Genomic DNA, 250308 nt, shown 5'->3' on the forward strand with positions numbered 1-250308 from the left:
AAGGATGGGGGCAAGAGGGAATCGTTTCGTGAGGATAATGGGTCTGATCGGGTGGAAGATGGGAGATTTGATGGGCAACGTGGCGAGAAGAAAGATAAACAAAATGCATCAAATGGTACATTTGCTTATTTGATGAGTCGGGGTATAGAAATAGGTACGGAAGCCAAGCAATTAAATTATGAGAAGAACCGAAAGGATAATGGACAATTAAGCGGAGAAACTCATAATGGCAAGAATAATCAAGGTATCTTGAATTACGAAAAAGAAGAAGCGATTGAAGCTCAGAATATAGAATATTCGAACAAACGTAGGGATAATTATTTTAGTGGGCAAGGTAGCAATGGCAAGGATAATCGAGGTACATTAAAGGATGGACTTTTACATTCAATGAGTCACGACAAAGAAAAGGGTAGTAAAGAGGAGGAATTGTATAATGGGAGCAGTCCCAAGGATAATGGTGATGAAAGTGAGCTAGGAAACAATGGAATTGATAATCGGGGTATATCAAAGGATGGAGGTGTGTATTTAGTGACTCACAAGGACGAAAAGGAAATAATAACTGAGAAATTAGCTAATGGCAGTAATTATCAGGATAATGGTTTTTTGAGTGAACAAAGTGACAGCGATAAAAATGATCGAAGTGCATCAAATGAAGATATGAAACCTGAGAAATTCAATAATGAGAGCAATCGCAAGGATAATGGTCACTTTAGTAAACAGAGTAATATTAACAAGGATAATCAAGAAATATTGAACGATGCACATTCAATTGTTCATAATAAAGAAAACGATGTTACCTCTAAAAAATTGAATCTTAATAGCAGTCACGAGGGTAAAGAACAACTCATCGCTCAAAATAAGGATAATCAAATCGTATCTGTCGATAGATCTGTATATTCAATAAACCACAACGAAGAAAAACGTGTTAAACCCAACAAACCAGATGATGGGAGCAATCCTACGAACAATGTACAATTAAACAGTCAAACTGACTTTACCAAGGAAAATCAAACTGTATCAAACACCAAACCTCTCCATTCAAATAACCTCACCAAACAAATAGTAACTAAACCTAAAAAATTAAATTACAATGTCACTCACGCCTCCAACACTCAAACAAACAACACCAAACCCGCTCAAATTCCTCCAACCACCGATCCCCTGGATTCGCGAGCCCCCTACAAAGAACCTGTTATCGCAGCAAATAGATTATCCACTAAAGACCCTCCCAGGCCAGATAAATCCGTCGAAGAAGCTCACGTTCACCTGATCGTTTCAAATAATGAAAAATTGATCGGCCGACTAGCCGACGAAGCGGTGGATAATCGCGACACAGCGAAGCCAGGAGCCCCCGGACTGGCAACAAATAATCAAAATAACGATACGGAAGATAAAAGGCGGTCGGAACGGGCGCATCGCGATAGGACCTCGAAAAAAGTTTCCTCGACGACATCGCCGATGAAAGGATCGACGTCGAAGGACATAACAAAGGAGTCTGGGAACGCTTCGACGGATTCCGAGCGTGGCTCGCCGGCGGTTGGACGAAATTCCTCGTATCTGGAGAACGATATGAACACTCCGAACGGGGAAAGAGCGAGCAACGTCGGCGAGAACGGTGGCGAAAGTGCCGGGGATCGATCTGGGATACAGCAAAAGGCAGCGGAAGGACGTTCGAGGAATTCGCGTGAGTCTACAGTCGTCGATTCGAGCACATCAGAGCCGCGATCGCCGAAAAAAGGAGCAAACGTCCGATCGATCTCGTTAGCGCGGAATTTTGACGAGGTCGATGAGCGGACGGGCGTAATTGTATCTGAGGGGTCGCGGGATTCGTTGCATCGCAACAGCGGGAGGGATAACGAACCGGTTGGACTAGGTTCCAATGAGGTTAATGCTCCGGGAGATAGAAGGAAGAGTGCTGGCTTGATGGAAGACCAGCTGCGCCCCCGAAAAGAAAGGAGATCCTCGGTCAGGAACGGTAATCCCGACACGGGGAATTTGCACCCGGGGACAGATTCGAATGGCAACGACGTGGCGTCGAGTGTCATCTCCCTGAAGATCGATTCTGTCGGCAGCGGCGTCCCGGGAACTATCTCGCTGGATCGACCGCTGGAATTTATCGGAGGAGAGGATCGATCGGTTTCGAGCGAGAGTTATGAGTCTGTCGTTTCGTTCAGCGAAGTGTCCTGGACGGATCAGGATCCTGAGGTGACGTCCTTGAACACCGACTACCTGGATTCCACGGTGACTAGTTTAGAGAACGATGACTACAATCGTCTGGACGATGAGCTAACGGGTTCGGAGAACGCCTCGGTGCACGAGCAGGAACATAAGGATCTGTGGCCGGTGAAACACAGCGCGGTTGTCGAGGGCGATCTCGTGTTAGGTGGCTTGATGATGGTTCACGAGAGGGAGGATAGTGTTACATGCGGTCCCGTGATGCCTCAGGGAGGCATCCAAGCGTTGGAAGCCATGTTGTATACGTTGGACTGGTTGAACGAGCAAGAAATCGTTCCCGGCGTCAAGATCGGCGCGCACATTCTTGACGACTGCGACAAGGACACCTACGGGTTGGAGATGGCCGTGGACTTCATCAAAGGTAGGTGGAGCTGTTTGATATTGGTTGCGGGAAGATTGGGGGACGATACCTACCGCCCCAGGATTATGATTGACAGGATATTGGGGTCTATGTGCCGCACGATACGCTAATTCCGGAAACCATGCTGGTACCGCTGATGGGTTTGCCGAGGTCCGAGTGATGAGTTGTCGCAAAGTACCTTGATTTTGAAACCGATACCAAAGGCTGATAGATCTGCTGGAATTGAGATGCAAGAGTACGAATGATGATGCTTAGGCTGTTTTGTTTGTTGTATTTGGTCTTCAAAGATTGCTGTCGTGCATTCTGAGATGCAATATATTGACGGGCACAACCACCGTGTATTGAAAGCAGAACGAATATTCTAATCTGCCACCTTGCTCCTATATTTATGCACATTTATCTCGTATACTTGTATACATTTTGTCCCGAAGGATCATTAACGTACCGCTTTCATTAAAATAGCGCTGTGACCCAAATCTGCTCGATCTTTTTTTTTTTTTAGGTTTAGTTTACTTTTATTTAAAAAGTACAACGATGTGCAGTTTTACCTTAACGACCGTAGAAAAAAGCTTTCTGCCCGGCTGCTTTGTTAGTCGGATAGCCTTGAGACACTTGAAGTAATACCACTAAATATAAAAGTAATTCAGTACATACTGGTTGTACAAAGTTTTGCGACTTTTCACATCGAGAAATATTGTCTGTAACAATTTCGAAAACGCCGACAGTTTTATAATGATTGAACTCGAATGACGGAAGTTATTAACCCTTTGAACTCGAAGCGATTTTAACACGTTAAGCGCCACGCCTGTTTTACGTGCCGTACCGTTCGGGCCGCTCGCCGATAGGCGAGCCTAAGTATAAACAGATGTCGGGTAACGTGGCGCGCGGTGATAACAAGAACGAAAAATCTGCCGCCGGCCCATGCTGACCGACGACGCCTGAATGGAAAGTCTAGCGTCGGTCACTGGGGACCGGTGCACAGTGCGGACAAGTCGGCACATCTCACTACATGTTTATTTGACGATGTATAAAAATTTCCTTCGGCAGAACTGCATATTAGCAGGAAATTCATATTATTATTCATTTAAAAATCATTTAACAATTTTTTTATGCATGAAAATTGTTTTTCTTTTTTTCAATTTATTAATTTTATTGTTAAATTTAATTTTTTGTGACTAATTACCATTATATATGCATTAGTAACCAGATTTAGATTTTTGTAAAAAAATTTGGCCATGGAGGCACTCTCTAAACTGCCAAAAATCGAAAAATATTATATTAACTGTAAATGAGTGTGCAATAATAATTCTGTGTAATGGAAAGTGCTTACCAAGGAATATGCATTCTTTATATATTTAATAAAGTAGATTTATTTTTTGTACAAATTTCCAACGGCGGTTTTATTTGTTAATTGCATATAAAACTTCAAATTAACATAAAACAAAAACGGCAAAATATGTCCTGAGATTTATGCATATTCGGATACATTACTTATTATAGTTTAAGAATTTTATAGTTTTGTCTGCCACTTTTTGCGACTCTCAATTTTATAAACTTTTTAAGAAGTGTCCATACCTTTCCGTTAGGATCTATCGTGGCAAATTTGTTATTTTCTTTTTAAATGTATTAGTTATATTGTTAAATTTCATTTTCTGTGAATAATTAACAATAAGCATACATTTGTAAACAAATTTGGTTGTAAAAAATTTTGCCATTTGTTTGCCACAGTTACAGTGGGGAATTTACTGGGAAAGTTCAATATTCGTGTATATCACGATATGAAATACATTTCTTTTGCAAAACATGCGTATTAGGATGGAAATTGTTAATAATAATCATATAATAACCATTTTTATGCATAATACAATTTTGCAATAATTATATATCAATCATTTTTATGTATTTTTAATTTGTTTTTAATATATGTTTTATAACTATTGAAAAAGTAATAAGAATGTAAGGATAGATCGAAATGTGCAAGATCACGAGAGTCAATCATTTTGAGTCGCAATCAAGGTACTGAGAATGACTCGGATAGCGAAGCAGTTTTTAAAAATAAATTTGTTAATTTTTAATAATAAATTTTTTTTCTAATAATTATTTTTTTGTTAAAATTATTAACTATATTGGTAAATATAATTGTCTGTAAAAAATTTCCTCTATACATACATTAATAACCAAACTACGAGAAGTGCCGAAAACAGGCCTTTTGTCCGCACTGTGCGGCGTGGCGCTTAACGTGTTAACTCCAAAGTGAAACATTTCTTCCAACCTAGAATATTGCCCTTCTATATATTCTTTTTCATGTTATACATACGAAACTGGTGCAACTTACTCGTACTGTTCGCGACGTACTTTCGCGATTGTTGCCCGCCAACTTAATCTTGGGCAACTATTTCAACGGATACGGAAGACTGGATTGGAACAGGAAAGGAATCGCGTTTCGTCCCGAACCTATCGGAGGACTCGTCAGTAAGGCTATTCCGACAGGTCCTGCCTTAGACGCGCGCGGATCCGAGTGATCCGTATTGTGTTCACCTTGCCGTGTGCAAGGCGATTTGACTCTCGGTATAATTGACTGTAAGTGTCACGTGTTCAAGATTTTGTATGGACTCCTTGCAAGCTAGACTTCCAGACTCAACGCGAAGTTGTAAGGTTCGGATGAGACCTGTGGTGTTGCTCGTCCAAAGATCGTATATGAACTGTATTTGAAGCTCGACGACTTTTCAGAATTAACTCGAGGTCATAGGGTCCCCATGGCTGAGAGGTTGGCCTTAGGTGGTTATAGGCTCCTCGTGGCTGAGAGGTTGGCCTTAGGTGTAGGAGAGGTATGTGTCGCTCGTTGCGACGAGAAAGGAAGCTCTCCGGATTGGTTAGGGAAAACTTGCATTTTCCAATCAGCATGCCCTTAATTGTTCAAACTCCCTTCCACAGGCTCAGGCTAAGAGCCTGGTTGGAAGGAAGAGTGGGGCGATGCATAGCTTGGGAAAAACCGAGTGTTTTGGTAATTCGACGCTGTCGAAAGGTCGATTGTCATAGACCCTTGAACCGTGTCATGAATTTATGGCCTGACCGTACTTAGTGGCCGCGAGCGAAGGATATACATCCTTGGGCCGTATCTAATGAACGCGAAGGTTCTGCAGACCCGTCTTGTGTATACAAACATCGTTCGGTCGGTCCGATTGTAAACAGCTTCGAGATTATGAGGGCCAAAGTTGCTATTTGGTTACGTTTCTAAATGACGAATGTTTTGAAATAAAAGGAGATACGAACAAAGACCCTCTGTAAGACCCTTTCGTTTATCGATAGCATGAAGAAACGATTCATGCTTAAGATGACAGTTCTGTTGCGACGGAACACGTACAATACCGAAATGTTTAATAATTTATTAAATACAAACTTTAATAATGTAAAAAGTATTTTGAATAATGATACAGCAATTGTTAGCGGTGCCTTACAGTCACCATTCGAGTGTTAAGGGTTAATATGCAGGGGACTTTTCATGACTACAGATAATTGTTAAACTCTGGTATGATCACTGAAAATGTTTAATATTCAGGGGTACCCGATGACTCAAGAAAAATTTCTAGTATATTAATATTCGTTATTATATCACGATATAAATATAAAATTTTTGTAACCTCTTTTGTATATTTAAAGCTTACAGTCTTGGACTATGTATAAATATTTTATTAAATTCGCATAGATGTTAGACTGATAATTTGCAATCTGAGAAAACAGGACGCAATTGCAAAGTGAATGAAACTGAATGTTGCTAGAAAAATTCTATCTGTGAAATCGTTCTGACGAGGATCGGTCAGGATAGGACTATCGTTTAATTAATACCGCAATTTCTTATTCATGCCGTTAACACAATGGACTTCCAGCAAAGTGTGTCTCCTCGGATGCGACGGGTGCAAACTGAATGCAGCTTCATCTTGTAGAGGCGTTTCCATCCTCTGAGGATTATCCGGCGAAGAGTATTCGGATTACTCTGGTTGTTTGCGGCATTGAAGCCAGTCGCGGCCACGGAAATATTACTTAATTTTTCACGGTGACACTTTTGTGTCGAGTCGCCGTGCACTCGGTGAAAAATGCAGCGCCCGCTGCAAAACCGTACGCAATAAACAAAAGGGAAAACCGTGAGCGAGCCAAGAACACGCGCGCTGTTCGTTTTAATTACACTCTCTCTTTCTCTTCGTCTCTCTCTCTCTCTCTTTCTCTCTCTCTCTCTCTCTCTCTCTCTCTCTCTCCCTCTCTCTCTCTCTCTCTCTCTCTCTCTCTCCCTGTCTTTCTCACTGCTCCTTTCAATATCAAGAGAAAGCGAAACATCCTGTTAATATTAACCGGTCGCGTGGGGTCATTTATTCGAATATTAATACTTTCGCTCGTTGCACCTAATTATCGCGTTCGGTGACAATGAATTCCGGTCTTCGGTGTCCTTCGCCGCTCAACAATTCCTCCAAACGGAATTACCGTCATTTTATGCCAGCTGCATTCACAAAATTACATTCTCCCTCTGCCCGTTGAAAACTTCGACTCGCATGAAGATTCCGCTTAATTAGTACGGCGGCTGCTGCTTATGAATCGTCTGCATGGAAAATTGTTCCCTTCGGCGATCGCGGTGTTGATTTGTGTGTGTTTGCTTCAAGAGCATGAAGCCCGTGAAGTATACTACTCCAAGTTCAATTTCGTATTGTGGAATGGGGAGAAACCTGTATACATGCAGAATATATTTATTCAGGCTTAAAAATCTACGTACAGTAATAACATGTACAACATAGGAAATATTCTGCATACTTTACCCAGGTATTTATCAACTTGTTCATTGAAGACAAACTGGTTCTAAAATCATGGAAATATTGAAAGAAAATTTTGTAAAAAATATTTTTTCTTAAAAATTTCTCACGTCCACAATATGGACGATGGAAGCACTAGAATTTTTAATTCGACTTTTCACATTACTGTGATTAGTTAGGAAACTATATAAGTTACAGGAAAAAGTTAAATGTTAAAAGACATAGGTCGGGATGAAAACACCCTTCCAAAAAATTTTGGCCTTTCTTATTATAATGAATAGTTAGGAAACTATGTAAGACACAGGAAAAATTCAAGATTTTTTGGGAGGGGTGTTTCTATCCCTAGCTTTACTTTTCATCAAGAAGAAAAATGGTTGAGGTCTTAGCATCCCTTGAGCCACATTTATACAAAGTTCCAAATTTTCTTTAATTTTCCAGCTGCTGAGCATTCCTGGTTAAACTCCTAAGTAGTGTAAGTCACTAACAAGTTAAACCAACGTAGTAACGAACGGACGTAACTAGCGGACGAGTTCGACAGTTCGATTGTAATCATTAATTGTGTTCGACACCGTTCAACTCCGGAGTTCAGACATCTGGTTTTTCTAATGTTAGAGGACAAGTTTTGTTCACGTATTCCCTGAGGTAGCCCGGTCGTTACCGTAGCCGAGAACAGTGTGCCACAAATGAACAGGTCCCATCCAGCATTCCCGGCGCGACGCTTCTTCACTGTCGAACTCGTCGCATGAACTTTACGCGTTGTCCCTCCCTTCGAATCCCTATGAAAACTTTAAATGCCAGAAAGAAAGTTCTATTGCGAGCAATACCTCGTCGAAACAACAGCGGGAAATATCTTCGAGACCAATTTTCCATACGGAAAATTTTTCCCGTGAGAAAAATGCCTTTCACACCGAGGGAGCTCTAAACTTTCCGGCCTGATGACCTTCTCCCTTTCCACACGACCACTGCAACCTATTATTCGTCGTGGCTGCCATGGTTTATCAAGTAAATCACTGGGGCGTCAAGTTTTGTTGAGAACTGGCTGGAAATCAACGGGAGAATGTGTGAGTTAATCATGTCTGGACCGTTGTACTGTTTACGAAATAATTCTGTCAGTGACAAATATGAAGAAATCATTCCATAAGCTGATAGTAAATTACATAGTTGTACTATTAGCATTGTGTCATTCCAATTTCTGTAATAGTAAAAGTTTGTATATCATTTGTCCCACCAATAATGTACGTATACTACTGAGAGAATTAATAACAACTATTCTTAACATTTACACCTCCAATATGAATATCCAATATTTAATCTTGTAAAAGAAACCGAAAAGAAATAAAAAAATCGAAGAACCCCTCTATGCCTGACTAGTAACGTACTTAAACTACTGTAATAATTAATAATAAATTATATTAACGTTTAAGAGAAACGAAGATGGGTTAGCAGTTATAGTGTGATCCATATAACATAGACTAAACTTAATATTCAGTCTGTCTGACTAGTGGCCTGTCTATACTACTGGTAGAATTAATAACATATCACATATTTTTTCCAAGCTAGACAATATTTAACTTGATAAACTGAACGAAAGAGAATTAAAAAGTTAAAAAAATAGTACACATAACATGGCCTATGATCATATTTATGTAGCATGTAGCATGAATAAACTGGAGGCAAACAAATATCAGTCATTCTGGCAATCGAACTATCAACCCGTTGCGAATTCTCGCTACGCTTCAATGATTAAAATTCTGCAGAAATATTTATAGTGTCGCCGGGAACGCTACCCTCTGTCTCCCTCTGTCTCTCTCTTTCTCTTTGTCTCTCTATCTCTCTCGTGCTCACTCCCGACGCAGTTTCAAGTATTGGACATTTAATCACACTTCCTGCACCCAAATAAAACATGCACACGCAGAACTTTCGTATCCACGTGCGTGCGAATGTCACTCGTGGTTGAACTAAACCATTTAACAAATTACTACCACATTTTAATTAACACGCGACCGGAGTTTTTGTTATAATAGCAGGGAGTTCTTCAGTACCACGTTTCAACCGTGGTACAGATTAAATGAGAATACCCTTCGAGCTGGTTTAGCTATCATTTCAACGACGGAAAAAAATCCGTGAAACGTGAAACGTGATAGAAGAACAAAATGCGACGAATGCCCCCTGTAAGATGAGAGGACAGATTTTTAATTAAACGCATTGTACACAGAAACTGTAGGGGAGTACAAACTGCGAAAGATTACTTGCCTGTGCAATATTACCGCTTCAAGTTGAGAGAACAGTTATGCGAATTAAAGCATGGATATATTTACCTTCCATAAAAATTTTCTCTCCGAACAAATTATGCGATATCTCGTCTTCATATTCACGTCCGAAGAGAAACGTAAAACTGAATCTCTCTCTTTCACAACAAGAAAGTTGCACATATTTTGTACACTCAGGAGAAAACATAAAATAACGATCATCCGTGTTTATATCATTCTGGTAGAATATAATTCTTGTGGAAATATTCTATACGTGTTTTAATATTATAATAGTAATTTTTTATAATTTAATGTACAAACGTGTACACTGATAGACACTAACGCGTTACAGTTAACAGAAATGACAATTCCTGAATGTATTAAATTAAATTCAGTTTTTAACCTACACTGTAACCTACACAATTTCAAATGTACAACGAGTTTGCAGCTCGAGCATTTTCCGTATCGCGTCCAATATTTTCCTACGAATTACTTTCAAAGTTGTAGAAAAATCGACGGATGTCACATCACCAAGCTCTTTTGTACGTTTCATATCCGACCGAATTGATTCTGAAGAAGTAAAAAATACACAATTCTTGTATATCGACTGCGTATCGTGCGCCGTATATTGAAAGTAGGATATTGACACAGTCTTCTGGTCAAACATGTGATAACATCAATGAGAAAGGGATAATGTCAGTGCTTGCAACAAGTAGAAATATCGAGTACTGATCAGCCATCGAGCCAAAGTGTACTCAGTCAGTGTAGTCAGTCCGCGTAGGCCTCAATGTATTCACATTGATCATCGAGGTAATAGAGCCCCGTATGGAAATCTGTGTTTGCCTACTGTTTCATGCTACCATCAGATACTTGATTGTCTATTTTGCATACATTTTTACAGAGCAGAATTAGTTGCTGCGATCATGAACAACCGCCAATGTGGTATTTTACCACTGAAGTTAAGAGTTCTGTAAATTCTCCTCTCCTTTTCATTCGCACATTTTATTTTCGTCTGTACTTGCTTCATTTGACACTGACAACAAATTATACAACAAATTACTCAAGTACATAATTAGTCACTTAGGAACACTGCTGTTAGACCAATTATTGATCTGCTCCGTTTGTCCGATTAATTACTGATACACACTACTTGATAGAATAAGCTCGGACACAGACAAATTATTTTATGTAACCAATTACTGAGCCACAGTAATTGGCGTGCTAATCGCTTGCCTGTGTTACCTGTTTACATAATTACTGACCATGTTTACATGATTTGACTGACTAATCAATGACATGACTACCTGATGATTCAAACACAAAAACAAATCTATTCTCGTGTCTAACTAATTTGATCATTCAGTATAGTATATATAGTAAATTAATTGTTACCGATCTGTACTACTTTTATTATGCAAGATTGACCTAACCTACTTCTCAAAGCAATTTTTAATGTATATTGGCGAATCATTCGTCCATTTATACTCCTCGACTGTCTGGTCACCAACAAATTTAGTATGACAACGTAAACACTTACATGTACATTCTCGTTTGCCTAATCGTTGACTTATACCACTAGTGTAAGTAATTATTGATCTCTCGTAAAAAGTACAAGTGTGTCTCACGAGCTCTGTCCACTTGAATATCTTGGTTATTTCAAACAATACGAGAAAATGTTACTTACAGAAGTTGTAGGGTTTAGAAACTAGATAATATGATATAAATGATAATCTTGCAAGTGGATGCGTTAAGAAGATATAGAAGCCACCTTTGTTGTTTTACATGGAATGTCCAATTTTTTATGTTCGATTTCGATAGATTGGCGTACTCTGAGTATAAAAGTACTACAGTGTATTTGTCCTAAAACTTACCGTTGCTGAAATATTTGACTGTTTTCATGAAGAATGTTCGCAATGTCGGCCATCTGCAGCGATGCAATGTTGTAGTTTTTGAACTGTTGCGTCTTTTACACGTCTTATTGTTGGAGCGTCTATTGTAGCACATGCTGCGATAATGCTGTGATTCGTTGCTTCATATCTGCCGGAGTTGTTGGTGCATCTCGATACACAATATTTTTCCCCACAAGAAAAAATCTAGGGATGTTAAATTTGGACTTGGTGCTGTCCAGCAAATAATGCCACCGTATCCTATCCATCGATTTGGGAATATTTCATTAAGTGTACTTCTCACCCTTCGAGCGTAGTGTGTTGGAAATCCATTGTTCTGATACGACATTGTCTATCAAACGCTTAACGACACGTTTTCTAATAAATTTGGCAATGTCTTTCTAGAGAACGTATCATATTTTTGACAAGTAAAAGTGCCGTCAATGAAATAAGCCCCAATTATTTGTTGCCCTGTGATTCCACACCACACATTAATGGACCAGCGTCTTTAATGATCAATTTCTCGTAGCCAGTGAGGATTTTGTACTTACCAATGATGTGTGTTATGTAAATTAACACGCCCAGTGCAGGTAAAAGTAGCCTCACAATAACTTACATTTTCTCGTATTGTTTGAAATAACCAAGATATTTAAGTGGACAGAGCTCGTGGGACACACTGTATATAAACGTGCAGTCAATTGTAGAGTAAAAACCATATTTTCTGCCCATGTGATTGATAATGTTTCTTATAGTGTTACTAAATGTGTATTTGCAGTTTTAGAACACCAATTCTTCATAAAAAAATAGCAACAATTTTGTGTAGCTAAATTTTAATTTTAAAATGATTTTCTTAATGTAAACTGATCACTTCAGACAAGTGACTGTAATTATTTTGTGGTAAAGGTCTATTTCAATATACACGGATATTTGTTGTATGGATTTTATTCTGAACGGAAAACTGGCAGAGTGACGTCTAGACCTGTAACTGATGACTTACTGCTCTAGGTTTCCATCGCCCTGTCTACTTATACTTTTCTCTGCCCTTTGTGGCAGGGAAAAATCTCTTCCAAATAGTGCTGGTGTCCTCCAGACCTTACGCACGTGGGGCTCTTCCGGTCGCGGACGACCGCTGCCCTTTTGTCGAAGGTCCTTCGGTACTCCACAATTTATGGTACCCGTGTGCAGCTATTGAGACTGTGACTAACTCGAACTAAAATCATGCTAGGGTCTGAAACTAAACAGTTCTCTCAAAAATAGCATTGTCTAGTCACGTATACCATAAATCGTGTTCAGCAGTTTTCCAACTTTCTCTAGTCCCTACAATTTTATCACCTACTGTAGATTACTTGTCTGACGAAACTCTGACCTCATCACTGTCCTCTAATGGTCGCCTACGTTTGAAGTCAGTCTTGAACTGTCGCATCCCAATTAGAGTGCACTTCTATTATCAGACGGTGTTTCCAATTCCGCAGGAGATCGCTATTGTATCGCTAAATTCTCCACGGAGACTTGAACGATAAGCTCTTTAGAATTCAATTTGCTCGAGAAGGATATCGTAAACGCAGCGCCATCGCGTTGCGAGTTTACTGTGATACGGTTTGCATTCGTGATAGACATACATTAGACGGGATCCGGCTCACCGTCGAGGAGTAATTACGGTTTCGTATTTTCTGGAATGTTTGCGATTGTCCCTTCCGTTTGAAACGCGATCGTTAAACGGAGCGTGTTTCAATCAAATTTTTCCCGTACTACAATCTTAATGAGAGTATCACTTATCCAGACGTATTGCATTTTCCGTGGCTCTTGTAATGCGAGGAGCAGTTCCAATGATTCGTTTTTACTTTCAAATTAATGTTCAGGTGCCTGGTGTAATTTTTATGGTGGCACGCACACGTATAAAGGCATTTTTTAATTCCTTGTGAAGCTACATTCGTCGTTCAAGCAATTATGGAACAAAAAATTTGCAATGATTTATTTCGATTTCCTTGGCGGTTGTAATGACAAAAAATAGTAATTATTACTTGTAGAATTCGTATCGAAAAATAAAGACTGTCGGTTACGCCGAACAATTACAAATCGATACATTGTTTCCAATAATTAGTTTCCGATAATTGTTTCTTAGCAATTGTTTTAATAACAGGACTAATCCTCCAATAATTGCAAAAGTACCACGCAGTATAAGTAACTTATTTAATGAAACGAAATCTAAGTTAAGATGTACCATAGTAGTCACTGCTATTTTGATTTGTTTCCATTTCATACTACTTAATCGAATTTAATATATTTAATATACCAGCACAAATGTTTATTTTTAAATGTAGACAAATTATTGTAAGCCTCATATACGATTAAATGTATTAATTAATTGAGCCTTAGTTATCGTTTTCCTATTATATTTGGCTAATCAAACGTTGTTCTATACTACTTTCCATAACGAATTAAACTGAAATTTCTTAAACCACTATTCGTGTTTCACAATGTTTTTTCTGAACGCAGTTAGAACATCTCCTTAAATCCCACTTACAAGTCACTCATAGCGATTTAAGTTACATCTATTCTCCAAGATGAATAAAAACGACGTCGTCTTTTAAAAGTGGTAAGAAACATTAACCAACAATTGTGTTAAAACAACCAAGCACAATTCTTTAGCCAACGCAAAGCATGAAAACATGGACAGTGTCACGATAAGATAATAACAAACACATGTCCCCTCGTTTATTGTTCTTATTTATCCCAGCAAAGAACACGTTTTCTCATTGCTGCTCGCGTTATGTGGGCCGGAGGTGCTCCTTCGCGACAGAAGTTGTGCTTTCAACTTCATCATAAATGAATCCCTTTGTCCCTTTGATAACAACAATTTTCTACCTGGGAGTTCGAAGAACAAGATAATCATCCCGTGGATACGTCAAAGCGGAGAAATTATTCACACTTTCTCAGCGAGCCGCGTCGCGATTTCGCGGCGGTAGACGTGCTACCATATAATCGTACACACGATGACTTCGATACAGATTTCCACGACTTTTGCGCGACGCGAATACAAAATCAGCAACTAGTACGTGCCCGCGACTGCGTTTTCGATTTTAGAACTTTCACAGAGAAAGAACGAGCCCTTTTCTGACCATGTTTTGCCGCAAGAGGAATACTAATGCCGGAACGGGGAGCCCTTTTTGTTCTCGAAACTTCGACGAAAGCTCTGTGCGTCTTGAATCGAATTACCCAAGTCTACGAAGACTATTTTAATTCGCTGCTACGATAAGAACGTCTTCAGGATTCACGTCAAGGAAAAATAATTAAACTGAGCGTTCTTTTGGTACGTTTCTTTCAGTGTAAAGAGAAGATAGTCCGAGACAGAATTTTTATTGATTTTTATAGCGATGTAAATGTTAAATCATGTTTAAATTAAGCAGAATTAATTTGAATAAGTAGAGTGAGGGCGTATTTGGGCAGGAGATGCAATCAAAAGTTCTTTCTGGATTCTTGACAATTAATTTTTGTATTTACAAGTGACAGTAAAGTATATTCGGTCAGACAGACAGTCAAAATTCCTTAATAGATTCTAAGCAATTGTTTTTATATCTCTAAATGGAAAGGGAGTGTATTTGGTTGGACAAATATTCAAAAGACTTAATCGGGTTCACGACGATCAATTTTTATATCTGTAAGTGGAATAGGAGGGTATTTGATCAGGCAGACGGTCAAAATTCGTTGTTGTGAGCTAGACGATGAATTTTTATATCTGCAAGTGGAACAAGAGTATATTTATCCAGACAGACAGTCTGAATTCGTTAACACTGTACCAAAAATTTTGATAGCTATCCAAACTATTTTGTTGAATCCAACTTTTCTAAAACAATACAAAAATTATGGTATCGAATGTGAAATTTATGTTTACTATCAGACGAACACTTTTCACATGTGTCAAATTTTGTGTGGTGCAATATTTACCCTTGGAAAGTAAGCGGGCATAGTAGATAAGGGAGGATCGATACAGTATCGGTACACCGTGGATACAGAGTTTCCACAAGCTTCCTGTTATATCGCGGAAGCTCGATATCACCTGTCGGTAAAGCTGTAGTGTTCCGTAAGCTCGAGTCGATAAGTTTTCCTCGTGATCCACCACCGACCGTCAGACGAACGTGGAGGAAGAAAATCCCATGGATAAGTGCATGGTGTACCGATAACTGCAACCCCTTCTATATCAAGATCTAATAAACTTTACAACAATACATGTACCCAACAATCCGTAACATTAAATAACACGTATGCACTACTTCTATGACAACTAATTAATTTTTATTACAAACTCCTTGTATTGAAAATTTCTGCAACCCCTAAAAATATTTGAATTCGTTTTCTGTAAATATACACTGATTAGAACTTAGATATTATTTTATCTAATGATCATTACTTGATTCTACTATGTTTATTGAAACATAAAGCATTTTTTACAAACAGTATTATTATCTAAATTAATTTTACGACAGAAACTTCGTGTATTCAACAGAAATACTTTTTCGAGGAACATCAACTAGATTTCATACTTTTCATAACTTCCTGGGTCTCCCTTTCAAAGTTCTTTTGTCTCCCCTATTTTTCACGAAACAGTTTTCTACCAGTTCTTGTATCAAAATCATATTATTTCACCGAGAAAAGAACGCTAATTGCTATGAAAAGTAGGAGCCAAAAATTCCAACCGATAAAGAACAGTAAAAACTCCCCGGGAAATGGAAGCGGTAATGCCAGAAATTTATAGCAGCTACTTGAAAATTGCGGATCTCCAGCAACGTACGAAAAATTTAATAAACCGTACAAGTGGAACGCTGTATTATTCAACAGCCGTCCACCGTCTGAGCAGTACCATATCTCTCTGCTGCAAGTAATTAATAATTCAAGCCTCGTATTTAACACGTTGACCCGTAAATCAACAACCATAAAAATTTCGTAAAACTGGGGTGGTTGAGTATATTAAAAATTAAAAAGTTAAGGTTCATCACGGTGATGTTTACCCTACAGATTTTATCCACTCGTAGCAAACTCTTATAACCGCTTTACAAACTTTCATTCGAGTAGGGACCAAATAAAATCCAAAACACCAATTAATTTTAATTACTAATATCCATGAATCGTCCAAAATCTTTTTCGTTTAAAATAATTTATAGAATATTTTTAACGACTTGTTCCGAGGCTTTTTATTACGAAATGTTTATAATATATTGGTTTGTTTTGAAAGGTAAAGTAAATTAATGGAAACCCATTGAAGTTTTGTTTAAATGTTTAAAATGGATTGAATGATCTTCCATCGACATAGCTAATAAAATATATTTATTTATTGGTTTCGTTTGTGCTGCCAATTCTGGTTTTTCCCTGCCAATTATTCTCGAACATTGTCGATTCTGGAGATCGACTTTCGCAGCCAGACAAGCGTCGAATTCCCATTCTCCAATATCGCGTTGAAAAATTGCAAATTGATCTCAAAGAACTCCGCCATTGAAGCTAATTACGAGCCCTTGTCAATCCTATGCGTCCGAGGGTGCAAAATTAAAAGTGCCATTGAGGCGTGTGTCAATCGCGAACACTTTCCCTGTTGGCTTCCAGCAGAGTCGGCCATTTTACGGTGAAAATGCCGTATCGTCGAAACCGCCATATCAATGTTGTTCCAAGGTTTTATGGCTTCCATTTGTTGGCTGGTACGAGCACTTTCCGCGGCAACGTTCGCGATCTGATATTACCGGCGCGGATACAGGCCGGCATACGAATTGCTGAAATTTTCACGCCACAGAAATTATGCGTGGACAATGCCGCCAAACGAGCAGTGCCCCTACGGCGCCATGAGTGCACCCCCTTGAAAAAATAAATGCACGTGAGTGCCGTTGCAACAACAACGGGCCGTCGTGTAACGAGCACAATGACGGCGTGGCGGCTCGCGCGCGTTTTAAGCACCGCTCGTAAAAGTATTAATAAAACTCGTTACCGTCTTGAATGCCAACAGCGTCACGTCAGCGAGATTGCCCACGGTTAAACGCAAATTTTGTTACGTGCATTCGTCACCGACGCATTAACACATTTCTTGCCAACCACGAATTTTGTCTGTACAAGAATTCGTGTTGTATCCAACGTATTTTCATTTAACATTATTTTTCATTTTTAGTATAACAATAAATTGACCGAGCTGAAAACGTTAGGTACATCATAGAATCAGTTATTAATTTTTATATCCATTTCGAATTTAGTTACATTCATTTTAAGTGTGATGAACCAGAAGAAGTGAAATGAGAGTGTATTGAGTCAGAACAATTCCCACAAAATAATTATGTCTTTTATAACTGATTAAATGTTTCACACTATACTTTTATTTATGAGACTGGCATACAATTCCTACAAATTTATGCAAAATGGTGGATGCTGTCTCAATCGTAATAACAGTGTCTATTTACTGAACAAGAAAAAGGGCAGGAAAAGGGAAAAGAGTTTTTTGTGTGAATTATAGTAGCTCACTCACCAAATTGTATTCATAGGAAAATTATTCAACTAAACACTGTTTTATAGAATTATTTTTAGCATAACAATAAATTAGATTACCTTGGAAACATTAGGTTCATCATAAATTCAGTTATTGATTTTCAAGTTTTTATTTAGTTTATTTCGTAATAAACTAGAGCCAGTAGAGGACGAATGTGTTTAGTCAGACCATTGCTCGTAAAATGAGCGAAATCGCTGTTTCCATTTAATGTTTAAATCTAACCATATGTCCATACAGTTTTATGACTGACGGCACAATAAATATTCTACAAAGATATTTAATTACTTCTGCAGCATTTCTCACGAAATACCAATAAATATAAATTGGAATAAAGACAAATTCCTCTACTCTCTATAAACCCAATATTTTCGTGTTTTATCTTAAACGAGTGTAAATACGGTTGGTTTTCCCTGTGAAAGCCAACCGAACGACAGTTAAAACATTTCTTCCGAGTTTGTACTTCGGGGATAGCAGTTTGGCTGTTTCACCCCATAAACTTGAGTTACTACAGCTAAAAAAATTAATGCCCTCTATTGTGGCAGCCGCACAGGGCTGTAAAGTTGCATCCCGCTGGCCGGTGGACCGTCGACGACCCTTCGTTATCGGTGGAAACGAGTTTTCCGGCGAGATGCGAATTTTTCCACAGAGGGCATTATCACGAGCGTTGAACGCGACGATTTGTCACGACTCTCTTCCGGACAGACGATCTGAAAACATCATTTTTCATAGCGGGAAGCCATGAAGGGTGGGCGATAATGGTAAAATCGAATGGCAACTAGTTCGCGAACGGTACGCGGAACAGACAAAGCAACGATTCCTGATAGGAACAGTGTGATCTCCTTTCTATTTTTGTCGCAGGAACGGAAAGTTCCCGGAATCATCAGTCACCGTGAATCATAATTTCAGAGGCTCCTCTGCGGCCGACAACCGTAAATAATCGTTGGACGATGTGACTGCCGGGCGCGTCCCGAGTCTATTCTTCAGGGAAGTTTTAATTAAAACCTTAAAGGAGCAATTAAGTGAAGGATACTCGCAATTCTTGTTGCAGTTATGGATCTACGTTTAGAATCGCGGCGACTCGAAAAGAATTCAAACTTCAAGCCGCGTGAACTTGTGCGAACGAGGAAACTTTCGTCGTACGAAATCGAGAAATCTTCCACGGTTGCTCCGTGATAATAAGAAAAATAATTGAGCAATTAGGAGCACGGAGGTGATCGCCAGGCAGACCACTCCATCTGATAACAAAAGTTCGCGTTATTACCGCGACGGTTTCTATTTCAGCCGCAATTTTGTCATCGTCGTGAGTAACCTTCTACAATTTCCACGGGAGAAATATCTCGAAACTGATTTATTGGCGACGTGATTCTTTGAACAACGTCTAATTGAATAGCTCTTTGTTATTTTATCTTTGTTTTGTATATTTATTTTATATTTTTTACTTCACGTTTTAAGGTATACAGACATGTCGGAAATGGTAATATTGTTCAATTTATTTGTTTATTTGAATACATAATAACGTATTAGAATATTATTATTGTTTAATTATATTTTTAGTCTTCGCTGTGAAAGTCATACATTATTTTTCACAGTAGAGAAAATTTTATTGGTACTATAATACAAAAGATTTTAATCATTGTTTGGTTCAGGACAGTTCGAAGTAGATTAATACCATTCATAGTCAAAAAATCGAATATTCTATTCTGGCACCTGAAAAGCATAATTTTAAAATGATAACTAGTCTATGATAAATACACTATTACACTAATACACTATTTATGAATAATAAAACTTATATCAAGAAAGTGAAATTGATCAATGTATAGCCAGACGAACTGTGAAAATGGTTTAATCTTACTTCTGCAAAAATAATCATTATACCTTTAGAGTATAGTACACAGTATTTACAAACATTTCTAAACTTAAAATTTCTAGACAATTTACGATAAAATTTGTAATTCTTTAAGAAAAGTTAAGTAGAAATGTAGACGTATGTGTGTCAGGAATTGCCGAGGAAATTCGCAGAAAATATATTGATACCGTTTGAAATTTCTGCAAAATGACTTTCAACAACACACGTCACTTGACCGGAGCACAGGGAAAGCTATCACAGAGCCATAAATGAAAACGTTGTGAATTTCCTGTTTGGATACTGATTATCCCGGGAGAAAACCGCTTCAAATATCTCATAAATGCAGGAATAACCGTTCCCTAGAATCTCCTGTGCTCGTGGGACGATTCCAGCCGAATGGTCGACGGTGGATACAGACCTAATTTCGTACAGTCGATACAGTCGTGTAAGAGACATGAGCTGTGGTCACGTGCAGTTTGTATTTATGAAGGGAAAAATAAAATTGCCAATCTTCTCGATATTCTTCGAGTATAATCCACAGGGAATTCAATTGGAACAAATAATTAAAAAGAAACGAGGAAAGTGTAGTGTACGTGTAACGAGTAGAATGAGTCTGAATATGATCAGACAGCTGGAAATGAATTTTAGAAAAATAAGTAGAATGAATATATCAAATGGTAAAAATTAGATCAATTGGTTCGAAACATTAGGTTTATAGTATAAACAGGTACATAAGTTCTTCAATGTATAGTTAGTCAAAAATTATTAAAGGGCCAATTCCTATTTACAAGTAAAGGAAATGGCACAGTTCAGGAGTACATCATACCAGAGAAAATAAACGTCTAATGGAAATGGACGTATGTACTGCCTAAGGAAACGTAAGCTGAGGTAATATTTGTTCCTAGCACACGAACCGAGATTTGATAAACAACGTGGCAAGAACTGGAGCTATTTCCAGCCAGGTTAATATGTGCGCTGAAAAGGAATGGGAATGGAGATGCATTCTCAGTGGGAAACAATTATAGTGTCATTGTAGAAACAAAATCACCAGTTGATACACTAAATCGATAAATTATCTATCAAATTGACTGTTCCGTCGCAAGGAACAATTCAAGTGGTGCTTGCCTTCGGACAATTGTTTATGATACGCTCGTAACTAAGTGATCACTTTCAACGATTAGGCACGGCGCAACAGTGACGACCATCCAGGCTCGCATCACAGCCTGCCTTTCGTTTGTGGTCACTTCCTATGGTTGCGGGACGTCATAAATTAAGTCCTACGAAGGACCACCCAAAACAAAAATGTACTGTTCAAAAGTGTCGAGGGTCAGTCTTGTCGAGAGACCGGCATCAGCTTACGCTCTCCAGGGCAAGGCCCATTCAGCTCACCCAAACAGGGTGACAATCAGTCAATGATGCTCTGATTGGGTAACGCAACATTCAGCAGAAACAATCAGTGTACTTCCTCTTCCATGAGGACTGCCCTCTCAATACATAGAGGAGCCTCACGAGACGGAAGAACTAAAAATCAAACGCTCTCACGAGTTTGATTCAGACTTGAAACATTCAGTTCCAAATCTTTTTCAAACATTCAGTTCCAAGTCTTCAAACATGAAACATTCAGTTTTGTTAAGACGGGGTTCCGTCGTCGCGCTATGCGAGCCTGGCGAGCGATCAGCTTTTGTCCGAAACGATTCTCGTGAGGACGATCCGTTTTTGTCAAAAACGTCTCTCGAGAGGACCGCTCGATCTGGGCTCTCTTCTGTTCGTGATCGCGTTGCGATAACATCGTGCGTCGCGCGTATATCCAGAGTTCGATATAGTTAAACAAGCTTCAACGTGAAACATTCACTTTCAAACGTGAACATTCAATTTCAAGTCTATTCAAAAAGACGGATCTCCAACAACCAAGATCCGACGCGAAACGCTCTCGCGATCGAAAACAACGACCAAACACGAGACGAACCGACGCGTCTAAGGCAGGGCCTGCTAGATTAGCCTTACCGACGAGTCCTCTAGCAGGTCTGGGACGAAACGCGCTTCCAATTAAATTTAATCGATCAAATATTGAAATGGCTGTCCAAAATTAATTTGGCGGACAGTATTCCTCGGCGGTATCGGGAGTGACGCGTCCGCGATCCAACCGGGCCCAAGATTTACGACCTTGGGCGGAACAACCGTCCGCGTTTCACTTCCAAAATCCGCAACCGAACATTGACGAATAATAGAAATTTGTGCATAATAAAAATTGGTATAAAAATACACCAAAACTCGGTTAAAGTAGAATTCTCAGTCATAAGTCCCACAAAAGAGAAAAAATTACATAAACGTATCTAGTAACGCCAATTATTAATCCGACACGCATACTACACGTATTACAATTTTTACATCAGCAACATTTTTTCTAATATACTGTGAATTTTGTTAAACGCAGATGGAAATAAAACGGAAGTACGTAAACGTGCACGAAATAACCAAAATCCGATATCAACCTTTTGGTAGACTTGATATATTCAATTTTTATAACCAGTACTCGCGAATTTATCGTATCAGGTTGACCACCCACATTGCATTAAACGGTCAAACGTTTCGTAGCCAGCAGAACCGCACATCAAACGCAAGGTCTTTCAGCGAGTACAAAATCGACCATCGCGCACAGTGAACACTCGTCGAAATATAAAGTGATATTAGTACAAGATTTTCTTTTTTTTTTAGTTTCCTACCTCTGCATGCTTCTAATTAGATTAATTAGGTTTCCAATTATCTCCGGCAGCGATGGGCTTTCTACAATTTAAGCAATTAGTTCGGTGCTCGACCACGAACGCAATGGTTCTCATAGTTGGTATAGTTTAGCTCTCTTCTGTGTCGATGACAATTTTCATACTTTGATTAAATTATAATGCATCATTTTCATGAAAATTTGTAAATATTTTTAACAACCACTCTCTTGACCATTTTGTCAACTCATTTTTTAGTAAAAATAACTAATAGAATTCGAGATACAGAATTGCTTTTAAATCATGTCCATTCGCACGCATTAATTTATCGAACACAATTCACTGGTAAGTTGATTATTTTTAGCTGGTTAATGTTTATAAAAATTCCACAACCAGATTGTTAACATTAATAAAAATGGTTGAGTGCCATAATTATCTCGATAACAGTATAATATAAAATCCAAGGTTCTTAAACAATTAGTAACTGGTATCAGCAGCATTAATCTACGCGATAAATAAAATAAGTCTCACTTATGATACAGGTATGAAATTCGCATGTCACTGAATGCATTGAGGCACGAAACGCAATTAACATAAATTTTTCTGCAGAATTATACGAACATCGTGAAGTAACATTCGAGTGTGCTGAAAGTCTACGAAACGTGGAAAACTACTTGCAGCATGCACTTAGATTTAACGGTTGCAATAACAGTCGAGCGTTCTGCAACTTTAGGCTGCACACCTAAGGCGCACGACAGCGTCTCATATTCTCAATTGCGCTGAAATTGCGCCACGCGTTTTCCATGCCTCGCCGTCTCATGAATAATGGAATTTCTGCTATCGCATACCATGGCCCGCAACAAAATCACTTTTTCAACGCTCGAACGCCACGATAACAACCCGAAATTAATGTCCAACACGAAAGATCGGATACCTGGCAACGTCGGCAGCGTCGAAACTTTGTTCTACGCTGACATAATCGTACCACAGAAACGCACAGACTCTGTTATTAATGCACGCGGGAAACGCTATACGAAAATCAGACGCGAAATCAATCCCTTCACAACGCTAATAAAAATTTTTACCACAACTGCTATAATAATTCAACGGCTGCTTTGTAGTCGCGTCCTTCGAACAACCTTACATTGGTTCTTCTCGATAAATTAAAATCCACTCCAACCTTATTAAATAGATTAGAAACTATTTAATATTGTCGTAACAATTTATGTTAATATTTACATGAGAAGTTTCTCTCCAACTGTATTTGTGTACGATTTCAATTGTACCAAATAGTAACAATGATGTAAAAGAAAAATTTAAACGCAACCCATAATGAAAATGCGTTGCGTAGACACGTTTTAATTCTACTTTGAGAATTTTTAAAGTACTCGTAAGTTCAAGAAATAAAGGTTTTAAACCTCTGTAACTATTTCAAGATCGAATGGTGGTCTTTAACGATTTAAAAAAAATTTTGGTAGCTCGGTTTCGTCGAACAAGAGCGTTGCATTTTCGATCTTATTTTTAAAGGTTCCCCGGTCGGTTCATGGACAGGCAGGGGGGGGGGGAGATAAAGAAGGAAAGACGAAACGTGCAATTACACGCGAGCTCGCGGCCCGATCCCGGGGAAAATTGCCTCGTAAACCAACCTTATCGCTCAAATATAGCGTTCGCTGCGTAAAGGATAATATTCACTTAGGCTATCGCGCAGGTAAAAATTGAACACTTTCGTTGGCCAGGTCCACGGCGACGGGTCCTCGAACCGTTCTCGAGTTTCTCGTTACTTGGCACGCGGGGTGCACACGCTCGTTTTCTTCCATGCAAGCTCCCTTCCACCCTTCCCCTGTCACAGAGCTCACTCATTACTGCCACTTAACTTCCCTCATAATTTTTATCGTTGCGCCAAGTATACCAAAAGAAAGGCTCCATTACCCGACGGTAACGACCTAACAATAATGTAGCCGTAAAATGATACTGTGCTTAGAACGACAAACACGGCAACTGCATGCGGCACGAGCGCATAAACCACTATTCCCTTATGATCGCGCGGATAACTGGTCGAAATGTTCGACACGATCAAACTCTACCAATTTGCCAGAATCGAAGTTGAAGGAACCGTGTCAAAATGTCAATGTAAAACTCATTTACATATTTTTTAAAGTACACTGTGACAATTTAAAATCGTTCTTATGGGTGAAACTTTACCTCAGGAAACCAGAAATTTGTAACTTTTCTTCTATGTAATCAGGTAGATTTTGGCGAGAAAGTACCGAAAATCCAAGTTTCAATCCTAGGAGATTACTAGCTCAAAAGTTGTGCACGTGTAAAGATGTGTGATTTTCAGCGTTTTTGACAGGGCACCGTCATGTTGGTATGTAGTAACCGCCTCTTGCCTTTTAACGAGCGGAGCCGCTAGATGGCACCGCAAGCACGGTAATGTTGATAACCTAGAACACCGATTTTTGAGGAGAAATATGTATCTTTTGCACACATAGGAATAAAAAAAGTTGGAATATAACTTGCAATACTTAATCGCTTGCGTGGCCAAAAAACATAACATGAATCAACACAATATTTTGTACCTGAATTATTAGGAGGACCCATAAGTAATCAATTATTTTGAAATCTAAAACGAACTTTGTAGTAAATTCAAGGTTTTATTTCTTAATTTAATATTTATAATCTCCATCATTATCAAGGACAGTTTGCCATCTTTCCTGCAAATTTTCAATCCCACTCTTATAGAAATCCAGGGTTCGCGAAGCAAAATATGACTCAAGGTGCCTCCTTACATCTTCTACAGAAGTGAATGTTTTATTTCTTAAATAATGCTCCACAGATCTGAAAAGATGACAGTCAGAGGGAGCAATATCCGGTGAGTACGGTGGGTGCGGTAAAACTTCTCGTTGCAATTCTTTGATTTTTTCAAAGAATTCAATTTGCAGTATTACACCTTTTTTAACTAAAGATGCCCTCTTTTTCAATAGTTCTGAATACAGCCGTTGTAATTGCTGACAATGCAACTCAGCAGTAACTGTTTCTCCAGGTTTCCACAACTCAAAGTGAATTATGCCACGACAGTCCCACCAAATGCACAGTAACAACTTTCTAAGTGATAAGCTAGGTTTAGGGGTTGATATTGCGGTTTGATTTGCAGAAAGCCATTGCTTGGAACGCTTTATGTTATCATAAAGAATCCATTTTTCATCTCCGGTAACGATTCTGCTAAGAAATGGATCTCTACGAAATCTGGATAGCAATGAAGTGCTAATTGATCGACGAATATTCTTGTTGGTCTCAGATAATTGATGCGGTACCCATATTCCTTGCCTATATGCCTTTCCCATTTCGTGTAGGTACCTTTGTATAGTGTCCCATGTGGACCCAAGGCTTCTCGATAATTCTTGTATACTGAATTTTGGATCAGCTTCCACTAGAGATTTTAGGGTGTCATTATGAAATTCAACTGGTCTTCGAGGCCTGTCAGAGAGTCAGAGACAACGTTGACACTTGTTGACCTTCAATACATTTTCATAAACATCGCAAATTTTCTTTGTTGTTACCGTTGCATTAAATCCCGCATAAAAATGAAAAAGTATGCAATGACGAATATGATCCTCGGAGGGTACGGACGTCGCCATTTTATTACAGGGTTGTAAAAAAGATTATACTTTTTCGAATATTTTGAGCACAGGCTGCTTTATCGAAAGCTGTAAAAGAATATGTGTTTCCTCTTCAACGATCCGTACAGAACGAAAGGCAAAACAAATTATTTGCAAATAATTGATTACTTATGGGTACCGCTAATATAATTGGATTTCCAGATGCCGAAATCCTCTCTAATTTGAGCTTATCCCATTGAATCTTGGTGAAACGATCGACAATCATCTCACGGCAATAGTGGCACAACGCCGCAATAGTTGCTGTCGTGCATTGGTACACGGTATCTAACAGCTCCGTTCGTTAAACGATGCGCAGCGGTCACTACATATCAACATGGCAGCGCCCTTACCTGTCAAAAACGCTGAAAATCGCATATCTTCACACACGTATAACTTTTGGCCTTTGATCTCCTATGATTAAAACTTAGATTTTCGGCAATTTCTCGCAAAAAATCTACCGGACTACATAAAAAAATGTCTGGTTTCCTGAGGTAAAGTTTAGCCGTTCTGATTTATTCAGTATTTTAGGACAATTTAAAATATCTTTACATTTTTATGAGGTTTTTATAAACTTACATAATTTAGAAACAAAAGAGGATCTCCATTTTTCTTATTTCTGGTCTCACATTTTGCATTCTGCTGATCTGACCAGATAGAATTTTATTTCACTGGCTGTAAAAGGAATATGCACCAGTCTGCACATTGAATTGTATATAATTCATAGGTTACTTACAAGATTAGATGCGCGTGTCATTCTATTTGACTAACAGTGTACACATCTCATCTCACGCCCTCTTGACAGTATAATGTATTGTGTGCTACTTGGTTCACCTCCTGAACAAATCAATCTACTTGTCAGGTGTGTCACTACATGTGTCCAGATTAGCGGAGGATACGCAGAATACGTAGCATGTGCGACCCATTCTTCTTACCTGAAAACATATCGGATCAATCCACTTACTAATGTATAATACGTCAGTGTCTTACTGTACCTATTTCTTTAATGTCAATTCGACCACTGTGCCACTTGATCCAGCTGCGCATTTACAAATTATGGGTCGTAAAATTTGAGTTACAAGTGCTTAAGTCTCGAAGACGAATTGTTGGCAGAGACAAATTATAAGACAGTGGGGTTGTTAGATAGCTGCACAAACTGTAGCAATTGTGTTTTAATGTTTGCTGCAAATTTTACTTTTTGATTTATTTTAATAACTGCGTCATCTTTATGGAGGATATTAAATTGTGACAGAGAGGTGCAGTTGATTTAAATTAAAACATATTTGATTTCCCTATCAAATGGATATGCATACAGCCAATCAAAAGTTTACATATTGACATGTGACAATTTGACAAAATTATCGAACATTTCAAGCATTCAAATTGAAAATGAAATTCTGAAAAAGATAACAACGATTGGATATATTTATGTCAAAGGACATAAACAAAACTAGCAGAAAAACAAATAAAAATGAATTAACAATTACTGTATGCACATTAATGCTTCACCTAGCGTGGCTTCGAGTAAGCAAACTTCAAAACCATCATGTTTTTCAGACTGTATCCAACTTTAAAAAATTTATTGGACATCCATGAAGAATTGTGTCTTTTCCACAGCCAACACTGCATCCCTGCTGCCGCTTTAATCTCTCTAAATATTTCTCCGGGATTATCTCCATTTAAAAAAGTAAACGACAGAGAAAGAGGTAACATAGGATCGATAATACACGAGAAATCCATAGCATTTTGGAGCAGTATTCCAACCGAAGCGAATACCGTTGTCAAGCTGTCGAAGTTCCTATCATAAGTGATAGTGGCCTGAGTCCCTGGATAGATCTTTATCCCTGTGACTTTTCTTCGGCCGGGGGTAGATAGTATCTTTGATAACCTTCCAGGGAAACTATTCCCGCGTCACCTTCGGCAGTCGTGCGCTTTTATTCGGGCGGATTCGCGCATGCAAATGTCGGGTGGCAAATCGGGGGATATTGGATGGGACCTTGATAGCGACGGCGACGGTCAAAATCCTCGCGGGCGATGAAATTAGGTTTTCAAATTTTAAAGCGGATATCCCAGTGCCCTCGTTCCGCCGCGGGTCTTACATAAACTCGGGCGCGATATCGACGGAAAAAACCTTTCAAGGGAACTCCCGGATACTGTGCACGAAAATACAGGGATATATCAAAGGATATATTGAAACGGGGCAAGAGTCTGGGTCCTTGTCCCGATCGAGGTCAGACCGGTGTTCCCAAGTTCCGAAACAAGCTGCTTTTTACTCGTTACCCGGCCAATCAGATATCACGATCGAATTTGCCACGATACCATAAATTCCAGGCAGTCGATTCGCGTTCACGGTTTTGCCGCAGCTCCGTAGAATTTTTGCGTCGCTCCCTTGGCTGCTGACGGCGACGTTCTACTTAACTGAGAAAATATTATTCATTCATCCCGGTCGCACGATCTCGTTTGAATTGATGCTCGAAATTCTGACTATTGATTCGCCTAGAAATTGTATGAAACGATGAGTAGAATTTTAATGACCCACGTCTGCTTTGTGGCAGGTCCATTCTACTTGGAAGGAAAGATATTTTACTTTCGCAATCGAGCACGAGACTTTTCAATGCAAATATATGCCACGTAATGCAAGATAGAAATATTTACGAGGCTTTCATATTCCTTGTGTGACTGCTGACAGTATCGTTTAATTTAAATTGAAAAATATTCTTTTGTACATATATTCCATGAAGTGGAGGATAGAAATATTTACAATTCTTTTTTGATTCCTTGTCTGGTTCCTGAAAATCTCATTCTACTTAAATGGGAAGATATTCTGTTGTGGTCGAGCACGAAATTCTTTAATGTGAGTATGTGGAATAGCATACGTGATAGAAATACGTATAGCACTGTGTATACTTCTTGTTCTTCTTCTAGCCATTATCACTTTCTTTCTACTTAAATGAAAAGATGGTCTACTGTGAAATAGTACAGCACTCTTCACCACAAATAAATGCAACAACGTGGGAGAATATTTAAAATACACATTCCTTGTCTGACTACTTACAGTTGCATTCTACTTAAGAATAAAGGACATCTTTTTGCGAAGTAAATAATTAAGTAAATAAAGTAAGTAATTCGAACAGATTGAGTGAATTGGAAATTGTAAAACAGTATTTCTTTAGGCATTTCTCAAGTTGTCACAGTAGAAAACATATTTGAACTTCAATTCATTTTCTCGAATAGAGTCGCCACTTTTCTGCCAGCAGTACTTGTCAAACAAGCTCGGTATTCAGACGAGTAGCGATCGATGTTTCGTCATCGTCAACAAATCCACGGACCGAGTGGTAAAAACCACGATAGCACCGCGAATTGGCGCAAAAGGATGTGTTGCAATTGCGAGAGTCCAATAAAATTGTGTTTCCAAGAGAACCTCAAAGTTCACTTCTGAAAACCAATAATAAAACTGATGGTCGTGGAACACCACTTTGTACAAATTTGAGGTTCAACAGTTTGTTATTCCGTTCACGGACGTAAAAATTTATTGTGGATCTATCGTCGTATTTATACAACTCGTAAAAAACTAATTAACTAAATCCATTAAAAATCTAAGACAATTATTTTGCAAACACCAGAAAAATAAAAAAATTGACAGACTGTTTCTCATTATTGTACAGCGGATTCTGTGTATTTATTATACAAAATGAGATGTAATTTGAAACTGTTTGTGTAATTTAAAAATACTGTTATATTATTTTTAATCGACTAAACATATTAAAAAAGAAAATAATTTTCTATTTATGTCCAGTTTGTTACAATTCAGGTAAACAATTTTTATTTTGCATACAGATGCGCTGTCTACTCATTACAATTACGTATAAAATAAGGTTCAAGGTACTGTCTGTTCATTTAAATGTTTTCTTGTGCATTATGGGACGTTAAAATTTCAATAAAACACGCGAAGAAAAATGTGTAGTGGGTATATCAGTTCTCGGGGGAAAAAGGATAAGCAAAGCTGAGGCTACAATCAAGCATGGGTTTAGGGTAACAGCGAACAAAAGGTGTGCATGGCACGCGAGCGTGCCGGTAGATGACAAGCATTGCCATTGGTCAGGTGTGGCCGGGTGTATCTGCCTCAGAAAATACGATAAAAATCGGCGTGCATTCCCGCCGGTGGCCGCGAGTCCGGAAAATAGATTAGGCGTGTTTTTACGTAGTTACTTACGAGAGGCCCGCGGCGGCCAAGCTGTGGCGGCTTCGGGAACTCGTGCCGGAAGCCCTGCGCTTTGCCGATAAATTTTCGCCATAGAGGCTGGAAGATAAGGCACTGTTAACCGGCTGAACGGCACCGTGTAATCGCGCGTGATTCCTCGAGAAAACGTAGACCTTTTTTCTCCGGGAATCCCTCTCCCCCCGAATAATCGTCTTTGATATATCTGGCCAACCACAAACTCGGCGTCGATTTTTTTCTCCTTTTCTCTGTCCCCGCAGGTAAAACGCCGGAAACGAGACGTCTGTGCATAATATGTAGGCCACACCTCTGCAATTTTAATACTCGGATCGCAGCAATTTTAAAAATATAACACCTCAAAATCGACGATGTCGCAAAATTAATTTTTCTGATATTTACGACTGTCTTGCGATTAATTTTCGGCTTATCATGCTAATCAACCGATACTGATGGTTTGTACAATCTTTTAGTAATGCATCAACATTGGCTTTGCTACCGAAGATCAATTGTCACATTCGCGGTGATCAATAATTTGAAACGTGAACCTTGTATGTTTACCTGTGTGCTTGATGTTATGATTTGGTCAATCGCAATTTAATCTTTGATTATAATTAATTTGAACTGGGGCAATATTACTCTGTCAGCTTCAGGATACGGAGTATTAATTGTGGAATTTTGGCGGTTCTCGCCATTGTGCAACGACGTAGAGCTGTCTGACGTTAATTACCGTGTCGTTTCGTGTCTTATGAAGGTTTCCAGGATATCAGATAAGTCTAATTAAACCTGACATTACGAACGCGAACCAGTTCCCTTTACGCGTCCCTTAAACGTAATCGCCTCTTTGTTATCGCACGTTTATTATGCGGAGAGCATCGTAAAGAATGGTGGGGGAACCATGATTCTACTAAACAGAAAATAGGTGAAGCATTTTGTCATCGAAGATTCGACGATCCATTCACTAAATTGTTTTTATAACCCGTTCTTTCAAATTCAACAATCCCACCGAATTCCTATAAAATTCCTACAGATGCTGTCGACCTTCACTTCAAAATGTCTAAAGAATATCCAGCAAGTTAATGGGCACAAAATAATAAATAGTATAATAGTTTTGAGGCTCCCCGAATTAAAAAACGGAATTTCAAACAGGAAGAATCGTAAAATGTGGCTGTATTTTTTCAAATTTTTTAACATTTGAACCGATGGTACAATTTGCAAAACAAAGATATTAGTAATATTTTTGCATTAAGAAATCACATTCGAATATAAAGTGATAAATTATTTAAAAAGAACAGTCTTTTGCGATGATGATTAAAAAAAGAAAATGTTTTTATCTTTAATAATAACTGTGGTATAAAATGTGTTGTGTAGGCAGCTTTCGTAAAACTCATCCAAAATAGCAAACTTTGATGGTCCGTATCCTTTAAACAATTTCGAAGATTACAAAATAATGGCTCAATCTTTCAGTTTCATCCAAATTCGAAACATGGTCCCAAAAAAATGATTTAATTCGCATGGAATGATCCCCTTCCTAATTTGGATATTTCCTTAAACAAATTGTGTAATTTACGTATAACATAAGGATGTGTGATGCTGTGTCACCAAGCGACAGGGACGATTCCTATCCCCATGATGTTGTAGAGGAGAGATATCGATACTTTACCTAAGGAGCTAAAAATATTTTTTTTGTGCCATGCACAGCAGGGAACGTGTTAACGTGCTCGCGAAAGGCCATCTGAATGTTCAAAGTTATGGCCCCAACGACGCCGAGAAAGATTTCGAGCACGAAGACCATTCCTCGACCGGCAAATTTCTAACCCGTGTCCTTGAATCTGACCGTCGAAACAACTTCGGCATCTTGCCTGTCTTGTTTGGGGTGACCTTTACACGTCTTATCAATTTCGACTGCTTTTACTGAGAATGCAAACTATTCCAGACATTTTCAACTCTCTAACGATCTTGCCAGATTCACGTCGTAATTTTTACAGAATTTAAACAATTTGAGGATGCCGATATCTGTCATCACCGCCAGAGATATTCAATAATAGTCAGATGCTAAATGGTCTCTTGATATATGCACAGGAGAGAGATTCTTAAATCACTTCGAAAACGAAATTGCTTTCCAAGAAAACGTCAATCTAGATTTTCTTCTTGGTTGTTCCTCCCGTTGTAAGACACTCTGAGTAATGGTTCAACTTAGGACATATTAATCACATTAGATTTCTCCGTTCCCAAAATGGTTATGAAGAGGGAAGATAAGTTCATTGATGACTGGGCATACTCAGGAAGATTAATTCATTTGAGGTGACTTTCCAATATCTGGAAAATTATCTGTCTCTTCTGTGGCCCAGTTACTTACTACACTAGCACAGGCGTTCTCAAAAAGGATCAGAATCCGTGAGAAATGGGATCCCGATGTCCCCGTGCAGTGGATGATTTTCTTACATTCTAATGTAATGACGCTTTCTCATTTCTCCGAGTTCCACATTCCTGGCTGCAATGCTTTCACTTTCGAATGGGTATCGGAAACGTTTTAGAATAAGTCTTCACTTCGTTATCCATTTTCGATTTAATCAATTTAAACAGTTCCCACCGGACAAAATTATTTCTAGAGTGTGGACATTCACATAAATATAAATTTAATGAGTGATAACAATTTTTAGAAAGAATATTGTGTATTAGGATTAAGTTATTTTCGTGGATGTCGGTCAGACACATCTCGAAATCCAAACGAGAGGCTTCTCCGCAACGGACTCGCGTGTTTGTTCGTACGATTTCTCTAACATATCTCGTATGCCTGGGCTACCGGCAGATAGCCTTAGTTGTCGAGGCTGTCAACCCCGAACAGCCAGTAATCGAGTTCCATTCCATTTGCTTCCTGACGGTTTTCGACGCCTTCCCCCCATGGCTCTGCCAGTGATTATCCTTCGTTCTGAGAACGACGTGACCAACTGTGCCATCGAAATTAAATGTCGCCGGTTGCGTCCGACAAATAATATTTTTCTCCTCCTCTCTGTCGACGTTGAAGTTCGCCGAGAGAACCCTGCCAAAAAATTTTTTTATACCATCCGCGACAAGTGCTTGCGATTGATTCGATTCATAACCGAGGAATCGTGTCAGAAACTCAAGTTTTGCTAGACAACTCTTCCCCGAATTTTTATGAATCTTTTATCGATTCGATATTTGTAAAGGTAATAAAAAGAAATTGGTGTGAATCAATGAGATTTTTATTTTGCACAATCATTATTACAGCAATCAATTTGTTTAAATATTCAATTCTTTTCACGTATTCTTTGTCTTTTGAATAATTATAAATTTATAAATTTCCGCCAGAATTTGCTGAATACGTATGTTATTACTTTCCATTGAACCGAAGTAAAATTCTACATTGTCGTTCTCGATATGTAGCCATTAGAGAATACATACGCATAGGATAAATATAAATTTTCTTTTTTTTCTAGAAGATTGTAATGGTCAAATTAGTTTCAATCACGGCGTAAAATAAAATCATAGTGCAGGATGTTAAGTACCCTACTTTTTAAAGAATGTCTGACCACTGCTCGGAGGAATTTCTCTCCACTCGAGTGGTGCAAGTAAACGCATAACACGACGGTGGTAATTCCCGCGGCATGCGTCGATTTCCAATTGTTCCTCGGGCCATTAGCAAATCATCGGGGAAGCGGTGTCGATTCCCGGACAGAAACTTGGACGGTGAAGGGCCCGTCAGGAGACGTCCATGGATTTAGTTGGCAAAGCTGGAGCAGCCATCGAATATCGATACGACGGCGATTAATTCCCATTAGGAAGTTGCCCCTTGCAGACGTCGCCGGGATTTCTTGGAAGTTTCCCACAAACCGGCGGATGAGAGATCCGTTTGTCGCCGGTGGCTGGCACGAACTACCTGAAGCTATCATCACCTCCAATATACTTAGTTATCACCGAGAACCGATCCCCGTGAGCAAACTGTCGTTTCCCGGCGAAACAAAAGGGGGAGGCCCGTCGAATCGAGGCACGAGGGGAGACAATGTTCCTTAATGTCGATGGTTTGCGAGCCACTCGCAGAAAATAATGCTGGCCGGCTTTTACTCTTCCGGACCATCGCCGCTTACGATCTTGCCAGCCGTTGTTACGCACTATTTATTGCGTTCGGTTTTATTAGCCTGTAAATCGTGTCGATATTGCCTCCGCCCACGATCGTCCGGTTCGTTTCCTATTTGCCAGACTGCGACGTGCTAGCCGAGAAGCCACGATAAACTTTGCTAAATCAAGACCCTAATCACTCAAGTGATTTCGGTTCCCGTATATCTGCTTTGCCGCAAATTGGTCGTTAGCTCCTCGGAATTGCGGCCGAAGTTTTTCGGCTCGCAAATTGGAATAACCCTTAAGACCACGACGGTGTCCCATTAACTGCTCCGTGGTCCGGCGGACGATGGGAATTGCAGCTGAAGTGTCGTTCGATTGGTCCTGGCGAACTGAAACATTTCTTGAGCAGATATTCATTTTTATTGAGCGCTCCGTGGGTCGTTACTCTGATGAAACTCTTAGCAGATTCTTGGTTCGAGTGTGTCCCTTAAATTAGCCTTTGACTCACTGTTAGTATTTTATTAATTGTTCTCACGGATCGTAAGTGTTTGCGACAGGTTAGCGACTAAATCAAAATTTATGAGTTTGTAATCGTTTCACGGTCTTACAAACAGAGACAAATTATTTTAACTCTCTGGGTTCTTCGTTAATTTGATTACTAATTATACGTATGCTAGAGTTTCCAAATCAGTGGACCGCGGATCATTATGTAAAATGAGAATTTTCTGTATTAACTGCTTAGCAGTGTCTTTCTGTTTCTAATAATTTCAGAAGATCGTAAGTATATATATATATATATATATATCGATATTCTTAAATTCTTTCAATCGTTTCCCTGTTTCATACTGCAGCTACCCATTTCGGTCCTAAATGAACAAAATCCGCAGTGTACTAATTGTCATGAATTATCATAATCGCTGCAGAAATTCTCCAAGATGAAAATACAGAGAGAATCCCATTCTTCAAAATAAGAATATAAAGGAAGGGACCATTAAAGGCTGAATAATTCACGCTAAATTAAGGTAGCGCGGTATTCCGGAACGCGAGGACGTGACGGCCGGATTTTGAAATACAACTTCCATGACATTTAACACCCACTTCCGTGCTGCTCATCTTGACTTAAGAGCGCTCTCCGGTAGCTTAAAAATAAGGGCGGTCCGAGTTATCGCTTGGCAGGAAGCCAATCTGGCAATTAATTTGGGGACGGACAAGGGGTAATTCCCTCGAACGCGCGACATCTGTTTCGCCTGAAATTATGTTCAGCAACTTGGCCCAAAACTTTCCGCGCCCGGGTACGATGCAATTGTATGGCCGCACGTGTTCAGGCACGCGTGTAAGTTAATCTCGCGCACCGTGATATGTGTCGGTCATCTATCGATCCGCCTCCGCTACTGAGCCCTCGCGATGGGGTCATCATTGGCGGTTTGCTGTAATAGCATTGTAAGATATAGATCGATCTAATTACAATGCGCGTTAGCCACAGCACAATTTTCGATATGATGTAATACGTTCCGGAACGCACGATATTGTTGACGTCGATGCAAGCCAATTAGCGTCTCACCAATCACTGCGTATTCTACTTACTTTTATATTCAATGAAATTCGTGGTGTCTGGCCAAATATAACACAGTCAATTTAAAATCGAATTTATTGGAGCATTCTTTGTTCATGGCTAGACTGTGTATTTTATGCGTTTATAACAAAAATGAATGCAATTCAAAACAGTAAAAGATTAAGAGATTTCATGAATTTCGATATACTATTTTCAACATATTCAAACCATTAATGAGGACTATACATGTTTACTTTTGGCTCCTGTAGCTTGCAATTGCAGCATACCATTTCGCATAAAAATCAGCAGTCTATTTATCACTGTCTAGCCACATTAAGAACGATCTATTGACAATAAAATTATTATTATTTGTCCTTTTTTTATCCTCGTGATAACAGTAACATTATTACGAATTTTTGTCAGTAACAAACTGTACCTCTGACCATAATGGTACAATATCACTTAGTTTCAGATTAGTTGTAATATGTTACATATTATTTTCTGGATCACATACTGCATAGACGTCAAACCGATGCGAGAATATGTCCCAGAATTCAATATTACATTTCCCCAAAAATCGTTCAACCGTGATACGCCAAGTTTTATGAAACCTGATGCGAAGGAAGAGCATATGGAAATATTCATCATATACTTTTCCAGACCCCCCGCCCCCCACCTACTAGCATTATAGAGATGCAAATGACAGTAGAAACTCGAGGTATGCTAGATCTGCTCGCCAGTATAAGTGTAGAACTAACAGCAATACGCTTCTTGGATGGACATAAGTTCCTTGGATCCACTCTAAATGAACGAGAAACGGAAATAGTTTTCCCTGATCGCGTTCGCGAGCCGATCGAGCCATGTACCGCCCGAATTGAATGGTTAATATTTAGGAACAGGTGCATTCAGCCAAAAGTTTGAAGTTCACCAGGCGGTTAGGAACGAGGAAATCTTGCGATGATCGAAAGAAAGTACAGCGGTAAAGCGAGTCAATTTTTTCCTAAAGGAATTTCCTCTCTGGCGGGAGATTTAATATGCGGAAGGGCTATTTCGCGTCGTTGCGAATCGATACCACGGGTGGCGATATAATACTCGTGCAACACCGTCGCGCGGGTATTTTTCTGCCGTGTTGGTCACCGAGCACCCAGCCGGGACAGACCGGGGAACAAATTACCGATAGCACTTAAACCTTTCAAGCGCGATTAACCGTGCCGGGAAGAATCACAGCGCGCCGGGAAGAAAGGGCCGTGAAACGAACAAAGTATATTTCGAATTTGTGCTCCGCGGGTTGCAGCATTTCGAGGTTAATCGTCGGACTAGAAAATGTTAATTCGAGCAACGACGCGAACTGCATTCTACCTTTAATAGTCGCAGTTTTGCGACTGTGATGCTGTGCGTTGGGTATCTAATTTTGAAATGGGCGTATTGGAATGTTTCTTCGAAGGAGTAATTATCTTTAACGATCCCAAGTACACATTACTAAAATTGGAGCAACTATTACGCAATTATGCTTTCTACCGGCTGGTTATGAGGAGACTGTTCCAACGAAAACGATGAAACGTGTAATTTACGTCTAAGTAACTAGCTGCAACGCAAAATATGCCACTTAATTTAATTTTGAGGTCCTGCATGTATATCCCCTTCTTCATCTGACCACTCGAAGAACATTTCACGTCAGAGTTGAATAGTTAACCTGTTGCCATCCTTAGACGTCGGATAAGATTGAACTATTTCACCGAAGAGGACATTGACATGTTTTCTGCGATCATTGTCTGACCACTACAAGTACATTCTACTTCAGAGCAGAATGGTATTGCTATAGGTAATTATTATTGGGCAAGGTGAATATATACTACCTAACTTATTTCTGAGAAGATCTAAATGTGTTTTCGTAATCATGGCCAGACTACAGCACGTCTATTCTACTGGAAACTCAAGCCTTTCTCCGCTAATGTCTATAGTAACTATAATAGAGTTACTACAACTTGGTTAATTTGATTCTGAATGTACGTAAACAATTTTCTAATACCCTGCCTGATTCGAACACGAACGTTCTACTGAAGAAGAAAATATATCTGCCACTATCCTTAGCAACTAAGTGAAATATAAACATTCCAATAAATTGAGTCCTGAAAGTTTCCAAATCTGGGTTTCAAAAACTGTGGCTACTGCAGAAATAATCTACTTGAAGGCGGGATATATCCTCTGTTACTATAGTTAGTATTTAAATGAAAAATAATTGCCTGACTGTGACACGAACATTCTAATTGAGATGAAAATGTGCATCTTGCCAGTTAAAACAATACTACAAAATTAAATAGTGAATTGATCTAAATCAATTTCCATACTATTGTCTGGCCGCAGCAAGATTATTCTACTGAATGAATTTTACAGTTTAGGTAGAATAAGTCAGGTAGAATAAAATAATGCATTCCGTTCGAGGAAGTAGTCAAATCGTAATTTATCATTCTTCTTCAACTGCGTCTACAGAAACGCGGTGAGACGTCTGTCAAAACATTCGCGGCACCCGACGTGCACGAGCATTTTGCCGTAGAATTCCTTGACGTCTGCAACTGAGTATTTCCATTTTCCCCGGGAGAAATGAATTGACGGCCGGAATACGTGTCGATTAACGGAGAATCGATACCGAATCCTCCCTGTCGGGTGCAAAGTACGGGGCACTCCAGATGCTAAAGGAAAATGGGAGTTTCCTCTCGATGCATACCGACGACGACGCGGCGGCAAGGCAGGCGTTTCGAAAAATATTTTCGACGACGAAATCGAGGGAAGGAACGTAGCGTGGCTGAGGCAATAAAGGCGCGGGAGTAAATTAGGCTCTAATCCGAGCGAACAGGGGATCGTCTGAGGAAGAAGTTTCATTAGATAAATCGGAAACTCGACTCGGAACGGTTAGAGGCAATCCCCGACGCTCTACCGTATAGTTTCGCTCTTAGATTTCGCAGCAATTCTACGAGGCTGCACGATCCGGTGCTATAATTGGATACCTAGCGGCTGTTAGCGCATCCGGTTCCATCTGTTCCTAGAGTTTCGCGGGGACTCTCTCCTGCTCTCTGTCTCTCTGGTGTCTCAAATGAAATAAGTGGGGATCGTTTGACAACGGAACGGCAGCAGCAATTATTAGTATTTCGTGCTGGCCTTCTAATTATCCAATTTCTCACCGGCTCTAAATTACGGCTCCGGCAATTTCTCAGGCTCCCTTTCAAGTATCTTCATTCTCCTTTCTCTTGTTTCAATCCAGCAACTTCTTAAACATTTCGCTATGCAACACCAACGCTAGATAGAGATACCAATTATTTGATGCAGAACAAAAAATTTATTTTGCTGTATTTTTGCTAATCGTTTCAAATACACTTTACTAACTATTACTTCCTAAATCTAATTTTACTGTTTTTCTAATTTTAATATTATATACTCACGTTAAATGTAAATTTACGATGGAACTTCTTTTCAGATAACTCGGATAAATTATTAACGATAAAATATCTAACTTCGAAATTATTCTGAAGCAACTCGTAAAGTATTACGACTACGACTACGTACTTTTCGAATGATAGTTGCTATTAAATCCATCAGCTCCTACTTGAAAGAACGTCTACTGCTATTCTTCTTTAAATATATTTTGTACGCCAAAATAGTGATGTCATAAAACTGTAGGATTAAATTTTGAATCGGTTGGGAACTAAAATAATTTATTTGAACTAATAGTACACGCGTTAAAATAATAAAGTAAAACAGTTACAACTTCTGCTCGTAACGACACGCTTCGCTCGCTTCGACGTCAACTCTATAACTCTGGGCATCATCGCATTTTCCGATGAGTCCTTCCGCCCCTACCGACCTTTCCCGAACACCCCCGACTTTCGCCAAATGTCCCAAACGCTTTCACTTTTATGACCCTTTCAGGCCCCACGCTCGATCCCTAAAAATACGTGCTCAGGTAAAGCACTAAAACTGCACTAAAACTACCCTAACCTATAAATCTACGCCTGGCAAGGTTAGCATGAATAACTGCGATACTACAAAACTTATAATTTGTTTACTGGATTAGTTGATTTTCTTCAAAATTATTCCGTAACATCTTGCTCAGCATTGTTCAACGGTAGAGATGATAAAGTTCGGTTGACTATAATTTTAAGTCCCATTCGCCAAAGTAATAATATTTTACGGTTCTCCAGCGACAATCGAAACTTGCGGAACCGTCTTCGGAATGGCACTGCTCTGCCAACAGTGAAGTGGCTGCCAATTATATTTTCCGCGACCGCTACATAATCGAAAAAGTTAACTACGGTTTCTACGACGAGACTGATGAATTTATGGGAAGGGGCCATTACCATTCTGACGTTTTCGTTCCTCGCCTCGCGGCCATCGCAATTGCTCTTTTATCGCTTTTGAAAGAGTTACCGGAGAGCGAGTCTCGAGAGCGCGTGGTGTGCCATTTTTATTCGCAGCGCGTTCTCGGACAAAAAGACAAAAACGACAATCAAATAGTCCGCGAGATATTCATGCGAGAGCCGGCTTTTGGGAGAGGCGAACGGGAATTAAGAAATTGTAAAAAACAACGAGAGCCAGAAAGAAAGACAGATCGAGAGCCAGACAGAGAGAGACGAATTCAATGAAAGAGAATGTAATGAAGAGTCGAGGACGTTCACACGGGAGACCGAACGTTATCTCTCGAACAAAATTAACGTTTACGGTTCTGGGAACACTAGTTCTTCAACTCCGATTTAAAAAATCTTTTTAGACGTCTTTGATATCGTCAGAGGATCTGAGGTGTAATTAATAAACTGAATAAATGATCACGGTTGAAATATCTGCGAAAGTACGCCTCCATTCTGCGCGCGGTACTACTTGTTTTTGAAAAACAAATATTTGCACTGGTGTCGTAAAACAGTATCCCGCGTCTTTTAATATCGAAAAGCAAACGTTGTCTGACCATTGCAGGATATTTTCACTGGGCGGATTATTCCAATTCATTCCAAGATATTGGGTCCCCTGTTGTAAGTGCACACCAGAAAACATCATATTGTACTCGGATCAATATTATGTTCTCTAGCGTCTGAATATTGTGGGAACACACTACTAGACGTAATAACGCTCGTATCACAGTTCTATGTTTAGAGTGTGACACTTGGAGCAATAGTCTCCCGAATGGCCCGTTGCGTTTATTACAAGGTTAGGCTCACTGTTGGCTGACTAGTGCCTGGAATATTGTACTGAACGTAATATATTCTAGCACTATGGATTAAACTGTCAATTTAAGTATTCGTCATACAATAGTCGGAGTGATAATCCAATCTGCAAGAGAGGTAGACTACAAACTCATGTAATTTGAGTTCATAGCGATGACAGTATAATATTTGATAATAGTGAAATTAGAAATGTAGAACATTACGTTATACCACCATGTCACAATTGACAATTATAGATTCTACCATTACAGAATGTTATAATGACGTCTCATTGATTTGTACAGCACTGAAAGGAAATGTCGATGTTGGGATAACAGTATCGGTAGTAAGAATAATTACACTATGTCATTACACAATTTCTTTTTGTAGATCTAGGGTATTGTAACGAATTTCATTGAGTTGTGCAATTATGACGGAATAGGTACATAATACATTATTCAAGCTATGGAATATTAAATTGAAGCACCACAGGACTCCATTCTACTTACATTATTTTATCCAAACACCCATTACTTCTTGATTGGTTCAGTAAATACATTGACTGCAAATACGAGCCCTGCACAATCACATAGAATCAAAATTACGTAATTAATGAAACCGAAGCTGGGAGGTAAAACTTTGTGCACCCTAAATATCGTAATAAAATCAATCTCATTTGAATATATCACTACTAAAACAAGCTAAAGAAGAGTATCACCCAGATGCGACAAACGTGACAGTCGACGAGTTAACCAAGATTCTACTGTGCTGTGCACAGACGGGGCTCGCGAAGGGATAACATGAAACTCGAAAGAAATGGATAGAAAAATTTATAGAAACAGAAACTACACGTAATACAGGCTCGAGTTTAAACTACAGTATCGCACACCTCTCCTCCAACAATTCCAGCGCAACTCCTTACGACACCACAATTCCAAACACCATAAAATCCAGCAAAAAGTGCTTCAGGATCGCATAACAGTCGCGCTCACGACGCTCGCACCAACTAGCCTACTTTCCGCGTCCACGTGGCCGTCGCGCGTCGCAAGATAAGCGGACAGGTGGGATCATTAATCAGAGTATCTCCTGGCGGATCGAGGATCGTGATCCTGGCCGACTTTCCGCGGCGAGAAACGATCAAGGAAATCCTTCCGGGGTCTGTCCGCGAGGCTCGTCGCGTCCCGCTTGTGGAATTATGATCGACGATCTAAACCGTCGGCGGCGGAAACGAACGCTGTGTGACACTCGGAATTGCATGGACGGAGAAGGGAAAGGGCGACGAAGGAAAGGGACAGGAGGCGCGAAACAGCGGGGGTGGACGAAAGTATAGGAATGGTAGGGTAGTAGGGAATAAAGGGGCGGGAGACGTCGAAGTGGCAGTGCGGTGGGAGGGGGGCGGTTGATACGTTTCAGGAGGGTAGTGTTGATGCAGTCGCAGAGCCAGTCAGTGGCTGCCACGGCACAGAGGCGGGCGCGTGCTCCCGTTCGTCCGGTTCGCGAACACGATGACCGGAAACCGCGTAACCATGACAGAAAAGTATCTGCGATCGCGACAAAATTAAATCGACGTATACTCTAACTATTCCTCTACACAACCTGCGCGGCGCTCTTCGATATCTTTTCAACTACTTCTTAAAAAAAAAAAGGATCGAAACTCTACTAAGTCTACTCTATTCGTGAACAGTAAACTTGTAAAATGGATAAAATGTGATCGACTGCCAGTTTGCTCGGTGTTCCTGATGGTTTAGCGAGGCGAGTCTCACCTCGAAACTCGAGTTTCGGTCGCGTGTCTCGACTAACTGCGCCGGAAGAAATGTATAAGAAGAATCAAACAGGTGGACGGAAAATCAAAAGGGTTTCACGTTCCCCGAACGTATACCTCTGCGTCTCGTTGGACATCGTTTGAGAGCAGTCGAAGTGGAGTAAGCATCGATCATCGTTGTTGAGTATGTGCGTGATCGTTCGACCCACGAGTGTCTGGCTCGAGTATCACGTGCACCCCTCGGGATAAATGTCTGGAATTGGAACAGACAGCGGCATAATTTCGCGCGAGATTACGTTCGGCAGGTGACACTACGTGAAACCACTTTGTAAGATTGCTCGTGGAATGCGACGTCTCAGACTTGACGGGCGAAATGCTTCACAAAAATATCGGTGGACGTTACACGAGGACCGCACGGCGTTCTCGGAATTCGCGTCATTGACATTCCACGGTTAATTTTTTCGGTGGTCGTCCCACAGTCCTGACGAGAGATTGAAGCCGAGCGGCGATTTTAAGATAATGCCTCGCCGAGAATTGTGATCACGCTAAACGGAACCGCCCCGGAGATGAAAGCGATAATCTATGGAAAGCTGTTAATTTCGGCGGGGCAACGTTACTCAAGGCGCGCCGGAATTCGCGAGAGAAATTTGTTAATTAAAAATTTTAATCGGCTTATAAACGCGAAGAAAACAGCCACGGTGCCGATATCACCACTCGTAATTAACATTTCCGGTGGAGCTTTTAGAAAAATCGACCGCCCGTAACGTGTGACATCACGAGAGCCGGAACGCTTGGCAACACGGCTCATTAAGAGCTTGAGCTGCTCGTGGAAAATCTATTTGATGTCGAACCGCGGTTTTTATCGTGTAATTGGTGCACGCGAAATTCGACCAACTACTTCTCTCGGGAAAGTGCAGGAGAATATGGGCTGATTTTTCATGATCATTCCATCGCGTTTGACTGTGTTTTATTAAAAATACCGTACGCTACTTGTGAGATACGATTGAACCAACGCGTAATAAAAGATTGAAATTGGCCAAATACACGAATTTATGGTAAATATCTCAACTAAAGAACAAATACGATAATATATAAAATCTTGGCAGCTCGAGTTGAGTAGTTGTCCATTTATACTTCGTATGTAATTTTCTACATCAGTCCTTCTGCATTTTTAAAACTGTGAAACGGAACATTAAATAATGATAAATGTGTCGCTGATTGATAAATATTTTAAATACACTTAAAATTTCATTTGAGCCCACGTAACATTACCGATAAAATAATATTGAATCTGGTCTGACAGAAGCAGGAGTATACTACTTGGAACTATGAGCTACAACCAACTTACCCACTTCTACTACTTTCAATTACATGGTGTAGGACTAACAATAAGATTATATCCAACACACATTGTAGAAATATTGACATATATCTGAAACCGAGATAAGTATTTTTTAGGAATTTTAATAGATAGCTTAATTATAAACTCATTTTCAATCAAGTTTGACGACCAATTTAACTGGATATTAATTTCTAATTTACGATTTTTGTAAAACATTGAGATCTACTTAAATTTCTGTACATTATTTAATCCGCAATATACTGAATCATTTTTCACAATTTCTTATCGCAACCTATACTGTGTCTGATTAAGACAGGGACGTTCTACTTAGATATTTCACAACCAGACTAGATCTATTAGGCTTTAACATAACGACAGTGTTGCGTTGCCGACTACAGGCCACTGAGCAACAGCTGGGACTGCCTGTCCAGTGCAAATCTACCGCCAGTGCATTCTACTTAATTATCGCGTATAATCAATCCCAGGAGGTCAGGATCTGGTTACTATATGGGCATTCTACGCCACACCTAGGATCCATTGCTGATTTCGAGGACACCTTACTGAACGCTCACGTATGATCAATCAAACAGCAGCACTCCTGCCTCTACGCCGTGAACCTAAGTCCATACATCGTTTAAACGTAAATCTAATTAATTCAACCCCAAAATTTAATTTCAATTATTTCCTCGTACTGATCTGTTCTTTAAAGCTGGCGTTCAAGCATTTTTTATTTTACAAATATATAAAAATCAGATTTTGTGTTAAGGGTTTTAAAAATGAAAAAATTCCAGTAGAGAAAGAGAATTTACAGATAAAAGTGATCGTTTTATTCAGAAATTGGCTATCGCCAGACGTGATAGATGTGTAAAGGCATTCGACGCGAAATTCTGAATTCACTGGGATACCGGATTGAAAAGTACTTTGTGACAGTAAGTGAATAACACCAATGGCCGCTGGTCACACACGAAGCTCTCTGCACAGTTCGCTTTCATAGTGTTCAATCATTTTTGAATGTCGATTACATACATCTCCATTCATTTAACTAAATGAATTCTGAATTATCAAACGCTGTCTTTCAATAGCTCTTCTGTAAAACAAAATTAAAAGGGATCGAATCTCGATATCTATGATTGAGAGATAAGCTTCATGGAATTGCAAAAATTTCATTCAAATTGGCCTAACGCCATAGTCAATTTATATTTGTTAAATATATAATATTGTATTCATAACGTACCATATAAAAGAGGTTTCAAATGTTGGCATTATTACGAATATTGCATTGATATTTCCATGAGAAAAGCACCTCATATTCGTAGACAATGATACATTTCTTGTGAATCGATTCGATAACACAAATGTCCACTTCCTTTGGACAGTCTGACCTATTTCAAACTATACCATTGAATCATAAAAGTTCAAATAACGAAATAAAAGAAACCAAGCAATTAATTTCAAGCCTACTGTGTGAATAGTACTGACACTGTCTGATTAATGCAACCACTTTCTACTTAATTACTACTCCATTAAGGAAAATCGATATAGTCTCGTTTCTACACCGAATGAATTGGAAATTCGAACACCCTTCGGAGCAGTTAAACTGGAAATGTCTTCCCTATTCTAGACACTGGCTGAATCAAGAATATTCCACTTAATGAGTTTTCCAGTAGTGGTAGAAACCTGTGCATTGATCTTCAGTTACCTTAGTCAATTGAAAGTCCCAACTTATTAATCAAACGAAACAAAAGATTGAAATTTGAGACGCTTGTATAGCCAAGGCATGATTAATCCACTTACGAACAACTTACAATGTAGAAGCTTAGGCATGCAACTGCTGGAACTTTTCGTGGATTAAAAATATTCACATACGTTGTGTAAAAGATTCTGCTCTTAATCTCGTCTGAGAAATACACACATTTTCGAAAACTCCTAAATATCGATTTTTCAAAATTGACACTGCGTACGCAGCAATAAATCTAACCTACAAGGTACAACCAGTGACCAGGTTGTGTTTCCACAGTGTCTGGCCATACAAGCTGATTCTACTTAGTGAACTACTCTCATCAAAAGTGTCATTAACTGCTTCGTATCATCTAGAATTTAAATCATACAATCCCACAATGCGATAACATTAAATAACACGAAGTACACATTAACAAAATGTCCGACCAAAGAGACTAATTCTACTGCACTCGGTGAACCACAAAATCACAGCTGGCAAATACTGAACACTAATAAACGATATTTACTTACAACTTGTTAATAACATAGCACCACAAAGTCCCATAACACCGAATGTACGTTCCAACATCGTCTGGCCATATAGTCCAATTCTACTTACTGACCAACTCAATTGAAAAATCTCTCTCAACAACCACAGCCTTCTATCGTTTTCTACCGGCAAAACTTCCATCATACCGCGCCAAGCTCATGCATAATTCCCGCATAGAATTGCGCATAGTAATCACGTCGAAGCGATCGAACCGGGTTAGTTCGAACATCAGTTGAATCGTCGATTCTCCAGATGACGAAGCGCAACAGGTAACACGGAGCACAGAAATCGCCGGGGTGTTGGTCATGTTGTCACGGTTGTCGGATTCGGAAAAAAATGCGTTTCGCTATCCAAAAATTCGCGAACAATTCGGCGTGGACGCGACATCGCAACAGCGTGAAGGGTCTCGCGAGAGGAGACGTGCGAATAGAGAAAGAGGAAGAGAAGAAGATGAGGAGAGAGGAAGAGAGTGTGTAAGAGAGAGATGAAGAGAGTGTGTGTGAGAGAGAGAGAGAGAGAGAGAAGTTCTCGGAGCGCAACAGGTTATAGCACGTAACAAATCGCCGCGGTGCGCAACGAGCAACGAAACACACCGACGAACACCGTGTTTCTGGCGAGATTCCGCGGCAAAGACACGGATACACGGAGGACGCCTCCAAGTTTTTAATTAGCACGCGGCCGGCCGTTATCGATGCGACCCGCGACACGCTGAATCACAAGCAATTTAAACTTCCCGACAAGGCCCCGGTACCAGCTGCCCAAGTTTCGCCGGGGGCACCCCGAGATTATCCAATCACAGAATTCCGATAGCTTCGCGCCGCTTCCGCGTGCCCATTGTAATCGACGCGCTTTGACCTCCGCCACCCAACCGATAAAGGGATCGCGAGATTGCTCCGCGTGCAACGCGTTATCGTCGTCCGAATACGTAGTCGAGCTTTCACACTAGATTCAAGGAGCATTAAAAGTGGCTATTCAATTTATAAAACTAACAAAAATCTATCTATCCAAATTTCTAGCCATTTTTTTATAATATACAATTTGTCCCACGAACTCTGTCCACTTGAATATCTTGGTTATTCCAAACATTATGAGAAAATGTTACTTACAGAAGTTGTAAAAAACTACATAATATGATATAAATGATATTCTTGCAAGCGGAGGCGTAGAGAAGATATAGAGGTCACATTTGTTTTTTTTTTTAATGGAGCGTCCAATTTTTTATGCTCGATTTCGATAGATTGGCGTACTCTGAGTATAAAAGTACTAATTGACTTAGTATTAATGACGTAAACACACACATTGTGGCAAACGGACATGATACACTGCGAATTTCCACGCCAAGTAGAAACAGATAACCGTTGTCAGACAGAGCATTTATTTTTATAAAAGCGGTTTCGTGGCTGTCAGACTGTCCAATTTATTGCTTATAAAAGCTTTGCGTTATGAAGCACCATTTTATGTACACTACTCTTTACGATGTGAAAGTTAGCAATTCGTAAGCCAATATTTTATCGGTGCATCCATCTACTTCGAGGTAAACAAACTTTGAGTGAAAAAAGACTGAAACGTTAACGGAAGCTTTAATCCTAAAGTATTTTAAATTACTCCTTTTTAATTGCAGATAATGTTCAAATAATGTTTCATGTTTTCAAATAATGTTGCTGCCATTATATTATTAAAATAGTAAGAAACTTATTGATTTACTAGATATGTAAAGTGATATACAGTGTGTCCCACGAGCTCTGTTCACTTGAATATCTTGGTTATTTCAAACAATACGAGAAAATGTTACTTACAGAAGTTGTAGGATTTAAGAAACTACGTAACATGGTATAAATGATATTCTTGCAAGTGGAGGCGTAGAGGAGATATAGAGGTCACCTTTGTTTTTTTAAATGGAATGTCCAATTTTTTATGCTCGATTCCGATAGACTGGCGTATTCTGAGTATAAAAGTACTAAAGTGTATTTGTCCTAAAACTTACCGTTGCTGAGATATTTGACTGTCTTCATGACGAATGTTCGAAATGTCGATCATCTGCAGCGATGCAACGTTCTAGTCTTTGAACTGATGCGTCTCTTATACGTCTTATTGTTGGAGCGTCTATTGTAGCACACGTATGTATGCGATAACTCGTTGCTTCATATCTTCCGGAGTTACTGGTACATCTCAATACACAATATTTTTCAATGTTCCCCACAAAGTAACATTTTGTAACATTTTCTCGTATTGTTTGAACATCCAAGAGATTCAAATGGGCAGAGCTCGTGGGACACACTGCACACATATTCAAGGAAATAAATTTGTTGAATAATTCCTGATAGGTGCAGCTTTAGTACCTCAATAATCGTAAATTAAAAATGTTAGAACCCATTATTTTGACGGGTCCCATAAACCCGTGCCTGATGAAAATTGCTATGACGTTAATTACCTTGGTTGAATAGTTGCGGAGTCCAAGCGAATGTAAACATGATCTCCCGCGGCGGCAATTTTTAACAAACTCCCAGGACAATAGTCCACGATCACGGAAACCGTCAAGTGTCAAACAACAAACGTATAGTGTACCGCACGGTATTTGCGATTCAGTTAATCAGCCAAATTTTTCGCAGCGAAAACGGCTGGTTGGTGAATTTCGATTGTCAACCGGAGCTCCGCGTTGAAGAGCGCATTGAATGGCGTTGATTACACAGCACGACTGAACCACCGGAAATTCGTGGTATCGGTTTTGCGATAGTCGTCGGAGCATCGAATGACTTTCCGGCTTCCGTTGATTTTCCCGTTATTTTACCGCCAATTTTGCAACTTCGTAGCCTCCCCGACCTCTGACATTAATCGAGTACTTATTAATTATTACTTGAACGCCTGCTTTATTTCTGTAATTCTCCGGTGACCCGCATATTTATTCACAGAAGCAAGAGATTGCAAATTTGGCATTCCAGTTGAATATCACGATGGAATTTCAACGTGAAAAATAATCGAAGTAAATATATACTTATGGAATAATTATTGCAGTTCGTTCTTGTCTGGAACATGTGCGGACGAATGTGCGAGTTACTGTTGGGCAGTAATTTAAATCATCCGTAATGTTTAATTAGTTTGATGTTTCCATACTCGAAACATTCAGAACACATTTTATCGCTGCGAATATAAAGAAGTGTGCAATTATCCGAACAATGAGAAAGCAAAACGGTTTTGCAATTTTGTTAGAGGAAAGTGTATACCCAGTAATTTATGTAAAAGTTAATTGAGAGTTGTTTACTAGTTAGGTATCCAACTACAACAGAATTATGAAAACAATGTGAACCATCAAATAGTGATAATTATTCTGAAGTAAAGGAAAATATGATATTACATAATTCCCTCTGCTTTTAAAGTGGAAAATTTTCTTAGAAAGAGCTCAATTTTTTTCAAACAAAAATAATTGGTTCAATTAAGAAAATAATCGATCCATAATTCAGAATCAGAGTATTATATCAAAGTTGTACTTGAAGTTTTGTTTCACTTTAAACCGGATTAAATCAAGTCTTATTTAAAAATAGGCCAAGACCTACTTAATTCAGGCTTAACTGGGATGCAATACAGTTTCCAGTTCAATGCATATCGAAATTTCATGAAAGTCCATACAGTACAAAGTGAATAAGCCTGACCTTATCAACTTTGAATATATTAAGCAGGCAGAGACGAAAACGTGGAAGAGGTACACACGATAATTAAGGTCAAAATTTGCTTAGTCTTGAAAACGATGAATGGACGCAATATTGAGATACAATTCCCGCTGAAATAGTTCCTGCACTGTAACAAATAATAAAAGAAATTATGCGATGAAGAGCGTATAATTAAAAACCAGAGAAAATATAAATTGTAGTGTGACATGACGATCGTATCGTGCATCTATAAATATGCAAATTCATCAACATATTAATCCAAAAAACAGTCCCGAGAAAATGATGGTAATTCTTCTGTGCATGCATTACTATAATTTCGCCGTGCACCAAAATTTCGAAAAATCGTCACAAAGTTGACTCGATAGTTTCATCAAATTAAATTGGAAAAAAAGATTCACCTCTCTCTCTCTCTCTCTCTCTCTCTCTCTCTCTCTCTCTCTCTCTCTTCGCCGAGGAAACATCAAAATATCCACGGAAGAATATTCATGACTGCAAACCTTCATTCTCTCCTCAGCGCTGATTGCATGGATCGAGCCCTATAACGACCGCTATCAGCAGTAAAAGCGGATCGGGTACCGCATCGACCATTCCCTAAAGCGGGGTCGATTCCTCGTGGATCGAACGATCGCGCGAACCGAGCCATCAAACCGCCATCAATCGGTAATCGCCATATTCAGTCCGCAGAAAGCTGGGGTGCTAGTCCAAGGGTCGCAAACAGGAGAGAAATCCAGACAGCCCTTGTGTAGAGAAAGGGGCAGTCATCGAAAATCCGTTGTGGACGCGAGCGTGTCGCGTTGTCAGCCTGCAATGCGACGGGCCGAGGTCCGGACCCGTCGAGAATCGTGCCGCGAAATCTGTGTCCATCGCGACACCGTTGACCTAACGTCGTTAACGTGGGTGGTGTAACGATATTTGCACGAGGCGGCCGGGTAACCGCAGCGTAAACGGCTCCAACGATGAAGTCATGAAGCTTCTGCTGCTGTTGCTGCTCGGCGTGGTGTGCTCGGCCGATTACGAGCCCCGGGACAAGTGGCAGTCGATCCTGTCCCGATCCAGGGACGATCCAGATCTAGAGGATGCCCTCGAATTCGAGCAATCGTCCCACCTTACGAGATCTCCGAGGAACTTCTACCCCTACCTGGACGAAATGGTAGAGAATGGTCATCTGCGATCTCGTATGAGCCTCTTCCGGTTCGAGAACCCGGAAACCCATCATCTCATTCGCCATGGACGACGCCAGTTCCGATCCATGGATCAGAACTCTCACTCGCCTGTCGTCTGGCCTGTGAAGAAGGAAGCTGTCGTTGAAGGAGATCTCGTGCTTGGCGGACTCATGATGGTCCACGAGAGGGAGGACTCGGTTACCTGCGGACCCGTGATGCCTCAAGGTGGTGTTCAAGCCCTCGAGGCCATGCTTTACACCCTGGATAAGCTGAACGAGGGTGAGGGCATTGTGCCAGGTGTCAAGATTGGCGCGCACATTCTCGACGACTGCGATAAGGACACCTACGGACTGGAGATGGCCGTGGATTTCATAAAGGGTGAGTACCGGATCAGCTTGCCCCAAAGCTTGCTTTGTGCGAAGGGTGGTGTTGGGTGAGTTGTTCGGGGTGGAATGAAAAAGAGGAGCACGAGGGAGAAGGATGGGCGACGTCAATGTTGGATGGTTGTGATTGCGGGGTGGATGGGACAGGTGGGTGATGGGAGATGAGGGTGTTTCAGGGATATGATGGGGAACTTTAGAAATCGTTGGTTGAATAGGGACTTTGTAGGATTTGTGGCATAATTGTGTGTAGGATTCAGGTTTCGTTGGATGCTTTGGGGAAGTTAGTTGCTAAATTGTAGCTTCAATACTCTGCGTCTATTGTGTACTGAACTTGTAAAAAATTCATGTCTTTTACTTCTTTTGGAAATTGTTACTCTGAACAATTTGTTATGCCTGATAATAGAGATTTGCTGTATAATCTAGATTTCTTGTCTTCAAATTACACAAATTTTTCACATTCATAACAAATTCATTTTAACTATTATAGCTTTGTGAAAAAAATCCATTACCCCAATATGAACAAATTGTATTTTCGATTCTTAACCCCTCGACGTATAAAGGCGTCTCAGGCTCGTCATGTGTTTCTTATGACATTGCACGCGTTGAATTAAAACATTGCTTAACATTAACATGTCTATTGTCATCCCCGGAACACTTTGAATTTCTATAGAACTTCATTGTTAAACTTATCTAAATAATAAATTAAAAAACGAATAGTATCTTTGGTAACATCGAATTTTATTCGCTTCACGTCCCAAGGGATTAAATAATTTAATTACGGCTTTGTAAACAAAATTCATAACCTGGTATAAACGAATCCTATTTTCAGTATTTAAATGATTTAGCTTTGTAAACAGTAAACTGCGGATCTTCATACAAAATAAAAATTGTCCACAACAAATGCAAGAGGCAGTAAACGTATAGAAGATTCCTTCTGTCTGTAATACTCTTAAGAAGTTCAAAATAATATATTGAGATTCTCTCTGAGATCCTTTTAATCTTTGTAGAATTTTAAATTGCACTGGATCATTTTTGTCACAAATGCATGAAATCCGCAGCCTGGTACGAATGAATTCTATTTTCTGTATTGAAGTTATTATTTCCATGGTAAATGGAACCTTCAGTGTATATCACCATTTAAATACCTCATTCGTTTTGGCGAAAATGCAACGAATGTCCGCCATCAACCGCGACAATATCACGTGACAGGCAAAATTGGGGCGTCGGTCCCTTGCACCGTGATAGGGGAAGATGCGGCGGCGGAGTTGCAACATTAAGGAGCGTAACGATTTTCTTGAATCGTTAGCTCGGTTACTTCTTGCCGCGACGGCGACAATAAAGAATGAACAAGTTGAGGAGGAGGTATATACGGTACCAGCGCGAGTACAGCGCTTTCACCCGGCTGAAACCCGTCCCGATAATTATCACGGCTATTAGTGATCCGCAGGTGGAATCGTGCACCCCCGACGAACACGCCCTTTTGTGGAGAAATCGAAATAGAGGGAGGGCGAAGGTGAAAAAGCTTCGGTGTAATATTTCACTCGGTCCTCCACCTCACCCCCTTTCCCCGTTCCTTTTCTTTCAAGAGAAAAGCGAACACTATGTTGACAAAACGACCAAGCATGGAAAAAGCGATTGAAAATTCCTACTGAAATTGTTCCGTCGCTATACAGCAGAAATTCTTACACAATAATTAAATAAAATTTTATATACACACACAAGGCATGCAATTAACGCTCTTTGTACTTTTATGCATGCGCAAATTTCCATAAACTAGTTTATGCAAGCACAAACTCAATAAAAGTTTATCTCTACTGTTTACTACTCTTCAATTTAGTTAAATTATTTAGGTCAATGCGTTCTACGTAGAGACTTTTATTTTATTTAAAAATGCTAGTGCAATATCAGTAGAAAAATCAAGGTGTTGAACCTATAATGAATCAACAAATTAAACCAACAATTTTGGAATGTTTCCAAATGAGAAACGTCTACTAAAGTAAAAGCGGTTCTGCCTTAAAAATTGCGAGCACATACAGGACAATAAATATTTCATTAGCACCGTACATGACAGGAATAACATATTTTTAATATTTTGTAAGTCCTGTGGATGTTCCCCTTCGTTCTGGATCCAAATAGAGAAATATTATTTCTCCCCCGATATTTTGATTAGCGGGCTCATGGTGGTCGGACTTCTACAGAGCCATTCTACTTAACCCCATAGTAACATCGTGGCAATGAGTAGACAATATTTTCTCTACTCCTGATATTAATATATCTCGCGGACTACTGTTTTCATTTCCCGCATTTCTGTGGGGTTGTCCGACTTGTACGAGGATATACTACTTAATTTGGAGAATATATTACCGCGCTGTGTACGAAGTACAGTCCTTCCATTTGTAACATTGTGTGATGTATAAGTCTGCTTACGTACCCGATGTCTGCAATGTTGTCTCTCGAACAATTGTATGCTAGTTGCCACGGAAGAAGTATTACCGCTTTAATTTACAGTACGTCTTCGTTTACCGCTGCTTCATTTATATTCATTGTGTAGTCTGATTTATTCCAAGATACTCCACTTTGTTGCATATAGAACCAGAATTCGCTACGTTAAGTTGTTGATAATTAAGAGACTGTAAATGTTTCTGCAACGATACAGTATCAGAAGTTGGTGTATAAAAATTAGAGCTAAGTAGAAGTTCGTTCATTTCTCTAAAAATACTATTAAGCTTTGAACAATGTGACAGTACAGTGGATTTGGGATGTATTCTATTAATGCTAAAAATTTACAGTTCAATAATCAAACACAATGGACAGAATAATATATTATTAAACCGACGATCATTAGCCTGTATAGTACGCACTCAATGTTCATTGTATTCTAAATGAATTGAATTAAATTTACCGAAAGATATCATGAACTTGAAAAATGTTATCATCATACTGAAGGCATAGTGGGCATAGTGGGTTCTTGTTAACTTAGGGTAATTAGCAATTCAATATCTTAATATTTCGAATAATATTTTACATCTTCTATTACAAATTTACAACGTATTATACAAGTTTCCGAATTAAATTTTTCAAAAATAGTTTGTAAGAAGTTAATGACATTCAGCTTGCACAGGGAATTTTCCAAGCTTGCAAATGTAAATGCAACGATTTTACATGAAATACTAAGTCGAAAATATGCAATGAAATGTTTCCACACGAGCCTTCGTTTCCGAGATAATCGACTTTGAAAGTTTGCCTGGCTAGCCTGCGGTAATATTTCCAAGAAGTAGAAACAGTTGTTCATGGGCAGACACGTTAGCCGATTCCTATTCAATGGCACGCGTGCTCGACAACTGTTTGAACTCGACTATGGTGCAAACGAAATGTCGCATCGATGCCATATATTTTCTTCTTCCATTTCACTTTATTTTACAATCGTGACATATTATTCCATCTTGATTGCACATTGTCATTTACACTGCGCAGAAAAATAATATACATGAAATGTTTATCTTCACTCATTCATTTACAAAGTGCATTAATTAAAAGTTTTCTCGTGCTTAAACGAAAGCTTAATTAACGTAAAATTTTACCGAAGACTGTTTTAGCTAGATTAATTTAAGTATACAATTATTTTATGAAATTGGTAATTCTAAAATAGATCAAACATTGAAAAAGAAACGAAACTGTTTGTGCATCATTTACAATCACTCGCAGATTGCTTCGCTCAAAACAGTCTCATTTGTTTGTTCAAATTACATACAAAATTTTAAGCTTTATCTTAGAATTAACATAAATGCATTACAGAAGGATCTTGAAATAAAACGTGAGCATAACAAGTTTTACACTAAACGGTCATTTAGGACACACGCACACGGCTAGGTGTGTGATTCACGGTATTGATTAAAGCAGCCCGAACTTCTTTAGTTAATCAATAATTATTTCCCTATAATTAGTGTGACTGAATTTCGCGGGAAAGTGTGTCCAGCGGTGAATTGTTGCAAATAAATCAATGTATCGGTCGGTCTATAAATAATTGGCCATTTTCGCTGGTCAGTTCGGCACCGTTATTACAGCTCATCAACCCCCGGCGATAATGGCAACGCGTCGTCGTCGGGAACTCGCGAAAGTCTGCAAATAATTTATGCTGCGACAGGCTGACACGCGAGCTCGATTGTGTGTCGGTATAAGCAATTTTCATGTCACTGTCGTTGCCGGCCCCTTTGTATGCATTAATCGAATTTCCGGTGTCCGTTCAGCGCCGCTTTTAATCGCGTCGCGGTCGTAATTGCCAAATTGCAGTTGCCTGGTTTTCTTCGGAGCCTAGTTCGACAACCTTCGGAACAAAACCGGCCACTTTTTTCCTCCCATAGAGACGTTCTACCATTAACGAGGTCACCCATAATTCTTCGCGGATTTTAATTCATTAAATGCCTCGATTTTTCGCTCGTTTCTCGACGCCGCGAATTCGCTACATCGGTAGTTTGTAGGTTAAGCGCTTATCGATCCACGGTGTCCCTCGCATCCTGTTTTTCTACATCCCTGCGTGAGTCTTATTCTCCACGATCCTAAATGTTATTCTCATTTTCTGATCAATTTTTCCGATCATCCCGTAAGTATCGTGAATTTTTTTTCGTTTATTAGAAGATAACTATCTCATAGCTTTGTTTGAATTTGTGAGTGAACTTCATTATTGAAGCACATATTGCAAATTATAATCTAGATATTATTACGAAGCAATATACATCAGTTAAGTTAAAAAACAAAAGAAAACGTATGGGACGCTAATAGTTGCAATTATGTTGTTACGTTTTATAATTTTCTTTGTAAACGTGGAATCTAATAATAAACAGAAGAATGAAATAATTTACATTTCCTACGGGATTACACAGTATTTTGTTTGCTGTGTCTTACCTCTATTTTTGTTGAATTGTGTATACTGTTGCAAGGGATTGTACGGAATAGGGTGAGTAAGAAAACGAAAGGGTAAAGTGCTGCACAGGGATGTTTTCTTCTTGACTTCTCTCTGTTTCGATTTGTTGCCGAAAACACGAGAGGATTACGTAGACCAAGTAGAACATTGGATTAAGTAAAATATACTGATATAGGTCAGACAACAATTAGACATTCTTACAGCTGTTTTCGTCTGGAGGAATATCTCATTCGATTTTATCATGTTGCCAATTTTATCATATTCGTCATGTTGCCAAATCAATGTGTCCAATAGATTTTCATAGGATCTAAATATTAATGGTCACCTATTTCAGGAAATTTGCATAATCTCAAAGCCCGCTGCTGTTGAATAACTCTAATTTAAATATGAATTTACCAATTAAGAGGACATGGCTACACAAAAACAATAGGAGGAGCCATAAATCGAAAAGTCAGGAGTAAATTTTCATGAAAATTAAAATAACAAATATTGAGAAAACGCATTTCATGGCATAATATAACAATATATTAATTTCTTTGAATACAGTTGATCATATCATAGAAAAGGCTAACGAGAACGTCAGAAAGATTTGTATAAAATTCAGTAGCCAGAAACAGACTTCGCTCAGAGAAAATTGACTGTCTTGTGACAGGAATTGAAAGGTCCGATATGTCCCAACAATAAAATTACGGCTCCCTTTCTCGAGTATCGTACAAATGGACGTGGCTCGTCATATGAATATTCCGCTTGGCTGTAACGTTGCTCTTGGCGTACTCGCCAAATTACTTCACCGCAGATGTTGAATATTTACGCAGAGCTTTGTGCCGGCGGTTGCACAATTTCTTTAAAATTCCTTCGCGTGCTGGAATTTAAATAAAAATTTAACGTCCTCCTTTCATCGCCTTTTCGGATCTAGAATTTTTACATGCATTCATAACTCTTGAGCGCTTCTTGAAAAATTAAACCAATCTGTCGGGCTTCTGACGAATCGTGACCATCCGCACAAAACTTTTCACCGGAAGCGAACACGACTCCAACAATTCACACGCAGAAAAACAGATTTGATGTTTTCATGTTGCCCATGTTGAAACGAACACGCTACAAAATTTTTTAGCCATCCAACTCCCCAACTTTCGTTGCAGAAACATTTTTGTCTATTTAAATGAAGCTTGAACAAGATTATTCAATAAAAATTTGTTTCTTTTATTACCTCTCTGAAACTTTTTAAACATTTGGACTGAACGAAGAATCAATAAGCTGTGACAAACTTTTAACGTATAAGCAAGCAACACAATAATAGTGATAAATGCCAAGAATAAAGATTAAAATTTTAAGTTTGCTTTTATAAAATGCATAAAATGGACAATAGCAAAAAAAAAAAATAAATTAGAATGAATTTAAATCCATTAGAGTTTGAATCCATTTCCTATAAGCTTTGTCGTATCTTTGAATTATATGATAATGTAGTTTATATAGAGGAAAAGATACAATAATTTACGTACGAAATATATAATACAAAATATTTGAATCTCTTATGAACTCGTAAGAATCGTGAAAATGTTGAGTAATGGAAACGATAAAAGCATTTTAATCCATTCAAATCTCCGACTCTTATTTTTATTGCTCCTACACCCGTAAGACGAATAACCGTTGTTATTATTTCAGCGACGCGGATCAATCTCTCACTCGGATCTCCTCAAACAATAACAAAATTCCCGGTTTAATACCGTTATTCGGCCAAATAAACACGAACGGGAGAAACAGTGCGTGTTTTGCTTCTATACCTTGATACTCGGGAGCAGATATTGGGTTTCGTGATTTCAAAAATACCGTCTCCGAAATTCATCGGCCGATTTTCGCTCCGGCAGAACAACTGTTAGGAAATTATTAAACGACCGAAAAATGAAGGGAGTCTTCGAAAGATATTGGGGAAGCTAAAGCCAGGAAATTAATATAACAATACGAAGTTCAAACTTTAAAAGTTTCAGGTTGAACGACTTAAATATGTCAGTGTATCTGTTCATGTTTATATTATACTTAAAGAACAGTAGTATGTAGAAGAAGTGGTTACGTTTCCCGAAGAAAAATCCGCTTTCCTTCATGGCAAAAACGAGGAAGAGTATTTAAAAAAGACTCCGTTAAAAGACACGAGATCTTATTAAACACACGTATGTAAATTCGAATGTTATATAGCGAAGCCGCGAGAAGGAGATCAGATTCAAGAAAAACCATTTAAGGATGAAAATGTGTGACCGTCGTCAGTTTTCCGAATGTTCATGTCGAACGTGTTCAGTTAAACTTTTGAAACGACAGTCTATTAAAATATGTAACAACCCTATTTTACACAATTTTCAAATACTTCGCCCTTTTAATTACAGCCGCGGGAGCAATTAACATTCGAAAAGCGGTGAAGGAAACGAGGAAGAGAAAGCTTCTGCGGGAGAGCTTGATACTTCTTATTTCTGCGTCGCGTTCAATACTGGAGCCAAGGTATTTCCGCGGCGAGCGTAATACTGCGAGACACCTCGTCGTTCTTTTTTCACTTCCGTTGCATATCGAAGACGTTGATACAGCCTTTAACGGGAATATCAGTTACCAGCTCGAAAAGTTTCCTGAGCCAAGGCATGATAAGGTTTCTATGGAATTTGCTATTGAGGCAAGTAGAGCCGAGGATACTCGCGAGGCGACTGTGTCGTCACGGGAACGTATAAATTAGGGAGGTATTACTATTCCACGGTTTAATGCCCGTCAACGGCAAACAATTTCGTATAATCCTCTTCCGCAAACAGTGGCAAAACGATTTTACTTTTCGTCTACAAGGCTTCAAGTTTCTTTGAGGTCACGTGATTATAAGCATCTTCTATTTTCGATCTCGAGATGTCGATCTAAGTCCACCGCGTTATTCCACTTTCAGCAATTTTTTATACATTCGTTCGATATCGTTGATCTATTTCGAACAGCTGTCTTTTTACACTATATTTTTATACCTACCCGGAAATTTTTAAATGGTATTTCAACATGCTTCGTTTACTTTTTACAACAGGGTATAGTAAACGAAATATTATGCGGTGAAAACGAATAAAATGTACATTATATACTCCTAAATAGAAGAAACTATATTTTTATTCATTCTATATTACATTATTATCCGATATTATTCGATATTACATTCTATATTTCATTCTATATTAAAAAATATAAGTTGTGCTAAAGACCGGTCATTTGACCGGTCGCGGTAGGAATAGGTATACGTGAAGTGTCGGTAGGAATAGTGTTAACAAAGTGTCAAGTACTTCTAAATCACCATGTACATCTTTTTGCCCTCGCAACGAGAACATGAACATATATACGAAATCAGCCAGACAATAGACAATGCACCGCCTGCTTTGATGCACAAAGAAAGGATAATACGATTGCCGAGACTTCTCTCTCTCTCTCTCTCTCTCTCTCTCTGAATCGTCAAGAAATTCTCTGCAGCAAAAGTAAAAATTTCCTCGCAGAGAGGAAATTGTATACCAACCGAGAGAAAACAGCTGCGAGAACATAAAAGCCTGTGAGGCAGAAATCTAGCCAGCAGGCAGAATTTCTTTCTCTGGGAAACAAAATTCTGCGCATTGGCTGTTGGCCCGGGTATTCCTGACAATGTTTACTTACGGTGAAATAATGGGAAACGGGTCGCCGCATTACATTGCAACCCGATGTCTGGCAAAAATGATTATGAAAAATAAATTCAATAGAATTGCAATTAACACAATGGCTGGCATTATGACGTGATTACCAATATTCCGTATCTGCGGTTTTCACGATACTTATTTGGTATTGCCTCTTTTGTAGAAGAGTAACTACATTCCGCATGCGCCATTAAAGCAACTAATGGTGCATTGATGATGCTAACATGTTGTTGCCCATTCTACTTTCTATTACAATTGTGAATAAATATTGATTGCCAGGGAAACGAAATTTCTCATCGAAACGGTCGATTGCCAGTGGATAAACTTCCTGGTAAGATTCAAAAGGAGTGGCAACACTGTTTACCGTGGACGAGGTCCGCCAAACGTTTGTCATGGACAATGCGCCACCGTCCAATGAGAACCGCAAGAGCGTCGGGAGTTATGGTGCCTCCGTTGGACAAGGGAAACCAGGTCCGTTGGACCAGGGCACCATTGTTTTAACACAGAATCCATTACGAATGTACATAAGACTGCTGAAGGGCCACTGCTAAAAGGACGCATTATATTATATATTATATTTCGGACCAAGGGCGACGCAATAATCCCTTAGATTAATAGGAACTCTTACTACTGTCTGACGCTTGCTGGAACACTTCACCAGCACTTCACCATTAAATTCCAAAACTGCGTAGAGACCCGCCCTTTGATTTGCGAAAGCATGAACTCGAGATATTTGTGCGAATCTCTGTATTTAACACGTCAAATTAAATTCATATCTTTATGCTACAATACGTAAATTTTTAAATAAATTTTAATTTTTGTGTGTATATTTCTGTATACGAAGGATGAAGAAAGTTCTGACCAATGTAGGAGAGTTCTACTTATTCTGTTTTGTACCACAACACGAATGACATACAGTTTCTTAAAATTCAATCGAAAAATCAATGATCGAGAACGATTCGAAATCGATCATGTGATATTACACGACCGAATATTTTATTAAAAATGTACCACAATTTTTCTGTCGTTAGGTTACTGAAACCGGACGCAGTGGGTCGATTTAAAACGCTGTGCGTCGCCCGTAAAAACTGGAAAACCGTCGCGGTCGGGCCGCGAATCACTGAGGCTGACAGCGGCGGTAACTCGTGCGTGAAACTGTCGTCAGAAGTTTGGCAGTTTCGCATTCGATTACGTTAGCGTACGAACCGAACCACCGCACCGCTCGGAAGAGTAACTCGCTGCGAAGTTTTCCTCCCGAGATACCGCCTCGCTATAAATAGACAGGGCTGATCGCAGCTGTTGATAGCAGCCGGCCGAAAGAACTGGAATTATCCTTTCGCGCGAGCAATTACCGGCAACTATCGATAACCGGTCGACATTAGCCGCGCGGTCTCCGACGTTTATAAATTCCCGGGATAGCTACATGCTTCCATAGTATTTCATTGTCTCCGTGGCTTGTTATCGGGACGCCGTAAACCCGAGCGCCGCGACGCCCGCCCCGTAACCGGTCGGTGAAACGCGAACCCCGCGGGAAGACGTGCGAAAGCATTTTCGGAATTATGCCCAGTCTTGATTTGGCAAGTTTACGGCGTCGGCATCGGAACGGTTACACCCACTTTTACTGGCTATTACGGCTACGATCGAGAGTTGTAGCATTATTTTATGGGGTCTGTTTGTCGGCGAGACGAGATCAAGTGGATTCGGACTACGTTGGTCAGATGGCGAATATTTATGCGGTGTCTGCGAGAGAGTTTGCCGCACTGCTTGGAAATGTTACGCAATTTCTAACTCAAACTTTACACTGCTAATGTTTACCGGAGTACTACGTTTAATTTGATGACTTTCTACTGTATGAAACGTTCAGAGCCGCGATTTGGGTGGTCAGTTTGAATGGCAGTGTAAATTGCTATTAAATACTGTGATAAATAGACTACGGTTCTTTATGAGAAATAAAACTTTGAACGAAAACGTAACTTAAGTTACTGTTCGCTATTAGTCAGACAGTATTAGAAATTTTATACGGTCTACAATAGATTAGGTTGTCTATAAAATGTAACACGTTGCTGAAACATATTTCAAGCTCCTACAAAAAATTGATTTCGTTAAACATAAGACGAAGCTCAAGAGATGCTTCAAGCTTGAAAAAATTTTATTGTATTAAATATAAACACGAAGCCATGTTTAAAGTAGTTGTTTATAATAAATATAAGACAACAATTTCTTCAAGAGATAGAATTATATTAAAGGTGAAGACTTGTTTGACAATATCGACTATAAGACGGAGTTACATTAAGGTCTGTTGAAGTTCTATAGCTTAACCATATGTTATGCCGGAGTCATTCGTGACCCATCGCGGTAAGAATAAGCTCGAGCGACCGTTAATATGTACAATTTTATTCCTATACAATGACGATGCCTTTTATTTCGAAATAAGAAAATCGCTATCCCCTCTTCTTCTTCTTCATCTTAAATATGACGAAAGACGGTCCCGAGCTATCGCCTTATATCGAAAGGAAAACTGTAGTGAAATATCGGCGTAGGTCAGAAATGACTCCGGCATAGCCCTAGAACTCGCAGGTGTCCAAGGGTTAACAGAATCTGGTATAGAACTGTAACATTCGTTTTTAGAGCGTCATATGTAGGAGGTTGAACAAAATTCCAGGATTTATTGAGTCGTAAAAACTACATTGTCAATGGTAGTCTCTTCCAATAAAACACCGAGTGTATACCGACTATATTGATCTCGACTGTGGCTCGTAAACCTCAGAGATTCGAGTCCCAGTCGGCGTCGATAGCCGCAAAAATTATTGGCACAGGTAATTGGTAAGCTGGTGGTGCAACCGTTTTTAAACACGGTTCGTCCATATGTCACATTCTCGATACTCGGTGTAAATTGGAATTTCTTTGGGCATGGGCACGCATATCCCGTTGAACGCGAGGCCGGTTGTCATAGAATCGAATAAAATCGAATCGATTCCACGCATCCGCAAAAATACTGCAGATCAATAAGCTGCTGATTTATCTGCAAAATCTCTCATCTTTTATGAACCTCTATTGACACCCACTTTACGTACACCTAACTTCATACAAGCTTATTTATTGTTGTTGTCACTCTCATCCTATAGAATGATATTCGATATGCAATCGGATCGAATTAACATAGTAATTTCACATTTTTATTTATTTCCAACCAGAGCTAATTTATCGTCCCCAATGACACTCACGCGTTAATCCAACGGCCACCGCACTGTAAATTAAATAACAATTAGATTCGTCGAGGAATTAATCGTTTCGCTGTATTATCAGTTAATTTTCGTTACAATTAGATCAAATCACAATATGACGTAATTAATGGTAGGAAAATCGCTTCGTTAACTCTTCGTGAATACATTTTTGGTTTTTGGGTCATGTTCCAATTTACAATTCACTTTTTTTAATATAATTCCACCACGCTCAAATTTTTTATTTGAGACAATTCTTGATTTTAGAATAAAAATTAAAATGCATCCGCCAGATCGATAGATCTTAATAGATCACTTGTGAACGAAATAAATCAATTTTATATTTCACAAAAGAGATCTAAATATTCGTTTCGCTTTTCAATAGTTTAAAGTGGAGTGGAGCACAGGGTCGAATGGAACCATGAAATATTAATCAATATCTCGAAGAAGCCAGTTTGCTGAGAGAGTTAGGTTCGTGATTGTGAGAAGACTAACCAGGAAAATCAGCCAAGAACAGGAAAAACGGTCAAGGATCCTGGTGTTCCTTTATTGAGACGTTGATTGCAGCAATTCCTCCTGCAGCGGATATTTGATCGCATACATTTCGTGACCCACATTGAACTTCGTGAAAGGGATGAATATTGGCAAAGGTAGAGATCGGGAATGACAAACGACTCGCTGAACACCGTAGCAGTTCCATTGCCGTGGAAAACTTTCCTAACACCTCTTTCAGCCGATCGTTCACACAATTTAGCAACACGAGAGAGACAAACATTCCACGGGAAAGCTCTTTGCATTTAATGAAAAATTCAGGATCCAACCCTCAATCATAGAACTATACAAAATTCAATGCGCAATGAAATTTTTCAACAGATCTAATAGCTTCGCCGCTTTTTCGATTCATATTACAGTATGTGTAACTGTGTTTTCATTTATTGATGCTGTTTGCATAGGGAATTATGTTAAATATTTGTTAACCGTTTGTATACTATTAGTTTCTATAAATTTATTGTATACGCCATTTAATATTCTGATAAACCACGGAAAGTTTATTTTTAATTTTTATTTGGAATTATTTTCTTCAAATTTATTCATGAATTATTCTGGTTCAAGTTGAATCCAATTTTTCAACGATCTCACCATTTATACAAAACACAAATGAATTCAGGAAACAGATTAATGTCAAAAATGATTTCATAACATTTAACATGTATCAGAGCATATCGGGAACACGGGAAATTATCTTCGATAATTTCCAAGAAGAGAAGTTAAGGAATTTGAAAGTTTATAATATCTTTAGAAGTTGAAGAACTTTTAATTTCTGAATGCCTTTAAAAAGCAGACAATTTCACTTGTTAGAAGACCAGCCATAGTTCATCAACGTTGCTAAAAATGCCGAAATTGTCAACATAATGGACGTCCGAGGCTTCGACAAAATTCTCCACGAATTAATAGAATTTCCCAGCGTCCCTTTCAAAAAGAAAGATTTCTTTATCGCGACGGACGAGTTAATTGGTCCAAGAAGTGAAACTGTCTGGTCAGTAGAATCTCTTCCCACTGTAACATAAAGATTTCGGCCAAGTACACGTACCCAACCGAGTCGCAAAATTACTCAAAACTTGTACCTAGCCTGCACTGGTTCCGCCATAGCAGTAACGACGGTTAAACAAAGTAAGCATCCCACCAGCAAGCGTACCAACCTTGCAAAAAGCCCTCGTCAGGTTGACCTCATGGTTTCTAACGTTCGCTGCGGAAATGCAAGAAAATTCAGTCTGAAGACAGGCAAAATCGTCCCCTTTTTTTCTCTTTTTGGTTGAAGTGAGAAACGATTCTTCTTACAACCCTTTCTTTCCTGTGTAATTTATACACGGTAATTTATTATCGCTGACAAGCTTAGCTTCCACTGAAGTTGGCGTTTTCAGTTGGTATTCAAAGAACTCATTTCACTTGTTAATTCTTTCGTGAACTATTGTTCTAGTGATGGACGATTACGAATTTACAGAAACTGTGACCATTTAGACTTTTATTGTGCCAGATTCCCAGAAAACAAACAGGATCTAGGTGAGAGACTGCTTAATTAGAATGAATTTGGGATTTTCGTGAGCTTGTTAAATACAAGAAATCATGTTTGGTATCGAAAAGTGGAGAGAACTGCTGACCATTTCTAATGAAGGTTTCAAAGCAATCTTTTCACTATTTCTATTTGATTTAAACAAAAATATTCGGTGAAACATTAATATTTATTTTTCAAAAGTATTTTTCAACTATTTTAAACAGTACAATCTGTTTATGAAATAATGTTTTGAGACTCTTCCCCGCGAAGCCTGATCATTCCTCAGCTTTTCTACTTAGAATGCAAATGCAATCCTTTTATTCTTCTCAAACCTTGAGAATTATTATCGAATTATTTTGAAGGGCGTAATTCTCTTGAAGATTAAAGTCCAGACAACGAGTCATTCAAGTTGTAGCAGTATTTAGTAATGGTTTTTAATTTCACGCGTAACGTCGAATAAGTATAAACAACATCGGAATTTCCTGGTTGCAAAGAATTCGTAGAATCGATAGGAGTGCAAAGATATACGGTTTCGGCGCATTCCGACGTAGACTCGTACGAGTTTGAGGATCGCGTGAGCTCGTAGGAGGAATTCTACCGACGGCGAATAAAAATATCACGATCCACGAGGACGGCGAAGATCAGGATTCCAGTCGGGCGAGGCGAAAGTTCGCAAAATCGTGAGCGAGAGGGAGAGAGAGAGAGAAAGAGAGAGAGAGAAAGATGCCGCAGAGACGAGCCGAGTGTTATTTGGCCCTTTTTAAAACGGCCGACAGAAAGTAGAATCCCGCCGTTCCTCCGAGATTTCGTTCGCGGGCGTTATAACACGGTGAAAGGGGATCGCGCTCGCTGCGTCAATGTATTTCACGCGCGATCCATTATCACGTGACCGCTTGAATGGATCCCATGTATCTGGCTCGGCAAAATTTTCAGAACGATATCGTCAAAGCGACGCCGGAACTTCTCCCGAGACCGCTATAAAATATTTAATAAGATTCCATCGGCGTGAAACCCGATTCCCTTGTGACGCGCTGGTGTACTCGAATGAATCGAACCACCTTTTTTCCCAAAGAAATCAGGTGTTCGAGAAACTCTCTGCTCCGGAATAAGAGTTATAAATATTATCGATGCTCGCTGAGCCACCAACGTGACACCAAGACCTTTGAAATCAGAATTAAAAATGTGGTAACACGTATAATTAATTATTTCTTTATGGCAAAGAAAGGAACAGACTTAAGGGGGCCGGCATGGTTTGAAATCCATATACGTATGCAAGGGTCAAAATCTAGACAAACTGTCGCTTCAATATTGCAATGGGCAGTTTAGAAGTGGTCAATTGTGTTTCCTAAAAGTCCAATCTACGTCTTTATGGAGCCCAAATTGCGAATTTCCAGCTCATCGTGGAGTAATTTGTAATATTCGGCAGAAAATTCGAATTCTGAAGCAAGTATGACGTCACAAGATGGCTGCCGCTGAAAGACTCTCTTAATTTCGAGAGATTTAGTGTTCGTATCGAAAAAAAGGTTCTATATAGACATAGCAAAGACATGTACAAACACGGTGGTATGCATTTTTAATTGACTACTTACTTATTTAAGACGTAAAATGTCTAGAAAAAAGGCGCAGCGTAACATAGCGTGACAGTCAAGGCCAAATGCCTGCCGGCCCCCTTAAGTGTATAATAGTTACGCGATTAAAACTACCTGTTAACGTAATCGACTAAACTACACGACGACTATACAACTATGACCCTCAACTTCTTACAAATTGTTATTACGACTTTCGGACAACGACCACGACTGACTCCTCCAACTCATCCCTTGTCTAGCAAAACTCGGTTCATCCCCACGCTCGCCCCTTCCGAAGTTTTCACCATGCCCAAATATGGGCATGAACATCGTCAATGGGCCGAAGGAACATCGTCGCTCGCGACCCAACGCTGGTCAATGCCGCTTTCCCTTTCTATGGCCTTTTCCGGCCTGCGCTGCATGTCTGTCCTAAAGTGTCCCTGAAGTCTACCTAAAGTCTATATCGTGAAACTATATACCGGGTGCCCGGATATTCCCGATACCACAAAAATGTTTTATGAGACTGCAGACTGTTTTTTCCTTTCAAATAAAAGGTTATTACTGGTGAGATATTTTAGAGGACATTATGAAACCGATGTCTGTCTTCGCTAAAATAATTTGTTTTTAGAAAACACTCAATTTTAGTGTAGTAAACGAATTCTTCTTACCTTGCATATAAAATTATTCATAAATCTTTAGTTCATTAAAAATCTTTTAAGAACACATTCACTTAGTTTTCTCTTTCCTACTGTTTCAATTTTATTAGTAGCCTTCTAATTTGTAATATTTATAATAAAAATGATAAATTTTCTAATATAGAATATTAATATTCTCAAAAGAATTTAAGGATATTGTTATATTATTTTCATCATTAAACTCTTATTTCGTTGAATTGATGGAAACAATTTTTAATTCGTGTAATGATCCACAGTCTGTTTATGCGTAAAATATATATTTATGAATTAAGAACGATACTTATGAGTTAAGATTCTAAATGTTTTATTTTTGGGTTAGAAGGTTGCGTTTTAAGGAAGACAGTAGGAAACGTTAACACCGTTTCGAATTTATAAAATTATAGAAATGAACGTGCAAAATGGAACCTCGTTGCAAAGTTCGCGGCAAGTGAAGATGCTTTCAAGATACGACGTGCATCTTCGCTTTTTTTAAATGGAATAATATGCTTCCTCCTTTACGGTGTGATAAAAACTCCAGAGACGTTGTACAAGGATGTGGTATCATAAAACTCCATCAGACCGTAAAGAGGAAACGCATTATTTCGTTTAAAAAGGCAAGGGCGGCCCGGAGTAACAACGCCTATAAACGAATCTTACCTACTCTACTGGCCAAAAGTATGCTATCGCGGTGGGATCACGTCAGATATTAGCCTTTCACTACAATAATGTTATTGATAAAAATTATTTGTAACACTATAATACTACAGTGCAACACTATTTTCGATCAAATTCCGTATTTCTTGCAGAATATTCTCAGCAAAAATATAACATATACAGTGTGTCCCTCGAGCTCTGTCCACTTGAATATGTTGGTTATTTCAAACAATACGAGAAAATGATACTTACAGAAGTTGTAGGGTTTAAAAAACCACACAATATGGTATAAATTATATTCTTGCAAGTGGAGGCGTAGAAAAGATATAGAGGTCACTTTTGTTTTTTTAAATGGAATGTCCAATTTTTTATGCTCGATTTCGATAGATTGGCGTATTCTGAGTATAAAAGTACTAAAGTGTATTTGTCCTAAAACTTACCGTTGCTGAGATATTTGACTGTTTTCATTCGTCATACGTCAAATGTGCACATTGGTCGGCTTTCGACGTCCCTCAGTGACAGTCAGTTTCTCAGTTAGTGAACATAAGATAGTCAATATGAAATTTTCATTCGAAGAACAATTAGAGATGCTCCTAATTTATGGAGGAAGTAAGAGATACGCAATTATGACTCGAAATTTGTACGGTGAAAGATATCCAAACCGCATGGGCCCTTCACACAAGATTTTTGAAAGATTGTGTAAAGAATGAAAAGAAACTGAAAGTATCGCTGTTCGTAAGATGAATCGTGAAAATCCCACCTTTTTTCTCTTTAATACTATTAACCGATGAGGCTACTTTTACCAGCCCTGGGCGTATTAATTTACATAACACGCGGTATTGGTCAGTACAAAATCCTCACTGGCTATGAGAAATTGATCATCAAAGACGCTGGTCCATTAATGTGTGGTGTGGAATCATAGGGCAACACATAATTGGGCCTTATTTCGGCACTTTTACTGGTCAGAAATATGATACGTTCTTAAGAAATACATTGCCAAATTGATTAAAAAACGTGCCATTAAGCGTTCGTCAGACAATGTGGCATCAGCACGATGGATGTCCAACACACTACGCACGAAGGGTGAGAAGTACACTTAATGAAATATTCCCAAATCGATGGATAAGACGCGGTGGCACTATTTGTTGGTCAGCACGAAGTCCAGGTTTAACACCCCTAGATTTTTTCTTGTGGGGAACATTGAAAAATATTGTGTATCGAGATGTACCAACAACTCCGGAAGATATGAAGCAACGAGTTATCGTAGCGTGTGCTACAATAGACGCTCCAACAATAAGACGTATAAGAGACGCAACAGTTCAAAGAATAGAACGTTGCATCGCTGCAGATGATCGACATTTCGAACATTCGTCACGAAAACAGTCAAATATCTCAGCAACGGTAGGTTTTAGAATAAATACACTTTAGTATTTTTATACTCAGAATACGCCAATCTATCGAAATCGAGCATAAAAAATTGGACATTCCATTTTAAAAAACAGAGACCTTCACTTGCAAGAATATAATTTATATCATGTTACGTAGTTTCTTAAAACCTACAACTTCTGTAAGTAACATTTTCTCGTATTGTTTGAAATAACCAAGATATTCAAGTGAACAGAGCTCGTGGGACACACTGTATATCACTTTACATATCTAGTAAATCAATAAGTTTCTTACTATTTTAATAATTAAATGGCAGCAACATTATTTGAAAACATGAAACATTATTTGAACATTATCTGCAATTAAAAAGGAGTAATTTAAAATACTTTAGGATTAAAGCTTCCGTTAACGTTTCAGTCTTTTTTCACTCAAAGTTTGTTTACCTCGAAGTAGATGGATGCACCGATAAAATATTGGCTTACGAATTGCTAACTTTCACATCGTAAAGAGTAGTGTACATAAAATGGTACTTCATAACGCAAAGATTTTATAAGCAATAAATTAGACAGTCTGACAGCCACGAAACCGCTTTTATAAAAATAAATGCTCTGTCTGACAACGGTTATCTGTTTCCACTTGGCATGGAAATTCGCAGTGTATCATAGCGTTTGCTACCCATTTACCACAGACCCGTCCGTTTGCCACAATGTGTGTGTTTACGTCATTAATACTAAGTCAATTTAGAATATCTCGCAGTTGCCCCAAATTATCGCGCAAAACAAACAATGCAACAGTGACTTCAATATTTAATTACATACATATAAACAGAAATAACTATTTACAAAACGACACGATTAACTCGATCACATACGTTGCTTTTAGCGAGATACCTGAAAACCTAGCAGCCCAATTTGAATGTAGCACAATGCATTTTGCTAAAATCATGAAAATCGAGCAGTAAATCTGATTTCTTTAGAGAAATATTTTTTAGATAAATTTTTATTTCAGATGTAATTGCTCCTTTATCGAATTGCCATACTTTGATTGACAATCCGGAAGAACCTTTCTAAGTGTAAAAATGTTATTCCTTTTCATTCAATTTATTTTTGAGTTCATTGAAAATCTTAAATAAATCATACAACTACGCAATTCTATAGTCTTTTCTAGTAAAAGAAAAATATACGTAAATTATTGATATTCAGTTCCATAGAAAACGAATACGTCTCTGAAACACCTCAAAGTTTATTGTAAGCACTGAAACTATACTGTGCATGCTGTTAAAATAAGATTCCCTAAAATCAACTATTTTCGCTGGCTCGGGATCCGAGTATTCCCTCAACAGAAAAATCCGTTGGCTGCAACGGAACGATCCAGGATCCGAGGAAATCGAATGCGCCTAGATCGCGCGGAAGATCTGACCCAGTAGCATGCTCATTGAACAGAACCGTTTTCTTCGTGGAGAGCTAAAGAGGTCCCCAGGTCCTTTGGTCGTCAACAGCTCCTGAAATACGCTCCAGGCCGCCGAAGGACACTCAAAACCGATATACCGACGGGAGCCTTTGGACCATTTACACGATCCTAACCCCGGGGCTGTGGCTAAGAAGTAGTAACAACCCTCTGTTATTCCAGCCGAGGAAAAACGTGATTAACAAAACCCTGCGAACGATTTCACAGACCGCGACATAACAGAGCAGAGCTTATTGAGACATAACACAGTCAGAGCATTAATATATCTGAAGGATATCATAATACTGTCCTTTCAACTTATTGAACTGATTAGGTGTCGAAAGACATATATTCAACTCCTCTTTCTTGAAATCGGTGCACAACATTTTTAAATTGCATAAGGTCCACTGTCTATTTATAAAAACCTGACAAATAAATCAGGGGTTGACTACAAAAACGAAGTTTAAAAAATTGACAAATAATAAGTGGTTCTGAACATCATCAATTGTATTGTTATAAGTAGACTGTAGATTTTATCCATTTATGACAAAAATGAGTATGTATAATTTTAAAACAGTAACAATAATATAAGAATTTAAAGACACTGTTAAATTATTTTCAATATATTAAATATAATTAAAAAGAAATATATAAAATGTTAAGTTAAATTTAAAATAAAAATAAAATTTTTAAATCGTCCAAGTTTGTTACAATTCAAATAGAAAGTTTTTTTTGCATAAAGATACGCAGTGTAGTTGTAAGAATGTTTCGCCGCCCAATGATTGATCTATTCACTGTCTTAAATCGCACTTACTTGTTTCAATGGTGAACGAATAAAATTCGCACTCTACAAAGTAGTTTTATATAACGTTTTCATTTTGTCCAACTTCTAAAGTGGGCGATCTATAAAAATCTTCCGCGAATGGCGATAAATTTGCACAGCTGACGTTCTAAAACTAAAATAGTGTTTCATATTTGACCAGTCTCGTCTATTATTTACGAGGGAAAAGCCACGAACGGATTCGGGAAAGAAATTGGCTCGATAACGTGCTCGTCGGCAGTTCGATTCGTATCAGACTCGGTCCTGCGATTTGTCGCGGCTGATCGATCGTGTTCGAATGATTTAAAAGCGCCGGGACCACGAGCTTGCGACTTTGTCCAACCGCGAATAGGATGATTCAGGAATTTTTTAATTTTCAGTGGAGCCTGTACAGGCGTACGACCAAGACGAAGAATGTTGAGAATTTTATTGTAGTTTCCCGGAGTGGCGGCAGCCTGCTGGAAAAGGACAAAGGATCTGTGTATAAGGCATCTCCGCAATGTGGTTCTTAATAGAACTAACTGAACTAAAGCACACAGCAATGAATTTGGGTCCTTTAAATGCAGTCGTCTTACAGAGGTCCTGTTTGCTATTTTCTGTCTTGAAAGCAACGGGTACAGGATTTATTTGTTTTTTTTTTTTTTAATAGAAGACTCAATTAAAAAGTTCTTATTGTGGTTTTAATGTATAAAGTTTGCGGAGTTCGCAGATACTTTTCTTGTTCCTTTTGTTTAACAAAATGGCGGCGGTATGGCCGACATTATCAGTTGAAAGTTTTGGGCGAACCTCTCTAAGTGACTTTCATACTTTTCTTCCACCTGACTCGAAATTTTTAAAGGATAGTTTTTTTTTATTTAATGTAAAGAAGTACCTGAGATACTTTCCAATATATTGAGTCCCGGCGAAATGGCGGGCATATTTGATTATACCTTAATTTTTTCAAATGTTTATTTTTTCAACTGAAATTTCATTGGAAAAAAGAGCGGTTTATCCTCTCAAAAACTAACCAACGCAAATCAAAGTTATGTACAAACTTTGTGAGCTTTTGAAATCTGTTAACTTATTCTTGGACTTCATGAAATTTCTTGAATTGGGTATTCAGTAGTATTAGCTTCAAATACACAGACATCCGCAGTCTATTTACTTTTATTAATACATTATTTGTATTCGCATACAGTATAGTAATTTGCTTATTGCGTTAAGTTATTACAACCTTATATTTTAATCCATTTAATCCAGCTGTTCAATTAATAATTAAATTTAATCCTGATATTTGATTAATAATTAGATTTAATCGTATTACGTAAATTATTATTGGAAAATTTATAAATACTTTGCTACGAAGTATAGATATTTAAAAAGAATTAAATAACCATCGACGGAGAAATTCTTAAATAATTACAGGTTTAAACCGTGTCTCTAATGATCTAATTCAGTAAGATGGATGTTTGTCAACAATGTCATGCAAACAGGGGCAACAAAAACTATTTCCAGCCGGATGGTTTACAAGCAATAGATTCTCGTCAAGCAAAAGATCCCCTTTAAAATATTCTAACTCAGAAAAATGTTGGAAGCCCGACGTAATATATTGTTATCCGTTTTCCAAATAGATGGCAGTAGCGCGCGCGTTGTACATTTCCATCGTTATCCTTCAGCATCCAATACATTCAACTGCAGTTCCTGGCGTCCACGATAATCGAACGTCGTAAACTCGGTAAAACGACGTGTCGAGAAAGTATAGCGATTTAGTCGGTTTTGGATAACATTTCATTAACCGAGAAACGAATTACCGCCGATAGGAAATTTAAATTCGTGGCTGGTGTGCACGAACGCACGTGTAATATCAAGGCCAAATAATACTGCTGCTTCTGCCGAGATAATTAATCCGACTTGATTGCATGGATTCTTGGTAATAGACCGACGACACACGTAATATTCCCCTTCGAACTTGATGAACTAGTTAATTAACTTAACAGAAATTCTGTTTCTCCATTAACTAAGGAATTATTATCTTGTTTTCAATACTAACAATATGCGTATACTAACATTATCACAATTACACACTGCTAGCAATTGTGTGGCAGTGATTTAACACAATAGAAGAATCACAAGACAGTGATAACAGACAAGATTAATATTGTGAACATCAAGTAGAGTAGCCATGTATCTGTTAGACACGCAAGCTCTGCAGTCACAAAGATTTGGGTGGCACGCGCTATAGTAATCAGTAGACAATAGTTAAGAAACGAAGACAAGAAAAATTTTGTTTCCTTGACTTGACAATTTTTAACGTTAAAAATAATATAAAAACCCATTTAATTTTTATACAAAATTAAGTTTACAAAAAGTTTTTGTACATCTATAGATGCCATAAATACATAAAGATTTGTAATCCCGTAATTAGATTTGTCAGAACTTGCGGCGATAGGAGATTCAGTGGAATATCCCATTCCTAGTCAGACCTAATATATAGCTAATTGCAAGACCCGAGTAGAATGGACCTGTACTAGTCAGTTGAATAAGCCCGGAGCTCATAAGACGTTCAATAGAATACTCCTACAATACGGGAACATGTTAGAAGATAGAGTATGAAAATAAGTAGAATAGCCCTGCTTTGCTCAGCCACACAATGCATGGATTTGTAAGGGGCTATAAGCGAGATCTATCGGTAATAGTCTAACTAGTCAAAACTCTAAATGATTAGTGTGAAATTCAGTAGAATATTCTGACATTGATCGGACATAGGACAATCTTGACTCAAAAGAATTTCTGTAAGATGACTATACAATAATATTAAGCTTGTATGTGTTATTAAAAATTCAAGAAAAATATCAACAATAGCCAGACTATATAGAAAATATTTGCATAATAGCATAAATTAGTTTACATCCCCGTTACTCTGTTGTCCAGAACATTTTCTTCTTATCTTTCCTTTACTTCACATCATTTCCCATTCTTTATTTTTATTTCTTCATTCCTTTCACAACATTTCACTTTATTTTCGTTCCATTTCGTAGTGCCTGTTCGCAGATACACTGTCGTATCTTACCTTCTAGATTTACAGAGCGATTTTCATGAGAACTCATAAATCACACGAAGATGCGATTTCTTTAGGTAATTCAATTAAATTTCCATTTAACTGTGAGGTTTTATTCTATTGCAACTTTTTAATGTCTTTCATTCGTAATATTTCGTTGTTAACAAAATCTTTTTAACAGAAGCTAGTAAAATTCTTGTAAAGGGTATAGATATAAAAGATTTCCAACAATACAGATCAGATATAATTTTACTGTTTTCGCTTATTGGTTTAAGTGAGTGACAAGCACAAAAAAATTATATTTTAAGTATTTTTAAAAATCTTCGTCCGCAAAGTGTTGGTATACAAAAAAAAAGACCCGTTTGTTTAAGCTCACAGTAGAAAATTGAACATTATCTCTGAAACCACGTAACACCTCATCATCCAAAATACCAAGCGAGATCGATACCCGACGTTTCCAATATTCCACCGGCGGAAATCCGTCGAAACGATGGGAACACAAGGATTGAATTCATCCTGGGTAAGATTTGGCTGGCTGGCAGCATGAATTATCATTAAAAAGAAATTTACATTCGCGGTCTGGGATATCGTATCTGCACGTGCTTCGGCGCGACCGCGAAACGCCGAAGGATCGCGTTTGTCCGTATTTCGTCCGATTGCATCGCAAATATCATATGTCCGCCGGCTCGCACCGGTTCACGAATTTATTTAATAGTAACGGCTCGTACGTCACGTTGTCATCTTTCTGTATCTCGGAAGCCGCTGGCACGCATTCATCGTCGGTCAAGCGCCGGCCAGTCGTAAATACCGGATACAAATGCACGGAAATTGCCATGGTTTCGCCGTCACGTATGAATAACCGGCATTTGTCAGCGGTTCGCGCACATTTCAGCTGTTTCCCTGGTTCGTCCGGTTAGGATTACACGGTCCGAGGTGAGACTACGCTGCGCAACTTCATTGCGATTAATCACTGACTATCGTCTACGAGTCCTATGTCGACAACAAAAACTTTCCGCGACGTTTGTTGCTATCGTTACACTAGTTCCAGCGTTTAATTCTGTGCATCAGATGCAAATCAACCATTCGCACTCGACTGCCCCCTCTGAGGCACCACTGAAAATGATTGTACCACAATTCAACACTTTGTTCATCATTCTCAAAAGTTCTGTAAAATTCAAGCAATTTACTAAATGAAATATAGGTCAACAAGTCGAAGGATAGATCTAATAATACTCTTTTAGACCATTCCAGCATTCTGCAGATCCGAACCACTGAACAAATTTTATTCGTCAACAAAAGAATGTACGATCTTCTAAAGACAAATTGAAGGGAGGTTCTTAAAGATTGACATAAGGGCTATGTTCGAGATTGCGACAGAATCGACAGAAATACCAACTGGTTGATCGTTTGTCAAACCGGACGATCGTATCGGCAACGTCGCAGAAATGTATGTACTTAGCGAGCTTATAGATTGTCAATGTCACGGTTTCGGATCTGACACGCAGTCCAACTGCACGTGATTTATATCGAGCAAAAATTGGCTGGTTAGATGTTTTTCTAGCTGATCTGTCCGCGTAATGACGTTGGGTAACGGTCACGCGACGCGATGGCTCGCAATTCGGATCTTGATGAAACGTTGCGGCTGTCTGGGATTGTTTATGCAAGATTTTTAATGTGCATACGTAATACACGGATGAATGAAAAATTTGCAAAAGCATTTATATTTGTGTGAATATTGTGTAGAAAGTGAGATTAAAAGTAATTCTATATTCCTTGTTAATTGCTTCAGGATTACGTATATTTAACGAAGACGTTCGGAGTCTACGCTATTTTTGCACAACCAACGAAACAGCGAAAAATGTTGCAAAGATTTAACAGTGGCTAAAAAGAAGCCTTCGTTACAAAGGATTAAATAGAATGCTGCCGTGCTAGTCAGGCGCGGCTTGGTTTAAAAAATCCAGTCAAGAATTTTGCGGAAAAGCCTCTGCAGTTCCACAACAAGAGCCTTCGTTACGAAGGATTAAGTAGTATAATGTACGACTAGACACACATTACCACACATTCTTCATTTTGCGTTACCAGATCAGCAATTTCAAACCATAAAACTATTAACGATCAAAACGACACGATCCCACGGTAAATGTCTAGAAGTCTTGCAGAAAATAAACCATATCTAATTATAAATAAATGTCGACAGTGAAATGACTAAGTAGGACATACTATAACTACATTTGCACATTTCCTGCGGAAAGTTCAGCGTACGGAGATAATTCTCTGCCAACAGCTTTCGTTAAGACGGATTAAGTGAAATATCCTTCCACTAGTCAGACCCAGTTACTTATTCATACGAATATGCTGGCTCCGAGATTATAAATAATAATTTACGGGAACCAGACAACTCGCGAAGGAAGATATGGATCAGAACTTACAGCAATCAGAAAATTAAGACTACAAAAGATTACATGAAGTAGTACGACCACGCATTAATCAGCCACACATTATTATCCAACAATTTCTTTAAAAACTTTCTAAACTTTCTTTACCAAACATTTTAATTACCCTGCCAGTTTAAAATACCTTGAAATTTCGTTGATTTCAGTAGATTCAGTTTGAATAGAACTTAAGTAGAGCAAGACGCTGGAAGGCAGACCACAAAGCGGAAAAGTTCGCCGATCAATATACGTCCCCCTAAATTAGCATCGTGACTTTCACTCGTTACTCTACCGAGAAATATTTAATGACACTATCAGACTTCATTATTAAAGACAGCGGGTGTACAAGCTGCGTAGCTCGACATTACGGCGGAGCCAACAAAAGCAACAAGTACCCGGGGCTTTCATAAATTCCTGCTCTGACAAAAAAGCCCGCTCGATAACAAAGGGAGAAGCTTAGCCGAGCCATTTGGGAAATCAGGATCAAATTTCTCGCCGGAGTATCGACCGAATTTTTCACCGACCACAGTTTTCGTTATCGTGACAATCCCTACCCGGGCAAATACTTCTTGTTTCACCGAAAAAACGAAGCCGCGCGATAAATTCCGCTCCATGCGGAACTATTCTACTGAAAAATGGAAGAAACCATCTGACGGGGAAAAAGAACCTTCGAAAAAACGTGTTCCGCAAGCTCAAAATTAAAAGCCGCTGTTTTTAATCCGCACCGGTGCTGTATAATAAGTACAGTCACAGTTTTCGCATTATCTATTTCCGTAAATATTCCCCGAATTAGTATACTGCCATATTCTGACTTCTATTTATCGTCTCCAAATATTTCCATAATTTCTTGTCCGACTGTCCTACTCTAATCTATTTTCACGTTTTACTACTCTATTATCATTATTATGCAAATATAGTCCGCGGAAATGTTTGGAAGTCAAATTGCAATATTCGATAATGCTTATTTAATATTATTGACCGATTTAAAATAATTGTGCTATATTGTACAAAGTATTACTATTATCCATGTATAGTATAGTGCACATTTTAAATAATTTAGTTACTGTTTACAATAGATAATGTGTTGATTTGAAGAGTGCAGACCTGAAGTTAGCGTTGAAATAAATAAAGTTGATGAATGAACTCTTCTACATTTCAATATTAGATTTTGTATTCGACGGGACTGTATTGAATTATGCAGTCCATGAACTTTTATGTCATGATTCTGTAAAAGAGCAGACCCGTATAATTGTATGTTTTATTACAACTCCGCTGAATCCTTTAAGTAATTGAAAAGTGTCTGGGAACGGGGGTGCCATTCTCCGAATGCAAATTAAACCATAACTTCACGGTGCGGCATTCTCCCAGGTAACATTGTTGTTTAGAAAAAGACGCACCTCAACAGAAGGCAATAATTCTCCCCAAAAGCTACCTCGCCGAATACGTTCTCCTTTTTGATTTCTTTTATGTCATCGTGTCCCCTCCTCCCCATCTGTGCTATCCTTAATAAAATATTCCAGTTTGTTTCACATTCAAGCCAGCATACCATTGTGCCTCGTGTGTGCGCAATATTTATACGATTCCCTTTGTACAGTTCGCAACATTTTTCGGTGGAATTCACAGCGAAACCACTTGGCGAAAGAAATGCATGTTTATTCTTCGTTTCTACGCGCTGCCTGTTTATTCGAACGTAAAGCACGTTCAAGAAACCACGGTTCACTATAGCCCTCCACCTGATAGAAATATAAACCCGGTTGGAAGAATGTTATTCAATGACCACCAACCCGCTATTTTGTGGCAAATAAATTGTTGCTGTAACGCCAATTCCTCAGAATACTAATGCATCCTAACAGCAGAGAAGCTGTTACAAGTTAAAGCAGTGGCAACGTTAATGTAAATAAAACGTACGAGAGCTTTCGCAAACTTTTTGGAATAAATGGTTCATACTGTCTAGAATTGTCTAGACATCGTGTCTGGGTCTGCGCTGCGATCGAGTGGAACACTGTAATTTTTTAGTTCTTTATTGGTATGCTTGACCCTAAGATTTTATTACGGACTTGGATACGGCTGAAAGTTAAGTGTCTCGTATCAATGACAATAGACGCATCGCAGGCCCACACTCAGCGGAAAGGCGACACCAGTTTCGAGGAAAGATCCTTGAAACAAGGAATCTTTGTGCAGCATCCTCCGAGACTCCGTGAGAAAATGAAACCACGGAGTCAGTAGGCGTTACACAGTTTTTGGATTACACCCCAAACTGGTGATTCGTCCCCTGGTTATCCCTACGAACTAAAACCTTTGTAACCTTTGCCTAGAACTTGGCATTGAACTTGTACGTTCTCAGTTGTTTTTATTAAATTTATTTTTACGCACTTTTAGAACGTTTTTCATACAAACCAGCGCCATTAGTTAACGTTCGAAAAACATACTCTGTAAATGTTTAAACATTTGACAAATTTTTAAAATACAAAAACGCATCTATATTAATAAGTATTAAAAGCGGCCACATTTCACTGTACTGTGATTGATGGAATTATTAAAATCACTTCGATAAATTCACAATGTTGTATTCAAATAATCATTTTTTAAACGAAAGTTTTCGCATACTGAATCTTTATTATTCTTTTATGAAGTATTGAAGCCTATTGAATTGCAATTTGATAATTAGCAACACCGCAGGCAACATTATTCCTTGCATAGAAAACAAATGTATTTTTTGTACTGTGATTCTGGTTTTTATCACAAGTATGTGATCTATTAGGTCATATTTCTGAACACAACAAAGGCTACTTATTAGCCACTTATTTCAAATTTTATTATGTCATTTACAATTTCTAAAGCATGAAGAAGTAGAAGGTATTCTGTGACTTCAGTAGAATAACCGAACATTAGTCAAACGAGGTAAATCAAATTTCTTTCTGCACTACTAAATGAATGCATTTTAATAATTATCATAACAATACTCAATTCTTCGTTCTTCTCTTATATATTAATGGGAAGTGTGATTAAAAATGCATGATTGGAATTTTTATTTCATCTCAGCCTTGCGTTGGAAAGATCAACAATCGAAAATCGCTGAAACACTAGTAACTTTAAAAATATTTCTGAGCATAATAAATGGAAGAATTGTTATCAAAAAGTACAAAAACATACTCCAGCCTCTATTTAAGTAAACGAAAATACTTTTTTACCAAAAATTGATAAATTGGATAGTTAAGAAAACGTTTCAATTGAAATTACAAACACAGAAGAATGCTGGGTAAACTTCTGAAGATCCATCAACGTCACTGGCTATAAATACGTTAATGAGAGTATAAATCATATTAGCAGGAACTTTTCACCCATATGTTTCAATCAGCTTCGTCTTATCAAAGTCTCTGAAAGATGTTAGCGTCGACGCACGAGTTTCCACAAAGCAATTCGTTTTTAATCCACTCAGGAACTGATTGAAAACAAGCCTGGATTGCACGGGCTCAAAGGTGAGTAACTTTCGAGGTGGAAACTGTTCGAAGAGAGTCTGAAGAATCCGCGGTCCTGGTCGGTGAAAGTATGAAACCGTAGGCACTCAGCGTCTCGCAAGTATCATCGGCTCGCGATCTCCAGAGACTTCGTTCGGAAACTACGTGCCGGCGCACAAGCGCGTTGATAACGAGGAAACTGCCCCCGGTTAGGTGAAATAACAGACACGGTGCCCTGGTGTAATAAAGAACAGTGATTCTCCTGGCAGACATTAAAACTCGCACGCGATCGTTCGTAGATCACGAAACTGTATTGTTCGGAACTACGCGGAAATTGATTCACCGATATTACGTTCTTCGCCGAGTATTCGGGCAGGGATCACGAAAAATAAGCCATGTCCGGATGGAATCGTTACCGGGAAATGAGAGCTTAATCGCCCGATACTCCCGGATTCGACTGGGTTATGAGACCACAGGATTTTAAGTGTAAAATAAGGACTTTATGGTGTTTAATTATCTTTGGAGAACGCACAGTATCTTTAGATAATAAATTCTCGGGTTTCCTGAGTTTACAGTGAATGTAAGAAGTATTCGTACGCCTCTTATAGTCTTAGAAAACCATATATTTCTTTATATAATTGTACATTTCTTTATAAAACAAAAACACAATTACGGTTATTATATCTTTCAACTACAAAATGTGACATAAATAAATTAACGAAAAGTTAATGTTAATGAGATATATTAAAAACAGTTTGAAGTCTCTCAAAATTAGCACGCAAAAAGTATTCGTACACGTAACAAATTTAGCAATAAACGTGTTATAATTTGCGAAAATAAATTAAATTAATATTTCGTTGGATAGCCTTTCGACTGTATAATTGCGTCCAGTCTTCTTGGCATGGAATCCAGTAAATTGGATGTGATTTCGTGTGTAATATTGCACCATTCCTCTTGAGGAGAAAGTTTTAATTGTTCTTTACTTGAAATATGCTGGGTTCGGATTTTTTTATGAAGCAGATCCCAATTTTCGATCGCATTAACATCCGGTGATTGCGGAGGTGTTTTCAAATATTGTGTCTCTTGTGTTGCGTGCTGTATGTTTGAGGTCATTGTCTTGAGTGACGATAAAGTTGTCTTTTATATCCATTTTTTCTGCGCTACTTACAATATGGATTTTTAATATGTTTAGGTATATTTTGTGGTCCATGATTCCCTCGATGAAGTGTAATGACCCCACACCAGCAGCACTCATACAACCCCAAACCATAAGCCGAACCTAGTCTGTATTTTTCTTCCTCCAGACCGTACACTTGCCATCAGAGCCAAAAACATTAAATTCACTTTCGTCAGTAAATATGACTCTTCGCCAAAACTCGATAGGCTTATTAATATTATCTTTCGCGAAATCAAGTCTCTTCTTTCTATTTGCGGCATTTACGAAATACTTCTTGCGAGCAACTCGGCCGTGGTATTCATTATTTCGTAAACAATTACGAATAGTGCTGGCACATACACTTACTCCAGCGTTGTTTGCAAGCTCAGCAGCGATCTTAGGGGCACTAATTTTAGGATTTGTTTTTGTTTTACGCATTATAACACGTTCATCGCGTGAACGAAGTTTTCGAGGGCGACCAGATTTCGCTTTATTTTTATTGGTTTTTCGTTCACCACATCGATCTTTAATTCCTTGTATAGTGCTATATGGCCTATTAATCGTGTATACGAAGGCCTCGAATAGTTTGGTCGTTGCCTTCTTCTCAATATTTGAATCAATATTGAGCACCTTTAAGGATGGTGAAGTAAAATACTTCTCGTGGTTCGCGATTTAACAAGTATATTTATTCGCGTTATAGATGTGGGAGTTCGCCTGTCCCTTTTTCGTTTTCGATTTTTTGGTTTCTGTCTGACTGTCTCGTCGTGTGCGTCCGTCGTTATCTCGGTTTTTTGGTGATTGGTGGAGGATGAGTTAGGTGGGGGAACTGTTGCCCTTTTGCAATTGGACATGGGTGTGTTTTACGGATCTTAGGTTGAGGAGTGGGAAATGTCTTCGGTCGTCAGTGGTATGATTTATTGGGACAGGTCTGGGTTCGGTCGTTTTAGGGAATCGGAATTGTCGGATTGCAGTAGGCGTAAAGTAATATAAACGGTCAGTTCGCAGCCGCTCCGCATGCGCTTTTTACATTTGAAACATCCTTTCCAGGTATATCGGCTGGAAGGAACGGAAGAGCGGTGGGGTTTGTTGGATTTCTTTGTTGCTCTCGCAACAAATCGTTTTTGCTATTTCTCGCAATGATTTGCACTGATTATGCAGTTGTATAATAAGTTTTCTTTCAGTCTCACTTTTTTCCTTACCTTTACGACCCATTTTACCGAATGGTACAAAAATTGAATGGTTTTGCAGAAGGGTGCCACTAGACTGTGCATCAAAGACCCTGTCCGATTATTTGTCGGGTCCCGCTAAACCATAATACAAACAATCGGACGCCTTTCAAGTACATTCTAGTACCTGTAGGAATACTTTTTGCGCGCCAATTTAGAAACACTTCTAATACCTTCTTATTTTTCTCGTTAACGTTAAACTTTTTCAAGTATACTTATATGACAGTATGTAGTTAAAATATATAACAATTACAATTATGTTTCGTTTTATAAACATGTGTGCAATTACATAGAGAAATACATGGTGTTTTAAGAGGTGTACGAATACTTTTTACACTCACTGTATTTGACGAATTACAGCTCGTAGAACCCAAATGAAATGGCACAGACGACTTATCTGCTGTGTCTGGCTAGTGCCGGACTTACGCTGCTTGCGGTTTTCTTTTCCTGCAATTTTTTTTTCCAACAGTACTTCCATCTCTGGTGTTCCAGCAAGTACAGTCTGAGATTAATGTATAGAATCAGTTCAACATTCTGCGGGTTGTGTGACGAGCACGAGACTATTCTACTTACTACATAATTTAAATTATAGATGCAGTTATAAAGATATGTCTGGAACAATGATCTGGTTATCCATTATTTTTGTCACTTCAATTGCAGAAAGCAGAGCTCCTAAAAATATAATTAGCGTAGTAGGACGAATTTTTGGGTCATGTACAAATGCACTACTTCACTTTTCTCCGGTAAGAGTGAAACGATTACTGACAATTTCATTCCGGCATAAACAAAGATTTAAACGGTGTGCAAGTTTAAATAGTGGAAGAGGGAATCGCCTGTCTGATGTCTGACTTGCGCAGGAACTTTCCACTTAGCGGTTGTTCTTAGCGGCATAAGTTCCTGCTCCAACAATTACTCGAAAGTTCGAAACATTCCTGTCGCTTAAGAACCTGATTTTCCAAATAGTATCACTAATACATCATGAGTCGGGTACGTGATTAATGCCTGATCTCCTCGAGGACTTTCTACTTGAGAAACTGTATTCTCATTTAGGAGACACCTCATTAAATAATTACCCAGGACGACCGCATTAATTATTTCTGTTGAATTCAATAAGTAAGTCACCAAGAAAGATGTATGGTTTGCACAGTATAAGACGCTATTTTTGAGAAAACGTCTTTAACGATTTTGGCCACTTGGCGGACAGATAAGTCCTTGTAGTTCCTAGCGACGAACTCAATAGCGCAAGTGGACGCCATAAATTTTGGGAAGTCGAAGGGTATCCAGCTTAGAGTGTCCCAGCGACGCGTGCCGCACTTAGCACTGGGCCCGGAAGACACCCCGCTGCATCACCAAAATTAGATTTTAACAAAACGACGCTTATGCTAAATTCACTTATTGGTGGAAGTTCCTCGAAAGGACTTCCACCAATCAGTCGACAAGCGTTTTTCGAATATAAGGCAGCAGACTAACGACGCGAGGTGTCTAGTCACAGTCGAGTTAGAGTTCAGCTACAGTTCAGTCAGAGTCAGCTAGAGTCCAGTCACAGTTTAACCACAGTTGAGTAGTTCAGTTAGAGTAGAGTCACAAGCTAGGTAATAGAACTACCCCGGACGCTGTCGCGACATCACTGTTTAATAAAATAAACGACTCAGTCATTGAAAATCAGATTTGGAACATTATTCAAAGGCATTCGCCTACCGCAAGCCAGTTCCTTCAACAACTTATTCAACGTTATAATGAGACCGTAATGTTTCAATGTGATATATAATTTTGGAAGTGAATTGTAAATAAAAGAATTTTAAGTGACACTTTCTTAGAGACTGCTCTTGATAACGTTCTAAGGAAGAAAGAAAAATTATAATTACTGCAATAATTATATATAATAATGTATTAGAGCTAAATATTGAGAACAGTAAAGCTGTACTTCTTTTTTACTTACTGAATGAATAATGATGTTTAAAATACAAAATGACGATTTTCATGGACCTACCATTTCTAGACATCATCGATGGAAGAGAAAATAAATTGATAAAATTCCACGCTCTTTTATATTATGTTTAGCCGATAAAAATAAAGTTCAATTTTCAGACGCTTCGTCGCCGAGACCTAAATTTGTAAGGACACTCCCAACAATAATAAAGGGTGTTAAACGCGAACACAGTGCTTCGAGCAAGCCGTATTATTGCGTCCTACTACGACGACGGTATAAAGTCGGGGGAATAACGAATTCAGGCCGATAAAAGAAGGGGGTTCGAAGTCGGATTCGAAAGGGAGAACCGTATCGCGACCATTAGTTCCATTCGGCTGTCTGCGATCGTCGAAAAGTGGCTCCTTTAGTCGCCTAAGAAACGACGTGTCCCGTATATCGCCCGGAGAAAGCTACGCCGCCATCCCCGCCAATGTCGGCTTTCTTTTACGAGCTTGAAGAATATCGAAACCCCGAACGAATCCCGCCTCCCCATCGTCGAAGGGAAATGTGACCCGTAAAGCCCACTCGATGAAACTTCATTCTCCTAGCCATGAAATTTCCATCAGGGTCAACATCACGCACGTACGCATTCCGAACAGGGGAAATTTATCTTGAGCACGCACTCTGAATAACTGCGAGTATATAGAACTGTTCCCAGGGCCGAGGGACAGCTTTCCCTTCTTCCTGCGCTTCTAAAAAATTTTACGAGCCTCGCTTTTCCCTGGAAGTCCTCCGCACGAGAATAATGTAGTCGGCAATAAAATACAGAGCATGGTTGTGATATTGAAGTATTGCGTTGCGTTGGGCTGTGTATTTATTTGGGGCCACTCGAAATTTATAGAGTACAGGAAAACGTTCAAGATGTATCTTTAAAAAGATCGGCGATTGAGAGATTTATTTTTAGATTTGTTTAGTAACTGTTGCAATTTTGTTCGTTGTCAAACAAATTATTTTAAGGTTGATAATCATAGCAGAATGTTGACTATTGTTTTGTTATTATTCAAATAAATTCTGGCATTTTGCAGACAATTCTGAGAGACAGAGAAATGAATGAGAAACAGTTGAAGATTACAGATGATGAATAAAAACAGATGATTTATATCGTTTTGCCTGGTTAAAAGTTAATGAGTTTCTCGGGGAGGTGTCATGAAGATCGCATTTGACTCTTATTGCCGCCAGAGAAAATGTTTGCTCTTGGGTATCTTTGAGCTAAAAGGATATTGAGAAACCCATTAGCAGGGTAGTGTCTGATGTCTGCCATAGCCGGGGATATTCTACTGAAATGTTATATCCAGCCGGGGTAATTCTCAAGGGGATCCTTTCGTCTAAATGCACATTTTTAAAATGATTCTTGAAATTTTATGTAAATTCGTATTCAAGAGCCAAAAATATTATGCTGCATGATGCATGAAGTTATGTATTGTAGCAACACATACTGATCAGTTACCTCATATCAAAGAATATTTTGACTTCTCCATTTATGAATAAAATCAGTTGTTACGATTACTGTTACATCTTCCTGACTATCTTTTCGAAAACTCTGCTATATTAAAAAAGAAAAACAATCTTCTTTTGCATAACAACTTCAAGAAATGTTACTGAATTACGCTACTTAAGACGATCTATTGGTTCAGGAATAAAATTTCTGAAGCCACTGAACAATTTATGAAAACAGTCTCGATTATCAATTCTTAATTTTCAAAGAATATATAAATAATATTGGCAGTGAATAAAGTCTTCAGAAAAGAAATAAGGCAATTTTCGAGGTAGCAAGAAAAGTGGCTTTATAAATCACTTGTACGCACTGTAAGGTAGCCAGAGTAATAAAAATTTACCTCGGGTAAAGCGGTAATGTTCCTGATTGTGGGTGTCGGGTTCGTTTTCCGCGGAAATTACTTGAGGAACGTGACGCATCCGACAGGAAACGCGACGGTGAAGTCTCCCGCTTCAGCATCGCTCCGTTTAATTGGGGGCGAGAGATTCGACAGTTGCATAACATTAATACACGGGGACCGTAATATTGCTTTGGACTTGACGCGCAGAGAGAACATCGACGCGAGATTCAAGATGTATTCGACGAACTTCGGGCGAGCCAGAACGCCATTTAAAAGCCTTTATATATCGCTGCGCACACATATCCTCTTACTTCCGCCGGCTTAAAGCTCCGTATTAAAGCCCCCGGTGTTGCTTTCAACAAGTTCGAAGGCATCGCGCAGTACTGATCCACGCATCGCTGGACTCTTTGACGAATGCCGTGCGCATACTTAAGACCATCTTTATGGACCCAGCCGGAAGATATTGCGTCCTACAAAATCGCGTAGCAGTAATTAGGTCGGCAAATACGTCTCGCGATCGCGACTATAACTCGACGATTCGCGAAAACGACTCATGTATAGCGAAGGAATTTCAAGCATTTGTTAACGAATCATCATTAAATTAATTCATTTTAGTGAATAGAACAAGAATAACCAGAACACGCTCCAGTGAATTATATTAATAAACACTTCTCGGGTATGCCTGGCTAATGCCAGAGTATACTACTTCTACGCTTTTCTCAAAGGAGAACAAAGCAATTCTTATAATAATGAACAGTTCTACTTAGAACAATACGTTCTACTTCACCGAACATGAAAATTGGAAAGTAACATTCAAGAAATAGTTTTCAGGTATGTCTGACCAATGATAGATTTTACTACTGTCTCGTGGTTCTTTGCTGAAGCAACTTCAAAAATCATAGTTAGCTATTTAAAAATAGCTAAAACATTCTAACCGACGTCTGATACGGGAGAGGACATTTCATTGTCATACTAATAGATCCCTCTTAATCAAATTTGTTGCCAATTATTTTTGACTGAAATGTAAAAGATAATGCTTCCAAATACCTGTATACTAAAGTCTAATAATTTCAAACTATTTGGACACCTAGTGTGTAGAATATTATTTCATTGTTTTCCTTGGTTTAAGTACTGATATAATTTTCGCGCACCTCGTATAACTTAATAAACAACGAAATATAAATCTCACACTTTGAATTATGGAGCAATTGAATAAACTATGCAAAGAAGGGGTGAGAATTAAATCCGATTATAGACCGGCGCAACGGACAACGCCATAAAGTCAACAGATTGCAATATCGCGTTGCCATAAGGTCCCGGTAAATGCTCCATTTTCGAAGATAATTGGACGTCGGGGTTTTACTGGAAGTTACTCGGTCAGCTTAATGGGCCAGTTAAGCTGTTAATGACTGTCTCGCCGCAGCGATGTAAATCCATCTCATTACGATATGCGAGTCGTAGTCACCGACGTTGCAGACGTACATATCCGTCATGGCGACGCGTTCGTAATCGAATCAACGCTCTGGACATCGACCGGCGAGGCGATGCACACGGGCGCAGTCCCGACGTCTATTAGTGGCTGATCAATTTAAAGATGCGAGATCAGCCGTGCGATTTTCGGTGATAAATCAACCAGGCCACGCCTGAACTCTGTCCGCCGGGAAACCTACAGGTATTCCGTGCCCGGCATAATGAATCATCTAACAAATATCCTGTGCGGCTTCTGTTCGAGACTGTTGTGCCACGTCAATACTACACTCTCGTGAACGGGACGAATGTGTGCCCGTCGACTTTGTACCCTAGGTGTAGTTTCGCAACGCTGTTTCGAATTTAATTCGCATTCAACACGCGAGTGTAATTCGTACGTGTTTAATTAACGAATGGCCAGCCGTACAGCAAATTAAGGAACTTCCAGAGACTAACATTTTCGAATTATCTTGCCCGTAGTTTCGAGACTGTTTTTTATTCCGAAGCGTACACAATTTGGTTAAAAAATTGGCAAATCCGACAAACCAGCTCTGTCAGAAATAAATTGGATTATCCTGCTCTAGATATTAAAATTATTTCGTGCATGGATGTAAAATGATTCTCAATTTGAAAACTGTATGGTTTTCGTGTATGGAAGTATGTCTGTGTAAATAAACATAAATAAATATAAATATAATTGTTAATAATTCAACTTAAAGATTACTGTGACTGTAAATATAAATTAAGACTATCAGTGTAACGTAACTTTATTCATCATCTTCTTTAATAAATCATATGTTATGCATTTATATAACAAACAATTTAACAATTGTAATTTTATTTCTACCGTTCAGACTCAAATTTTCCATCGCTCAATTTTGCGTCGTCCTGTAGAATGTTTGATATACAACCGGTAAAAGTATGGTTGTGTGGTCTAAAGATAAGCCATCACACCGGCGGAAATTACGAAATAATTCGTCGCCGTGTGTCGTGTAACCATGCGACAACAGAGTGGCACCTTGTCCAGGGAACTCAAGTTCGCGACTCACTCGACATAATTTCTGAGCAACGATCCCCTCGGCAGCCACGTGGTGAAGCTGTTGCATATTCAGTTTCCGGTTTCGCGGATTACACGCCCGTTATACGATATCCACTCGGCTCAGCAAACGGCTCATGGAACGACGCTGGCAATTAACTTAATGTCGACTTGTGGGTATCAACTTGGTCGCTTCGATACGGTCGTTCGTAACCTTAACTTCATTAGCTTGGTGGCGGCTAAGGACATTACTCCGCTTGTCGAGGTCCGTGCTAATGCCAGTTACACCTTGTCAAATGAGCGACACTCGGATAGCGGGTCACGATTAATCACGCGGCGTAGTATTACGTTGATGGTAACGACAACTTTGATTGCCGTAATTCGGCACGCTTTTGTTCATTTCTAAATTGTAAATCGACCGCGTCTGGCGTAATTGGTTATCGTTAGATAAATCGTACGCCTGATACTGTTGACGTACTATTACGTGATCTAATATAAGCTAAAATTATCCAAAGTAATATTAAATCGTATAATGAAAGATTAATCGTAATGATGTAATATTAGGTCGGTTGATGGATCATGGACTGACACCGCTGACAGAATATTACGTCATTCGATAAATCATAAGTTCGCAGCGTTAACATAATATTACATTGTTCGTAAACCCTAATTCGACAATGCAACGGTGTAATATCGTGGTGATTGATACCTTGTCGACGAAATATTACGTCATTTAATAAGTCTTCAGTTCATTGCTGATGCTACAACTGAAGTTTCATTACGTGAAAAATTTTATAAATTAGAGGTTGAATTGCATAAACATTCATACGATCTACAACATTTTTTTTTTAATTTGTATAATTTTTCTTGGTACAGAATAATTTAGTTTTCCCGGGAAACGTATACGAATGAATAAAGCATAATATTCCGACGAATATTACAGTATTTATACAATTAAATGTATTATTTACAAGCAAAAATAGTGGTAGAGATATATCTTCCAAAGACTGTGAAAGGAAACGTAACACTTTCATGTGCAAATAATAAATATTCAAAATCACGACGACGCTGTCGCCAAAGGTACTCAATCAAGCGGATCAACATGATCGCTGCAAGCATTATTTGCATACACGTTCAAAATGGAAAATATCGAATGTGTATTAACAGTCCGACGGTGGAACTGGGTCGCTGGGAGTATTAATACTTTGCGTGCGAAACAAATGATTAAAATATGAAATTTTAGAGATCGAACTGCAATACCGTGAAATAAATTAGATTCATTCAATCAATCAAGTTTTGTCAGCCATAGAAATACCAATCAAACAATAATTTGGGGTGCCTTCTTTCAATAAGAAAAAATCAAACAAAATGAATGAATAATCTGATAGTACTATTGTGTGCAACTATCATGATCCTAGTCAACCAAACAGAATAAAATGGTCGCCAATAATTGACCAATCATTGAATGACGAATGGCATCGTGTTTTGAATAATATTATCGACGAGCGAGGATTTGCTAATCCGGATAATTTGTCGGAGCGTCGCCAATTAATCATCGAATTTTACGAACCTTTGGAGATTCGCGCGTTGTCTCGTGGCAAATTCATGATTTCAAATTACGCAGACGTCACGATGAACGCTAAATGGAATCTACGATCGGAATGGAGCCGAGTTTATGGTACAGACGTGACTCGCCGTATTCGTTTTCGAATAGTAGGTGCGCAGACCGAGGAAATTGACTTGTCAAGGTCGCATCCCCCACCACAGTGCCCGTACACAGGATCTTGACAGTCGAGATTACCCTCGGTGTATCGAGAGACGCGGATACGAAACCCCCAAGTGGAACTTTCGCGTGTTCGATGGCTTTGCTCGGTCTCAAAACCGAAAGGAACTTCGTTGACGCTCGAAACAAGGCACTGTCAACCTCGGTAGACTTGTCTACGACTAATTATCCTAGCTACGAGCGGATGCCAACTCGCTTCAGTCGCTATTGCCGGTATGCAATTAGCGCTATTAACCTTGTTGTGGCACGGAGCAGCATTTCAGTGAAGCTTTGGTAAAATTTGGTGGGAAACACTCGCTAACTAAATTTGAAAACATCAACGAATGGTGAAAAATTTGAATAAAGCTCCTTAGTAGGTCTGGATGAGGTTTATTCTAACTGAGTATGTTTTGTTTATTCCTATTCGTGACGAGGAAGATAAAGCAAAAAATGTAAAGAGTTAATTGATGGACTGATAAACCATGTGTGAATAATGCGAGGATGTTCTACTGAAACTATATTTTACTGGTTAAATTGTGAATATTATAAGTACACTAATATAGTTTTTACTAACAAGTATTTTCAGGTTTGTTCGACTAATGGGACGATATACTACTGATTTCAGTTTCAATTAATAAATTATTGAAGCAAGCTTAATCAAAACTGATGATGAAACTGATGACTATGCTGATTTTTAAATATCACGAAATAATTATGAATTGTTTTTATCCATATTGCATTTAAATTTGATGTTTTTAAATTACAGCGTTAATTGCACATTCGTGAATTTTCATGAAATTTTCAGCACGTTCTAGACACAGTAAAATTATTTTAAGAAATGCAGAAGCGGCTAAATATTGATGGACAACTGTAAATAGGAAAAGTTCACTACAGCCGGCGACTGTATCGCAGATATTAATTAGATATTAACTAGACTGAAATATCTCCACGAGAATCCACTAAATCCAATAATACGCGTGAAATCTCTGGCCATTACAGAGAACCAATAATTAAATCCGGGCAATATAGAAATAATGATTTAATCCGATTTGCCGATCAAAATCAAGAAAATTTAACAAGTTATCGACAAATCTGTTTAATTTAAAATTCCTCTTATTATCCGTTGTTACATCTGCTGTATGTTGTTGCTGTGTTATTAGTATGTTTGTGGAAAATGGCATAATGTGATAGACTTTTTGTCAAATTAATACAATCGGCTCTAGTCCGTGTACAATACGTTTAAAGAAAACCCATTACGTTCTATACATTTGATAGAATTGTAAAACAAGTTTATTATCCCGTCCGTATAAAAGTCCGCAGTTTTACGGGTTCTTGTTTCGATTGAAAAAGTTTATTCGCTGCTCTGTTACATAAAGTCCAAGTTTTACAATAGGAAACTCCAATACATTTTTGAGCTTTGCTTCTTTACCATTTAATTACGGCAATAGTGCTGCACGTGTAGGTAAAAAAAATTTATAAATACATTCTTTGGGCATTCTTAGTGACAGAAATAATCATACATTTTCATCTTTTTCGGAAGATAAAAATACGACACATAAATTTACAAAAATAATACATGTAAAAATAACGATTATGATCATAATTTTTGGAATGAAAATTCGAGCGCTTTTAGTGCTGTATAGAACTCTTCAATGAACCTCTTGTCCATTTTATTGCTTAAATATAAAAAGTGGTTTCTCATCATGTTTGTGTATAAAATATTCCGTAGAACATTAGACAGTATTGTACATCGCCAAATTTCACTTGTAAAAATTTTTATATAGACCATAGATTTCAAGAGACACGAAAAAATTATAAATCATATTTATTTTTTAGAAATAATTCAATGCGAAGGATCAAAGTCTAGTAAAGAAACTCTCTCCCTCTCCCTCCCTCCCTCTCTCTCTGCTCTGAACCATAAAATGAAAACTTTATTGACAAACTTGGAGCACTCTAACTCATGAAATGCGCAGAACATAAAGCAGAACGTTTCAATAAACCGAACTGCAAATCAGCCCGATAAAGTGGGATAACTTAGTCCGATTGCGAAATAAACCATAATCCCGTTTACAGGTTCTCACAATTCCCCGGCCAGCTAATATTCAATATCTTACGGCAGGAAGTAGTAACAGGTGTTACGAGGATTTCACCGGAGGCTAGCCACTCTCCGCGAAATCCTGCAGCGTATCCATTGGCGGTTATGCAGATATCCCGCGATTTTATTGGCAAGTGGTACGTGTGCAGGTATACATACGCTTTGTGCGAGGTATTGAACGTCGGATACGAGATTCGCGGATTGTAGCACGGCTGGTACGGGCGCTACGACCACCCGTCGATTTGCATCGATTCGATTCGATCCGGGCCCCCGATCCGATTTAAAGTCTCGTCACAATAGCGCGGGGCCGAGAGGGGAAGGAGAAACCGATGTTCTTAAATGGTTACGAGCGGCGTTCCACCGATAGGGAGATTTAATTTAGTTTCGCGGGCTCGTTTGAAGGTGCGGGGGCGTGAAAATAAATGTTGCCTGGCTAGGGAAGTTTTTCAATAAAAGTTTCTGTCGGCTCAAGTTCCGCGACCCCGAACCCGTTCCAAGCTGGATTTACGGGCCCTGAATTCACCCGACGACCGAATATTCTTTGTATCGTGAATCGATCTTGTATTGACTTCGACAGAGACATTATGATTTTTCGAGGGAAACTGTTGTTGCGATCCTCGAACTCTCATGATCTATGTTTTTGGTCGTAGAAACTAGTTATTGAATATTTGGGATTCGCCTGCGATCGCTGTGGTCTGTTAATACTCATAGTTTTTTTTTTTTAAATTATTGGTATATTCTGTATACGTAAACAGGAGAGTATTTTGTGAATATTATCCTCCTTTTATCTCATCATGAATTAAGGTTGTTCGTATGTCTGATTATTACTGACTCTTACTACTTGAGGATAATTTAAAATCCTATCGAAAGGTACGCAATATTTGTTCAAGTAAATTGAACTTACATCTTATAATCATGTTGTTTCGTATGTCTGATCGTTACTAGCCTATACTACTCGAAAACAATTCAAAATTTTATAAATAAGAAAGCAGTAATATTTATCTAATTCTGTAAGAATGATGTCTGTCAATGATCCACATTTTCATTTACCTCGTCAAGAATTACTGCTCGTTCTGTGTCTGATTAATACTAATTCGTACTTCTTCTTCTTCTTCTTCCACAATCCTAATAAAATTCCACATTCCAGTCACGAGTGATAAAAACACAGAAAAAACCTTTCAACAAAAAAAAAAAACAATGGCAACGGAAAAATGTCAAACGCTCAAGTCAAAACCACCGTGCCATAAGTATGATTTCGTAGAGCCGACAGGGGAGAGTGGTATAATTACAGTTCGATTCTGTGATTCAGGCGAATATCAACGAAACCATCCATTGGAGCAAGCTCTCCGAATTCAACGAAATAATATCGCCGCTTTTGTCTCCCCGGGGAAAGAACTCGAATAAGAATAAAAACGATTAGGATAGAGAATAACCGTGCTCGAGATGATAGAATGGAGCCCGGTCCCTTACTTCTGTAATAGGATCCTCTCTCTCTCTCGAGGTAATCGTCTTTGTTCTCTGACCCCGAGCTGGACAAAAAGCTTTGCCTCTGTCGTGGAATGTTCATTCCCTACCTCCCTAAATCCCCAGCCCCTCTCTCTTGTTTCTTCGCTTGGACGTGCTCGAAGGTCTATTCTTTGCCCTAAGTAAGTCGAAGGTCCAGCACGAGACAGTATTGCGAGAGACTCTCTGGACAGTGGCATGGATCGACGGCCAGCATGACCGAGTCCCGAAAAAAAAATTTGAATAGCTCTCGATCCGAGGAGCAGAGCTTTGAGACTAAAATCAAACACGAGAGCGGACGAGTAGTAACTTACGCCGCGCCGGATTAATTTTTCACGAGGACGCCATTGAAAGGTTTCGAAAGCTCCGAAGGGCCCCTCGAAATGTCATGGCCTGTTGAACGTGTTAATTTACTGTTGGTTTACTGTGCTGATGGTCATTATGCAGTTATTACTACCAATCCGTTCGATGCTTTGTGAACAAATTTTAGAAGCGTCTGCTATGGTCAATTTTCTTTTTCGTTATTTGTAGAATAAATGACTTAAATTTACCTCAGGAAACCAAAAATTTTTAACTTCTGTTTATGTAATCCTGTTAATTTTGACGAGAAAATGCCGAAAATCCAAGTTTTAATCCTAGGGCATCACTAGTTCGAAGGTCATACATGTGTAAAGATATGAAATTTTCTGAATAGATATTTCCTTTCAAACATCGAAAATATAGAAATAAATTCTATATTTTAAATTCACCGAGTCCACTCAACAGTCTGCGCGCCCTCTTTTTATTCTATTCTATTCTTTTTGTACACTCTATGACTTTTTATTCTCTTCTATATCTCGAAACACGACACGTGTGCACGTTACAATAAATAAAGCTGTGCAATATTAGTTAACAAGACTGTGATTGTTTAAATAAGTCTGATCCCGGCTGTATATCCTAAACCAGTAACATTCTTCTTTGACTGGACTTCTTTCGCTCGACTGGTAACAAGAAAACAACTTCGACTAGTCTTTATTTGCTGTTCGGTTGTGGATTTTGGAAGCGATACGCGGACGATTGTTCCACCCAAGGTTGTAAATCTTAGGCCCAATTGGATCGCGGACGCGTCATTCCCGATACCGCCGATGTTTACTGTCCGCCAAATTAATCTTGAACAGCCGTTTCAATATTTGAATTAATGGATTGAGTCGGAAAAGCGTTTCATCATAGACCTGCTAGAGGATTCGTCAGTAAGGCTGATCTAGCATGCCCTGCCTTAGACGCGTCTTTCGTGATTCGTTGTGTGCGATTGCGAGAGCGTTTCGCGTCGGATCTTGACTGTCTGAGATCCGTTTTCGACTAGCGTTGGATATCGGCCGATGCGATCCGTGTGACTAGTATTGGATATCGGCCGATGCGATCCGTTTGCGACTAGACTAAGAACTGAATGTATAACAGTTTGAGTAAAACTCGAGAATGATGTCGATTTTCAGTTCTTCCGTCTCGTGAGGCTCCTCTATGTATTGAGAGAGCGGTCCTCATGGAAGAGGAAGTGCACTGATTGGTTCTGCTGAATGCTGCATTACCCAATCAGCGCATCCTTGAATGATTGTCACGCTGATTAAGTGAGCTAAGTGGGCCTTGCCCTGGAGAGCGTAAGCTGATGCCGGTCTCTTAACAAGGCTGACCCTCGACACTTCATAACAGTGCCTTTTAGTTTGGGTGATCCTTCGTAAGGACTTAATTTATGACGTCTCGTAACCATAGCAAGTGAAAAGAAACGAAAGGCAGGCTGTGACTTGAATTGTCGCCACATGTTGCACCGTACCTAATCGTTGAAGGTGATCACTTAGTCACGAGCGTATCATAAATAATCGTCCGGAGGCAAACCCTGCTTGTACCATTCCTTCCGACGGAACATTTGCACTTTCCATACAATCCACCGCTGATTCAATTTTACAAGCGGAGCCCATTGTTTCGTCCTTCATTGTGAAGTTACGAATCGCGGTTATTTAAACAGTATTGTCTACTGAAAGGTTTTATTTCGTTATACGTTGTACAATGAAGCAGAAAGTACACAATAATATTCTTTATACGTTGGAAATTAAATCTCTAATGTATGAAACAGTGGAAGCTTCAAAAGAACTTAATCATTGTACATTTAATTTTGCAGTGATTAAAATTCCTGCGGGAATAAAATATGTTTCCAAGTGACTAAAAACAATTTAGAAAAATTTAGAAAAATCATTACTTTTAATCCCACTAACGGAAAAATTGCAAAAATTGTGAAAATTAAAAAAACTAAAAATTTGAGCACTGATAGGGAAATAATTCTGAAAGAAATTTTAGATTAACGGTTTGCTATCTGTTGAGGATCTAGCCGTGGTGGATGAGGCCCGGAGTGTCTCAGCAACAGGAGATAGAGAAGAAAGAGAAGTGTATGAGGTTGGTAAGATTTATGTGAGGAAAAGATGAGATGTGGAACGATTGAAGGTGAGAATATAACAGAACTCAAAATATATTATACTGAACGGAATAAAGGTCAATGCATACCTCACAGTCCGGCAAGCCTGGTGGTTTTTCCCAGTTTATACGAATTTTGGGGTCCGGGACAGCCACTTAAGAGGGTTCGAGATGCTCGGAACAAAGGCACAGCGTGTCCTCTGCTACCAGAACCCCAAGGGTTCTCGACGAGAATGTTTTCCGCGAGCCTCGCAGGCTCCTGGCGTGGTGGCATGATGGCAGAATGAACATGCTGTATTTATTTAAAAAGCTATCAACCAGAACTTTCCAGAGTTCGTCGTGGTAATAGATGGGGAATACGTTGTTAAGGAATTTAAACGTTATAACAAACAAAATAACAATTTATTACTACGCTAACAAAAAAAAAAAAGAATACCATCTGACAATCTGTGCGGTGAAACAATTCGTCATTATTTATTTAAAAAGGTGTTAACAAGAACATTTCAGAGTTTCTCGTGGTAATAGGTGGAGAATACGTTGTTAAGGAATTTAAACGTTATAACAAACAAAATAACAATTTATTACTATCCTAAGAAACCTATCCCCACCTCAGGCGCGCCTGTAGGCCCAATGTTTTGACGTCGAACGTCACACGCTACATAGTATGTGTGACCGTTGTAGCCAATATTTCGAATACAACCGAAAATGCATGTGAAACGAGGCTGCCTCTTCCACTCTGAACCAATCGGCCGCGCATTCGTATCAATACAATGTCACCACTTCGAACCCATACGAAATGGCGTCTTGCCAACCCCTACAATCGCGTAGTAGTGGAACAGTTTAATATCTTAGCCCACTGCTATAACCCACAGCTTATTTCGAATATCATGGAATTAATCACACGGGAATTTCTTGGTAAAAATAGTATCTATTGTTATGTTTTCCGAGTAGGAGGGGCGATATTATGATTTAGTATGAAGAAGTCACTTCCAGCACGTGTTGTCCATGTTTTCCTTCGTGTTTTCGTCGGACGGTGGTCATAAAGTAATTAAAGCTCGTCGTAGAAACTAATTTTTACTCTAGCCTCATTTTTAGAGTTGACCAACATCTGACCTTGCCCGTCATAAAGTTGATGGGCTTGGGCTAACCGGACGGTACAACACCTTCTACCTGCATTATCGCCGTGCGTACCATACCTAAGCAGGTAATTTTGCTTGTAAATCAAAAACACATGTTGCTATTGAGTCATTGGGAATCAAGAATGGACAGGTTACCTGAAAGGTGAGAACAAGTTCTTACAAATAATGGAAATTGTATCATTGAATAATATTAAACATATATTTTTATAAATTGATTCAAATGTTTTCTTTAAAATACGATAGAACTTTCCCTTCTACCTAATATATTTTTATAACAGTTCAAAGTACCCAATATTAGCAATTTTTGAATACATTTTTTTTACACTTTAACCGGTGGTAAAATTTGCAGAGCAAAGATGTTTCTAATATGTCTTCATTGAGAAATTATATTTGCGTATAACATGATAAATTATTTAACAAGTAAAATACATATAAGGATGTGTGATGCTGTTTCACAAAGTGCCAGGAACGTTTCCTATTTCCATGGTGTTGTAAAGGAGAGATACGGATAGTTGGAACTGGAAGTCCCAGTCCCAGTCCAGGAACTGTGGAGTCCCTAAAAACATTTTTTAGCCATGCACAGCAGGGAACTGTCAACGCGCTCTTGAAAGGCCATCTGGAAAAGACCCGACAGGCCAGAAAAGAAATTCGGTTTCAAAGCCTGACACGCTTGCAGGCTCGTAAACGCTTCGGTCAAAACCAGGGTTGTAATTTTGAGCAGAGATGAACAGAAAGCAGAGATAAATATGTACTGTGACGATTGAAGACTGAACAATGTGACGACGTGTCGATATATAGTGATTGCAATAGCAGCAAAGCCCGCGATAAAGACAAGAATTAATGCGATCAGTCGATCGTATATGCTTGAAAAAGACGCCCGTTTCGGGCACGCAGGTCTATTTATACTTTGTTGGGCTGTTGGTTTCTGGCAGGAGGAAGAGTGGAATTTTCGAAATAGTTAAGGACGAGGCAGAGCCAACCGTTTGTTAGCGCTTCCTAGCGACGTCCCAACGGCCAGCGCGACACACGCAGCGTATTCGATCGAGGAATCGGCGTCGCGACGTTTACATGTTCGGTCGTTCACCCTGATGTGTTGTCGCGCGACAATGACTGAGTTTACCGGCGAGGTGCAAAAACTCCAGTGCGCGGTCGTTCTTACACGTCGCCGGTGCCTTGCGCAAAAACAGTCGGATTATCGGGTTATTGCCCGAAATAGATTTGCCGCGATGCGACAACGGAATTTTCGTCGTTCTCGGATTTTTGAACACTATTTATTATTATTTATTGAACACAAAAGGAGATACAATTGTTAATTCCGACAACGTCTAAGCGATGATGATCCCCGATGACCTGCGAACATACAGAACTCGCATAGAGCTTCCAGACTGCTCACCGCACGCCGCAATCTTCCGATTACGTTGGGCATTAACCCGACACGCGATCAGCTAATGTGAAAATGGACTATAAGGTATCGATTCGAATGCCGCTAGCCAGCCATTACGTGACTCCTAGATGAGTTTCGTGTTAAATCTATAATACCGCGTACGAAATTAGCAGTAATGAACTTGTAATTTGCCATGCGATAAAGTTCAATAAATCCGGGGACAGGAAAGTCTCCCGTTAACGAGGTTTCTTTCTGTCCAAATACGGAATACTCCGTTAAGAGTTACGATCACAGACTTATTACCTTAACCCTATCGACAGGATTCACTGCACTTTCACCATTGCTTTTATCATCTTTATCAACTGTAGAAAATATTTATTCTGTATTATATTGCGCATCAATTAGTACTTTTATTAGTTTTATAGAAACAGAAACAAAATACACTTACAGAAACAGAATACCCATATGAATTTTTTAATTTTACGACAAGTTATTTAAATACGATAGTTATACGATAATCAGTGAAAATCTAAAATTGAATGTCTTAAAATTGAAGCTCCTGTAGGATGTTATGGTTCGCCATGATTGAATTTCATTTAAGTTTCAATTTTCGAGGAACAAATATAAAAATAAACGTACTGAAGGGCGAGAATAATGATCAAATATAGTAGACAAGCAGAAGAAAGTATAATCGAATACTCTGCAACGTCGTCGAACTTACTTGAAAATTGCCGGAAGACTTTTCGGCCAATCCAATACATCAGGCCACGTGTCGAAACTTCGGTTTCGCTGACGCTAATCGAATCAGCGTAATTCGTCAAGTAGTTTCGCCCCGTCCGCGAAGTAAAAAGCTCTGCAACAATGTTTCTCGGGTGGCCGGGTGCACTGGTGGCGTTCATCGATTTTAATCATCCTCACAATTCATCCTCGAGGCAAACGTAAATTTCAATAACCGGAATTCGGGCGTTAAATCATCCGGGAACAAAGGGTGTGTCACTGTACGAATCGGCTACACAAGGCAGTCGGCCAAGAGTGGCCAACAGTGTAGCAATAAAATTCAAATGGAGAACATTTTCGAGCCCGAAGATGAATGCTTTCTATAAATCTCCGGCTGCATTACGACGACATTGCTATTCGATGCTTACCGGTCGAATTAGACAAAAGAGACGCCGTTCTTTTCGATTATCGTCGCAAGTAGCGGTCCGCAAAAATTGCATGTCGGTGATTCGATTTGTACCGAGTGAGAGCGAGCGATACGGAAAAAGGATCTATAGAAGGTCTTCCATGACGAAAATGATGAATTGGAAGAAGTAACTTCAAGGAAACAAGTGAAAAATGCACAGAACATGTTGAAAAAATAGAGGAAGAAAAAGTAAAGAGCTGAGAGAAAAAAGTTTAACAGAATTATGAAAGGAAAAGGAGGAGGAAAAAATTAGGAAGATAAAAGGAAGAAGAATTGAGAGAAGAAAAGTGAGAAGCAAAGAGAGAAAATATGAGATAATTTGGAGAAAGAAAAAGGGAGACTAAGGGAATAAGAAAGAAAAGAGGAAAAAGAATTGGGGGAGGAGAATTCAGAGAGAAAAAGGTGAAAGAAATTAATGGAAGAAAAAGGGAGAGAGAGGACCACAGTTAGAGGGAAATTGAAAGAGAAGGAGCAAACCAGAAGAGAGAGAGAGAGAGAGAGAGAGAGAGAGAGAGAGAGAGAGAGAGAGAGAGGGGAAGCGTAACTGAAAGCGACAATTCTACGCGGTAGCACCGCTACAGTCCGGATTGCAGCTGCAACTGCAACCATGACAATTCTCCGTGCCAACATAATTATACGGGATGCACAAGTTGCACAAGTTATTCAATAAGTCATCCGCAAACAGCAAAATCTCTCTGCACGCGTTTGCACTCGAGTTGGAACAACGGATAACCGTTAACCCGAAGATATATTAAGGTTACAATGCTACTATGACATCGGTTAGCGGTTCCTTGTAATTATATCTTGCTATCAGAAGTGATAAACATAAATTTTTCCTGGGTAATTCGTTATTTAACGGGCGACGGGCTGACAAAGTATATTTTGCGAAAATGGTGGGATAAAAGCCAATTTAATCATGAAGGAACTGAAAGTCTTCGCTCATTTTGTTGTAATGGATCGAGTTTCGTCCCACGAGATCTCACGTTAACGTAAAAGCACTGGTATTATAAAGAAGAACTCGAAAATTAATGTTTGTTAGCAGTGTCCGCCTTGTACGAGGTTGTACTACTTGCTTGGTGCTTGAGGTGCAAAATACTCGTGAAACAATTATTTAATAATTCTCATTGGTTCACAAGTGTTGCAACATGTTATCGGTCAATCACTGTCTGGTCTTTACAGGAACATTCTACTAATCCACTTACACTTTAAAAGAATGTACAAGCTTCGTGTTCAATCGATTATACAGACAAATAAATTGTAATGAAATGCCAAAAATAGGGGAATCGTATGTATTTTTGTTTATAATAATATCTCGAGAAACATCATACCAATTCCCAAGTATACCACAGCCTCACCAATACAGAGACATTTTACTGAAAATCCACCTTCTCTCAGAAAAAGTATATAAACTACATTTTCGAGTTATAAGGACAGGAAATTGCGGAGAACTAACACAAGTAAATGCACGAAATGCTTTCCAACAATGTATCACCGTGCACAATAAGGCATCCCCGCATTTTACTAGACGAGAGCCTCGGCAATCACACACGAAAATGGTTGGTACTCGAATATTTTCCTCGTACATGCGGTTCATCGCGACGGCACACAATGGCATTAAAACGCCGAATAAAAGGTGATCTAACCAAGCTTGTCGCGCACAAAGCCCACTGTATCGCAAATTAAATCTGCTAGAATGCATTTCACGGGTGAATTCATTTATTCGTGGGGTGGGGGGGGGGGGGGGGGGGGAGACGAACAGCGTGGAATTGAACCTGAGCGCGAATACTAGACCGACCTCTTCACTTTTCATTTCTTTCTGCTCCACTATTTTCTTCCCCTAACCACTCCCTCTACCTCTCTCTTTTCCTGTGACCGATCATATCCAGAGACGAAAATTGGGTTCCTGCAGCAAGCTCCACGCCCTTCTACCTACGCATCCCTGCCGACGTCGAAATTGCACTTCCCACACCCCGAATTTGTTTGTGCTCAGTGAACTCTGCGATCATTCTAACCCATCTACCCCGACGTTTTTCCGCACAGAGCATAACGATCGGAAAGCTTTCACGGATCATCCCCATTTTCCACTTTCCCAATCCACCGTTGATGCAACGGCTACAACATCGATAGCCGTTCGTAATCTCTTATTGTTAACCCCCCCCCCCTACAATTCCGCTGTACGCTACCGATTCAACGGGCCGACACTACTGTTGCGATCCTCTCTTTTCGCCGGATTCCGCTTAGCCAAAGTACAGACGGAAGTTATTGCGTTTCATCGGCCCGCGCGGCTCTGCTTCGATTTAACTTTTCGACTTAACTTTCGTTCGCGGAGAGTTTTCGAACTTGCCGCGCTCGGAATTCCTGGCCACGATTCTGTCCCAGCCGGCTGCATCTGCTTCGCTGCACGCCAGTTGTAGACGAGAGATCGAACCTCGAAGATCTCCAACATTTTTTTTTGTGTTTCATCAACTCACGCCGACTACATCTCAAAGAAATTATATTGTATAGTGCAAATAATAGAAAATATGTGTGCAAGGTTCCAATACAGTATTATCGACTGATTTCTTGACAAAAATTTCCGAACAGGGCCTACAAGATGATTTAGATCAGATGATTTAGAACAAGAGCTGCAGCCGAATAAATGAAACAATGCAGTGGAAGAATGAGGGTACAATTTTCTTAGGCCAGAAATTATCGCGCGACGATTGGGCGGGAGTTTAGAGGAAAGCGTCCATTAATGGAGCCGTGTACGGTGACTGGTGGGGTGAGGGCTGAAACAGTTGCGCACACGGAGTTACACAGATACGCTGGTAATAGGATTCCCTGAGAAAAAGAGGGACACGAACTGGCGTAATCGGCTTTGGATTTTCAGGGACGAGCGCGCGTCGGGAGCTGTGTGCGGTGCATTAATCTGGCCAGTGTCTTCGAGAAACGTAACGCGTCGGGTTACGCAGTGTTCTCCTCTTTCTCCTTTCGAGAAACTGAATATCGAATCATGGTCCCCTCTCCATCCTCGCTCATTCTACCTTCTGCTAAAACCGATTTCCCTTGTGCCCATCACTTCGCGAAAGACGGTTCGATTTACATCTGTTACGCACCCTGCGGGATGAATTCCGTCTTACGTCCTCCTTCGGTAGATTCATTCGCCGGTGCATACAACCGGTGCATTGGCGCTGCGTTGAAAGCTAGCAAGCCGATTTTGTGTTGCGCTCTTACGATTTCCATTGTGCGAGTCGACTCGGGATTACCGAACCTGTTAATGTCTCCGAAACATGAACGAGAGAAGCTGGAATGTCAACTCGTTCGAAAAAACTAATCCAAAAAATAAAATACCGAGCGCGATCGAACTATTATGAGTACTTTGGAATTATTCGTTTAATGTTTGATCAAGGATGAAAGTAAAAATGTGTTTATGCTAATGATGGTTTTCTTTTGTTACTGAATATATTGATGTGGGTTTCTTGAGGTATGACGACGATCTTTCAGAATTTTTTAAAAAATTAATAAATTTTTTTCTTAATTATTTAAACTACATCATTTCGAGCTCTTGGGAGATCTATATCATGAACACTTCAAGATCATGACATTAAAATTATGAAAATTGTTTAACGAAGAATAGACTGTTATATAGTGCTCGATGCATTTAATCGTTACTCTGGACATTTTTATAATCCTCTGATGTACTTTGGAAAAATTTTATGATTTTACTGACATGTTTGTAAGCCCTTGCTATACTGTTAAATACGTCAGCTTAACGTGCATGTATGATGTGCGAAATGTGCCAACGTGGGCGTTCGAATATTGTGAGCTATTGTGCCCAGAGAGTTATACGCGAGATAATTGAGTAAAAGATTATTATACGCGCGGGAATAAATGGCTAAGGTGTAATAAAGTTTTGTGTCGAGGATGTTCCCGCGCTGCGGTGCCATTAAGTCTTGATTAATGCGTTCGAATGGTAATCCGTTTTCGAGGCAATTGTATCTGATTACTCGTGGAGTGCGTGTGCTTTATGATAGTGGTTGTTTAGCATGTATGAACACGATTCGCTTATTCTACTTGTTAAAAGCCTACAGGCGTGGCGCGATGCTAAATCTGATAGTGTACGAATACACGTTCAATGAACGCCAGTGGCCATACATATTCGGTCATTTATGTTTTCGTGGTACTAGTGAATTTTTAATATGATTGTATCAATCAATTATGGAAGGACTGTATCTAACACTTGTGATTACACTTGTAAGATCGATCTTAAAGTAGTCCACTTAGTATTTGGATTAGTTGCTTTCATCCAATTTGAATCGTTCATAGAATTAAAATACGTCCAATAAATTTTTATCCATTTCTGCCTTTCTTCTTTTAATTGTTATTGTATTTAAATACGTACATTATTGATTTTTCAAATTTTCCTGTTTGGAAAAATTGGCTCAATCTCAATAATAATAATCACTATTATAAACGGCTGTACCATTTATTTAAATTTATTCTTGCAAATAAAATTAATTATTGCATTTATTATATGGACTTATTGCTTTCGTTGTATTTATGCTTGTTGTACTTTACACGTCGTTCGTTCATACGACATTTAAATAATGAAATAAGAGACAAATATTTATATGTATGTCTGATCATGTGCGAGTTATTCTACTTACTAATAAAATACGACATGCATGAATAAATCAAGAATGATCTAAGTTATCATTCATCAGTGATAATAGTTCATTTGCAAAAGATGTCTAACTATATTTGGTTTATTCTACTTGTTACTAGCACTCAAGACGTTTACTTGTTAATCGACGAGTAAAATAAATAATAAACGACGAGTAAAATAAATAATTCAATGGAATGGTCTGTCTTTTCATTGTTGGCTACTTCTACTTACAAAAATCGAACTTAATGTACACATGTGCTGTCTAGAGATCTGAAAGATTATGCACATGAGAATGCAGTCCAGATATCGTGTGGCATGAAATATTAAAATATATGAATCAATATTTACAATTAAATTAGTAATTGTAACACAATGAATTTGACAGCTTGATAACTGATCTGTTCCTCTAAAATTCATCTTTCTCCTCACTCTGATTCATCCTAAATAAATTTCTAAAAATGTATATTTGTCACAAAGATCCTCAGCCTAACGATTTGAACAACCAACGACATTATTGCAACTAATTCATATGTGTAAATCAAGAAGCAGAAAAGTGCAGCGCCTAGCATCGCTCTGGCACTCGCAAATAAATAAACGTTTCATTCAATTATTTCGAACGCCTCTGTGTCCGTTCGAACGGGCAGGGAATGGAAGAGTTATCGATGTACATAAAATATCATTATATGATGCTCGAAACCATGTTCCAACGGGCGGTACATATTGCGACATAATTCTGCGAATCCAGTTGCATAACGGTGTACCGTTCGCCGACCGTAGGGAAGGGAAACTTTTATATTCCAACGGGCTGCGTTGAAAGACAAGTGATTCCCGACGAGTGAATGCAGCGAATAGAAACGTTCGAGTTGTCTCGATAAAGCGGTCCATTAAACTCGTTGCGATCTGACGTAACGAAACCTCGTAGGAACACGTGGTTACTTCGCCGCGCGGTTCATCAGGCTGCATTATATTCCGATGCAATTGCGCGCCGCTCGCTAAGCAAGCGGCAGCTCCTCGTTGCCGAGGAATCGTTCGATATTATATAGTTTAACGCGACATAACGAGGAAAATGCACGTTATGTGTGTGCATATTACACGCAACTGCAAATTATTAAAACATTTATTATATTGCTAATAATTAGACCGTGGATCTTTATACGTTCACAGTATGGTAAGATTTGTAATATAGAAAGAAACTTATAAACTGTTGAGTTGTACGCTCTGTGATTGGCTCACACGCACGCCAAGTAGTAGCAACACCATTGTATAGATGACGCCCACAATGGACCCCCGAGTCATCTACGTCTAATACGTATACGTGGTTGATGGCTGTTACAACAAACCGTTACCGTTGTCGTTTTGTCTTCCGCCCTACCAAGCACGTGTCAACTATTGTAATACTTGTACCTTTTTTCTTTGTACTAAATATTAGATACCGTATATTCTGTGATTGGTCATTACCACAGCTACACCACTGCACCCACGATTCACGTCCCAACATAAACCAACAAGAACCAATAGCATTTTCATTTTGTTTTTTCTACTGACATTGTTTTCTTTGAGTAACTATTCATTATTATAAAACATACACCCTTATAGAATCCACATTATATAATTATAAAATGTTGTTCCACCCTATACGTCTGACTATAGCCCACAGTTTCTACTTGTACTATACACTGATAGCATTCGACATTATACATTTTCTGCAACGCTCATTGTCATATACATACACTTAATTATCGCAATGGTGAGACACCCAATTATGAACAATCCTACTCTAATGATGTGTAACTGTGATCGTAAGTAGAACGTGCCCGCTATGGTCAGACGTAACTCTTTTTAAATGTACAAAATAAATGGCCACTTATATTCACAATATTCTTGACTAATTCGTATGAAAAACATATGGTATTTGCACTTCGACTATTTATCTTAACTGTCCATTATCCTAAGGAGAAAATGTCACTTATAATCAGACACACACATTTCAAATATTTCAAATATTCCAACAAATGAAGCCATTTAAAAAACTTTCTACTCCACAATATTGATTCGACTTTCTATACACAAAATTCCCATAATACACAAGCTTTGACAAAATAAAATGACTCCGAATAAATAGGTAATGCCTGCAAGCCGGTACGGTCTGCCATTGTCTTCAAAGGCGAATGACATAAGCACGCAAAGTAGATGAACCAATTTCGGAAACACTCTGCATAATTTAGCGTTATAGCCGCTACTCGGCGGCGTCCCAAAGGAGACATAATAATCTTTAGGCGACCAGGTATCCTTTTCACGTATTAACGTGCAAGCACATAATGAGGCTATCATGTTCGAGGGCCTCGCACACATGACGCCAAAGTTGTGGCATCTTATCGCATTGAAATTAATACTAATGTCTTTATCGAAAACAACCGAGGTGAAACTTTAACTAACCGCGGATGAAATGAGGCGAAAATCGCAATACAAAATTTCTATCTTCTCTATTCCAGGTTTATTTTCGAAAGATTAGTTTTCAAATACTGTACAGGCTACGCGTCAAACGGACGAGGTGGAAATTCCCCGATTATTCGCTCTTGTTTTATAATCCGTTTTCCCGAATAGTTAATCTCCGAAAATACGAGCGAATCCCGATGCAAAAAACCGTTTCTCGTTTCATCGGTATTTAGTTTGCCGTAAATTAAAACACTCCGTGGAAAACCAATGAAAAACGTTGGCCGCACAGCCGTTGGTAAACTGCGGAGGTTTTAATTTAATTTTTTAAATGAGTACTTTGTGCAGGGATATTCTACTTAATCGCATTGTTCATTGGGGAACTTCTAATGGAGTTCCCGGAAACTTCAGGGTCTTCTTGTAAGGGATAGGTAAATTCACCTTGTCAATGTCTGATCAGTGCAGTTCATACTACTTAACCCCTGAACTGAATGGAAGACTTCAGTAATGAGAAGATAATTTTGGAAACTGATATCTGGATGATATAATTTCGTGATCTGCTCAGTAAATTTCGAGCATCAGTTATTGAATACGAATAATACAATATGTACAATAATAAATTTTGTTGTACGTAGCTGCTTTTTTATTTTGAATATTTTCTGCTTACATTCAGATTTTATACGTATAAATCGAAATACCTTCTTTACGATGAAAAAAACAATAACCATTAAAAATTTATTGAAAATTATGATAATCTAAGGATACGAATTATATAAAATTACTGGATGAAAGATGTCTAGAACCTAAAGAATTTTAATATCAAAAATTTAGATGGCCCCTTTGTAGTCAACGCAGTGGCCACACAAAGTAACAAATAGCACCGTAAAAGCCGCAGAAAAGAAAAGAAAAATGTGCTCCAGAGTGCTAAAATTTCCTTTCACCCTTTACAGTCACCATCAATATCACCCTCCCTTATCAACGACTGAAAACGTCGCCGCTGAAAAACGAATCCACCATCTGGACGTTGGTCAGAGCTTTTGACTGGTCGACGAAGCTCGCTACGTTTACGGAATTGCAAATATAAGTGTAAAGAAGATTTACCGTTGTAATTCCGGTTGAAATAAATACCGGTAAACGCCGTTGAAATTTTTCACTGTCTCGAAATCCGCAAAATATATTCCCGGTAGTGTGACGTCCAAGAATGAAAAGATTTATGGCAAGAGGAAACAAGGTAGAAGGCGAAGTCTAAACATCTGATAGAACTTTAAAATAGAAGCCCCATGCGTTTTCCATGAAAAAGATTTCCAAGTTACGACCCGAGTACAGGGCCGATAAAACTTTGAACAAAAATTTGAAGTTCCATGATATTATAAATTAATGACATCTTCCTTGAAACATCTAATGAACTTAATAAGCCTAACTAGTAGAACGGGCTGAGAATAAGGCAATCTTGAGGAATGTTTTTTAGGGAAACTGCAAGTTGTATCTTTTCGATACTTTTTGAATACGTTTCTAGGTTTCTTTGAAAGTTGAAAACGCCTTTTTAATTAAAACATACTTATCGAAATATAAACACAGACCTAGCCCAGACCAATTTGTGTAACGGGCTGAAGTGAGGGCAATTTTTATCGTGCGAGTTTGAATAAAAAAATTGATGAAACAAAAATCGAAGCATTAAAATATGAATAATTTCATGTTATGGGGGTTCGAAGTCTCCCAATTCCTGATGAATTCACCGTTCCAAATTCCCGGAGCTCCCGTACTTTTGCTAGGAGTTTTTCGCGCTATCGAGCTCGGCAACTTCGAAACATTGAATTCTTTCGGATTGTTTAATTCCGGTTTAATTTCGGTCATAGATACGGCCGACAGTGACTGCTGGCCCGGAACATTTATGGTTCGCCGCGTCGTCCTCGCGGAAGGAAAAGCGTTTTCTCCCTCGGACACTTGCATTTTCCCGGGATATTTTCCGAGCACGGTGTCGCAGGGAAATCAATCTGCATACGCTGCATCCTCAGTCTTCTACATACAAACGGTTCTGATCCTCGTGGCAAACGCGAACCTATCCCCGGGCACGTTCTTCTCCTTTAAATCTTCGTTCCTTTTCTTGGCCGAAGTCTCTCGCCGCGAGGAATAATTTAAAAGGAGTCCCCCGGAGTGCTGGCAAGTGTTCTGACGAAGAATCGTGAGACTAATACGGTTCATTACTCAACTACGCGGGGAGGCTCATCAACGGTAGAGCTTCCCCTCGGCGGAGATTGGTACTTACCTAGGGTGTTAATTCTAGGGTGAATTAATGCACGAAAAATGTAAAATGGGAGTAAGGTGTGCGGTGAATCGCTAAACAGAATGGGGAACACCGCTGGATAGTATTTAATTGCGGCGGGAGAGCGATTCATTCTTGGCGCTAGTCAATTAGAAGACGGGTTTTGATCAATCTGTGCCAGACTGTTATTATTAATCCACTACGGATTTTGTGCATTTATAAGAAGAATGAATACGTCAGACACACCTGAAGAAAAACCTGTGAAGTATTTAAGAATGTTATATTATTTTCGACTTATTCAAATTATTAAAAATACATTTTTATTCAACTTCTGTTTCCTGCAATGAAAGTGGAAAGTTTTTGTTTGGCATGAAGATCCGCGGTTTAATTTAGTGGACTCTTTATTAGACTGTGTATCTTTATGTAAAACAAAAATTGTGGACGGCAATTGTAAGCAACTTTTGTAAATTGGAAAAGCATGTCGGCGTTTCTGATCTCTCTAAATATTTTCCCCATTTAAAATATAAAATCTATAGTCCGCGGACAAGTTGTTATTGACAAATAAACTGCAAATCCTTATGGAAATACAAATTTTCTTCGTTGATTTCAAAGGGATCCAGATTCAGATTTCATTATTTCTCTAATGATTTCAAGCAAGTCACAAAATGATATATCGATATTTCTAAATTATTTTAATCGTTCTACTTGATAGTTGTTCAGGCGAGGCAGACATGAAGTTGAAACTAAATTCTCTAAAATCTCTGGAAAATTCCCACTAACCAAACAGTTAGAAATCAAATAAACCGAAATATGGTAAGAATGCAAATTACAATCTGCGACTGCCGGTGTACTTAAACTGAAAACTCCGCTAGGTTAAGCGTTCCCAAATTATGGCAACTGGAAATATAAATTTGGTTTAGAGTAACTCGTCAGTCTTGCTTAGCTTGCAACGACGTGCCAGATGTTCTCAACACTAAACTTCTTCAAGCCCCTTCGCTCTCCCAATTAATCTTCGAAGTCAAAGTAGCAAAATCTGTACAATCCCCCACCGAATCCATCGGCGTGCATGTACCGACGGTTTCTTCTGGCCACGAATCGATACGCAGCTCCATATTAATGGACCCGTGGACGCACAACGTCATACTCCCGATCTCAAATGAGATTCAATATTCAATAACAGCACAATGATATACAAATTCGGTCCCCGGTTAATCATCGTTTATCCGTCGGTTGCATAAACGCGAGCGCGTTCCGTCTCGTTCATTAATAAAGAGCCGCCGCTAATAAAGGGTCCCGCGCGTGCCAATATTTATCGTTGAGCGTGTCAATGCCACGTGACAATGATTAATGAGATTCAACGCAATGTTTCGAACCGTTCTACGAACGAAACCCGTGCCATTATTACGGGACCAGTTTTCACGCACGCACGCACGCACACGCACACACGCACTCGCACACACACTCACACACACAGTGTGTGTTCCAGCTTAAAGGATCATTCAATGAAACGATAGTATTTGCACGAGGTCAGCGTTAAAACGCGGCGGGCACGGATCCCGCCGGCCACTTCTAGGCTCCATCCAAGGACCGCTGAATATTCATAAAACGCCAGCGTCACGACGCATATATAATTAAAGAGTAATCGCTGCGAGCCGGCAGTCGGGCACAGTTATTAAATTTAGCTTATTACCGTGTTCGCCTCACCCGTCGGCAAACAGCTGACACTGTCGCATAAACTCTCATCGAAAGTTTCCTAGGCCTTCGGCCTGTTTTTGTTATTTTTTTTCAGTTCGACGCGAGGTTAATTCAGAAGTTTTTATTAACTTCAGCGGGTAATGTCGACGGCACAACATTTAATAGATAACTAAACTATCGCACGCGGAAATAGCGGGGCGCCAATTAGAAACGCGAATATATGTAAATGGACGTTTATACTTGCAAGGAATTTAAAAAATTATGAAACTTTGGGTATATGTAAGTATGTACTTTTCAAATTTTTTTCCTGATTATAGAAACAGTTGATGAATGTTTTACAAGACAATAGTCTTATAGTTTGCTAGTTATAACGCAAAATCGAAAAATAGTCGAATTTTCTAAGATCGATTTCATTCCCTTAAAATAAATTTGGACAGCTGCAAAAATCGCGTAAAACATATGTACTCACATACGTACCTACGTATGCACTATATATCCCCGAAGTTTCATATTTTTCGGAATTTCCGAATTCGATATCATTCCTTGTTAGCAAAAAAAAAATACTGTATCTTCTACAAAAAAAAAGAATAACGAAATGAAAAAGTTATATTTGGTATTGAATTCACTATATAGAAATAAAAGTGTGAAATAAAAACAGTGTCGCATTTCTTCATCAAATATTTATAACGCACATCCTTTGTATCAAATATTTTCAAAATCTAATGCCCGTTTATACAATTTTGTATAATCAATTATTTTATACGACGGAAATAGTTAAAAATTTTATTGCCAACCGCATTAATCGACACAGTACGTAATGGACAATAGAAATATAGCTAACCAGATTCATACGGTTCCAGTTAGGAGAGCTTGCAATGCCTCTCGCAGCGTGGAAAATTTGCGATAACAATAAACTATCACAAGCCTCTGTTGTCGCCGATACTATTCCACCTGAAATCAAAAAGCGAAAACGCAATTAAAACGTTCTATATATGCCCCTTCGCATTTCTACAGAAACCATTCAAACCGGTTGCTATTTTGTGACGAACAACTTTCATGCGGAAAAAAAGCGAAACAGTTCAATATAAAATCAATTGCTCGTTCTGAAAAATGTTTTCTACTTTCACGGCAGATACAGTCGAAATGGTACTTGCGGAACCAGAAAATTTTACGCGGTGTAATTGCAGACACGGTAGATAAAGTTTGCGACGCCATTTTGTGGGCGGGAACGCGACGATGTGAAACCGGTTGGAAGTTGCATGCCGGTCCCGTTTGTTGCGGTAATCGAAGTAAAAGATATTCGAAGAACGGTGGGAAGTGTCGTTAAAATTGCACCCGGCGGTCCACTTGGACGCGTTTTCGCACATTGTTGAGAACAAGAACATTTATTGAGAATAGATAAATCTTCCGGAAGAACGGGACCATTGGGTGCACGCCTCATCGACCAACTCGGAAATTCATTGTCTTTGGTTGGATGCAATAATGTTTGAAGCAGCCGAGTATGAGATAAAAGGGACTGGGAACACCCAACATAAAATATCTGGGCGCTGTCGAGCAAGAGAACACAACTGAACATTTCTTAAACTGTGGGAGACATTATAGTGTGACTTAAAGCTGTGTCCACACTGAAGCTACATCGCGGAACATTTTCTCGCCTTTTGTTGCTTTCTTCTTCTCTTGCCCGACCCGTTTTATGTTTACATTCCTCGGCGACCGAGGCTTCTCGAGCTGCATGGCCCCCCACGGGGTGTACCTCTCGGTCATGGGGATTGTTCTGGGACAACTATAGGCTAGATATTTGAGACATTTATCGAGTAGAGACTGTATTTGCAAATCGTTATTTAAGTTGCTGAGTGCATTCCAGAACATAATTCCAGCAATACTTGATGAAAATAACTAGTATTCACGATCTGGCAGGATTAAACGAAAAATGGGCCAACTGACCAATAAATAAATGTCAATTTCTTATGAATTAACAAAGGCATCCCATTGAATAATAATTGCACATTTTGTTTCACAATGCTTTCTCTTGTCTTTCAATAAAAAAAATTAACTCTTTCCTCGTGCAATGGGCACAGGACAGTTTTATTTTGTATAAAGATTCGCAGTGTAATTATAACAAGATTTAATCATTTTTTGAAAGAAATTGCATCAAATTAAATTCTTAAGAAATTCGTTCAAAGAAAATTTTTCAAAGGAATTCTTAAGAAACTCTTCTGAAGAATTTAGTAGGTCAGCATTTTTTCGTTTGCCCTATTCAATAAATATGAATGATATCTCTCATTTTAAAATGACACCAAAAGAATCCTTTGACTCTTAGTTACAATCTTTGTAAGCAAAAAATTTTCAAAATACATTACTGTATTTTTTTTTTTTAATGAGACGTGAATTATTTGTATTTATGACAAAGGACACATACAAAATTCGTGCAGATTTAAATATTCATAGTCAAACTTCTGTTTGGTAAAATCTTTTTTACAAAATTCAAGAAAACTCGTAAAAATTCGTGGCAACGCGAAACGTATCAATGTATAATATAAAAACATACGAATTTATGTGCACTGGCAGAAAAATGTATGCATCAAAAGATGTCACATTTCAACAGATAAAAGTCTGGACTTTGGGATCGCAATTTTAAAAAATACGCCACAGAATAACATCAGAAATATAGATAACGGAAACAATAAAATTGAATACAAATATTTGTACACTTAATTGACACAAAGTAAATACACGAACGATTCTGTATAATTTCTGCAATACTTTTCGCGAATTACGCACATAAAAAATAGATTAAAGAAAAATGTCAGGAATAAAAATGATCAACCAGAAATTGGACAAAAATATTTGCACACTAAATTCACATATAAAGAATACCTAAATGATTTTACATAATTTGTGCAATAATTATCGCGAATTACGCGCGTGTAAAAATTATTCAAACTCATAAATTGTCGTCATTATAACGAGAGACGTTATATTAAACAAAAACTTGGAGCACGTATAGCAAAAATGAAACATCTGGCTCGTCGGTAAAATTTATGGGGCCAACTTATAACGGGATGCGGTGAACAGTATGAAAACGAATGGTGAATTTCGAGCAGGGAGCGAATGAGTTTCATCCCACCAGAGCATTCAATGCGCTCTTTTCATTATTGGACCATCTCAGCGGGTTAAATTTTAGGGACTCCGACGATTTTCGAGCAACAAGTAACTACGAAAATATTTTCTGCGTGCGAATAAATTCCGTCAAATATTTGCTCGGTTTTAATGCCGTGACGTAATCAAAAGTAGTGAATGAAACATTTTGGCGACGCGGGAGGGGTGATAAATATTGAAAAAATTGAAAGCAAACGAGCAACAGTCGAGGAATCAAAACTTTCACAGTTCTCACGTGAAACTCGTGCCAGTAGAAAAGTTGAAGGACAATCGAGGAAACATTTAATCGTGTTGGTGTTAGTTAAACACAGTTGCCATAGTTGGACCAGATAGTACCTTCAACCGTTCGTACGAATTGTTAGACTCTGAATTTTTACATGGAAAAATGAATAGCTAAAATATAAAGCTGAGGAAGAACTTAGCGAATTTAAAAGCGTCAATATATTATTTTCTGTTCATTAAAATTATTAATAGCAGAAATAAATTGTTATTTGGTTCCAAGACTTAACTTCACCTTGGAAACCTAGACATTTTTAACATTTTACTATAAAATCCTGTACATCTTGGCGAGAAAATTCCAAAAATCAACGTTTTAAGGCGAGGAATTCACTGGTTCAAAAATTATGCGTGTTTAAAGTTGAGCGATTACTATGTTCTGGGACAAGCTGGCATCGAACAATAATGGAAATATAGAGAATCATATACGGGATCTCAAAGAGAAGGTATAATCCAAGTTGGTTGGAATTAGGTCGTTGGAAGGGTAGAGTCCCAGGGGACTGACATTAAACTTTCCGACACTAGGCTTTTCGATTAGGCGACGCGTCGGCCAACTCCGAGAGGTGACTTCTGTTTAAATAAAAACTTGCAGTTACTTGCAGCGTGAACGGAAAGTCCATACATACGATTATAATCACAATTGTTACAATCGCTCAACTTTAAACACGCATAACTTTTCAACTAGTAAATTCCTCGCCTTAAAACTTCGATTTTTGGCATTTTCTCGTCCAGATGTACAGGATTATATAGTAAAAAATTAAAAATTTCAAGGTCGCCAAAGTAAAGTTCCACAGTCTAGCGATCGTTAATATACTACAATATATTACAATATGGTACCTATAATTTCAGTGTAGACATTTTCAGTCCTAACAAAGATTTGTAGGATAAAAAATACACAACAAAGTACTGAAAAATGCATCGTGCACGAGTGCACACATTTTATATGTCGATGTATAAAAAACCGAGGGCGAAATGAAATATATTCTTTTATTAAACAAAGTATTGTGAACCTTTGTTGGTTTATCTCATTCTTTATTACAAACGAACTGCTAGCTTGTATAGTCATTGTAAGTTCTATTTATTTCATCTACTCATTTCAATGTTCATACAGTTCGGATTAGGCAACAATGCAACCAACCTAATCCCCGTTTTTTACACCACGTTTTTCACTCATAAATATGCATGCCAGGATACATTATTAAATAGTATTATGACCCCATTTTTCTTGTCAGACGGTGTACACTACTAATCAAAATTATTTGATCGCTTTGTGGATTTAGTATAGCCGGTGTATCATTACTGGTTAATTGCATGTGTTCTCACCTTGATGTATGCAAGTGTAAGAAGTTATTTTTTTTTTAATGGTGGCGACCTCATTTGCCGTATCGGTGTGTGTAACATGCTAATCGAAATTATCTGATCATTACTTATTTACATAAAAATAGGGAAACTCATTTTTTTAATACGTTATGTATTCACGAATTTACGGGAAAGAATCTATTTTAGTACATTTTTTCGACAATTTTAGATGGGAAATTCTTTGTGTTGCAATGTAGTACTTCAGGTAATTAATTATTTTTCATAATTTCCCTTATTTACAGTCTTCCTTTGACTCCTCAATAATAATAATAATAAAACTATTTGAATATTATTCTCCCTTTGAATAATGCTAAAACAATATTTTCTATATCAAGACAAAAATAATACAAGAACTATAAAATGACACACAGAATAAACTCATGAAAGCAGCAATCTGGTTAGCCAACGCAGCAGAATGAAAAAGAAATGATTATAAACGATTGAATTGAATCAATTAAAAATCCCATCACGCCAAACGCGGTTGGTTTTATCATCGTAAATATATAAATTAATAAAACGATCTCGTTCGAGCGAGAAAGGCTGAATCATTTCGTCCTGTCGACAAGAAATCACCGACGCAGATACAATTGGGGTTCATTAAACATACCGCGTGAACGAGGGGGCGACGATAATCGACGAAATCCGGACGAATTATTGAATAAACGACAAAACGGTTTGCGCGCACGAGAAAATCAACGGCATTTGTGCTCAACGGCTTGCAGCGATTATTTTGCATGCATGATTCTTCCATTTTATTTTGTTCCTTTTTTTTTCTTTCGGTTGGCAATGAAAGTCTTATGAGGCGGTCCATGAATTTTACGGATCGTGTAAATTACCGTTCCTCACTGGGGAATTTGTCCGCGAATGCTCTCTAATTTTCGACACGTTTTAAACGTTTCCCGGGAGGTTCGCATAAATAGAGACACGTCGCACCGTGCACAGGTGTGCGAGCTATTGCACTGGAAACAAGCTTTTCACGCTATCCCTGTAGAATCGCGGTTTTACTGAAGTTCGAGACGAATCTGAGCGAAAGAACCATTCAAAATGTCTGTCACCTAGTCTTACAAACCACACAAATTGTCAAATTGATTCCTGATAATTCTTAAGGAAAATTATGTGTAAAATCTATTCTAGTGTTCTTTTAAAAAATGCAAAAATTTTATTAAAAATATTTTAATCGAAGGAACCTTCAGAAAATGATCGACCAGAGGGAAAAGAAGAATCAATATAGTGAAAATGAAGGAAATAGAAATAATAGAAGAAATAAAAATTTTAATCTAGCATAATACCTTCGATTAAAATTTATTTTGTTGTTGACTCGTTAGTCTGAAGTTTATTTTAAACTAGTATACATATGTAGGTACAGAAAATGTCTTTTCTGTAAAATTTGTACAGGTGTTTGTATTATCTTCTTTCTCATTAAACTTTCCAATGCGAAATATTTTTTGATAATTTACTCAGGTAAAGCAAGGCAGATTCAAGAACAAGAAGTAATTTAGTTTTAAACTCGGCGAATAATGAATAGAATGTTTGTTGAACTTGCACGAGGCAGCGATTTTTCGAGTGCGGGACAAGAGGAATTGCACACGTTCTTGTTTGGCATACTTGCTGCAATCAAGCCTCGTGAGTATAGCGTTCGTCGTAACTTTGATAAACTTTCTATTTACTCTTATATGCACCACTTGTATTTCTCTTTTCATTTCTATATACAGTCGTCATACTCGTTTTGATTCGGCAACAGAATTTTTGAAAATATATCTTCGTTGCAGTAGGTCGAGTAAATCAACATTTTCACCATGATTCATCATTTTCACTATTCGTTTTCCTCATTAACACAAATTGTGCATATAGTACATTTTTTTTAATAGTACATCTTTGAAATTTGTTAGAGAAAAATTTAAACAAAGCCATTTCAACCACTATCCACTTGCTGTGATAAATTTTTGCAATTTATTAGAGAAAAATTTAATCGACGCCATTTCGATCACTGTCTACTTCCGGTAATAAGTATAATTAAATTTTCCTCGAATATCACTATTGCCAAGATTAGAAACATTATCTAAAATTTAATCTGGGGCAAAATATTGTCCAAAAAAATTGCAATCAACCCTTTCTAACATAATCACCAGCTCTATGCACCTAATTGCTGAATTTGCGAACAACTGATTTAATTACGTACCTGCATTACAAAAATTTGGTACCTAACTTTAATTTTTCCTAGAATTGAAGACTTCGATACATGATCCAGTTCCTAAAAAAAATATTCCAAATGTTTTTAAAAATCTAGTGTACAATAAACTTGTTGATAGTTGTATAGTCGAATGTTGTTTTGTTTTTAATTGTGTGTCTTGGTGGGGCTATCTCAGTTATTCGCTCGATGACAGAAAGAGCACTGAAAAATTATATTTAGTCGCAACAGGAGGACTGGGTGAATATTGATCTGCCTGTTGCGAGGCGTTAATTGCCGCGGCTATAATTAGGGATTACCATTTACCTTGCTGCGTGCAATTAGAAACTTCTGGTTGAGATTAATAATTAATGTTAGCTCGGAGTGGCAATGTTGTTTCGCGGCCGGAAATATCGTGCGGAGCCGTTGACCCTTCTGCCAGCTCGGTTGAGTCCTGCAGCAAATATGCAGATGTTTTGTAACTGAACCCGTGACGAATATCGTAACTACGAGCTATGTTTACTAAACACAAATTCGCTGCGCCAGATACGCGTGGATACGGACCAGAGAAGAAGATCGCGCGAAACACAAATTAATTATACGCGACGTACTCTGCCATACACGCATCCTACACGCTTCGAAAAATGAACGTGAACTATACGCACCAACAGCATCAGAGACGTTGCATCAAACGATTGATCTACGGACCGTGACCTTTGCTGCAAATTTGATATTTTGGTTAAACTTCACTTTGGCAAGCCAGAAATTTTTAACCTTTTACTATATAATCCTATGCATCTAGACGAGAAAATGCCAAAAATCAAGATTTTAAGGCGAGGAAGTCACTGGTTCAAACGTAGTATCCCAAGAAAAAGCCGCCTCCTTCTATCCCCTAACCGTTTCTTAAGCGTCTGGAGTATCCTGATCCCACGTTCAATCACTCTGCAACACTATTCACCCTCGAGCGTCCAAGGAACCTCGTCTCACTCTTTCGAAGACAGTAATACAACTGTTGTCCCTCTCGAGCAGTCTCCTCGGGTCGTGCACCCTTTCTCCCACCCTCTGTTACCTACGAATTACACAGCACTCGTTGTTTTCGTCAACATCCCTTTGAATGGGGTACCCCCTCTTTCCCAGCTGAGCCCCCATTTTGTAGGATCGTAGCAAAAAAGGGACCAGATTCGTCAGACCTTCGGTCGCCTAAGCCGCGACCTCATTACAATTTTAGCGTACGTGTCCTGTGGGTCCTTTGACATTTTATTTCTCAGTGAGTATGCATTAGAAATATTATATTTTTATCCACATATTTTTAAAAATTTCTTAACCACCAAATATGTTAAAATAATACACTCCAGGCATTTCCTATTTTACTTTGATCTTTCTTATTGGAGAGTCATAAAATAAATTGATTTGTTCGTGTATATACCAGAAGAAAAATTATGGAATATTTCAGTCAACGCATTATTATAATTCCGGTCATTTGAAAAAATTTTATATATGATACATATTTATTTTTTACATTAAAAATCAGCAATTTTTTATAGTTGACATTTCTACTTTTGAAATCTGATTATGATTTAAAAAAATTTCTTATTTATCGCACGAATAGCAATGAAATTGTAATAGTGTCAACAAGATTTAATACTCGATACTTCTAGTGTTACGATCTCAAATGGGTACATAAAAATGTTTCTAAATTGATGTATCTTTAATATACACGAGACAAATTTTTATATGTATGAATTATAAAGCGTATGCACGTATTATATTAGGATTTATCTATGCGTTTTACATCGATTGTATAAAAGAAATAAATTTTCACACTTACTCAAATAAAGAAGGGAATAATTTCTTTCCAAACGTATTGAAAATTGCATTAGAGCGTATAATTATTTCAACTTTGGCGCCGATAGATGAAGGTCGACATTCCTTCTAAGGTCGCAAACGATTGTTCCGTATTGATTACTCATTTGACAAGGAGCCCCCGGCGGTCTTCTGTCGACCGAATTTGTAATTAAGCAACGTATTACACGGGAAATCGCGATCGAAGACCAACAACAGTTCGAATAATTATTCCCAGAGCACAATGAAGTTGGTAATTGTTTGAGATAATACCGTCTTCCCAGTCCAAAGTGCACTGTCAAAGTCTCGGAAATCCCTTAAGGGGATAAATGAAATCTGTCGCATAGCGGTCGAAACCTTGATCGAGGTAAACCCAACCCCCACAACCACAAACCTCAACTTCTTGTACGCGACGAGCTTTAGCAGGGACACGCTTGAACCAGAGTTCATCCCCTAACAGCATGATCCAAGAGCTTAGAACACTCTAGAAGTCGAAACTGATGTACAGAAATATTAATTTAAACGTTAAGTAGGAAATCTTTTTATGGAAACTATTTCACGCTATCAAAGTACATCAATGTCCAATTTCTTCAAAAATTAAAGTGGAACGATTCGAGTACAAAATTTTATGCATTTATACAGCGTACAGAAAGTTGCAATTCGTAAAATAGAACTTCATTTTTAATTTACTGAAACCGTTTATAGGCAAGAAAAATCTCATTTAATTGCAAATTCCTTTATATTTTTCTATTAAATTGCGAATTATTAATAATACGTCCGTTTGTTTTAATAATCAATGCAAATTTAACCTATACAAATTTTTATGACTCCACAAATTGGACTAATACCATTTTTAGACTGTGGCTCTTATAGATTTCATGCAGTATGGCAAACATTAAAATATAAAATATGAAGCTGTCAAGACATCGGAAGATTCTAAAAACATTGCTACATTATTTTCGGCTTACTAAATTTTTTAAAAGAAGAAATGCGTTTTCAATTAACTTCCGTTTCATGCAGTCAACTTGGACAATTTTTATTTATATTATTATATCAAACAAACGACAGATAACATTTCTAAATACGTCTATTCTCCCGTGATTTTTGAGTTGCTTTTAGTCTGTTAATTTTGTTCTATATGTCCTTTCAAGTCAATTGTCTCGTTCGGTTTAATTTATAGAGATCACTATGACTCCGAAGGCAGTCCTCACACTTTAAAGCATGACCTATTCCTTTAGGGGCAGTACATCAATTTGTCTCTCTGTAAATATTTATGTTACACCTGTACTAGCTAAAATTGGACGTTAACATGTTAACTGCCACATTAGTATTCATGAGATCATCACAGGACGGAAACACCTCTTTTACGTTCTAAGGGACTATTACACCTTTCACGATGTGAGGACTCATGAATCATAACGAAATTTATCTAACGATAACGATTAATCTTCAACTCTAACTTTATGGTGTCGGCGTTACACAGCTTTTAAGAGGGTAATCCGATTTTATAAAAGTTAATAATTAAACTCGTACCGTTTCCTCAATGTTGGGTATCAACGGACAAAACGTACTCGTCGATGGCTGAATTCTCCGAGCTACTAAAGATTCTTTCCAGAAACTATTTATGAATAAATGAACCGCCATTTCTTTTACTGATCACAGAGCTTAGCCCTTAAGTGGACATTCAAAATGAAAACTTTAAAAATGCAATGTTCCAATTGAATTGTATTTAATATTCCACTCTGTCGAAACGGTAAACATAAACGTAGCAAAATAGTAATATTTCATCTAAATCCACAAATATCATTAATAGTTACGCATTAAATAATTATTAGCATAAATTTGACCCTTCAGGGTTATATTTTCAAGCTCAAATTTTACACTGTCTTAAAAATATCTTTAATTAAATACGTTCTCCAGTTCTTCAGAAATTGATTCAACAAAAATGAGAGAACACGACCAATAAAAATAGAGAAGAGGAGTGTAATGGTTGCAGAATGTATTCATCGACGGCTAAACTCTCGGTGCCACTAAAAATTCGTCCTGGAATCAGAGAGAGACGATTCCAGGAATATCTGGAATTTGGCGGGCCTAGAACGGGAAGCCAATAGGAATTAAGAATTTCACCGGATATCCATTGTCTATGGGCGAAGGTCCTTTCGGGTTTCGACTTCCCACCGCATCTCCTTTGTACGGACGCGTTGCAATCCACTCCGTTCCCCATCGCGATCGTGCCTTCGGTATCCTGCCAAGAAGGTGCATGGAATTCGGCCAAAGGCATCCCGAGCCACAGAAACAGCCATATCTGGCAGATGCGACACGACGATCTGAAAGTGCAATGCAGCCGTCAATTTCACAGTAGCGAGACTCGAACGACCGTATAAGTTACGAAAGATTTGGAGGAGCAGCTGCGCGCAGCTTTGAATCCTCGAAACTTAACAGGGCAGACCACCTTGACCATCTACAAATGTGCTGTGCTTTCGAGAATTTTTTAAATTATAATGAAAAATTCCGGTTTTTCAGAACGATATCAACACAACTCTTAACATTCATTTCTGCATTTTTTTTCACAACAAAATATTGCAAAATGACCGAGTTATGAGAAGCTATATCATTTGATGTAGCTCTCGGTTACGGTGACGTAATACTTCGTCTTCGGCAGGTTTTCATTGTGTGTCGATGACGGTCTATTGTGTTTCTCTTTGTAACCTGTTGCTACCGGTGACGTACCATTGTGCTTTTCTAGGATACGTTCGACTCTGCTTGGTGATGTAATATTACAATCTGTTTGGAGTCTGTCACCACTTGCTGGTGGAAGAATATTATAAATGAATTGTAGATTTTTCTTTATGTTAGATGTTAATGAATTTAATAGTTTTCGTAATTGAACGGTAAGTTGTTATAATGATTAGAATAAGAGAGATAAGATTAGATTTGATTTAGATTTAGATTTTTACGCAAAATGAAAATTGCATGCATAAATGGCAAGACACAGAATTTACAGACATTTATTTCTTTTCTGAATAATTGTAGTCAGATGAAAGAGAATGAAAAAAATAAGTGCACATAATCCGAAGTCTAATTACTAACATGGAATGTGAATTATTATTTAAATTTAATTTTTAGAAATTATTTTTGACAAAGTAGGAAAATAGAGTGAATACGAGATACAGAAATAAATAAAAATTAAAGTAAAATTGATAGGACTAAATTTCCATAGAAATGTGTGGCTTAATTATTAGATACAAGATACGAGATACGAGCTAAGCATTGTAATGCAGTGAAGGTAATCTACAAGTGGCAATTTACAATTTATGAGATACAATATACAAGCTAGAAATTACAACCTGCAAGCTAAAGAGATTTACGGTACAAGATACAAGATATAATATAGAAGATAAAGGCCACTTTTAGATAAAAGCTAACTATAAACTGCAAGATATAGAATATAATTTGTAAGAAATGATTCATAACTTATAAGCTACAAGCTACAATTTACAAGTTATGCATCTAAAAACTGAACAGTACTTATTCAATACAAAACTGTGGCAATATTAGAAAAATTGAAAAATTTTGTTTTATTATTTATTAAGGAATACATTTTGGTTTAATTTTCATTTTCTACGATTGACTTGGACAATTCTTATTTTACAGAAAAATCCATAGTCACTGTAACTTCATTAATACTATGAATATTTACAATTCCCTAATTCAGGATATTCTAGAAACTCCAAGGATTAAAAATAAATAAAAGCACTATAATAAATGGATCAAACAGTGTAAACGGTGAGCTCTAAATAAGAAGACCAAAAATAAATAAAAGTTCAATTTTTGTGTGTAAAACTAATTGATTAAAGAAAGAATAGATACGAGATGTATGTTTTTCTACATTTCCACATGAAGTGGAATATCCAAGTGTTAAGCAAAATCGAAATTTTTGAATGAAGGCGCCTTCCGCGCCTAATAATTTTGTTGGATGGATCTCGAGAAATTCACCGCGAAAATCCGTAGAAAATGTCATGATCCTGACCTCGTTTGGGAGGAACATTCTATCGCACCTGTGCCGAAGATATAGCACAATTGCCGAACCATTGGATCAATCGCGATCCATTTGTCATCCGACGGTAACCCCCGAGATTATTGATTCGTCAGCAAATTTCGCGAGCCGGCAGCACGATTACCAAAGCTTTCTCTCTCTTTGTTTCTCCCCCCCCCTCTCTCTCTCTCTCTCTCGACTTTTCGCCCGATACGGTTTGCACAGTAAGCTGCTCCAGGCAAGCTTTTTACGAGTTCCAGAAATCGCGTGATGAAAACTAGAAGGGATTCCCGGAAAACCGTGTTTATTAATTAGGTAGCGAATCAAATCGGTATGCGTGCATGTAGGTCGAGCACCCTTCAACAAAAGTAGAAGGAATAAGCGATTATTCCGACGGTCTAACCGCCTTTGTTACTCGATCCACTCGATAACTCTGACCAACAAAAACGATTGCAATAAAAATTTTTCCTCGTCGGAAAAAAGCATCTGCACCGTTTCACTCTAGCATTTAATCATACGGATCAGTTAACAGGTTTATTTGTCAAATTACAACCAGCAGAGCATCCAACAAAATCAAAGTAATCTAGTAAACGAAACTAACATTGGAAGGATAAAAATTATCACAGAGTTCTTTGATCCTTCTGCAGTCTCCAGTTCTAATGAAAATTAATTGTTGACAACGCGTTACAGTGAAAATACAGTTCTTTATTTTAATTTTTAAGTGTATGAACGCGTTTCATAATTATTTTTCTATGAATATTTGCACAAACGTATTTACAAGAATATTTATAAGAATCTTGTACTCTGAATTGAATTAAGAAGATCCTGAATACAAAAAATAAATTCCCTTTAAAATTATTATTTAATATACACAATTTTCAGTTCATTGAATTCAGTTCATTTTCTTCGTAGCTCTTTCGGAGCAGCTTGAATTGAATTAGTCGACAGATGAAGAAAACAAAATAGTAATTCGTAAAATCTACAGCTTCATACATTCATAACACGCAAACAAATATTCAAAAAATAATGAAATGAAAAATTCTATACAGTTGAACACAGCTTCATTCTATTAGCACTTTACTGAAACTGTTCCTGAAAGAAATAAAATTCAATTACACCCCAGTCCCATCGAATTTGCATACAAATATGTGAATTTGCATAAAGTTCCGCAGTCCGTAGTCTATTAACAAGTTAAGAGAATCAAATGAAGATTTCATTAAATCTTGATAGGTCTTCTTTTTCGCTGACAGATCTTACATATTGTAATGAGTCCTAAAATTAAAGCTTGAGATCGTAATCATCGAATGACACTTATAATTCCTTTCTATAAAGGTTAGCCAAAAATATGAAATAGATGTGTCAGTATCAACTACCTCAAAACCTTCAGGATTAAATCCTTTATATCTGAATAGCTTTTATAATTACTGGGGTACATCTAGAAGGAGCTTAATAATTTTCTTCTGGGCAACAAGAAAAATTAAGTTCTATCTAAAAATATTAGACAAAAATACAAAATGAATGTTCCAGCGTCTACCTTCTCAAAACCTTATGTATTCCAAATTTGCCTATTAACCCTTCTTATGCTATGCCGGAATCATTCGTGACCCGTCGCGGTGGGGATAAGCTCGAGCGACCGTCAATGTGTACAATTTTATCCCGATGTAAGACGACGCTCTTTATTTCGAAATAAGAAAATCTCTCTCCCCTCTTCTTATTTCTCATCCGAAATACGACGAAAGCCAGTCCCGAGCGATCGCCTTAAATCGAAAAGAAAACTGTAGTGAAATATCGGTGTGGCTCAGAAACGACTCCGGCATAGGCCTAGAACTTGCAGGAGTCCGAGAGTTAATAGGATTTTTAATGACTGTGCTACACACCCATAAGGAGCTTAATAATGTTCTCATAAGCCACAAAAGAAATTAAAAAGAGACCACTAAAAATTACTGTGTAAAAGAAATTACAACACAATATAAACTATTTTCATATTTAAAAAATCCTACTAGTGTATCAATGAATTTCTAAAAGCCATTGAACATTCAGTAAGCAACAGAGAAACGAATTCTCCGGTTTCATGGCGAAATAGAGATGTCACGCAAAATAATTACAGGACCGTGACCCACCGCACTCCGCATGAACAACGATTCATTCGCAAGCCCTCTTTCACTGTATGGAATAATTGGAAAACAAAATGCAGAATGGAAAATTCACGACGCCGAGTAACAATCCGAAATTTACGATGGTGTCTCGCGGCGGCACCGTGAAATTAGCATTTACCAATATTCAGCCCGATGATTGTCTTCCTGCGGACAAAAGAATTTTCACGGTCCGATATACAGGGTGTCACCTAACGTTTGCACCTCAAATATCTTTGTTGTTTCCAAAGATACGTAAAATATGCTAAGGACAAAGTTGAATGGTACAATGGGGCTGACACGATCCCAAGAAAAATTTTGTTTTTATGTCATTTTTTTAGAGATATCAAGGTGACCTTTACTTTTTTAAATGGAACCACCCTTTTTTAAACACCTACAATGATAGTCCCTTTCATTGGGAATTCAGTGACAATAATTATTCCAAGGTCATTCAAGGTCACAGACAGAGAAAACGTATAAGATTTAGAATATGAAAGCAGAATACGTTTATCACGGTTGAGACTTGTAGTAAATAGTAAACATAGTATGGTCGTAGTTAAAGTAAACATACTAAGGTCCTTCAATGTTATTGTTATTCAGCATTCTTATTTACTATCAGTATGTTTCCAAATGCGATTCCGTCTTATTCAATGACTGAAAAGTGTGATATGATCACGATTTACTGTGAATGTAGACAAAATGCAGTGCAGGCCCGATTAGTTTATGAAGAAAGATACCTCGAGCGAAACACTCCTTCTACTGGAAGTACTGGAAGTGTACGTGCAAGACAGCACAAACGGAAGAATCCTACGACTAATGAAGACAATGAAATTAATATTTTAGCAGCTATAGTTGTCGATCCTCACGTGAGTACGAGAAACATTTCCCGGAAAGCAGGCATAAGTCAAAGTAGCGTAATACGAATTCTGGCCCGACATAAATTTCATCCGTTCCACATATCGCTCCATCAAGAATTGCACGAGAATGATTTTCAAAATAGAATTAACTTTTGTCAATGGAGATTGCCTCAAAATCATTCATTTTTTTCTAATGTCTTGTTTACGGACGAAGCAACATTCACTAATCATGGCCCAATTATACATTTATAAAATACTCTTATTCTGCTTCCATATTTTAGTTTCATACGCTTTTTCTGTCCTTGATCTTGAATGACCTTGGAATAATATAGTCACTGCATTCCTAATGAAAGGGACTATCATTGTAGGTGTTTAAAAAAGGGCGATTCCATTTAAAAAAGTCAAGGTGGCCTTGATATCTCTAAAAAAATGACATAAAAACAAAATTTTTTCATGGCATCGTGTCAGCCCCATTGTACCATTCAACTTTGTCCTTACCATATTTTACGTATCTTTAGAAACAACAAAGATGTTTGAGGTGCAAACGTTAGGTGACTCACCCTGTATATGTATATCCCTCCGCGATTCTCCCGGTACGTTTTCGCCATTTATTAAATCGCGTTACCCTCGACATTGCAGCAGTCAACGGGACGACAGAAACGATTCGAGCCGTTGGCAGAAGAAAAACGATCGTTCAATTTAAGTGTAACGAAGCGGAAGACGAGGCTGAAAACGCGTGCGTACACCGGGCTCTGATAAAAAATAATTTGAGGAACGATCGACCTCTCCCGCAACATGTTCGCCGTATCTCCGCTCCACTCGCACCGTCAAACAACGTATTGTTCGGTGTCAGATCGACGATACAGGCTCCAGCGATCGAACTATCCGAACTTTCGCAAACCGTATTCCATTTTCTGCAGTCGGCGGATCGATGCGATCTTTGTTCCACTGCCGAGCGTCAGAGATACGGTTCCGTTGTTCCCTGAAACATCGGCACGAGAACCACGATTTATTATCCGTTATGGATCCTTGCTAGACGTACGCGACGGAATGATATACGTATTTTTCCCAATCCACCAAGCCATTTCTTCTTTTTCTCGACGCCCCTTTGTCCCGCTATACCAAGAGAAAATGAGAAGACATGGTGGGGCTTGGACACTTACGGGCTGCCTTTGTCCACTTTGTTCCAACAAGAATCTGCTGTGTCGCAGAATTTTTCTGGTACCCCGTACTTTCGTCTATGAGACGCAGAAAATTATTGATTTTTTGTCAAACGTAAAGACGAAACTGGCTTAACTTTACCTCAGGAAACCAGAAATTTTTAACTTTTTTTTATGTAATCCTGTAGATTTTGGCGAGAAAATGCCGAAAATCCAAGTTTCAATCCTAGGAGATCACCAGTTCAAAAGTTATGTGTGTGAAAAGATGTGAGATTTTCAGCATTTTTAACAGGTAAGGGTGCCGACATGTTGGCATGTGATGACCGTCGCGCGTCGCTGACGAAACAGATGGATCTTCCACTGTAATACTCTAGAGACTCCGCTCGTTAAGGGGGCCGGCAGGCATTTGGCCTTGACTGTCACGCTATGTTACGCTGTGCCTAGACATTTTACGTCTTGAATAAGTAAGTAATCAATTAAACATGCATACCACCGTGTTTGTACATGTCTTTGCTACGTCTGTCCAGAGCCTTTTTTCGATACGGACACTAAATCTCACGAAATTAAGAGAATCTCTCTGCGGCAGCCATCTTGTGACGTCATACTTGCTTCAGAAAGCGAGTTTTCTGCCGAATATCACAAATTACTCCACGATGAGGTGGAAATTCGCAATTTGGGCTCTGGACAGACGTAGATTGGACTTTTAGAAAACACAAGTGACCACTTTTAAACTATTCATTACAATATTGAATCGTCGCAAGCCTTGCAAGTTCATATAGATAGTTCATAGATTCTCTTAATTTCGAGAGATTTAGTGTTCGTATCGAAAAAAATGCTCTGGACAGACGTAGCAAAGACATGTACAAACACGGTGGTATACATTTTTAATTGATTACTTACTTATTTAAGACGTAAAATGTCTAGAAAAAATGGCACAGCGTAACATAGCGTGACAGTCAAGGCCAAATGCCTGCCGGCCCCCTTAAACGACGCGCGACGGTCACCACATACCAACATGGCAGCGTCCTTACCTGTCAACAACGCTGAAAGTCTAACATCTTTACACACACATAACTTTTGAACTAATCATCCCCTAGGATTGAAACTTGGATTTTCGATACTTTCTCACCAAAATTTACAGGATTACATACGAAAAGTCAAAAATTTCTGGTTTCCTGAGGTAAAGTTTAACGATTGCATATATTGTTGTTGTACTTTTATTGCATTATTCGATTTTTTCATTTATCATTTATGATTTTTCATTTACGATTGTAAAAATACAATTGTAATTACTCGCCTAATGTTCAGGCGATTTTCAAACTTACACACAGCGGATTAATGATTCTCGATATTTAAACTTTGATAATTTCATTTTAAAAATTTGGACAAGCATAATCCTGAACTCATTTTAAAGCTTCTACTTTTTCAATCCAAGGCCCATTTATGTCCAGGATTTTGCGTGATATAGTAGGTCTGAAGACACATTTTTTCTTAAAAATGCAACGAGTTAAATCGTCTGTTAAAACAGTGAAAAATGTTGTGAATGAATCTACCATAGGTTTAAAGGTTGAAATTTTCTCTTTACAACAACCTCTTAACACTAGAACTACCGAGCAATGAATGCGACTGACGTATATTGCTTTGTAACAGTGACAAGACTGTGTCCATTCAGATTTCATACAACTTTTATTGTAATATGTTCTTCAATGAAGAGGTTCATTAAAAAATTTCCGATGAAAACATTTTTACAATTTCAGTAATTGTAAAAGAAAAAATTAGGAATCAGTACGATCAGTACTTGTACGATTTTTTTTTGCTGTTTTATGGAGCAAAATGGGGAACAAAATCTTTTTTATCTTATATTATTGCAATGTTGGCAGTACACCTACCATTCAAAGCTCAATAAATCGACTAAAAAAAAATCGCACATCAAGTTTTAGGGGATCGTTGTAAAGGAGAAGCTTCAATCTTAAAATGTGAATTCAGTCGTGACAAAAATTTTCCAATATATTTACAGACGATTCGATATGCAGTATTTTCGAGACAACGCGTTTTGGTTTTCTAAATAACGTGTTGAAAATCGACAAGCAATTTCAAACATAGGGAGGACACGATACTCATGATTTTACCTGGAAAATTGACAACAATGTTAAACCCAGAGGTGGGATCGTACCAATGATTCTACCTAGAAAATGGGCCACCATCTAAATAAGGATAGTACTGTGGTTTCAGGAACGTTCAATGGTTCGCAGCTTGTTGTGTCAGGATAGTGTTAGTGGAATCTTTCTAGGGCAGATTTTTCTCGAGCGGTGACAAGCTCTGATTTTTACCGAAACGGAAGTGCTTGTTACGAATTTTCCACTGTATTAGTATAGATTCGCCATTTCATTGAAGTTTCCTTATTTGCGAGAATTGCTGCAAACTATTCGAATTCTCCATGGAGGCGAACTCTTAAGGTACGTTACACAGAAACTTTTTTAACTTCCGGGAGAATTCCTATACCAAGAAATGTTCGCATGTTCTCCAATTATTAGTAGAAATGGTCATAATGTTTCAAATTTTTATGTTTGGTAGTTTTGTTTAAAAAAATGCGCAAATCTCACCTTATACTGTAATTGTCGAATAAACTAGAGCTTCAACCAATTATTTTTTCTTAATATTCGAAAGCAAATTTATGTTCAAATAATAAAAATTTACGGTCGGCGAACCTCATTTCATCCTTATTTTACCGAGGATCAACCAGGTCGTATAAATCACGTTTTTATTCGCGAAATAAAAACATCCAACGTTACGAAACATTTTTTCTAATCCCCCTAACGATGCAAACGAGTTAAGTATTACGGTCAACAGCAGCTTTCAGCGATTTTTATTTCGAGAATCTCGACTATTGGATAATTGCGAGTACAAGTTGAAAACCAACCAGCGTCGACGGAAAAACAAGATTCAAAGCGGAAAAAGTATACTCGGCACGTATTTCCTGTCGATGTAAGGATGGAACGTTACGCGGTCAGGAAATTACAATTTTTTCCCACGCAATTGAAGCTCGCTCTGCTCGCTTTCAGAAAACAATTTACAACTCGGTCCCACAGACGGAATATCTAACGAGGCAGAAATTGCTGGTTTACGCGCGCGTTTTCCCAATGACAAAAACAAATAAAAGACACAAAAATTCGAATAAACGGCAAAATCGAGCATCTGGGGGAATTTACTCGGGAATGTAAATAGAGTGCCAAATGCGAGAACGAGTAACAGTGTTTGAGATATAATATCATCGACAAGGAAATAGTGTTTGCAATGTAATATGCGCGCCGCAGACTGTCATATTAACGGACACTGCCAATTTAGCAGTGGCTAAACCACTCAACCAAGGCTCTGCGTACTATTTAGAGACGTTCTGCTGAGATCTCCGAGAAAGCTGAGAGCAACAACAGTATTACATTAACGTTCAAACGTCTAAAATCGCGCGGAAATGGATTGCTTCTTCGAGACAATTTCAGACGGTCGAAACTGAACGGTGTTCAACAATTTTTTATAGCGATGTCAACAAACTTATCAATTGAAAATTTTGTGGATACGTTTATCAATCGTTAGGAAATGTGCACACATTGTTTTTGTGGGCAAGGTAGTTTGAAAAGTCGAATTTTCTATTTTTATGTTTAATTAGTGGCGTTTGCGTAGAGAGTGCAGTTCTGAAGAACTTTAGATTGACGAATTTTGAAGTTGGAAACGGAATTTTGAGTTTAAAATAAATACTATATATTCTTGAAATAACAGTTAATAAGTGTGCAAAGTTTGGATTTGGTAGGAGCGACAGTTCTCGTTTAAAAAATTCCAAAAGATGGACTGTCTGAGTTAGATGATACAGTCCTAAAGGATTTCGTGTTGACGAATTTGGTAGTTGGCAATTGGATTTTGAGTTTACAAAAATACTATATATCTTGAAACAACTGTTAATAAGTGTGCAAAGTTTGGATTTGGTAGGTACAACAGTTTTCCTTTAAAAATTTCCAGAAGACACACTGTGTTTGGGTTACAATTCTATAGAAACGTGTGTGGTAAAAGATGTAAAAAATTTATAACAATCTAAATAAATCTAACAAGGTTTCTGAGAGTGTTTAAAATGAAAAGATTTATCTATCAAAATTGGTTCGACTGACTAGAACGTGGCCCCAAACTTCGGACTACTGTTTATTCATCGTTTCTAGGAGGCAGTGTAAATTCGATGCGTTTTGATCCCATTAGAGGGAATTCATAATGTATCGAATTAACTGAGCTTCATATATTCACGGACAGAGGTACAATCTATCCATTCGAATATCAAGTGCATCAGAAGTGCGTTAATGATCATCAACGATAGAGCCGGTAAATCCATATTAAATCGAGATCGGCGATTCATAGCAGAAACTAGAAAATCAATCCTTCTGTATCCTATTCCGACAGTCTCACGATACTTATTAATACCGACCTGATTGATAATACGATAGTCCATTGAGTGGTTAACTGTAGTAATTAACTGAATAGTTTCCAACATTATGATGAGAATAATTTTTAAAAAAAATTCATAAAATATGCAACGGTCAGAGTTTCTAAATTAATATCTAATCTTCTAAAGTACTCTAACCGCAGGATAACGCATCGGGAAAAGATCAGAATAAATTTCATATTCCAGCCGAAGTCCAGAAAACATGCGACAAAGGGTTCTACATAAATGTAGATCAATTACTGTAGAACAACTTAAAAATGTACAGCAAGAACTTAATTACCGTCTCCAAAAATGTATCCAGGTTCATGCTAAACATTTTGAACACCTTCTAAAATAAAGATTTAACTTAAGACTGTTTCAATGAAATTGAAATTCTTTCATTTACCGTCCCCGAACGCGTACTGAAGTTACTGACAAACATTTCATAATTTTCTCGCTAAAGGTCGCGTGAAGGTCAACATATTGCACCTCGTTGGATTCGTTTTTTTTATAAGGTATAAGACTGTTGTAGTGAAAATATGCAGTCCCATTTAAAATAAAATACGATGACCTTGAAATCTCGAAAAAAATGACCTTGAGAAAAAAATTCGGCCCATCACCGTATTGGCGCCTTCGAACAGAATATTTTCTCCCCCTGACATTTTTTCTATCATACAAAATAAGCGATATATTTAACGTGGTCAAGTTAGGTGAAATACCCGGTATAATAATCTCAAATTCTTCATACAAAATGTGAATCGATTGAAAATTATACACACAATTAAAAGACACTTGTAATTTTGAACCCAAAATGGAATAAAAACATTCGATCGAAAAAATTAAAAATATTTTTAAATCATTAGTATGAAGCGTGTGACGATACCTCAACGTGAATTAAACATAAAACTCACTTCAATCACTTGCAATGTGGTACAGGAAAGTGCCTTCAGGATACGAGTTAATATTGTTTTACCCAAAGTATTACTGTTATCCTCCACCTCCTCCGCCAGTGTAATATTTCCACGCAGACGTTTGCTTGTTCGTTTCCGGATAAACTAGGTGACCAAGCTGAATTAGCAAGAGTTACCCGTGACCAGATATCGGCCGATGCCTCTAAATTAATTTGTACCAAGATATATGTGTACTCGAAAAGGGTTGGTCCTGTGTCGTTGGTTGTAATGCCTCCTCGTAGCTTCATCTGTCTTGCAACGACGTGCATGTATCTCGGAGGCTGGTATTACGCTGAGGATCTTGTACATTGGTACACGACAAGAGTCTATGATCTTCTAGCCAAACACGATCGTATTTTATACACTTAAATAGAAAACGGTAAGAGTAGAAAATTGGAACACAAAAATCAAGTAGAAACGTTAGAAAAAAGATTCCTTCGGTGCTTGGGTCCAGAAGCTAGAGCTTTAAGTAGGAGCTTTAAGTACCAGCTACGAGTAGAAATTTTAAATAGAAGCTCCAAATAGAATTTCTAAGTAGAAGCATTAAGTACAAACTTTAAGTACAAGCTTTATGTAGAAGCTTTAAGTAGGGACTTTAGTTAGGGGATTTAAATAGAAGTCATTAAATGAAGTCCTCAAATAGAAGTTATTAAACGAAGTGGTTCAATAGAAGCGTTAAATATAAAATTTGGAGCTTCAATTAATAGTTTCGGATACCGCATTGGTTAGAAACATGCAACTGTAAATGTAAGTAGAAGAATCAATAGCTCTAATTGGATACTCTCAATCCAATCATTTGGTACAAGCTTGAAATGGAAACTGTAAGTAATATCGAATTCTAGAGTATAAACTAAACGATTTAAAAACCAGGTTCCATAGAAACTATGACTACATGGATTCAGTGAAAATTGAACAATTTGATGAGAACATAAACTGAAAGCTTTAAATGATTACAAAACTACGAAATCACGTATTTCAGAAGGAGCTTAAAATACATGCCTGATCAATAACAGCTCGAAACAAACGCTGTAAATGGGACCATAAAATGGAAAATTAAAATACAGAACAAGTAACAAAAAAAAATTTTTTTTTTAAAATACAGAACACAAAAAAATTAAAATACAGCACAAGTAAGCTATATTAAACTGCTCCGATGTTACGAGCACCTATAACAGTAACTTTAATCTTTCTGGAAACGTTAGTCACCTTTCTAGATAAATGGTGTTAGACCAAGAGTAGTAATGTATAACACTGACAATTGCACCATCAGAGAGTCATACGCTCGTAAGTTTGCCCTTGAGTTTGTTCCGAAGCGTATGGTCATCACTGACCAAAATTGCTGCTGGAAAATTTCCCAGGAGCCTTCGCAAAAAAAGCGACACTTGAATTTTCAATTATCAATATCTCAGAACCAATGTTCCGTTCTGACCTTTAAACTGCTCTGCCGGAGGCTTCACTTACAAATCGTATGACACAGAATTTACGATCTGTATTTGCATGAGCTATGCCCAGCAAGCTCTCGAAAACATTTTATCGCCCAGAGCGTTTAGAGCGGATGGGAAAATTGCTCCGTGCAACACGACGCTCTATTTCCTGCTAAATAGATGTTATATATTCGACGTGACACGTGTACTTATGCCTGGTATTACAACCCCCACTTCCACGAACGCGATATGACACGGGAGAAAAATTTAAAATGTTATCCTAATTTCTTGATACATTTTTTCATATTTTTTTGCGTTTTATGTCACGTTGTAAATTCGTTGCGACACGTGTACTTTTGCCGGAAATATGCACATTATTTATTAGCATTCATTAGAAACAGAAACATAAATTCAAAAAAAAAAATATAAAATATGTAAATTGTTACCTAGTTAGTGTAAACGTGCACCACGATAGATAAATTTTAACGAGCAGCACGCAAATTAATGTCTTACTGCAACCTCCGACAAATGGTTGACCTATTCTACTTAGAAAAGTAGAATAAAGCGCACAAAAGTGTATATAGTATATAAAGAACCTCGAGAATCGACGAATTACAATGGAAATTATATGAATGGATGCTGTAGTAGTGAGTCTGACTAATGACAGGCCTATTCATTATTTACAATACGGTATAAAAAATTTTATTTGAAATTGTACTATCTTTAAAATATTAGCCATTAAATTTTGAAGTACTTTATATATTTAAGGCGTTTTACACGAAGTACAAAAGAATAAAATTTATTATACGAAGATTAAAAATCGAATAATTAATATAATAAAATCAATAAATTCGATTTAATATAATCGAATAATTTACAATAGAGGTTGTATATGAAGATTTGTACACGTAGCAGCTTTTTAGAGCATGCAGTAGTATTGAATCGAAACGACAGCGACAAATTTCGTCTAAATAGAGCTGTTTAACCGTGCCAATATATATAAATCACCGCAATGTCGTGTTTGTCACTACCACGACCCTCTAATTACAGTCATCATGGGATCGCTATTAGGTTCCGCTCTAGGACCCGGCTCTATTCGCATTCCGGGTTTATGAATCATGCATTCCTGTCGGAGGCACCGCGATGGCCACGCTAGAGCGCATTCACATAATGATGATTCATGTCACGATAGAGCGCCGGGGGCGTCTTTGAAGGTATGTGAGAGGTTGGTGTTGTTGGCTTACATCGTTTTTCGAATAATTCACGATTGTCGGGACGCGGGATCAGGATGAAAGGACACTCGGGTTTACCGGGCGCTAATTGTCAACCCGAAAGTGCCGCATGATCTGATCACATAACGAGACCGCCCCCTTCACGCCTCCGGGAGATTACGCTACCCTGTACGGAGCGAGATCTCTGCCACAGAATTCCGCGAAGATTAAAATTCCTTTTTAGCTGAGAGATATCCCGGATTCTCTTGTCGGAGATAAATTGCTCGCAGTATTGTAGCGTTATTAAATTCATTTTGGGGCGGTTGGGCGAGGGACTGTTGCGAATGCAATAAAAAATCGTTATAATAAAACTAGACAGAATTGATTTAAAAATGTATAAATTATCGTCTAGTTTTGTGTATACGTGCACCAGGCTTAATGAATTAGAACGGAAGACACGTAATTTAATTTTTTACTGAAGTTTCTGATCAATGGTTTACTTATTCTACCTGAAAAAATTACATTATATTCACATTTTCGAAGATTCATGAACTACAATGAAGATTTTGTAGATTCATGCTTTAGTAGCCTGACTGAGCTACGACAGACATGTTCTCCTTACGTAAATTTAGAAAGCATAAGAAAATTACACCTCTCTGCAATTTATACAGGGTGGTTGGTAACTGATGGTACAAGCGGAAAGGGGGTGATTCTACGCGAAAAAAGAAGTCGAAAATATACAATAAAAATTTTTCGTTTGAGGTTTTGTTTTCAAGAAAATCGAATTTATAGATCCGTCGGGTTCGCGTGCTTTAGTATGCGCAGGAAGTAGAATTGGTAGGTCATGATCAGACGCAGCAGACAATTCCTATCGAATAACACGCGCATTGGCTGCATTTTCAAACTCAATGTTCTCGAAAACGAAGCTTCGGATGAAAACATTTTATTCTATATTTTCGACTTCTTTTTTCGCGTAGAATCACCCCCTTTCCGCTTGTACCACCAGTTACCAACCACCCTGTATACGTATTTGCTCATTGTCTCCTTAATAAGAACCGTGTTTTTAGTTATCAGTATGTTTAATCGCCGACCTAATCTACTAATACTCAACTTTCTTTCCTCAGAAAAATTTGCAATATTAAATTTGAACATAATTGTAGTACATATCTACGCGTCAACCATTAAATTGAGACCAAAAGTTGCGCAAATTTAACTTCCAGTGATTTGTCTGACCAATTACAGATCAGGTCCACTAACTATTGCACTAATGATTTGAGAATGTGGTGAAAATATTGAATTAGTAATTTGTTAATAACAGCTTTGAATGAAAGTGGCGTGAATCGATGTTTTTAGCGATACGTCTAATTAATGGTGCAGCTATTCTACTTAGACAAGTTATGGGCAATAGTTTGAAACTCCCGCGAATTTACTTTTTCTACGGGTTATTGCTAGACCCGCACAAATGCAGAGAATATTGTAAGCTCCTCTAAATAACAACTACTGGAGTTGACAAAAGCGTGGTAACTATAGCAACAATGTAACATTGTAAATTGCGTTCAGGAAAGTTCAAGCAGTTAAGGGTAACGTCGCGCACATTCCGCTTACCTCCGAGCCATCCTGGCAATACTAATTGTCTGTAGAAGAAACTTCAACAGTTACGGAACAAACATTGAAGGTAGGATGCAATGTGTATCAACAGTAACGATGCTTTCAACATTTTTGGATCTTGAGTTCTCACATCGTCAGAGTGTTTCAAGAGGTCTTGAACTCCTGGAGCAACTGCCGTCTCGTTTCTCGAACCAATATTCCCCTTCTGATTATCCTCTGGTGACGTAATTAAGACTGAGAGATACTGACTCATGTTACCATCTTCATTATTTGATCAGAAAGTATAGTTAAATTTTTTCGAAATTTATATTAAATATAAAATTCGTATCTTTATAGACAAAATAGATAAATTTATGGACAAACGGTAAAATAGAATTTTACTTTCTGCAATAATGGTTTAAATTAACTATTTTATATATTTTTTAAAATCTATAAATTTCGAAGATACTAATTATTATACTACAAGAATAGAACGTTCATCACAGAAACTCTTCCAATCTAAAAATTTACAAATGAAGAAAATATAAAAGAATAAAAATCCTAGCAACAATTAACGACCATTCTATTGATGAATGAAGAATTAAAAAAGAACTTTATTTCCTTCCTCTCCTTCAGTATCTGTCCGGATCCGAAAGGACAGCATTTGGCAAGATATTAATGTAACTCGTTTCGAGCTTTAACTTGGCCAGAAGACACTTCGCACGAGCTTTCTCACTTCGCTCATTAATTCGCGAATCAGAAAGGTGTTTCAGTCGTTCCTATTGAAAAGCGAATGCCGCGTTCCAAGAAACCACTCCGGGAGGTTTTCGTGAAAACGTCCGTGCAGCTCTCGACTTCGCGTAAACGCGTCTTGTCTTCAGGACCTAGTTTTTCGCCAAGGACATGAATAGCACAGGTAAGAGATTGCGTGAATGCCGCGTGTTACATATAGGGATCACGGTCGCGAAACTTATCGAAACCAGAAATTATGAAATATTCTGGAGATGGGGCGCAATCCCCGCGGAATCGTGAAAAATCTGCTGCAATCTCACACGGGAACCGGGATCTTCTGTGCAGGAGAATTATTCCGTGTCGCTCCCTACATGTTGCACATTCTGTTCGCGCAGAAAATGTATTACGTGATAATGTGAGTATTATGTATACGCGCAATGCTGCGTGAAAAGGCTGCACCATAGACAACGAAAACACATTGCAATGGGAATATATTTGTACCTTGCATCAGGCTCAGAAAATCGTGAAGATGTGTTGTAGATTGTGTTTCACCTAACTCGAGCATCTATAATATCTAACTTATTTTTTATGATAGAAAAATATGTCAGAGGAAAACATTAGTTGGTTCAGAGGGGCAAATATTATGATAGGCAAAAAATTTGTTCAAGGTTATATTTTTTGAGATTTCAAGGTCATCGAAGTTTTTTTAAATGGAATGATATATTTTTATTATCGCTATATGATAGTTGAGGTCAAGACGAATCCAACGACCTGTAATATTATGACCTTCACGTGACTGAGTATGAAAAATTCATAAAAGTAGGGCACTATCATAATATTTTCCCCTCTGAACCAACTAATGTTTTTTTCTGACATTTTTTTCTATCATAAAAAATAAGTGAGATATTATAGATGCTCGAGTTAGGCGAAACACCTTGCACACGATGTTGTCAGGTTCATAAACTGTGTTCTATTTGCGATTTACAATTTTTAATGAATACTTAAGTTTGGGACTGTATAATTAGTTCTAGTATTGTATACACCTAGATTTACCTAGATTCATTTAAAATTTGTCTACAAATCAATTTTCAACTCCTGAAACGTTCAATCAAAGTTTCGAGCCGGCGGATTTAGTACATTTGAAAAATTCTTACAGGTGGACTATATGTTTATCCTCGTATTAAATAGTCTCATTTATAGTGAAATTGAGATAGGTGCAATATGTTTTTACACATGTAATAGAAAAGCATTCACAAATCAATGAGAAACTCATTAAATTACCTGGAACGATTTGATTAAAAAATTATTCAAACTATATTTATCTCTAAAATATATAAAACCTTTTTTTTGAAAATGGTGCCTCATATCGTGTGAATAGTTATTCATTTCCTCATTTAATTATGTTTGAAACGAACCATTTCATCTATTTACCAATATGAAAAGTTTAAACAGGACGATTCGTTCACAAATATTCAGAAATTTTAATTGAACACTAGAATTTGATAATCTGCAATAGTAAAAAAATTAAAAAGCTGTTTAAAAGCTGTTTCAAAGTTGTTGTACTTGAATAGACGCGTATAATGTTGCTAGAAATGTTTCTCTTTTTTCATTTATATTAATTTCACTCAGGCCCGAGTAATATACAACTGTTTTGGCAATAAACGTTTAATTACCAGGCACGAAGAGTGAAGAAGTGAATATATTTGTCTCTGAAAAATCTTCATAAAAAATATCTGGCTGGCTAATATAAATATTTCGTAATTGTTTCGATACGAACTGTACGTAACTGTTATTATATTGGAACGTAAATGAAAATTTTAATCAATTTAACCGACACATTCGGTTATGAAAACTTTTTGTCTCGTTCTGTTGGCTTGATTGAATTTTTTTTAATCAATTGAACCTTAAAAATACAACAGATATTATTACATATTTGAACGAAGAAGCCTTTTTTGGAACGTATTGTTCATCATTTACACATCATCTTATGTGTATTAAATCGAGCATTTATAAAAGGAGAATACAATTTACGTAACAAAATTAATTGTGCCTGCAAAATGCACATAAAAAAGACAAATTAATTTCTCACTGACACGTCTGAATAAGGGGCACTTATTATGCTTAGAGAATTTACGATACTACATTTGTCTTTTACTAAAGCATGTCAAGGATTGATAAAATAAAATGAAAATTGTATGGTTTAAAAGTTTAGTAGCTTGTCTGGCCCATAACAGGTCTATTCTCCTCTGAAAAAAATTTACAACGGTTGAAAATATTACACTTGTATTCAATTATTGTGCATATTTATTCAATAAACCCTAAAATAAAAACAAAAATTAGAGCAACTGGTTTTTTAGTGATCTGCCTGACTAGTTATCGACCTAGTCTACTAACAACATATTTTTCTAACCTCGAAAAATTTCAGAAAATCTTCAAATTTTAAATTTGTAGGTAATTAAAGTATATATCCATTTACTGATCCCATAATGTGAACGAAAGATTAAGAGATTTATACTCTATCTATTTATTCGACCAATTACTGACCTGTTCTACTGTCCATTCTACTAGCAGTTTCGGAAAGGTTCAAGATATAGTATTTTATGATGACTTCAAATGAAAACATAAACTAACAATTTCATTAAAATTTCTTAACCTAAACGTTCTTTGCATTTTTAGAATAAAAATCGTTGAAATCAATTTACAAGCATGTAATTCATGAACGAAATTCATGAATGCAACGCATGAGAGTCAACAGTCTGTTAACGATCTCCTCGTAGTCGTTGCTTAAAAAAGTAATGAGAATAGTTCGAGGCTACTCGAAGAAGGCATTCTAAACGTTGTTGTTCTCCAATGTGGAAAAATAAATTTTCATGCAAATCTATGGTGTCCCGTCTCTCGCCTCGGCTGCCACGCTCACAATGTAATTTCAAGTTGGAAGCCTCTCGAACTATCTACCTGTATTATATGGCCCTTATATATCTCAATGTCTTCTTTGGTTTCGCAGGTATTCCCGTGAGAAGAGATTTCCAAGTAGTTACCTCGTAAGACGGCTGAAAAGTAGATTATGTTAATCCCGCCCCGTCCGGAAACTCGATTACCTCTCGCTACGCCCTGAAACCCGACGCTTTGAGCTCCGATGTTATTATTATCTGCGGTGCGATTACCGTGAGCGATAGGGTTGGATTGCGTAACGATGTCAGTTGCGTAACTCCGTCGGTGTAGATCGCATAATCGACAAGAACGACTCCTGCGAGACGACTATAGAAGCCTCTGATTCAGGATCAAATCGAGCACCGATTCGTTTCACTTGAAATGTAATTTTAGCTCTTTTGGAATTTCGTTAACAGATAGGACACACTTTCTGTGAGTGCGCCAAGACAAATCGCCTAAACAATTCTTATCCTGGGATTTTTTATTTGTTCAAGAATTATTTAGCTTACAAGACTTATTAATTGAATGTACAATAATTAAACAAATTTTTTCTCATTTAAATCTTAACAGCAAAATAATTTTTACAGCCCCTGTATTTTGTGATGCAATATTTGTGATGTAATATTTGTGATAGAGATGAAAAGTAAAAATTCAATGTGAATATCTGGATAGTTTGATGAGTTTAAAAAATTTTGATTTTCTTAAAAAGTATTGAAATCGATAGGAATGAAATCCTGTCGTGAATGTTCACAGCAAGTAGAAACAGTAAGCAATGGTCAGACATACATCCTACCCTACAATACAAGTAATCAATTGATCGCGAACATCAAAAACAAAGTAGTATGTAAGGAAAAAACATATTCGGAACTTTCAATGTATTCCGTCACACATAGTCGGTCATGCCATGACTTATGATTGATAAATGATTACCAGAAAATTTAATATTTTACGGAACTGCTGCATATATGTGTGACGATAATGTATTTGTAGGAAGAGTTTGGCCACGGATATACGGAACTGTAACTGTAAGGAGAACATTAAGACCATTCCGAGAACGGTAAACCAAGCAAACGAGCTGCAACTGAATCGATCCAAAAATTCACTCGTCGGCGAAATAAAATGCTAATCAGATCCGGCCCCCGGGGGAGAAAAGAGTTTTAATGACGTTATGCGATACCTATGGAAATGCAATTTACGAGAGGATGTTCGAGATTCGTGCCGGACGCTATAAAACACTTGAATTTATTAGCTTTTTGTCCTGCGCATTCGTTGCAGATTGAAATCTCGATGGTTTGCATCACATTCGTTTATACTTAGTAATTCTACGCGATATTATGTTTATTCGCTGCGTCTGGAAAGTCGATTTTATGCCTCGTTCAACTTTTCGATGTATTAAATCGTTACTTCTAAAGGGAAGTTTTCATGGCTTCTCTTCTCTTCTCGAAATTGTGAATTTTAAGGCTGAACGACCATGTTTGAACAGCAACGTATACGGTCGAATAAAACAACGAAAGCTCTACCTCAAAAGTTTTCATTCGGCAAGAATTTTGCCAACTGTGAATAAGTCAAAATAAATAAAGACGGTTGCAGAATATTTTCCCAGAGATCATGGTATAATATACATAAGGGAATGTTCAAACTTCTCAAAAAAGTTTTCATGTGTTTCTATACAGCTATATAGTAACACTAAATTTTATTTAATTGAATGAGAAATTCAAAGATCATGTACATTAATTTCTGGATTCATGTCTGCCAAAATACATGCCTATTCTACTCAGAAAAGACTAAAATGTTAAATTTCTGCTTAATTGATGTACTTATTTGCTGATTCACTGATAAATGAAAGTGAAGATCATAAGGATTGGATTTTAACGATGTGTCAAAATAATAACAGGACTATTTTACGTAGAGAGGCTAAGAAATTGTCAAAAATATTCTTTTAGCATACAATGATGGCATGTATGCACTCATCAATCGATAAATTAGAACAAGAAATGTATAAAGTGATTTGTAGTGCCACGTCTGGCCAATGATAGAGCTATTCCACTTAGAAAGTATTGTTTTAAGACTCTCCCAAGCTCTCACGTGTTTAATTTCGATTTGAAATATTATAATACATCCTCACGGTCTATTGTTCTAAAAGATTGTCAAAATAACACCCACCGAAGTTAACAAAAGCTTCCTAACTATATCAACAATATAGCAATTCAAAAGCAAAAGTAGTTCCTACGAAATTTCGAATAAATAAATGCTCGTTCTCCGAGATATTTGGCAACTAGTTGAACTAATCTATCGACAGCTGATTCATCGTCGTTCACAGCATGCTCAGCGTCGTGAGAATAATGCAAATGTCACACCGTTGTTTTAATGACGAATGCAACTTTATGCTAGGCAAATGGTATTCTCGAAATGTGAACAATTGTACCAACTCCGCTTAAAGTGTTCTCAAGGAATCTGAAGGGTTTCTATATCGGTTAAGTAGTGTTATTTCAAAACCTACAGGGTGTCCTAAACCTCACCATGAATATCCTAAAAATGAAATTGTATTCTACGAATAAGATTCAGAATTATAAATACTTTCCTAAAAGAATTAGACGTTTCGTGTTGAATAAACATTTTCACTGAAAACAGAATCCTGCATATCCTCAATAACACGCGTCAACAAAGTTACAAACTTTCAGTGCAATATTGTCAAGAGCGTTCCTTTGAAAAAGTTGTCTGACCTTTCCCAGCCACGTGACGAAGTGCGCTCGAAATCCTCGCATCGGGACGGAAATAAATTAAATTATAACAGTTACAGTAAACGCTTCAATTTCTGTGATTCAATGATTCAACGGCGGCGTAAAGACTTGGTGGATAAAAATAGACGGCGGAAAACTGGGACAATCGCTTCGCCTTTCGCCGAGCGAGTAATTTCGTTTCGCGTTAACAAGTGACGGCGTAAAAAAGGCAGCAAAGAGCGCCACTAAAAGGATTATTTAAAGTTCAGCCCGGGCAACTTCGATAGTCCCGAACTTCATAATCGCTCGTTAAAGGAATTTAATCCGCGTCTCCTCGCTTCGGATACATTTTTCCTGGCAAATTTCCCGCAGCGACGACGGTGTTTAAAGCGTTTCCACGCAGATACGTATCAACGCTAAACGGGAGGAAGATCGTGGATAACAGCGTATAAATAACTTACCGTTGGAGCAAGCTCATTACTGGGCCTAGAGCTAATTAACGCGTAAAGTTCCGTATAATTATCGTGCCGCGATTTCGTGGAAAAGAGTTCCCGAATACAGTCCAGGCGAAACGTGCTGATACCGTTGCAGAGAAGTTCGACTTTCGCGCGCGGTAATCAGTGGTTTTTCGCGATAAAGGGAATTGAATGCGCTGGTTTTGGGAGACAAATGTCCAAAAGGGTCCCTTTTAACAGCAAAAGAAAAAGGCTGACGGGGCCAAAAAAGACGTCAATGCGCACTAACGATGAAACTCGAGCGCGTTTAATTAAAGCCGCTTTATAAACTCGAAGCTGATACTAGCATAATACGACACAATATCTCCTATCCTTCGCAATTTCCCCGACCGAAAACTCACTCATTTTCTGCCCTAGATGCTGTATAATTTGTTGTCTCTCCGTTGCTGTGCTACAATTTGATGTATTTGTTTAATTGCATTCGCAGTCTCGCGTTTTAAAGTCTGAAACAAAAATGGATGAATACTAACACACAAAACTTGTACAACTTTTTCTGAAGAGTGTATAACAGTTTGTTCGTTTACGTGCGGTCATATTTGAGTAAAATAAACCATCTCGTTGTTTAACAATCAATTTTTGTTGGAATATATTCCTCCTCAAAATTGTGCCTGTGCTCGAACAACATTGTGCCTGTGCTCGTTTTGAAAAGTGATCTCTCTACTTTCAATCCCTTGAACTTTGTGCAAAGCTCCTGTTTAGTTACAAAGCAGAGTGAGAAATTGATATCGGTTTTTTCTCTTTTGAAGTTTGACACACTAAACTGACTCTACACAGTATGAAAAATTTGTTCTACATTCGTTTCAATTTGGCCTTGTAAAAGAAGCTCTCTCCTTTACAACGAGCTCTCGTAAGATGATCTGCGACTTTCTGTCTCAGATTTATGGTAATTTAACCCTCGGCTAATTGACTGATGTAGTGCTAGAAAGAAATCCTTTGAGCAAACACAGAATGAAAACGTGAGAGGAAATTGTTCTATAAGAAGTTTGGTTATTCCGAAACGGATGTAAAATTAAATTGAACGAAAACAAAGTGTCGGCGAAGGGGTTCGTGCCTGGCACCTGCGTCTCAACCACTTTTATATCGCATTTCCTGTTCCAATTCCAAAATCATGCACTTTAAATAGAGACTGTATATGAATGTGTATGTATATATATCGAGGTAGAGCAGACCCGGAACAAAATGATAATGGAACCTGCTATAGAGAGTGTTTCGTAAATTTCCGTATGTTCAGGACATTTATGTCATTTTAACCAGAGAAATTGATCTCTCGCGACTGGTTCATTACTTTTTACCGCCTCGTTTCTACCGATTTATTTCATTTCGCTTGATGTTTCTCTTTTATTTGCGCTTATCGCCCATCAGCCATTTCCAATTAGTTACCTCGATTAAATATCGATCGCACTACAAAAGACCGTTAAACATTCCGAAATTCGATCATTAAAATTTAACCTGAATTTTAGTAAATAGAGCAAGCAATTTGCTCAACGGAACTTAATGGAAAACGAATTATCTAGAGACTAATGAGAATTAATGACACGTTAATTAATAGAGCACACACCAACTTGCGACAGTATCTGATCAATTGTTCGTAGAATAATTTTCATTTAATAATCGCCGGCAAACTACGAACCGGAGATCACTGTTCTCGTCCAGTCTTGCTTTTCGGAGTAAAGTTCATTGCTATAAACTGTTCACTATCTTTTAGCTTTAAGAATCGAAGTTTTAAAAATTTTTTCAAATCATAATTTTTAATTTGCTCGACAACATTTACAATAGATAGATGGTGGCTTAATTATTTTAATAGCTTTTTGCAATTGTTTTTCTGGCAAAAGTAAAAAAATAATTTGAGATATAAAATTAATAATACCATTCTACTATATCATCAATACTGTCAAAATTACATCTGACAGTAGCCAGATAGCAGCTATCTATTCGCAAATAAAATATTAATAGAAATATGAATATAAAATTAATAGATTTCTTTCCTTACAGAACGAGGACAAAATAAGAACCTCCTTCTTTCTTCTTGTTCTTCTTCTATTTCTACTTCTTCTTCTTCTTCTCCTTCTTCTTCTTCTTCTTCTTCGTCTTCTTCTACTTCCCCTTCTCAAGGCACTGAATAACTTTTTAAGAATTCCATAAGATGGTGACCAGCAAATTTCATATTTCTCCCAAACTTTCACGTTTTTAATAAGCATATATAATGCAATTTATTATATATTACAAAAAATTTCTTCGCCAGCCACGTTCAAACCCTTTCGTGCCCGAGGCAACGGCAACTCCATTTTCTCAGGCATTAAAAAATCCCCGAACAGTTTTCCGGAACAAAAAACAACAAAACCGACATGACCTCACAAATTTTCCGTGCGCGCAAGCGCATAATCACAGCTTCCGAAACGGGAGATCGCGGTCGAAAGAAACGGCAAGCGAGATAGCAGATAATAACTGCAGCTGACGTCTCATCTCGGTAGAATCGAGAATTTTGAATTATCCGGAAGGGACTTATCGCCACGGCGAGAACCGTTCTCAATTTACTCCCGCTGCGGATGTAGAAGCATTTCTAGAAGCATTTTTTAGAAAATCGGAAATTAAGCAATGGACCGATACCAATAAAATCCAGAGACGACGATCCTCCGGTCGATATTGATCTTGATACCTGCGATGATCGATAATCCTGTCCGTCATCGTTCCACGGTGCCCCAAAATTCCAAGAATATAGAATAAATTCATTGATTTTATGTATTCGCGCTATTTCAACTTAAATTGCATATATTCATATTTATATACGGTCATGTCATGTTCATTAAATGTGCGTTAATAGACTGCGAATTTTTAACGGATTTGCGGAGAGAATGAAATGATGCAGTTTAGAACGGTGAGAAGATTGAATGAATTTAAGGATATTGCTACACCATTTCCAATTTTTTAAAATAATAAAAAATGGTAACAAGTCCTGTCTTCGTACAACCATATTATCTTCCTAACAATACAATAATTTGCCAAACAAATCCAAAAAGGAAAAGCTTATTATAGAACAAATGTATAAATTGTGTCTACTTGGTGTCAATTGATATCACGACGGATCAATTGGAACGAAAAGCACACGAATTAATTTTTTACTGAAACTTCTGATCATTGGTTGACTTATTCTACTTAGAAAAGTTACGATATTATATTTGCATTCTATTAATATACGTACAGCCTCGAGAATTGACGAATTACAATGCAAACGATTGAATCTCTTGTCGCGTGTCTGCCCTATGACATATTTATTCCCCTTATAAATAGTTGGAAAAGATAAAATATTGCACCTGTATGCAAAAATAAAAAAAAACCATGTCTTTAGTGTTCCGCCTATGTAATTATCGACCTATTCTACTAATACATAACTTTCTTTACTTAGAAGAATTTAGAAGACTTTAAAATATTCAATTTTCAATTACAGTACATATCACCAACCTTTAAGCGAGAACGAAAGTTGCAGAAATTTCATTTCTATTGCACTAGTGGTTTGGGAAAAGGTGAAAATATTAAATTAGTATTTCATTACTTAAGAAGAAAGTGACGATTTTATGAAACCCAAAAATCCAGCATCAAATCCGACGCATCATAAATCGTTAAAAAAAAAACAAAAACTCTGCCTAGTATGGCTCTATATAAATCAATCTGGATTTCCAAGTCGCAGAATAAAGCGGGACCGTAAATACTCTCTCACTGATGGATCGCGCCGTTTCCGTGATTTAATTAGATCCACAATCGCCTTGATTCGGTGTCGTTCGCGTAACCGGAGCTCTCTACTCTAAATTCCGAAAAAACTAATCAAGATCCTTTCACGAGTCGTTGGCGTGCCGATGGCTCGGTGTGTGGCCGTCGAGCTCATTTACAGAGCACCGTTGCGAATGGATATTGTGTGTCCGGCGATAGGTGTGACCGGCGGAACAATAGAAACAAACCAGGGGCCAGCTTCCGAGAGATAGATCGGTCTGCATTCGATCAGGGACCAGTCGACCAGTTAGGTTCAATCTCGCGTGTCCCGGCCGCTCGACGCTCGACTTTATTTTCACGGATCCTCGAGCACGGTAAAATTAGTTCCTTATGGCTGCGAGGAACCGGTCACGGTTCGCCGGTCACCGAGTTGTGGCGGCATGATGCTTTGGAATCGAGAACGAAAGAAACAGACCGCTCGAAGGAGATAACCGACGTGCAAGTTGCCGAGAATGATCGAGAGACTGTTCACTGTGGTACGAATCGAAGAATTCACGGTAGTTTCAGTCTGATTTTTTAACTATGCCGGTGTGCAAAATTAACAAAGCAGTACATTTTTACCAGTGACCATTGAATTGCTTAACACATCCTTTCGTTGCCAACCAACATTGTTAAAATGTTTTATTAACGAAGTGTAGAATTCATGACTAGACTGCGGATCTTCGTACAAAATAAAAATGGTTTGCATTAATTTCAAGACATAGAAACCACATATGAATTTATTTCTCTCTGCAGTGATTTCGTTAAGTATTAAATGTGTTTTGGTACTCTTCAATTCTTTTAATCCTTTTATTGTTTGAAATTGCACCTACTCATTGTTGCCACAAATCCATAAAGTCTGCAGTCTATTCACAACTATACTATGTGTTATATATACTTATTGTATAAGAAAGTCAGTTTTTCACGACAGAGAAATTGTAAAAAAATTAATACTGCTGCATCTGCTTGCCTTACACACTGCCACAATTCTGCCGTGTCGTATATCCGCGAAATTGCTCTAAGAAATCGCTATGCACCTGCTCTATTATAACTCACTGCGCCAATTACGTGCTCGAGTGTTCCGTGGCTGTAACTGTGGCTATCAACACAGCAATTATTTTGAGTAACAACATTGCCACTCTTTTATTAACACTTCCGGTTATTTCCGAGTATTTTGAAATATTCCATGCATTAACTGTGACCGAGTCGAGCCTCCACAACGTTTGATTTTAGCGGGTGAAAAAAAAGAAGTGTTACGCTCTCGACATGCAAATGTCCCTCCGGAAATGACTGCAAATTGACACGCCTGGTAACGAGTCGTTTTCCGAACACGACGCTTTTGGAATATCCAATTTTGAAACGTTCAACTAACGACTGCTTTTGCGCGTTATACTTGGCAGACCGTGAAAATACTGTTCATGACCACTTATTTAGTTTTGCAATTATTCAATTAAACTATGCGCATTAATCGCCAAACGATGCCGAGAGAATGGTTAAACATTTGTTAAGTCTAACAATAACACAAACTGTGAATTCAGTGACTCTTAATTATTAAATGTTCTCCACCGATATAGGTTTGCAAAATAGTAACAAAAATCATTTTATAGTTCCACCTAATAGTTCCATATGATGTCCGGCATAGTCTTTTACAGGATCATCAATGTTGCGAAGGTTTAACGACGTTAAGAGGCCGTGAGGAGTGGTCTGACAGCAGACGGTCCGTTTTTACTTAGGGGTCGAGGAAACAAATACTAAAACTTTAGAGAGATGAGCCAAATCTGATGATAAAATAATTCTGTGTAAATACACTTTATCCTCCGCCGTACTCAGTAACGAAGTTTACGTGTCAATATTTTCAGAAGTGTTAGAAAATCCACGGTTCTGATCTTCAACTGCTGACGTGTTATCAAAGGCATAGACAGCAAGATAAATTGAATTAGATTGAATTAAATTGAAAATGGAAAATCCGTGCGTATTTAGAACGTAAATGCAATTTAATTAAGGCAGTATTTTCCTGTGGATCGTACAGGGTGGTTAGTATGTGAAGCCTACCCATTAAGTTATTCAGTAATTAATTATAGTGTGGAATGAGAAATTTACAGGGGAAAGCCATAATGGTTATAACTTCATAATTAATTATTATTTGTTTCCTGTATTAGCGTATGTCCAACTAAACTCTGATATATTCTCCTTAATATCGTGATAACAGCAGCTGTCTAACAGTAGCTACCGTACTTTATGTTTTCAAATTAAACCACCTGGATGAAAATGTTGAAATGGAGCAAAATATATCTATTGCAAAAATAGATGACTCGCTGATGTCAGTATGAATAATTTTAATACTCGTGTTGTGATAGAAATTGTGCTTTTTGCATAACGTTGAGAACGATACAATTAATATTTCCACTACAATAGTTAAACTAGAAGTTTGTCGTACGGTAACAGTATCCTAATCGTGTGTGATTGGACTCCCTTTGCTCATACCTTCGATGTGGTTAAGGGATCCCGAAACTTTCGTACTTGTATACCATTTCTTGTTCGATTACAAACGATCCCCTCGCTCGCGGAAATCCTAGTGGTGGTCTGGCCATACGGGATCCATTTCCCTTTACTTTCTTCCCGTGAACATTGAGTTCGTCGCAGTCGACCACATCTGCCATGCTGTTCCTTATACTACTCTCCCCTTGCACATATATGGTTACCCTCTTTCCACAACACTTTTCTGTCTATGACCATTTTCACTTTTTGTGTCAACAGTGTCAGATGAATTATGCATACGTTCTCTTCGTTTTTATGGATACCAGTGTAAATCTGGTTCAAGGCTCATTTTTCACTGAAAATTTGAATTTTCTGTACGAAAAATTTCCATTAAATTTACATTTCATTTGTGTTAACAAACTATATGTTACCCAAAATTCCCAAGTTTCTTTCTGGCTACTATAGTAGTACATTCTGTTATATTCTAGTATATTCAAGCATATTCAAATATATTTTAGTATATTCGAGTATATTCTAGTATATTCTGGTATATTATGGTATATTTTGGTATATTCTAGTATATTCTACTATATTCTGGTGTATTCGGGTATACTATGTGGCTCTCTGAAGGTAAAATTCTTCCTCTACCATTGTCAACTAAATACACCACAAACTCGAACACACAATCGCCACAAAGACAAAATCCTCTTGCAACACCATGAGCACAAATTGCGCACCGAAGGTCGTAATTCATCGGCGCGTTATTCTGTCCGCCCTTAAATGAAAGCGGACGCGTATCGGCGTCCCGCCGCTCGTAGTTCATAAAGCGAAAAGAGATCCCCAAAGGCCCGGCAGCTACAAAGCTTCCCTCTCGCCGCGCTTTCTCGAAGCCCCGTTCGCCTCGGCGCGGTGCCTCTTCCACGAGCTGCTGGGCGGTCCGGGAACGAATTACCAGGATGGGAAAAATGAGCGAAACGAGAGGGCAAGGAAGAACAAGAGAGAACGTGAGAGAGTGAGGAAAAGAAAAGGAAAGAAGAGAGGTGCGGCAGGGTGGTACCTGCAGGTTCGCAGCGCGCGTCGTACATCAAGCCCCGGTGTGCAGAGACGAATTACGCGATCTCTCATCGAGAGAAAGCAGCCCGCCGGGAAATATCGTTCGGCTTTTTTTTCTGCTATATGTAATATATAGAGCCGCGAGAAACCTCCGACGAAGAAAAAGCAGCCGGTAGGGCCGCCGGGAAGTGCCACGGAATGCGAGCCCCGACGGAGATTCATGGTCCCAAGCGGAAACCGTCTTACCGACCCGCATGCTAAGCCTTTCTCAAACATTTGCACGGTCTGTGTGGAGAGGCGACAGCTAGTTTCTTCTACAAATATCTCGAGGATCCACAGGCCTCGCGTGTTCGACGCGTCTCGACGAAACCGGAGTCGAAATGACTGCGAGAAAGAAGAGAGAGAAAGAGAAAACGGTTTGGATTTCGATGTCCGATAGAAAGGTTGCGCGATCAGCTAATTTTCTTTTTAGACGGATAGCCCGGGGAATAGGGACCAGTATCCGTAGCACCGGGAACTTGATAAGATGCTCCGTGAATAAATCTAGAGCGATATCGATCTATACGCGGCGTCATAGTTCGCGAAAGACCCGGGAATCCTCGGGATACGGAGGATGCGCGAATGGTGGAGTTATTGGCGAAATTAGTTTGCGGAATTGGTGAGTCTTTGGTCTGGACTCGGAGATTTTCATATTACGATGGGAACACTCTTTTTGAAATACGAAGGTTCTTATAACGTTCTTCAATGTGAAGATGTTTTCACTCTTTCTCTGTTTCTAGTCATTGTGGCGTGCTTAAATGCGTATTTAACAACGTGGCCTGAGATTTTACTTTGTTTTAAAGCCTTGTAAATTTATTACAGTATTATTCTGTATGCATTCTCAGGTATTCTACAACTTTGTCAACTCCTTAAGCGATCAATTCGCGACAATCGCGTGCAGGGAAATTTTTATTTACCTAAAAATGTTATAAAAAACGTAATAGATGATACTGATATATTTTGTGCGCCATTTACTTGTTTTCTTACATTTTTCAAATAGAAAGATTTGCCAATAATATCGACTCTTTTGGACCACCTTCTTGATTCCCGCGGATCGCTTATGTGGTTAATATGTGTTACACAAATATATTTTCTCAGTCGCCATAATATCTTATATTTAAACTTTGTGAAAAAGTCGTTACATTGCCACAAGGGACGAATCAGTGTCAATGCACATTGGGAACAGTTTCTTTTAAAATTGTTGCAGCGTATGGAAACGTAATTCCTCCGACATGTGTCCCGACTAAATCCTCGCAGAATCTCGCTCGGAACTTCATCTCATTAATCAGAAATGTGGAAAGTGTCTGCAACAGTCTAAGAAGTTTATCAAAAAATAGTGTGCGGCCCGTGACGAGAATATATTGCCCGGTCGGAAGTCGCGTTTCACCTTCCGGAGAAACTTACGACTGTGTGTAGATGTCCAACTTGTTCCTTTCCCTCTAACTCACAGGGGGTTGAGGGGAAGGAGAGGACGAGGGGGGCAAGTCGGTGAGTGACAGGCTGCAGAATTTCAAAGAACTTTCGCGAAAGTTTCACGTTATCCGTGCACCGGTCGTGCTCGTCATGTTCCACATTCTTTAACTGTGCAGACAAAGGTTAGCGGTCAGCTTGAGTCGTGTGCGTTCCCGTATTAACGAGCCTCGCGGGGGGATTAAGGCTGGATGAAAGTTTTCAACGTTCCCTCTAATAATCCAACCTCTCCCCTCAACGGACTCGGAATTAATTCATCGCCGTGAACGACTCTGACCTTCGTCGCTGTACGCAGCCTAAAGGTTTCCCTTTCCTTCGTGTTCCCAGATAATCCCCGGCAAATCGCCTGGCTCAAAACTCGAGCCGAACCCGCCGCCGGAACTCCCGGCGAATTGTCGATTAATTTTTACTGCGATCTTTCGTGTTCCTTATTGACCTCACTGAATCCCACTTAACCCAGATCCAGGTCCTAAAACTCCGTCGTAACACTGATCTAATACCAGAAGACGCAACGCGAGTCCAACCAACCGGTTAAATATTTTAGACACGATCTCATCTTAGATCTGACTGGATATCCTAGGAACTTTTCTTGGAGGACAATATATTAAGGGTACCCATGAGTAATCAATTATTTGTAAAGAATTTGTTTTGCATTTAGTTCTGTACCGATCATTGAAGAGGAAACACGTATTTTTTTACAGTTTTCGGTAAAGCAGCCTGTGTTCAAAATATTCTAAAAATTATAATTTTTTTTACAACCCTGTAATTTTAAGACGTAATAAAATGACGATATAATGCAACGGTAACAACAAAGAAAATTTGCGATGGTTATGGAGATGTATTGAAGGTCAACAAGTGTCGACGTTGGTTCAGAAGGTTTCCTGCTGGTGATTATGATCTCTCTGACAGGCCTCGAAGTGGACAACCAGATGAATTTGATAATGACACCCTAAAATCTCTAGTGGAAGCTGATCCAAAATTAAGTATACAAGAATTATCGAGAAGCCTTGGGTCCACGTTGTCAACTATACAAAGGCACCTACACGAAAGGGGAAAGGCATATAGGCAAGGAATATGGGTACCGCATCAATTATCTGAGACCAACAAGAATATTCGTCGATCAATTTGCACTTCATTGCTATCCAGGTTTCGTAGAGATCCATTTCTTAGCAGAATCGTTACCGGAGATGAAAAATGGATTCTTTATGATAACATAAAGGGTTCCAAGTAATGACTTTCTGCAAATCAAACCGCAATATTAACCACTGAACCTAGCTTATGACTTAGAAAGGTGTTACTGTGCATTTGGTGGGACTGTCGTGGTCATCATAACATAATAATGATTGAAAGAGAATAAAGGAGTTTAGCGAAATCGGTGTCAGACCGTTCCACCCGATATGTCGGTCCTAAGACGTAGGAGTTTCATTAAAATATTCCTACATATATTCGTAAAGGTATGCTACGAAGTACAGTGGATCCAAGATGTATTGGAATACTAAATACACGACAAATTGCAAGTCTCGCCTGTTTCATTCGTATAAACGATCAGAGTTATTAATAATTGTTATGAGTTACTTGACAATGAAGTTCGCTCGGTACACAATAATTTAGGTTATTTCAGAACGAATAAATTGAAAATGTGTTTAAATACTTTCTGAATATACTGTATATCAAAATACTTTTAAGAAGCTGCCAAATATATTTAGATATATTCCCAGACCTAGAATATACATTAAAATACACTTACAATGTTGCAAGTGCGTGGAAATTAATTCAGAAAGCTAAATAAATTAACTTACATTCCCAAGGCAATAAAATAATTAAAATATATTTAGGAAGCGGCAATATAAATTGAAGTATAGCCACAAAATTGAAAAGTATAATAAAATGTATTCACAATGTTGCAAGACCTATACCCATATTTTAAGTGGTTGCAAAATACACTCCTCAAACAAATTTAAGGATCGCCTCTACGAACCCGAGAAATTGGGTCCATATAAAGTGATCATAACTCCGGCAAAAATTGTTGCATTTATAATTGTTAAGAAATCGCTTGAAAGCTTGAAGTCTCTATTTTCAGATGCTTTTCTCAAATTTTCAGCTACGTTGCTTTTCAACACAGACTAGACTTTGACAGTTAGAAAAAATTTTCTTCAACTTCCAGACATCACATAGGGATAGATAAATTTTTTTGATCAATCGCGTTACCATCATTTGGAAGTGCCTGCTTTCCTGTGCAAAAAACGTGGTTGTTGAATATAGTGCGATTTTTTTATTTTGTTCGAGTTATGCAACATTAAAGCAAAAATGGTCTTTTAAATTTAACTGGCTCTAGAAGGCGAAAAAATCATCGTAGAATATTGTACAAAAAAGTAATGGAAAGAGCATTTCTTTCTCTTGGAGGTACTTGTTTTGTTTCTCTCAATGTAATTAACATTTCGACATACCAGATCTTTCTGAAAATATGCTTAAAATTAGCATAATTTCCGTTTTTCATTCAACTCACTATATATCAGCGAGAAATAATCGCAATACCCACATCTTATGTTCAGATTGAAGTTGAGATTTCGCCGATTTTTCACCTATGGCAAATGTGTTTGAAGTTACCGGTTCGCATAACAGGAGGCTAATAGCGCTAGTTCGTCACGTTGGCGTTCGGCTCAAGCATGCTCTCTTATTCTACCTACCGTTGCACCACTTACCGACGCAACTGACGAAAACGCCCGAAGACAACCGAGTTACGACGATTGCTGCCTATCATAAGGTACGGTTTGTCGTAAGCTTTCAAATGAGTTCTTAATAATATCGATACAACAATTTTTGCCGGAATCATGATCACTTGAAGTTGACCCAATTTCTCCCAATTTCAATTTTTTAAGGAGTGTATATTGATATATATTCTCAGACCTAGGATATACACTGAAATAGAGTGTTGCAAGTTCGTGAAAATGAATTCAGAACAGTGGCAAAACCGAGTGCATTGTAACGCATGCACAACCCACCAAAAATCCTGCGGGTGCCACTAATTCTCGGGTGAAGAAACCTTCCACAGCGGCCATCAGTTTTCGACGCCACGAACCTGTTACACATAATTCGCGCGTTGTTAACAGCAACGCAGCAGAATTGCAACAGCCTCATGTGTGTAGATTGTATCCATGGGCGAAATTTCACGGGTAGCTAACACGGCCGCGTAATTTCCCCGGTCGAATGGACACGGTAAACGAATCACGCTGCAGCCGGTGCGAACGCGCGAAACTTCAGCATAACGTCATAAATTACGAAGGAGGTTTAACGTTCTTCCATCCGCGATTTGCTTCCGCATCATCGTGTGGATAGCTGCTGCGAATATATAAGCTGACGGGGGTCCGATTCAACAGGTGCTACTGTAACATGCTAAACTATGAAGACTCGAGTGCGAGGCGGTGGTGTTGTGTGTGTGTGCGTGGACGTGCATGCGTCGAATAAAGCGGCGAAAAAGATCCATGTTAATATCGGATAAAACGGGATTAAATTGATGAAAGGCTTCGACAGGAATTCGCTCGTGTTCTAAAAAATTCCCCTTGGGCACAAAGACCGCCTTGTTATCGAACGCTGTGAAAATTATTGTTCGACCTTTCTCTGGACTCTTTACTCAGCTGTAACTGAGCGGAAAATTAAACTGAGCTTGTGATTTTTGAAGCGTTCTTTGAAGAGAGTTTGGGGTAAGGATAATTGAATGATTTCGTTTTGAATTGTGACCCAGCAGTGCTTGTGTTTGGGATTGTTCTAACCAATGATTATTATTTGTAAATATCCAATGGTATCATTTATTACTGTTAGACATACACGAGATTGTTTGTTCAGACTTAAAAATAAATTTTTGTGCTGATATATTGCCAGTGTACTTGATTTGATTCAGATGTGCAAATTGTAAGATTGGAAGGATGCTCCGTACCATAATTTTAACATTTACATTTTTATTTCCTGAAGTATATTGTTGTGATTTATGGAATTTTTAAAGCTGCTGAATTCGCAATCATTAGCAGCATTTAAACGTTAATTAGAACGTCTCGAAGTTAGAATACAGATAAAATTTAATGCAATAATTGATCTATTTCTATCTGTTAAATAAGAAATAAATGTAAAAAATTTGACTAAAACTAAATATAAATAAGATTCTTTTACACTTAAAGCTAGGGTTAAACTTCACCTTGGCAACCCAGAAATGTTTAACTGTTTACTACATAATCATGTACATCTTGACGAGAAAATGCCAAAAATCACAGTTTGGAGGCGAAGAATTCATTGGTTCAAAAGTTATGCCAGTTAATAGTTGAGCGATTACACCTCGTTCTGGGACAAGCTGTCGTCGAACAGTAATTAAAATATAGTCAAATCAGTAGGCTAATCTCAGTAGCCACGATCCACCTTTCAGCCCTCACCCCTCTCATTAATCTTCCTTCCGTATTCCGTGGCTCGTTCGTGGCAGTAATCTCGTGACGTTCGTCGATTAAATATAAACAAGTGCCCGTCGGATGTCAAAGCGGATGAAGAGCTTCGAAATAAAATCGTCGGCTATGGGAATCAATTAACTCGGACGTCGCTGATGAAATGTTTGCACGCCGTTGCCGATACTTGCTGATACTCGGTTTGAAACAGAGAGAGACAGAGAGAGAGAGAGAGAGAGAGAGAGAGAGAGAGAGAGAGGGAGAGAGAGAGAGAGAGAGAGAGGATGGCGGAGAGAAGAGGGGCTCTCGTTTCGCTGAAACAGCGTCGACATTACCATAAACTGATTAATCGATCCGAAATAACGGACGCAATAACGAAACAATTTGCACCGGCCATAAATCAAACTCATTACCATATTAATTTGAGGCGTGCAACGAAACCGTACCCGGCATCGATAGAACACGTCGAACGCCGGACGAGACTGGCTTTATTACTCCCGAGCGCAACACTCTGAATTTTTGATGCGCCCAACTAATTAATTTCCTCCTCCTCCTCCTCCTCCTTCCTCCTCCTATTCCTCCTGCCACTGAAAACCCTTTCGACGGTTAACGGATAATGGCTCCGATAAAAACCTTTCGGTATTCCATGCGAGAACGACATCGCAGTGCCATACGTGGAATGCAGTGTCACAAGAGCAAAAATTGTTCATTAACCATATTACTTTGCCCGCGGGTCTCGCGAATCTTTCTCCCCGGAAAACTACAATTGCGATAACAGTGATTAACGTTGTGCCCGCCGATGGACGCAGATGAGTGACGCCACTGTATGGTCCCGATAAGAAATTAATTTTTTTGCTGATACTCTCAGAACGGGCAAGAATTTTAGTGATTAAAATTTCGCTTTGGTAGTGCGGTTTTTTTTATTTACGTTTTTATTTCGAGTGAATTTGTCTTGAATAATATTTGCGTAAAGTCTGTATTGGGTATAGAACTTTTGATACAGTTAAAATACGTTTTTTTTAAATGTAAATTTCAATCTTTAAGAGTGATATATTGCTTCGACTTATTTTTCCATATTTCTATTACTTAAGAAATGAACAATAATTCTAGACGCCACGGAATAACAATTTATTTTCTTCTAATATTAATGCATGAAGATTGAAGTACAAATAATATTAAAGTACAGTTTAGATTAAAACTATTTCTCGCCTTCGTACTTAATGCAAATATATAAACATCTGCAGTCTACTAATAATTTCTTGGCGCCGTTCCACGAGCAATTCAAGTGACCTCGTAAATTGAAGATAAATAATGGAACTGGTAACAAGAAGTGTACTGCGTTTCGTAACACGTCGGCTTAATTTCGGAGACATACTACTGCCACACAAAATTATCCAAATGAAATTAACTGCAGCATAAGTACAAATAACAAACATTGAATTCCAACAACCAATGGTCAATTAAACAAACAAAAAGACGTAAATAAAACTTTTGCATATTTGCAAAACAAAAATATTACTAAAAAATACACTCGGTGAATATTGAAATACGACGAAACGGAAATTCGTTTATAATAGAATAAACATGATGTATAAATAACGAAGATATATATTTAAAATAAACAAAACATAGTAGATAAATATTACCTTCACACTTTCGGTACAATTTTTCATAAATGTTTTTAAACCTACGTTTACGTAACTTTTCATTTCGAAAGATCGTTTTATATTCGAGCAACATTTTTATAAAACACTTTGCTGAAATTCGTTTCGGCTATCCCCTTTGATTATGAATTATAATTAAATCATTTTTGAAGGAGAAATATTTCTAAAATTCTGAATGAAGAGTCTCTCATTTAATGCTGCCATGTATAAAGTATCAACCTATATATTTTGGGCAAGTACCGAGGCGAAATTATAAAGGCGAAGAAATGCGATATTCCAGAAGGAAAGCATATCCCCTTCTCAATCTTTTGTTAAATTTCTTTGAACGGACAGGCTCCAATTAAATTACACCGTGAAAAGCCGGTCATCTTGCTCGTTCTCCCTCATTATGAAAATTCCCAGCGTTATGCAGATTGGTTCATTACAGTCCCAAATCAGGTAATACATTAAACATTTTTCAAGCTTCGCAAATCCCACCAGCGTTCGCGTACTGAACCGAGGGGATGCGAAAAAACTTGCTACAAAACGAAACAAAATTATTCGTGCTTGTTCAAGAAATTCAATTTCAGGAAATATTAATTTAATTACTCAACACGTTTAATTTATTAATAACATGCTTGCGAAACTTTAATCGAAAAGTTACGTTCGATGTATGCATGAAAGTGTAAGTAATTTACATCTACCGGCGCGGCGTTCATTTGATTTTTAATGTCCTTTATTAAAATTCTATGATGCTCATCGAAGGACATTTTAATAAATTTTTTAATAACCACAACAGTTTTAATTAGTTATTCAATAAATCGTCCCGGATAATGTAATCTCGTAATTTAAAATGAGATCACTACTTAAAAGCAGATTTCTGTACTCTCTCTCTCTCTCTCTTATTAAAATATATTAAAAATGTAATAGATTATAAATTCGTGGGCGTGTATGATAGTTGAAAATTTATAGAGTACCAAAAGACTCGTAACTCGATTTCAAACTTTATGCATTTTTAACTGAAACGAAAAATACATTTTATTAAAAGTAATAATGCCAGAAATTTTCTCTGTAATTTCATGTTGTATTAAAATGATTGAGAGTTCAAATTAATTTCTATTTAACTTCATACTGTGATAAAACTAATAAGAGTACAAATAAAATTGAACTCCATACTGTATTATAATTATTAAGGGCATAAATAAATTTTCATGTATCGCCTGCTTCTCGCAGTCGGAAGAATTTTATTTTGCATGACTATTGCGACTATTTCGTGCGACACGACTATTTAAAGAAATGTCTGCTTTATTATTGGCACGGGGAAGCAATCGGTCGAAACAATTTTTTGCCGTGCTCCGATTTTTATGAACTAATGTACATTGAGGCAACGAAGTGGGCACTGGCACGTAAAATATGAAGTCACGTTTCGTAGTCCGGCGAAGCACAAACGAAGCGTAAAATTGTAACCCGAACCCGTCGAAAAATTACCGACGAAGGAGTCATCGAAAATTCCGTCACGCGATGCAGAACCGATACGGCCCACATTCTCATTTCCGATCGCCCCGGAAAGATACACGAAACCCTGGAATTGAGTTTCCCGATTCGGCGAACTTCTTGGCGAAACCGGTGACCGAAACTTCCATCAATATTTGTAAAATACACGGAGAGATTATATTCAAATGTTCGTCCAAATGAGACCAGGAAATAAAGAGTTCCTTTGGACTGAAGATTAGTTTTCTCTTCGTCCGATATTGCGGTCTTCATTTCACTTTTTCGTAGAATCAAAACTTGTACTTCTAAGATTTCTTATCATTTTTAGCTGCCGGAGACTTAATAGACTTTTTAATGACTGTGCCGTATCAAAAAGGAATCCATTAATGTTTCTTTTAAATATTAAATCTGAAAACATTATTGCGTTGCTTTATTTCAGTTAACTTGTTGACCCACGAATCAAATTTTGATGGGTATACAAATTAAGAAATTGATTAAGAAATCCTCAGCCATTAATGATCCATTGTTTATTGACGGTTATATAACTACTGAGAAATTAAATGTTAATTGCGAATTTTGATAGATTCTGAATTTATACAAGCTTTCGCAAAAAGATAAAGAACAATGAACAATAGAATTAATTCAAGTTTAATTTTTGTTGTAAAGAAATGTTATTGCAAGCAGTAAAATTGTATTTTTGATAAATTTGTCTAGAAAAATACCAAATTGTACATAGAATTGTAGATTCTCCGAGGTATTTTAGCAATTGTATTGGATGGAGAGGCAACGTTTACGCTGTAGTTGTTTTGTTAAATTTGTAATGATCGTCTAACCACAGGCAGGCCACTCACGCTTTAATATCTTATGTGTTTTCGGCTTTTGTACGTGCCTGGCTACGCAATCCCATTAAATTTTGCATACTGAACCTGTTGCATTAGCTTTGTACATTTGTCTGACCATGTACGAACTTCATCCCTTACTTTCATACATTTCATTTATTACCGCGATATCCGGAGAACATTTCCTGCAGTTTCATGTTTTACGTTTACCCTTTCGATATATGTAATGTCTGGCTGCAAAAAGGTCATTTCCACTTATTATATTTTACAAAATGTTAAATTAAACAGTTAAATAGTTTGTAGGTTTATGAGACCTTCCGAGAAATGGACAAATTCTCAAAAATACGTGTGACAAGTAAAAAGAAAAGTGGAAGTCCTGAGAAAATGTACATACTCTCCAAAATTAATCTTTTTAACGAAAAACACAAAAATTTGTTCCATAATTTTATAAATATCTTTAGTACGTCTGATTATAATCAACTTACTTCACTGTACGATGTTATTGATTTTAAAATACGCATTCACATGAAACATGCAAAAACTTTTTAAATAAATATGGCTACCAAAGTTAATGTTTTTGATTAAAAAGACAAAAATTTGTATCACAATTTTAGAAACCAGCCTGTGCATGTCTGATTAAGGACAACTTACTTCACTGTGTGATGAAATTCGTTTTAAAATACATATTTGCCCAAAGTATAAAAATTTGTAACTCTATGAAGCGTCAAACGTTTTGCATTGCTTTTCAATATGAACGAAACTAACATCAACACGTTTACGTTTATGTTCCAGGTTCAATAAGCAATATTGACGGCGCCGAGTATCACTGCAATAAAACTGCAGTACGAAAGGTCATCAGCGGAGTCGTCGGTGCTGCCAGCTCCGTCACATCCATCCAAGTAGCGAACCTTCTGCGACTTTTCCGAATACCTCAGGTACGTGCTGCGAATGTCGTATACCTTCCACGGCGTTTCTCGATTCGTCTACTTTCCAATCTTACACACGGTGATTCGGAAATCGCGTCAACACATTTTCGAACACGGCGCGCGACGTCCGGATTTCGAAATAAAAAGAATTCTTGAGTAATATAATTCTTAAGTTGTTTAAAGGCTAAATCGAGTTTCAATACTTTTTACAAATTTCTACCTATCTTTTAAAAATACTCCTTATACTGTGTTTTAAACAAATGGCTATGGTTCTAAACATGACTGTGTTTATAACTAATAGGAAAAATATAGCTTCATTCGATTTATATATGTAGAACCGCGAGTCACGAAGTATCGGACTTGTTTGTAATGCTTATTCCTGACGTCGTTAAAGTTTATGGGACCTATGATATGCAACGATTGTTAATATTGTATTTAAAAAATATTTTTTTATTGCTGAAGGTACGTAGAAACATGCCTAAAAATTTTAAATACGTACATACTTTCGCTTAATAGTTCCAAAGAAATTCCAAAGATCGCTCTGTAAATGCACTTTACTACGTACTGCATGATATATGGTTGACCTGTACTACTGAAATCAAACTATAAAATATCTAAGTGGCTGAAACAGGTATCGTGGCATAATAATTGTGACTGTAAGTGATTGTACTTTCACCATTGATCATTATAAATAAAATTTATTGTAGTATCTCTCAAAAAAGTAAGGTACAATATGCAGTACAATTTTTTAATTTAACGTAGATTCGCTCCATACAATTTTGAGTTATTTATTTTGCAATATAATCTGCAGAACGCAGCCAAGAATCTTTCAATCTAATGCAGAGAAGTAGCAAATACAATTTCCAGTATCATATGGTATATTGTCTTTGCAAATATAAAATATAGGACGCGGTAGAAAATGTTTTCATTTAATTTAGATGAACCACATACAATTTCGAGTATCATATGAATACTCATATTTCATCTCTCAGTCTAGACTATAGAGCACAAGAGAAATTCTTCTTATTTTTCGGTATCTTAATTGAAGATCAAGCTTATCTCTGCCAGCGATCCTAGTCAATTTACCAGCACGAAGATGCTTCTGACGATAAATCGTTCTCGATTCACGAGTCACCGGAGCCCGGTAGAGGGGCTAATAATCCAGGTAATACGTACCGGTGGTTTCGCGAGAGATTCATCATTTCGCGTGATCATGTCCGCCCGTCCAGGGGGCTTCGATTTAATCAAAAAGTTTCATATAAAGCTGCGCAACCGCCTCTCTCATCCTCGAAAGGATCCGTTCCCGACACCAAAAGTCGCGTTTCCCGAAAGAATGGGAATACTAAGCAGCGAACTGTGAACACTTCCCGTTCCTGCGGAAACCTCGGCCTCGAATCGTTCGACTGCGAAATCGTCTTCCTTGGCTGGGGCGATTCTTATCCCCTCGGCCTCTCGATTTAATATATCGAGAACGCGAGATGATGGAATTTTTAATTTCGTCCACCGACCGACGTCCCGGCCGAGCCGGCATTAAGGGCTCCAAGCTCGATAGAACAATAGAATTGTTGCTCTTGTTCGGGAAGTGGGCCCGATCGATACAGTTATCGACAAATGTGCCAGCCGTCCCGCTAATTGCGGCGACTATGAGAAAACCGAAACGTGACCGGAGCGGAGATTCGAAGACGCACCGCTCGCACGTAATCTCGGATAAATGGACGTTTAATGACCGGTCTGGGCTGAAAGACGCGCTACGACGACGTTGGGGCGTGATAGCTTGTAATTGGGAGCTCCACCGTGATTATAGTTGATGTTTTCTATTTTATTTTGCTTGGTAGATTTTTTGTTGAATAGGTAGAAACGACGTCTGACTAAAATTTTACTTGTTTCACTAGTTCACAAACTGGTTCAATGTAATGAATAGGCTGTATTCAGAGCTCTGTACTGATTGGAATTACCATTTTCTATTTTTTGTTGCTCGAGAGATTTCCTATTGAATGTATACAAGCAATGTCTGACTAAAGTTGTATTTACATCACTAGCTGGCAGACTAGTTCAATGTAATAGGACATATATTGAAAAAGAAATGATTTCAACCTCGTACATGAACACTTTGGTGAGACACGTTTTGGCAAAGACATCATACCGTCACTATAAAATTTCTGCGGTTTTTCATTAAAATACTTTTCAATGGTGAATAATATAAACATATCCACGACACGAACTTATGGGACGACCTAATAGACTAACAGCATCAAAAGTAATTGCTACCGTTTTCATTAAATTGTCGCGAATATTACACGAAATTGTTAGGAAGGTAAGAATATTTACAGTTGCTAATTGTGTTCATAATGTACTCATTGCACAGTCAGAGGTTTCCGTTACTTGGTTAATTGACTCTTTGAGTGCTCGCACACGGGCCTTTGAATATTTTTAATGTAATTTCGTAGTGTATGAAAGCCGTGGATACATTGTCTGTAGGGCGAGTTTGAAGGTGATGAAGTAAATTTTCGACAGACAAAGGGAATTTCATCGAGTATAGCACTGCTTGAAAATTGCTAGTCAAAGGAGGTCTGCTTTGTATGTAGTCTGACATTCGTTAGGAATCGCACGATGCGAGTGGAATATTAGATGAAAACAGGAAATAAGATTTTATGTAGTCACGTAGACAGTGGATTTGTATGAACTGGGTAGAATGGCAGACTGAAAAGAGGAAAGCGAGAGAAACAAATGAAGTGTTTCAGAGAAAAGAGGAAACGTCTGCTTACGGTAAGACTACAAAGAAACGTGAACAAGAAGTTGAAAGGAAGCATAGAATTAGCTGAGAAGAGAAAGAGGATTGTGCACAGTCAGACAACATAGAATATTCTTAGAATTCGCACGCACACACACACACACACACACACACATTGCAAATGCATTAAATCGTCACAAACTGGCGGACTTGAATCTAGTTACGAGTAACGGAAAAAACAATTATCAAAATAATTTCTAAAATTTTTATAACATGAAATCTTCTACCAAGTTGCATCCGGTTCAATTTCAAGAGGTTCACCGAGTAATTAGTGGAATTAAATTACTGGGAACGTCGAGTTAGACGGATCGTTGCGGCGATACTTTCGTGTCGACCATTCATATGCATTCTTTGATGCATATTAATGCGCCAAGGCCACTTGGACGCTGAGTCTGAATAAAAAATGGTGACCGGGCGCCCGTAGATTCGCAAGCAGATTGCACGGCACGCGGTAATTCTACATCAAACGAGTACTCGGCAGATAGAATCCCCAAGTGGGGCATTGCGGGGATGACAGAGCGTGAGAGAATGGTGGGGACGGGGATAACAAAGACGGGCGCGAAGCGTTCGCGAGATGACTTCTTACGCCGCCGCGAATTTTCATTTTACGGTGGGGGAGTCAAAGAATTGACTCGCCGCGACTCGTCGCAAATAAATATTCGCTCCAGTTCACTTATCCGCTGATGGAGAGCAGCCGGGGAGACAGACGATAAGCAGCACCGACGCTGTTCTTCATCTTGATGCCATTCGGTTTGTAGTTATACACAGAGGCTCGTTACTCGTGCTGTGACGTCGCTTGAAGGAAACATGAGAAGAAGGGAAAGTGAAGATAGCTTTTCAGACGTTCGGTCGTGATAATGGCATTCTGCGGACGTCTGGATTAATTGCACTAGAAAGGGAACCTAATGAACATTCATGTGTCTCCAGGTTCGTGCCTGAGGTTCTATAAAGTACTCGAACATTGAATTAAAAAAATTGGCTTCTGCGTTCTACACGTTACTTTGACAAAGGTATTAAAGTGAATATTACTTTAAATGATTTGTTACTAATATATAATGATCTCCAAGTACAATTATTAGACTAAACTACTTATTTCAGGTGTTTGAATATTTTTTAATTGATTCGCAGTAGTACAGGTCAACTATATATCAACAGAGGGAGTGATCTTTGGAATTTTTTATTGAAAAACTGAACGAGTGTACATGCTTGAAATTTTTATCGGTTTTACATTTAAACCGATGATTAGCCCCGAAGAGAATAAAAAATATGGTAACAACCAAAAATAAATTTTAATCACACTACCAATATTTGTTATTACTTGAACTAACACGGCTTTACACTTTTAGGAAGCTATAGTACTGTTAAAAGACAAATGTCTCAGCAAGTCCTCAGTTTAAAAACACAAATGAGAAATCTACCTCAAGATTAGTTCGCGTTACGTATAGAGCAAAGTGATTTACAGAGCTATGGAGTCTTCCTATAAACAGTTGAACGAACGAACATACTTGAAATTTTTGCACATATTCGTACATATCTTTTCCAATACAAAAGTACCTCTAAACTTTTCGTATTCAAATCAACTTGTAGTTGAACAAAATTAAAGAACAAAATTAAAAATCGACTAGTTTCGAACCACCAAACACAAGCCACCATTCGTAGATCCTAAAACTAAATCTTAAGCGCATTATCAATACTCTGTACTATCCAAGCTACCATAGACTCACGTTCTCCCGAAGTTACTGGACTGTTAAAAGATAGTTTTCGCAGCAAGCTTGCAACGTTGAAACGTCGCCGTCTGCATTCGTGTCGAGGAACTAGTAGCACAAGCGTTTTCACGGACGAGATACCCGCGGGGTATCGCGTAATATAATGTTATCAGGAAGACTCATCCCTTTGTTGCCCATAACGCAAACAACTGATCATACTGTACACACATGTGCCCGGCACGGTATTTTTAGTGTTTGATTTCTGCTTTGTTCCCGGCAAAAGAACGCGGTAGCAGGTTTTAGGCTTGCGCGACCTGATTCGTTCTTTTTGTTATGTACGTGATCTCCCGCTAGCCGGTAGCGAACGGATAAAAAGAGTGGCTAAACAAAAGGAGGCATCGCAAACGGGGCCGCACAAGTTGCGCGCGTGAGCGCCTGCTGCTCTTGCATTGTGCACCGGTTGACGATAGAAAAAAAACCTTAACCAGGAGGCTGTCATTCTCTTCAAATGGGGGGAGTTAATAAGAAATTATACCAACCGCGGTATGTTACTTCACGGTTCCTTTCTTTTTTCACATTGCAATTGACTTGTTAAAATTATCACGACAGGAAGTAGATTTTCATTTAATTTCTGTTTCTTACAATTACCGTATTACTTTAGCCGAACTTCACTTTCTGGGACTTAAAATTGCTCAACTTTAAACACGTATAACTTTTGAACCAGTAAATTCCTCGCGTAAAACTTGGATTTTTACAATTTTCTCGTCAAGATCTACAGGATTATATAAAAAATAGTTGAAATTTTTTTATCCCAAAAGGTGAAGTTTAACGTAGACTTTTCGTTTGCATAAAGATCCGCAGTCTAGTCATTAGCTTGCAGAACGCCACCCGTTCCCATAAAGTGCATATAAATGAAGGGGAAGCAAAATTTTGCCATTCGGGATGGCAAGCAAAAACAGCGAACGACTCGGTAGCGAAATTCAAAATTTCACCTAGATGGAAGTGCTTAGTACAATGAAGTAGCGATTTTCTAACTAGAGAGATATCGAGCACGTTGGCAAGCGCGTAATGTACCGCTTAGTAAACGTATAAGAATCGCCGCTCTACAAACGGAACTGTTGCCGGAAAAGGAAACAGCCGGACGTTTCCGAGCTGATTCCACCGGTGGAATCTTAAAATTACGCATCGTCGACGCCGGGAAAACCAGAGAGAATCCTCGTGTCTGGGATTAAGTGGGACGGAAATAACTAGGGGCCTCATCAGTCCGTCGCTACATCCTCGCTAAGAATCTTTGCTACTTCCGTCCTTGTAGATTGGTCCTTAACTTCATCTACTTTTATATCTTACTTCTATCTATTTCCGACTCTCGGTATTATCTACCTTCGGTTTTCACTTCTATCCATTTTCAGTTTTAATTTCGGCCGCCTTTAGTTCTAATGTCGTCCTACTTTCTGCCCCGATCTTGATCTACCCTCGTCTACAGTCGCAGTCTACTAACAATTTCGATTTCGGGATACCTTCGATTCTAATTTTAGGGTGATCGCAATTAAGGTCACTGCGAGATCTACTTTCGATTTCGGATCCAATTGGCTTATCGCCTCGGAAGATCAGCTGCGCATTAAGACTCATTTCCTTTTACTTACTTTCGTATGGTTCAGATTTCTGTGATCTACGTTCAATTCTTACTTTCAAGTACATTTCAGTTCAAAGTACAATTTTAGAGTATTCAGATATGATTCGACACAGATTCTTCTCGTTATTTTTCCAGATTTTAGGGTCCCACTTCTGTTTCCATTTTCGTCTACTTTTAACTCTGAATTAGATCTACTTTAGAATATTAGCTTATTAAAATAAATGAAAATAAAATAAATGAAGGTGGTCATCCAACATAAATAAAATTAAGTAGAAAAATCAGTCTAAATTCAGACTGTATTTGAACGAAACTGAAAATAGATTACAGTGAGGACCTAAAACAAATCAAAATAATAAGCAATCCTATTTTATTTTCATTTATTTTCAGTTCCAATTGCAATCTATTCTCGGTTTTCCCTTCAATATATTTTCAGTTTCAATTTCGACCTAATTGGATTAATACGGTTAATATTTCGACCTATAAGCAAAATCGTTTTCGATACATGCTTTATTAGAATGCAAAATAAATTTGTTTGATTGCAATTATACGTATGTTCTAATTCTGACGATTTAGTTGTGACTTATTGTAAATGTAGAAATTGCAGTTAAGCGTAATTAAATAAAAACGACTGTATAGTGTACGATTTTATAATTGATTCATTGATTCTGTACATTGTTAATAAATGAAAAGAAGAAATTGAATTCTGTTATTGGAACATTGAAATTTTTACTTTTTACTTACAGTAGAAATATAAGCTGATCTAAACACCTGAAAGTAGAAGGCAAGAGAGATGAAAAACGAGAAATCCGAGAAATGGCTTTGTACTCTTTGTTCTCCCAACTATTTCGACGTCTGATACATTGCACGTACCGAACCATGATACATGACATTTTCGAAAACTTCTCAATCTATACTTTTATCAGTTCGGGTATAGGGGCTTAGGTCCGTTTTATCGGATGTTGTGTCGCAGATGTAATATCGTGTCAATATTTTCACCTGGCAGACAATGTTTCCGGGAAATAAGCTCGAAGATAAGCGAGTGTTTTATTGGATATCGCGAACCAATAATTCGACGGTATCGATAGGAAATTGCATTCGAATCCTGACAAGATACTACGGTGATTTTTTTATTCGAATTAAATGCTTGTCGGTGTATCGCGAAACGAGATTTTCGCGTCCAATTTTTATGAAACGATGAATTAACAATCTGTCTTACTTACATTACAGTTTACAATTCATTACAGTACTTTGATAACAAAGTTTGCTTTTGCATACTAAAAATTAGAGGTCTGCATAAAAAATACATCGCTAAATGAATTTTGAAATATTATCTAATTAATTCTCTCCGAGTTTCTGTAACTTCAATATATATTATAATTAAATTACTCATTATTACTGTAATAATCATAGTTCGTGTTTCTTTATTACACTGATCGATACATTCTTGTTGTTTTACTTATTGACTTTACTTACCCAATCATATTTCCATTTCTTTAATACTATTGTAATTGTATAATTTTTTTCTTCAGCTACGTTCATATTTCTTTACAGATGATTGTGTTTTTCAGAAAGATATAAAAACATTTTTTTTATTAGAAACAGCAACGTTAATTAAAAAACTAATTAGCTCAGTTGTACAAGCGTAAAAGCAACCTCGCAAAAATTCTGTAAACAATGTTGATTTCAACTTGTGCTGTCTAGTAGAATGCAGTGAAGCAAGGGTAATGGCTCAGCCTGTAGTTAGACACACGCAAAAGTTGAGTTAAGCCGGGTGTCCCGTAATTAAACAGACCTCTGCTTCCTCTGATAAGGATTTCAGTATATCAGGGGGAAAGTTAAACCTTTGTCACTCGTTAAACAAGCCCCCAAAGCCCCAGTTCAAATTAAACAAAATTTCTATCGTGTTCTTAACTTTGTAAAATCCTGTGCCGTGCAAATTAAACGAAATCGCCGTGTTGTCGACTTTCTGAAATCCCTTGGAGGAAAAAACAGATTTCCATCATCCAAATTAAACAATCTTGTTCTTAGCTTCGTAAAATCCTACTCTAGAACCACCAAAAGCCTCGAAATCAGTGAAAATTGCTATACCGTATCAAACTCCACAAAGTCCCTCAGTGGAAAAAAAAGCTGTCTCTCATCGATGTTTCAATGGTGGAAGGTCAACAAAGTTCCTATCGTCGAGCTCAAACGAAATCTCCGTCGTGTTTCGAGCTCGGCGAAATCCCTCAGCGAGAGAGCACGAATCTCAACGTTTCCCTCGTCAACAGAATGATCGCGAGTTCGTGGGGGGTGGAGGGGGGGGGGGGGGAAGGGCAACGGCGTGAAAGCCGTCGGAGTCCGGTAATTTGTAGCGAAGCACTTCGAAGATTGAGGATTCGTTGTCTGACAAAAAAGTTGCACGGCGAGGCAGTGAAGTGACTTTAATTTCCTGCGAACGAAGCCACCGGTTCTACCGATGAAGAAGCAGACGTGCGCGCGAACATTCGCATTGTATCCGTGGGATTGGTCCATGGAAAGTCACTCACAGAATCAATTTGAAGATTCGTCGAACCATTCGATCAAGTGGGTTTTGTGGTGGACGCGTGGCCCGCGAAGCGTCGCGTTACAATCGATGGGACAGCCACGTTAGCGAGACCCCACCGGTGCACCGAAAAACAGTGGGGCCACCTGTCATCGTCTAAAGTAACCGGAAATTACGGGAAACCCGCCGACGTTCTCGAGAAACGAGCTCGAAGTCCACTTCTCTACGGGGTGTCCCGTCTACCACGAAACAACGAAATGTCTCCGTTTATTTCTCGCATTTCCTCTGCTCCATCAGTAGTCGACCTTGATCATTCGACCGCGTATTTTAAGAGCAGACGCTTAACACGTTGAATCGTCCCACAAAAATCCCGCAAAATCAAATTAATTTGATCATTCTCGTAAGTTTTGCCACATTTAATTATTTATAGTTCGTAACAACCTTAATCGATTTTGGTGAAACTGTCTGATAAAATTAGTGTTACCAGTTGCAACTTGGAATTGTTAATATAGAATACGGATTAGTATTTGATTTATAATGGTCTGTAAATCTTAAATAAGCAGACAGTGGTTTGTGAGAAATATTTCAAGTTGGACGACTCAAGGAGGAGTATGGTAAATAGACAATGCCTTTATGAATATTGTTTTCGAATTGTGTGCGGAGTTTATATATTGTAAAAGAGAGTGAATAAAATAGAGTATGAATATAATTGCAATTATTCGAAGATTTACAAAATATTGTTCTAAGTAAAGACATTTTTTGTTGAAGTGTTATAAGATATAGACACTTCTAATTCGCTTTCAAAATGGTATTCGCCAAGATTCGAAAAAGATAATCCTAAAAGAAAATGTTTTATTTCAGTAACTGTTCTTTAGACGTTCAGCGTTGGACTAGACACCCAGTATATTCATGCACTAGGCCAGTTCACCTTTAATGCTCAGACCTTAAAGAGAAAACACGAATTAAATGTTTGACCTGCATAATTGCTATTTATTTCTGAGTGATCTCGCTAACCGTAATGTAATTAGTAACCTCTCGCGTAATTTAAATAATTTATTTAATCTTGCACAGCTTGAATGCTGGTATTTTCTGCGCATGGAATATTAAATTGCCCGATGATGCTCAGGGATCGTAACCAAATTTAAATTCTCATTCTCTCGTTCGATTTTCAAATCTCTATCGATCACTAGACTGCAATTTTATGCACTTGTGATAAAAATCAGTAAAAGAACCACCAAATAGCAGAAAAGTGAGAAGAATTTACAAAACATTGCTATATTATTTTACAGTTTACTATAATTGAAGTAAACAATTTGAACTATACAGATCCATAGTCTATGGATAACATATCGATTTCTTCTTATTGCCACTTTGAAAACCCGTTTGAAAATTATAAAGAAAGAAATTGTTTCAATAATTTGGTCATCTCAACCTATACAAGTTCGACGTGTTGCATTAATGTATGACATCCCTTTGTGCAAATACATGGCAATAACTTTAGAAATTTTATATTACAATTGCAACGTGGACTCTTTCTTGTTGTAGAAAATTTTAAAAATTTCTCAATCATTTCTTTGACACGTTTTTTACCACTGTTTAAGCTCGAAAACGTTTGCGACACCTGAAGTTCCAAACCTTCGTAATTTTACTTCGTACACGAATATGAATTCGCTGTCGAATTGCGAAAATGAAATACAAACGAAGTATCAGGTACAGAGTTCAGTAAAAATTCAGCACAAAGTTCATCCCAAACTAGGGACCAAGTTCAGCCCAAATTAATCTTCGCTAACAGATCCACTAACCCAATATTGCACACGGTCTGCGTGATACAATCGACTCAAAAAAATAAATTACTATCGTGAGTCTGGACACCTACTGCCAGGCATCTAAACTGCTTTGATTCCGTAGATACTGCGAGAGCTCTAGAACCTCGAAAATCGGAAATTCATGGACGCTTGTCGCGAGAGCGGTCTCCAGACCCGCTAATATTTCAGGTTTCACGACAACGAAAAGACGAATGCTCTCGAAAGTATTACGGCTCGGTCACAGAGCTGTTACCTCGCATTGGGATAGCCTGGCTGGCTTTGGGTTCATCGAGTTACCAGGATATTGGCGGTTCCGATGAATCGATACGCGAGCCGAACGTCTGCCGCGCGAAATTTACGAGACTTTTCGAAGTGGCGAACGTCGGAAGATGTATGATCGGGAATGGCGAACGGTTAGGTTGTTAGCATATTCCGTGCATCGAACCCGCTTCCAGGAACCAGCCCAGCCGACAGACATCGCCTTTTCTTTCCCCGGGAGGACGGGATTTCTTTTATCCCGGCTGATTTGATGTATTTGTCGAGCGTGACTACCGGCTTCGAAAATTCTCGCGGAATTGTCACCGCCCCGGGCTACTTTCTTTCACGCCAATGTGCGCGAATTATCGACCGTGCACTCGCGATTTCAGTCCAAAATTTCTCTTGAAAGACAATAACCGTCACCGCCTCGTAATTCGCTCATTTTCTCAGAGAGTTTGAGTAGAAAAATTTTGTGGAGGTTCGACTTTCCAGTGGAAAAATTTTTTCTTTTGCCTCAAATTTCGGTTTTTTGTCTCTGTATTTGTATAAACAAGTTGTCGGTCCTTTGATTCTGCCGTAGAAATATTATACCGGGTTAAGGAACACATTTCCGGGAATAAATCGCAATTTTTTCGGTTGTTCATCAATATTTTTGACAACTTCTTTTTACGTACAATATAAACATCGACTTTCAGTTATAAAATAGCGTTTGAATTATTATATTTCATGCATTCATTTCGAAGTTATGATCGTTCAACGTCAACGATCTCCCAATATTTCCCCAGATGCACGTCCCAGTTCGTCTGTTTTTTTTTTCATAACTCTCCCATCACGTATCGGCTAAATTATTGTACTATTATTGCTCCTTCGGGTCCACAGATCAACATCGCGTTGATACTTGATAACAGAGTCTCGGCGATGGCCAGAATTAGTATTTTCTACCGATCAGTTTTATATTCGACCTTTCTATGAAATTGCATAAAAATCCGTTCGTGCTGTTTTAAATCACGGTGCAGTGCCAGCGGATGATCCCGAATCGATTGATAAGGGCCAACATCCTGATAACCTGACGAGCCCAACGGAAACCGGAAGGATCTCGATGAACGCATCTCCGTGGGACATGCGCGTCGATACCGAAGGTCTTGCAATATTTTTCAAGGTCTGCTTTCTCCCCGTATGAAGGATCGAGATCGAGCGAGCATTCGCATGTATCACCCGCGGCGTAACTCGTAACAAACGACCGCGATATACATCGGCTCCTGGATTCCGTAAATCCAGCCCTGGGGATGCTTCGCGTTTTCGCCGGCAAAAATATGGAACCGATGCGCGCTCGGTCGAGAAATGGTGAAAAATCGTCGGAAAATTTTCTGTAATTCTATGCATTCTCGCCGCTCGATACGCTTTATCGGCCACGTTTTTTTTTTTGCGTATTGGACATGCAAATTTCGTCGACGAATTAATATGGACGCGCAAAAAGCGCCGAGCCGGTAGCGTGTTTGTCCTTAATCCTCGGAAATCTTTGTTTTTCCAAGTAGTGCAAATCAATCATTTGATTGAATTTCAGATGTCTTTGTTTCGCGTATGAAATTTTACGAATAAAAGTCGAATTTCATTGGGTTAATGTGTGGAGTAAAAATTGATGTAATCGTAATATTTTTCGCTTTATATCCATTCATCGATACCGTACAAATTGCATAGAAAATACCATTTATATCGGTCACAGGTGAAAGAAATATTTAGGTGGTCCACCCCGTAAGTATATGCCTCTTAAAATAACAAAATTAACGACGAAAAGAATCTAACCAACAAATCGCCATTCGGCCAGGCCACTCAGATATAACGTTTGCAGAAAATGTGATCGGTCATCGAGATTCACTTCGGCAATTCGTTTGTTGTCAAGGGAAAATCCGAGGGATCCAGGCGCAGCTGATGGATCTCGTTAAAGGGGACACGTACGATTCGGGTCGTAAAATTTCAATAGCTCGGGAGAGACACCTTGATAAAGAGGGAGAGAGAGAAAGAACACCCGTGAGAAGAGAGAAGGGCCTCTGATTCGGTACGAAGCGTGATTGGGAATCTCGTTGTAAAATGAGTTCGTTCGGATTAACTGTACCACGCGAAGCGTGACACACAAGTGCACGAACACGAGCGTTTCAATTAAGATGCAAAACGGCCGAGTTTTTGCGGAATTCCGCGGAGATAAGCGGCGGATTCCGCAGCGGCACGCACGCGGCGCAAAAACCGCAAGCGCGCCCCGGCATTCCGCCATTTTTCCAGGATCGTGTTTGCGGTACAAAAGGAGAAGGTTGTGCGACAGCAAAGACGAAGAAAAAGTCGCCGCAGCCAAGTGCACACACGTAGAACGGTGCAACAGAGCCAGCTGAGATGAGAGTTTCCGTCTCATCAATCACCGGCGTAAGACGATGTCGGTGGATTTCGCGGTTCCCAGTCCTCGGCATTGTTCTCTTTATCATCCACCGGGCTTTCCAGACTCGCATGAGAATCATATTAATCAATCTCGCCGGCTACTCCTGATTTACGTGACCGACCCTTGTGGGCTTTTTGCGAACCGCGGGAATGCATTCTAGTCTCCTGGCAAGGGCTCCTGTCGCTTTCGCCCTGACACGTGCCCTATGCAACGGATACACACGATTTCGGATTAATCGCGAATTAATCAAGCGCAAATTCTGGGTTCTGCGTCGTCTATTAAATTACAAATATTGTTATAACATATTTACATCCATGCCGAGTGGACGATCCGCCGCGAGTGTATTATTGCAAGTTCGAACAGAATTAATTGGAAATGAAAGGCAACTGGTCCGTTGAATAATAATACGGCCAAGTCAGCAGCAGAAGAGGAAAATTACAAAGAGAGGGGAAAAGTGAAATATCGGGGACGGAGCTGTTCGAGGATCCAGTTACACCGTTCGGCCCTCGAGACATAAAAAGCGAATCGAAATCGAAATTCCGAGTCTTTTATCACTTTCCCCGTAGTTACAGAGCTCTCGCGATCCAATTCGAGCTTCTGGAAAATCTAGCTGAGCTCCGACGACGCTGATATTTCACGATGTAACTGCGACATTTTCTCCGGTTCCAGCGGGTTACGTCGCGTACCAGCAAGTTCATTTTCCGGCTCGTTGTTCGTAACGCTAAAATACTTCCGACTATGCTAATGGCTTGATTGCATCGACGAGCTACACGGCCTTGCGTGCGAATCTCGTTCCTACATTTTTTTCGCGCGTTTCGTTTCAGCAACGCGTCGAAAACGTCTGGAATAATTGGAAGAAAAAAAAAATAAAAAAGAGGCTGCTCTGTGCACGCGAATTAACAAACAATTCTTTTTGCTTTCAACTTCTCCCTGAACAGCACTAGTCATCGATGCTTTTGACAACTTTCGTCCTTTTGCTGATATTTAACCCTTTGCACTCGAAGCTATTTTAACTCCAAAACGAAACATTTCTTCCGACCTAGAATATTTCCCCTCTATACAGGGTGTTCACGCTATTACCAGCCAGCGTTTTTCTTGTAAATAGTAAATATTAGAAAAAATGAAAGAGGAAAAAGTATTATTGTTTTTTATTCGCAACACAATGGCGTATATCATTTTTTTTTGTGGTTGTACAATTCTGTTCGATATGAAGGTGACCTTCAATTTTTTAAATGGAATGCTGTATATTTTTTATGTCACATGAAAGCGTGTGTCTAGACAAATTCACCCGTATACTGCACAGTGACCTTCGAGGTCATGCAAGGTCAGAAACGGAAGAAACATTTTGATTATTTCATACCAATGAGTTTACAAGTATTCTCTACTGGTGAGGTTACAGTAAATGTTCAATATGACTTCCTTGTGCATGAACTAACAATTCGGCTCTTTTAATTACATTTTTGGTGGCTTCCTCTAATGTAGTAAGAGATAATAATGCATCGCAAACGAATTCTTTAATAGCACCCCATAAAAAAGTGCAGGGGTGATAAATCTGGAGATCTTGCTAACCACTTGACAGGTCCGTATGTTCCAATAAATCGGCCTTGAAACATGTTGTTGAGATAATTTCTTACGATTCTGTTGTTATGTGGATATCTTGCGTAATAGACAGTGGCAGATCTTCCCAATAGTCTCTAAATTGCGTATTTAAAAACTTTTAAGATCCTAATAACACATTGTTAATTATACCATACACCATACATTTAGGCGAAATTGCACTTGAAAATTTGTTTCCCTTCTCACTCTTGGGTTTTCAGTGCACTATACGTGAGCATTATGAGTGTTGGTCATCATATTGTTATCGAAGCTTGATTCGTCTGTCCAAAGAATTTTTTTATAAAAATTACAGTGGTTTGTGTTCTTCATAAGTAACCAATCGCAAAATTCAGTACGCCGCGGTATATCAGTTTCTTGTATCCCTTGTAGTTTATGGTATTTCTTGTGGCGTCACCAACGTCGTAAAAATTGTGATAATTACGATGTGACGCGTGCTCGCACAATCTTTTGGAGGTATGCGAGCTGGTTGTAGGGTTCTTGCGATATCTTATCACGGCAATGGTCACAACACTGTTTAATAACAATATATATGTATTTAACAAAAACGGATAGTTATTGTACAGCGACGTGATTACAAAGAAGCGATGTTACAGAGGCGAGAGTTCGATGGTATCTGAAGAAAATGGAAAAGAATCTGAAAAACCTTGACTAGGCAGATTCCCTCCGCGGATAGGGTTCGAATAGTGGGGAACCAATAATTGCATTTAGGGGCGGTTTTCGGCATTATGCAACGCCCACGAGCTGGTATATTGTTCTGTGTAGACACTTAGCGGAGTCCGTCGAAGGAAGACGACACCAAGTTCCGCGCGTCTGGAAACCGTCCCATACATTACGGGCCCCCTGGCGCTACAAGTGGGTCCACGCTACGTCACGTGTCATCGAGAGCGGTACGGTCGAGCGGATTTTGCCCATGAAAATCCGCTGACATTTACCAGTCGTACCCTGGTCGTAAAGAAATAAATTTGTTAAGGATGCAATAGGGGACTTTCTCAAGAGTGACGTAGCGTAAACCCAGACTGAAATTGGGGCTGGCGACGCAACAGTATTTAATGGGTTTGTAATTATGTAATTTTAAGATGTTGTGAGTTGACCCACTGAAACACCACACGCGGAAGCTACTTTTCGTTCCGAAGTTGTCGGATTTACACTTATTTTGGAAAGACCCTGTTTCCTTCAAACAGTTGTCGCTCTGTCCGGATATTCTTCTAGGTATTTCAATTGGCATTGAACTGGTAATAAATGCGTACCTTATCCGCCTTCTCGTCCACCGAATAACGATACATTACTATACGATATTACTAATCGGTTTCGGAAGTAACTCTGAAATTGTCTCGTCATAGTAGAAACTAAGAGTAAACATTCTGAATATGAATAACAACATTATCTGTTTCGCATGAATAAGGAATACTTGTACACACATTGGTATGAAATATTCAAAATGTTTCTTCCATTTCTGACCTTGCATGACCTTGAAGGTCACTATGCAGTATACGGATGAATTCGTCTAAACTCACGCTTTCATGTAATATAAAAAATGTACAGCATTCAGTATAAACACAAAAAAATTACATACGCCATTGTGTTGCGAATAAAAAACGGTACTACTTTCTCCTCTCTCATTTTTGTTTTCTAATATTCACTATTTACAAGAAAAACGCTGGCTAGTAATAGCGTGAACACCCTGTATATTTTTGTTCATGTTATACATATGAAAATGGTGCAATTTACTCGTACAATACTGAAATGTTTAGTAATTTATTAAATACAAACAAATCTAGTAATGTAAAAAATAGTTTGAATAATGGTACAGCAATTTTTAGTGACGCCTTACAGGCGCCATTTGAGTGCTAAGAGTTAATGCCAAAGTGGCAGTCGTTTCACGAATCGCTGTCAGAATAATAATAACAATATTGTAACGTGACTCGCTGTATCATTATTTCAGGAGGAAATTGCTGTGATCACAGCGAATGTGGACGCAGAAATAAACTGTAGCCTTGATAAGACCCTCGAGGAATTTTGTTATCGTAGAAAAGTCGCTTCTTTTCCGATACCGAACACTCGACAGTTCCAGATCGTGGAAACACGAAAGTACTAAGCTTGTAAAAGACTCCTCAAGGATTTGCGAAGGAGAAAGTTGGCTCAGATGAAATATAAATCTGAAGTGGAGACGGCGCGGATTTAATTTCGGATCGTTATTTCCGACAGCTCGAAGACTCTGTTCGTTTCGGCGGACGCGGGAGAGTTCATAAACCAACGGAACGCAAGCTTCCAACTTGAAAGTTGCCCAAGTGCCGTTTATCAGCTCGTAGAGTTTGTGGAACGAGAGACGATTGTCGTCGGTAAGCGAATTATTATTCGGCGACGCGCAACGTAATTAATTTCAAAATGTTTCCCATCGTCCTTCTTAGAACGCCAAAAAATTCTCAAATCTCTCGAGCATCTAAAGAACAATTTCGAGAAAGTCACGCTTTCTCCAAATAGACACGAACTTTTGGCTCTTCGATTCATGGAAGAATTACTAGCAGATTGTTGGACGAACAACATAAAAATCTATATGACGAGGGTTCGATTTGATCGGTATTCTTTCAAAACTTTTTATAAATGGGTCATAAACCATCGATAAAATTCATACTTAAAATATTTCCCAACCATGGAAGCAGTTTCACAAGATTGATCACACCCGTGGAAGAAAACGATTATTCCATTATTGGAGCTAGAAAGAAACCATCAAATTACGTATTCGTATAAAAAGATAATATTTTAGTTGCGAGGAAAGAGGATGTCAAAATTGTGGTAACACTTAAACAGACAAAAAAAATATTTCGGACATGTATGATTAATCAAATTTTGCACAATTTCTATTTTAATGCGTGCACTAGTAAATTAAGTGATTTGATAGTTTTATTCGTTCCAATTTTGTGGAAGCATACTTTTTACAACTTTTTTGTCCCACTCTGTAATAAAAACTTTACAGAATACGTTTTATAGATTCATGTTTTTTTTTGTATATGCTTAAAGTTCCAGTGAAATCAGTTAACGTTTCTACATGCTGCAAACGATTAAAAACCCTAAAAATCCCAGATATAGCACGAAAATCATGAAAAACAGAGCCACTATTTTTAATCGTTTGTAGTACATAAAAACATTGATCGATTGCAGTGAAATTTCAGCATGTAGGAAACAAACATGAATCTGAAAAACGAATTTTTTAAATTGTCTTTTCAAGTCATAATAAAAAAGTTGTTAATACACTGGTACACTAATTCTTCTAGATTCTTAAAAAAACACACACACACACACAAGTCATGTGGTTTAATATTAATACAGTTATTATTCTGACTTGATATGACTGACTGTATGTTTCGTTGTCAGTGAAGAATGATGTCGGATTTTCCTTCGAGATAAAGCGTCGGACTATAGATCCCAGTGTCATAAAGCAACGCGAACTGAAATTTTATGCGGGATAAAGCGTCGAACAATGGATCTTGGAGTCGCGAAGAAACTGCCGGTTTAGAAGACAAAAAGAAGGAACGCACGATGTAGCCGTTCACGCTTCACCTTTTGCCGGAGACTTAAGGAAATCCGTGCGCTGCCAAGAATTTATCGGCTGCCCTGTTCCGCCGCCCTCCACGTTATGTGAGAAAGAGGTCAGCCCATGGATGACGCAAACTTCCGCCTTTGGTGGATTTAAGTTTCTTATTAAACTCACGCGCGTTTGACCTGCCGCCGCCGTTGAACTTCCCGAATAAACTTAGCCTACTGTGTACAGGAGAACTCCCGCCCGCGCGCATCACCGTTTACGACGAGGATTACCTTGGAAGGTAACTGCTTAAAAACTTCCGTCTGCTTATTCCCCAAACTTCGAATTGAATCGTTTTAATTAGGGTGGCGTAGAAGAACCGCCCTTGCTCGGTAGACCAGGCTAATGAATGCTAAACGGGGCCTCTGTGCCGGCTATCAGTCTAAAGTAGAATGTTCCAGTCACTGGCCAGACGTCGGAAGCTCCGTCACAACGATAAAAAAATTCATTTTTCAAATTTATATCGGTACAAAACATTTAAGAAATAGCATTTATCGTACACCTATCTTCTAGATTATTTTATTATCAATAATTGTTGAGCTAACAATTTAAACTCATTCGATTATTTTGCAAGACATAATAGTATTTTGTATTCTGTATTTCTCAATGAAAACGATTCACAAGACGGTCGATTACTGACTAGAAAATAGAAATAAGTAGAATGTATCCATTCTTGGTCAGACATTAGGATGTGGGACAAATTATGGATTACATTTTCAATGAATCTTCAAGCACAAGCTAGTCAGCAACTCCAATCGTTTTGGGATATAAGAAGAGGAAACTGTGATTAAGTAGAACAGACTTGCTATGGTCAGACACGATCCTCAAACCAATTGAATTTATGCCTCTCTGTGTAGCAGTGAAGACCACAGTCTAATTCGACATAATTGTTCTCAGTATTGCTGTCAGTTTATACTCATTCAATTATTGTTTAATTATTGTCCAAATTCTATAGTCAAAGATATTTATGAGTTGACTCAATGAACAAAACAATAAAATAAAACGGAACGAAACTATAAAACAATGAAATTTCAACTCGAAACATTTGATTCTAAGATTAGATTCGTAAGACTGTCGATTGTCGAACATACGATGAAATTAAGTAGAATAAATCCTCCTCTGATCAGACATTATGAGGACACTGTCGACTACATTTCCAATGTAGCTTGGAAGACAATAAGCCAATTAGTAATTCTAGCCGTGATGGAATATACGAAGAGGAAACATTGATTAAGTAGAATGGCTTTGCTATAGCCAGATAGGATCCTCAAACAAATTGAATTCATGTCTCTCCGTGTAGCAGTGGAGACTATAATCTTATTGGGAGAGCCATATTTGAATTCTCAGCAGTTACGTAGAATTTCGCTGGAATTTACTCGGCATGCATCGAATAGGCGTATCTCTGTAGTATGTATTTTCTTTAAGTAGAATACTGCAGATCCTGATCAGAACTTGATCCGTGAACAGGAATCAAACTTGTACGAGTTTCATGGAGCCAATGCAACCTCCAAGAATGTAATAGCCGACTGTAACGTAACACCCGAGGGGAGACTTGGAATTAAGTAGAATGTATCAGTGTTTGGTCAGACGGTGGAATCCGAGCCCAACTATCGATTAAATCTGCATGGAATCTTGGAAGACAATACACGAATCTGCAGTTGTAGTGCTTCTGAGATGTACGAACAGGAAACTATGCTTAAGTAAAATGCCCTTGCCTTTGGTCGCACGTGGTTCATAAACGAGTCGAGTTTGTTTCGCGGATGGAAAAATTTTGTTAACACTCACATAGAAAGAAACAATTAAAATGTACTAAAATCGAACTGAACTTGAATACTTGAATATATTACATAAATTGTCATATAGATGTGGATAGTGATGTGAACTGCAAAATCATGCCAGAGCCGTGTTACGAAATTACAATAGGAGCAACCACTGATCGTATTAAACAACGAATGTCTTCGAAGCAGCATCACGAAATATAATTCGAATTATTTGATCTGCCGTGTATCGAGAACGTTGGTACAATGATCATTTCATTTAACTAATGATGCTTACCCGTGTAATGAAATTATTCTGTATTTGGCAACGTGTACTACGGATAACATAACCGCAGATACATACATCCCGTGAGAATAACAAATGCCGCAAACTATGCTTTACAAGCTCCTGTTTCGAAATTCAACAAGCTTTCATGATAATCAAATACTAGCTCATCACGGTAGCCAAATTTCGATACTGCCAAACACGATTAATCGAAACATGAAATTTGATAAGATACTTACTTGCACAGCGTCCACTATATAATATTATAATTAGAATGATTAAATAGATGCAAACTTGAAGATTTGTGGACTCAGTCAAATGGTAAACTGATCCGTCAAACAATGTTAAAAAATGTGTTAATGTAAATGTTAAAAATGTTGGCTTAGAAAATTTGGCGAAATTTGGGAAGCAATCCATTTTGCATTTGAGAAAACTACGGAAAGTAATCCTCCTTTTTTAACTATACCAACACTTTTCTAGTCGTACTTTTTGTTCGTCTTTACCTCGTGAATACGTGCTCATTGAGATAAATGTAAAACCATACATCGACTGACTATGGAAGAACAATTTTACTCGTGCTCTCCCACCTTCGTCGAAACCTTAACTCACTACAATCAAGGATGCAAAACTGCTTCGTAATTAAAGCGCTTACTTATTTAAGACGTAAAATGTCTAGAAAAAAAGGCGCAGCGTAACATAGCGTGACAGTCAAGGCCAAATGCCTGCCGGCTACCTTAAGTGCATCGAAAGTTCAACTAAATTCAATCGAATTTCGTCTATTTTAGAGATAAATAGAATTGATGTAATAAAAGAGAAGTGATTTATGACTGGACCATATCCATGGATCAAACGGATTCAGCTTCCAATAAGATCCACGACGCGAACGTATCATAAATTCAGCCTAATCCGGAAAAGATGAATTCAAATTCTCAACGACCTACAATTTTCTGCGCCCGGGCTCTCTGTTTTCACCACTTTAAAGTTTCAATATCGAAAAGTAAAAGCAATTTTCCTGAGTTAAAACATTCAGCCACCACGACTCGAGAGATCTTATCTCTGCGAGGTCCAATTTATAGTCCGACTTCAGCGTTTCCCATTCAAACCAGATAAGGGAACAAGCTGATTGCGTTAATGATGTCGCCATTACAGTTTTACGGTTCTTCTTATCCCCGCTCGCCGCGTAGAAACCACTTACTGTAATTGGTCCACCGCTCTTTCTCCCAGGATCAAAAACTTCTGGGGGGAGAAACTATAAACTACCGTGACGACGTACAACCACTTATTGCTATTGCGCCCGGCTAATCTGTACTGTTGCACAACCGGTGTCCTGGATCCTTCTATCTTCTCCTTCTTCTCTTTAACACTCCTTAACCGCGACTCTTTTGTCTTTTTAAAACTATCAACGTCGAAGTGAACTAATGGAAAGACGGCTTTTTGTGATATCCGTATCTTTCTCTTTTTGTTTCGCGATTTTCGTGATTTTTCTGAGCACTGCACTGCTCAGACAAATCTACTCCATTTCATTTGCGACTGGACTGCGGATTTGCTGCATTTATGTTAAAAATGAGTAGATGCAAATTAAAGCAGGATTAAAAGAATTTAAGAGCTTCATTGTCTTAGTCCCAGCTTATCAAAATTATTAAAAGAACAAAGAAAATTCTGTTTAACTAAAGTCCTTTATTCTCTTTCGACAACTCGATACTCAATACTTCGTTAACGTACTCGCGACACTCGGTCTTCTGACTCTCGCTCTACTGACACAGCATCCCTCGCATTCGCCACACTTTGGCCCAAACAGATTCCCTTTCACGCCGGACCCAAACACGTTGGCGCCACGATGTCGCCTCCACAGTCACTCTAAACAATCTGTTCCGTCGCAAGGAACAGTTCGAGTGGGATTTGCCTCCGGACGATTATTTATGATACGCTCGTGACTAAGTGATCACCTTCAACGATCATTCAAGTCACAGCCTGCCTTTCGTTTGTTTTCACTTCCTATGGTTACGAGACGTCATAAATCAAGTCCTTACGAAGGATCACCCAAACCAAAAGGCACTGTTCTAAAGTGTCGAGGATCAGCCTTTTTGAGAAACCGGCATCAGCTTACGCTCTCCAGGGCAAGGCCCACTTAGCTCACCTAAACAGGGTGACAACCAATCAAGGATGCGCAGCAGAACCAATCAGTGCACTTCCTCTTCCATGAGGACCGCTCTCTCAATACATAGAGGAGCCTCACGAGACGGAAGAACGGAAAAATCGACACCACTGTCGAGTTTTACTCAACCCGTAATACATTCAATTCTGAGTCTACTCGCAAACGGATCTCAGTCAGTCAAGATCCGATGCGAAACCATTCAGTTCTGAGTCCAGTCGCAAACGGGTCTCAGTCAGTCAAGATCCGACGTGAAAAACCATTCAGTTCTGAGTCTAGTCGCAAACGGATCTCAGTCAGTCAAGATCCGATGCGAAACCATTCAGTTCTGAGTCTAGTCGCAAACGGGTCTCAGTCAGTCAAGATCCGACGCGAAACGCTCTCACAATCATACAAACACAACAAATCAGACGAGACGAGAACCGACGCGTCTAAGGCAGGGCCTGCTAGATCAGCCTTACTGACGAATCCTCTAGCAGGTCTGGGATGAAACGCGCTTCCTAATCAATCCAATCATTCGAATGTTGAAAAGGCTGTTCAATATTAATTTGGCAGACAGTAAATATCGCCGGTATCGGGAGTGACGCGTCCGCGATCCAACCGGGCCCAAGATTTACAACTTTGAGTGGAAAAATCGTCCGCGTATCGCTTCTGAAATCCGCAACCGAACACAATCACTCTAACATAGTGTCACATTCAAAACCCTACATTATTGTTTTGCATAAAAATCCGCAATCTACTTGTGACAATTTAGAAAGTAAAATGTGACCAAGACGAATAACATATCTATAATTTCTATGTAGATAGAAAATTTCAGGGAAGTCTCTCGTCATTTTCTGGTACAATGATTATATTAAAAACCAAGGTATCTAATAAAACAATGTGATATTACTCTTTCCGTTTTATTACTGTAGCATTTTTCAAACTGAAACTGATTTCGACTTCAAGGTCACTTCAAGTTCATGGCGTGTAAGTCATTGAACTCATTTTGACGTCGACTACCACGTCGCGTTATACAAAATACATGTTAATATGCAAAAAAATGCGATGAGAAACCATTAAAATGACCTTCACAGAACTTTTTTATCTGCATCAGATGCGCGTCTTAAAACCGTGTACATCCTATTTTTTCTTTCTTTCAATAGTAGCGGAAATAATTTAGATGCCCGAGTTAAAATTGGCGCCCTGTATATGGCCATTGTTACCATATATGACTACTGCACTCGAGTAATCTGTATCGGTGCCCAACCAGTTTCTCGTAACACCTCAAGACAAGTCTACCCAATTTTCTTTATGACAACATCTTCTGGTTCCTTCAGGTAAATTATTTTCACGAAAGTCTCTCGCTAGTTTCTCGTTCAATATTTCCGTACTGTATTCATTTTACCAGAGATACACATCGCTTCGTTCTTATTATGCATATCAGATATACCGATCCGTCTGTTTAACAATATATCGAAACATCGGAATAACAAAGTAACAAGCGCGTATCACTGGAACATCGGATCGAGCTTAATAATATTCGTGATTACACCAAATTAAAACAATTTTCACAATCTGGGTTACAAGAAGCGAAGTCAAAGGGAGGGAAGCTTGTTTGCGAAAGGCTGTATCGGACTCAAAGCTGAAACTAAAAAGCTCATTAAACTTTATGAAACATGTTACGGTAGTAAATTTTAAATAGCCGGGCGTGTTATAAATCCGGTGAAATTCGCAGTGTAATCAGGAGTTTGCGGAGCGGATATTAGCCGAGACAATAGCAGCCGGGAATTTGGCAAACAATTTAATGTACAAATTTAATAAGGGAAGGATAAACACATCAACTCGCGAGGTGTTCGATTAAATATTTCGGACCGCGTTCTCCGTGTTAAAGCCGAGTTTTCTCTCGGTCCGGGCTTTATTAAATTTTTGCTCCCAATAAGACGCGTTTATTTACCCGTAAATTTCAGAATAACCGCAATACCACGTATTGCAAGCTGTTTTTTAATACAATTATATTTAAAAAGGTGAATTTACGGAACTGAGAAATAATTTGATTACAGTGCATGGAATGATATGAAATCACTCTTGTACAGAATGTTCCACAATTAATAGACATCACAATGTGTACTTCAAGATTATTTTAATACCTTTCTTATAAATTGTATTTCATTCTTAAAACGTATTTTCATGAAGCAAAATGTGTTGTTAGCTTCTACAACCGAATTTATAGTATTAAATTCAATCGTTTCCCACAATTCTAATTAATTTTCCAAATTGTCGAAAAGGATCGAATTGAAAATATTTTCATTTCATATATTACATTCTTACGAATGAAATAATAAAAAATATTAAAATAAATAATAAATGAAATAATAAAAATATTTAAATAATCTTGAAGTACACATTGTGCTGTCTATTAATTTTGGGACATTTCGCACAAAGATCAGCGATTGCTATTACGAATACTAGAGGTGTTGACTACAAGTTTATCTGCTTCGATCAACGTTCACATCGGAACATTCAATGACACCGGTGGCTGCAGAGTAGGATATGTTGTAGGTGTAACTTGGCATAATTCAGTAGATCGATGGTACTATGGCTGTGAAATGCTATTATTGTTCGATGAATTGCTGACTTGATGAGACTGTCCGGCCGCAGACTGCATGTTATCACGTCTCGAATGCCCGCTGCAAATAACACGTACCTCGAGCAATATAGGGATCATAATTGCTTCAACGATAACGTGTTCTAACTTCTCCTAATAGATCAACGCAGTACAAATAGCGACACAACACCCATTGAGTTCGGTCTAAGTAGAAATAGTGGTGGTCAGACATATTAGCCAGACCATTGGAAATTCCGTTCCATTAGTTTCTAATACTCATTTTCTCATGAACAAACCTTCAAGCAGAACAATATTTCCACACTCTTCCATTTAATTTTTGCTTGTAAACGCATTAAGTAGAAATGTCGAGTTACAATCAGACATTTCAGCAAGCTGCACTGAACTCGATATGCTTTCAAATCTTATTCTCTGAACCGTCGTTTAATAAAATATTTCTAGACCCTCATTCTTGCGTGTAAAATATTAAGTAGAAATGGTCGATCGTGGTCAGACACATTAATCAGTCTTATTAAAAATCACGTGTACTTGATAAGTTTGTAAAAAATATCTTAGCAAGAAAAAAAGATCGTAAAAGGTATGAAGTAGAATCAGTAAATAGTAGTCAGACAAGCTACGCATCTGAATAATTGCGCTGCGCTTTCAAATCGTATTTTCTTAACAACAAATCTTCGTTTGTGTTTAGTTTACGCTTGCTCATTTACCCTTTACAGAAAGTATAACTTAAACGGTACACTTAAAAAACCGCACGAACGCTTGGAATATATTACTCAGACTAAACTCGATCCCCGCATAAAAAGGATTAAATACATGCGGGGATTGCGAGCACAGTAACGCGGTAAAGTTGGCCGACTTTAAATCGGCCATTAGTTTTCTGGGAACTTAATCCTAATCGACGAACAGCAACCTGGCGATTATCTCGTACAAGGGAGGTTCAAATTTTTCTAACGTCACGTGGCATCGTGAGCTTGGCGCGTCTCGCGAAACTGTTTACCCTTTTCAGAGTGTCAGGGCTCCGCAGAACGTTCCATTGATCACCGCACTTTTTTTTCAATTGAAACCCTGGAATCGATTTTGCTTTCTCCCGTGGTACGCAACAAAATGGAAGTAAAATTACCCACCGTGAACACGAATTCATGTCGCACCGATACACACCGCATCGGATCAATTTCGCGGTACCCTTCACCCTTGTGCGGGGATTGACAGACAAAACGATATCCGGCTTCCAATGCAAATATTAACAATTTGCGGTGTTTCACAGGAACGAAAACGGAATGGTATTTCGCCCCTGCCTCACGGCGCCGCGCGCCGCTCTTTTATATTTTTCATTGCTAATTGTAGACGGGTCGAAACTTTCGAATACTCCGGCTGAATTTCGATGGTAGTATATCATGCAACGTACAGAGAATCCAAAGTATTTTCATACTATGTACGAAACACACTTGCACGAAGGATTGCAGAAAATGTCTGCTATTAACCACTCGCTTTTTAATATCGAGTCTGATAATGGAGAATTCGCAATAAAACCAAGTGAAGATGAGTATTACTCGTCTCATTCGATTCGCAATGAAGTGCTGTTCGTCTTCTATAAAATGTAGATATACAAAAAGATACGTACTGATATATAATAAATTCTTACAGTGGAAAATTAAGCTGTCTAATAACTGATTAAACATAATTGATCATGTCTTTTATAATCTCTTATTTGATTTCGCATTTTTATTGTACTTGTCTTTCATATTCATTAACAATCTCGGTTAAACGATTCAGTTAAACTTCACCTCTGGAATCCAGAAATGTTTAACTTCTTTTTATGTAATCCTGTAGATTTTAGTGAGAAAGTGCGAAAATCCAAGTTTCAATCCAAGGGGATCACTAGTTCAAAAATTATGCGTGTCGAAAGATGTGCGATTTTCAGTTGCTTAACGAGTGGAGCCGCTAAATGGCACTGCCGATAACGTAGAGCATCGATCTTTGAGAGGAAATATCTTTTCGGAAAATCGCACATCTTCACAAACGTAAAACCTTTGAACTAGTGATCTCCTAGGATTGAAACTTGGATCTTCGGCATTTTCTCGCCAAAATCTACAGGATTTCATAAGAAAAAATTTTAAAATTTCTGGTTTCCTGAGGTAAAGTTAATCCCACGATTGTGTTGCTCTGGGTAAGTCTGTTTGTTTCACGATAGAAGTTCGTCTTTCTGGAAATTAGAGGATGAAACTCGAGTATCAGGTAATAATGTAGATTTGTGCATCTCTATGAAGTCTACTGGTTCGTGTTATTTCTCTGAAAAATGAGTACATGTGCGCTAAGATACATTTTAGAATGTTCTAATATGAAGAAAATATACGACAGCGCGTTAATGGAGATACTATGCAAATTAACTGCCTCTTGGGAAAACTATATTTTATCTGGATACGTGATATAACTGTTCACTAGTCACCAAAATAAATAATATAATTCTCAAAGTCTTCAGATACAGTACACCCTGTTCTCATGCTCAGTTAACCCTTTGCACTCGTAGCCATTTTAACTCTAAAATGAAACATTTCTTCTTACCTAGAATATTTCCCTTCTATATATATAGAAAAAAAAAATGAAAAATATATGAAAAATATATTTTTTCATGCTATACATACGAAAATGGTGCAATTTACTCGTACAGTACTGAAATGTTTAGTAATTTATTAAATACAAACAAATTTAATAATGTAAAAAATATTTTGAATAATGATACAGGAATCTTTAGTGGCGCCTTACAGTCGCCATTCGAGTGCTAAATGTTAATACTATTCTAAGCCTATTGACATAAATTTTACTCTCCAAAGTAAATAATACAATCTTCAGCCTATTAATAAATCTCAGATACATATTCTACATGAAAAAGAAATAATATAATCTCATCACTATTAAATACATTCTATTTTCATAAATGAACAATATCAGAATGAACAATTAAAATCTTCTCTCAAAAAATAAATAATATAACTCTCAAGAAACAATAAGAAGTATTTGAAGAATAAGTGACAGTATATTCTCAGTGAATTACCATGCACTGCTCATTGAAGGCCACTCAGTAAATGATATTCGACGACGAGCAAAACTCTCAGAAGTCCATTCGCAAGTAAAAGCAGGCGTCAAAGCTATCTTTTCGGGCGGGCACGAAACATTAGTTTCTAAAAACTATCGTTTCGTGATCGCTCGAGAGAATGATGGCGCCGTGTGGCTCGCCTATTTCGCTTTTATCGAGGTATCCGGGGCGAGCCTGCAATTTCGCGCGGTTTGGACGCAGCCGGTCCGTTTCAATTAACGATAACGTCGTTCCGTCTCCTCACAAAGAGATTCGCAATTTCGCAGCGACCTCGGGATGCGTCGTGTCGGTCGGTAAAAATGCAAACGTCCCGACACTGGAACACGTCTTGTCCGCGCGACACTCTCGCGATTAGTTTCGAACATGTTCCAACGTCGATGGGAAAGTATACAGATTATGAACTCGCGTCAAAAAATTCCCGGAAAATCCGGCAGACATTGAAACGCTCCATTTGGCAACAGCTTGAATATCGCCCAAAGAAAAATGAAATGAACTGTAACACGTGTGCCGTATCACACCAGCAGTGAAATTGGTTAATTGCATCCTGAACTTTTTACAAGAAGATTGTAGTACTTCCCGCATTTTTAATGCATAAAAGTCTTCGACAAAAATGTTAAGGTGCAGGGTTCAACCCTTTTATTATATCCTAGTCTCTTGCGACTATAGACAAATTTTCTGTACACTGATTTCTACTATGGTATCGCAGAATAATCGTAAATATAGAATGTCTGTCTTTCTGTTCTTTAGAAGGAATTTTAGTTAATATTTGATTTCGGCAGTTTTAGAAACATCAGACTCTGATATTTTTTATTCTGCAAGAATAGAGAGCTCCTGCAAACTTAATACAATTTATTGCCGATTGAATCATAATAAAATTGACAATTTAAAATCATTTGGTTTTCAATGTATTGTAAGTATTAATACAGAAAACAAAATATCTTTTAATGTCAGTTTCATTGGATTAAAAAGTTTAATAGAATCGATGAAACAAAGGATAATTTAAATGAAGTGCATCTAGGGTGATACACCCCTATTGCATTAATTTTTTTTTATTTTCTTTGTGTGCATTTATGTATCCATTTGATTTTGTTCCTTTCGCTGTGTGATCGAGGCGTTTTATTATTCTAACTGCCATTACCGTTGAACAAAGGCTCTGCTCGCGTAACCATAATGAAGAGACGAGGGTAGGTTCTTAGGTTTCATGGTGGCTTATATGTTGCGCGGAGTACGAGAGGGTAACTTCACAAAGTTTGATCCATATCGGTCATAGGGTTTCCGAGCTAATAGGGAAAACATATACATAGGCGTTGTACTTATTAAACTACCACAAAGTGTCAGGGGAGTGAACCTAAGAGAAGGGTCTTACGCTTTCAAAGGGCTGTTTCGCGGAATTTAGTCTAAATGAACAAACGCTCACTATACTTAACTGTAGTCACCATCAGTATAAAACATTTCGTCAATTATTTAATGACAATAAACTTACATTAACAAAATGCGATCACGTACTTTAAACGATTATTTTTTATTATTGTCGTTCGCCCATTCATTTTTAAAAGAACCCTCACAATACTCTATGAAATAACAGTAGCCTGCTCTTTCATTTGTCCTTTTCGTTAAAATTGTCAATATTGTAACTATAGAGAATTATTTCTTGTCATTATCAATTCATCCATTTATTTCTATAAAAATCCTCATAATATTTTATGAAATAACAGTAGCCTACTCTTTCATTTGTCCTGTTTGTTTAAATTTTCAATATTGTAATGAACGAAATATGTTTTATTGGAGTTGTATATAACTACTGCATCATTGTTTCACCAACTTTTATAACGAATATCTACAATTACATACGAAATACCATTTATCTCTTCTTTTTATCTAAACTATCACTATTAAAACTAATTCTTAGAATATAGTGTAATGTGTGAATTGAAGGAGATTGTTTTCGTCATTTTGCGAACTTTATAACCGAACCTTCACTTTCTCATGGAGGATTTGCCACGATCGAACGATTCGCCTGCTCGCACAATGTTTTTCGCGAGCAGTAATGAAGAGAAGCGTTCGAGCGAGCCAAATTTGTCAGCCTGTTTGTTGGAGGAAGACCTTTGGTTCATCGGTGGTATTCTTGCGGGTCCACGAGCAGTGTCCGTAGGAGATGAGTTTATGTAGCGAGAAACGAGTCCACGTTATCTTCAGCCGCGGTGCGAGCCAGGCTCTGGCTTCTCCACGGGACATTGCACGCCATTTTATCCATCGTGCTTTATGTTTTACCAACTGGCAAATACCCCGGGAACGAGGAATATGTTTATCAAACTTCCTCAGACCTAACCGTGTCCTTAATCATCGGTCACTTCTCTCCCTTCAAATTTTAGCAAATCCTCTCTTATTTCAAAATGAGACTTTGAACATTTAATTCTGGTTCACCGTGCTAATAATGACAACTGAGCTTAAAGATTCAATTTTCCCAATAATTCGCAAACGACTTCATTTCCCAATCGGTTGCCAAAGGCTTCATCTTCCAATATTTTACTTTTACTTACCAATGCAACCGTTACCAAGATAAAATATTTAAATTCATCATATTTTATTATTCTATTCATCTTTACCGGTTGCATGATGTGTTATTTTTATTTGATGAAAAATCATAAGGTAATAAAATAATTAGTAAAAATAATACCGTATATTAAACAATTAAATATAATAAACCAGTACTGGAGTCACTAAACACAATAGAAGAGTGCGGACTATTTTAAAATATTTCTGGACTTGTTAAAAATTTTTGTAAAAATTTATTATGTAATCCTGTAAATTTTGGCGAGAAAGTGCCGAAAATGCAAGTTTCAATCCTAGGAGATCACTAGTTCAAAAATGATACATGTGTAAATTACACACAATACTCGTTAAACGACGCGCGACGGTCACTACATCCCAACATGGTGACAAAAACGCTGAAAATCGCACATCTTTGCGCACGAATAAGTTTTGAACTAGTGATCTCCTCGGATTGAAATGTGGATCTTCTGCATTTTCTCGCCAAAATCTAGAGGATTACATTTAAAAAAGTTAAAAGTTTCTGGTTTCTTGAGGGAAAGTTTAACCGTAGACTTCTTTTGTTATATATTTTACACAAGACCTAAAAATGCATATTAAATTGTAACAAACTGGAAATACATGAATGCAACTTGTTGCTTGTCAGTAATGGTCAAATAATATTTTAAACTACAATATTTGTACGATCGACATTATCGTACCACAATACTGGTCCATTTCACAGTTCAATGATCTATCGATGAATAAGCTTTTAATTAAAACAAAGGTGGATACAATCAATTTCATACAAAGCTGTTACAGTTAATTGAAAAGGGACTGGTGAAGCCATAATTGCAACGGTATATTGACTCGGTCACAGATGTAATCTTCAAAATGACACCGCCACATGCTCACACAAGAGCACAGTCTGTGATTAATCAAAGTTGTCCAATCGAACTAGAGGAATTCCATATTTGTGACACGAGCTGGCATTTCATCGATGAACGATGGTCCGGTTTATTGATCACAGAAAGAACATTCTCGCTATCCATGAAGCATCCTGATCTCTGTGTTACTAATGGTCGTGAATTGATCCTGCAATCGAGGACCATTTTCATTCTTTGCCATCCCGTTTATTTCGTCGACTGTGGCGCAAGGAGAGGTTAGAATAATCAAAGCTCGGTAATGAATTCACGGACGAGGGCAGGGAGTGATCCTGAATTCGTGGGATTTTCAGTATTAATGGTATTGCTATATTAATGTCTCTGCGGAGGATAACGGTGTGACGTCCTGCGTAAATGATCCTTTCGCACCGGGACAATTAATCAGCCACTCCATCTCGGCCCTTAAATAAGACGCATTCTAAATCCTGGATATATAGCAAATCGAGAATGAATTATGCCCCCACGAAATTGCAAAACATTAATTTACGTTAACAAAATTCTTCACTGAATTTTTGCAATCTTTGTAGGCTTTTCAATCAATCTAATGAAATCACTTATGTCGCATTTTTTTCTAATTGATATTATAATCAGAGATTTGAGACTTTCACGGCCCGTGATCAGTATCAGTTTGACACCAGTATCAGTGTGTCTTCTGACCCCCTGATGAAGCTAGCTGCAATGCTTGCGAGACGATGAGAAATTTCTTCCTTTAGGACACGGCTTACACCCAAAAGCCTCAATAGACAAAACTGTATGATATTATAATGTAATACACAATTATTTTGTACCATGTAGCCATTTTTGGGGATTATTTTATTCAGTCCAATAATAAATCCATCAAGCGAGCTTCTCGGAAGCATAAATCAAGAAAGAAGGGAGGCTCATTAAAAAGCCTCAATATTGAATTTCTATAAGACTTAAATCCACACCCTCGACCGTGCACTAAAAACTTCCCGAGCAGCTTAATCTTCCGGAGGGAGCCCACTTAAGCCCGAAACAACGCAAGATGAATTTGATTAGGGCGAAATAATTTTTAACTTAATCGTGTTCCCCATTCGTATTTGCATTTCGTGCAAATTCAGAAGGGTGGAAAGAACTGTATCATGTAATTGGAGGATTCAACCGGCATGGGGAAATTTCTGGCGATCCCATAACGAGAAACTGGTTCGAAGTAGATCGGTAAACTAGTCCACGGTGATATTTGAACTTAATCCATGCAAGTAGTTCCGCCAAGCAGATAAGACAACCGGGCGAGAAAGTAGTCGAGGGTCTACGATAATTGAAAGTGCGCGATAAGGGCAAGGTTTATCTACAATTTTCTACGGTGATAACTTTCCGAAGATAGTCGCGGACACCTTCCAACTATCACTATATCAGCCACGCTGATTAAAAAATCTTATTACCATCTTAAATTTCCCTGTAGAACCGTTGCCCGACCTTTTCTACTGCGCAAAATTGGAGAGGCTGGCCTTCGGCATGACGTAAAACTTTCTGCTTAATCAGTTTCGCGATTTATGATATAGTTGCGGACCGTATAGTTTCCACCGGAATTAAGTATTAGAACTTTTACTGAATTTTTAGTGATTTTTTTTTATAATGAATCTGTTGAAAATTCAATAAATAGAACAAAGAAATATTCCAATGAATATTTTCACATAAAATTTAATATAAATTGACACATTAACATCCATTATTATTTATGATAACCATTTTCTTTTGTCACTTCTATTAACTATCCCTACTAACAACCAAATATTCACTTTTCATTTAATGTAAAGCTATACAATAGTAAATTCAACAACACTGTACCCTAACCAGTTATATACAATAGATAAATACTTAGCAAGTTTGCAAGTTCTAGAATTATTTATATAGTAAACGAGTGTAGAAAAGATTTGTGAACGTTGTATACTTATTAAAAAGTTTTTCGTCCACTTAATGTTGATTACATAAGAATTATGAATTGATAAGTGTTGTTAACTTTGATTTCAGGTGTCATTCTTCTCGACGAGCCCGGAGCTGTCGAACAAGCAACGGTTCGAGTTTTTTTCGCGCACTATACCGAGCGATCACTATCAAGTGAAAGCGATGGTGGACATCGTGAAGAAAATGAACTGGAGTTACGTATCAATCATATACGAGGAAAGCAATTACGGAATAAAGGTGAGCGTTTAGGGTTACTTCCATAAATAGGACGCGATTCATTACACGAGAACGTCACTTGGCACGTTTTCGCGGATTCTCCACGAAAATCTGACCATTTTTGTCATTCGGAGGATACTGGGCATTTCATAGGATACTGGAAAATATTCAGTATTGTTGCTACAACCACACGAGGTGCCTAGAACATAAAAATTCCAAAGGAATTCGCATGAGAATAACTGAGATTCGCAAAATCGTAAAATCAGTCGAGACGTTCCATGCGATATGCGGAAGATCCCAATAAATTAATTGTAGCATCAGAACGTGCTCGGGATAATTTTATAATGTTTTTAATCATTCACACAATCGTTTCACGCCTACTATTCGGGAACATAACATCGTATGAACACTGATGCTTATTAAAATTTTTTAATTGTTTCTACAACCACACACAATATAAAAAGTGCGAAGAAGTTCGCGTGGGAATGAAAATGCACATATAACGTGGAATATTAATTTATTTATGAAACATTCAAAAAGTCAGGTCAACGTGTTGAGCAAATGTAAAACAAAGAAATTAATAATTCAAATACCTGGCGATTCGGAATAAATTAATTGAAGCGTCAGCCCGTTCTCTCTGGAGAATTTGATGATTTTGTCAATCATTCATATGATTGTTCCTCGTCTGTTATTGAGGCAAATAATACTGAACGATCCCTAATTAACTATAATATACGTACACTGAACGAGCAAACGTACACGATCAACGCGGCATCATTAACAGTTCGTTAAATATTACAATGGCCAAAAATATGAAACGATTCTTTGCAACACACATTATTGGAGGACCGTGTGCGTAGTACTCGACCAACTGGGACAAACACTTCAAATGTAGAAGGACCACGCAATGTAACTAACCCAGCAGCTTCGACAGCTTGTTAAATACGATACCGGTGAAATATTTGTAACAAAAACTAATTAAAACGAATATCAAGAGCTGGATAAAAATCACACGTGCACTTCGACAATGGTGAACATTCGACAACGAACAACGAAAATAGCAAGCATTCTGATCAACCCGATATTTATGACTGTGCTGCAGATTTTATGCATTTATGGCGGAAACGTGTAGACCGAAGGTAGGACAGTAAAAATATTTAAAGAATCTGAAAATCCTGTTGCACTATTTTCAACCGATTAAAATGATTTTAAAAAAGATATTGATATGTAGCTTCTTTACCTCGCAATAAGTGCAGCACAATTTTTATTTCGCATAGAAATCAGGGTTAAACTTCACCTTGGCAACCCAGAAATTTTTAACTTTTTAATATACAATACTGTTCATTTTGACGAGAAAATTACAAAAATCGAAGTTTTAAGGCGAGGAATTCATTCGTTCAAAAGTTACGTCCCTATTTTATCCCTTTTTAAATTTATACATTGGACGCGAACATTCGCTATAGAAAAATCCTGTGAATAAAATATGTGTGTTTCACAAACGTCCTTAAAACATTATTAGTACTGTACGTACGCAATTGAGATTGTTTTAGTTATGGATAATACAATCTTTATTGAACATAAAGTATATCAATATTTTCAATTTTGACTTGTAGCAACTTTAAGAACGGTCTTACGTTGATAAAACCAATGCAACTATACTATCAGAACATAAACTGTCAGTAGATTAATATGAAAAGTCGAAAATAAATCGCGATACTGAAAAATTCGCAGAAAGATTCACTCGACGAATTCATTTACTTTAAACTGCAATAACTTCGAAACGACTATGAAACGGGTCTCTTTACGGGTGTTCTATAAATCAGAAACAATAATAGACCGAGGGGATTCATGCATTCTTGGCAAGGATTTCGTCGTTTTCCGGCGGGCAGAAGCAAATCCGAGATTTTGATGTAAATTGTTGATCTACCGATAAGCGTATAATGATCACTCGATATATATTCGTGATTATCGAGTAGAAAAGGGCGGCGAATTACCCGCATGCGTTAATAGGTCGATATACATATAAAAACGCGGTCTGGCTCTCGTGAATTTTGCTACGGACGATCGATCCTGCCGCACGAGAGCCCTCAAACAATGCATTTCGCCGCACAATGCCGATGGACAGCACAGCCAGTAACGTCCGGAAAATTCGCAGGCTACCAACAGATTTTATCGGGCCCCCGTGACATTAATTTGCTTTTAAATAAATAGACATACCGCGCTTCGGTACTTTTATTTGCAGAACGCGCCCGACACTTTCTCTCTGCAGTCGACAGGAGTTTCGATACCAATTTTTTTTTGACATTAAAAATGATTGTCGGACTACAGCGAAAAATCGAATTACGTTCGCACACTGTTCGGACCAAAATTCGCACACTGTTCGGACCAAAATTCGCACATTTTCTGCTCTCACATAATGTAAAACTCTTCTTATGTGGTTCTTTTTAAATATGAATAGCCTGCCGATTTCATGCAATTAGTACAAAGAGTAGTAGATGTAACGTAAAACTTCTCTTTTTTATTATGCATTTTATTAATAATAAAATTATGGATTTTATGCATTCATGACACAAATGAGCAGGAGAAATCTAAAACAGTAAAAAGAATAAAAGTATTTAAGGATATTAATATATTATTTTCAGCATACTCAAATAATTAATGGGAGAAGTAATTTCTTATTTATCTCCTGTTACCATGACCTCATTAAAATTATGAAAGGAAAAAATAAATTTTTATTTTTATTCATCCAGTGTCTTGTGACTGATGCAGAAAATTTTTATTTTACCTGAAAATACAGTCTAATCATAAGGTGCGTCATTTGCAGTATTCATTACATTGTACTATATGAAGAATACCAAAAATGCAATATAAAATACTACTTGTTAAAAAAATTTGTCTCGACCGAGAATTTGATATCATACAAAAATCTAGCTCTCCGATTGAGGACCTCTGCATAATAAAATAATGATCTAACACGTTTCTAAATAATCGCTCGATAAAAGAGATAAAATAAATACAGATAAAAATACACGTTGATCAACTCAAAATAAAGACGTCCATAATATACAGGGTGAGTCACCTAACGTTTGCACCTCAAATATCTTTGTTGTTTCTAAAGATACGTAAAATATGGTAAGAACAAAGTTGAATGGTACAATGGGGCTGACACGATGCCATAAAAAAATTTTGTTTTTATGAGATATTTTAGAGATATCAATTTTTTAGAGATATCAACGTCACCTTGACTTTTTTAAATGGAACCACCCTTTTTTAAACACCTACAATGATAGTCCCTTTCATTAGGAATTCAGTGACTATATTATTCCAAGGTCATTCAAGGTTAAGGACAGAAAAAATGTATAAAACTAAAATATGGAAGCAGAGTACCTGTCTTTTATAAATGTTCAAAATGATGGCCATCTACGTCGATGCATTGACGTAAACGAGCTTTGAAGGAATGTTGAACTCTGATAAGTACATCCGAGGTGATATTCGTACATACTGTGATGATACGCTGACGCATATCTTCAACTGTTGTTGGAGCATCCATGTACACGGTCTCTTTTAGCAGACCCCATAAAAAGAAATCCAGTGGATTTAAATCAGGCGAACGTGCTGGCCATGAAACAGTTCCGCCTCGTCCAATCCATCGGTTTGGAAATTGAGAATCCAACGTTTCTCTTGCTACTCGTGCATAATGAGCAAGACAACCGTCATGTTGGTACCACATATCATAGCGATTTTGTAAAGGAACATCTTCTAACAAAATTGACAGATCTTCTTGCAAAAATTGAGCGTATTTCTGTCCCGTCATAATTCCGCTAACGAAATATGGTCCAATAGTAATTGGACGAATGGACGTATTTTGAATTGTCGTTCAAAATACCGCACCACACGTTTACGCTCCATTGTCTTTCATGGTCAATTTCTCGCAGCCAGTGCGGATTATCCACAGACCAATAATGGGCGTTCCGTAGATTAATTGAACCATGATTAGTGAATGTTGCTTCGTCCGTAAACAAGACATTAGAAAAAAATGAATGATTTTGAAGCAATCCCCATTGACAAAAGTTAATTCTATTTTGAAAATCATTCCCATGCAATTCTTGATGGAGCGATATGTGGAACGGATGAAATTTATTTCGTGCCAGAATTCGTATTACGCTACTTTGACTTATGCCTGCTTCCCGGGAAATTTTTCTCGTACTCACGTGAGGATTGACAGCTATAGCTGCTAAAATATTAATTTCATTGTCTTCATTAACCGTGGGATTCTTCCGTTTGTGCTGTCTTGCATGTACACTTCCAGTACTTCGAAACAACCTGTACGTATTAATGAAAGTCTGTCTAGAAGGAATGTTTCGCTCGGGGTACCTTTCTTCATAAAGTAATCGGGCCTGCACTGCATTTTGTCTACATTCACAGTAAACCGTGAAACATACTTATAGTAAATAAGAATGCTTGTGGATAGGGTCTATTTATCGTGAACTCCACTTAGCTGGCGAACTTACTTTATTGTCTATATGTACACGTATCGTTCGCGACTGTACAATTTTATGCGAAGTGTATCTCGCGACGACTTCTGACTGACTCTTCGAAAGTCCTGTACAACTTAATTCTAACGCCTTCGTTTGCCCTGGTAAAAATCCTAAACAACCCTGATTGGCTAACCCACGCTTTGGGTCCTTCCAATCAGAGCTGTTCTTTCTTCGTCTCACCCCCGTTCCTTCCGCCCTTGGCGTGTTTGTTTTCGGAACGGCGAGGTGATCGGAGAAGATGATGGGACTTTCCTCCGGGCCACTCATGCTTGACCCAAGTGTCGATAGACCGTTGGGTCCGCTTCAAGTGCCCTTCGGTTCGTCTCTTAATTTATGACGGTCTCAGTTTGCTATTGAGGACTTTGGGACAAAACTCTAATAAACATACTTCGACTAGGTCTGGAAAATGTCCACTCAAAAATAGCTTCGTCGAACGAGAGTCGTAAATTGCGTTGGCCGTTTGCACGAAAGAAAGACTCTTTTGTGTGCGTGCGACCGGACGCTACATGCTGAATAACAATAACATTGAAGGACCTTAGTATGTTTACTTTAACTACGACCATAGTATGTTTACTATTTACTACAAGTCTCAACCGTGATAAACGTAATCTGCCTTCATATTCTAAATCTTATACGTTTTTTCTGTCCTTGACCTTGAATGACCTTGGAATAATATAGTCACCGAATTCCTAATGAAAGGGACTATCATTGTAGGTGTTTAAAAAAGGGTGGTTCCATTTAAAAAAAGTCAAGGTGACTTTGATATCTCTAAAAAAACTAACATAAAAACAAAATTTTTTGTTGCATCGTGTCAGCCCCATTGTACCATTCAACTTTGTCCTCGCCATATTTTACGTATCTTTAGAGACAACAAAGATATTTAAGGTGCAAACGTTAGGTGACTCACCCTGTATAATGTTTAAAATGCTTTAAGATTATACTCGGATTTTTCGAATTCACGAGCATACTAAGAATTATAGTTGGCCCCGAACTATAGCGTCTCGAGCGGAAGGGAAATCGTCGAAGTTGAGTCGAAAGCTCCGACCGACTTGAATCCGATAACAAACTCTCTCGGAACTCGGAAAAATGTGATCGTAATAGTGTTTGAACAAGATCCAGCGGTTCCATGAATAGGACCATTGATCTCTATAGAAAGGTCCAAAGCTCGAAGAGGACCGAAATCAATGCCGAGTGCGTGTACTTGGTGCTGATGGAAAGGCCATAGAATGCCGGAATCAAAGACCGCTCTAGGACTTCTAGTACTATTACGAAACGCCCTTGTATCATGCAGAATCTAGCGCGTACAGTTCGTCGAACATATAAAATCTCTGGTTTAAAAACGAATGAGAGGATCTGAATGTAAAAACCTAGCACAACCTCGAGAAATTGAAACCTGAACGGTCCGAAGGAAAACTACAGCCGCAAAATAACTACAACGAAGCCTTACATGATCGATAAGAATGAAATGTTACCGTGACCGCTACTAATGTGATTACGTCCACGACTTTTAGTCGATCGCGTTTTTCTTGAAACACGGTCTTGTAACTTTTTGGCTATAGACTTGGCGTGCAAACGTTTCAGGAGTTTCTTTCTGCTCTGTGATTTTTTTTTTTTTTTGGTAAATTAGATACCCTCCGTATGCTATGCCGGAGTCATTCGTAACCCATAGCGGTGGGGATAAGCTCAAGTGACCGTCAATATGCGCAATTTTATTCCGATATAAGACGATGCTTCTTATTTCGAAATAAGAAAATCGCTAACCCCTCTTATTCTTTTTCATCCTAAATACGACGAAAGCTGGTCTCGAACCATCGTCTTATATCGGAACAAAACATAAAATAAAATATTCGAGTATATTCTAGTATGTTTTAGTATACTCCAATGTATTCTAGAAAGAGAGAAAAATTACACAGAAAACAGGGAGGGCAAAATAATCAAATATTTAAATTCCAGCCCAATTCTCTTTAGCGTTCCCGTTGCAAAGCTATGTTCCGATATAAGGAACGAACCTGTACGCAACACCTAATTCCCTTTTATAGTCAGCCCCAAATACCACCTCGCAAGCGCGATGCTTCTCTGCATAAACCTGTGGGCCGAAAATGCGAGAATTTTTCATCAAACGCGAACATTTGCATTCGTTTACATTCAAATACACGCACCGCGTACAACGCGACAGTTGCTCGTCCGCAATTTATAAAATACCTCGACACCGACAGCCACAACGTCGCTCATTCGACCAGCGCTTCACATAATCAAATAACTCCGGAACCACGCAACTCATTAGGTTCTTTCTCTACCTGACCGCAAGCATGAGCGCCGGAGGACCGCACTCGTTTGCAACTTCTTGTTGCCAGCGAACCTAACTTTCACTCTTCGCATCGACTAACTGCTCCACCAGCATGCTAATCGCTGATAATTAAAGCCGCTGCCGTATTTTCGAGAATTTATGCCTGCGCGCCCGGTGCGCGCAAGAAATTGTGAGATGAAGAAATTGAAGCTACTAAGTGACGATACTAATTAACCCTGGTATCGTGAGGTTACGAGTGGTTTTAGTAGATCTTTGTGTAGGCTGATTTTTGAATAATTAAAAAAAAAATTATTATCATTACCAGTCTGGTGATAGATGCTATATATTTCAGGAATGATTTTCCGGACGAAATGTTGTCGAATTCTACTAATATGCCGGAGTCAGTCCTGACCCACGCCGATATTTCACTACAGTTATCTTTCGATATAAGACGATGACTCGGGACCGGCTTTCGTCGTATTTCGGACGAAGAAGAAGAAGAGGGGTTAGCAATTTTCTTATTTCAAAATAAAAAGCGTCATCTCATATCGGAATACAATTGTACATATTGAATTGTACATTTTGATGGGTCAAAAATACCTCCGGCACAGAATACGGGGAGTTAAACAAAATTAATGGTGCGCGTTCAGTGTCACATTAATTCGTTAATATTGAAATCAGGATAGTGGATTCGTTTCAGCCGGTAATGTGTACGGACACGCGAAACGCAGCATCGTTCATTTACACGTTCGTCCAAGATAGCAACTACATCGCACATGCATGTTAATGCTTACCGCCGGTCGCGGTCTAATGAAATGTGTATTCCAATTTATTTCGCTGGCGTCACTCGGCTTCGGCACAACGTGATCGCGTTGCCGATTTGTCGAGGACTTCTTCGATTCGGTTTACGGTCGAATTAGCGGCTTTTCGGTCGTTCCATTGTTATTTCGCCGGCTTGGAACGGTCACGTGTAATTCTCGACGCGAACTGTTTCCAGTGAACGTTCGGTTTAATTAGAGAAGTGGGAAGAAGAACCGCTCACTTTGCAAATTACAGGCTACCGGCCTCCTGGAATGCACAATGATCACAACCCGAATGGAGATTACCGTACACGCAAGTGGTCACTAAAAAAATGTTAGACTTTCATTGTAATTGTTTCTTCTAATTATGATAAACCTTAAGAGTCTGATATTTGTTTCGGAAGAATTTTATCGATGCGATTCTGTAGATGAACTTTCAGACCATAACAAGTGCTCAAGTTCTATTTAACCTGTTACGTCCCAGGTGGGACGGATTCTGATTTTTAGGGGATAGGACGCAGTTTGAAACCTACTTGCATTCACCGGCCACTGTTCGAGAAATTGAGGATTGTTTAAATAAGTTTGTGACCGTATTTTTGAAACAACAACAAAAATTACTGATTTATTCAAAATTAGGTTCTGAATCAGATATTTAAAGTTTTGGTTTTACAAATAGGGTTGGTATAGCGCATATACTAGAAAGCTTACACTCACTTCGCGGGACTTACGGACGGAAACTGAGTTAACGAACTGGATTTTTACGGGAAAATTACTGTGACTAACGACGCGACGTGTTTAATATATGAACTTTCTACTGACTGAACTGATTTTGAGGAGTTGGTTCCCTGGTTGTTTGTGTATGAACGTGGACATTAATCCTTGTCATTTAGTAATAAGTCTGGTTGAGTTGAGTTCGTTGACTATCTTGTGTAATCCACAAGAATCCACGATATTGTTACATCATTTGGTTAAACTTTACCTCAAGAAACCAGAAGTTTTTAACTTTTTTTATGTAATCCTGTAGATTTTGGCGAGAAAATACCGAAAATCCAAGTTTCAATCTTAGGGGATCATAGTTCGAAAGTTATTCGTGTCTAAAAATGTGCGATTTTCAGCGTTTTTGACAGGTAAGGGCGCCGCCATATTTTACTACTCTTTGTGGATATACTAACCCCTTGCCTTATTATATCGAGTTAGACTGGTGGCGAGGATTTCTTTTAACCGAAAGTGAAGTTTTATTGTTTGTTATTGTGATTTAGTCATTAGAAAAAATATAGATATGCAGTAGATATCAATTTTGTTTCTTTTATAGGATATGGCGAATGATAAAGGAGTTCTGACCACTGTAGCTGTAAAATAAATCATAAGGCAAGATGTTAAACACATCAATTTGTCACTTTGCAATACCAAGCATCCTTTCATCCCTCAAGAATCGAAACCACGCGCTCCTCCATCGCCAATTAATAATAATCACCAATTAATCTTCGCTCGTTTACAATCTCTCCACCAATACAACAGTCGGAATGGATTATCCCGACGTCGTAATTCTTTTCTGACGTGGGTCGCGAAGTAATCCGTTGTTCTCGCCAGGAATCGCCGAACGAAAGGGAAAATAATGAAGAAAATCCCGTAAAGGATTACGGCAAACAAGAAATAATATCACTATCCTGATGGTCGGGTAACGAGATAATTATGGAAGAAGTAAGAATAATGTCATCCATAAACACTGCTGCTCTCCGAGTTCTGATTAATTGCTGTGACGCGCTCCAACTTTCCGGATGAGAACAAACGATACGTAGCTGTCCTGGAAACACAGCCGGACGTCTCTTTTCGATGTGAGGATGGTCACACCGGAAGCTACATTTTCATGCGATCGGTGCAAATGCGTGAGAGGTACGCGACTTTTCCGGGAAATAGGTTCGGACGCGTGTCGTATTGGTAAAACGCGGAAACCGAGCCATCCGTTATTGTTTCCCCCAGCACGCGGAGGCGGTATTTTATATGAAATTTGATCTTTTGTTGGTAGCAGATCGTTATCCCTGAGCAATTTGCTTCGTTATTCGCGGAATTAAACGACAAGAGAGAGGGAGAGAGAGAGAGAGAGATATTATTGCGCCGATGTTGCATTCGATTATTACTCGTTGTTCTATTAATACCGGCGCGTGCATATCTCGCGAGCGGGAACATTATTGCGAACGTTGCGTCGCGGTTTCGCTCGATTTTTTTTTTCTTCAATAATCCGCGCGCAATTTTCAATACTCGATGTGGTGTTGCATTCACCCGGTCAGCTGCGACCTAAATTTGCTGAATTCAACCGCGGACTGCGCGATAATATTTATTTTATTCGGTGTATCACGGAACCTTTTTTGCGTGGACATACTACTTTTGCGGGTTGTCACGCGTCGACGGTGGATAGAAATTCAAAGGGGTTATAGTGTAATCACGGTTCTTCTTTGCACGGTTTCGAGCGCGAGTCCTGTGTACTGCGGTTTTTAATTTGTGGAAAGACGAGTCTGAATATCGAGATACTTTCTTTATTTCTTTGCTCCTCTCGTTAGATTCGAGCCGTGATTTAAACTGTTCGACACGAAGAAGAGTAGGTATCTGAAACAAACTGAGAATTTGTTATTAACACTAGGTTTACGGGACCCGTCAAAATGACGGGTTCCAATATTTTTAATTTACGATCATTGAGAGTTTCGAAGATCCATCTACGTGGAACTATTCAACACATTTATTCCTTTAGGTACACATTAATTAAAAAATGGCTAAAAACTTGTATAGACACATTCTTCTTATTTTTATAAAGTAATGTAAAATACTCACTTTTAGTGCTCCGTAAACCTAATGTTAAAGAGTAATTAAAATAGTCTCCTTTGTGCGGGTGAAATGTTAGTATAGACATTGATACTGTCGTACTTCTTTTTTGAGAAATGTCTCCAACAATTTTTGCTCTCGTTGAACATTGAACATTGCCGCACTTTGCTTTGTAGAAGATTCCTATACTTTGTTTTACAGTGTTCATAGATTTTTATGCTGGTAATACTATCTCTGGTTGTCATAGACTTCTCTATTCTAATTTTTTAATGAAAATGTATTATACTATTTTTGTTATACTTTCTAATACTAGAAACATTAATGGCCAACATATTCGGGTGCATAGTTGATTATTGATGTTCGTTTAAAAACAATATTTATTTTTAAAACAATTTGTGAGTAGAAATCTTTAAATTTATTTAATATTTTAGTTTTTCTAGAGACAATAAATATCATTTCAGTAGCTCCTAAAATGTTCTACCAAAAATATGTATTTCATTTCACCAATACGTTCAGGGTTGATTCCACCCTTACAATAGAATCAATAATACATAAAACAAATACACATGAAATATTTTTATAAGAGATCTATATCGTTCTAGTTCTTATTAAAACCTACATTAGGTGTTGCATCCACCCCATCAATATAAATAATAACAAATGAAAGGAATACCTACATATAAAATATTTTTGTGAGAGGTACTTTTCATTAAAGCCAGCATTGAGGATTGCATTTACCCCTTCGACTCAAACGATAACCAATAAAATAGTATAAAATGTCATTACAAGACTTCCAGCCCATTGAAGTAACATTTTCTAATATTCTTAGACATTAGTACAATAATTTCTGAAACCATATACTTTCTAAAATGTTGTTTCTAAATATGCTTCTTACGCTCAACAGCGGTGTTCCACCTCTTCAATACAAGTAGTGATCAATAAAGCCAGTACATGTAAAATATGTTTATAAAGTTTAAACCCTATTAAAACAATACTTTCTATAATTAACGCGTATTAAACGCTTTTTAATATATTGGATCAAATACATTTCTCACGCCAAACGTTCATAATCATTCTCATACGCCAATCTATCGAAATCGAGCATAAAAAATTGGACATTCCATTTACAAAAACAAAGGTGACCTCTACATCTTCTCTACGCCTCCACTTGCAAGAATATCATTTATACCATATTATGTAGTTTCTTAAACCTTACAACTTCTGTAAATAACATTTTCTCGTATTGTTTGAGATAACTAATATATTCAAGTGGACAGAGTCCCTGGCACACACTGTGTAAACAAAGAGAAAATAGAATGTTTGCAAGAAATACTTTTGCGAGAGCTGCATCCTGTTGAAACAGCACGAGCCAATGTCGCTTCGGTATGTTTGTAGTTTGTAGCCGAATTCCATCCAGTGACGTGTGAATAGACACGCTCGATCCGTACCGTTAACGAGCCGCTGAAATTTCATTGGGGGTTGTCAAACAGTTTTCAGTTGCGGACACGTTAAATCGCGTGCACGTAGACGGTTTCATGACATTTTGCGTTCGGTCGGATGATGAAGAGAACGGAGAATGCACGAGAGTGCAAGCAACCGGACAGAGGAACAGGAGGAAGCGAGACAGAGGGGCGGCGAGAAGGATGGAGAAAACGGGCGTACACCTAATTAGCTTCTTCTCGAAATACGCGGCTACATAACGACCGACCTTGCATGGCCCATATTACCGTCACGCCAGCTGCAGGACGGATGCCGTTTTCTATGTATGCGAGATTCCTTGAAATAGATGATAACTCTGCGCCACTTTCTCACGTGAGCGTGAATGTTAATACATCGAGAGGTATTCTTAACGGCGGGAATACCGATCTTTTCATTTAATTAGCTGGCGAGAACCGTTGCATCAGCGGCTCTGTTGATTCTAATGAAACCGACGTATAGGGCCGGGAAAGATATTCGATATTTTTTAGCGATCGTCGTTTGTATGTAGAAGGTCAAACCAGTTCTCAAAGTACTGTGCACGTAGCTTTCTGCGTAATGCAGTAATGCATTTTTGAAACATCTAGATGCCATCGAAGTTCTAAGTGATAGACTCAATGCATCGAAACAATAAATCTATTATGAAATCTAGATTCTAAATTAAATTAGAAAAATTTTCAGGAAAATTACTTACATGACAATAAGAGGCATATTTTTGGCAGAAATCAATGTTTGGGTGTTTCATGTTTGCACAGTAGTTAATCTGTTCGAATTTGAGAACATTTGAGAAAATTGAGTGACTACAGTGGTTACGGTGCTGGGTTACAGAGGATACTTACAAAGGCAAAATTTCTGTGCAAACTTGTGATGTAGGAATCTTTATATTGGAAGATCTAGAGATAGTACTTACAGACAACGTTGCTGGTCCTTCGCAGGAGTATATCTCCATCAGTTTCCATCAGCCGGTGAATAAAAGAAGAAGCGAACTTTATGTGGAATATCTGAAATGCCTGATATACCGGGAGAAAAGGTGAAAATGTTCAACACGTGGTACCATCTGTTACACTATTCTTTTCTTGTGAATTTTTCATCGTAACGTTGCAATTAAAGGTTCCTTTGTACAGTGACTTGCTACGAGTATATTTTCATAGTTTCGTTCAAACAACTTTTTCTTCCGACAAAAGATACCGAATGTGTAGAAAACTTTCAGCTAAAAAAATAAAATAGAAGAAATTGCTGGAAGACATTTTGGTTAAACCAGCTCATGAATTTTTGTTTTAATCACTTTCTGCATACGTATATCAGTATACGAAGAACTGTTTAACCCCTTTTAGACACAAAGAGCAAATAAGTCCTCTTCTAAAACGAACTGATAAATAAGCATCAGAAAAGATAGCACGTTTTAAGCATTCAGTCTTGTCTCTTTTTATAAATGAAAAGATTAGACGTTAGAACGAAACTTTCCCTTGAAATTCCATCCAACACGGCCCGAGAAATTTCTGTTAATGGCCTGCCAAGATTTACCAGGTAACACCGAACTCAAACACGGCGGTAGACGAACAGTTTGAGCAAAGCCGACAACTTCAATTGAAGGATGCGTACCATGTAACGCGGGAGACGTCCATCTCCCGCAACAATGACTGGTTGCGGCTGAAAGACGAAAGACTCTTGGATGGTAATAAATATTCAACAGGCCTGGGTTCGCTGCTCTCGTTCTCCTGCTACGCTTCCCTCGGCCTGCCATTTTCCTTCCGATATTCCGTGGAAAGTCTTGGGGAGCGCAAGACCAACCTTGGCAGTGTCAACAGGAATGTATAAATGCATCTTGCAAAAGTGGAATCGCCCCGATGTCGTCGCTCCATCGAGTATCATTCTGCTTCTTGCGAACCTCGTGATGCCTGCGTCATCGATACCGTCGATAGAAACAGATTCATAAATGAGGAATTAGTAGGAATCAAACCAGTGATCATTGAAATTTCATAAAAGCAATGACAGTGTTACTGGTTCACGAAACGCCATGTGAAATTATAAAAGTTCATTTGGTTAAATAGTTTATCAAATTTACATAATCGATTTCGTCAATACCAATTTAAACATCAAAGAATAAACAAAGGAAACTCGTGACCTGTCCAAAAATTAATATCGAAGAATAAAGAAAAAAGCCAAGGTCAGAATCACCAGAACACAAGGGTGCCATTCATTCTGGTGCCATTCAGAATCTTGACAAATTTATTACATCAGTTTAATCGTGACTGAACTGTGGATCTTTATGCAAAATAACAATATTCTGCATCATTTACGAGGTTCTGTAGTCAAAGAAAAATTTATTTCCACCTTTAATAGTTGTAACAATTCATGTTCCATCTACGCATTCTTAAATATTCAATCGATTTTTCAAAACAATCAAAAGGAGATCTTAGCTCGTTCAAAAATCAGAATCTAAGAGCGACTTATTAAAGTCACTCTAAATCAACTAAATTAAATTGAATAATTAAAATGCCAATGAGAATCTTGCAAAACTTACAAAATCAATTTCACCCCGACCGATCCAAATTTTAAATAATAAAATACAGAAGGAGATCCTGGCTTATTTAAAAATCCGACAATCCAAAAGGGAACAAGGAAAAGTCATAGCCCGTTGAATAATTGAAATGCCAATGAGAATCTTGTAAAACTTACAAAATCAACTTCACCCTGACCGATCGAAATTTCAAAACGAACAAAAAACTCCAAACAAATCCAAAAATAACGATCTGAGAACAAACAAGAAAATCGAGATCCGTCTACGAATAGAAATAAAAGACCGACGAATAAAGTGGCCAACAAAACAACCAATTAAACACGAATAAAATGAAAGAACAGTGAAAGGTATAACGCAATCATAAAAATAAAGCTAAAACAGATCGCGGTGTAGAATGCAATCGATAAAAAGGAACAATATGACCAACAATAAAGAAGATGCGCCGAACGTACAATCACTGACTTGTTTCCCGGTGGTTGCAATGCACGGGGGAGGGGGAGGGGGCAGAGAGAGAGAGAGAGAGAGAGAGAGAGAGAAAGAGTGAAAATACAGTGCAATACTAAAGGTTCCCGTGGCTGATAAATATTCAGAAAAATGAGTCGCGGGCGAGGTTTGCTTCCTGGTCTCGGCCAGCAGTTTCTTAGACAATTTTATATTTCGCCACCCCACCCTCGCTGTAATGGACGCTTGTAATGGGACGAAATTGGCGTTCACACATAAATTGAATTTTAACACGACCCGTAAAAGTGGCCCGTCGCAGTTCTGGCCGCTCGAGAATGAAAACGACGACGACGACGAGGCTGCGAACACGGCGAATATTCAAGTTCGGAGGCCAAGGTACGCGCGACTTGTAATTTATCGCGACTCGTCACGTGCGCTCCGTTCGCGGAACAATGGACAGGTGTACGGGCACCTAGCGCCATTGACCCAGATTCTGGTTAACACGTTCCTCCAGGTAAACGAGGACACGTTTTTATATTTCTCACTTCGGTTCCGTTTGAACTTTAAACCCTCTCGTTCTTTGACGAAACGAAATAAGAAAATTGCTATCCCCTCTTCTTCTACTTCATCCGAAATACGACGAAAGCCGATCGTGAGCCATCGCCTTATATCGAATGAAAACTGTAGTGAAATATTGGCGTGGGTCAGAACTGACTCCGGCATAGGCCTAGAAGTCGCAGCAGTTCGAGGGTTAAGTAATTAAGAGTTTATGAATTAACACTTTGATCGCCAAACTAGAAACCCCAAAAATTCCATAAAATCAAAGTAAGTTATTTAATGAAATAAAAATTGCAAAAAATTAAATGAATGATACCGAGTAATCCTCCAACTTTCTTGCATGTTACAGATCCTAATCAAGTTTAGTACAATGAATATATCAACGTAAAAATTCATTTTGAAACCTGCACAAATAATTCCGTCACCCACATATGGGTGACGTGGCATTCATCGTGTTAAGTGAATATCTATTTTCTCTTTCACTTAAAAAAGTTGGAGATAAAATATAAAAATATTTTTACCTCGGTCATTTTTATTTGTATCGTACGTGCATGAAATCCGCAGTCTGGTTATTATAGTTATACCAAGGTTAATCAAGTTGCTTTGATGTTGAGTGACTTTTATGGGCATTTATTATAGTACGCTGATTACTGCACCCCATATTGCAATTTTTATAAATTGACCCGTGGGCTGACTTATGCAAACGCCACGCAATGGAGCACACTATTCCACCGTTTGATCTCGCCCGTGTTTCCCTGCGGTCTTCACGGAATTTTTCGCATTGTATTTCTTCGCAGACAACAATGAGGATAGGAGATTGCTTTCCGGGACCTGATTTATGCGCGTCAACCCGTTGTTCCTTCGACCCCATCCGAGGGAAGACGTGTTGAACGTATGGCTAGAAGTCGTGCAATTTCTCGATAGCAATCAAAGGAAAATATTGGGTCGTTCGATCGCGATGTCTTTATTACCATCTCGATCGGAGAAATAAATAACACGCCCGACGAAATATAAATAACGCTGCCCACGCGACAGTCGCGCAGCGAATTTATCTGTTTGTGTAACGAGCACAGAGGGGAAACGTGTACCAGCAACTCCTTCTGTGGACAAACTCAAACAACCTACATACATGGTTCGGTAAATTTTCTATTGTTAAATCTAATGTGGGAGTCCATTGAAAAATTTAGAAAGTCCACTAAAACAATACCGATGTATTATTTTCATCGTGTTGAAATTATTCCTGTTTCTCACAATTCGTGCAGAATTGTAGGCCATTTTTATTTTGAAATGTGTAGCACAGTAAGAAGCACTTAATTGTCAGGTTGCAAAATTTCCAGCATTCTCAATTATTCATGATTTTCTCAAATTTAGAAAACACTTTTGCCATCAACCAGAAAAGGAAGAAGGAACTCAGAGCGCCAAAATGATGCGTTCGTAATCATTTCTACAAGGAGTTAGAGTGACTCGATCAGTGTTCAGCGGCTCGGACGTAGAATGTCCTCGGCGAAGCTAACTTCTTAATTCCAGTATCGCGCCTAGAACGACGCAATTAGGGTGCCATCATTTTCATCCGACTAGCAAGCCGACGACGGGGACGGTACCATAATTTTCCGACGTTGGATGCGGCAGACCGCTCGCCGCGCCGCGCCGGAGGGTTTAATGAAAAGAGCTGAAAGTTCGCGGCAATTGGTATAACGAAGTCAGTGGAAAAACAGGGGAGGGGGAAGTTGTAAGGAGAAGAGGAAAATGAAAATTAGATGCAAATTGAAAACTATAGACCGCGATTCTACCTTTGAAAACGGCCCGGTGAGTTTCCATCGCGGCGTATTCAATGGAAAGAAAAGAAGAGCGCAGCGGGTGAAGAGAAGAAAAGAAAGGAACGGTACTTATTGCCGGTTCCAAGGACGCGCGATTCGTCTGGCGCGGATGCATTAACGCGTAATGACACCATGATTCGCAGTGTTGAAGTTCAGAAAGAAATAACTTCCATCCGTGCGTTTAAGTGCTCGTACAACGCCGTCGAAGATGAAAGCCATTAGGGCCGCAGCGAAAAGAGGCTGTCGGATGTAACGTAAGAAATTTCACGTGCTTGTACTCACTGCAGCCGCATCTGCTCACTGCAATGAAATACTTGCATTGCACGCCGCCGCCGAGACTTAAACATCGTCGTCCCTAATTTTCTACGTGCTCGCAGATCTGCTACGGTTCCACTCTGTGTTCCAGGCAAATTAAGTAGTTCTTCTTCGGCGAATTATTGTTGCAGGACGCCTGTACATTTCGCCCTACGAGATTAAAACGTGCGGGACTGAAGTGTCTTGCAATTCTGGAATTCGTTAGTAACATCGCGATTCTTGCCCCGCGTTGTTATTGACATAACGTTTCAACTTTCGGGGGAAGTATGCTTTTTTGAAAGTATGGCTACTCTTAGAGGCGCGTTGCAGAGATGACGTGAGTTTGTAAGAATGTATGATAAAAATGTGTAGATTAAATAGAAAATAGAGAAAACATAAAAATAAATCGATGACAATTTTTGTTTGGCAAAAAATCCGCAATCTATTCATTAAAAACAAGATGAAGGGTTGATTGATGCTGTTTCAGGTCTTTAATGACACAATATTATCGTATCCCTAGGGTAAAGGACCCAATTACTGTGGGGATGCCAATTACTGTGCCTATATTAATTACACTTATTTATAAAGCATAGTGAATATTTAAACAAGAGATATATAACCTATATATACAGGGTGTCCATTTTAAAACTTTCCAGCTGAATATCTCGAAAAGTATGAAAGATATTAAAGAAGTGTAAAACACGTGTCCAAGGATTTCGAGGGGGAAAGAGGGGGCGGTATCAGTTTTTTATTTGGGTGGCGTTTTCAAGGTCATTTGAAGTTCAACTTTGTTTTTACAAATCCAACGAAGGAAGAAAATTATTTCGATAATATCTCGTTAACTATTAGATTTAGAACATATGAAGGTCAACGCTTTTATACTCAGACTTTGATACTCTATCGATCTATGGTATAACAAATGGGACATTTCATTAAAAAAAAACAAAGTTGAACTTCAAATGACCTTGAAAACGCCACCCAAATAAAAAACTGATACCGCCCCCTCTTTCCCCCTCGAAATCCTTGGACACGTGTTTTACGCTTTTTTAATATCTTTTATACTTTTCGAGATATTCGCCTGAAAAGTTTTCAAATGAACACCCTGTATATAGGTTATATATCTCTTTTTTTAATATTCACTATGCTTTATAAATAAGTGTAATTAATATAGGCACTGTAATTGGCACCCCCACAGTAATTGGGTCCCTTTCAGTTGAAACCAAGAAAAATAAAATCTACAAACCTAGTAATAATCAGTACCGTATTAACTAACTCCAGAAATAAGATAATAACGACAACAGCTGGATAATTTCCGTCGTCGGGACCTCGCCGAGCCTCCCAAGCACACAATGCCTGGAGCAGCAGAAGTGTTCAAATTTGCAAATTCACGGAGGTGTGTCCCGCGAAGTTCCACAGGACCGTGCCAAATTTTCCGAGCGCTTGACCGCTCGCAGCGGCCGCAAGGAATTCCATTTAAGCGTAATTGACGTTCTCGGGGGAACTGCGTCCATTAAGAATGCAACGTTTGCTAATATGTTTGCAGAAACAGTTTCACGCGTCCCCGCACTCTCCCTGGAACGGCAATAGTAGCAATCGGGCAACGGGCAAGAGCTATTGTGCAGGGTAGAGCCACTACAGTTCTGCTGTGGCAACATTAAGACGTCAAACGCCGATTTCCTCGGCCGAAAAAACATCCGCGGCGAGTCACGTTCCCACAATAATGCGCCGCACCAGCTATGTAGTTCTCATTAATCTTTCCTGTGGCCGTTTTTTCGAGGCTGAACTTTTTGTCAAAACGCCGCCGGCTAAAAACGAAATCGCGGAAACCATTCCGCGCGGCGAACTGCAAACATTTGATGGGGGAAAATGAGAAAATCGTTGCGCATCAAAGAGGAGACGCTTTGCCGAGGCTTTTTTTAACCTTGGAAAACTTGAGAGAGCTTCAATTTAGAGCAATGGGACATTAACCCTAGGACTCCAGCACACCGATATGTCATTGTAACCACACTTTTCTTTCGATATAAGGCGGTGGCTCGGGACTGGCTTCCGTCGTATTTCAGATGAAGAGAAAGAAGAGCGATTTTCTTACTTCGAAATAAAAAAGCATCATTTTATATGGGCATAAAATTGTACATATTGACGATCGCTCGAACTTATCCCCACCGATACGGGTCACCAATGACTCCGGCATAATATACGGAGGGTTAAATCTGATTCTTTTATAGTCTTCTTTAACCTTGGAGAATTAGAATTGGAAGCTTCAATTTGCTTTTTAGTCTTGTGGGATCAAGGATATTCGTGTAGCAGAGAGTCTAGGAGAATGGGAGACAAGAGATTCTCGGGAATTCCGCGTGCGAGGATTCGAGCAGGCACACAAGGCTACTGGCACTCGAGGGTCGTCAAAGTCCTGGACAGTCGCGGTGCTCTGGATCGAATAGTTTAGGGAGATTTTGTTTGGGAGTAAAATTTTTCATATTGGTGTACAGGGTGTATACAGGGTGTATACAGGGTGTATACAGGGTGTTCACGCTGTTACTAGCCAGCATTTTTCTTGTAAATAGTAAATATTAGAAAAAAATGAAAGAGGAAGAAGTAAGTAAGTTGTGTTTTTTATACGCAACACAATGGCGTATGTAATTTTTTTGTGTTTATACTATTTTGTTAGATATGAAGGTGACCTTCAATTTTTTAAATGGACTTGTCTAGTTAGAATCTAGTTACGTGATAAATATTTTATTAACCCTCTCGCTGCCACGCGAATTTTTGAACTTGCACTAGTGGGCCACAATACAAATTTCATATTAAAAATTTTATAATGGCAAAGAACTGCGATATATATTAAAATAACGGTTCAATTTTGCCAATAGCACATTTTTCTTAGTGGTGGTCACCCGTGACCACCATGGACCAAATGAAAAGACAAGCGCCGCGGTCCCATGGGACCACCGTGACAGCGAAAGGGTTAACCTGGTAAGGACGAGCAGAATAGGATCCGCTTTAGTCGAACAAGTGGAACAGAGGATGGTGTATGGTCAAACAAGTAGAACAAGCACTGGTATTCCAGGCATCTAGAATAAGGACAGGCCTGCGATCAGACAAGTAGAATAAATGCGATCTACAATCAGACGTGTAGTATAATCCCATTTATGGTAAATCAGTACTCACAATTGGGAACTCTGAAATGATTGAAAGTTTCTCTTCTAAAAAAATCTGAAACGTTGAATAAATAATGTTCCCGTTTTGTTTTTCATTTCTCGGTGAACCTAATGAAAGAACTGAAGCAATCGTTAATATCTGTCCTAGTTCGGCGGCGTGAATAATTTGTAATTCTACACGAAGGTGTAAAATTTGCTAGGAAGTGTACTCTAACCTTGATAGAACATACTCGAACCGGTTATGAGTAGTTCGACGTAGACCTTCGACCTTGAATCCCTTTCGTGATCACATGCTCTGAGAATGATGCATGCGAATAAGCTCTTTTATGTACGGCATGCTTTAATATAATGCTTATCTCGCATCGCCAGCGAGCGTGTGCATTATCGTAGTCGGAAACTGATTTAACTTCTATATATGTACATATGCGAATACATAGGGTGGACCACGTGAATCATATTAACTGACCATGTTCTAAACCCATTTTCAATCCCTGTATTCACCTTAATCTCTTTGACGTGATCTACACTATAATATCCTGATCATATATTGTACAATTACAAATAATTTACTACGTTCTATAATGTTTTGATGTGCACCTGAATGTCTGAGATATTCATTTCTTACCTTGTACGTATTATATTTTGTGCAATTACGTAATTATATACATTATAAAGCAAGCAAACAATTTACAACATTATATATTTTTCAACATACATTTCAATGCCTGGGATATTTATTTAATAGCTTGGAATTACTATATTTTGTACAATTAGGTAATCATACATATTATAAAGTAAACCAACAATTTACTATACTTTTTCAGTAAGCTTAGAGGCCTAAGACGTTTAATAGCTTGCGATTACTGTATTTTGTAGAATTACATAATTGTACACACCATAAAGTAAAGAAACCATTTATCAGATTTTACAATTTTTTAACATACAACTATACGCCCGAGATATTTTATACCTTGTTCATAATATAATGAACATGATGAAAATACACATAAATACCGAAGGCACTTGTGCGATTTTATTTATTCGACTCACCCTGTACATCCGGGAAAAAGATGGATCGTTAGAGATACGTTTCGCGCGTGTGTTTTCTACACGCTTGTAATAAATAATGACTGAAGTTCAGTATCGCATTGGCATGATGCATGGTGCATGCCGTTGTATAATGACTTTTGTTTATTTGATTAAAGGGCCCCTGCTGTTCTCGTGGAATTTATGCAGTCGAAGGTAGAGTTCGAGACTGTTTCAGTAAATTTTGGTACGCTTTCCAAATTTCGAATTCTTCAAAATGCAATTACCGAAATTGTACTAACAAATTCCTGCGAAATTATTCAACAATTTCTTTAGACGCAGATTATAAAAATTGCTTAAAAATCTGAATGAACACTGCTCTGTTACTTTCAACGAATAATATGAGACAGTCAATCTTTCAATGCTCTGCAGTTCTACTGTCAAAGAACACTGCCAACAATCACAGAACATTTATCACAGATCACATTTTCAGTAAAGCTTCTCATCCCATTTTATGCGAAAGAATTTCGGACAAATTATTCAATAATTTCTCTAGACATAAATATTACTACGATAGTCGTTCAAAATGCGATTAAATACAGTTTCGTTCCTTTCACAAAATGATACGAAACAGTCAGTGTTTCGATGTTATGCAGTTCTGCTGTTAAAAAGTACCATCCGCCAGCAACGTGCCATTTATCAGAGATTGCATTTTCAGTAAAGCTTCTCGTTCCGTTTTACTCGACAGAATAATTTCGAAACGATGATTCGCATGAACTTGACCAACGAACGTGCTTTTCGCCCGATCCCGGTGCACCTAACTTTTATAAAACGGATTCAACTTTTATGACTGCCGTCGTCGGGAGAGCCGTATAACTGGGGATCGGTCATAAAAAAAAATTAAATGCGAAAGAATTACAACTCATTTCGGATTATGTCTTTCTCTCTCCTCCTCTCCCCCCTCCCCCTTCCTTCGTAATAAGAGGGAATGGCGACCCGGGAATCGGGGATTGTTCCTCGACGGCGAAATTAATTTCTCGAGACCGGGAACTGGTGCGTCCGACGTCTGGAAAAAGACGTTAACCGATATCTAGGAAGCGTAAGTTATTTCCATGGTATCGGGGTGATCAACGCGCGGCGATCTATCAAGGAATCAAGATCAGACGCATATAATTAACAATAAACGCGGCCGCCGAAGGCCGACGCACGTATTGCGGGCACTTGGCATAAACGGAAATCGATAACACGTCTGTGTGTGGTTTCGCATAAATTAAATACCGTCGGCATTGTAAAATATTAAATCAAGTGTCGATCAAAGAAGTGCTGGACTTTTATTCGATCACTCTTTTCATCCTCCATTTCTGCAACTTAAATTTTTACCAGTGAACATGCTGCACGGATTGTTAATTAATGAATTATTAATAATGATAACAATAATAATAAATATGTAAAAAAAATAAAAAAATAAATATGAATATAAATATTTGTTATAAATATTTAATATGTATAGATATATATGATATATATATTATTATTTATTATTTTTATTATTATTATTAACACGTTAAGTGCCCAGCCCGATTTTACTTGCCGTTCCGTTCAGGCCATAGTTAGGTCCGTAAGGATCGGCGGGGCCTGAACGAAAAGTCTAGCGCCGGTCAGTAGGGACCGGCGCGGCGTGGCGTTTAACGTGTTAATGAATTATTTATTTAGGTAGCTTGTATCATTGCTTTAGATCCAAAAATGTCACTGAGTAGCTCCTAATATTAATTTATTTATTGATTTAAAAAAGAACGAAGACGATTTATTTGTATTTCTTGTGAACGTAATTAAATATGTACCTAAATGTTTGACTTGACTTTTCGTCAGGACATCCTGTCAGAGCATAAATAGAGGCAACTGAAAATTCGTATTTTAAAAAGCGTTTGAAAGCGTATGAAGAGGAATCGGCTCAGAAAATTCTTTGTCCCTTGCACACGATTGGAGTCCCCCGGAAAGGATTCTCCCTCGAGGTCATGTTTAACCGCGTATTTTTCCATTAAGGACCTCCGGCTCGCCCACTCCGATTCGCATTGTGTTCTTTAAGGCACGAGCTCATCTTCTCAGGTCGAAGTTATTTTAAAACAACCGTGATACGGATCGATACGGAACGAGAGGGAGAGCGGAGAAGGGGGGAGGGGGATCGAAACACGAGTAGACGTACTTTTTTGGTTATCCTTTTGGTTGCAGGCGTTTGAGGTGCTGGAGGATCTGCTGGGAGAGAACGACATATGTATCGCCATCAAGGAGAAGTTGGTGAAAGACTCCGGTGTCGCGGAGGAGACGGCTTACGACAATATCGTTTTGAAACTGCTGACGAAACCGAGGGCCAAGGGTGAGTGGAGAAGAGTGACAGTCGTAAGAACAGTCCTTCGCGTCCATTCAGCATAAATTTCTTTTTGCTATCGGGAAAGTGCCGCCCGAATGCCGGTCGAAAACTATTTCAGTCACGAATCTTCGAGATGGATGAAAGAAATTTAGCAATGGACAGGGAAAGGATCGCAATTTATAGATTGTGAATTTTTGATGCATTCCTGCTACTCGCGGATTCGTAAAATACAAAAAGACGTCTGTGTCAACCCCAAGTTTGAAAACATTTTTACTTGGTTTTTATAGAAAAGGATGTTTCAGTTAATGAAAATTGGAAAAGATAAAGATGCGTAAAAGAGCACGCAAAGATTGCATAAAGATTTACAGTGAAGGACATTTTTTGTGGGAGTTCAGAAATGTGCACGAAGTGTGAAACATACATGATACTAGTGATATAGGATAGCCTTTGGACAGCCAAATAAGATAGAGGGGCCATTCGAAGGCCGCAAGTAGATTAGACATAACATATCCTTAGATAACTAGAATAAACACGACCTGTAGTCAGACATCCGCATGAAATAAGGTCAAATACGTAGAATAACAGCGTTTATGGTCGAACAAGTTGTAGATGCATAATCTGTAGTCAAAAAAGTGGAATACAGCCTCATTCTTAGTTAAAAACATAGAATAGGAGCTGTCCTATGGTCGGACAAGTAGAGTAAGAATTGGTTTATGGTCTCACACACACTTGTGTTATTATACTTATAAAAGTTCAACTCACAGCTGAGGACGTATGAAATGATTAGAGTTTTCGGTAAGATTGAATAGTGATAGAAAATTGAACAGTTAAATTTTCCACTTCACAATTTACGCCTACAATTTTCCCATAGTTTTCGTGCTCGAAACGATTGGAAGGGAGTAGAATATTCAAAGGTTCTCCCAATCGAGGTTCTGTCCGCACGAATCTGGAACTTGAGAAAGTCGATGAAATTTCCGAGCTTCAGGTTTTATCTGACAAACTGTCGGTTCGAGCGAGTTCCACCGACTTCGATAATGCCGACGACTGAAACAGCAAATATACTGAGTGTTTCCGAAATCGCACTCGCAACTAGAAGAGAGTTGCTCGTTTGTCTTGGTTCGCGAGAAAATCGAATACAAACGATGGACTAGACAAGAACGTGTCTGTTCGATGCGCACCGTTTCTACTTACTGCGAGGAGAACTGTACGCCACATCAATTATTTCGTAAAAGGATTGTTGCGGAAAGAGACTATAGATTTATTTATTCACAAAGGATTGTTACGCTGTTGGCTGCGACACTAACGACAAATTGTCTTAAAGGTTTCCTCGGTTCTCTCAATTCTGTTTAAAGAGAATGCGGATTTTTCTACTGCAGGTTTGTTGTCAAGGAAACCAAGACTAAATGGAGCGTCATTAGCTGTGCCAGACGCAAACGTCTACGTTCTACGCCTTTTCCTGATGCCACTGCTTGTTAGCGATACTCGCAGTCTGCGGATGTTTAAGTTTCGTAGACAAATCCCGAGAATAAGGGTCGAGGTTACTTTTTGGTGGATTTATTTTCGTAGAACAGGTCGCTCGAAAATATTTTAAATAATTTCGAGACATGCCAAATTGATTTTACAATCAAGTTAAATCTTTAGTCAAACAAAAATTCAGCAAGGGAAACTAACAATTGCTTGAGAAATTATTACTAATCTTTGTTTGGGTAAATACTTGTTTCTATCCTTAAAAATTTTATTGACAATGAGTTGAATACAATACGACTATTTTGTAGTTTTCACTAAAATTTTTTAGGAAAGAAACACGCGTCTACACAGCTCTTGTATACTGCAATTAATGCAGACAATTTTTTATTATGCATAAAAATCAACAATCCCGTCATGACAATCATTTTGATGAATTTAACAATTCGGGAAAGCATTTTGAAAGTTCTATACTTTAAGAAATATTAATTTTTGAACAGTCAGACGAGAATCCCACCAATTAATATAATCACGAATAGAGATAAGAATAAACGCAGAGAGATCGACAGTCGATCGAAGCCGTAACGCATCCGAACCGTTTCAGCATCGCTATACTTTATCGCCGCCGGTGAACGACGGCAGTATAAAATGTCTGCTCGGCTCCACCTGTGGACAAGGCAGATTCAGAGCCACGGACACGTTTAAATGGCTCGATAAAGCGGATTGTTTCACAGTTTCCCGGTTTCTATTTACGGCGGACGGATAACGATTCCTCGGGGAGCGTGTCGGTTCCAATCGATCGAACGATCCTCCGGCGACCGCGATTTGTCATGTAAATACAGTGACAAACCGCGCGACGGCGAGTCGTCGGTCCCGGGCGTTTGGGATTTATGTGTGAAAATTTTCGGCGACTCGAAAAATCTTCTCTTTAAAAGGAGCCGCTCCCGTTGAAAAATGTCCTATCGGCTGGCACGTCATCCCGGGGCTCCCGAAACGATTTATCCATCGATGGGTAACGACTGCTCACGGATACGCGCTCACTGTTTTTCACGTCGTCCTGACAACTGTCTATTAAATCTAGCTTTAGACTTCCTATACGTCAGTGTCATCCCCAATTTCCGCGAGCGAGCGATACCGACCGGAATCATTCCGCGATCATATCTTTTCGGCACGCGTAACCTTCCCAACCGCTGCAGCTGACGGACGCGGGACTCCCATAATTAATAGAGGGAGCCTGTTGGATTGTTTGGATTCCGTCAACCTCGCGAACGATTTATACCGCTCGCAGGCGATTTGTCACTCGCTTCTTCTCTTTGCTTTACTTCTTAGCCCCGCGAAATTTACAATGTTCCACTCGACGAGTGCGCGGATTTGCGATAATTCTGCGCGATCCCCTAAGCTGGTGCGAGTCGGCAGGGCACTTTATGCTGAAGATTGTTCAAAGAACAGGGACAGATTGTTTAAATACGCCTTACTGAATTTTCTCACACTTTCATTTGCTATCGTGATAGTTACACTGTAAATGTATTTATTTGATAGTAATATGATAGGAAAATGTTTTTCTATTAACTCTTGAAATTAAAGCCATTTTTAAAATACTAAACATGTTCTGTTTAGCAGAAAATTATTCAATTTCTTTTTGATATAGAACAGTCTTTGAAAGATATCTATTAATAAGTTTTCGGTAAGCAAAACGATAAAATGTCTTCACTTTGATTAACAAAGAAAACAGAATTTTATGATTTACAATATTAATTTGTATGACTCGATGCCTACAAGTCATGATTAGACAGTAAAATTTTATAATATCAGTGTATGAAGGTTTTTGGACAGTTTTAATAGACATTCACTTTATTTTTAATTTATATAATCTATTCATGAGGAAATTAAATTATACTTAATAATATACTTCTTTATAGAAATGAATGTTTTTAATATGCATTTAACGTTAAATTTCTTTATCCAAAATGTGTATGTCAATTATATTAAATGTCAATTTTCTATACAAAAATGTGCCTATACGCTGTATCTATATCACAATATGGTCTACGTTAAACGTCTTTATGAAAATGAATTTTTTAAATATACATTGAGCGTCTCTCTTCATAAGAATGTATATTTACAATATATTCAATGTCAAATGTGTTTATAAAAATGTTTTCCACAAACTTTTGCAAATCATCAATACCTTAATAACTCAATAACGACAAAAAATATTTTACTTCACTATTATTCTGAGTTTGTCCTCGTCTGTAACGAACACGTATTTCCAAGTATAAGTAGTGGTACGGAAGAATGTCGAAGATGATTGTTATGGTCATTGCAGTCCCCTCAGGGTGGAAGACATCGATGTGGCGTAAAATCTATAAAGTTGCCGGTGTTCATGCATACAAAGTTGGAATTATAATAACAGGAAAGGATGACACCAGTTAGGATTTAGCGTCGAGTATTCTGTTCGACGTGGTTGGCGTTCTGCTAAGGGGTACCCTTAGCGATCGTTGGACCCTCTCTAACTTTTAAACTGTATAGTTTCCTCCGCCCCTATCGGTGTCCATCGTTGCTCCTTCCTAATGTTCTGTTCTCCCCTAGTCCCCTTAAGTTCTGCCAGCAGTGAACTGTAATAACACTCTACCCCAAGATATTCATTGTACCGGATGTTCCTAAGCTGTTCTTAAATTTTATTTCAAGGAACTCTAGATTGTCTAATCAACTCTAAGCGTTTGGCTCACTTGATCCTATATTGGACGAATAACTTGTTTTTAATAGAAGCTCAAATCTCTAAGTGTACTTGGAACTTACACAATTATAGAGAAATTATGATTGGATAAAAATACTTATTCTTTTATCAATCATTTGATCAATATTGGATAAAATTGTATGAAATTCGATTGGCATGATTTGTTACAGTTTGCACACTTTCCCAGAGCAACAACTATTAAACTGACAGAATAAATCTTGCGGCAACAGTTCCTAAAAATATGTCCCACCGTTGCAATATAAAACAGAAAGGTCTCTGTCAATCTTTCTTGCAAAAAATCTGTCCAGCTTTTGTAGTCCCTATAAACTAGAAAGAACAGTATTTTATAGTACATTTTCGCATCGTCAGAATGACGGACTGCGCAGAGCAGTACCAGATAAAAATTGACGCTGCAACCGAATGAAAAATGGAAGCTCTATCGGCCAATAAAAGAATCACAATTAATAACGTACTAGAGAACTTTATTCTTGGCCAACTCCGGATAAAATATCCCTGTATTCACGGCAGGGGATCAGCCTTTTGTTCCGGCGTATATCAAATCCCGTGCCGGGACGTATTTCAGCGGATATTAAATATTTCCCAGTCGATTATACTGTGTCTCTCGCACGTAGAATCGACCGTAACCAGCGTATGCTATTCTACAACGAAATATCTCGGGTTATAAATCCCTGCCAAACAATATGAAAAACGGAAGTTTCCACTTCCGCTTCGCGTGACTTAAGCGGATTTTCAAGTGACCTGAGGATCTATTTTCTCCTTTTTTTTCAAGGAAACGAACGACTGAACCGAAAACTTCTCACCGGTGCTTCATTGTGCAAACATCAGAGCCTGCATAAAAATATTTTCTTTTATTCTCTACTTTACAAAATGGAAGTTCTAGACATATTCAATAATAGGGTAACGGACCCAATTGCTGTGAGGGTGCCAATTACTGTGCCTGCATTAATTATACTTATTTATAAAGTATAATGCATATTTAAAAAAGAGACATATAACCTATACATATACAGGGTGTTCATTTGAAAACTTTCCAGCTGAATATCTCGAAAAGTATGACAGATATTAAAAAAGTGTAAAACACGTGTCCAAGGATTTCGAGGGGCAAAGAGGGGGGCAGTATCAGTTTTTTATTTGGGTGGCGTTTTCAAGGTCATTTCAAGGTAAACTTTGTTTTTTCGAATGAAAACCTATATTTTTTATTGTGGGATCTTATTGTACGTAAAAATACCAGCAAATTTTCGTATGATACTTTCTTTTATCTGCGCATTAATTTCGGAGATATTTAAAGAGAAGTAGGGCGGGTCATATTATTGTGTAAAATTCTTTGACGCAAATAGTTGATGTTTTCCAGTTTAGCACGTACCGTTTGAATACAAAATTGTCCTCTATTGATCTCTTGTTAATGTTGTCTGTCTTTCAATATAAGATTGTACTATTTAGTCAAGTGTGAATTATCGTAGTAAGAGATACTATATCGCAGGACAATAAATTGTATAAAATGGTGTATTCTTTAGAAGAACGAGTAGAAATCATTTTTATTTATGTAGCTGATGAGTGTGCTCATCGAACCGCTGCTACGTTTAATGTGAGACATCCTGATAAACATGTTTCTCATACGTACGCGTTACAATTAGTTGCAAAGTTTAAGGAAACAGGATTGGTGAGAAATTGAAAACGAAACCAGCCAAAATTCATAAAAGAAGCAGATCAAATCGAAATTATAGGACAGTTTACTATGAATCCTACTAATTCAATTCGACAAGTTCCAATGGTAACTGGTGTATGAGTGGGATCTGTGCACAAATTACTTAAACATAACAAGCTTCGTCCTTATAAAATGCAGTTGCATCAAAAGTTATTGAAAGATGACTTTGACAGGCGAATTGAGTTTTGTGAGGAATTAACAAATATGATCAACGTCACTCCTAATCTGATTAAAACCATTTCTTTTAGTGACAAATGCACTGTTTTCTTAAACGATGCTGTAAATCTATTATTAATGAAAGTAATACTCAATGGCTGGAAAAAATAAATGTTTGAGCAGGCATTTTAGGAAATGCTATTATAGATCCTCTGGTTTTCCAAGAGAATTTGAACGGCAATCAGTATTTAAATTTACTGGACGACATCATTCATCCACTTATAACAGAAAGTCTTGAAAACCAAAGAGATGAGAACGGCAATTTTTTGTTAAATGATGAACTTTTGTACTTCCAACATGATGGTGCTCCCCTGCATTACACGTTACCACTTCGCCAGTGGTTAAACAATCGATTCCCATTAAGATGGATCGGTAGACGAAGTGTTATTCAGTGGCCACCAAGATCACCAGATCTAACTCCAGTCGACTTCTTTTTGTAGGCACACTTAAAGTCTTATAGTCTGTTTATAAAACACAACCAGAAAGCGTCAACGATTTGCGTCGCAGAATTGTACAGGAATGTAGAGCTATTCCCACAGATACCTTAAAAAATGTTCGTTCAGAATTTGAGAATCGATTATTGTTAGAAAACAACGGAGAACATTTTGAAAATTTGTTATGGTTATAAAGAAATTACAGACTTTCTCGCAGTATAAGTATGCCTCGCTCTACTTCTCTTTAAATATCTCCGAAACTAGTGTGCGGATAAAAAAAAGTATCGTACGAAAATTGCTAGTCTTTTTACGTTCAATAAGATCCCATAACAAAAAATATAGGTTTCCATTTGAAAAACAAAGTTGTTATTGCAACAAACAAAGTTGATACTGTCCCCCTCTTTCCCCCTCGAAATCCTTGAACACATGTTTTACACTTTTAATATCCTATAATATATTATGATATTTAATATCTTTCATACTTTTCGAGATATTCGGCTGGAAAGTTTTCAAATGAACACCCTGAATATTAACTGATTTTAATGAAAAAAATTTAATATCTCTTTTTTAATATTCACTATGCTTTAAAAATAAGTATAATTTATATAGGCACAGTAATTGGATCCCTTACCCTATCTAAGTTTTAGATCGTGTTGAATGAATTTGACATTTTGAATGTAATTTTACTTGTAATTATTAAATACCAAAAAAAAGGTAATGTAAGAAATGTTTGATTCAGTCTTCTATATTCATAAAAAAAAATCATCGAAACGTGAACATCGTTTTTGAAGTCTATAATAATCGAGATAATTGGAACGGTCATGTTAGACGGTTCATCCTGTAGATGACAGAATGATCGTGTTGTTCGGACGTTTCTGCGAAGTTCCCGTAGTTTTCGAACCGTTAATTATTATCGAAGACGATCCACAGAGACTAGAAGTAACTAGGAGGAGTCGCAGTGAATAGGTCTCGGCTCGCTATTCGACGGAGTCTAGTGTTACTTCAGAAGTGATCAGGTCAATTTACGTCTACTATCCGCGATGACTTGGTGCCGTCAGCGATTGACACAGGGATCCGCCATTACTCCTCGCATCGGTATATCGCTTCTATTCTCATCGGTTCATCGACTGCTTTCAACAATGCTGGGGATCCGTCTATTTTACCAGAGGAGGTCGGGCAGGAACGAAGGAGAATAATCATTCTTTGAATAATCTTCTCGTATTGCTGGGACAATAACGAAATGTACTTTTTATTGGACGGTACGACTCGGGAGGACTTCCGGCCCTTCGTCATCAATCTAGAAAAGCGATAGAGCTTCATTGAAAGCCGGCTATAAAACGGCTGGCTGTACTTCTCGCGGGGTTAATCCTACGGGAATCTAGATTACACGGGACTTTATCAAGAGACGGCGCACCGGTTACAATGGAACCCAAGGCTGTCCTATACACACTGGCGTTTTTAAGATTAATTGTTACTTCTGCAACAATGGCGTGAATTAACTGCTATACAGGTGATCTAAAGCTCGATGCAGTGGAAATTTTAATGAAACTCTTCGTACTTTAAACACCTTCCACTCGATGCTGTTTTAATCCTCCACTGCACCAATCAGACGTGTCCATTTTTTTTTATTGTTGCTACATTATGTTACATGTGCACGCTATTGTTGCCATACCGCATAGAACTATCCCCAAGAAAACAGGAATTCATCGAGGAATTCCAAAATAATTCAAAAAGAATGATAACCAATTCAATTCATGGATCTCACAGACGCAATCCGTGCACTGGAGAGTGAGAAAATATTAATTCAGTGACAACATTTTTTTATGAAACTGTTACCAACAGATCCGTGACATTTTTCTGGTTGAAACGAGCCCAAACATGACACTTTTGGATCGCATGTATCTATTCAATCCACGACGCAGTAGAACCTCGATTATCCAAACTAATCAGTGGAACGAGTTTTTGAATAATAGAACAGTTACCTGGCTGCACTGATAGATTAAATCTTCGCTGATTTGTGCAACGAATCGTGTTGTACGTGGATCGTTTTACACTGAACGTAGATCATATCGGATAATGGAAAATTCAGATATCGGTTCGGATATCGGACGTTGTACAGGATCGTGGATTCAACAAGGTAAATACGATCCAAATTGTATCGTGTTTGAGCTCTTTTTAACCAGAATATCCTGGCGAACATGCTGGTAAAAGTACCATAAAAATCTAATAGCAAATAAAAGTGTTCGAGTTCGTAGGCCCTTTAAGGAATTGGAGGTACCAATTTTTCGCAAATGCGCGCGTCTCTTTCACAAATGTCGAGGCGTAACTATACATCTGATGACACGTGAACGAACAATTAATTCCGTGGATCTTATTGCTTACAGGCTGCATCATATTCGGATCGGATCAAGAAGTTGCCGGAGTTATGAGAGCCGTTAGACGTTGCAATGCAACCGGAACTTTCTCGTGGATCGGCAGCGACGGCTGGAGCGCCAGGGGTTTAGTCAGTAATGGTAACGAGCCGGAAGTCGAAGGTACCCTATCGGTTCAACCTCAGGCCAATCCTGTCAGGGGTTTCGAGGAGTACTTCCTGAATCTGACCGTCGAGAACAACCGAAGGAATCCGTGGTTTGTCGGTGAGCGAATGACTGAAACACGCGAGCTTCATTAAACTTTAGATAGCTCGGAACTTAGGAAGCGCGCGGTCGCGCGTCTAACGGCCGACATGTCGCTAAACTTAACACCCACTTTATCGCGAGTTTCCTCCAGTCAAATATTACTTTGTAAACGCGATGCCACCTTCGCCACCTTTCAGTAGTATTTCTAAGATCATACTCCTCGGCGGCATATAATTCCGAAAATCTTGATAGCTTCTTATCAAGGTTTCATTAATCCTGCAGAGGTAGAGCGAAGAGAGTAAGCTGCTTATCTGTAAACCATTTATTTCTGATACTTTTTGAAGGAAATGGTACCTTCAGTAAAGTGAAAATAATGTTCCTCAATCTTGACAGTGAAAGAGTTATTTCTTTAGCATTTCTGGAACTATTTATTTCTGCTACTGCTTATGAAAAATTATATTTTTATCAGAGTAACAGTGATGTTCTACTAGCAATCTTAATGATGCGGAATTTAAACATTCTTTGGTGATATTTTAGAATAGAGAACTAGTTACTTTCGATTTTTTAAATGAAATGAAAATGTTTAAAAATTATGTTCTATGGACAACTTTAATTTTTTAGTAATATTCTAGACAAAAGTAACATATTTTATACATTTTAAACCCATAAGTGGACTATTAGGGTATCCACAGGACTACACTAGTCATTATTCAATATATGTATACCGATATTGTATAATAACTACATTTGAAGATTTAGATAAACTTTCATTACCTGACTACGTTTTTACGGAGTCAAATTGATTTCCATTTACCAATACGATACAAAAGTGAAAATTCAATGTATGAATTAAGATTTTGCATTCTGAAAGTCCACATATGGATTAAAATTTTCTGAAAATCTCCTCCTTTCAAGTTAATGTATTATGAATTATCCTAATCTGATTTTTGCAGAAGCCTTGATAAGATTTTCCTTAAATTAAAATTCAGTGCTAAGATATGACTATTGTAGATCAGTTTAAAATTCTAAAAACGTCATGCACAATGTCAATAGCTAACCGAATCTTACAAAGTTTTCAGAGGGATTTCATTAAGATAAAATGAAAGACAGCTGCATCCAAAATAATTGCGTGAAACAACCAACTTTACAATTAAATAAATAATTTTAGAATTCTGGGAAGACCATTTCAAATGCCGATATCCAAACGCATCCAGAACACCGCACAATCAGAAATACACAGAACCCTGCACGACGAAGGAGCGTTTAACAAAACAGAATACTGCATTCGAGGACCAACTGCAGTTCGTCTCCGATGCTGTTATGGCGTTCGCCTATGCATTCAAGTAACAAGTTAAACTCTAAAAATCTATATGTCTTCAACTATTTGCTTCTACCAGCACAAATAAACATAAGAATATTTTGCTTTGCTGTGTATAAATAAAAATAATGAAAACAGGGGAGCATGGTAAGCACACTTCTTTTCGCTTTCAGAGACATGCACAAGGATCTGTGCCAGGGGAAGCCAGGATTATGCGAAGCCATGAAGCCCACCAAAGGAACCGAACTGCTGAAATATCTCCAAAAAGTGGATTTCGAAGGTGATGCATTCTGAGCTGCTTCTCCTGAAAAAGAAAAATATTTTCGATGTAGTCCTAGTCCCCGAACTAATATTACACAACAATCAAGATAATTGATTTTGAATTTTCATAATGGCATACATTTGAATAATGAAATAGTAATACAGTAAAGTCTTGATCTAAGTAAGCCAAACGGAGCTACACGATCTTAGTCAATTCGCCTATTCCCTCCACTGGGGGGTATAGTCGCCGAGCAGTGTAAAGTGTAAACACGCCGCGTAATCCGATACCGGGTGGGGTATATTGGTGTGAACCAATCCAATTACAAAATTTCTGATTAAATTGACACTTAACACGATATAATTTGAACTATATTTAGTGGTTTAATTGACAGTATTGTAGTGCGCCGTCGGCCGCGCGGTCCATGTTTACACGCGCTGTCCTTTTCTACGTTCGGCGAGATCGACGCGGTCACAATAAAATAGTAGCCCTACACGATCTATGTCATAGCACAGACCCGAAAGTTGGGATTAGATCAAGACTTTACTGTAATGAGAGTAATGAATTTATTTAATATTTCGAACAGAATCTACTAAATAAGAATGGTATCCATTTCTCGTGAATTGAAATATAATTTCATTTTTCTGTTATCAATATTAAAGCAGTTGAGCAACCTCTTTTCCTACTGTGAAATCATTAAGGACAAAGAAATCCTGAATGATTAAACTGTGGCCCTTTATACATTTATAAAACACGTGGATCTACAAAATCAAGTGAAATAATTGCTTTAAATAGAATTGAATAAAATTCAGGCCACTATAAATTTGGGAAATATCTTCATTCGAGAAATCAACAATTTTCCTATATATATGGACGTTCTTAAATTCTTTTAAAGTTTCTATTCTTCTAAGTCCCACTCGTTTTTGTCATAAATGCATAAAATCCGCAGTCTACTAAATACGATCTACAAGAGCTTGATCGCGTGATCGCGAGGGTCTCATACCCTCCGATCGACCATGAAAAAGTTGCGGATCTTCTGACAATCCAATACCTACTTCATTTATTCTTGGACACTTTCCAATTTAATCTGAGCCGGTTCGGAACTGGTCTCTGGAAACAAAGAAGACCGCGAAGGGCTAAAAATGACAGAAGCGCGCGCGTGTTCCCGTGTGCATTTCAAGCTCTGCTTCAAGGTCTGAGCGGGGACAAGTTCAAATTCGACAAGAACGGGGACGGGCCCGCCCGATACAACATCATCCACTTCAAGCAGACCGAACCGGGAAGATACAAATGGGTCCGTGTCGGCGAATACGTCGAGGGCGAGTTACGGCTGAACCGTTCCGGTGAGCGTTGGCTAGCCATCATCTGTCCTGTCCTGTCTCCTTCTTTTTTTTTTCTCGTTCTTTCTTCGTCCAGCCTCGTTCGCCCGGCCGGAATCGAATTCGCAGTCCCTGTTTGCTAGCTACTTGAATATTCCTTGCAGAAATCCAATTTAAACTTGGACACCCTCTGCCACCCGAAAGCGTGTGCTCGCTACCCTGCGAAGTCGGCCAGGCAAAGAAGTACGTGGAGGGCGAGAGATGCTGCTGGCACTGCTTCAACTGTACCCAATATCAGGTTCGTGATCGTTCCACTTAACTTACCCGAAATATTTCTCACCCGGCCATCGAGCGACCGTGAAAAATCATTCGGACGTCACTCGAGAGACAGAGAGGGGTGGGACTGTTATGATGAATCGAGTCCGGATAATAGACGAGATGTGTCAACGGGAAGGAGAACACAAAAGTATCCCTCGCACGTTCGGTGATATGGGAAACGGGGGTGAAGTTGCATTATGCGAAAAAGTTTGGTGATAGGAACCGTCGAAGCCTTGGGTGAAGAATTTTTAATGTTCAACCTGCTCTGACCTAACTGTGACCAACCTTCTCGCGGCTCTGCTCATTGGACGATGTATCAGTACATACCAATATGACAGAGCCCCTACCTGTCGGAAACACTTAAAATCGCTAAACATTACACACGTATAACTTTTGAACCAGTGAATTCCTAACATTAAAACTTGGATTTTTCGCATTTTCTCGTCAAAATCAGGACAAATTATATTAAAAAAAGGTAAAAATTTCTGGGTTGCCAAGGTGAAGTTAAGCCTTGCTTATATTCAATGCGTTGTAATTTCGTGAGAAAAAATCGAATAGCGATGCACCTGAGCTTATTTTAAATTTTTTTTAAGGGTGAAGCATTTACTTTTACTTCCCCAAATTGTTTCTTTTTTTCATAACTCAGATTATCTTAGATAACTCACCTAGAAAAAGGTCCAGTAATTATAAAATAAAATTCGATGTATTGTATCAACTATCAAGACCACAGTGAATATTATAATTAGAAAAACGGAGAACAGATTAATCAAGAATAATATAATAAATCGGCGTGAGCTATCGGAAATTTCAGCGAGATACCTGAAGTGTTCTCTTCTCCTATCTCCCGCTGTGCATCCTTTCAAGAAAACTGATTCGCAGGACGCAGAAAGATCGCAAGGAAAAGGCAATTTTCGTTTCATCTTTCGATATCCATACACCCGTGCTTTCCAAGCATCCTTTGTTCTCTTTTTTATCCTTTCTGACTGATACCTGCAACCGAGAACGTCTTGTCCGAGGGAACGGAAGTGGCTTTGATCCGTAACGGGAGATTTCCGAAACAAATTTCCTCTTTGAATGTTTTTGCCCTGCGGGACGAGCAAAGTGCGGTATACCGGTCGAGGTACCGATCAAATTTGATTGTTCGTTAAACAGATACGAGACCCCAAGGACGAGACCCAGTGCATCCCGTGTCGTCAAGGCACTGTGCCCGACGAGACGCATTCCACTTGCCGGGACATCCCTGAGGAGTTCCTGAGACCCGAGAGCGGATGGGCGATTGGCGCAATGTCCTTCTCTGCCTCTGGGATTCTGGTAAATACACGATGCTTCTACGGATACTAAGGATAAGTACTGTAACAGATGTCAATTTTAAATGCACTCCAAAGAAGCAACCACCCATTTGATTTAATGTTTAACACTAAAACTACTGAACCATGTGCAAAGTGTTGTAACTTCATGAAAAAACGGCGTAGAATATTCATTTCGAACTCATATTAAAGCTTGTACCTTCTACTTTCGAAGTCCATTGTTAGTTTCCTTCAAAAATGTTTTTTACACTATGCAACGGGTGAGACAGCGAACCTTTTTGTTTCGAAAATTTTGTAAATCCAAACGTTCGCACAGACGTTAAAAAATTTCTATCAAAAATGAAACCAACGTAGATTTGTAGATCGGTGTCTCACACCTTTAGAACGACCCATCGATGGTCGCTCTGCGACTTTTTTTTTTGCTGAGTTATTGACCATTGAATGAAAAGTGTCAATTCCTTTTTATATTCTTTTATCGTGCTAAAGGCCGAAAATATTTAAATAATCAAAATTTAGAATTCCTTTTGGCCCAGACCGTAACTACGTTCATACTGATTAATAAAGAACTTGTTTTTGTTTTCGATTAGTAGAAAGATCGAAATCATGGCATGACCCATATTTTTCAAAACGTGCTCTATAAAAAAATATATAACTCAGGTATGTAATTTTGATTATTTATACTTCAAAAAATCACGTATGTACTTCGGATGTCAATAAATATGTGTGCAAAATCCCAATGCAGAAGGTTCAATAGTGTTTCTAAAAAAATTGCCAAGAATTCGAGCGGCCTCGAAAACTAGAACACTCTTCTTTAAATTGAAGAAATCTTGAATTTGACATGCTGCAAAATAATAAAAAATGTATTAACACTCCTCCACCAGATAACATTCTGCGTCTGTGGCGTGTTCCTGAAGCACAACGACACTCCAGTGGTTCGAGCATCGGGTCGCGAACTATCCTACGTCCTCTTATGCGGCATCCTGCTCTGCTATCTCGTTACGTTCGCGCTGGTTCTGAGACCGACGGACATCGTTTGCGGTATCCAAAGGTAAGAATGTTAAAGGTCACGCGGTGTCCAGTTTCCAGGGCGATTTTTCTTTGGCAGAGAATCGGTCCCCGGATAGTTTGAAAAATCCAATTCTCTCGCGGGAACGAAACGCGCCCCGGTGCCGAGGGACATTAGCTCGGAATGCAATACATGATCGATCGAGGTAAAGCTGATAAAGTCGAGAGACGAAATTTCATCGGGAAGTGAATTACGAGAGATTCAATTACGGGAAATCAGAACAAGAATATAAAGTGGAGCACGGAATCCATTAGGAGTGAAGTTGCACCTGTCCTCCGGTCTCTTAAAACGTCCCTGGGCTACGGTGCCACGAAGGATACAGTCAGGAGGGGAATTATTATTAACATATTCACAATCGGAACTTTTTTCCCGACTCCCCGAGGCTGCCTCGATAATATTCAATCCATTGACTGACACCGCGGGATTCATTGGAACGAGGCTTGTCGGTTGAGTTTCAGCCAATCTTCACCGTTCTGAATCGGAATACAAAGGAAATTTGCAATGAGGAATCATTAGAATCATGCTTTGGGTACTGGAAGTGTCACAGATTTTTCTTCTGTTATTCATTTTGATTCTGTATTCTGTACACTTTCTACATGTGCTTCAATCATTTAAAGTTTCTCGATTTTAAAACATATTTACCCGAGCTAGTATGTGAAATTGTTTATCCTAATTATTACATTGTTGTCATTAGACTGGGACCTTTAAACCCTTGTCAAACACGTGGATTTTTGAAATAGAATACAGTAGTATTGCGAATTCCGCTGTTTCTCTTCTACTACAAATTTTACTGTTGAGTTTTAGGCTAAACTTTACTTCAGGAAACCAGAAAGTTTTAACGTGTTTTATGTAATCCAGTAGATTTTGGCGAGAAAATGTTGAAAATCCAAGTTTCGATCCTAGGAGATCAGAAGTTCAAAAGTTATACATGTGTAAAGATGTGCGATTTTCAACGTTTTTGACAGGTGAGGACGCCGCCATGCTGGTCACCGTCTGTTTGTGCTGCCATCTAGCGGCTCCACTCGTTAGACGACGCGCGACGCTGAAGACATACCAACATGACAGCGGTCTTACCTACCAAAAACGCTTAAAATCGCTCAAATTTAAACACGCATAACTTTTGTACCACTGAATTCCTAATCTTAAAACTTGGATTTTTGGCAAAAAAAGGTAAAAATTCTGGTTTCCTGAGGTAAAGTTTAACCGAATTTCACATAAACTCCAATTATTGTCGATTATTTTGTAATAACAGAAACGAGACAAAATTCTTTTTGTTGACTGAAAGATGGCTAATGGAAACATACATTTCTGCATAGCATAAGCTTATACAATTCATGTTTTACCCAATGGGTTCTCTGAGAATTTCGAAAGCATTTAAAAAGAGATGCCTTATGGCAGAGTTCATGTTTTTGCTAAGAGTGTTCTAAATATTTCACTAAGAAAGTTACACGAACGTTTTCACGTAAAGATCCTCTTCTTTCATTGTAATATGACGTTACTTGGCATTCTTTAGATTTAATGGACCCTAGCCGAACTTCCGTGCCTCCCACCATAAAGATTCCTTTTTATCAGTAATAAAAACTTGTGGCAGATTTATCGTCTACCAGGGATCCAGATCGGATGATTCTCGGGGTTTCGATAAATCTTAATATTTCACAAAAAATCTTACCGTTTCCCCTAAGGCGGACCCTTGTCCCCTAGACCACTCATCACGTTATTCGACAGATTCGCCGCCGGTTTCTGTTTCACCGTGGTGTACGCCGCCCTACTAACGAAGACAAATCGAATATCGAGGATCTTCAACGCGAGCAAACATAGCGCCAAGAGGCCATCGTTCATATCACCGCGATCGCAGCTGATCATCTGCTCCGGTTTGGTCTTCGTGCAGATCTTAATTAATGGAGTTTGGATTATAATCGACCCGGCGAGGGCGATGCATCATTACCCAACCAGGGAAGACAACCTACTCGTCTGCAACAGTTACGTGGATGCCAGCTACATGATCGCGTTTGCTTATCCCATCATGCTGATCGTCGTCTGCACGGTGTACGCAGTTTTAACTAGGAAGATACCGGAGGCTTTCAATGAGAGCAAACATATCGGTGAGCGTGACAATCTATTGTTCTTTCATCAAAGTTCACTCTTGGTAAATGTTCCCTGCTTTTGTTCTGAACTATTCAGGCTCCTCAATTACTCTTTCCTAAAATTGTGAACAATTTCATTCGTAATTGAACAATTGTGAACCATTATTACTTGTTTACTCAATTATTTATTCAAGCTATTCCTCAGGCACCTCAAGCTTCAAACTTCATGGACATTGTATACCCTTGAGAATTTCTTTTCTTACCATCGTGAACATACTAAATTAATTCAATAATTTACTTAATTTTTTACTGCTTCGAAAATGATACATGTTTATAATGTGTTTTAAAGCTCGCCATTAGTTCTTCTGGCCAACTACTACTATTACCAGCATCTTTTAAACAAGAATATATAAAAGACTTCTGCTAATCCTCCATAATTTTGTATCGTTAGTACCACAAGATGACCCCTGTTTCTCTCATCTCTGTTCATTTTACAATTTACACTTTACATTACTACCATATCTCTCTAAGAAGAACATAATTTATGCAAAGCCTTTGAAAAAATAATCAAAAGCAAAATCCTCTTGACGGGAATACTCGCCCATCTTCTTTCTCGATGTGATCCCTTTCTCGTCCTGTCCTGAATTCCATCAATTCCATTTTCTTTCTTCATTCTTCCGTAATTTCGTCTTCCTTCTCATTTCCGTTCTAATTTTTCCCTTTTGCTGAGTCTTCAAACGTTTTTCATATTCTTCTTCCTCCCCACGTGTCATACCGAGAGTGATCAATACACTACGGACCTTTCTGCAAAATAAAAATGTTGACAAATGAGGCAATCAAAAATTTCTTCCTTTAGTTTGCACGGTAAGTGTCTCGTCGATCATATATGAGTGACAGTAATTTTTGGCTCAGAAATTAATTTTTATTGTGATATGTTCGAACAGACCGAATTATATTGAAATTTTCACAATACTAAAGGCTTGAAGTTAATAATAACCATCCACTATGATAAATTTCAACGTTCTAGTATTGGTTCCATTTGAGAAATTACTTTGACTTTGTGAGTATTTTTGCTGTTGGTACACGGTAGATCTAAAGTGTTAACAATTCTAATAAATTCAAAATAATCTATTCATGGAGAATGAATTATTCGTCAAGATTTAAAAATGATTTTTGGTACTAAAACATGCAGTGTGCCAATGTTTCGCAAAAATCTGCTCAGTATCATGCACCTCAACTTTTCAATTGTTATTTAATTAAATAAATTAGTTTCACTTTATGAAATTTTTAAGACTTGGCAATGTGTAAAATTGTATCTATTCAATTTTGCCATGCGCAGAGTCTGTAATCGAGCGATGACAACTGCTATTTTCGATCATTTTCCGTTTAGGTTTCACAATGTATACCACCTGCGTGATATGGTTGGCGTTCGTGCCCCTGTATTTCGGCACCGGCAGCAACGTCGCTCTCAGGATCACCTCGATGTCGGTGACTATCAGCCTGTCAGCGTCTGTAACTATAGCGTGTTTGTTCAGTCCGAAGGTAATTTCGCTAGGATTCAATACCTTAGGTGGCTGGAACCTTCTGTAAAACGAGATCGTCTTTTTTTCTTTTTGTTCGAACAGTTGTACATCATCCTGATCCGACCGGAGAGGAATGTTCGTCAGAGCATGATGCCGACGAGATACAGCACGACCAAAAGCTCGGCAGTGACGGCGACAAATGTCTCAAGCATGATAGCGCCGGTGACGCTGACAGGTGCCTCGTGCGATCAGAATAAAGCTGTCAAGAAGCACATTATCAGCACCACTGACTGCTGGACGCAGAGCGAATGTGAGTGACTATCGGCTGACTCTGGAAAATTGTCTCTGATACGACTGCATTATTGTCTGTCAATGTCCAATTCAAACCAAGGATTTCGTTTCATTTGTTTTCTGCATCACCGTGCATTCGTGGCTTCTATTATAGTGAGCGGTGGAACATTCAATTTTTGAATGAAAGCCCAGCTATACTGAATTTTTATGGTTGCTAGATGGATCTCATCGGTCAATCAATAATTTTGTACTGCAGCACTGTAGACAACTCGCATGATTGAAAAATAATATTTTTCATACCTCAAGCCAACTTGAATCTCCATAAATGTATTTTTGTAATTTTTATAATCAAATGAATCCCCTCAGTAATGATTAAAAGAACTTGAGAATGTTGATACATTATCTTGAATTTATTCAAATGACTGAAAAAACCAATCATTTACCTAACTTCTGCTTCTTCTAGTTGATATAGGCCATTTTTATTTTGCATAAAAGTTAACAAATTGTTCTTAATCTTGGCTATTAAACCATAAAAATATGCACTTCCATTTAGAACAATTTTTAAACACCAAGCGAGCTTAGCATTATTATTAGCATTATTTTTTCGATTAGCAGTAATTTTTAGTAATTCTACGAAATCCGAATGTTAAAGAAATATTATACTCACGCTAATTCCACGGCACAAAAGCGCGCTTGCGTACCTACACTGGAAATAATACCATAATCGCGAGAGACTGCGGGGTAGCAGGGTCAAAACGGTATTCTAACTTCCGCGATTTCATTAAAAAACTCAGAGAAAAAAGGATTATCCGAATCGCATTATGAAACGCTGCCTTAGTATCTTTAATCTACCGAGATCGTAAATACCGTGGTTAACTGGGCAATTATATTTTTCGGTATTAAAGCCTTAATAACCGCAGTAATACGGGCAACGGATTAAATAATACAAAAATAATATAATACTGGCGGGGATCGTAACTTCGCCTGGTCCGAAACGTTTAAAATCGCGGCGGGGTTTATTTTAAAGCGACACCGGTTTAAATGTTTTCGCGGCGAGCTCCGTCCCTGACAGTAGACAAAAAAAGTACACATTTACAACATCCGAGCGGTGGCTTCTACTTTAACAATATTCGTTAACAGCGTTTAACGCCACTAACGAGCTCCGCGAAGGTAGCGCTACAAGCACCCGTGTTTTCCCGGCCGTTTTCCCATCCAGCCTGTTTCGAGCTCTCCTCTTTATGCGGCTGGCAACCGCAATTTTTAATTAAGCGTTTCGATAAAAAGTGTCCAAAGAGAGAGAGAGAGAGAGAGAGAGAGAGAGAGAGAGAGAGAGAGAGGAAAAGACGACTTTTCAACCGCTGATACACACAAGATCGCCAACGGCGGAACATCTGCGTGAAACAGCTTCTTTCTAATGTTGTTACAGACTCTTCTGAATAAACTAATCCGCGGCCTTCACAATTTATTAATTGGTTCGCTGACCGAAGCACTTAATTTCAATCTTCTCCTTTTAACTCTTACGGTGTTTAGCCCGTAGAGCGATCTTGTAGATCTTGACGAGAAAATGCCAAAAATCGGTGGTTTTAATGCGAGGAATTCTATGAGAAGTTTAATCTATGAAGAAACGAAATGTTTAACTGATGTTAAACGCAACAAAATGTCTGCGGATTTTTATGTAGTTTTACATCGTGTTAAATTTGCTGAAATTATTAGCAGAAGAATTACAATTCTATTTAGATCCTGTATTCGGCAATTGAGAAAACGTTTATGTTGCAGAAAGAACCGTTAATTAGAGTCGACCTAGCGCCGACGTTTAACAGGAGGACGATTGTTGTTCTTTAATTACGCGAATATTTTTGCCGGCAGATTACGAGCTGGAGGTGAAGGACCAGAAAAATGGCAAACCAGCGCCAACGGTGATCTCGCGATTGACACAAACATCGAGCAACGATCTCGAACAAAGTGGAATTGTGGTTAACAAAGACGCGAAGGAGAATCCTACATCGACGACGACGACGACGACGACGACGACGACGGCCAAAGAGAACGCGAACACAACGAAGCAAATAAACAATAACGCGAGGATAGGCAACGGGCCGGTGAGCCAAGCCGACGTCTCCTTATAGCAGCAACCCTCCACGGAGTCCGCCATTTTGAACCTGAAACCAATCTCGAAGAAGCCCGTAGTTGTTTAAACATAACGTTTTGTAAATACGACTGACTGTACATCGAGACGGCGACACGAGAGAGGGAAAAAAGTGTTTCGAGTGTCCCCTGAAGCCTATAAGCATTATTTTAGCTTTACCGAAAGTGTGCGGGGGGCGGGAGGTCTGCGAATTATTAGACTCGAGTTTTGCAAATCGTGGGTCTAACTGTTCGGAGCTGTTCTTGAGAAGGTGCGCCCGGTTTGCGGTATTATTTGCAATAACGCAGTCCATGCTTGCGAAAGGTAGGAGGAATTCGCCTAATTAACTACGGATGACCGCGTTTTATGAAATTCCGGAAACATAGTGCAGAGATTTTGGCAGTGACAAGAATAAAGAAAAATATACATAACAAAAATGTTCAGTAATACTAATAAATCTCGAAGAATAAAGGAACAAAGAATAGACTGCAGATTTTGTGCACTTATGGCAAAAATGAGTGGGGGAAATAGTATGAAAAGAAACAGTAGAAAAGGCACCAAAAGAAGTTAAAATCATATTTATATTATTTTCACTATACAATATTTACTCTATATGTGTCCCAAATGCCTAGCCGATAAAAGTCCCAGAACTATCCCCACTGCCGCGGAGTGTGCCCCGTGAGAGGCCGTGAACCGAGATCTCTAGAGTTTCGCTGTTCTTTTCTACGTTCGGCGTGGATCAAAGAATAGTATATCTCCTGGCCGATATATGTCCCTGGCGAGACCCATGTTTTGGACATATCGAGTAAACAATGTATTGAAATTATTAAGAGATGAAATCATCTTTCATTGAACTCCTGTTTCGAGCTATCTATACACAAAAAATTTAGTTTAAATAAAAATCCGCAGTCTACTCATAATAATTTTTCTTTTCTTTTTTTTTTTTGTACGATACTCGAAATTGTTAATTAATACATAATTCCATATGTTTTATGAAGAAACCATATGTGTGTCCAATACTAGGCGAATATATTCTGCTACCATGTGCAAGTGAGACGCTCGTGGTGTTCAAATGCAATAAACATTTTTGAAAATTCTAATCGACAATGTGAAACAATAGAAATCCACTAAAGCTCACAAATACGTGGTATTGACAATTGTTCACGAATAAAACTTTTTTACGATAAAGAACAATAGTTTACCGTTTGTAATCAGTGCACTAAAAAACTGTCCAAATTATATAAACAATACTCTGTGATATACTTTCTTGTGAAGCGTTAGAGAGCTGTGAACTACATTCAGTCTAATGATTTGCACACCTCTTGTGTTATCGTGTGTCATGTGTACTATTAAAAGTATCACTTAGTTTGGTGGAGTGTTACGTTAATTAAGGTGAAATTACAACGCGAATCTTTGTACTTCCTGTATTCTTAGGCTGCAGGTGTTCATGCGAATTTAGAGTGTTCGAAGCCAGTTTGCAAGAATATCAATCGAATAGACATTCGTTTTACCAGTTTCATTCTGAAGACTTTATTGGAGATATACAACATTTATTTTGAGGTTTTTGACATATCATTGTATAACTGTCAGGAAAACTGCAAACTAAAAGACAAAATGATACATTTTTATTCAAATGGAAGATTACTATAAAAAATGGTGGAATAGTCTCTTTGTAAAGTAATTAAATAAACCACAAAGATAAAAATGATTTTCGAAACAGATAAGATTATGGTTTAGTGTTCATTACACTCTTGTTTACATTGTCGAGTGCCATGACACCTTCTTCACAAATAAATTTTATCGTGAACTTTGTGCTTTGTTTAATTACTTCTGCGTGCGACTGTAAAGACATTTTCAATTGTCAAAAATGAAGAACATCTGGTATTCTTTTTGCACGGTATGTTTTTACAGAACTTTTACATGGTCTTTTTAACGCGTTTAATTTACCCTGAAAGGTTTTGTTTAATTCGATACGACCTATATATTTTAATACGTTTATTTACATTTATATGTTTTATTACATACTTTCGTCCTGTATTTTAACTTTTCTTATTTACTTTCACACATTATATTTATGTTTACAGTGTCTACGCGATATATGTCCCAAATATCTAGCAGATAATTGTCCCTGAACTATCCCCACTGCCGCGGTATACCCCGTGAATGGCCATGAACCGATGCCAAAGAATAGTATCTCCTGGCCGATATATGTCCCTGGCTACACCCGCGTTATGAACATATGTCTAGAGAACATTGTATTTTCCTGAAAGTTACGTTTACAATATGTAAAAAGGAAGGTTTAAAGAATATTTCAGAATACTTTTTTTACGTAATCGATTCGAACAAAAATCGCAGAAATGAAAAACATATAACATATTTGGTTATAACTTATTTATTTGAAAAATAAAGAAGTTTTTTATTGAATTACTAGTGGTCTCACACCGATACACCCGACCGGTATTATGTTTGCACTCCTCGGCAACCGAGGCCGCTCGAGCTTCGCTGTCCTTTTCTACGTTCGGCAGTGGATAAAAGAATAGTATCTCGTAGCCGATTATTGTCTCTGGCCGCACCCTTGTTTTGGACTTATATCGAGTAGAGACTGTATATGGTTTTTGACACGTTTTCCACCACGCGAAAAGAGATCTAGACGTAACGTACAATTTTGATCTGTGTTCAGACGAACAATAAAGCATTTCGTTGTGTTCCTCGGCCAAGTGAATTGTTATTTAGCCGAACAACCAAATTGTCCACCGTAATAGCAACGTTCGCAATTAATCCCGGTTGAAGCCAATAAACACACGAGATCATAATGTCGCTAACTATCGGACAACACGCACCGTTCGCCAAAGGTGACGCATAAACCATCGACTTTAATTAATTATTAACTCGCATGTTAAGAACTGCTCTGGTTTCCTCTGTGATCATAGCATAATACGTGGAATTAATCACGTGGATTGCGTATAAATCTCTTTTGTACATACGCTGACCATTTTCACCGTGCACGTTAACGCGACTCGCTAATTAATAGATAAACGCGAGACGATACTGTAAATAATAGTCGGAGTGGTTGTGTGCTGTAAAGATACGAACGGAGAAGCGAACAAGAACATTGAAAGTTAGCCAGCTCGTTGCCAAATGCGAATAATTGCGCCGAATGATGAACAAAAAAAGAAACAAAAATCAAAACAGGAGGCGATTCACCGATATCTGTAATTTTTGTAAAAAAAAAAAAAGAACAAAAGAAACAAGAAGAAAAGTGAGACAAAACGATAATCGTATTTAACGAGATTTTTTCTGTACATATGACTATTTCTGTGTAAATATATACGAGATCCTAGAACGTAAGACACTTCAAGAGGAAAGTTTGAAAACACATATACGTATTCGATACTATAAAACTCGCTTTTAACGATTTCGAGGTGTGACTACACGATTTTGTAGTAGACTATTAGGGAATCTTTATCCTTCTTTTCGACTCCTCTCTGCAGACTATAGGAATTGCTAAACGTAGAATTTAAAAAATTGCGGCGAAACGTTCGCGTGTTCCGAATGTTTTCTCGTAAAACTATAATCGCTCTAATTTTAATAATTGAAATTTGTATGAAAACGATGAAGGAACCGACATTGTTCTGTAGCGTCTGTTGTACATAGGTGTGCGAACAACTGTAAATTCTTTTACGTAGAGTCGTGATTGTAAGCACAAACGATACACATATCCCACTCTATCCTACGCGTAGACACTGCGAGGTTTCATTTGTAGCGATAGTCACTGGAAAATATTCAATATTGTCGAGATAATTCATTCGTAAACAACGTCTAGCGTCGTTACGACTATGCAGGATGATTCTGAAGCAATGTTAAAAATCTACAAGTGCTTTCATGACATAAACCAATATACAGGCCCATAAAGATCAATTCGAAAATTACTTGATACTGGACAATATAACAGACAGTGGTTTGAGAATTAATTAAAAAAAAAAGCGATTGAACCTAGTAAATTGAAATTTGGGATATGTATTTATACATATTTGAAGCAACAGGACAAATTTTTCTGACATATTTTATAAAAAATTGTTATAGCTATTAACAAGTACGCGAGTCAAATCTTGAGAAAGGTGCCTAATTGGCCATGGCCTGGATAATTATTAATAACTCTCACAGTTCTTAATAATATATCTCAGGAAAATGTGTGTTGTTGCCTGAAAAATGTATAAATATATGTGCACAATTTCAGCTCATGAAATAATAACAATTTTCTGAAAATTAATTCCTGAATTGTAGCCGCGAGTGTAGAGTAGAAACATTTCCGAAATATTGTCGATGATATTTGTTGATGTAGAATCATCCTGCGTATTTGGGTGTAGAAAAATGTTATTTTTCGATTTGTAGAGATTGTGCCAGATTTTGGGTACAAATGAGCCCGGTATCCATTGTTTGGCTTTCGGAGATCTAATCATTCGTTGTGATTGACACCTTCAACGACTAAATGTAAAGCTTAGATGTTAAAGCATTTAGAGATCGTCGGTCATTAATTTGATTTTTCGCTGTGATAATATATTGGCCAGACGAAACAACGCAAATATACTTGGCCGTTTTCAAACGATAATCTTAATACGGTCGAGTGTGTAAATAGTATTTAAGGTGGCAATTGTAAATATGTCTGCGTAATATACAGCGAGTCACGAAATGAAATAAAAAAAAAAGTTTAGTTCATACGGAACCAATTTAGTCGTAAACATTCGACAGTGTTAAGAGTGCGAAGAAGCAACCAGCGCACCGATAAATTATTTAAAAGAATCAAATGATGCAATGCAATGACAATGTCAAGACCTTTTAAAAAAAAACCACGTTCAAAACTGTTACGGTCTAAGCATATTTTAAATACATACGTACGAGCGCTAAGGTAGGAACACAAGTATACATTACAAGTATGTATTCGTTAAAGGGGACAACAATGAATGAAAAAAAAATAAAAATAAAATCTATTGTAAAAGTAACCGATTCAGTGCTGTTGTTGATCCTCGCGAAATCCTGCTTTCAAGACACACAGTACAGTATTTGGATATTTTTCGTAAAATCAGGATTACACCACACACGAGGTATAGGAGTAGACCAATCACCATATGCGATTTCGTCTCTGACATCGCCATGTTGTTCTACTCGCCATGGGGATCAAACTTGTCAAAGGAACCGTGAGTCGCATCTCAACCCCTCTTTTATAAAACAATGTTAAATATTTTAGCGTCGTCTTCCGGTCCTCGGGTTTCTTATTCCTTGCCATAGAATAGAACCATCAAGGTTTATCGCTCTTAATAGTCGCGCTTGATCACCGGCTTCGATATGGCCACCATTATTACGCAAAGAGATCCTTAGTCTTTCTTCCAAATTTTTGCGAACTTTTTTGTAAATGTTCGGTATAACCTGCACACGGTGAAAAGCGTCTTAACACCCGCAAAACACTTGCAGAACATGCCCAAAACATGCCCAAAACATGCGCGAAACACGCGCAAAATATGTTCAGAACAGCCGCAAACCATGCGCAAAATACTCCCGCAAAACATGCGCAAAACACCTGCAGAACATGCCCAAAACATGCCAAAAACACGCGCAAAACACGCGGAAAATTGTTCAGAACATCCGCAAAACATGCCCAAAACATGCTCATAACATGTGCAAAACGGGCGCAGAATACCCGCAAAACATGCCCAAAACATTTCCAAAAGATGTCCAAAACATGCGCAAGACACGCACAAAATATGTTCAGAATACCCGCGAACCATGCGCAAAACACCCGTAAAACATGCGCAAGACACCTGCAGAACATGCCAAACACACGTGCAAAATATGTTAAGAAAATCCGCAAAACATGCCCATAACATGCTCATAACATGTGCAAATCGGGCGCAGAATACCCGCAAAACATGCCTAAAACATTTCCAAAACATGCGCAAAACACGCGCAACATGTGTTCAGAACATCCGCAAAACATGCCCAAAACATGCCCATAGCATGTGCAAAACATGGGCGACGGCAGGTAAGAGCGCGTCGGCTGTAGGTAAGCCTAGCGACAGTGGGTCAACAGGGGAGCGCGACGGCTGTAGGTAAGGGTGAGAGCGCAGCGGCTATAGGTAAGAGCGCGGAGACGGTAGATAAGAGCGCGTCGGCTGTAGGTAAGCGCAGGGACTGTGGGTAGATAGGGCACCGCGGCGACTGTAGGTAAAGGAGAGATGGCAGCGGCTATAGGTGAAAGGGCGGAGACGATAGATAAGACCGCGTCGGCTGTAGTTAAGGGAGAGAGCGCGGCGACGGTAGGTAAGAGCGCGGAGATGGTAGATAAAAGTGCGTCTGCTGTAGGTAAGAGCCAGTCGGCTGTAGGTAAGGGAGAGAGCGCTGCGGCTATAGGTAAGAGCGCGGAGATGGTAGATAAAAGTGCGTCTGCTGTAGGTAAGAGCCAGTCGGCTGTAGGTAAGGGAGAGAGCGCGTCGGCTGTATGTAATGGAGGGACCGCTGCGGCTATAGGTAAGAGCGCGGAGACGGTACGTAAGTGCGCGTCGGCTGTAGGTAAGCGTAAGGGGAGCGCAGCGGTTGTAAGTAAGAGCGAGATCGTGTTGGCTCTAGATATGAGAGGTATCGTGTAGGCTCTATACCGTCCGTGAGTGCGAGAGAGAAGTGCCACGGCTGTATATTAGAGAGAGAGACAGCGATAAGGATGGAAAATGTAGGTGGTGGGGATGATCGCGTTCTGCGTGAGGCGGGAGCGTCAAAAGTTCGATTTTCAGCGGTTTTCCTGGAAATCGTCACGTTGCATGCATGAGTGGGAACAGAACCGAGCAGCTTCTAGCGGGGAACAGAACCGAGCAGCTTTTAGCACAGACGAGGTATAGGAGTAGACCAATCACCATATGGGGTTTCGTGTCTCACGATCTGAAATACCGACATCGTTCACGACAACTAGATTTCTTACGCACTCTACTCTGACGAACGACAAATCTTGTAACTAGATCTACGAGAACATTAGACCATATACCTACGACAAATGATGATGATACGACTCTGAACCTCATACACGAGTACGGCATACCATTCTCGCACACGGCTGTAAACAGGTGTAAATCTAACCCGCTGAGGAGAGCAAACCTAAACTAACCTAACACTAGCTCAACAGGGCCAAGCTAACCGTTTTTCATGCGATGAAAAGGTATTCTGAAACAAAAACTGCGTGTTTCGGTTAATACTTGAAAGGAGCTGCCTTGAAGGTGAAAGTGGTCCAAGAGTAAACAAGGAAAGCATTGAACGACCTTCGGCTCATCCCGACGTAGCCTAAAGTAAATTCAGACACAATTCAATTGAATACACACGTTTTTATAACTAGCAAGTCTTAAATTCTATTTAACAATGTAATCAATTATAAGTAATAGCAAATGTTTATTTAACAATAATGTAATAGCAAATTATAA

At 38.4% G+C, this 250308-nt stretch overlaps 1 protein-coding gene across 1 annotated transcript; it reads left to right on the forward strand.

The window, feature by feature from the left end:
* The first annotated feature begins 51470 nt into the window (after positions 1 to 51470).
* Glurb (metabotropic glutamate receptor B) lies at positions 51471 to 243275 on the forward strand. Its single transcript, XM_076787454.1, has 15 exons — positions 51471 to 51891; positions 163967 to 164109; positions 197796 to 197966; positions 221905 to 222049; positions 231005 to 231256; positions 232407 to 232581; positions 232730 to 232836; positions 234009 to 234158; positions 234299 to 234432; positions 235605 to 235763; positions 236641 to 236807; positions 238551 to 238927; positions 240300 to 240451; positions 240535 to 240742; positions 242590 to 243275. The coding sequence occupies exons 1-15, from the start codon at positions 51498 to 51500 to the stop codon at positions 242847 to 242849; spliced, it is 2994 nt and encodes a 997-aa protein (XP_076643569.1). The 5' UTR covers positions 51471 to 51497; the 3' UTR covers positions 242850 to 243275.
* Positions 243276 to 250308: the final 7033 nt, after the last annotated feature.

Source organism: Halictus rubicundus, chromosome 1 (assembly GCF_050948215.1).
Source record: "Halictus rubicundus isolate RS-2024b chromosome 1, iyHalRubi1_principal, whole genome shotgun sequence".
NCBI lineage: Eukaryota > Metazoa > Arthropoda > Insecta > Hymenoptera > Halictidae > Halictus > Halictus rubicundus.

Bases quoted from the DNA above. Each gene is read 5' to 3' on its own strand.
- Glurb (XM_076787454.1), top strand. From the start codon at position 51,498: ATGGTAGAGAATGGTCATCTGCGATCTCGTATGAGCCTCTTCCGGTTC. The intron at 232,837-234,008 runs GTGATGCATTCT...CTCTGCTTCAAG, and splicing joins CCAAAAAGTGGATTTCGAAG to GTCTGAGCGGGGACAAGTTC. The intron at 238,928-240,299 runs GTGAGCGTGACA...TTTTCCGTTTAG, and splicing joins CAATGAGAGCAAACATATCG to GTTTCACAATGTATACCACC.